Here is a 288,358-nt window from a genome sequence, read left to right on the forward strand (position 1 = left end):
TTTCAAGACCACACTTTGCACATGTCGTCGGTCTTCCCTTCCCTATCTTTAACAACTTCTCAGGTGTTATATATGCCCTGTGTAGTGAAATCAGGTTTCAAAATTGAATATTATGTGCGCATCTATAGTTGCCACGTATATTGTAAATTGCCCCACAGCAATCATCATTGCCACAAATCCTCTCTCAGGGTGAAGTCTCCATCCATGGTGTCTTGTTGTTCCCAGTACTAGAAAGAGACTTCTTTCTTTCCTGGGGGTTTTGCAACAAGTTGCTCTTCCAAGTAATTTTCAATACCCAAGGACAGCAACCGGCTCTGTTCCCAACTCTTCAACTACATATATTTGAATCTTGAAATTTTGCCCTCGAGAGGTCTTTTAACTCATTCCATGATATTAACTGTCCGACCTGAGTAATCTCTCCCCAAATGATAACCCCAGCATTTCTTATTGGTAGCGCCAATTTATCTTTGAGGTGTCCCTAGAGATTCCAAGATTGGGGCTGAGAAGGAGTAATAATTTAGTTTTGATCATTGTGTTATAATGTACCACATTCTAGCTAATGCTTGCAGTGCTTTTAATTTGATTTTCTCTAAGTATTTTGGGTCCCCGAATTTAATGAGAAATCTGTCTACACCCTTATACTATACTCAGTAATGTTGCAATTTAAAGCAAAGATTACTGTAACTATGTGCAACAGGTTCTTGCTGTAACAGTGAGCAATCATTCCTGTGTGAGGGTGAATGTGAAGCAGAATTTGTATCCCCTTCCCCTGTAATCAGAGAGATCTGAGCAAAATTTTACATGGTCAAAGGGAGCCTATTAATCAAGGAGAGCTATAAATTTTGTGCGGCTTTGTCAAAAGGCACGAAAGTTAGAAGCACCCATATCTATTGATATATGCAATCCGGAAAAGTGTGTGCAGTCCCTAAAGTATTATACATTCACAGTAGAATCGATCTTAAAAGCAAACCAGGAAAAGGGGTTTCAAGGTAGAGAAAAGACCAAATACTGTTGCCTTTTTCTATATCTACTGTGATCCAGAGGTGAAGGCCACGGATTCATGCCTGCTAGAACACAAGGTAAAAATACATGTAGATAAAAAAAAAGGCGAAGGGGCGGGGCAAAGAGTTTAGGAAGGCATGGGAGCAAAGTCAACAAAAATTGAATAAAAAGCAAGACGTAAACATAGGAAAAGAGAGGGAGATGCAGAAGCAAAAGGAGGAGAGAATGTGTATAAAGGATGGTACAGGAGGTGAGAGAGAGGATCTGGCTTTTTCAGGTGTCTATCCAAAAAACAACAGATAAAAAAGAGACTAATAAGGAGGTGAGACAATTGGGAAGGAAAGGTGTAGAGAATGAGGAAACATCAGAGGTTAGCCACCTCCTTGCCTAAAAAATTTAAATTAGGGTGCATCAAAGATACTCAGGATGAATAGAAGTTAGAATATAAAGAGATTTAGGATTTAGGGGCCAGATGTACGACCTTATTTTGCATGCGCAAATGGGTTTACGATCCGTTTGCGCATGCAAAATCCAAAAGGGCCATGTACATTCCCTATTTGGCGAGTCACAATTTTTTTACAACTTGCTATATAGGAATTGCGAGAAACTATTAGGAAGGGGAATTCTAAAAGGAGGCCCTCGCTAATAGCGAGTCAGAGGCCTGTGTAAGAACGTGTTCCAACCCGCAATTGCGGTTGCAGATTACCGCTCTCTTTAAGAGGGTGAAAAAGCACTCGCAAATGGGAAGCGGAAAATATTTTTTATGGCCAGGCACCTTTCCCTTTGCAAATGCAGGAGAAAATATTTTTTATGGGCAGGCAGTGGTCCCAAGGACCACTACCTGCCCTTAAAAAATTGAAACAAAAACATTTTATTTTACTTGCATCCCGTTTTCCTTCAAGGAAAACGAGCTGCATTTAAAAAAAACTACTTTATTTAAAATTAGTCCCAGACAGAGCCCATCGGAATGGCTCGGTCAGAATGGAATCCACCCGGCAATGACCGATTCGGTCGGAAGGGCTACGACCATGATTCACCTATGTCGAAGCCTGTACCGAAGTCATTCCTAAAGAAGTCAGTAAGCACAATTAGTACAGTAAGAGACACAGCCTTAAGTCAACTTAAAGCCCGCAATGAGGTGATCTGTGTGAGTGTGATGGGGAGTAGACCCCAGCCCTATATGTCATGGAATGTCCCACATGGAATTAGAAGGTTGATACTACGTTTAAGAACCAACCTATTGCCCTTGAGAGAAGTGACGGGCATTTGGGAAAAAACTCCTAGAGAGGAGAGAATTTGCGAATTGTGCTGTTCCCAAATACAGGATCTTAATCACGTGCTATTTGTGTGTCCAGAACTTCTAAGGGCAAGGCGCATGTTTTTAAGACCCTCATTTATCAAAATTATTATTCATTCTGTTCAGGAGGCTCAATCTTTTGTCTTGTCCCCACCAAATGAAATTTTGCCATAGAATATTTCAATTTTTTAAAACATTCTTGGCCATTTATTAGGAAATGTTCTTTTGTTTAAAAAGAGTTTAGTTGGTATGTGTAATGTTTGCTGGATGGCCAATGTAGAATCGCGTATTCGTTACAAAGTATGTTTCTCTTTTTTTTTCTTTCTCTCTGTTTTTATTTAAAGGTGTATTTAAAAAAAAGTATTTATAGTATGTTTTTTTACTGTATTGGTGTATTTTTGTGGACCTCCGTAGGAGTTCCGTAACAAATAAAAACTACATTGAATTGCACTAACACATTTAACTCTCTTTCTGCGGGCGAATTAATTTTCTCCACTATTGTACCACTCCGCTACCCCCTATTCATCTTAATAGTGCTCTGTGCATTCCCACCCTACAACAATGCTTTCTGCGAGTCATTGACCTGAACTAAGTGTATGAGTGTTTCCAGCGTAGGAAGCTAAATGCCTGGCAGTGTCAATACACACTGAAAATTTAATGAGTGTTTACTTACAGTAAGAAAGTACAACTTTGAATCGCTCATTACCCTGCTCCTACCTTGAATATGTGAATGCAGAATTTCCAACATATTTTTCGAATGTACATAGTGACAAATAATAGTTGCAAATATGACATTCCACCAATCTGATTTGGTGAATCAAGATTGGGATTTTGCGCTCGAAAATACATTTATTTTTGAATGTTGAACTTAAGTGCACAAAACGCAAATTCACACACAGCTAAAGTTAGTTTTGGTATACCTTTATAAAACAAAGGGTTAGGTAAATACGCATTAATAAAAGCTGATATGAAAACACATTATGCAGAGGAGACTGTCGGCAGAATTTTAAAAGGTTTATTCTCGACAGATCAGGCCACAGCCACCTTTTTAAAAATCTAATACACAGAACTGTATCTCATGAATAATTTTAAAGAGCAATGAGGGCATTTCATTTCCCTTAACTGCAATTAAAATGTAATTGTCATTTTCAGTAGCGATGGAAAGAAAAATTGGACTTGGATAGTGAATCGGCAGAGGACATAGGCCTCGAACGAAACTAATGCAAACCTGTGAAATGTGTGTGCGGCGGTAGTTGTCAAGCGGTAATGGGAGACAAACTGATGATACTGTGTTCAGGACATTGCAACACAGAATGGTCGTGGGTGTCCTGAAAAAAATAAATGTTCAGCAGTTGGATTAAGTCCACTCTAACTGGCTGCTATGCGTCTATACTTGCCAACATTCTATGAGCAAAAAAGAAGTATGATTTTCAAAGTTTAAAAAAGCTCATTAGCATATTGATGAAAATAGTACTAGAAGTGTCACCTCATGGCTTTTAACCTAACAGTGACATCAAAGGAAATGACCTTGAAACACTTTGATAGCGACAATAGCGACGCAGGGTCGTTTTGGGGTGGTGTTAGTGAGTTCGTCCAAATTTCCTACAGTGCCCCATGGAAACATGATACTCTTTGCTCGTAGACCTTACATGGTCTCCAGCTTTAGCTTCACCTTTTCGAGCTTTTTTTTTTTAATGTTTTATATGCCCATCAGGTGTACCTGCTCAAGCCTGAATTTTACTCTCAAGACCTTCTCGGTCTCCTGCATCACCTATGCTAATTTAAGTACAGGGCTCACAGACATGAGCATTACTTGTCAGTGCCTTATAATAGTAAGAAAGAAAGATACAAAAGTGTAAGGGTAGAAAGGAGAAGTTAGAAAAGAAAGGTTAACGCAGCGTCCTCCCCAATCTGGGAGCATGTAACAGACCACGTCAGATATGGAGCTCTGGTTTGCACATCTTTATTCTTCAGCATGCAACCGTTAACTGAACACACTGCATCACAAACTTTATTAACCACACACAGTCACACCCACCAGATTATGTAATACTTCTAATAAGTCTGACGAGGACCCTACAAAGCCTCAGACACATAAACACAGGACACAATAGTTAAGTTAAAGAAAGAGGAGACACAGTGGAAAAGGAGGCTTAGGATGAATGACTAGGGATGGTATGGAAGAAGAAAGAAGGGGAGAAAAAAAGAAATTGGAAAACAATGATAATAGAGAAGGAATGGTGGGGAGATGACTGCATATGGTAAGAAACAAGAGGGGGTGAGGTGAGCATTAACAATGAGTTAAGTAGAGAAAAGAGGATATGGGAAATAAACAAGACTCAAATAAGAGTAATGGGGAGTAGCAGAGAGCAATAGAAGGAAGAAGGGCATTGGAAGAAAGAAGTAGCAAGAGGAAGGGTTAGGCGGTCATAGCAGAAGTGACAGAAAGGAGCAGAGCCGAAGAAACGAGGAGTGAGGAGGAAAATATTTAAGGAAAGAAAGAGTGGAGATGGAGAGTCTGACAAACTGAGAGCCAATGGAAGAGAATAAAGCGTAAGAGAGCGGCAGAAGAAGAAGGGAAAGAAAAGTGTCACTGAATATATTATTGAGGTAAATGAGGATCACAGAAGAGAATGTAAGATACACGATAAGAAGAAATGAACACGACGGGTGGAGCCAGCAGGGGAACTTACACTGTGGCAGCCATGACAACTTCTCCTAGCTACCACCTACCAGGTCACCTACAATCCCAGAAATCCATAATGGAGCCTAAATTTACAATCACACTGAGGAATATGGCAGGCCTTAAGTCAATTCTGACAAGCAAATCTACACTGGCATACTTGCACAGAAGCAATATTTTCTGCCTACGGGAGATGTGGGTGCTTACCCAAACAGTTCTACAAGGCTTCTACAAGCTTTTCAAGCCAGCAAATGCCCCAACTTATTAAGCCACCCATCGAGAAGTATTTCATTCCTTTGTTAAGCATACCGGCAAGATTGACATTGTGCCCCTTAAACAAAACTTTCCTGCTGTGCAAGCTACAACAATTTCAGGGATAAAAATTGTAAGAAAAAAAAACTTTGCCCCTGAAAAACTGGTATCATAATGTGCCCAAAGCCCTATAACAGGCCACAAATGGTGATCTTTACGATTGCTTAGAGGGCTCTCCTTCTGGACTTCACCTCACACAAAGTTCAACTCACAGGGGACTTCAACATCAGGGGCCTGGGGAGTGCCAGCAACACTGCCCGCAGGGCCAAAGAACAGGCAAAAAAGAACGACCTCCAGAGCGCCTACAAATTAATCTTTGCCGAACAAGCATTCGAGGATCAAGCTCCTCACCATCGGTCTCCTTTTCCTTTCATCTTCAAAGGGAACTCAACAATTGACTTCATCTTCTAGTCTGAATCCTTAGTGAGTTACCTCATCAACTTTGAAATTCCAACAGGTTGGAAAGTGACCACAACTCCCTGATTCTAACTGTGATGTTCGAGCTCCCTCAGCAGCAAATTGTCGGATAGTGGGATTTTCTACGAGTGTCAAAGAAGTAAGGCTAGTCAGGAGGATCACATGGGGGTGCCACAGACTACTCAACTGTGACAAAGAGGTGTGGCAAGGTAACTATGGACTCCAATATCAACCCAGAAGACATGAACCACAAGTGGGGCAAAATTACCAAGCAGTTAACAGACTTCCTACTAGTAACCGGGGGCCACAAGCAACACTCAAGGGTGAAAAGGAAAGAGCAACTCAATCAACAGTACCACAAGGCCATTGTCACAGCACGGAGAGCGTGAAGAAGGTCCCTGCACACCCACAAGTTTAACCCTACTGCTAAAACTGAAACGAAAATAATCAACCTGTGCAGAGAACACAAAAAAATAATGTGGGAAGCAAAGAGAGCCTCCGAAGAACAGGAATGGCTAAAGATATATCAAATGCTCGAGGAAACAAGCCTAACCCACTTTTGAAATAACAGCAATAAATTAAAATTGCCAAATTTAAATTGGGAAAAAGGAGTTTCGGAAAGAGCCTGGGTGAGCATGCAAAAGTGCTATACTCCGGCCAGTGGTAACAGATCACACAGACAAATGAGGGTCCATAGATCAGTTCATAGGGATCCAGAAGGATCTAACAATGCCAGCCCAGGTCTGTAGGCTCATTAAGGCATTGAGAAATGATGGAGCACCAGGTCCTAACAGCCTTCTGGTTGCATTTTTAAACACGCCTCGGAGAACTGGGCAAAGCTGTTAACTCCTCTCTTCAAACAAGCTTTCCTCTCCATCCAGGTTCAAGATCCTTGGAGGGGGCTCTATCTTGTGCCCTATATTCAAGAAAAGCGGTACAAAAGTGGGTGGTGATGACGGAGCATCTGAACCAATCAAACACTGAAACCCAGTCAACATATCTGGGTTTAATCCATCACCGTTCTTTAGCCCACTCTGCCACCCCAGTTCAGACATGGCCATATGCAAATCAGTCTGACCCTGTGCCTCATGGGAACAGTCCAGCCCAAACTGCCAAGCCATGCCTTCGCTGGACTGGAAACAAGCTTCCTGGGACCGGTTTCCGGCATTACAGCCGTCTTCAGCCAGGCTTGCTTGAATTCTGTGGCAAAGTGAGCAAGGGACTCATGTCTGAACATACCCTGCCAACTTATGGCGAACAAAGCGGTACAAAAGGGGGTGGTGATGGACAGAGCATCTGTACCAACCAAACACTGACACCCAGTCAACAGATCTGGGTTTAATCCATCACCGTTCTTTAGCCCACTCTGCCACCCCAGTTCAGATGTGGCCATATGCAAATCAGTCTGACCCTGTGCCTCATGGGAACAGTCCAGCCCGAACTGCCAAGCCATGCCTTCCCTGGACCGGAAACAAGCTTCCTAGGACCGGGAAGGCATGGCTTGGCAGTTCGGGCTGGACTGTTCCCATGAGGCACAGGGTCAGACTGATTTACATATAGCCATGTCTGAACTGGGGTGGCAGAGTGGGCTAAAGAACGGTGATGGATTAAACCCAGATCTGTTGACTGGGTGTGAGTGTTTGATTGGTTCAGATGCTCCGTCCATCACCACCCCCTTTTGTACCACTTTGTTCGCCATAACTTGGCAGGGTATGCTCAGACGTGAGTCCCTTGCTCACTTTGCCACTGGATTCAAGCAAGCCTGGCTGAAGACGGTTGTAATGCCAGAAACTGGTCCTAGGAAGCTTGTTTCCGGTCCAGGGAAGGCATGGCTTGGCAGTTCAAGCTGAACTGTTCCCATGAGGCACAGGGTCAGACTGATTGGCATATGGCCATGTCTGAACAGGGGTGGCAGAGTGGGCTAAAGAACGGCGATGGATTAAACCGAGATCTGTTGACTGGGTGTGAGTGTTTGATTGGTTCAGATGCTCTGTCCATCACCACCCCCTTTTGTACCACTTTGTTCGCCATAAGTTGGCAGGGTATGCTCAGACGTGAGTCCCTTGCTCACTTTGCCACTGGATTCAAGCAAGCCTGGCTAAAGACGGCTGTAATGCCAGAAACCGGTCCTAGGAAGCTTGTTTCCGGTCCAGGGAAGGCATGGCTTGGCAGTTCGGGCTGGACTGTTCCCATGAGGCACAGGGTCAGACTGATTTGCATATGGCCATTTCTGAACTGGGGTGGCAGAGTGGGCTAAAGAACGGTGATGTATTAAACCCAGATCTGTAGACTGGGTGTGAGTGATTGATTGGTTCAGATGCTCTGTCCATGATCACCCCCTTTTGTATCGCTATATTCAAGAAAAGGCACCTTGCAAATCCAGCTAATTAATGTTTGATCGCCCTTCTAGATCTAGAAGCCAAATGTACGCTAGATCACTACTTAAACAGCTAGAGGCCTGGGTCATGAATGTAAATGTTTTGAACTTGTATAGCGCACAGCTACCCGCAGTGGGTTTCCCGGCGCTTGCTTAGGGAACCCGTCCTGGTATTCCCCTGTGAGATAACCCCGGCAGGGTATCCACAAGGTGAAAGCCAGGCATCCCGCCGCGAGGGGCCATTGTGGAGATTAAGCAAGCTATTGCCCAGAGTCGCAGAGTGTGAACCCGTGAGTCGAGAAGGCACCGGAGCGAGAATTATCGAGTCCGTGGAATTTTTAGCCCAAGACCCGCCGAGGCGGGGAATTGAACCCTGGTCCAGGGCCGATCTCAGCTTCCGGGTCTGCCGCCTCTAACCCCTGAGCCACACTTCTCCACGAACAATGATGTTCTTCCATTTCTCCAGACAGGGTTTAGAGCTGTTAAGTCAACTATGGATAACTTCAGCCACCAAGCAGCCCAAAACAACCAACCACCTTTCTTCTGCTGTTTCATCGACTATATTGCAGCTTTTCATAAGGTAGACAGTCCCATGCTATAGAGAAAATGAAACACATGGAGCATTCCCTCAAAACTATTAGGGGCTATTATCTCTTTTTACTCCCATACATAGGTCCAAGTGAGTACTGGGCCACGTGCCGTCACCTCCTTAATCACCACTCAAAATGGCCTGAAGCAGTGATGTTTCCCTTCACCCCTACCACTCAAGTTATACACAGCGGATTTGGGCAAGGCCTTGGAGAGGAACTGTTTGGCTACCCCACGAGTAAGCCATTCAAGTGTGCACCTCCTGCAATATGCAGACACCATTGTAATAATGGACCACACCAAAGTGGGCCTACAGCAGGCATTGAGTAGTCTCCATGCATACAACTAAAGAAACTACCTTATGATCAACCAAGATAAGACCAAAGTCCTAATTTTTGGCCATCACAAGAACAAGAACAAGACATTTCTAACATGGATCATGGGGACTGTTAAAAATGGTGCTCTCTAGTTGGCAAGGGTTTGCACCTTTGTCCAAATAGGGGCCCTTCCTTCTAATCAGGATATGGGGGATACACTCCTGCTCACCCCCTTGGTAGCTTGGCATGCGCAGTCAGGCTTATGTCAGAAGCAGTATGTAAAGCATTTGCACATAACCAACAGTATCACAGAGAAAACACTAGAAAATGACATCACGCCAGATAAGAAACATATCCAAAACTTTATATATTCAAAACAAGACCAAAACGATAAGAATCCCACATACAATACACAAAAATAGGCATGTTGGAAGAATTACCTTAAAAATGCAGTTCCTTGCAGTCGGTAGCTCCTTCCAGGGTTACTGCGGAACTGAAAACAAACAGAATCCAACAGTTGTACCCAACCGCGTTGGTCGTGGTGTTGGCAGACTCCTAAACAGTACCTTTTTCGCTGCAGCCGATCACGTTGGGGAGGGCGGTCATGGTCACGGTTGTGATGTGAAGCATAGAGGCGCAGCTTGTGGTGCCCTCGAGGCATGGGCAGGCAGCAGCTCAGTGACTGTCATCCAGCGGCATATGTGAGACCAGGGCTGAGGTGCGGAGTGATATGGGGCTCGTTGTGGTGCTGATAGCTCATGGTGCAGTCGACAGTGCCGGTTGTGGGCAGTGACGTCGTTGGTGAGACCAGGGCAGCGGAGTGAAGCGAGGCGGTGCGGAGTGCGGTACCCACAGGTCAGGGTGCAAGCAGCAGCTCAGTGGCGGCGGTGGTGCTCGTCGTCGGTGAGACCAAGGTTGCGGTGTTAAATGTGGCAGTGCCTTCAGGACGCAGAGACAGCGACTGAGTCTGTAATGGAGTCGGCTGCCTTCCCCCTCTGTGGCAACCAAAACCCACTGTTCGAGAAGCGATACCCAGAGATGAGTGAAGTCTTTGCTGTCCCTGAGATTTTGTAAACAGGAGGCAAGCTCTATTTCAAGCCCTTGGAGATACTCAGCACAAGTAAAGAAAGTTCAGTCCTGTCCCTTCACTGTCCAAGGCAGAAGCAGCAACTGCAGGCCAACCCAACAAAGCAACAACACAGCAGCAGGGCAGTACTCCTCCTAGCAGTTCTTTCAGCCTTTCTTCTTGGCAGGTTCCTTGATCCAAATGAGTTCTAAAGTTATGGGGTCTGGGCAACAATATCTATACTGTATTTCTCTATGTTCTCTCAAGCAGAGTGTCTGTGCCCAGCCCAAACTAGTTTGGTCTTCTCTGACCCAGCTTCCCAGCAGGAGGTGAAGACAGCATTCTCCAAGGCAGACCAGGCCCATTCAGGTGCAAGGAAATCTCCTCCCACTACTCTAAATGCAGCCCAGTTCTATTCAGCCCAGCCCTGACTTATCCAGGAAAGGCAGAACACATCTTGACCCCGCCAGTGGCTGTCTAAAGAGATTGCACATTCCCAGCCCCTGTCACTCCAAAGCCAGACAGTCAATCCACAACTCAGCAGAGGCAAACAGGATGGCTCAGCAAGAAAATACCTATTTTCTAAAAGTGGTGTTTTCAAAACCCAGAATATAAAATTCATCTTTACTAAAAGATGCATTTTTACATCCTGAGTTCAGGCATACTAAACTCAATTTCTCTATCTTGTCCAAATTGTGAGATATACTAGTCAAATATTACCTATTATTCCCCATTCTATCCTGTGGGACGGATAGCCTTTCAGAGGTAAAAAATTAATTACACTGTGGTTCACTTTCAGGACATGTCACACACACCAGGACACATCCTACCTTTCACACACACTGCACCCTGCCCATAGGCATACCCTGGGCCTACCTTAGGGGTGACTCACATGTAATAAAAGGGAATGTTAGGGCTTGGCAGGTGGGTGCACATGCCAAGTCGACATGGCAGTAAAAACTGCATGCAGACACTGCAGTGGCAGGTCTTAGAACCCTTTGAAAGGCTGCTAGTGTGGGAGGCACAATCAATACTGCAGGCAAACTAGCAGCATTGAATTTACAAGCCCTGGCACTCTCAGTGCAATTTACTAGGGACTTACCAATAAATCAAATATGCAAATCATGGAAACACCAATCCATAATGCAATTTACAATGGGAGCACTTGACTTTAACACTTAATAGCAGCGAGAAAGTGCGCAGAGACACTAAACCAGCAAAAGCAGAGTCAAAACCAAGAGGTCAGAAAGCAAAAATACAGGGGAAACACGCCAAAAGATGCCAGGTCTAACAGGGATCATGATCATTAAACTAGCAATGAAGAGCAACTCTCTGGGGGTTTTGCTCAAAGAGACTTTCAAACCCATGGCTCACATAGCCTCACTGAAGATGCAAGCTGCAGCCACCACATTCCGTCTCACCTGACTCAACAAGAATTTCAAAAGCACCTCTACCGCTCCAATTTTCAAGGTTATGAAGGCTTCCCTCCTGCCAGCAATACAGGCACCAGGCTTTTCCCGGGTCCTGTGCTCCCAGTTTAAAGCATGCACAGTACTCAGGGTATCGGAAAGTATTCCAACAGCCCAGATATCTTTACAGGTCTAGACCTTGCATGGAATTTGGTCTGTCAAGTCAAACTCTAATCTGCGAGTCTGACACCTTGAAATACTATGATGTACTCTGAAAGTTCCCATAAACTCACTCAAGGCCTGCTTGAAAGATACGCTTGAGAGCTCAGGGTATCCGTCGTTTCAGCAACTATAAGCAGCATTTACATTTTTCCACATTGAAGCACCAGGGTTAAAACTTGACACCATCTCCTATCCGACTTGGAAAAAGGTAATCAACAGGCAGCTGCGACTAGCTTCAATTCAGCTGGACATTGCTTCCCTAAAGTCCTCAGGCATTCAGTTTCCCCTGAACACCTCTTATCTTGTAGGGAATCCTCAACCATACCACTTAGAGGCCATCAACAGACTAGTGTGTGCAGACATCTTGTGTATGCGTTTGCTTGACCTGCCACTGGCCAACTTTACCCAGCATCGGCCCCCCCAGGAATGGAGGGGGTGAGCAGACTATGCAACTTCAAGCGTGATCCGTGGTTTCACCTCCTGTGCTGCTGCACCACTCTTGACGTGGCCAGGAGGTCCCTGTTGAAATAAATCCATCTGATGAATGGAGGCCTCTTCTTTGTGCTTTTTCCGATTCGATGTAAGAACTCTAAGGAGGTGCTATAAATACATTAAATAACTCAGGACTCACTTTTAATACTGAACCACTAGCTCCCTTTCACATACTTTTACTAAAAAGCTTATAAAAGGCTCCAGGGCTCAGAAACCCTGAAACAGGGAATCAGCATGGCTAGTGGCTCACAGTCCACCTACTGCACGAAGCACTTTTTGACTCGCATTATCGCTCTAAAAAACTATGTAGAAACCAAAAATGGGACAGTGAAGTGGCAAGGGGTTCTTCATTTATGAAATGTACAAGGTATACTTTCCCATCACCAGTGTTGAGGAAATTCGGGAATATGATTGTTGGTTTTCTGAAGTCTGTTGTCCAGGAGGAAGCCATCATTCTTAACAACCAATGCACTGTCCTCTTGCCCTGAGCCTTGCTAAATACTTTATTCCATGGTCACCTTTCGGCATGGGCACAAGGGGGAGAACTGCTATTACCCACAGGCACCCAAACCCAACTTAGTATCCTTTTTCCATAAACTAATCTAACACCTTGTACTGTCTTCTGTAACCTCTCAGCACCTTACTTTTATCCTTCTCTCGTTTGAGTTTTAGCAACTCATTTTTTTAAATCTAAGTTAGTCTCATCCTACATTCGTCACAGAGCGTACCTTGAGTTTTTGAAGCAAATTTAAGGGAAGAGAAAAGATCTACTCTTTTTTAACAGTTGTATCTGGATGGGTGTGACTATATTGCTTTGTACATAAATTGTTATGATTTTCATCAAGTAAACAATAAACTTACATTGATAGTGACACATAAAAGGAGGCAGGTGGGTAGAGACTATGAAGGGGGAGAGACAGAGGCAATGTTATGATCCGTAGAGAGACTGAAACATGGGGAGAGAGAATACCTTTGTCTTTGATTTGGGCAGGGATCTCCATAAACTGCAGAAAGGCCTGTATTTGTTTGATGGACCAGTTACAAGCCTATCTCACGCTGGTCCCCTTGATGCTGTGCTTCTCTTTAAGTTCTTGTTTACCTCTACAGGTTCACAGAGTTAGAAAAAGGGTCAGAAAGACAGCTGTGGACGCACTTAGACAGCCATAAGCTTGTCAAAAAAGCCATGAGATCAAGGTGAGGGCCACAGTTTTATTGCTTGTGAATACTTCAAAAAAGTGCATACATTCATAATAACTCTCAGCCTGTCCCTCCTCCATTAGCTTGAATTATTTCATTACAGATGTGACTGCTATCTATTGACCTAAAGTATCAAAGATGCTGTTACATTTGTGGTCAAATAGTAGAAGATATCTTTTTGGAAAATTATTTGATTATTTACCAATAATCTTCATTACTTTGAGTTATAGACTTCCTTGCCCCAGTCCTCAACCATGAAGCGATGTCATCTAATACACATAATTCATCTTGCTAAACAAATGCTTGTGGGGTGCCCTCCCTCCCAATGTGGCTTCTCCAGGGAGAATGTATCTGTGCAACAAATAGAAGGGGCCTACAAACAAACTTCCTCAAACATGTCAAGCTACAACAAGCTCTTGGAACCATCCTTCTATGGACAACAAAACAACATTTTACTGCAATAATTCCCAATCGCCAGGAAGGCTACCGAGGACTGAGTTAAGGAAGACTATGACACAGAGTAATGAAGATAACCAAGTCATTACCTGCCTTCATCTTCCTCGTCCCAGTGCTCACACATGGACCGTATATTCAAGCACATGCAGATAATATATTTTTGTAAGAAAAACAATAAACCAACAGGTGATTTGCAACACCCAGTGTAATTTATTCAGAAAAACAGTAACTCTAAGGAGTGAACAGCTAATAGTACTGCTGAACCAAAGGAAGAAGAAAAAACATCTGCCACCTTTAACATATAATAAGAAATGAAAGTAATGAGGGTTGCCCATGTAGCTGCCTAACAAATGTTCAGTAAACATCCCTTGAAGGCTACCCATGAAGATGCTAGTCCCATTATGGAGCGACCTAAAACCCCTTGAGGTAAATCAAATCCCGCTTTTTGATAAGCCAAGGCAATAAGGGTGTGGACCCAGCAACTTAAATTAGAAGCAGCGAGGTGAAAACCTTTATCAGCTAGCCCAAAGGTCACAAAAAGAAAACCAACCTGTCTGAAAGATGCAGATAAATAGAAATGGTTCTGAATAGGTCAAGAGTATGAAAGAGCTCCTCCTCAACAGAAGAAGGGGAGGGGAAAAAGTAGGAAGAATAATATCTTGAGAGACATGAAAAGAAAAATACATCTTTAGAATAAAAGATGTATCAGGACAGAGGGCCATGTTTTCTGAGAAAAAACGAATAAATGGCTCATGACACATGAGAGCACCAATCTTTCCAAAATCTTTCCAGATGTTACCACTAAAACTAAAATACTTTTAATGTCAACAGCCATAAAGAAATGGAATCAGGTGGCTTGAAAGGAGAATCTTGTAACATATAAAGGACCAGAGGAAAGACTTATGAAGGTACAGGTGAATGAAGTACTGGTCTTCGAAGAGAAAATCTTTTTAACAAACTAGACACTAAGGGGTCAAATTGGGCAAATAATCCACTCAAATAGCTTTGATTGCTGCCCACTGGCTGCAGAGAGAGAACATCACTAAGCCTACTAAGAATGTATCTCTCAGAAATTCTAAGATTCATCCCCCTTCATAGTGAGGAGGATGAAGTTGGTTACTGTCACACCATCTTGAAAACATTTTCCAATTCCTCACATACATTTTCAATGAGCTCCTCTTTCTGGAGTTCAGAACTGCCAGATAATTTCTGGAGAAATGCCATAAGCTTCCTACCTTAACCTTTCAAACTCCAAATTCCCAGGGACAGGCGGGAAAGAGCGGGAGGAGATAGGTGAAAAATCCATGGAGGATAGGATGATAACTTCTGGAGAAGAAGAAACCACGGACGGTAGCAGTAGGCTGAAACCCCCAACAGTACATATGCATTCTCCAACTTGATCTTGGATACAACTTTGCTCATGGGAGGAAAATGAGGGAAGGCACACAACAGACCCCGGGGTCATTGAGACACATTGCCTCCACCCTCCAGGTACACTGAGATGGAAGATGAGAGCCAAACCCTGGATGTTGGACAGCTTGAGGAGTGACAAGGAGATACAGATATGGCTCCCCATACCTCTTTACTATCTCCTGGAAAAGAAAATGGTTTAAATAACATTGTTACATAGAAAGGAAATGAGTGACTCAAATGATCTGCATGCCTATTTAACCTCCCTGGAAGATAGATCACTGAGAGGGATATTGAATTGGACACCGACCAAATTCTGATCTTCTTTGCAAAACGAGCCAAAGACTAAACTTTGATACTCTCCATGTAGTTGAGATATGCTCAAGCTGCCTGACTGTCCTTGCACACCACTTATGCCTTTTCCATAATCAGTGGAGAAAAATCCAAGGAAAGGTCTGTAGGTAGCTTCCAATTCCCTCCAGTTGGAAGAGTTGTGGGAATCCTGTGCTGTCCACAGACTCTGGAGTGAGTGATCCTTAAAGTATCTCTCACCTCAGACTGGTTGCAACCATTGTGACAATCAATGGCAGGGAAGAAAAAATGACACATCCTTCTCCAAGTTGCTGGGTTCCATCCACCTTTAAAGTTTGAGGACTACCTCCGGTAGGAATGGTACCAACAACTCACAGTCCTGAGTAATCTGATTCAAGAATCGAAGAAGATGGTACACCAGATGATATAGTTGCGGACCAGCCCAAAGCATCAAAAGTAGTGCAGCTGCCATGTCCCCCTGCGCCATCAACCACTTTCTCATAGGAGACTGAAGAAGGTCCAAAAGATTCCTCAGAGTTCTCAGCTTCTCCTGATGGGATGTGAAATGGAAAACTTGAACAGTTATCATATATACTGAAGCTCTTGGGATGCCAACACCTGAACACACAGCACGTTGTCTGTTTTCCATTACCAGCAGCAACTTGCAGGCGGAGAGATGGCTTTTATGATAGAGATTCTGGCTGAGTCAGAAACAAAGACAACACTTAAGGGCCAATCAGCTCTCCTGTTGTTTCAGTATGATCCTGACTGGGAGCTATCTGAGCCTCACACATAGGTGCCATTGTAATGGAGGGTAAACAAAGGCACACAACTTGTTACCATTTCAAAAGTACTTAAAAGAAAGTAGGATTTGAAGGCAAGCTTTTGAATTTGTTCAACTGTGCCATATAAGTTATATGCATGCACTGGAAGAATGTCAGATGTATTGGTCTGTGCGAGTATGTACACGCATAAACATTTAAATACCATTATTTTTTAAATACAATGCTTTTATAGCACTACTTATCCCAAGTATGTTGTCTGAATGCTCTTCATCACACACACACATTTTAAGTTAACAATAAATCATACAGTGTGTAAATCAATGTACAGGATGTGTTATATAACACAGCGAGGGTTACAGGGTGTAGGAATCACATATCATCTGTCATAGATCTACGTGCTATATTAGAAGGGTTGCAATTTATGAAATGCAAGTAACAAAAGGATTTCTGTGTTAAAATCAGTAACCCATCTACCGATTTACATAAAATAAAAATCTGTGATCTGCGTGTTACATGATGTGCTTTGCAGGAAACACATTAACCCTCTATGTTACTTTGAGTCACAACTATGGCTAGACAGAACACAGAACTGTCCAGCAAGTGCATGAACCACCAGAGTTATATTACTATTACTAGTATTCCCTGAGTATTTCTAGGCATACAAAGATCTCTACAGTAGGAGACTTAACCCGTAAGATATTTTAAAATTCATCCTTTGCAACCCGTTAAGCCAGAACAGATTTACTGTCACATTTCTCCTTGTTGCCAACGTTTTGGCAGATTTTTATGATTTAAATCTTTTTATTGAATTTTGTTGTAAACGATAACAATACGCCCACCAACAACCACAGGTCGGCGGAGAACTTTACAGTTGCTTCAAGTTTTATTGAACTGAACACAGAGTTAAACGAAAGAAAGAGACAAGGAGAGAGACGAAGAAGAGCAGAGTAAAGCAAAGAGTTGAGCTAAATCAGTTGGGGAAAGGAGAGACAGAAATCCACCCACTGCTCAAAGTAAGGCCTGGTTGGGAGTCAGGGTTAAGTTTCCTTCGGGGAAGAGGATGGGGCCGCAAAGGGAAGATGTGGGAAACCGCAAGACCCTAAGATAATGAGGGCATGTGAGCTCAACGAACTCAGAGGAGAGGTACGCCACAGTGGACCCCAATGTTTTGTCAAACTTAGGGAACGTGCGGTGTATCCCAGCAGTGATCCGTTCCATCCTGACCCCCTCCCACAGTCTGGGCAGTCAGTCTAGCTTGGTTGGGATAACATCTGTGCCCCACTTCGCCAGGAGGACTCGCTTGGCTGCTCCCAGTGCCAAAGTGATCGCCCTACCTCTATAGGAGCAGAGAGCTGGGGAATCTGGGTAGTTCTGTTTGGTATATATGGTCAACTAAAGGCAATATGGAATACCAAAATGACTGTATCTTTTCTTGCCTTTGTTGCTGCCTGAAGATTCTCTTGGCCACGAATCCTTCGCCGACCCCCTGACCCTATTGCGGGCCCGCCCGCCTGTCTCCCGCTGCCCGGCCGCTCTTTTGCCATCCAGAGCGGGGCCGCCGAGAGAAGACCGGCGAGGGGCGGACTACATTACCCAGCAGCCCTTGCGGTGATCCGCCTCACCTGTAAGTGCCAGGAGGCGCTTAAAATCGTCACCAGACCCATTGAGCGGGGGAACTTTTCTTGCCTTTGTTGCTGCCTGAAGATTCTCTTGGCCACGAATCCTTTGCCGACCCCCTGACCCTATCGCGGACCCGCCCGCCTGTCTCCCGCTGCCCGGCCGCTCTTTTGCCATCCAGAGCGGGGCCGCCGAGAGGAGACCGGCGAGGGGCGGACTATATTACCCAGCAGCCCTTGAGGTGATCCGCATCACCTGTAAGCGCCAAGAGGCGCTTAAAAACGTCAGCAGACCCGTCTCGCGGGACGCCGGGTGAAGCCCGGGCAAAGGGCGGGCCCTCTTAGGCCCTCAGAGGCCGAGGGAGGCTGGGCTGGGCCCACTCATTTTCATTCTCCGGCTGGCAAACTGACGCTTAGGACGCACAGAGACTTCTATCATACTCTTTGAAGTAAGATGACTCAAGCATAACTATCACTTGGTATCCTTGTCATAAATGCCCGGTTTGACACTGGTCCTGTTCAATCATTGCTATTACTAGAATTGTATTGGTAGTCTAGTCGGTCCTCCTACCCATTAACTTTGTGTTAGTATAATGTCAGCTACTCAAAAAGAAACATCGCTTCCCTCAGGAGGAACTAATCGAGGCCCGCTCGATAACTATATTTTCAGGATTGGTAATGATGCCGATAGGGAGACAATGCTCGCTGAGCGCCGGGCCTATAGACGCCGCTCAGTGGAGCTAATTAAGAACAAACGTCCGTCTATGGGCGCGCTGATGCAGGCTGTCTCCCCAGTCCCTAATCCCATCTGTAAAAAGGAGGGTTTTGTTGTATCCCCCGTAGATAGCATTCCACTAATCTTTCAGGATAGATCTCCTACTCTGCCAGTAATCAGTTCTCCAACATTAAATGTTTCAACACTTTCTGTTAATTCAACCCCTGAGGTGGAAATATTGTTAGACACTACACCACCAAAAAATAAATCTAACCAAAAGGTAAAAAAGAAAAATAAATTAACCCCTATTATAGGCCCGCACCCGAAAAAAAGACGAAAAAGAGGCAGTGCCCAGAATAAAAATAAAAACAAAATCACTAACACTAGCTCTGGGAATAATAAAGGCACAGTGGATGACCCATTACTAGCTTCTGTAGTAGTCACACCACCGCATATACCACCAAAAGATGCGTCTTCCACTGACCTAATGAGTAACATGGAACATCAAATCAAATCTCTCATACTACCAATAGCAGAGAGGTTGAAAAGACTAGGCTTACAATTGGGAATTTTGGAGCAAGTCATGGGGGAAATTAAAGAGGCCACAAAAGATCTAAAAAAGCCTATACCTGTTCTTCTGAAATCTGTTCCAGTCCCAAATAACACAAATAATGATGCAACTAAAATTGTGAACCTACCCAAAACAAAAGCTGTAAAATCAGTTCCCCCCAAACCAGTAGCAACTAACATAACTACAAAGCAGAAAGACAAGGAGGGCTTGGCACCTGAGAATCGAATCCTCCCCGGGGCACTCCAAAAGTAAAAGAGCTTACGAGGGAGATTCCATCGAAAAGGCTCACTGTGGAGTTGCCGCCGGAAGCGGTCCCATTTGTGGTGGTATTAACTGGAGTACCATCTTTGGAGGAGGGGACCAATGAAGCCGAATATCAATTAAGGAATAAAGTAATATACTGGCTAAAACAGAACCGTCCTCTCCCTCCAAACTTAAATGGGAAAATCTTGTATGTCACACGCCTTCCCTGGATAGGACATAGGAAAAAAGATATAAAGGGAGACATAATAATAATAAATTTCAAAGATAAAAGGGCAGTTGGTGACATTATTAATTGGATCCCACACAATGTTAGCAACACCATAAACACATGTGACCTTACATATTTCTACCCTAGAATTCCAACGGCCCCAGCATCCAATGCCCAATCATTGTTTCAGTCCACTGTAAATTACATAGAACCTCCATTTCGAAACCAGAATGATTGGTTAGGACATCCACCTCTAGATCTGGAAGGTTGCCTTAGGCCTTTAGCACATAAAGCTCGACCATTGCCCCAGCCTATTGGAAATTACAGAGACCCGCCGATCCAAAGACATACTGATTGGTTAAGGCAACCGCCCCTGAATCTGGAAGAATATCCTAGGTATCCGTTTTATCAACATCCCAAGTACCCAATCCCACTTTACAATCATTACGCTGCATTGTCAGGCATGGAGGGAATCGATTGACTTGATCAAGGGATGACAGTTGAAAATAGTTCTGAAAATAGTTATGTTAGTCCACAAAAGGTTCCCCCCATGATCACTGATCAACAATTTCCAAATGACATTCTGTCTATTCAGTGCCTTAAGCAGGCCTGTCCGAGAGACATAGCGATTGTCCTTGCCACTACGATCGCAGGTCAAAATTACCCTTTCCTAGCTTCCAAATCTAAACAGAATTGCCACTCCGGAACTGACAATATATTAAAACCAGTTATTGGGGGACATAAAGGGGTAGAGACCAAATATGGTATTTCTGTCTTATTTTGGAATGTGGCAGGGCAGCGGGCAAAAGTGACCCATGATAAGTGGATAGATTTTATCCCAAATTTTGACATTCTAGCACTTCAGGAGACGTGGGCATGTGATGTGATATATATGGAGGGATATAAGACCTATTTCTCGCCTGCCAAACCTTCCACTTCGGGCAGAGCGAAAGGGGGCTTAACAATCTACGTCTCAAGCCTCCTTAATACGACTAAAGTTGAATCCATTAAATTAGACCCAAATTTCCAGATCCTCTGGATATGCCTTAACAACAAGGAAAACTTTCTCGTGGTTAATTTTTACAACAATCTCACAGTTTTAGATGCAGTAAATGTGGGAACACTGACTCGATCCACTCTATTAACTTGTATGAGAAAGACCGAGAAGGATGTGACAATCATTGGGGGGGGGGGGGGGGGGGTTCAACCTGGGTCCATGTATTTCTGAGGGTAACGGATTTGCGGTATAATAGATGAAGCTAGTAATTTAATTACACACTTCAGGCATTGTACCTTAGGCAACCTCCTTAATGAAATGTTGTTTGATCTAGATTTAGTAATAGCAAACAACGCCAACAAGGAGGATTCGCTACTTTCTCCAACATTTCATGGGAGGGGACATCATTCAGTTATAGACTATATTCTGGTCTCAAATGGTGCTTTGTCGGCAGAAGCAGTGTTCACTCTGCATAAAATCCCTTTGAGTGATCACACTCCAATTAGCATCTCCATGCCATTGTCTCAAAACTCAAGGAGCGGATATAGCTCCATTTTAACGCAAAACAACTTGGCCTTAAGTAGAATAAATGGCTATGCTTTGAAGTGGGGAAAAATAGACCCTGCAGAAATAACAAAGCAAGTGGTGGTAAGTGCTCTCCCACATTTTATAAAATGTCTTAGTATGGATGTATCTGACCAAGAAATTATTATTAATTTTAAGGCAATTCTTAAAACAATAAAAGAGGCGCTCTGGATTGAAATTAAACAAAAACCTAGGCAGAAAAAAGGGTGGTTCAATCATGCATGTACGGTGGCTTACTCCAATCTAAAAAGTGCCCTTAGGAAGTCGGCTAGGAACCCCCAAGAGGTAAAAACACTGCGGAAGATATACAATCTAGCACTCAAATCGAGGAAGAGGGAACTAAAAAACCAACTCTGGGACCAATTGCATGAAAGCTGCAGTCTTAGGAACTCAGCTGCTTTCTGGCAAGTGGTCAAATCCCCTTTTCTAAATGACAACATTAAGCTTCCGAAAATTGAGATAGCAATAGAAGAGAAAGACTGGGTTCAACACTTTACTAAGATCTTTTCATATAGCTCGGACTCTCAAAATTCAGGGGATCCCAGACTCATTGATCTACCCAGTTCTTACACCATCAACCTGCAGCTTACAACGCTAGAAGTTGCACAGGCTTTGAAAGCTAGTAAAAATGAGAAGGCGCCTGGTCCTGATGGCGTCCCAATCGATCTGTTCAAAGCCCAAATGGATTTATGGACCCCCCTTCTCACAAGAGTCCTGAATGCAACTTGTAATGTTGGTGTATTGGAATCCTGGTCACGTTCCTTACTAGTTGCCATATTTAAAAAAGGGGACAGGGGGTCTGTTTCCAGCTACCGCCCAATCTCGCTTTTAGACTCCCTTGGCAAAGTGGCAGGTCGAGTCATTTTAGAACTGTTACAAGACTGGGCGGAGGAAGGAAGAATCATCTCAGACCTACAATATGGGTTTCGTCACGGTCTAGGGACTATTGAGCAGGCCCTAAATCTCTCCCTCCTAATTGATAAATATGTTTCCATTAAAGGCGGAGATCTGTACATGGTCTATGTGGATTTATCATCTGCGTTTGATTGTGTCTCCCCTTCTAAACTCTGGTCCCTATTGATCGATATGGGGGCACCATCAAAGTGAAGTTCCTGAGAGAACTCTATTCCAATGCCACAGCCAAAGTCCACTATGGAATGGGAGGTGAGCTGACGGAGGACTTTCCTATAGAAAGAGGCGTGAGGCAGGGATGTGTCCTGGCTCCCTTCCTTTTCACTTTGTATACGAACGGGCTGGAAAGTGAGATGGTGAAGGATTCCCAGGACCTCCCAATGGTGGAAAACCGCCCAATTCCCGCATTACTCTATGCGGACGATACGGTAATACTAGCCCGCACCCCCATTGAACTGCAAAAGAATCTGGACAGGTACTCAAGGTTTATGGCGGGTCTGGATTTGAAAATAAATATCAGTAAAACCTTTGTTATGAGGGTGGGTTCCAGTCGCAAAAGCAAAATGAGGGGGATCTACCTCAACAAGGAAAAAATAGCGACTACTGATAAATATTCATATCTAGGCATAACAATAGACCATAAACTTTCATGGAGAGCCGCTGTGGATACACGCAAATTGCTTTTCTTAAGAACCACAGCTGCCCTAACTAATTTTGCCAGAAAGCTGGGACAGAGAGCGCCCTTGGAAATGATAAAGATTTACAAAGCCAAATGTCTTTCTGTGACTCTGTATGGGGCGGGTCTTTGGGGTTTCGTCGCACTTGATAGTATTCAGCGGGTAGAAAACTCCTTCCTAAGATATTTACTAGGAGTACCTGGCAGCTCGGGTACTCTTGCCTGTCACATTGAGCTATGTCTTTCATATATTACGGACCTAGCAAAAATCGAACCACTGTTACTGTGGCATAGGATTTAAACCTCAGAAAAGGCAATATTTACCCAGCTTATTCTGTCTGATTGCTTGAAAATGGATGACGCAATAACTCAAGGTGGCTGCAATATGTAGCGAGATTTTTCCATGATTTGGGTTGGGACCAATATTACTCTAATCCCTCCCTAATTCGTGAGGTACCGAGAAAGGTTGTAAAAAAGAAATGTTTGGCTTATTTAGAGGCTTTGAAGTTAACGAGTTAACGAGTGAGATTACGAAACCCTCTGTTACTCATGCCTTGCTTATACAAATGGAACCTTTAATACAGCCATACCTCACTTTTAACACCACGAGTTACGAACGACATCTGTTGGTAAGGTTCAGAATGAACTCCTTTTATAGATTGGTCACATTTCCTACTAGAAACAACTGGGCAAAAGCACTTCCCCCTTGCCCCTGTGACGGTCTCTCGCTACAATCCACTCCCCATATCTTATTTTTTTGTACATTTTATCACAACCTTAGAAAAAAATGGCTTATACCCATACTAAGGAGTACTGGTCTTAAACAATATCGTCCAGCATTGCTTTTTTTACAATTGTTACAGGGTGAGCGGTTGGTTTTCCTAGTGGCGAACTTCCTTAAATGTGTTGTTCGCCATCGTTTGACCCTTGAGTGCTCACTACAAAATATCGAAACCTGAATTCTAATGGTATAATAAGTAATGCTTAGACATTTGTAAAAATTCAACTTGCAGGTTGCCAATCGAATAACATTTTAGCTTGTAAATATTGTATTTTTTAATTGTATTATAAATGGTTATATGATTGTATTTATTTATGAATATATGTATGTTTTGTAATGTATGCTTTTATGATTTGCAACCAAAATCGAAATAAAGCAATATTGAATTGAATTGAATTGACTGTATCTCGGGGCAGTGGCAAAGAATATTAGACCAAGTTACCACCTGAACGCAATTGTGTCAACAAAGATCTCTGCTGCGGGCCTCCATTTAGCAACCTGTGCCGGGGTATAATACCAGTAGTGAGCAATTTTTAGGAGCATCTCTTTCCCTGAGGTACTGCACGATGATGCTCGGGCCCTGTGTATAATGTCCGATCATTCTTTTGGGGAAAATTCCCTATCCAACTCCAATTCCCACCTACGCTGTGCTGGGGACTTGGAGTGATTCTTAGCCTTGTTGAGAAAATGATAAATGTCCAAGAGGAGATGCTTGTTCAAGGTGCGGGTGATATACCAGATCTCAAAGTTCGTAAACATATGGCTTGCATGCGGACGGACCTGAGGCTGCGTGACCCAGTAGCACAGCGCAAGGTACTGCCAGTACGCCTCCTTGGGGATCCTGTAGTGTGCTACAAGTTGGAGGAAGTCCAAAATGCCCTGAACATCAAAAAGGTTGCCCATACGTTTACAGTTGGCCTCCTGCCATTTTAAGAAGGTATTCCCCGTGAAAGCCGGGTGAAAGTCCAGTTTCCCAATGAAGGGGGTCAGGGGTGAAATAGTTGTAGAGAGCTGGCATCTTTCCTGCACTTTATCCCATACCGACATGGTAGCGCGCAAAACTTGAGGGAGGTATGCACCTGGTGGGCGGTGTGACCGCAGAAGCCAGGGAACTTTTAAGATGTGGATCCCCGCTACGCCCCTATCCATAAAACACCAGTGCTTTTCGGACTCTAGCAGGTACCATTCCACCATCAAGTGCAGTTGCGCCGCTTCATAATAGCGGCCTAGGTGGGGGACCCCAAGACCTCCGTCCTCCTGTTGCAGATACGTGAGATGTAGAGCCATGCACTGGTTCTTCCCTCCCCAAATGAAGCCTTTAATTAGTTGTTGCATTTGGGCCAATATTGTGGGTGGGGACATAAGGGAAGCATCTGCATTATGTAAAGCAGACACTGTAAAATTGTTATTTTAACAGCAGCTATCTTGCCCAGCCATGAAAGAGCATGTTTCTTAGCCAGCGATTCGAAGTTGTTCACCTGGGCCGTCTTTGCGGTGGTCGAAAAAACCAGGAGCCCCAAATACGTACTATCACTGACCGCCCAGGAGAATGGAAAGAGATGCGACAGTTGGAGGAGGTCCACTGCCGGGATCTTGAGACACAACGCCTGAGATTTCTTTAAGTTAAGTTTGAACCCGGATGCAGCTCGAATGGCAGCTACTTCCGCCAGCAGGGGGTAAGGAGATGACCTCGGGTTGGAGAGGAAAAAGAGCACATCATCCACTTATAGCAAGATCCTGTGCTCCCTATCCTCCATCTGGATTCCAGTAACCACGGGGAGTTGGTGGATTCGTTCAGAAAACAGCTCCTTGTAGAATGCAAATAAGAGAGGGGAGAGTGGACACCCTTGTCTTGTGCCGTGCTCAATCAGGAAGGGCTGGGAGACCACTCCATTGACCCTCATCCGGGTCTGCAGCCCTTGATAAACACAGTTCATCCATTTCCGGAACCGTTCCCTGAGTCTGAATCGGCATAGGACTTGGCGCAAATAGGGCCAGTGACCCTGATCAAATGCCTTCTCTGCATCCACCGACAAAAGTATCACCAGGATCTGGGTGCGCTGCGTCTTATCTGATAAGTGGCACAGTCACCGAGTCCCATCCCCACAGTTGCAATCCGGAATAAACGCCTATTGGTCCGGATCCACCAGACCCTGCATATGCGGGGCGAGATGAGCCGCCATGATGCTAGTAAAAATCTTCAGGTCCACGTTGAGCAGGGAGATGGGTCGGTATGACGCGCAGTCCCGATGGTCCTTCCCCGGTTTGGGTATGACAACAACTTTAGCTATGGACATCGATGGGGTACGTCTCCCCCTGTTACTGAAAGTGTTGAAGAGGCGTGCAAGGAGAGGAGTGAGGTCAGATGCAAATACCTTCTAAAAGTTTACTGGGTAGTCCTTGCCAGGAGCCTTGCCAGCCGAAAGTCCCTGAATTGCCTGTAAGACTTCCTCCCAGCGGATGTCCGCCTCCAAAGTGTTTGCTGTGGTTTCTGGCAGCGGAGTCACTGGTGTCGTCTGCGTGTACTCTTCAGCTGCAATGGCTTTTGGCTGAATATAATGCCTTGTAGAAGTCCTCAAACTCAGACACAATGTCCCAGTCCAATCGCAATGTTTCGCCCCGGACATTCACAAGTTCCGCAACCCAACGCGTTGCCGTTTCGGCTCGAAGCGCATGCACCAAGAGTCTCCCCGCTTTGTTCCCTCCCTCGTAATAACGTTGTTTGGTGCGGAGCAAGACATATTCAGAGCAGTCCAGATCTAAGGCCCTTAATTGTCTCCTCAATGCGTAATTATTCACCGTGTCTGAACTGTCCCAGTCCGGGGGTGAACCCCTTCAGTTCATGAATCTGAGCCTCCATTTCCCCCGTCTTCCCTCTACGGTCCTTATTGCAACTCGCCGTGATAGTGATCCAGCGCCCACAGATGACTGCCTTCAAAGCATCCCAGAGTGTGTCCACTTCTACCGCGCCCACGTAGTTCAGTTCCAAATATGTTTTAATAGCATCCCGCAGTTCAGTGACATTAGCATCATACGTGATTAGGGTGCGATTTAGACACCAGGAATGTCACCCCGGGGAACCGTCTGGGAGAGTCAGCATTAAGATGACCGGAGAGTGGTCCGAGAGAGCCGCTACCCCAATAGAGATGTCATCGGTAGAAGCCGTAACCCTAGGCAAAGTCTAAAAGAGATCTATGCGGGCATACGTTTGATGAGCCGCAGAATAGAAAGTGTACTCCTGTGCGGAGGGGAATCAGTGGTGCCAGGCGTCCGTAAGGCCACTTCTTTCAGCCTCTGAAGTGTTGTGGCTGAAATTGAGCCTGTATGTCCCACCCTAAGTGTCGACCTGCCCAAATCCACGGCTGGGATTATGTTGAAGTCACCCCCGATTACCAAATCTTCATACGGGGGTTCCATGAGTACGTTCAGCATATCACGTAAGAGAGCCTCCTGGAGCTCATTAGGACTGTAGACCGAGGCTATTGTGTGCACCCGATCTCCCATTAACACCCGCAAAGCTAGAAGGCGTCCAGCGACTTCCGCGAAACTCCCTACCACCACCCCCTGGAAGTGCATGGCCAGGAGACTTGCCACCTCTGCCTTCTTCCCGTGTCCGGATGAGAAGTATTGTCTGTCGAACCGTTTGGATCAAAGTCGCCACCAGTCCGCCCGCATAAGGTGAGTCTCCTGTAGACGGCAGATGTCACACTTAGAGTCTCTCAACAAGGTAAGAAGCGCTCGTCGCTCTGCGGGTAAATTGAGGCCCGCACATTGAAGTGCAAGATAACTACTTTAAGACGGGTCAAGGGTGAAGTATGAGAAAGAACATCTGTGCACCTGCCAAGCCGGTAGCAAAGAGAAACCAGGGGTGACTGTGTACTCACTTCCCCATCCCTCGCCTCACCACCAGACTCCCATCCAGGCACTCTTGCCCCCCACGAAGCGCCGTGGGGTGTCACCCATCTTAGGAGGGATGTCCCTCTGTGTGTGCCTAAATTTAGATCCCGGGAACCTAGCAAAGCGTCTAGTGTACCTGAGGTGGAGAGGTGCCAGGAGAACGCACAAGCAGCATGCCCCTAGTGAGCCCAACCATCACAACCTCCCCCAGATGTGCCCATCTTCCCCATTCACAACCCACATCCCTAACCACCAGAGTCTAAGGCGTTCCCTACCAGACCATGGATAAGCTGCAGATCTCACATGGGTGGAGAAGGAAAGAAGGAAAAAGAAGAAAGCAGCAGAAGAAGAGCATGAAGAGAACAAAAAGGCATCAGTGATGTTGTATAACTGGGACAGATTGCACCATTGTGCTGGGGTCCATGTGTCAGGCAGTTGTGACAGCATCAGGACTCTGGGCATCAACCACCAAGAACCCTCGTTGGCCTCAGTCTCCAGGGCTCTCCCGGCTCTGCAGCTGACTGAGCAGGGCATTCCTTTCCCAGAAGGGGTGCCCCATTGGTACTGAATCCCCTGCTCACAAAGGAGAGAAGTGACTGGGTGTAGTTCCCTGCGCCTCTGCAAGGTGAGGGGCGAAAGATCCTAGAAGACACCCACTTGGAGACCCTTGAAATCCACCGTAAAGCAATCCTGTGTGGTGGCCATGATGATTTCCTTCTGTCGGAAAGAATGTAGGCAGGTCAGGATGTCCCGTGGTTGGCCGGGGCCAGAGGCGGGCTGCCCAACCCGATGCGTGTGGTCCAATGTGACCTCCTTGTCTCGCAGTTCCAGGGCCATGTGTTTAAAGAGGCGAAGGACACAGTCTTCCAGTCTGCTGCCATCAGCCAAGAGTGGCACGCCTTTAATGCAAATATTAGAGTGCTGCAAGCTATTTTCTAGGTCTTCTAGCTTGAGGTACAGCTTGTTATTTCTTTCGCAGAGGTCGATGAGTTCCCAGGCCTGGAGCGTAAGCTCTTCCTCTCACCTGTCCTTGTTGTGTTCCAGGGTGTCCACTCCATCCCCAATTTCACCAAGCTCATCCGTAGCTGCTTGACATCTGAGGCCAATTCTTGATGGAGGCTAACTCTTGTCACCTCGAAGGGAGCTGAAGAGCTGTTCCATGAATTCCTTTGTGATGGGTTCCGCTGCTTGGCCAGCCTATGAACCCCTACCTGGTTCGCCGGACTTTTTCCAACCCGTTTTCTGGAGCAGGTCTTTAATGGAGGGATCCTTATTCATGGTGTCTCTCCTATCTCGAGGGGTTTTAATTGCCACCACCGGCAGGGCCCAGGGCTTCACAACTCCAGGTGCAGGGGTAGGATCTCCGCTGACCGCCACTCACTCAGATGTCTGGTCTAACTCCGTCGAGGGTCGATGAGTCCCAGTATTGTGGGTGTCGAATGAGATCAGGCCCCAGCCGCAACACTACTTGCAAGACCTCACTGCAAACTCCCAAAAACCCTGGATGCTACCCCCACTGAGCGGGGCACCTCTAACTTCAGCCATAGGGTGTGCACCCCCGCAGTCAAAGGCACTGGTGTTCAGACCCCAGCTCCTTGCTGAGCCCACTCGGAGCACACAACACCAGAGAGATGAATGGGGGCCAGACAGCAAGGTCCAGATCAGCTCAGGCACAGTCCTAAGTAGGGCCCCACTGCCCACGAGAGGGACATTTGAGGATGGGTCCAGGTTCTCTCCCGAAAGGGGCCTTGTATGCAGATTGGCCTCAGAGACTCACCAGTTTTGAGCTGGGCCAGGGGCCATCCCCGATCCGTGTCTCGCAGGTCCTCTGCCTGTGGACTCTGGCCCAAGGAAGCTGCGGCGCCATTCCTCCCCCTTCTCTCACTCTACCGCTGGGCCTTTGTTGCGGCGTGCAGATCAGGCTGTGCACCCACCCAGTACAGGCCTCACCATGTGGTGCCATCCCTCGGCCGCGATCCTACACCAGTCACTGCCGCAATCCACCGCAGCCATTATGAAAATGGGGTAACCCAATAAGGTTCAGGGACCTGGGTAAATGACGTTATATTGAAAACAATGGTCCCAACCAAAAAATTTCTTAACAGAAAAATCTGTACAATAATGAATTCCTTTAGTGAGCTTCCTAAGTTAACCACTCAGTTGAATTAATCGAAATTACCACTCTATATGTAATCTATACATAACATAGTTTTTTTACAAAACCTGACACAAACCACAGATTTATTTTGAAAGAACACAGGAGTTTTAATGATTTACTCCATTTCAATTCACTATTTTTATATACATTTTTACAATTTATATACAATTGCAACTTAACGGTAAAAAGAAGAGCAACGCAGCTTCTAAAGTAGTGCAAGAAAAAAGAAAGAAAAGAACGTGATTGTGGTGACGAAAGGGTGCAAGCCTCAGAAGATAGTGACACGTGAAAAAAGGGGGTTTATTTACAAATACAGCGATACTTAGTATTCAGCTGTTCTCACAGAAAGAGCCACAATTAATTACTATTGTGTTTTATACATTTATACAGTCAAGCAATGACATGTATAATGATTTTCAAAAGTGGTCCTATCTGAAATGAAAAGAAAGGCGTCGACGTTTCGACCCGTCTTTTTGGTACATGGGCAAGTTGGAGCCTCGACCTGCGGGTCTTCCTCAGGACGAAGATTGCACACACGTTTTTACCGTAGGCTATTCAACGAATTGGTCCACTCAAGTTTAATGGGCTGCCAACGTCCTCCAGTGTTGGGATAGACGGGTAGTCCAATGGATCAAAATGGGACACCATAAACTAGATGGTACATCGACTGTATGGATATTCAGGCGTTTTAAGGTCAAAGACACTCAATACAGGTGTTTTTCAAAATGGACCACCCTAGACTGGATGGTGTGGCATCCGTATGGGTGTTCAGGATTTAGGGTGACCGCCACTCGCGCAATAGCGCCCAAACACTTCTAAAGCGCCGTTTGTCACGAATGTCACCCAAGCAGAGTCGGTTCGTTGTTCGCCAATTTCCTCCGCAGTGTAGCGATAGTAATCGCGCTTTCACTATGCCGCGTTGTCTGCCTTCTAACGCCGGGCCGCCATGTTGAGATCAGGCAATCCACCGCAGGCCAGGCCCTCAGGGCCAAGGGGGCACCTCCATCGCTGTCAGCCAGGAGGAGTTTCAGGGGAGGCCGCGCCAATGTCTCCTGGCCCGACGGCCTCACTCACGATGGCCGCCTCGAGGTTTCCGGCTGCAGGCCCCGGACAGGTCTTCTCGCTGTTGGTATGAGGCAGCGGGCCTCCTGGGTTCTCTGCTCTCACCAACATACTCCTGGCTGGAGACAGGAGACCCACGGCTCCCTTAAGGGTGAGGTCCATCGCCACCGGCGTTGTCTCCACAAGAGACGGGTCCCCCGGGACGTTCTTTCGCTGCCACAGTTCGCGCTGCAGGACACCACGTCTCAGATGCCGCAGCCGATCACCGCCGTAGGCAAGACCCGCTCACCAGCCTGCCACACTCTCCATCAGCAACACAGCGTTGGGTCGTTTATGGCCCCCTTCCCGGTCTCGTTACTGCCGGTGGATGCTTCGGATCGGCCTCGGCGAGTGGAGCCCCAAGGAAATGGTGCTACTCCGCCTCCATCTTGGCAACGGCCCAAGTGTTTGGCAGATTTTTAAAACAATAAATATTAAAGTTGGCCGTCAGACTGCTTTCCATGACTCCCCCCCACCCCCGGTGACTCCACCCCCTTATAATTGCCACACCTTGACCCCCCCAAATTATGGGTTCCAAGAGGAAATCATTTCCAATTCCAACACTGCTGTAAGGATTATGCACTGGGCAGTAGCAAAGCGGAAAGCTGTTTAAAGTCTGCCCTGTGTGTGCTCACATGGATGTAGCTTCAGGGGAGGCGTATGGGGTGGTACACCCCCTTAATAATTTTTTTGGCAGGTCTTGGCCTGACAGTGAAAGTCGGATCCACAGTCTGCAGCAACAGTGTGTTGTGACGCTTCAATAATGGCCGGAGGCACCATGGGGTTAAACAGGTTTATTTCATATGTACAGCACAGCACCAGCGCGCCCGGTAGCTTCCGTCAGCGAAGCCTCACTGAGCTGGAACCGGCGGCGCTCGCATTCGAACGTTCAACAAGGGACGTTCCACTGTGACGCGGGGGTGCGACCACAGTCAAGTTACAACATACCCCCCTTTCCTCTACACGCAGGTAAGGAATAGGGTGATAAACAATGAAAGTACAGAATTGATGGAAGACGGAGAGAGAGAGATAAACAACAATTCAGCCAACAAGAAAATTATTCAAATGTGGAGGAAGTCTGATCCGCAAGGGTCTCTGGTGGGCTTGGGCCCCATGAAGGTTCTGAGGTGCATCGCATGAGTTGGTACCTCTATGATCAGTGCCCCAGTTATCCCCTCCAGGGCCTGGTGCCCTAGTCTCTGTACCTGTGCGGGCACCGTCAAGCAATAGGCGATCCTGAGCTAGCATGTACCCTGAGCAAGTATCTTTGGTGATTGCATTTCTATTAAAGGTTTCATAAGAGTGATTTCCAGAGCTGTACTTTGCCACTCTGCGTAAGTTCCATTTATCTCCATTCTCCAATACCACATAGAAGGGATGCACTTCTTTCACCTTGAATGGTCCTTGAAACTTACGCATCCCTCTTACCCAACGTCCAGACCGGACTTTGACACAATCACCAACCATGATGTTAGGCCAGTTTTTTCCCATCCTTTGAACCTTCCTTGAAACATGCATGGGAATGCTCACATCACACCCACTGTCATTCTTTCCTTCCACTAACTCCCGGATCCACGGAGGCACCATTTTTGAGGTTGGTTTTCTGCCCCGCATGGCTACAAAAGGAACTACACCTGTGGTGGAATTTTCTGTTGTGCGATAAGCCCACACTAACTCGTTAAGAGTCCTTTCAAGGTCAAGATCATTTGTGAGTGCCAAACTTATCGCGCCCTTGATCATTCGATTGGCTCTCTCTACAATCCCGTTGGATTGTGGGTTGTACAAAGTAGTGAAAACATGCTTTATTCCACATTCACTCAGGAATCCCTTCATCTCATTTGAGGATAATTGGGTCCCGTTGTCCGTGATAAGGATCGCGGGATAACCTTCCTCCTTAAAAATGGTACGCAAAACTTTGATAGTAATGCAGGTAGTTATTTCTGGAAGGAGATAAGCAATGAGCCATCGTGTATGAACATCCATAACTACTAGACCAAATCTCTTGCTGGGGTGAACACCAGGCATAGGTCCAATAAAGTCAAGGCATATACTATGCCACACTACACCCGGGTCTTGAATGGAACTAGGGGTGGATTGGGGTCCCACTCTAAGCCTTTTTTCAGATTCGCAGCATTCACTGCACCTCTCCACCCACCTAACCACATTACCATCCATTCCAGGCCACCAAAACTCATTTCTCAGCCTTTTCTTCGTAATGGTCTGACCTAGATGCCCTTCATGAGCCAAGTCAAAGAGTTTTTTTCGAACATCAACAGGGGGAATTAATTTGTCTTCACGCATGATGATCTGATCACCTGCAATAGATAGCTCATCAATGACTGCGTTATAAGACCGGACACTGATCGCAAGGTACTTTCCCTGCGCCTGCCTTTAGAGATGAGATCCTTAACATTCTTCAAAACCTCATCACGTGACATGGCCTCTGCCCACTCTTCCTTGCTGACCGCGCCACAACTCCACAGAACTACGTCATTCACACACGAGATAGCCCCTTCACATTCCTTCTTAGTCACTCCTGTTCTGTCCACATCCTCCCATTTTAAGGACAAACGTGACATGCAATCCGCCTGAACGTTGCGCCAGCCTGAAATGAACTCCAAATCGAAGTTGTACTCCTGTAATCTTGAGGCTAACCTGGCTAGCCTTGCTGATCCCTTTCCTGTTCCACCTGGAGAGAGAATTTTCAATAAAGGCTTGTGGTCAGTGCGAAGTTTGAACCTACGCCCCCACACATACATTCTGAAATATTCTACACCCCAGGCGGCTGCCAATGTCTCTTTTTCGATTACGGAGTAACATCGTTCAGTAGTAGTTAAAGTGCGAGATGCAAACGCTACTGTTTTCTCGCTATTACCATCACTTTGCGACAACACAGCTCCTACGCCGGTGTCACTCGCATCAACTGTAATGATGGTCTTCTCCTTTAGAGAAAAGGGAACTAGAATGCCAGCATTGCATATCTCTGATTTGATTTCATTGAAACATTTCTCTTGTTCATCCCCCCAACTGAATTTTGCTCCCTTCCTTAAGAGCACCTTGAGTGGTTCTGTTTTGCTTGCAAAGTTCTTCACGAACTTTGAATAGTACTCAATAAGCCCTATGAATGAGCCTACCTGGTCTTTATTTATAGGGACAGGAGCCAACTTTATTGAAGCCAAAAGGTCTCTCTTTGGCTTCACACCCTCTGACGAGATAGAGTGCCCTAGATACTCCACCTCTGTTGCTAAAAATGTGCATTTCTCCCTGCGCAATGTCAAGCCAGATTCCAGAAGTCTCACAAGGGCATTTTTTAAGGCAGCATTGTGGTCACTCACACTCTCACCAAACACTAAAATGTCATCCTGAAAATAGATTACATTCTTTACGCCTTTGAAAACCTCTGTGACCATCCGTTGAAATACACTTGCAGCCGAACATAACCCGAAGGGCATCCTCGTGAATTGAAATATGCCTTCGTTGGTGATGAAAGCTGTCAAGTGTTTGGAAGATTCATGTAAGCGTATTTGGTGGTAGGCATGGCGAAGATCAAGCTTAGAAAAGTACTTCGCCCCTTTAAGTAAAACCATCATTTCGTTTATATTTGGCAGGGGAAACGTGTCAGGAATCACGTTCTGGTTCAAGCTTCTGAGGTCCACACAGAAGCGTAGACTACTATCAGCTTTCTGTGAAATCACGACTGGAGAAATCCATGAAGAACATTCAATAGGCTCTATAACTCCACTGGATAGCATTTCATCCAACATCACTTTCACTTCCCCCCTTACTGCAATGGGGACCTTTCTCAGTTTGTGTTGTACTGGGATGGCCTTGGGTTTAAGTCTAATTTTGTGTACATAACCTTCAAGGTTGCCTAGTTGTTCTCTAAATACACCTTTTCCTCCTTCCAAGATGTCTCCTATTGAGAGGTCATCAACTACCATAACCTGCTCAATGGCACGTGGATCAATTTTGATATGGAGATCAAATTGATGATACCATCCTAATATGGGGGGTCCAGACTCTGCCACATACACCTTCCCCTTCACAGATCTCTCTTTAAATGAAATATCAGTTGCCATGTACCCTAAAATGTCTATTTGTTCACCCTGATACCCACCAGGATTTATGTCTTTGGGCATCAGCTTCATGTTGGGCCACTCCGGCTTGAAGATTCTTTTGGGAACAATAGTATACAGTGATCCTGAATCAACCATAAGTTCAACGCTCTTTCCACCAATGATAAATCCTGCTTTGGGCCTGTGTTTCCTCCTTACATCTGACTTATGAGACTCTGTGAAAAGGACTTCATCACTCTCACTTCCATCATATAATGATGGTTCCACACACAAGATTCTGTCTGGTCTGTAGAGAATGGCAGGTTCCTCTGATAACATCGCTACCTTTCCCTTGTTTGTATCTCTGCACATTCTCGCAAAATGGCCTTTGCGGCCACACTTTAAACACTCTTTACCAATAGCCCAACATTGTCTTGAGTCAGACGCATGATAAGCGCTGCCACACTTTCCACACATTTTGTTACTGGCTCTGTTGAGGAATTTCTTTTCCCCAGGGGCGTTTCTTGTGCCTCTAAACCTCGTTGAAGCAGCTACTTCCCCTTCACAACCCTGCACCACAGAAGTTTCGCTTTCGCCTGACAGATTGACCTTAACATCCCTGCGATCCATTTCTTTCATGCACAAATCAGACTCCTCAATTATCTTTGCAATGTCAATTGCATCCTTGAGGGATGGGTCCTTGGCAGCCCACAAACGTTCCTGAGTTTTTCTACTCCTACACTGAACAATGAGCTGGTCTCTAATCATTTCTTCAGTCATAGGTCCAAATCTGCATTTCAATGAAAGTTCACGAAGTCTAGTGACAAACTCATCAATAGACTCGCCTACTCTTTGTGGCTGGGTGTAAAACTTATATCTCCTTAGCGCTATGTTTATTTCTCTTGCAAACCTCAGTTCTAATCTTTTTCGTGCTTCCTCATAAACATCAGCAATAGGCTGGCCTCTCTCATCATTAGCCACAGGCAGATATTTAAAAATGTGTTGACCTTCTTTCCCAAGGTTAGTAAGTAAAATTGCTTTCTTTCTACTACTAGCGTAATCCTGGGCATCCAAGGCCTCTAGGTAATTGTCAAACATTTCAATCCACTCATCCCATTCTATACCTGGATTCCCTGGCTGGTTTAGGAAATGAGGGTGTGTGGACACAGCAGAGAGATCGAGTGCATTTACATCCATATTTTACAGTGACGTTTACCAAAGATTGCCAGACAAAATGTCTTGGTGCTCTTTTCTCACTATGTAGTGTGAAATTAAAACAAGACGTTCCACTGTGGCACGGGGGTGCGACCACAGTCAAGTTACAACACAGTGACATCAAATCACCGTGTCTGCAGATTGGGTAGTGATGGGTGAGACACTTTATTAACAAGGAAAGCTGAGCCCAGGGTCTGGCTTGGCTCAAGGAACCCCATATGACCAGAGTCATGAAAATATTTGCCATGTAAATAAAGCATGCAACAAACTTTATGTAAGAATATTATAAATTTGCTCAACATTTTAAAAAAACTATTCCTGTAATGCATGGAAGCATTTTAACTTACAACTTCATATTACATCACTGTATTTCTTAAAAGTGATAGTTTGAAAACACGAACTTAAAAATTATTGATGGCTCCCCCCATCCTGAATGATAATGTCACTAGTGAAATCAGACTGAACTAAAAATGATTTTATCTCAGCCGCTGGTAATTACTCAGGGTCACACCCCGTCCAACATTATTTTACACACCAAGGCACCTCAGTTTGGAGGTAGCCATGTGTAAATCAGTCTTGACTCTGCTCAAATGTGAGCTGTCAGGTCTGAACTGGCAGGCCACATCTTCCCTGAACACAAGCAACGCAAGACTAGTTTTTGCCCTTATTAGAGCTCATCAGGTGGGTATAATTTGGTTCCAGTGGCACAGTGTGCATGGGACCCATGTCTGCAGCTTAACCATCCCATATATGGTGTCACATGGAGGTATAAAAAAAGTGATGATGGAATGCTAGAATCAATCTCAGCTACTAGTATTAATCGGGCAACATCCCAGTTTATGCCATTACATTTTACACCCAGCCATATGGAAATCAATCTTGACTCTGCTCCAATGGGTATAATCCAGCATGATCTTCCAGTGGTGCAATATGCACAGAACTCAAAAGGCCCAAGTACTTACCAGTGACTGAGATTAATTCAAGCATTCCTTTCATCACTTCTTTGCATACTTCAGTGCAATGCCCTAGGTGGGACTGATGAGCTGTAATAAGTGTGTAACCAGACTTGGTTGCATGTGTTCCGGTTTAGGGAGGATGGGGCATGACAGTTCAGGCTGACTTTTCCTATTGGAGAAGGTTCAAGACTAAATTGGATATGGCTGGGTTTAAATTGAGGTGGCAGGGTATACAAATTAACGATGGACTAGGATTCACCCCCAAGTAATTACCAGTAGCTGAGATTATTTCACAATTTCCGTCCATCTTGGAAACATGAGTGAAATAAGCAACAATTCAATTGTCATGTGCACTTGATATGTGGCCTAGATTCATACTAGAGATGGAGGAACAGTATAGTCTGCTAAATTAAACGCAAGATGTTTTTGTACAGCACACTTCCTAAGTTCACTCATTTTAACGTGCTCTCGTGTGGTAATGAAGGCTCTGTGAAATAAAATATTTTTCTAGGATGACACCATTTTTTCAAGCGTTTAAGGCCAAATTGATCCCATCTTTTCTGATTGTGCTTAGTGCAATTCAGGTACTAGATGTATATCTCTTTCCTATGCCTTTTTTTCATCAAAGCTCAATGCTTCTTTGGTAATTCTTGTTCATGGGGCATGAGGCTAGACAAGGATGGGCGGCATAAGTCACATGAAATCTCAGCTCATTTTGGGCTCGAGGTTCCAAGAAAACCTCGAGCTGAGCCAGAGCCATGCATCTGGGTCGTCTTCGGTGGCCCTCCAGCCTCTAAGATTGGTTCAAGAATGGCAAACTGACCTCCGATGTGTGTGATTCACATGCAAGGCCGATGGCACAGATATGATTGGGCCTGGGCCAACCTCCCACTCCAAATCAGTGCGCTGCCTGCAGGGCTTTAAGTGGGGCGGTTCACAAAGGGGGTAGTAATTAAAAACTGTCTATAAAATGGGTCCCTATCTGGCCCTAAATTAACATGCTTTACAGGCAAAATCAATGCTCGAATTCCACATGTGTGTAGAGGGCATTGAGTATTCTAACAGTAATGCAGTCCTTGTTTACATTTACATTTTACTTCATCTTCCATTTTTTGTAGGGAATTTGTTTCCTGTCACTAGGCATCTGGGGGAATGTTCATGATGGAGCATACGCGAGAGCTGGAGAGGATTTGAAGGTTGTATGGATTTTTCACAGTATCTGTTAGTGTGTCATAAATGTGTTCGGACCACATGCTGTCCTTGGCATCCCTGCTGCGAGTACAGAATGAAGGGCACATATGTGGAACTTTAATTCAGATTTTTTGACAAAGTATGTGAAGGAGATGCACAGCCATCAATATATAGACAGTGTAAAAAGGAAAATAAAATGCAGTGCTTAAAGCGCTGTTGATAGGTTGTGTGTGTGTGTGTGTGTGGTTGCGTGTGTGTGTGTGTGTAGGATAGTGAAGTACTAGCAGAAGAAAGGGGTGTCAAGAAAGTGTGAAGAGGAAAATTATGATGTGTGAGATATGCAGGTGGACGATTTCTAAAAGATGTTGAGTAAAATGAAAGTAAGTGTTTAACCTGGTGACAGACAGTAGAATTGAGTGGTGCAAAAGGGAACAAAAGTGATTGAGACACCCTCCCCTTTCACTCATTTTAGCAATCTTTAATTTATTCTCAAATGTTTATAATTGAAATATTGCAATTCTAATTACTCACAATACAAATATTGTTGTCACTCGTTTATTTGATACTTTGAACAAACATTGACAAAGACACCAGGTTTGGCTTGATTTTAGGCATACGTCAGATGTTGTGTTATATATCTGGATGCAATAACATATAATTCATAGAGAAGCAATCAAATACTGGCCAAAACGCATTCTTTGTAAACCATTGGATTTTAATTTTCACGTTTTAAGCCACTTCTTTAATTATGTAGGCCAAGCCATTTTGAAAGGATTCCTAGTTACACTTGATTGCCATTGTCCTATTTAGAGTCGACACACCTATTTCATCCCACCTAAAGCTTGGATCACCAGGTACATTGACTACAGTGATCTCCTCAAGGCACAGCGTTAGAGCTACATGCCCCTCTCAGGCTTTATGTGTTGGACTTCAGCAAGTATGTGTTTTCCACACACAGGCTTTATGTGATGTGTTTCTTAAATCATGTGTTCTCTACTGCAGCATCTATTCTGGAAATCACGTTTTTTTTGTCTAATCCATGCTACAATTGTGCATTTCAACCTTCAAATAAGAACTGTCTCACATAATACTATTTCCTCCTCTATGACCCAGAGATTTCGATTTTGTGCAGAAGTACAGAAGTATATAAGAGCTAGATGTAGGTAAATCATTTTTACTGATTCTAAAATACAGAATTTTACCGATTCGGTATTTTAGAATCAGTAAATCTGATGTAGGTAAATAGTCGGTATTTTTTACCAAATCGGTATTTACCGATTCGGTAATTGCCGTTCATTCCTATGGGCATGGAGGCCCATAGGAATGAATGTCAATTACCGATCGGTAATTACTGATTCGGTAAATACCGAATAATTCAAGGGTGGCAGGGTGTCACTTTGACACCCTGTTGCACCGCTGATTAGGGCTTGTGTGCCATGTGGCACACATACATGCCCTTAGGGCATGTATGTGTGCCACATGGCACAGGTGTACCTGCACAGATTTGCATATACACAGATATTCGTTATTTACCACCAACTAATAGTTTGTGGTAGCTAACGAATCCTTAAAGCCCTGTGGCACTGTTGACAGTGCCACCTACATCTCAAAATACAGATTCGGTAAATTTAGTGAATCGGTAAATTTACTGAATCTGTAAAATTAGCGATTCTGTAAGATTACCGAATCTGTATTTTAAGATGAGCTACATCTCAGTATCCAAATACCGGTAGGTAACGGGCGAAAATTGGTATTTTTGGCTGTTACCGACCGGTATTTAGATACCTACATCTGGCCCTAAATCCTTCAAATCACAACAACAAATTATTTTCAAATATTTTAAATGATGTGCTTTATTTACCAGTTCCAAACTTTAAGGGGGACTTAGTCCGCCCACCATCCTATCGGTTACTGGGACCGCCAGCCATAAGGGCGGGGGTACCGTGGGGGGTATTAGGATGCGCCCGCCACTGTGGCGGGTGCATCCTGCATTTTTAGCATTTTTAGCATTGTGGCAGGCGGTGCACTCAGCACCACCCGCCACAATGCTAAAAGTGCACGTATGCATTTGCATAAACGAAGCGGCAGGCACCGCACGGTGCCTGCCACTTTGTTTATGCAAATGCAGGGGGGTACCACAGGTACCCCCCCTGTGCACCCCCACCTCTCCTTCACTCTGGGGGCCCACAGGGGGCCCCCAAAGTGAAGACCGCATGCCTTTCCATGGCGGCATCGCCGCCACGGAAAGGCATCTAAAAAAGCCCATGTTAATATGGCTGGCGGTGTCTATTAAACACCGCCACCATATTGGATCTTTTCTGCCCCGGTCGCAAGGCGACCGAGGCTGAAAAGCGTTGGACGGTCTTTCCGTCTGCCGCGGTCCCCCCGCCATCCTTATATGGTGGGGGGTCATTTAGGTGATGATGGCTGGCGGATTGCCCCCACCAGACCGGCGGGGACTACCGCCAGCCTGGCGGGGGCAATCCGCCCGCCATCCTAATGAGCCCCTAAATGTTGAAGAGCTGTTTTTTTTAAAGGAAGACAGGTTGATTTTTGATAGCTCTGGAAATTCGAGAGAGCTGAGTATGGCTATATTAAGTTTTGCCAAATTGCTACTCTGCCTGGGCATGGCTGGTCTTGTTCTTTGCCCTTCATACCCCTGCATACTGCTCAATGTTGCAGAGTTTGTGATGTACTGTATTGCAACACAATAACACCGGGTAGCTTTGCTGTTATGGTGCTCTTAGGGCTGGAAGCTGATGTTTTTCAGAGCTATGCTATTTATGAAATACAAGATCATGTGTGATTACATAGGGTTGGCTCCTTCAGGATGAGGCTATAGTTAACAGGCAAGCCAAAAGGGCAGTGTTGCTGCAAACAAGCAGGCATTCTACATTCTACAGTGCGCCATAGTAGAATACTAACATTTCCAGGATGTGCAAAGTTCTTATTAGCGGGTGTCTCTTAATGCTCCTACATTTCCACACTAGTGTAGGTTTACTATGCACACTAGCAATATTTCCTTGCAAAGGACAATATTTTCTTGAAGTTATTAGTCAGGACTGTAATCGTAGGTGCCCCATTCTTAGGATTTAACTTTATCACTATTTCCTTCTCATCATTGGACACTGAGTGGCTTACATGAATTTTGATGTGAAGCTGGTCAGTTTACTGTTTGACATTCTTTGTGTGGGTATTCTGGTGGTACTGATTTGAAGGTGAGCTGCCCTTTGGGTGGACTGGTGAATGTGAGCGTGATTTAGATATAGGTATGTCAACAATAAGAACATGAGAGACATCTGCTGCCAAATGTGGAGGTTACACTCTTTTGGAGGTAGTGTGTGCGCCTAGGTTGTAGCACTTAAAGGCAAAGCTATTGTAGTTAATCACCCCAAACTGCATCCACATTTGGACTGTTAATTCCTTTAGACAGAGAATAGGTTTAAGTACTGATCAGCTTTCATTTGTTACATCACGTAATGTGCTCTAATATACTCATCGTAGACCTGCTAAACATATGTGTGAAGTCAGAAAATCTGATGTCACTTCTTATGATCTGACTTTCTTTGAGGTCATGGTTGTGTTGCCACTTCCTGTAACGTCATGCATGATGTCACATGCCATATTGTGACTTGCACATTGCCTTACTTGGTTAGCCTCCCAACTTCATTTTTTTAGGATTGTGCTCAGGGTTACAAGGCGGTACAAAAGGGGGTGGTGATGGACGGAGCATCTGAATCAATCAAACAGTCACACCCAGTCAAAAGATCTGGGTTTAATCCATCACCGTTCTTTAGCCCACTCTGCCACCCCAGTTCAGACATGGCTATATGCAAATCAGTCTGACCCTGTGCCTCATGGGAACAGTCCAGCCCGAACTGCCAAGCCATGTCTTCCCTGGACCGGAAACAAGCTTCCGAGGACCGGTTTCTGGCATTCCAGCCGTCTTCAGCCCGGCTTGCTTGAATCCAGTGACAAAGTGGGCAAGGGACTCACGTCTGAGCATACCCTGCCACACTTATAGTGGCCAAAAGCAGTACAAAAGGGGGTGGTGATGGACAGAGCATCTGAATCAATCAAACACTCACACCCAGTCAAAAGATCTGGGTTAAATCCATCACCGTTCTTAGTAAGTGTGGCAGGGTATGCTCAGACGTGAGTCCCTTGCTCACTTTGCCACTGGATTCTCGCAAGCCGGGCTGAAGATGGCTGGAATGCCAGAAACCGGTCCTCGGAAGCTTGTTTCCGGTCCAGGGAAGACATGGCATGGCAGTTCAAAAATTCAAATTTATTTATTATGTTTTGGCACTCCGAAGAGGTCCACATAAAACAAAATACACAAATACAAATACACATTCTCAAAAGTAAAAATGACAACTACAACATTTTCCACTAAACAAGATAATCAACGGCACAAACCTCCATATTTCATCAATAAATAGCTAAAAATCCTTTAAAAAAGTTAAAAATATTGAAGCAAAACATTTCATTTGGGGGAGTATATAGGGCCAATAAAAAGGAATTCACATTAAAGATACCCAATTGCAAACAAATAAATCTTAACCACTTCAACCGAAGTGGGCGCAATGCAGGACATATAAACAGTACGTGAGAACGATCCTGAACAGACATATTACAAAAGTTACATGTAGGAGAGGACCCATACCATTTTGCCAAAAGAATGTTTAGGGGTAGCAAATCCTGCCTTAGAAGGAACCAAAATCTCCGCACACCATGTGGTAAATTCCAAGCGACATAGGGTTGAGCAAGCTTGATTTAGTACGTATGAACAAGGAAAACACCTCCCCTCTTTACTTGCATGGACTTCTTGTCCGACGTGAAACACAAATCCCATGAAGCCTGTTTCAAAAGAGATTTTAGCTGGGAGGGAGAGATAGTAAAAAGAGTACTCTCTTCCAAATCAAGAAGTGCCACAGCTTTTCTAAAGTTCTTAACGATTTGGGAGTATTCTTTTAAGCTACCCAGCAATTCCCCCTTAAGAAGGGATCTCAAAGACCCTGTTTCTCCTCTAACCTGGCTAGCAACCCATCGAATTAAGCAGACAGGCCCTGCGCCCAACTGCTACGGAGACCGAATTCAAGTCTACAAGCGGCCACAGAGCAGGCGGGGTTAAGAGAAGTTATAGACCTTAACAATCTTCCTTCTACCGTCTGTAAGAAACCCCAATGCTTTAGGTCAACCAATTCCATTCCATACAAGAGGGTAGATGGAATTTTTGCCCTAAAAACCTCCAGTAAACAAGCAAAATGTCTTCTCCCTGTGGTGGAATAAAGGGCGCTCAGACTTTTGCCTTGGGATAGAGCTTTACGGGAATTATTTTCGATATGGGGCTTCTCACTCAGGTTAGCAGAGATTATTTTTCCTAAGAAGGTGTATGTCTTAACCACCTCCAGTTTCTGACCACCTACCGACCAACCATAATTCTCCGATTTAGATTTTTTCATCCCTGTAATGCACATGATTTTGCTTTTTGTGGCATTTATCCTCATGTAGTGGGTCTTTGCAAAAAGATGTAAAGCCTGCAGACGATTAGCCAGTCCCTTGGGTGTTAAATCCAGGATAAGGATATTGTCTGCATATAGTAGGCAGGAAATAGAAAAACCCCCTATTACCGGGGCTATGCCAACACAAGACGAAAGCGAAGCTGGAAGGTCAGCGATATACAGGGAGAAAAGTAATGGGGCCAGGAGGCAACCCTGTTTTAATCCATTAATGGAGGGGATAACCCGCGATAAACCCCTTTCTCCACCTTGTAGCACTCGGCACCAAGTGTACGTGTGTAGAGACCGTACCAAGTCTAATAGGGGAGGAGGCATACCCAAGTCTGATAGCTTTCTCCACAGCAAGGGACGGTCAACTTTGTCGAATGCTGTGGAGAAATCAATAAAAGCTGCATACACTCCTCCCCTGCGGACTCTTACATATTTGTCTGAGATAACCTGAAGGGCAGTGAGATTGTCCAATGTGCCATGCCCTATACGGAAGCCAGTTTGTTCAATGGGGTAATATCTGATTCTCATCAACCCAATCAGTGATTAACGATAGAAGACATTTGGAAAATACTTTTCCAATGGCATCAAGAAGGGCTATCTGGCGATAATTTATTGGAATGTCCCTATCGCCCTTCTTGAATAGTGGAACCAATATGCTCCCCTTCCAAGAAGAGGGCACAATTTTACTAATGAAGCAAGAACGAAATAATGGAAAAAGAATCTTGCTCCATGTAACAGGATCCTGCTTCAATACTGATATGGGCAGTTCATCAGGCCCCTTGCTCCCGAGGAACGCATGTCCTTAATGGCCAGTTCAATGGTTTTCTCTGAGGGTGGGTCAATAGGAAACTCATCTTCTTTCATAGTCCCCTTATCTTCTACCCTCCTGCCAGTCCAAGCATATAAGTTGGAAATGAAAAAGACCCATGACGATTCAGCAATGAGAATAGGGAGAGGACTAACTCTTGCTCCACACCCCTCACCAATGAGTGACCAGAATTGTCTAACTTTCCCATGAACTGCAGCTTCCCGTAGACTTATCCAGAGTGAATCTTCTTTTTCTTTTTTAAGTTTCTTCCTAATTCTGCTTCTCCTTCTTTTTAACAGATATATTTTATTATTTGATTCAATAGATCTATGCAAAAATTGCTCCTGCACTAATTTATTTATTTCCTTATTTAAAAGGGTAATCGGTCTAGGGACATAAATCTTTCTTACAGAAGGGCTAGACCTTTTAGCAACGAGGATGACCTCCTTCATAAAATTCTCAAAATGAATTATTTCGGAGCCCTGCCAATCATTCAGTTCTAGTAATGTTTTACCTAGAATACACTCCAGGCCCTTTCTGGCTTTAAAATTCCAGAAGCATCTTCCAGAGTCCTTATGAAAGTTAACTACATCATTGTTAAGGGACCATGAATCGGACGTAGGAGGTTGTAATGAGAGGCTTATAGTAATCTCATTATGGTCGCTAAATAGTGTCAGAGAGACCACCAGATCCTTCACTAAGGAGAAAATACAGTAGTCAGTGATTACATAGTCTAGAATTGACTCACTTTGAGAAAATCTATGAGTATATTTAGCAGGAACATCAGAGGGAAGCCTGCCATTCACTATTAACCCCTCCGCCGCTGAAAGTTCTTCCAGCAACAGTTTCCCTCTCTTATTAGTTTTAATTTTATTGGAGAAGAGGGATTGGGGAATAAGATAGGCTTCTTCTTTAAATTTGTTTCTGAATAGCTTTAAGCTGGAGTTAGAAACCTTACAATTAAAATCACCTACTAACAACACATATGGGGGAGGTTCTAACTCTTTAATCTGTTTAATATATGAAAAGACTTGCTTCAATATAGTATTAAAACATTTGTCGGGGGGAATGTAAGCGTTTATGATTATCAGAGATTTATTATTTCCGATACTGGTTAAACTACTGAGGGTCACCGCCTGAAAGAGGTTGCTTGGATCAACATAATGGGAGAAGTTCCACTTTAGTTTATTAGTCAGGAGGCACGCAATTCCCCCTTTTGCATGCCCTTTCATTGAAGGTGAGGCCACTGCCTCAAGGACAAAATAATCTCTCCCAGCACATAATCTACTAGTACACCAGGTCTCTTGGATGCAAATCACACTAGCGTTCAGCGAGAACAAATACTGTAATTTCCCGGGACTATTATTTATCCCGGCAGCGTTCCAAGAGAGAACTTTCAAATTACTGCTAAAGATGTTGAAAAAGTTTAGGGTTGTCTGAGGTTTTACTAGACAAAGCACCGGGCAGCCAATTCCACCGCTGGTTATCTTCTATTGGAAGGCTGTTCTGAATTAACGTGGCAGGCATTACATGCGTCACCAGACGTGTGCTTTTCGATACCCATATTTTTAAATCATCAAAAGTGGATGGGGGACCATCATGACCAATGCCCTGCTAGAAAGTCTATTTTGAGGGAACCTATCTCTTCTGGAAGACAAAACAGGTAATACATCAATTCCCCTACACTGGAAATTCTCAGCCTGGTGCAATATTAGATTTGCTATAAGTTTGGAATAGAACTTTACCCTAACATAAGGCGTGGCAACTGTACCAGATAAGGAGACTAGATCAATATCGTTAGATTGAATTAACTTTAAACTCTCTATCTCTTTGAAGCATTTAAGTAACCATGCTCTATTTAAAGGCAGGTCAAAATCAAACAACGATAGAAAATCCACAGTCAATGTATCTACAAAAACTTCTGGTACTTTTATAGGCAAATGATGAGGCCATACAACACCATCACCTATGGCATGAAAAGCAGGAGCAGAGGGATTAAGAGCCACAGATGAACTAGGGACTGACCTTTTCGTCTCTACTACGGGCATAGGGATCGTCAGTCCTCCTACATCTAATGGAGGGCCTCCCACGGGAAAGATAGAACAATTGGAAGAGATTTTAATACCAGATGCAGAAGGATTCAAATTATCGGAGGAAAGAATGGCAGCTTCCTGACTCAAAGACCCATTCACAGGCTCTTCAGTGATAGGTTCATTGATATCAGGAATTTGAGAATCCTCAAAAATTATTTGTCTCTGCCTTTTCTTCCTGTATCTGCGGATTGGTTTCCTCTTTTTTCCTTTGTTCTTTCTGTGTTTTCCAGGATTTACTTTTTCTTCCCCCCCTATCCCTTGAATTTCCGACACAAAAATTGGAAATAGCGCTTTTTCCAATTTTGGGGCGGTAACATCAACACTTTCTTCTTCAATTTCAAGGACAGAATTTCTTACACAGTTAGATGTAGAAAGTGTGGGTATTAAAGATAGCTCATTTTTAGAAATAGCCACAAATTTACCTTGGACTGAGTTAACATTTCCCTGTAGATGGCCATTACCCGACTCAGGCCCCTGTAATCTAGCCTTAGTATCTAAGTCAGGGACCTTTTCCGGAATCTTTAACAGTAGGGCATTTAGTATCTGTGTGACCAATTCCAAAATACAATCCAAGCTTCCCACAAATTTACCCAATAACAGTAGAATAGAAGACAGCAGATGTTCCAATGCAATCAGGGATTCGGAAATCGGTTTTTCAGATTTATCAAAGCCTGGGGGACCAATGTGACCAATACCGGATATATTAAGCAGTGGGCTCTTTGAGATATTAAACTGTGAGGAAATGTCTTGCGATTTTATGGAGGGAGTACTGCTATAAAGCTGAAGACCAGAGGGAGTAGCACCGATTGGGGACTTAATAGCTTCAGAAGATTTCGAGGTAACATCAGCTAGGTATCGATCACATAGCTCCAGATCAATACTCGACAAGTGGGAGTCCCCCTTACCATCCACCTTTGGCAGTAAACCTCCTATAGGGTTTACAGACCCTTTATTTTGTTGGACACCCTCAGAACTAGAAACAGCGCACTTAATGTCACCAGTCATTTCAGGAAGCACTTGGCAAGGCTCCTCAGAAATCAGGGAGCCCGAGTATTCTTCGTTCACCGCAAGAGGGACCTTCTTGATCACCATGAGGGCTGTGCCAGAAGAAGAAACTATGTCTGAGGCTGTGTTTTCAATGATTAACAAGTCTTTATCCTTAGGTTTTTCCCACAATTGCAGTAGCTGACATTGGCCCTTTAATAATACATTATTGGCAGCCTTGTTTCTAAGAGGGATGGATCTTGTCTTCATGCAAGGCCTACCACCCAATAATCTCCCCGAACGTAACTTTTTTGCCGTCATCCTTACACGTGGAGAGTGAGGGAGACCGTAGCCCCGATAAATGTAGTTAATAACAATTAAGCAATAAAAAGATGAGTATTTGGAGGAAAGTCACGGAGATTTCCTGCACAGAGGGATAATGTCTATATCGTCATAAGACAATGTGCATTATATGACACTAAACAAAAAGTAATATCAGTACAAACAAAAAATATAAATAAGTAGGCCCAGCCCTGCCTACTTCAGCCACTGAGGGCCACAGAGGGCCCGCCCTTTGCCCGGGCTTAGCCCCGGGCGCTCCCGCGATGCGGGTGATGACGTCAATTTAAAGCGCCTCCTGGCGCGTGCCTGACGTGTCCGCCTGCTCAGCCCGCTGGGAAAGGTAGTCCCCCGCTTAGCGGCCGCTTCGTTGTAAATAGCGGCGGCGGGGGGACTACAGGGCAGGGCCAGCGGCAGCAGGGAAACGTTCTGGCGAGTGGTCTAGGCAGCAGGCAGCAAGGAGGGTTACAGTGAAGCACCCACACCGGCAGAAAAGTTTAGCAGAGGCGGAACACCCGCTCCTCCGGCGATGACGTCAATTTAAAGCGCCTCCTGGCGCGTGCCTGACGTGTCCGCCTGCTCAGCCCGCTGGGAAAAGTAGTCCCCCGCTCGGCGGCCGCTTCGTTGTAAATAGCGGCGGCGGGGGGACTACAGGGCAGGGCCAGCGGCAGCAGGGAAAAGTTCTGGCGAGTGGTCTAGGCAGCAGGCAGCAAGGAGGGTTACAGCGAAGCACCTACACCGGCAGAAAAGTTTAGCAGAGGCGGAACACCCGCTCCTCCGGCGATGACGTCAATTTAAAGTGCCTCCTGGCGTGTGCCTAACGTGTCCGCCTGCTCAGCCCGCTGGGAAAGGTAGTCCCCCGCTCGGCGGCCGCTTCGTTGTAAATAGCGGCGGCGGGGGGACTACAGGGCAGGGCCAGTGGCAGCAGGGAAACATTCTGGCGAGTGGTCTAGGCAGCAGGCAGCAAGGAGGGTTACAGCGAAGCACCCACACCGGCAGAAAAGTTTAAGATGGCTCCTGTGGGCCGTGAGCCGACGAGCTCTGTGAGCACATGCGTGCTGAGAGTGGCACTAATCCTGAGGAAACTGCGGCAGCACGTCCAGCGACCTACGAACATTTTTCCCCACTGATGAAAGAGGAATCTAGAAACACCTGTCTGGGGATACACTTGAAAAGAATACTGGTACTGGCACTGGCCAACAAACTGTGAGAACTGTGTGTGAAGCTAGCAACATTGAACCACATCGACCATGATGCATGAGGTAATTCAGCTGTGACGTGTCAGCAGGGTGCTCCAAATCCCTTTGACTGTTTAAGATGGCTCCCGTGGGCCGTGAGCTGACAAGCTCTGTGAGCACCTGCGTGCTGAGAGTGGAACTAACCCTGAGGAAACTGTGGCAGCACGTCCAGCGACCTACGAACATTTTTCCCCACTGATGAAAGAGGAATCTAGAAACACGTGTCTGGGTAAAACTTGAAAAGAATACTGGTACTGGCACTGGCCAACAAACTGTGAGAACTGTGTGTGAAGCGAGCAACATTGAACCACATCGACCATGATGCATGAGGTAATTCAGCTGTGACGTGTCAGCAGGGTGCTCCAAATCCCTTTGACTGTTTAAGATGGCTCCCGTGGGCCATGAGCTGACGAGCTCTGTGAGCACCTGCGTGCTGAGAGTGGCACTAACCCTGAGGAAACTGCGGCAGCACGTCCAGTGACCTACGAACATTTTTCCTCTCTGATGAAAGAGGAATCTAGAAACACGTGTCTGGGGATACACTTGAAAAGAATACTGGTACTGGCACTGGCCAACAAACTGTGAGAACTGTGTGTGAAGCGAGCAACATTGAACCACATCAACCCTGATGCATGAGGTAATTCAGCTGTGACGTGTCAGCAGGGTGCTCCAAATCCCTTTGACTGTTTAAGATGGCTCCCGTGGGCCGTGAGCTGACGAGCTCTGTGAGCACCTGCGTGCTGAGAGTGGCACTAACCCTGAGGAAACTGCGGAGCATGTCCAGCGACCTATGAACATTTTTCCTCCCTGATGAAAGAGGAATCTAGAAACACGTGTCTGGGGATACACTTGAAAAGAATACTGGTACTGGCACTGGCCAACAAACTGTGAAAACTGTGTGTGAAGCGAGCAACATTGAACCACATCGACCATGATGCATGAGGTAATTCAGCTGTGACGTATCAGCAGGGTGCTCCAAGTCCCTTTGACTGTTGAGTGGGTTGTTGTTTTGCGTCATAATACAGGATAATGAAGCTTTGCACGAAGCTCCATTATCAGTTCAGTGTGACAAAGCTCTGGGCCGATTCTTCCAAATCAACTCTGGTTAACCTTTGTAATAGCCTGAGAGGAAAAGTAGTTAACAACAGTCTAAATCTTATGGTACAGTGTGATCACTAGAACCACACCACAAGTCTGAGTCAGTAACTTGAAGATAAAAGATTTAATACAAACTCATCTCCAGGCTAATATAAATCAATCTCTGGAACATACTGTAAAAGTATAAAATTATTAAAGGATGACCAAAGCGGTGCACAACATGGGTCCTCAATAGAAAAAAAAAATGATTTGATGACTAGTCAAATGATTTTTATCCTTCTCGCCATACATGGAAAAGATTTGCAGCATCTGCAAAACCCTACAATAATCTAAATATAGATCTAACCCTATTAAATCAAAGAAACAAGAAATGTGTCAGCATCAGAAGCTCTGTAAAAGTTCTATAGGTAAGGAGTTATGTATAGCATAAGCCGCACAATCAAAGATGTCAAGAAAAGTCTGTACATCTCCAAGTGTAAAGGAAATCTGACTAGGCGGGGCGTGGTCTGGCCACAAAGGGTGATGGCCACCTGAAAGTGTAGCTCTGCTATGGGAAGAACCATCGACAGAGACGGTGCACTTCATTCCCCAGCCAGGACCCCCTTTGTCATGGATACGACATTGTGCTGCAGCGCTCCTACCTGTGGCTGACTTTCGGTCTCATATAAACCTTTTAAGGGTTAATTCTGACAGGAAATATTTTGCACTCCGGCAAGCTCCACCTTGGCCTGTTACTGTGACAAAGCCTCGGACCTCGAGTAACCGGAGTGCACCCCCCCCCCCCTTGCTGCATTCCTGAGTGGGCTGCGTCACCACGAAGTGACGGAAACTGGTCTCTTTCACTTGCTGCCTTTCTTATGAACTATTGACCCTTTACAAAGGCAATTTTCTCTGAAATTAATGCTATATCCTTCAGCCTTTTTCAACCTTCGGAGCTCAGCTTTCACTGCAGTACCTCACACGTTGCCTTTCCGCGCTTCAGCTAACATCTGCTCTGTCACAGTTTCTTATTTTAATTCTTTTGAAAACAACTTTCCGGCTCTCCTTTGGCAATAATTACATGGGAACTATAGCGTATGGAATTTTTTAAATCAGTCATAATTTTCTGTATATTTATGACGCATTTTCAGAATGCCTTCAGATGGAATGCTATTATTTATTAGAGGCATTTTTTTTCATGAGGACACAATATTATTACCACAGCTTCTACGCAATCTAATGAAGGAAAATGTTTTTCTACCTTTGAAATATTTTATGTGAGGAAATTCAGCGATGCAGTATATTTTTCCCGCTCAATGCTTTCAACGTTCTGTCAGCCTTATACTGCGCCTCATACAATTCATAACAGTCCTTTAGATTAACTGTGGTAGTCTTTTTCATCCCTATATTTACAAGTATATTTAATTTGTGCAGTATATTGAAGTGATGCATTTTCAGATGTCTAATAAAAAAAACGGCAATCAAAATTCCAAACTGTCTTCTTTGCTTGACACGCGTAAACAGTCCCGTAAAAGGTCCGCTAAAGGTTCACCTCCATCACCAGCTAGTCCACCTCCAGTCACTTCCACAGCAGAGACAGGGGAAACTATGAATCGCATAGTACAGGAAATTTCATCATTTAGCTGCCGCTTGACAGAGATGGACAATAACATTTCTTCCCTTACATCTGAAACCAAATCCATCAGAGCGGATATAGCGCTTTTCCATCAAAAAACGGAAGGGCTAAAGCATTGATTGAAGGTAGCAGAGAATAAACTTGACTTAATACAAAGCAGTGACCAAGACCTACTATTTATTCGTAGTAAGCCTGTTGACTTGGAAGATCGCAGTAGGAGAGACAATATTCGCTTTTTCAGATTTCCAGAGAAAATTGAAGGCCAGAATGCTCGGTTATTCCTATGTGACCTTCTTCCCAAGCTACTTGGTATCACTTTTGACCAACCATTAGAAATCCAATGTGCTCATCGTATTGGTCCACTAGTAAATCTCCAAATTCTCAACCAAGACCCCTAATTGCTTGTTTTTTGCGACATGAGCAAGTCAGACAGATACTAATGCTAGCACGCACGCAGAGATCCTACATCTATGATGGTCATCAAATACAAATGGCAGCAGACTTCTTGAGGGAGACCAACTACAGAAGAAAGTTATTTTTGTCAATGAGGCCACAATTACAGAAGTTAGACATTAAGTATGGTTTTTTCGATCCTGCGCGTTTTCGCATTACTAAAAATGGTGAGTCCAGAGACTTCTACAACCCTGAGGACTTACAACATTTTCTTGACAGCCTTTCGATCCAGGATATGGATGTACAGCATGTTTCTCATGATCAACATTGTGATTAATCTGCACAACCTCAACAGTTAACAGACAACAGACATCGCAACATTGATGAAGTTTGCCATAGAGGTAGAGATTTGGGTCACCCTTTTCGTGCACACTGTGATCAAACATCTATTCAGGAGCCTGCGGTCACTTTGGCGCACGAACAGCATATAGATAAGTCTTGAACTCCCTTGAAATCCACATCAGATAGTCAATAGACTTAGTTGTCACATGTTATCGCCATAGTTGTATTCTCTGTTAATATTCTCTTTTATCAGGTCCCTTAGCTTATGGAGCTGAGCGAATACTCAACTCTTGTGTTCCACCTGTAACTTATTTTTCAGTTGGGGGAACAAACATCGCTACTTATTATAGGTGCTTATAATAAAATGTTGTTTAGTATTTAGTTCTGTAACTATATTTAATATATCTCCTATTTGAGTTCTTTTAACAGAAGAATTTAATTCCCAATTATATACTGTGTCGATCATTTGTTATATCACATGATACGTGCTTTAAATAGTAGGTATATTCATCTTTTATGAATAGGTTCTTTATTTATTTATACGCTTCTGATACCTCTTCTTAGACAATATTAATTCTCATTTCTTTAGTGGTTTATTTTAAATGTTAATTATTATAAGTATGCAACGTTAATTATATTTGTGAATGATAATTTTAACTGTTCACCATACCTTTTAGATTACTCTCATTATTTATACTTTGTTATGCATGAATTTTCTCTTTTAATACATGTCCACATATGCATTTAGGCCTTAGGAGGATTTTTCTGCTCTCTTTGGTTTTTCTGCCTTATTGTCTTGGCTAGTACTTATATCAATACTCAACTCTCCTGAGGGGGCTCATACTCGTGGTGGTGCTCCAGTGAGCCCAGACCTGCAGTTAGCAGTTCAAAGTGAAAAGTTGTAGGCTGTAGACCTACATAAATCTTGATTTTCCTTTCTATTTCTCACAGGTATAGTTATTCTGATTGCATAATATTGTTTGATCTTCTTTATCTATTTCTATGCAGCTTTCCTTTTTCATACATCTTCTTTTCCTACTTTCTTGCATTTCTAACTTATAAGTTTTGATAGTGCACCCTCTTTTGTTTCTTAATAGCCAGAGTAACCCACCTCCCATCCTGCCCTATTCCCTATAGTTTTCTCAACCTTTTATTTTTGTTTGTTTATCGTATTAACTATTAATATCTTTTGAATATATCCCATCATGACTCATACTCATCCTCTATCTGTTATTACATGGAATGTGTATGGCTCACCCATTACATTAAAAGGAAGAAAGTCCTTTCTTATTTGCAGTCCAAGCATGTGGACATAGCTTTATTGCAAGAAACACACCTTAATGAGATTAAATCTAACAAACTCAGTAGAGATTGGGTCGGGAAGGTCATTCATAGCAGCATTCACAAAAATGACTCTACCACTGCTAATCCTATCCGTAAATGTGGAGTGGCAATTCTTATTCAGAGATCACTTCCAATTACGATTTCCAAGACATGGTCAGATCCTGATGGTCGATATGTCTTTGCTAAATTACATAGGGGGAATTCTTCAATCTGTCTTAGATCAATTTACGCTCCGATTGGCACTAAAAAATCCTTTTTCCTTCAATTGAATTGTCTTCTTACAGAGATTAATGCCTCACAATACCTCATTGATGGGACTGGAATTTGGTACAAGATCCTACCCTAGACAAAACGGGTCAGTTTGACAGGGTTAATGCAGCAGATTGGACCATTTTAAAAGATATACTCTCTGATAATGGTTTGTTTGACCACTGGCATCTCAGCCACCCACAAGTCAGGAATATACGTTCCTTTCTTCCTTACATGGCACATTTTCCCGCTTAGATTATTTTCTTCTATCACACAAAGCGGTTAAACTAGTCACAGATTCTAAAATTCTGGAAGCAGCATTATCTGATCATTCTCCTGTTATTTTATCTCTAGATTTAGGTTTATATAAACCGGGACGTAAACCATGGTGTATGAGCATACAGAAATATAGGACACCCGGGGGTAAACTTCAATTGCAAACCCACCTTCAAGATTATTTCTCTATTAATCAGGATTCTGTTACATCTAGGGGAACAGTATGGGCGGCATCAAAAGCCACCATTAGAGTACAATTAATGCGGGATGCTGCTCTTATCAATAAGAACAATATTGCAAAACAAGCAGAATTAGATCGGGATATTCAGCATTATTCTCAATTATATATATCAGACCCTAATATATAAAATCGCAAATTATTAGTTCAAGCACGCATGTCCCTTAATGGTCTCGTTACATCTAAGGCTGAGTATGCTTTGCAAAGAATGAAAGGGAGACACTACGAACAAGGGGAAAAGGCTGGCCGATTATTAGCTGCACAATTATGTCAAAGAGAAGCTGCTATGGCTATTGCAGCTATTCGATCGGCTCAAGGTGATATACTCACCAGGCCTCAGGAAATAGTTAATGAATGCGCCTCTTTATACCAATCTCTATATACTCCAAATAATCAACTTGACTTAGATAGGATGTCATCTTTTCTAGCAGCGGTGAATCTCCTGCGGCTCTCTGATGATGGCAGAGCCTTGCTTGAAGGTGATATCACAAGAGATGAAATTTCTACAGCTATCTCTGCTCTGCCTTACCATAAAGCCCCTGGGGAGGATGTTTTTCCCGCTGAATTTTATGGATGGACTGGTCAGAATATGATTGATACCTTCCAAACTGCATTTCTTGAGGCTGATAAAGAATCATCATTGGGGCCCCATTCTAATAAGACAATTATTGCTGTTTTACCCAAACCTGGCAAAGAGCCTCTTTTATGTGGTAGCTATCACCCTATTTCCTTATTAAATTCTGACATTAAGAATTTAGCTAGTATCTTAGCATCCCGTCTCCGCAAAGTACTGCCCTCCTTGATACATAATTCTCAAGTGGGTTTTGTCCAGGGTCGTTCCTCTCAAAACCATTTCCGTACACTGGCCCATACACTATGGTCTGTTAAACATCTTCCAGAAGACGCCCTGTCCCTTTTGCTTGGTGCAGAAAAAGCATTTGACCGCATTGAGTGGGAATATCTCTTTACAATAATGCACAGATTTGGGTTGGGCGACCAATTTATTAATAAAGTGCATTTATTATATGATAACCCCTCAGCTCAAGTAAATTGTGGAGGTTTTTAATCTACCTCATTCCCAATTCAGAGAGGTACACACCAGGGTTGCCTGTTATCCCCCCTTCTTTTTCTCTTAGCAATGGAACCTCTTGCTGCTGCAATTCGACAATCTGATGACATTACAGGTGTCCCCCTCCCAATTGGGCATTCTAAAATTTACTTATATGCAGATGACATTCTTCTTACTCTTACTAATCTCCCCGATCTCTCTCAGCCCTCCTTCAAATTATTAATGATTTCTCCTCCTTTTCCGGTTATAAAATAAATTGGGACAAAAGTGAAGTGTTACCTATTTCGGTTGGCACTACGAAATCAGCAATATATGGATTTCCTTTTCACTGGCAATCTTCACATCTTAAATCCCTAGGAATTTTGGTCAGTAGAGGTTTGGAAAATATGGCTGCGGATAACTTAGCTCCTTTATTCTCTCAAATGCAGAGAGATTTCGATAAGTATAAAGCTCTTGGATTATCTCTATGGGGTAGAGTTCAAGCTATCAAGATGGTTACTTTACAAAGATTCAATTATGTTTTAGGCATGCTCACCCTCCAAATTCTGTAGCTACCCTTACATCAATAGATTCCAAGATTAAGCTCTTTATCTGGGGCTCAGCTAAACGACGTCTTGCTGCAGGCTAAACTAAACGCCCACCAGTTATATGGAGTTATGGGTCTTCCATCCATTGAACACTATTCACTTGCCTTACACATTTCCCAACTCTCTTATTTTCTGCCAGGATCTAAAGACATTCCACAATGGGTCTCTGTTGAACATCATCTTCTATCGCAGAACTCAGAACTATCTCTTTTATATTGTAGTGGTACGGGGGCGTGGCTTGAGCGCCAGCCAGGATGGAGGCGTGACCAAGGAGCTCCGCATCCAGCCTCAGCACCTTGTCTAATCTGGTAGCTCTACAGCGACCCTCCGCATGCTCTAAGCTGGACTTGCGGACCGGAGCGTGAGGTGTGTCACCCGCCCTCTTCGCTTCCCGGTTCCGCTTCGTTTTCAGCCACTTTTACGCGGAGGTTTCCGACGCTGGGATTAGCGGCCGCCATTTTGCCCGCCGGCCGCGTCTCCACACTGCGGCCGGCGCGAAAGTTTCTGTGAGGTGCTCTTCATGCCGCTCTGACTAGTATTCCTCCTGCAACGTGGATTCCTTCGGAGGTGAGACCTCGCTTTGCAGTATGCTGTGCCTGCTTGCTCCTCTCCCGTTTTTGCCTCTGAAGTGACTTATTTTCATTCACTCGCCATTTTGTAGATCCCTATAAGTTTCCTCTCAGGCATACTAATTTTCACTTGGCGGTTGGCAGAGAGGTGTACTTATCAGCTCTAGCACCTTGCAATATTTACTGCATCTCCTGCACTTCGTCCTACATTAGAGGGTAACCTTTGTGTACAGTGACTCCTGTTACCTGCTCAGTCGTCCTTGCTGTACCTTGCCTCTTCTGGGTGCAACCACCGTTTTTTCTGGAATTTCTTTCCTTGTCACACGACTTTTCTGAGTCTGGCAGCCTATTTATACGCTATTTTTCCCTCATCTTTGCTTTGCAACTTGCATGACTCTTCAGTTATTTCATGCTAAGGCACTCAAATGTACTTTTGTGGTATGACTCTTTCAGCTTTGCTCACCCGGATGATGCCATTTATGATTTTCACGTGACATTTCACATGAAATTGCGAGCTATGCTTTTCTCTCAGATATTCCTGGCTTTTTGAGGAATCTTTCTCTGTATATTGCTGCAGTGCCTAAACTTCCGGTGACTGGATACCTACGTACTTACATTGGATTCATTGTCTCCTCATCATTTGAGCTTTCATGGGCAAACTTCGCAATCTGAAACTTGTATATACCCCTAAAGTTCCGGTTGGCTCAGACGCTGACTCTCCCATTCAAGACATGGAGGAGGTTTGATCCTCTAAATCTGACTCATCTCATGGGGCCATTCCAAAGGCGTCCAACGTGGGAAAAGCGGCTTCCTCTTTGGTTTCTTCTAAACGTCTCAAGAAAGATCCACCTTCGCCTGGGAGTTCTTCTTCCCCTTCCTCTATGGATCTCATATTAGAGGAACTTCGTGCTTTCAAGCCTTTTATGGAAGCCACCACCAAAAATATGCTGGCAATGCAGGAGAAGTGGTTGTCTCTGGATGCGCGTGTTCTCACCTTGGAACAATCCACAGATTCCTTACAATCCTCTTGTTCTCATATCCCGTCCATGGAGGCGGAGATTCTACTACTCAAACGACAGACAGAGGATTTGGAGAACAGAAATCGCAGAAACAACCTACGCCTTTATGGCCTTCCGGAACTTTCAGAAGGGTCCAATCCCACCGCCTTCTTCCAGTCCTTTCTTGCCAAGAGCTTAGATGCACCGGCTTTGTCATCCATCAACATTCAACGTGCTCACCGTCTTGGTCCTAGAGTTGGTACCAAGCCTAGAGGTGTTATTATGCTTTTCCTCCAATATACCGACCTTCTTCAGGTCCTCTCAGCTGCAAAACTCAAGAAACAGATCATTTGGGAAGGTCACCGTCTCTACATTTCACAGGATGTTTCCAGAGTCACAGCGGAGCGCAGGAAGAAGTTTTTGGACATGCGGCCGCAACTCGGAGCCCTTAACGCTAGATACGGTCTTTTGCATCCATGCCTCTTCAAGGTTACTTATAAAGACAAAGCAACCACCTACGAGGATCCTGAAGCCTTACAGGCTTTTCTTCGTTGGCATGGTCCTGATGTCCTGGATATGTCCAGTCCCGGTTGAATGGCCCTGTTACCTTTCTTGTCTCACTTGCATTCTAATGCAGTTCTGATTCTTTCACTGTTCACAATGTTGATGTTCTGAAATAACCATTGTTGTTCTTCTTTGTTTCATCTTATTTGTATACCTCTTAGTCACCCCATTTACCTTCTTGTTTTATTCTTGAGCTCATATGTTTATCCTAATGTCTTTCTTCTCTCAACAGGTTCTCCCCTTCATATCGTCACCTGGTTTTTACCCTCTTGTTCCCTCGTGCTACCCTTTTTTTGATGTCATGATATTTGACGTTTTGATGTTCGCTCTTGATGTTGTCATCGTCGTCCCCTGCCACTACCATCCCCCATTTCGGTTTGGTTTTCTCATTTTCGTAAGTATGTCTCTCAGTCGTTCGTTCTGGACATGTACTGTCTCTCTAATTGCTATTGTTCCTATCCTCTTTTCTATCCTTCCTACCATGACCTTTTCTCAACTTTTCCCTTCTTCATCTCTGCCTTTTCTTCTCTTTCTTCTTCCCTGCTTCTATCTCTTTTTTTCTAGATCCACCATTGTTCTCATTCTTGACTTTTCCATTTTTTCTCTCTTCTCTTCTCTTTTTTCCATATTTTTTCCATTATATTTTTTATGCATTGTTAAGCATGTTGCTTTTAGCTGTTTTTCTGAATTGTTTCATTCCGTGTAACGACATGGAACGTTAAGGGATTAAATAATCCCATTAAAAGACAGAGAGTTCTTTCACACCTAGCAAGACTTAAAACTGATGTTGCCCTCCTCCAAGAGACTCACCTCACTGAGCCGGAGGCTTTGAAACTTAAACGCTGTTGGGTAGGTCATGTTCTTTGCTCTCCTACGACATCTAGGAAGAATGGTGTTGTACTTTTGTTACATAAAAAGTTAAATGTTTCCTCAATTACTCATGAATGTGATGTTGATGGCCGTTGGCTTATTGTTAATTTACTCATTGATAATATACCACTCACTCTTTTTAATGTGTACGCTCCTACTGCAATCGATAGATCCTTTTGGCCTGCTATCTCTTCCAAGCTGTCTTCCCTCTCTGGAGATTACATACTTCTTGCTGGAGACTGTAATCAGATTGTAGACCCCTTCCTTGACAGACACTCACAAGTTACTTTTGTCCCTTCCAGAATGCACACGCAATTCGTGAACTCCTTTCAAAATAATGCCTTAGTAGATATATAGAGATTATGCAACCCTGATGTCCGAGAATATAGTTTTTTCTTCCCTCCTCATCAATCCCAATCCCGCATTGACCATATCTTTCTTAGTAAACCTTTATCCCAACATGCTATCCGCTCTGAGATTGGTTCCATTTTACTTTCTGACCATGCCCCAGTTTTTGTAGACCTGGATCTACTCCCATTTTCTCCACATTCTGGCAGATGGCGATTTAACAACGCTCTACTTTTAGATCCCACTTTTTGTACCGATTTTACCACTTTTGCCAAGGATTTTTTTCTTTTAAATCAATCCCCTGATTCCCCCTTTGTTATGGTTTGGGATTCGTTTAAAGCAGCCTCTAGGGGTTTTATTATTAACTATGTAGCTCGACGGAAAAAATTACAAGAGGCCAAGTCGGAGAAAATATTGGCTGACATCAAGGCTTTAGAACACGCTTATTACGCCTCTAAATCTGACTCCTCCCTTAAGGCTCTTATCGATGCCAAAATCTCTTTCAATAAATTCACAACGGATGCCGCTTCTAATATCCTGTTAAAATGTAACTCTAGATATTATGGGGGTAAGAATAAAATGGGAAAGCTTTTAGTCAACTATTTAAAGATCCGTAAGGAACGCACCAAAATCCAATCCATTAAAACCTCCTCCGGTGAATCTACATTTAAAGATAAAGATATTCTGATGGAATTTGCTAAATTCTATGACACACTGTATACTCCAGAACAGGTTCCTACACCTGATGACCTTCTTGCTTACTTTTAATCTCTTCCATCCCCCCCGACTTCGCATGTTGATTTTCACACTTTAGAACTGGACATTTCTCTTTCTGAAATATCCCATGCCGTATCTAAACTCCACCATGGTAAGTCCCCAGGACCCGATGGTTTTACAATTGAATTTTACAGCCACTTTGCCTCTCTTCTTCTCCCTAAACTCCTACTTTTGTTACAATCTTTCTCTGATGCCGGTTCCTCTGGTGGCTCCTTTCAACAAGCCTTAATTTGCTTAATTCCAAAGGAAGATAAAGATCACTCTTTATGCAAAAACTATAGACCAATATCTTTAGTTAATACTGATTACAAAATCCTAGCGAAAATATTAGCATTAGTATGGATCCTCTTTTACCGGATATCATTGGTCCAGAACAATCTGGGTTTGTTAAGGGGTGCCTCTCCTCAGACAATTCCCGAGTTTTTCTCAATATTCTTAGCAAAGCTTCTTCTCTTACTCTTCCTTTCGCGGCTATCTCCCTTGATGCGGAGAAGGCTTTTGATAGGATTGGCTGGGATTACATGTTTCAGGCTTTACGTTGGATTGGTATTCCTTCTAAATTCATTTCTACTATATCTCTACTATATTCTAATCCTCAAGCTTCTATTTTCGTTAATGGGATGTCTTCGGATTATTTTTCTTTACACAGAGGAGTTCGACAAGGTTGCCCATTATCCCCTTTACTTTTTATTTTAGCTTTAGAACCCTTCCTTACTAAAATTCGTTTGGATGACACTATCTCTGGTTTTCATTTCGGTTCCCATCAAGTTAAACTCTCTGTTTATGTAGATGATATTCTTTTCTACTGCTCTGATCCTGCTACTTCCATCCCCTCTTTCCTTCAACAAGTATCATCTTTTTCTGCAGTTTCCGGCTATCGTCTCAACGCTGACAAATGTGAGATTCTACCTTTGAACCCTCTCTGTCAGAAACATCTCTTTTCTTGTACAGGTTTTACATGGCAACCATCCAAAATTAAATATCTAGGGGTATGGTTTGCTCCCGTGTTATCTGACACTCTCAAACTAAACTTTGATTATGTTTATAAGAAAATGGACACAGCTATCACTCGTTGGCATCCACTCTTTTTGTCCTGTTGGGGTCGTCTCAATTCTATAAAAATGATGCTTTCCCGCTTGCTTCTATATACTATTTCCATGCTTCCTTTACACATCCCCCTTTCTTTCTTTAAGAAGATCGACTCTTTATTACTAAAGTTCTTATGGAACGGTAAACGACCACGAATAGCTCTTGCTTCTCTGCGTAGAGACAAAACTCAATCTGGAGTCCGTTTTCCTCATTTTAAACAATATTATCGTGCCTTTTCCATGAAACAAACGATTCGTTCGTTATCCTCTAATGTACCTCATCATCCTCCTGTCTGGCTAACTATGGAATCGTCTTTCATTTTTCCTTTTACCTTTCATGAATTCTTGTCCTTTACGTCCTCTTCGACTCGTTTTCGTTCACCTATTCTTTCACATTCGCACATTCTCCTTTCTCCTTACTTAACTTCATCTTATCCATCCCTTCTCTCCACTCACAAACAATCAATCTGGAATAATTCTCTTCTCAAAATCCAAAATCGAACCATTTATTGGAAGTCTTGGCACTCTCGAGGTTTGTTTTGGATCTCTCAATTACTTTCTCATGACACACCTCTCTCTTTCCAGGATCTTCAATCTCTTTTCTCTTTGCCCACATCTGCCCGAACACAATACAACGCCCTTTACCCAGTCTTGCTCTCATATCTTCACACTCTTGCTCCATCCAACGACATTCCTGTGGACCACAAACCCACTTCCCTTGCTAGAAACTTCCCCTACTGCATCCGCTCTCTACAATTCTTTCCGTCATACTACTGTTAGACTGAAATCTCGCATTGAACTTGCATGGGAACTGGATCTTTCTCAGAACTGGCCTCTACTTCTTTGGGATAAAATTTGGTCCAAACTCCATAAGACCTCTAGGGCTGCTAACACTACCCAAACTTTATTTTTCATTTATCACAGAACTTTATTTACTCCACTTGCCTTATCTCGTTTTTTACCAGACACTTCCCCCTCCTGTTGGTCCTGCCCTTGCCCTTCTGCTGATCTTAATCATATGTTGTTTGAATGCCCTCCTACCTCCCAGTTCTGGCACTCGGTCTGGAAGCAAATACAAAAGATTTTCCGGTTCCAAGTTCCCTTTTCACCTTCACTAGTTTTTCTTGGTTCCCTCTCATCAGATCTTCCTCAATCTCGCAATCATTACCTTTTACTTGGCCTTTTCATTGCTGTAGCTTTCCACATTATCACTTCTAATTGGAAACAGGCTGCTAACATTTCCTATCAGTCATGGTGGAATGCAATCTGTTTTAATCATCGTTTAGACACCAATTATGTATCCCCCATCTCCCTAGCTGTCAAACGTGACCTGCTTTGGCTTCCTTTGGTAACATACCTATCTTCCTCTGCTCATGTTCACCCTTCACCTACTCCTGAAACAGTTGAAGTTCGCAACCCCCCATGACTTTCTTATTCTCTGTTATTTCTTTATCGAATTGCTTGCTTAAATTATTGTATTTCTATATAATGTAATTTTGCTTATTGTATTTCTATATTTTTTATAATATGTTCATAATTTTTCATGCTTGTAATGCTTACTTTTATGGACTTTTTATCACATTGTTTATTTCCCTTATCTGCTCATTGCAACTCTTCTCTTTCCGCTCCCCTTCCCTCACCTCCCCCTTTCTCTATTTCTTCAATAAATCAAACTTAAAAAAAATATATATTTTGTAGTGGTACTATTTCTTCTGACCCTAAAAATCCATTCTTATCAGCCATGCAAATATCCTGGCAGAAGGGTCATTGCCTACTAAGTTCAAATCCGTGAATTCATATTAAAGCTCCCCTATGGAATAACTCAGCCATTCGTATCAATGGCCGCACTTTATCCTGGCCTTTATGGCAAGAAGCCGGCATTTATTTCCCAGGTCAACTTCTTCATGATGGAGATTTTAAAACTTTCTCTCAACTTTGTGAGGAATTTAATCTTCCAATACAAAACTCCTATGAATACTTTCAACTCCAACAATGTCTGAAGAAACACTTAGGATCCCCCCCCACGGTTGCTTCAGGTTTGTCCAATATTATCTTATCTACAACTATGGGAGAAGTTTAAGGGTCTTTCCAAAACCTTTTTGCTCCCTCTTTTTTCACAACCTCTTTCCCATACTCGTTGGAATAAATGGCAATCCCGGTTATCTATTTCTCATCGCTAAAAACCTGTATCAGCCTATTTGCCAACAACTTAGCTAAAATCTTAGGCTCAGAATTCAACAGAGAGATCGGTCGATACGAGGTACATCTATTCTTCGGTTTTCCCTCCTTATGAATTACGACTATCGAAGCCAGTCTCTGACTACGGGGGAGAAGACCACGGTCCCTGGACTTCAGATACATGTCTCTTAAGTACGGGTCCATCCTATCCGGTCGCAGCTTATATAACTCAATCGGTAGACCATCGGGACCCATCGCTTTACCTGAATTCAGGGAGCGCATTGCCAATGCCACTTCGTCAGCGGTGATCTCACTATCCAGGTTGTTCCGGTCCTCTACAGACAAACACGGGAGCGCGATGTCTCGCAACAACAAGCATGAATCTTCCTCCGGTCTATTCGACACGGAAGAATAAACAGAACGAAAATGTTTGGCAAAGCTTGCCACTATTTCTTGCAGATCAGTCACCAGAGTTCTGTCTTCCATCTCAATTTCGGGTACCACACGACCAGCTCTGTCTTTCCTATCCAACCATGCGATCAACTTACCAGCTTTATCACCAACATCATAAAGACGCCCCTGTTGTTCATGACTAAGAGCCTTCGCACCATCAGTTAGCAACATTCTATAATCCGACTGCTTTAATTGAAGGACATGCAATCTGGTGGGGGTAACCTCCTGCTCCAATTCCAATTTCAACGCAGCTATCTCTGATTCCATTCTAACCACATCCTCTTCCCTTCCGTTTCTTAACACCGACTATTAAAGAGAGAGCTTGACCTCTAATCACTGTCTTAAAAGCCTCCCATAACGATACAGAGGAAGAGACCGAGCCCACATTCTCATGAAAATAATGGTTCAATGCCTTAATCAGTGAACTGCGAGTCTTAGGATACCGAAGATACCAAGGGTTGATGGGAGCTACCCTCCCCCCAGAACCAGATGCTAGTTCAAACCGAAACCAAAGTGGGGAGTGATCAGAAATACCACGAGCCATATGTCTGACCTCAGCAATATAGGACGCCTGTGCAGCCGGCACTAACACGTAGTCTATCCTAGAAAGACTACCAAGGGCACCAGAGTGAAAAGTGTATTGTCGTTGAGTAGCGTGTAGCAACCTCCAGCTGTCCACTAGGCCCATTGTGTTAATGAAGTCCGGCAACCAACCCTGAGCCCCCGTGAGAGCCCGAGGTGGGTGCCTGTCTAATTCTCCAGATAACACTGCATTGAAGTCACCCCCCAGAATCAGAAACCCTCCCGGAAGATCTAATAGAACCCGTCCCAGATAAGCAAAAGTCGTAGTTTGCAGGCCAGGAGGAACATAAACAGACACAAGGGAAAGCACACGGCCCTTCCATCTTCCAGAAACCGCAACATAGCGGCCCCTCTCGTCGAGGACTGAGGATTCTACTTCAAATGGAAAAGAGTTCTTAAGGAGTATTCCGACCCCCGGGACCCAGACGAGAACCCCGCATGGGCCACCAGACGGTATTCCTTTCTATTCATCGCCTGACACGTATTACCCACGAAATGAGTTTCTTGAAGCAGAGCTACATCCGGAGAGTGTTGCTTCAAAAGTTGCAACACCACTCCACGTTTGATCTTATCCCCCAGCCCATTCACATTCCAACTTATCAACCTCAACCCCCTACCCCCCATCGTGAAACAGAATGAAAACCCATCCCCTCCCAAAGTCCTTAACATCCATGAAAATGTCTTGCAATATAGTGCCTTGCTGGAGAACGAAACTGAAAAACAACACTCCCCCACCTCCCCTTCCCAAACACCCTGTTACAACACCCCCCACCCTGCACCCCTGCTTACGACCATAAAGCCACCCCAACTCGCAGTGTGCCTGTCGCCCCCATATCTACAAAAAGAAAGCTATGGAGGAGAGAGACCCTCCAGTAGCCCAACCACCCCCCTATACTGTCAGCACAAAACTACACTCTGGTTCAGAACCGTACTATCAATGAAACCCTAGCAACCCCGGAGACAAGAGAGTTGATATTCATTCCTGAGCCATTTGTTCTCCTTCAGCCCCACCAGATGGTTCCCCCAAATCTTGCTGGGCTGGCAAAGTGTCCAACCAGTCGGCCACCACTTCGGGTTTATACAAGAAGTAGGCCCTCTCATTATGTTCAATCCTCAGCTTGGCCGGAAAAAGCATAGCATATTTGAGGCCCATGTCCTGCAGTCTCCTCTTCACCCCCAGAAAACTGAGTCTTTGTTTTTGAACCGCCTGTGTGAAGTCCAGATAAAAACTGATAGTTGAGTTCTCAAACTTCAGGGGTCCACTTGCTCAAGACGTCTGAAGGACAGCATCTCTATCTCGGAAATTAAAAATCCGTGCTATGATAGGCCTCGGCGGGGCACCCACTTTCGGTCTTCCACCAGGAAGTTTGTGTGCTCTTTCCACCATGAAGAACTTCCTCAGTCCCTTGGGCTTTAGGTGGTTCATGATCAATAGCCACTGTGTCCAATTTATGCGCCAGGGTCTCCATCTGCTTCCCAAGGGACGACCTGATACCGTCAATGGTGGCCATAACATCCTGCAGTGTCAACTCAGTCGCCGGAGCCGACGGATCCTTCACCTCCTCCTGCGACTTGCCAAGTCCGCTGGGCGACCCCTTAACCTGGGCATACCAGTCCATGACATTGGACTGGGTATATACACCCCTTCTGGTGGTTTTAAACTTCTGCTTGTCCCCCTCCGGTTTGCTCGCCATCTCAGAGCACTCACCAGTCGGAGTCCAAGCCGGGAGAGCTGGTCTCCGATACAGCAGGCAATAGATAAGGACTTTATGCCAGGTTGTGCTCCCAATGTCTCCTATTTTCCCAGCTGTAAGAGACAGAAACTGTAAAGTGGCCTCCGAATGATACACTCCAATCAGCCCAGGCAGAGGGGGGGGAGAATGAAGTGTCCCCAAGGTCGAGGTACGAAACGTCGTATATTGTCCAGGATACGCAGATGCTGCCCAGGGGCGAGAGCCGCTGCAACGATGAAGCGTCTTCCGAGTATAGGATGGTCCAATTGTCGAAATCGAAAGTGAAAGTGTGGGTGGACCGGGCTCCCTCGCTGAGCCTTGCCGATGTTGTTCAATTACACCCCAGGCACCATGCCAACTCTAGCGCCGGGCCTCCAGGAGATACAGGCCGCAAGCTTCACCACATCACAACTCCGGCCTCCGGTGTCTGATTGGGACGCCGTTTTCAGCATTCAGGTCTCCTGCGGTTCATCTACCCAGAGATGTCGACAGCTGACAGGATCAATGACAGGATATATGTGGGAGGGTAAGAGGGTCTCGGAAGCCCCTTGCTCACGCGGCCATCTTGGATGCGCGCGAAGCTCCTCCCTGTGAGACAGTTTTAATGTTGTTTTCTCTCTCTTTCTTTCTCTCTCTCACTCCCTGTGACATCATTTCTCTTTCTCTTTTAAACTTATAGAAACTGCTGTCTGCTTTGACCTGTAGAAGAACAGTTGAACTCAAGTTGTCAACTCCGGTGGCCGCAGTGTTTATACAACGGTAAGCACAGAGGCCTAGATATACAATGCCTTCATTACAATGCATTAGAAATAAGTCGGCATATCTACAATCCCGTACTGCCACTTTTGTGTCAGTAACGCAGTAGGCACTTCCATATAGACGCCACTTGATCGTGGCACTATAAAATAACTGAAATATACTAGGCACACTGCACACGTAAAACTGTAATGTTACCTTCATTTGTGAAAGGAGACAGTGGGTACACCAGCTTGACTGTGTTGAAATGTATAATTACCTCTGAACAGTGACAACAGATAGGTTACAACAGTCTGACAAACAGATCTACAAGCTTATTACACCACTTTTGGCTCACTTTTAACATGGGAAAAGTGACGCAAGCAGCTTGTAAATCTACGTCTAACTTTTCAAGAAAAAATATCTGCTCCAGACTCTGCGAGACAGTTTTAATGTTGTTTTCTCTCTCTTTCTCTCTCTCACTCTCTGTGACATCATTTCTCTTTCTCTTTTAAACTTATAGAAAATGCTGTCTGCTTTGACGTGTAGAAGCAAAGGTGTCTTTAAGTTGTAAATTCCACTGGCCGCAGTGTTTGGCCGCAGTGTTTATACAGCGGTAAGCACAAAGGCCTAGATATTCAATGCCTTCATTACAATGTATTAGAAATAAGTTGCCATATTTACAATCCCGTTGTGCCGCTTTTGTGTCAGTGACGCTGTAGGCACTTCCATATAGACACCACTTGAACGCAACACTATAACAGAAGTAAAATGCACCAGCCACACTGCACACGTAAAATCGTACTGTTACCTTGACTTGTAATGCTTCATCTCATTTACTCACATCTACATAATTCTAAACTCTAATTTTATTTTTTATTTTGCAGATTACCAATCAAACGTCCTTTGGAGTCCACTTCACAATTTGTTTATAATATTGTTTTTTTAAAGTTATTTTTCTAGTTCTTTATAATATAGTTAGCATTGAGTTTCATTTACAGTTAAACTTTTAATAAAAGTTAATAAAAAAACTACATACTTCTTTTTTTTGGGGGGGGGTTGACGATCCACAATAAAAATAATATTTATAATGTTGAATAACTATAGTAAGATGTTCAAGAGTAAGATTGAAAAGTACTAGTTATATTTTCTCTGGGTACACTACAACATGGTAAAGAAATCAAATTAATACGAAACAATGTGTACTACATTTACGAACCTCTTGCGACATTTTCCCATGCAAACCTAGCACCCTACAAAATTAAGTGTGAGCCTTATGGATGCCCCTCATACCATGAAAACAATCACCCCACAAAGATTTCTATATTGTATGAGAGGGGCTGAGTGCCCTCCGCCTGGTGCCCTGGAGTCCACCACGCCCAGACCCGGTTCCTGCAGTGTCCTGGGGGGAAACAGCCATTACAACGCGGTCATAACCACGCGTGATCATCACCATGAAGCCATTAGCACGTAGATGGCTTTACCACACATGCTTTTACAACTAGTATGCATTTACCACGCATGACAAACGCATAATCTTAATAATATCTTTGTGTTGATGAACACACGTTGTAATGGCTATGGCTTACATCCTTCAAATCAGTTTTTAGGTATACGTGTGAGCAAGTCATAAGTTCGGAGGCCAAGGACAAACACCAAGGTGTCTGTGCGAGGGAATCTCATGGATCTTAGAGAAGATAAGCAGAGAGTAAAATGAAAGTAACAGGTATAATAAAAATAACGTAGAAAAACTACTAAAATGGCGGTGTACGGAGTATGTAATCAACATTTGGCGCCTCGACACTACATTTCAAATAAACATAGATACAATATGTCTAATAATATTTCACAAAAGTATAGCAGCGGATGACACACACGGCCCGGGAAAAGAAAGCGGCAAATTTAATACCTGAAATGAGTTGCTTGGTGAACTTGAAGAAAAAGAAAAAAACATGGGCTTGGAAACGAGGCTGCGCATGCGTAGAGTACAACTGGTGCACACAAAAAAACCTGAAGTTTTACATACTATCATAGAAATATAGCTCTTTTTTTTACAGTAAAGTTAGTTCTTAAAAATAACTATTTTTTTTTTAGCCCCAATGCCCCCACGATCGCAGACGGCTCCCCGCATCCTTCGTGAGCCCGCATTGTTTTATCAGAAACATCACCTTATATGCTGCTCTCTCTTTCGAAAAACAATCTGCTTTCTTGAAAGAGAGAACAAATTAACTTGCTATCTTTTTCAAATAGGAAAGCGGTTTCCTGTGGAAAAGTAAAAGCGGCGATGGTATCGCCCTACCATACCAAACAGCAGTGTCCCAGAAGTACGCACACCGAGACACTGCAAGAACGGATCCCTGGGAGATGGTGGACCCCAGGGCCACCAAGGGTTCCAGGAGTGGGCAGCGCGACCCCCTCCCAACATTAAAAAACCCCGGGGAGTACAGGTACCCGGGTCTGGAAGGTCATTTTACATATTAATGCCCCAGGAAGGTGGCGTCCTTCAAATCAGTTTTTAGGTATACGTGTGACCAAGTCATAAGATCAGAGGCCAAGGACAAACACTGTGGTGTCTGTGCCAGGAAATCTCATGGATCTTGGAGAAGATAAGCGGAGAGTAAAATGAAAGTAACAGGTTTAACCCCTTCGCTGCTGATGACGAGCTCAGATCGTCATCAGTACGGCGCTCGTATGCTGATGACGAGCTGAGCTCGTCATGTAACGCGGTATTTTGAAAATAGCTGCACACAGCAGGAAAAGCCGCCGCAGCGATGCAGATAATAAAAACAGCAGAGAAAAACTACTAAAATGGCGGTGTACGGAGTATGTAATCAACGTTTGGCGCCTCAACACTACATTTCAAATAAGCATAGATACAATATGTTTAATAATATATTACAAAAGTAAAGCAGCGGATGACACACAAGGCACGGGAAAAGAAAGCGGCATATGTAATACTTGAAATGAGGAGATGTTTGCTTGGCGAACTTGAAGAAAAAGAAAAAAACGTGGGATTGGAAACAAGGCTGCGCATGCGTAGAGAGTACAACTGGTGCACAAAAAGACCCAGAAAGTTTTCCATACTATCATAGACATATTGCTCTTTTTTTGACCAATAAAGTTAGTTGTAAAAAATAACTTTTTTTTCTTTTTAGCCCCAATGCCCCCACGATCGCAGACGGCTCCCCGTGTCCTTCTTGAGCCTGCTGGCACATTTGCAGAGGGGGAACTAGTTCCTCTTGAATACTGGGGGTCCCTGGGGGCCAACTAGCCCACCAGGAACCTCCAGTATGCACCAGGGGACTGCTTTGCAGAGAGGTGTAAAAAGGGGCGTGGCCTGTTTACACGTCTCTGCAAGGCAGCCCCCTGGCACCTACTTGAGGTTCAGTTTTCGGCTACTTGGCCCCCAGGGACCCCCAGTATTCAAGGGGAATTATTTCCCCCTCTGCAAACACACCAGGGGGGCGTTTTTGGAGAGTGGAGCCTTAATGTTTTTTTGGGAGATCGGCAGGGTACGCGTGCCCTACGCTTATCCCGGGATTTTTAAAACGTGTAAAGAGGCCATGCCCCTTTTTACACCTCTCTGCAACACAGCCCCCTGGCACATAGTGGAGGTTCCTGTTGGGCTAGTTGGCCCCCAGGGACCCCCCAGTATGCGAGGGGAATTAGTTCCCCCTATGCAAACGCACCAGTGGGCTGCTTGCAGAGATGTGTAAAAAGGGGCTTGGCCTCATTACACCTCTCTGCAATTCAGCCCCCTGGCGCACACTAGAGGTTCCTGGTGGGCTAGTTGGCCCCAGAGACCCCCAGTATGCAAGGGGAAATAGTTCCCCCTCTGCAAATGCACCAGGGGGCTGCGTTGCAGAGAGGTATAATGAGGTCATGCCCCTTTTTACACCTCTCTGCAACGCAGCCCCCTGGCACATAGTGGAGGTTCCTGTTGGGCTAGTTGGCCCCCAGGGACCCCCAGTATGCAAGGGGAATTAGTTCCCCCTCTGAAAATGTGCCAGGGGGCTGCGTTGCAGAGAGGTGTAATGAGACCACGCCCCTTTTTACACCTCTCTGCAACGCAACCCCCTGGCGCATACTGGAGATTCCTGGTGGGCTAGTTGGCCCCCAGGGACCCCCAGTATGCAAGGGGACTTAATCCCCCAACTTAGAACATGCTACCGGGCGTGTTTGCACAGCGGTGGAGGTAGGGGGCAGGGTTTGAGGTGATATGTGTGCAAACATGCCCTGTGGCACGTTTTAAGTTGGAGAATTAATTCCTCTTCAATCCAGAGGTCCCCTAGGGGCCAACTATTCCAACAGGTACCTCCAGTAAACGCCACAGAGCTGTGTTGCAGAGTGTTGTAAAAAGGGGGCATGCCCTCTGAACACCACTCTGCAATGCAGCTCCTTGGCGCATACTGGAGGTACCTGGTGGGCTAGTTGGCTCACAGGGGACCTCAGTATTGAAGAGTAATTAATTCCCTAATCTAAAACGTTCCACAGGGCATGTTTGCAAACATGTCACCTCAGGCCCCGCCCCCTTCCTTCAATTTTGAGCACAATATTCCTCTAAAATCAGCAGAACTACGAATTCCGATTTACTAACCTGTTATCAGGAGAGACATCAGTGCTGCATCTTTGAGTCCTCTACTGATCCTGAAAAGTAATTCTAACCATACTTACAGTAACGTGAATGTCCTTCCATAGGCTAACATTGACTGGCTTCACTTGGAAATTCTTCTAAGTGTGGAGTTTTGAAACTTTAAAAAATTCCTCTAAAATCAGCCGAACTACGAATTCCGATTTACTAACCTGTTATCAGGAGAGACCTCAGTGCTGCATCTTTCATCCCACTACTGATCCTGAAAAGTAATTCTAACCATACTTACAGTAACTTGAAATTCCTTCCATAGGCTAACATTGACTGGTTTCACTTGGAAATTCTTCTAGGTGTGGAATTTTGGAACTTTAAAAAATTCCTCTAAAATCAGCCCAACTACGAATTCTGATTTACTCACCTGTTATCAGGAGATACCTAAGTGCTGCATCTTTCAGCTCACTACTGATCCTGAAAAGTAATTCTAACCATACTTACAGTAACTTGAATTTCCTTCCATAGGCTAACATTAACTGGTTTCACTTGGAAATTCTTCTAAGTGTGGAGTTTTGGCATTTTAAAAAAATCCTTTAAAATCAGTCGAACTACGAATTCCGATTTACTCACCTAATATCAGGAGAGACGTCAGTGCTGCATCTTTCAGCTCACTACTGTCCCTGAAAAGTAATTTTAACCGTACATACCAGTAACTTGAATTTCCTTCCAGAGGATATCATTGCCTGCTATATAAAATATATATAAATTAAATATATATATATATATATTACAATTTCCCCAAAAATTTTTACAAAAAATTCAAATTATATTAAAAATATGTAATGTAATTTAAAACATAAAATATCTAAAAATAAATACTTTAAACCAATGTAGTAAATCAGTATAAAAAAATATACCAATTAATACATTTAAAAATTATCAGTTACAAAACATTTGAAATTCACTGAAAAATCAATAGCTTTCAGCCACGTTATAGTTAGGATTTAGCATTTAAAAAACCTTAGGAATTCACTGAAAAAACCTTAGGTTTCAGCCACGTCATAGTTAGGAATTAACATTTAAAAAACCTTGCAAATTCATTGAAAAAACCATAGGTTTCACACATGTTATAGTTACATTTCACTCATACAAAAACATTGAAATTCCCCCGTTATAGTTAGTTCAGCTAACTATAACTTGCGTGCCCGCAATGTACTGCTGATGACGTCACATATTACATCACTCATGACATGGTCAGTGACATCACTCATGACATTACTGATGACATCTCAAATGACATCACTGATGACATCACTTATGACATCATCCTTGTGAAAGAGTGGCAGACCTCCTCTCACCCTAATATAACCTTTGATACACACATTCAAAAATAGAGACTACATTTTCTTTTTAAAAGGAGATGCGAATACCAGTTACAACAACCTATTCAGTAATTCCAACATGTACATACACATCCACTCATTCACCAACAGTTCTGTATAGTCACTCATACATGTACTCACTCATCATATGTACTTATAAACCTATACATCCTGTTACACACTGATACTCATCCATAGAGTTACTTACACACATACCCACACATGCAAATAAACTATCAAACATCCATTTACTTGCATATACAGCTATACCCACACCACTACATTCACTTCTGCAGAAACGTACACATACATACTCTCTTAAACAATTACTTATAGAAACACATACTTATTTATACATGAATTCTTCCAATATCTCACTCTCACATATACTCACTTATATACATAAAAACTCACATATACTAGTTTAAAGCATATGTAGTTACTCATAAAGATACTATTGAGACAGTCATTCACTCACTAAAACACCCATACACACACTCATCCATACATACAGTCCTGCACACATGCTGTCTTCAAAACACACACAAACAGCGTGTCACTCATTCATGCATCTATGCGCTAAGTAATACCCCACACCAAACCATACAGACACTCATGTAGCTACTCACCAACCCATGCAGCCACTTACACACAAAATGAGACATTGATACAGATATTTACATATTTAAACATTACTCGCTAATACATGTTTTCACTAAGATACACTTAATAAGTCAGTTATACAATCATTCTTACAAAAAACTATCCATTTAGACACTTATTTACCCATTCATTCTTCCATCGACCTTTAGATATACATATATAAAAAAAAAATATTTTTCAGAAAGACACATGTTCAGTGATGTCATTTGAGATGTCATCAGTGATGTCATGAGTGATGTCGCTGACCATGTCATGAGTTATATAATATGTGACGTCATCAGCATATGTGAGGATATGTGTGAATAACTCTATGTATAAATGTACGTGTGTAACAGGATGTATAGGAGTATGAGTACATATGATGAGTGAGTAAATGTATGAGTAACTATATAGAACTAATTGTGAATGAGTGGATGTGTATGTTGATTTTGGAATTACTGAGTAGGTTGTTGTAACTGGTATTGGTATCTCCATTTTTTAAAACATTTTAGGTTCTATTTTTGAATGTGTGTATCAAAGGTTATATTAGGGTGAGAGGAGGTCTGCAACACTTTCACAAGGATGATGTCATCAGTGATGTCATTTGAGATTGCATGTGTGAGTATGTATGTGAGTAACTCTATGGATGAGTGTCGGTGTGTAACAGGATGTATAGGTGTATGAGTACATATGATGAGTGAGTACATGTATGAGTGCCTATATAGATCTGTTAGTGAATGACTGGATGTGTATGTAGATTTTAGAATTACTGAATAGGTTCTTCTGACTGGAATTGGTATTTCCATTTTTTTTTTAAATTGTAGTTTCTATTTTTGAATGTGTGCATCAAGGGTTATATTACGCTATTACGCTGAGAGGAGGTTTGTCACTCTTTCACAATGATGATGTCATCAGTTATGCCATCAGTGATGTCATTTGAGATGTCATCAGTGATGTCATGAGTGATGTCACTGACCATGTCATGAGTTATGTAATATGTGACGTCATCAGCAGTGCTTTGCTAGCGTGTGAGTTATAGTTAACTATAACGGGGAAATTTCAATGGTTTTGTATGAGTGAAATGTCCAGCTAACTATAACATGTGTGAAACCTATGGTTTTTTAGTGAATTTACAAGGTTTTTTAAATGCTAATTTTCAACTATAATGTGTGTGAAACCTATGTTTTTTTCAGTGAATTTTTAAGGTTTTTTAAATGCTAATTTTTAACTATAACGCGGGTGAAACCTATGGTTTTTTCAGTGAATTTCTAAGGTTTTTAAAATGCTCATTTTTAACTATAATGTGGCTGAAACCTATGTTTTTTTCAGTGAATTTCAAAGGTTTTGTAAATGATAACTTTTAAATGTATTAATTGTTATAGTTATTTATACTGATTTACTACATTTTTTAAAATTATTTATTTTTATATATTTTATTTTTTAAATTACATTACATATTTTTTATATAAATTGAAAAATAAATGTTTTAAAAAATATTGAAATTGTAATATTTTTTTATATATATTTTTAATTTATATATATTTTATAGAGAAAACACTTTTATTTGAAAACACTTTTATTTGAAAACACTTTTATTTGAAAACACTTTTATTTAGAGACACCTTCGGCTCTCTTTGAGTTAGGTTGCTATAATCTGAATTCCTTGCTTACCTACCAAACTCTTGTTGCTGTATCTGTCAGAAGCGCCTAGAGACCTGACGGTGTTTTGGCGCTATACAAAACCCAGATAACAATAACAATAACAATATAGCAGGCAATGATATCCTATGGAAGGAAATTCAAGTTACTGTAACTACGATTAGAATTACTTTTCAGGATCAGTAGTGGGCTAAAAGATGCAGCAATGAGGTCTCTCCTCAATACAGCTGAGTAAATCGGAATTCGTAGTTCGGCTGATTTTTGAGGAATTTTTTTAAGTTCCCAAACTCCACACTTAAAAAAATCCAAGGGAAACCAGTGAATGTTAGCCTATGGAAGGAAATTCAAGTTACTGTAAGTATGGTTACATTTACTTTTCAGGGTCCGTCCTGGGCTCAAAGATGCAGCACTGACGTCTCTGGTGATAACAGGTGAGTAAATCAGAATTCGTAGTTTGGCTGATTTTACAGGAATTTTTTAAACTTCCAAAACTCCACAATTAGAAAAATTTCCATGTGAAACCAGTCAATGTTAGCCTGTGCACTGTTAACTCACTCTACGTTTTCTCACTGTTGTGCCTCTGCTGTGACCCAGAGAATGCCCTAAGACCGTGCCTGCTTATGTTCTTTGTGAAAAACGTTCTTAACGGTAGCAGCATCACCTTTTTGGTGTGTAGAAACACACAGCCTATGTCCACATGTGCTGTATACTAGGTGGTGCGAAGGCGAGAGGTGAAAATGTAAGATTGCACGTAGTGACCAGCCCCTGCACAAAGCAGGTAGTGCAAGAACAGAGAGGAGAACGACTCATAATCGATGGCAGCCCAAAACCAAGACTTTCAAAGGGTGGAGCAACTATCTAAAGAATCAGGATGGATAAGAGTTTAGTCTTACATCATTGTGAAATATGGAGAAAGTCTGAAAAGTAACGAAGTACAAGTAGGATGTTCCTCAGATGAGAGATTGGATGGACAACATTTTTAACAAAGGGATATTCTATGAAACTGTGGATGATAGTGGAGGTTCTGGAAAGCTGTGGAGGATGTATGCAACATTAGGAGCTTGTATGCAGCGTGGAAGTAATATTCTGTGAATTGTTAAGAGTGTAACAATTCTGTAGGTTGCTGAAGGATAGGAGCCAAGTTCTGTAGTGTCAAAGCACACGAGTGACTTCTGTATTGTTGTGAAAGATGTGAGAGGAGGAATTTGGATTTGTGAGGAATAGAAGCGAGGTCTATGGAACTAGGAAGGATGCAAGAGGAGCTCAAGAAAGCTGCTAACGGTGTTCTGTGGAGTTGCGAGGGATGGGGGAATTCTGTGCAACTGTTAAGGAAAATGAACAAATGGAGGTGACTCAAGAGCTATAAAAGGCAGCAGATGTGGGAAAACAGAAGACATTCTGCAAATTAGTTAGGGGGAGTTATGCATAGTTGTAAAACATGGGAGGAAATTTCTGTATATTTTGAAGGTGTAGGTTTGCGATGGATGGGAAGTATGCTCTACACTTTTGAAGGATGGGGAAGTGCTATGAAGTTGAGAAGGGGTAGAAAGAGTTTGTAAAGATGCGAGAGCAGTTTTGCAGATTTTCAAACATGCAACAGTTCTGTATAGTTGTGAAGGATGGGAGGTAGGAGATAGAGTGCGGCACGCTAACCCCTGGGGGCATCTTGGTGCCGAGTATCAGAGGTGGTACTCACTTACTTTATCGACTTCGGAAGGATGAAGGGCTGAGTGGTCATGCCGGAATTGAAACGTGTGACAAGGAGGTCAAAGGGACATTCCTGACCTGGTCAGAAGATAGCAGAGAGAAGCAAGAATGGCAACTACTTGACCCGAAGGAGGTCAGCAAGGGAAGCATTGAGATGCTGTTCAAAGTAGTACTGTATCTTCCTGGCCTGACAGGGTGGGTGAGCTGGTAAACTCAGCAGTGCTGCTGAGACCCCGAGGCTGAAGCAGAAATGTAACAGCGCCAGCACTTGGTGTCCCAGGGGGTCTGATCGCTATTGAGAGGTGCCAGTAGTCGCCAATTCAAAGTAGTGTGTCACTTCAGTGAAGAGGTGAAACTCTCCGTTTCAAACTAAAGAATTGGAAGCACCCAGTGTCTGACAACACCAGCCCATTTAAAGCAGGCAAACAAGGGACTTCAGTGCAAACCGGCAATATCACTCAGTGACACCAGGACTCACGGTGGCCTGCAGATCACAAGACTGAATCCAGCAATATCACTCTGACTTCAGGGCTCACTGTAGCCTGCAGATCACAAGACTGAATCCACCAATGTCACTCGATGACTTCAGTGATCACTGTGGCGGGAGTGCAGATCACAAGACTGAATCCGGCAATAGCACTCAGTGACTTCAGGGCTCACTGTGGTCTGCAGATGTCAAGCCTGAATCTGGCAATGACTGTCTCAGCCCTTCCTCCTTCCGTTGTAAATAGGCTGGGAATCATTACACCTGGTTACGGTATGTCATGATACTGTCACAAAGCTCTCTTTGAGGGGCACTCCTCTGACAGAGGCCCATGTTTGCCAGAGCACCAGAGGAGAGCGTGTCTGCATCAGAGGAGAGGTGTCCGCAGCAGGAGTCAGGACAGGTTTAGGACAGAGCTAGCGAGCTATGGGGTGGGCTGACAGACGGAGACCCCCATGGCACACTTCAAACTCTGCACAGGGCTGTGCATACACACTGGAAGACACCTACAGACACTTCACAACTAACAGACAACGAATCTGGCAACACTGGGCTACAGTTCTAGCATTTACTGAAAAACTCAGAGCAGCGCCATTTTAAAAAGACAGAGGTCAGGCCCCCTAGAAAGTACAGCAAACGAGATTCTTCACTGGTGACGTTTGGCCAATGAGATTTGCTCTAATTTTGATAGCGAGGCTTGGAATGCAAACAATGCCGGATAGATTGACGTATCCCTCTTCAGGTTGAGAGATGATTGGAAGTTTGAGTTAGAGAGATTGGATGCAGAAATGCGATGAGAGATATTTCGGCTCCGACTCCCAGTGCTGGTCATTGATTTAATTAAATTGTGGCCAGATGGATATCGAAAATTGGTGGTCTAGGAGTGACAGCAGAGAGGGACGGGGTCACAATAGTAGAGGCACAAGGAACGGAATTTGGCAGTCAACTTACACATTTATTATTGTTTCCTGTGTGCCATTTCGACTACCAACTGCACACACTAGCTTAGTATTGGAAGCCCGGATTCGCCATACGACTCCTCCACTACCACCGCTTTCCAGAGCCACCAGGTTACAGATGAAATCGCCTGTCTTCAGGTCCCAAAGTTTAATGGTACCATCATCTGAGCTTGTTACCACAAACTTCGAGCTGAACTGTAAGCAAGTGACAGCACTCTGGTGCTTCTGGGGGTCCTGCAGTGTCTGTAAGCACTGTCCTGTCTTTATATCCCAGATCTTCACAGTGGAGTCAGCATTTCCTGAGACGAGGGTGTTGTCCCGCAGCTCCATCCCACTGGTCAGGGACTGATGACCCATAAGCGAGTGCAAACAATTTCCACTTTCCACATCCCAGACACGGATAGAGGTCTCCAAGGAACCGCTCACAATATGCTCCCTATCAAACTGCAGGGAGTAGACTGTTGGTGTGTCCTTGCAGAGTGTGAATGCAAGTCTCCGGGTCCCAGACCTTCACAGTGTAATCGTAAGCACCGCTGACCACCTTCTTGCCATCGTACTGCACCCAGCGAACAGCAGCCACATGACCCATAAGTACATGCAGACACTGTCCAGTCTCAATGTCCCAGAGCCGCAGGGTGGCATCACGTGAGCCGCTAACAACCCAGCTTGCGCGGAGGTGCATGCAGCGCACTGTGGATGTATGCCCGTACAGGGTGTGGATGCACTCGCCAGAGTCTGCGTTCCAGACCTTCAGCGTCCTGTCTGTGGAGCCATTAATCACTATATTATCTCTCATCTGAGAGGACCAGACGCCGCCTGTGTGCCCCACCGATGTCTGAACACTCTCTCCTGTGATAGCAGACCAAACCTTTAGCGTGTTGTCATCAGACCAGCTAACTATCCGGTTCCCACAGAACTGAAGACAAGTTATGACGTGATCATCATGTCCCTTTAGCACCTTAGGGGGCCTGATGTCCCGCCTTGCCAGTTCATATATATCTTGTGCTGCCTCATGAAACCACATTTCCATGGACTGTACATGAAACCAGGTGTCAGCATCCTCCGCCGTCTCAGGTTGAGGGGCTCATCAATTCCTTCATCTCTGCATTTTTCCCGCCATAGCAAATTGTCCTCAGCCAGGATCCTCCAGTAGCGGCAGGTCTGAGCGGCTCGCAGAAGGTCCCAGGGCTGTAGGAAGGATAGTACGTACAGGGCAAGCTCTTTGGGTAGTAAAGAGATGAAATCCAATGCGATAGCGAAACATACGGAGAAAGAACATGAAAGACGGTGGGAATGTCTCAAATTCTGGGCCATAGAACAAGTGGCATTAAGTTTCATATTCATTAGAGAGCCTCCTATTTTCATATCATCATCATTATAAACGTGTGCAAATATAATAATAAACACATGTGTGCTGCAAACAAAAAGTAAATATAATGTTTACAAATCATTGGCTTGCTGAATGTCATGGCGTCTAATACATAAAGAAAACACATAAATAGTTTACGGTATATGATCACCTTGTTGTGTGGCATCATAAGTTCATTTGCGCCCAAAAATAATAGTAATAATGAATTAGTGTGAAATTTTATCAAAAAAGTCTCGGGTGAGTAGCTGAAACCCACGGCAAAAGATGCACGTACTGGTTGAGCTACGCCCCCGTTCACATGAAAAGCAGTCAGATAGGCAATATAAACCGGTTTACAAGCATGCTACCCAAGTGGGTACAGCCGATATGAGTAAACACCTAAACATACCAGTGAACCTCTCAGTAAACATATGATTGATACGCCCAAGTGGGCCATAATAAAAACTTATAAAATATAGCCTACCATGTGACACTGTCTGGATATTTAGACATATAACAATAATCAAATACACTACTGATCGAGATTGCTTAGCTAGCAGCTTATTTGACCCTAGTGGGTAAAAATATCCAGTGTACTAAATACCTAATGCAGGATCATATACAAACTAATAACAATGTGCAAATTACATATTGTTTCCGCCTCAGTGGCCAGCATTTGCATAACATTGTAAATCACGTTGGAACTGTGGCTCGATGACTTGCATCATATACTTGATTTGAGATGGTTCACAGCGATTGATGAGCTCATCCAATGTTAGCAACCTCTCGGGACTGGTCCACTTCTGAAAGGTTCGCAGCCAGTCCTGCAGCTCTGCTGGAGGGGCGATGGAAGGGATTCGTTGACGCTGATGCCGATGGTGGTTGGCATTTCGCAGGTCCCAAAACGCTGTGGCACTGTTTATGCATTGTGCTAATGACCTAAAACTGCTGTACTCTGAGTCTTTGCATAACTTCTTTCCAGGAGATAGGGCTCTCACATCGACACCATTCTCAGACTTTCGTTTCATCTTGGGCCGAACATGACGAATGAGGTTCCCCTCCTCAGTACGCTCCAGATAATCAATCCAGTGCTCATCCATCATATAATAGAGGTAGACGTCACTGTCATCCTCTCCATCTTCGCTCTCTTCCTCCCCTTCATCCTCTCTTCGCACGCCACAGCGGTCAGACTCTTCCGACTCATCCTCCTCTTCCTCCCCCCAAACGGCCTGAATCTCTGACTCTTCTTCCTCCTATATGCCCGTGCCTCTGGAATGTTCCTGAGACACGTTGCCAATCAAAGCATCTCCTGTAGAACTGGATAGCCTTGGCAGTGTGTTGTTGTGCGAGCAGCTACCCCGGCCAGTATCACCACTGCACTGCCTCTTCCGGCCCATCAGGCGGTCACTGTTAATTTCCAGAATGCGGGTGGTAATCCCCTTCACATGCAGGAGATCTTCTAAGGAGTTGAACCCCTTCAGCTCCTCTCTCTTCCGCACGATGCCCCGGGCTCTCCTCCTGCCGATACCCCTCATCACCCCCTCCAGCTTGTTGACACCTGCTCAGTTGATGTCCACCGTGCTCTGAGGACCTACAGGCCTCCGTGCTCATTTATTAATATTTTGTTTTAATTGAGCCTAAGTATGCCGAGTTGGAATCCCCACGTAAAAAAAAAATGCAATATTTTTTTATCGGAAGGGTATGCGTACCTACGCGAACCCAGCGATTTTTCCCATTTTCCCCCCAAAAAATTGGGGGGGGGCCTTGGGGGTCCTTGTGGGACCCCCTGAGCAGGCCTAGGGGGTCAGGGTGTTTCTACCCTGCCCCCTTTGCGGGTTTTCCACCTTGTTTCCCTGCTTTCTTGTGCCTCAGTCTACGAGGCACAAGATGGCTGCCAACACTGGTTTAGAGTGTTGACAGACAGTTGACAGCCAATTAGCATTTCGCTCATGCTCGGGAAGGTACAGAGTACAGTAAGCTTACAGTAAGCTTACCGTAACACCTCCAATATATATCTATAATTTTACTTTTGATTTACTCAGGAACTACTGAACCGATTTACACCATTTAACAAAAAGCGTGATCTGCAAACGTTCTGCCAAGTTTTGTGTAATTCCGTTCAGCTGTTCGGGCTGTAGCCCTATCTAAAGGTCCTATGGAAAATTGCATGGGGAAAACACGTTTTGGGACCCCCCTTTTTTCTCGGCCCCCACTTGACAAATCACCCCCAAACTTTCAGGGAAGGAGCGGAGCGGAGCAGGCCATTTTATTGGAGAAATTCGCGAAGATTCGTCCACCAGCGCCAAAGTTATTCCAAATAGAATGTTATGGATTTCCTATGGAAACTAGGTTTTAACTATAACTACCTACTGGCGACCGCCAGTAGGTAATATATATATATATATATATATATATATATATATATATATATATATATATATATATATATATATATATATATATATATATATATATATATATATTACCTACTGGCTATCGCCAGTAGGTATATATAGTTAGGATTTATTCCCTATGGGATTTTTGAAAATTCTATGTCTAATAACTTTGGCGTTTGTGGACGGAATCGGATGAAATTTTCAGGAAAATGGCACATTTTGTGTCTGAGCAGCCCTTGAAAATTTGGGGGGGTTTTGTGGAGGGGGGGCCGAGAAAAAAGGGGGGTCCCAAAACGCGTTTTTCCCATGTTAATTTCCATAGGGCGGTTGGACTCACTTTTAGCTCGAACGGCTGAATGGATTTGCACGAAACTTGGCAAAATTGTAGGGACTGTTAGCCCGATGTGCCTTTGCTAGGTCTCAATATATGTGCTCCAGTAGTTTTTGAAAAATTAACGTTCAAAACAAGATATATATCTGTAACAGCGCTCCGGGCTGCGGTCCGGTTCGCTTACTTTTCGCGAAACGGAACTTTGCGCGCAGAAAGCTGATTGGCTCTCCGGTGTCTGTCAACATTCTAAACAGTCCGGAGCGGCCGCCATCTTATCTCTCGGTAGGATCGAGAGAGAAGAAGAGGTGAAAAATGAAGGGGGAATTTAATGAAAGGGGGCAAGGTATACTCCTCTTGACCCCCTAGGAATGTTGTTGGGGTTATTAAAGGGTCCCGTGGGGAAAATAAAAAAAAAATGATTTTTCACGGTAGAAGCGCTTCACGGGCCGCGAACTGGGCCGCAAACTGGTAGCGAAACGGGAATTCGCCATTTTGTGCTTCGTTTTAATTAAATTACTAGGTATAAGGGGGTGCGGGAGACGTATCCTAATCCCCTATGTTTCCTGAGGGTGGCTGAGGAGGCTCATATATGTTGATACATCTCTTCCAGCGGCTGTGCGTGAGCTTTTTTTTTTTTTTGCTGCGTGACGTCTGTTAACGTTCGATTTGATGGAAATCAGGAAGTGTTGACCGCCAATTTGTCACTGCGATAAAATATTTTGTAATAAATGAATCCTTATTGATAAACATTGTCTGCGCCATCTTGCCTTTTTTCCAATGCCACAATTTTGTCGTGCACGGCAGCCATTTTAGATGCCAGGCTGGTCCCAGGCTATCACCTACCCCTGCGGATGTAGTTTATGGCCCCAGCTGTAGAGAATCCAGACATGCCAACCCTCCCGATTCAGGCGTGAGACTACTGATTTCAGTGCTAGTCTCCCGCCTCCCGATTTCTGCAAGCAAAAACCCGGGGGCATATTACCAACAACTAGCGTTAATTTTTGTCTCTAACTTGTTTAGAGACAAAAATTATCGCCGCACATCGGCGATTTTTATCGCAGATAAACCTTGCTATTAGCAAGGTTTATCGCAAATGCGATAAAAAACGGCCGCAATGCATGAATATCGCAGAAAAGTCAGCGATATTCATGTATTATCGAGCAAATGCTCTTAGCCATGTTATCCACCTCCCATTGGATAACATGGCTAAGAACTGCTCAGGTCAGGTGTTAGCTTTTGGAGATATTCGCGCTTAGCGCGAATATCTCCAAAAGTTGGTAATAGGAGATAGCGATGTTAGGGACTGTTTCCAGTCGCTAACATTTTGGCACGCCCACTTTGCATGTCATTAGTGATAAATATCACTGACATGCAAAGCGGGGCCCAAGATGGTCGCTATCTCCTTTTAGCTGTCACTAACTGGTGTTAGCGACAGCTTGGTAATAGGGAGATAATTTTATTTCCGCTTTTTGGCTTTTAAAGCCAAAAAAGCGGAGACAAACCCCCTTGATAATATGCCCCACGATTCCTCGGGGGTTTCAGCTGACAAGGCTTGGTATTGTGTTACGTGGTAATTCTTCCAGGAAACCAGAAGATCGATGCAGGGGTTCTAGAGGGTGATAAACCATTTAAGCCTCATGAACAAGCGCATGGCCACACCAGTGCGGCAACTTGCTGGACACAACCTCGGTGCCATCCGGATCTCGGCGCGTTCGAGTCACTGTACCGCAAGAGTGACCGGAACTCAGCTGGACACGCCGTCTTTCGGTGCAGCATTGTAGGATGGCCACACCAGTGCGGCAATTTGCTGGACACCAACTCGGTGCCATCCGGATCTCGGCGCGTTGTGCTGCCTTTGGCCTATTCGCACATCGGTCCGCTACTGACGCCGCCTCACGTGCCAACGGATTTTCTACGCTTTTTGTAGCCCTATGCCGCATAACAGGTCATGTGACTTGTTTATAAAACTTTTCATTGGTTCATTTTACTTTTGGTTTCCTAAAGATGGAAGGCTTGGTCATATGACCTAAAAATAACACTTTTCATTGGTTTAGAACATTTTTTTTTCCCAAACGATGAAAGCCCCACCTTGTTTCTGGATGATTCAGACTGAAGCTGGCGTCAGCATGAGAGCACCACCATCTCGTGGCTCCGTCGTGGTCATTCCGCGAGCAATCATGGCAGCCGCTCCCCACCGGAAGCCTGCAGGAGTCAGGGTAAGATTGTAGAATCTTCACGGCTGAGGGGACGCTTTCCGAGAATGGGACCCAAGCCCTATCAGGGAAGCGTCCGAGTTTCAGGGTGTCCCAGGGCCATTTTAGTGGACCAGGCCCAAAACCGAAGAGCCGTCCGCCATTTTAAGAGTCATGTGGCAGCCGCCTATCGCTGCACCGAAAGAGCGGGAGCAACTTAACTACATGGTGAGCGAGACGCTGTAGTTGCAAGAGCGGGCGGAAAACAGCTGAATGGCGGAAGAGGCACAGTGTAGCAAAAGCGGGCGGAATGGCAACTAAAAAGGTAAAGGGGCGCCCCACTACAGCGTGTCTTCCGGTCAAACGGATTGTGGGACAAAGTCCAGAATAGAAGAGTCATCAAAAGGCAAAAAGTTCCGCCGGACCCCGGGAGCCGGCCGCCTATGTCGGGGGCGATCTCAGGCTACACCAGTGCTATAAGACTTGGGGAAGGGGTCGGAGCCAAGCGTCTTCTCCGAGTCCGTGCCATCACACCGCCCCTCGGGGGCCTCCGTCAAGCGGTTTAGGGAGGTACCATATAACATTGTTTTCAAATGCAGTCAGGTCCACAAACGACCCTCACTTACTTTGAGAATAGTGAAGCTGCAGTAGGTGGAAATAAGCTTCAGACAGTCTTACAAGCACTGCTTTTGTAAACATTTTTTGATTTTTTTGTATTTTTGCACAGGTCGCCAGTAGGTATATATAGTTAGGATTTTTTGAATAGGGATTTCTGAGTGATGTCACTGACCATGTCATGAGTGATGTAATATGTGATGTCATCAGCAGTGCATTACACGCGCAAGTTATAGTGAGTCCAACTAACTATAACGTGGGAATTTCAATTGTTTTTATGTCAGTAAAATTTCCAGGTAACTATATCTGGTGTGAAACCTATGGTTTTTTCAGTGAATTTGATAGGTTTTTTAAATGCTAATTCCTAACTATAACTGGTGTGAAACCTATGGTTTTTTCAGTGAATTTCATAGGTTTTTTAAATGCTAATTCCTTTCTATATCGAGTTTCTAACCTTTTTTTTTTTTTTACAATTTGCTGTTTTTTTGTAAGTATTTTTTTTTTATATAATTTTTTTCTTTTGCACTCTGGGTGCGTGCTCCGGGAAGCTTTCCGCTAAGCTCTCCGGTAAGCTTTTCGTTAAGCTAACCGGTGAGCTCACCTGAAAGCGCACCCAGAGCGCTACTTTCGTTCGTGAAAAAAATATGAATGAAAAGTTAATAATAATGCAAAACATTTCGTAACATACAAATAAAATCAGTTTTTTTTTATAAGGAAAATGATTATGCATTTCTGAAAAAGTTTGATGACGTCACTTCGGCGCGCAACGTAAGTGCCCTCGGAAGCGCCTACGTTTGCGCCGCGTAAACGCACCCAGAAGCGCCTACGTTCGCGCCACGTTTGCGCCCCGGAAGCGCCTACGATCGCGCCGCATAAACGCACCCGGAAGTGCTCCGGAGCGCGCAGCGTAAACGCGTCGGGTCATGTGACCCTAAAATAACACTTTTCATTGGTTGCTAACAGTTTTTTTTACAAAGAATGAAATCCCCACCCATTTCCTTCACTTCTTATTTCACTTTTGTGACTGAAAGACCTGTTTTTTGCTCCTGGATCTTTCTTGATTTACCATGGCTGCCAGAGAATCCAGCAGTGAGGATGAACCTGATTTCATCAATGAAGAGCCTACTACCCCAAAGGTGAAGGAACATTTTATTTGGAAATTTTTTAAGATTCCTGCTGACCAGAAGAAGGTGAATGCTCCAAAAGTGGAGTGCAGGATCTGCAAACAGGTCCTGTCACGGGGTGACCCCCCAAAAAATACTCATTTGGGAACTTCACGATGATCCGGCATGTGGAGAGGAGGCACCCCCAGAATTATGCCCGGGAAAGTGTCAGGGCTCTGGCACAAGAGGTTCCCAGTGATGGGGCCTCTACATCCACCAGAGGAGCAACTTCTTCTAGGAGGGGGAGATCACAAGAGCTGGTTCCGAACATTCAACCTGCTTTTAACCATGGTGCCCTTAGATGCAGATACTGCAATCAACTGCTTACCTTTGGAGAACAAAGTGTACAGCTCATGGTTCGAGCATTGGAGAACCATCGCTGCCCTTCCCACCCCTAATTTTTTTTGTTTTATTTTGCTCCTGTTGAGCAGTTTCCATTCGAAGCTCCATATGCTTCTCTTCAGGGGCTTTAACGTCAGCGGCGTGCATGACCGCCAACCAACTTCTCCATTTTCCATATGCCACACCCACCATTGGGAGGCTCAGATGAGACTGTGCGTTTATGGGAAGTATGGTGTGGAAAGCACAAATCAAGTCCTGTATGGACCCCGCAAGAGTGCCCGCCCTCGATTCCATGTACCGCTGCTGCTTCACGAGGTGGACAACCTGGAGCGACAATTTACATGCGGCAGTCCAGCCGTGGAGTATGCACCACCCCGTTACCCTTGGGGGTCACGGAAGTGAAACAGCAGCCGTACATGGGATCGAGGACGGGCCAGCTTGTGGGGTCCATACAGGACTTGATTGTGTGCTTTCCGCACCACACTTCCCATAATGCACAGTCTCATCGGAGACTCCCATCGGCAGGTGTGTCATATGGAAATTGGAGAAGTGTGTCAGCGGGTGCGCACACCGCTTCCGTTAAAGCCCCTGAAGAGAAGCAGATGGAGCTTCGAAACGCGTCGGGCAGATCCATTACGGAGCGGCATCTACAAGCGGATCCCCGTCCTCACCTACACATAAATTAAGCTGCTGCTCGTATGCTACTCAAGAGGTGGACAACCTGGAGTGACAATTTACATGCGGCAGTCCAGCTGCGGAGTATGCACCACCCCGTTACCCTTGGGAGTCACGGAAGTGAAACAGCAGCCGTACATGGGATTGAGGACGGGCCAGCTTGTGGGGTCCATACAGGACTTGATTGTGTGCTTTCCGCACCACACTTGCCATAATGCACAGTCTCATCGGAGCCTCCCATCGGCAGGTATGTCATATGGAAATTGGAGAAGTGTGTCAGCGGGTGCGCACACCGCTTCCGTTAAAGCCCCTGAAGAGAAGCAGATGGAGCTTCGAAACGCGTCGGGCAGATCCATTACGGAGCGGCATCTACAAGCGGATCCCCGTCCTCACCTACACATAAATTAAGCTGCTGCTTGTGTGCTACTCAAGAGGTGGACAACCTGGAGTGACAATATATATATATATATATATATATTCACTGAAAAAAACATAGGTTATAGACCATATATAGTTAGGAATTAGCATTTACAAAACCTTATTTTACTCACGCAAAACCATTGAAATTCGCATATATAGTTAGTTGCACTAACTATATATCACGCACCCGCAATCCACTGCTGATGATGTCACATATTACATCATTCATGACATGGTCAGTGACATCACTGATGACATCACTGATGACATCTCAAATGACATCACTGATGACATCACTGATGACAACATCCAGTGACTGTATGTTTCTGTAAAGTTAAAATATGTCTTACATATTGAAGAATGAGTGGATGTATAAGTGTCTGGATGAAGGATTTAGTAGGTGCATGACTGACTGTATGAGTTAGTGATTAAATGTGTCTCACTGAGTGCATGGGTTAGAGACTAAACTGTCTTAATTTGTGCATCATTATGTCTGTTGTTCTGTAAACTTCTGCATGTGTTGATCAATAGCTATATGAGTAACTATATGGGTTATTGATTGGTTGCCCAAGTATTTGTATGGGAGACTGAGTGTGTGTGTGGGTGGCTGGGAGGTGTATGACTCTGTGCATAGATGTGTGAGCAGTTGATTCACTAGATGTATGGGTTCAAAAGTGCATGTGGAAACAGCTGTATGGGCGGTTGACTGTGTGCATGAGTGTATTGGTGAGTGAATGTATATCTCAGTGCTACATGTCAAAGTAAGTACATATGTAAAACACAGTACATGTGAGAGTTGACATATATAAATAACTGTGCATAAGAGCCAGTGAATGTGTGAGTGGCTGTATGGATCATTGTGAACTTGTATCAGGGATTGTATAAGAGAGTAAATATGTGTTAGTATATGTTTGAATAAGTAAGGTGTGTATAACTGTATAGTTGAGGAAATGGAGGTGTGATTGATTCTTTGCATGACTGACTAGGTGTGTGAGTAACTCCATGGATGAGTGACAGTCTGTGAGTGTCTGTTTACACTGATTGTATCTAAGGTTATATTAGAGTCTGAAGAGGTTCATCGTATTATCACATGAATGATATCATCAGTGATGTGATCAGTAATGTCAAATGAGATGTCATCAGTGATGTCATCAGTGATGTCATTTGAGATGTCATCAGTGATGTCATCAGTGATGTCATTTGAGATGTCATCAGTGATGTCATTTGAGATGTCATCAGTGATGTTGAGGAAATAGAAATTTTACATGGTCAATGTGTCCCCTGCTTGTACCCCACGTTTAGTGTATGTGCATGTCACCCATGCATTTTCCCTCTCATGTCTGCAATAATGATGCCTCTGCATTTCCGTCCCACATTAGAATGTCAGTCACTAAGTCCCCCATGAAAGAAACGTTAATTCTGCACTGAGGCCCATGTTGCCAATGTATTTGCATTGTGCACGTTTAACATCAAGATGAACCCGTTTTGTGGCTCAGCCTGAGCCAGGACCCGAATTAAGGTTTTTCCCTGCCTCCAGACACTCTGAAAGCTGCAGCTCAGCTACGTATCCCTGACCTCTCGCATACTTCTGGCTCAGCTGAGAAGGGCCCAGCACGGGGTGCCAAGACAGTATTTTGCACACAGTTATCTGCTTGCTCCACAGAAACACATTCCTGCTTAGTGAAGAAGGTAAACAGAACCCGTCTGCAGAGATAGGGCCTAGCTTTTCTGTCTCTGTTTAAGTGATTTACAGAGCTTGCATCCATAGAAAGCCCATGGCCCCCACGCAATGCACGAAGAAATATATGCCCACACTGGCTCTTGGTGATGAGCAACCTTTGCTTGAGCGACCTTTACTTCAGATAATACATCCTCCAAACTTAAGACATCAGATAATACCAGACATGCAGGTCGTCCTGACACTGAAGGCCTCTCTATTAGATCGAAAGTCAGCTCCCCCCAGCTTCCCCCAGTTACACGTCAATTGCACGTCATGACCAGGTTGCGCACACAAGTAGGGCAAAGGTTCCAGCTGGCCATGCAGACCCCCTCCATGTATCCACCCACCTATGACTCACCTATGACTCCTCAAGTGAACGCCCACATGTACGCCCTCTTGCACGCCCACATGCTCTTATCTCTCTCTTTCTCTTGCTCTGCCTGGAGCGCTCCTCCTTCTCTATGCATTTCAATGTATATTCAATGTATAAATATTGTACTCTGTGAATAAAGTTCAGAAGACCCTTCCTGAACCTTAGTGGTGATGGAACCCGATTCTCCCTTAACTCGAGTTACTGAAATAAAGCCCTTTTGAATCGGACACCACGGACTCTGCCTCTCATTATATGCATGACCCTTTGTTTAAGTATAGAAAATATGACAGGGTAATATTTAATTTACCACATAATTCTGGCGCCCGAATAGGGACAAATCCCTTTCCCCACGCGCCGGCGATGTAGGTCCAGCCCTTGCCCCCTTCTACAGCCGTGACGGACTTCAAAGTGCACACGACAGCGGGATTTCCTGCTTACTCCCTCAGGCCCACGGAGGAGACGGACTGCGACCAGGCATCCACACGAGGCGGTGAGGATCGCGGATCATCCCAACCAGAGCCCAAGCCGTGAGAGAGCAAGGTCCGAGGTTTCCAGAGGCCCACCTGTTTCGAGGCGCATGCGCAGTATCGAGTTCACGCAGTATCAAGTTTCCGAGGCCTTCAAGTTCTGCTTCCCGGTGAGTAGCGCTATTGGGAATGCATAAAGATTAAAGACGGGTTCATTTATTTGAGCTCGGTAAAGACGTGTCTCGTTCATACGGGCACGGTAAAGACGGGTCCATTTCGGTGGGCACGTTAAAGACGGGTCCACGGTAAACGTGGGCACGGTAAAGACGTGTCTCTTTACGAGACCGGTATGGTTGTACTGAATTCCAGTGCATAAAGTTAACTGTTTTCAAGTTCATGTTTTTCCCCATGTATCAGTTAGAATGTATCTGTTTTAGTGTTGTAGTGTGAATGATTGTTTCAGTCAGAGTATTTTTGTGTTTATTGTGTTGTTCATTAAGTCAGTTTCAACATGCCACTGTTTTCGAAATTACGTCAGATAGGGACCAGGAAAGGAATACTCGAAGAGTCAGTTCCCGTCCCGCCTAGAGACACACCTGGTCATTACATGTATAACAAACACGGGCTAGATGCCATATTGTTTTTAGACTTATGGGTAGATTACACGAAGGATTTAGATGCGAAGTACAGATGGCCTGCCTCAGGAACCTGGGATTCTGAATGCATTATGAAAGTAGAGGAAGCGCTATGGAAAAGGAAAGTAAGACCGTCTCAAAAAGATGCCATTGAGTTATGGCATAAAGAAGCGCATAGGAGAGCAGAGAAAGAATTCCACCAAGCAGAGAGAAGTAAACAAGCAGCGGAAAAAGCCAAAGAAAAAGAACTGCGGGAAGAGGGGGAACGGGTCATGGCAGAACAGGCAGATAGAGAAAGAAATGCCCTTGTTGCTGGTATTTATCCCGTCCTCTCAGAAGAACTAGCTAGAGTGACCCCCTCAGAAATACCCCGTAGGTCGCGTACGCCACCACCAGTACCCTTTAGAGTACGTAGAACGAAGCCGACAGCCTCTGAAGCTTTTATTTCCTCCTATCTAGAAGAGCCCGCACCTGATTACGTAAACGCAGATTTCCCTCCACCCCCATCAGAGGCTCAGCTCCAACAGCTCCAGCAGATCGTGAAAGACGACGTAGGGCCCGGGGCCGTAGGGAGAGTGGGGCCACCGCCAACGCCACGAACGCCACAAACGTCATCAACGCCATTTAAGTTTTCTGTAGATGTAACAATTCCACGTTGCATATACGATCCAGTACCAGGAAAGGGTTCAATGCTCGTGTTCTCACTAAGATTAAGAAAAGCCGTCGACTATTTGGTCACATTACCAGGCATGAAGGAACACCATGATAAAATATACCATTTCATTAGAACGGGGGAGGGACCCGAGAGTATAGAAAAGGCCATGGAACACAGAAAGGTGGAGGTTAAGAACTACATCCTACGTTTTATGATTAATTGTCTGATCAGGGAACAAGACCAACCAGACAGAGATGTAAAGCGAGGTCTGATAGAATGGAGTGACAACATAGATGCCGGTCGGCATGATAGACAGGGACAGACGGAAAGTATGTACAGAAAAATACGGAAAGAAATATTAGAAATACACAGTGAAGAGTCTGACGGGAAGTTTGAGTCATTAACGGAAGATTTAGAGCCAGAAAATGAGGCGAAGGACAAAATGAATTATGTGGGCAAAGCACGACAGTTTGATAGGCCCAAGTGCCTCGACTACCGTAAACAGGGACAGGCTATAAAAGAAAGATATTCCCTTGAAAATCTATTCCAAGCTACTGAAAAGGCCCTGAAACGACGGGTAGAGAGCGAGCGATCCCACACCCCACACGAAAAGGAATTGGTCCGGTCAGCTGTCCAGTGGGTGTCCAATTCCAATATATATAGTAATGATATAGTGGCTCAGACTTTCTTGAGCCTTCCGCCGAACGAACAGCGTTTGGCCGGTATTTACATGGTCCAACATTTGATAAAGTTGTATGAGAGTCAATATTCTGATCCTGGTCACTTGTATAAATTACTGGACGATATACTTCTAGAAAGATGGACAGGCCTAGGTACTGATTTAATTAATGTCATTTTGGATCAACGACATAAGTACTTAAATTCTCTGACCACATGCATGCTTCCCGCCCCACACCACGACAGAAAGAACCTATACATAGACAGACAGAACCCCCTACGAGAGGTACATCCCGTCAAAAATGCAGCGGGTGAGCTTCAACGAGTGTATGTTTACACACCCTTGACGAAATTAGAAATACTGGAAATGAAAAAGATGCTGCCCTGCCATGATAAAGACCCGGGGGGGGTTTCACCGAGAGTTAAAAGGCATTCTACGCATCGGAGATTACACGTACGCTGACATTCTGAAATTATTGAAAGTACTGTTACCTGCTGGTATTTACGAAAAGCTTAAGGAAAAAGACTGGGAGGTGGGAGAGAAAAAGATAAGTTGGGCAGAATTGGAAACAGAGGATAAAGGCAGGCACCAGGGGGTTGGTCTTGGCGACAAAGCTAAAGCACTACCTGAACTCCTGGTACAGGTTTTGCCGAGACTATTGATTACTAAAAAGGAAGACTGGCATGCTATTTCAGCCTGTAAACAGAAACAAGACAAGGACACAAGTGATTTCCATTCTAGATTCGAGAAATGTTTTTCTATTAATAGTGGTCTTAAGCCCAGTAGCGAGTCATATCCTCATCTTTTCGTGAGCAAATTAGTAGAGAATTCCTTACCCCAGATCAAAAATAGAGTACTGAAGGTTGAGAGTACTTGGCAAGCAAACAGCCCTTCCCAAATGTTGCAAATGTTACAATATCACCAGAACAGAATTAGAGAAGAGCAGGATCATGAAAAAAGACGCATGAAAGAGACAAAGATGAAAGTGCTGGCTGCCCAAACGGTGCCGGCAAATACTAACAAAAATGGCACGACACTTGTTAAAGGGAACTGTAATTATTGCAAACAGCCAGGTCACTTTGTAAAAGATTGTGCTGTCCTGAAACACAATATAGCTACAGGCAGAACCAAAGAACGACCACACGTTCCTAGGCAGAATAGCACCCCACAGAACACGCAACAGACAGTAGCGAATTTTCCACCCCCACCGCCACCTGTTAATGCCCCGACACAAATGTATCAGTACACGCAGTCAGACTATCCAGAATACCAACGGTTCTCATGAAACAGCCTAGAGAGGGAAGTTGGCTTGCCCCTTATTGAGGTTCCTGTAGATCAAGAGGGTCCTTATGTACATAGTCGTGTATTGGGACAAGACAGAAAATTTCTGATTGACACAGGGGCGAGCAGAACTACCATCAGCCATGACGAGGTTCCAGGGGCACCCCTTTCAGGCTCACAGAATGTTTCCCTGGGATTTTCAGGAAAGCCTATTGTTAACGAAGTATCGAAACCAGTTTCCCTAGGAGTTGGTCCGTTGTCACGTACCACAGACTTGCTACTTACAAAGTCATGTCCAGAAAACTTGCTTGGTATAAAGACATTAAAAGAACTAGGAGCAGTTATATGTTGTTCTCCAGAAGGAGTACGACTGTTCTTACGTGATTTTAAGGGACATTATGTGTTGAAGGATTTTGACCACAGACTCCAGAATGTACCACAGCACCTATGGGCACAAGGTCCAACTGACGTAGGTTACATGCACATTACACCATACCGTGTCACTCTCAAAGCAGGAGTAGTGCTACCACGTATCCGACAATACAAGTTACCACCTGATGCCGTAGTAGCCTTACTGAAAATTGTTGACGAGCTCATTGCACAAGGGGTGGTAGTGGAGACTGACTCGAATGTATGCAACTCGCCAGTTATTCCTATTCTTAAACGAACAGACCCTAATGCACCACCAGTTTACAGACTAGTTGTTGACCTTCGAGAATTGAACAAATTGTAGTCCCTCAATACCCAATGGTCCCAGACATTTCTTCATTACTGACTGCTATTGATTCTGAGGCAACGTTCTTTACTGTTATTGACTTGAAAAATGCTTTCTTTAGCGTTCCGAATCATCCAGATAGTCAGTATCTCTTCCGATTCAGTCTAAATGGACGTAGCTTTAAATTTACGAGAGCTCCCCAAGGTTTTACAGAGAGTCCTAGCATTTACAGACAAGCATTAAAAAGACAGCTAGACAGTATTAATATGCCTACCAACACTGCACTGCTCCAGTATGTAGACGACATCCTAATTACAGCACGATCAGAACCAGACTGCGAAAATGCATCACTGACAGTTTTACACTTTCTGGCAGACAAGGGGCACAAAGTGTCCCCTTCGAAGTTGCAATTCTGTGCACAGCAAGTGGTGTACCTTGGACACTTGCTGTCCAAGAGGGGTAGACAGCTGACACAAGAACGTATTCAGTTAATTGCTAACCTTTCACAGCCCAAGACACAAAAGGAAGTACGGGCCTTCATTGGCCTCACTTCATACTGCAGACAATGGATTCCCCAGTATGCCTATCTAGCCAAACCACTCATACAGTTGACAACACAGGAGGCAGCGTCTTCGACTGTCCTCCCTTGGACACATGAACATACCTTGGCATTTGAAGGATTAAAAAGAGCCTTATGTCAAGCACCAGTTTTAGCGACTCCTTGTTACAGCAAACCTTTTATGCTTTTCGTCACTGAACGAGATGGAACAGCATTATCTGTCCTTACACAAGATCAAGCAGGAAAACACAAGCCGAGTGCTCATTTTTCTAGTACACTGGACCCAGTGGCCCAGGCTCTGCCTGCGTGCCTGAAATCAGTTGCAGCAACAGCCCTAGCCATAAGACAAAGTGACTCCATAGTGCTGTTTAACTCAGACACTCTGTTCATCACCACCCCCTTTTCTAAATCCATAGTGCTGGGACATCCCCTGACAGTACAGGTACCACATGCAGTGGAAGTTCTCTTGAACAGGACACGGACACAGCACTTAACTGTAGCGAGACTGACAGGATATGAACTGACGTTATTTCAGCCACACATAGAGATTAGACGATGCAATATTCTCAACCCTGCTACACTTTTGCCCTCAAGTACAGTAGACACTGCACCACATGACTGTGTGGAAATAATGAATACAGTAACAAAACCAAGACAAGACCTGACAGATATTGCACTGCCAGACCCTGACCTGACACTTTATGTAGATGGTTCATGCATGAGAACAAGCACGGGAGAGTTAGTGGCCGCATATGCCGTGACCACTGCTACTGAAGTCATAGAGACACAAAGAACAGACATTCTGTCAGCACAAGCAGCAGAGCTTATCGCTCTGACACAAGCCTGCATAAGAGCTAAGCACTTGAAAGTAAACATTTATACAGATTCACAATACGCATTTGGCGTAGTTCATGACTTCCGAGTCCTGTGGAGGGAGAGAGGTTTCTTGACCTCTCATGGGACTAAAATTCAGTATGGCCCGCTTATTCAGGCTCTGTTAGAAGCAATACATTTACCTACAGCCATAGCTATCCTGAAATGCAAAGCACACACTAAAGTTACAGACATCATTTCCCAGGGTAATGACCTGGCAGACCGAACTGCTAAACTTACAGCCCAGACACCAACAGACATGACAAAGATAGAGGTACCATTACTGACAAAAAGTATGACAGTCAGGGATCCTTCTCAGGATGTACACGATATACAGACACATGCCACTTCAGACGAAATAAAGAAATGGACTGAACAAGGAGGGGTCCAGACTGACCAAGGTTGGATGACTAAAGGCAAAGCTACATGGTTTCTCCCAGACTCTATGGTACAAGTGATCATAAACACAGCACATAGTCCAGCACACTTGGGAGAAAAGGCAATGCTAGACAGCTTACAGAATATCTGGTTTAACAAGCACCTACGTGCAGCAGCGAAACAGAAAGTACGTACATGTATGATCTGTTGCCAGTTCAATCCAGGCAAAGGCATTCCGGTGGGACAAGGCGGATTTCATCCTCCTGACCATCCTTTTGAGGTCCTCCAGATGGATTATATCCAAATGGACAGATGTAGAGGTTATAAGTATGTCCTGGTAGTTGTGTGTGTACTATCTAGATGGACAGAAGCGTACCCAGTCCCAGACTATACTGCTGTGACCACCGCCAGGCAATTGGTGCGTGAATTTTTCCCCAGATATGGATTGCCCCGTGTCGTGTACTCAAACAATGGTCAGCCTTTTTCTTCTGAATTAATGAAACGAGTGTCCCTTCTGTTAGGATACCAGTGGAAGTTTCATTGTGTACGACACCCTGAAGCAGCAGGACTCGTAGAGCGCCATAATCAGACACTTAAGACGAAATTAGCGAAGATCTGTGCAGAAAAAGGCGTGGATTGGATGGTAGCCTTGCCGGTTGCCCTCTTTTACATGCGTATGGTAGCTCATTCCAGAACAGGCCTATCTCCTTATGAAGTGGTTTTCGGTAGACCACCGAATATGTGGGGTACGCCTATGCCTAAGAAAATAACTGATGTTGACAGTAACATGCTGACAGATTACCTGGCTTCCTTGATGTCTGCACTACTATCTTGTCGTTCACAGGTTGCCGCCGCGTTCCCTGACAACACCCAGGTCAAGGAGCATACCATAGTCCCTGGAAATTGTGTTTATGTGCGGAACTTTGATCGATCAAGCCCCCTTGAGCCACGCTGGAAGACACCGAAATTAGTATTGCTCACCACGAGGACAGCCGTCAAGGTCGAAGGAAGAAAAGGATGGCTTCACGCCCACCATTGTAGGAAGTACTATGGAGATTCTGGAACTTTGATAAAGACAAAGGACAGTTAAGACATTACAGACTTTAAGCCCCCTTTGCTAGAAAAGACTCCGCAACAAGAGTACAGGTCCAAGTTATGGTCTAGTAAGTCAGACAGCGTTTAATTGTTTAAGTCCACTAGGTGGTGAATCGGTTAGACAGGTTCCTGACATGTATAAGATCGTAGACCAGAATAGCAAAAAGAGTAAAATGAGAGAGAAATACTGCAAGATATTACGCAGTAGATGTATAGTAACTCTGATTTTTCAGTCTCTTCTGTGCATCACTATAATATGTATCAGCCTGACGCTACATGTTTTCTTTCCTCCTATTGCCTCACATATACACTTATCCATTAATGACACTGTAGAGCATACATTCAGTGATCTGCCTCCCCATGAACTGTCATATCGACTAGCCCTGCGCAACAATACTTTTATTCGTATGTTGCACCGTTCTCATCAGACCAGCAATGCAACAGATTGCTGGGTATGTGGCCAGCTTCCACCTTATCAAAAAACGAAGGGAGTACTGCCCTTCTTCCCTTTTCCGTTCTCCCACAATGGTTCGTGCAGAGCATGGTTTGCTTTAATGTCATCACTAGACAGAAAGTCCACAGTTTACAACGGCGACTGGATATGGGGAAACTTGAATAAAGTAATGAATGAGGCATGTTTTCCAGACAATGACGGTCTCCCCCAAAGGAAGGGGACCGATCTAGAAAATGAAGAGTACGAGCAAGGAAATGCTTCCCTTAGTTTTATGATTCTGAATGTTCAGCCCAAGCAAAATACAGGTCCACCGACTATTACAGTCCTACCTGTTAAAGGTGATTTGTGTGTTAGCAAGAAAGGATCAGTACATATGGGACACAGCGAGTGTAATGCTGTAGTCGAGTTTAATGATAAAGGAAAGTCTTCTTTCAAAGCTTCCCGCCATACATATTTCATTTGCGGTCAGACAGCCTATGTACATCTGCCTTTAGACTGGAGTGGGACGTGTTATATAGCGTTCCTACTGCCACCTGTCTTTCTAGCCCCATCCCATTATCATCCAGATTCACGACTAGAGCATGTTAGACACCGGAGAGAGACCGATTCCTCCGTGATTGATTTCAATAGAGGATTCTTTTTCTTCATAGGTCCCGTCCAAAACAGTAAACTCATACGCAGGTTAACAAGAACTCTAGAAGCAGTAGTAAATGAGACTGCATCTGCCCTAGCTAACTTGACCCAGGAGCAGTCTGCCATGAGACTTGTTGTTCTTCAGAACCGTCTTGTTCTTGACGTCATCCTGGCAGATAGGGGCGGGGCTTGTAGAGTGATTGGCTCCAGTTGTTGCGTTTTCATTCCGAATAACGCGCCATCTGTGTACGCAGCAATAACAAGGATCCACAAAATTGCTCATGATATACACCAAGACCCAGGCACATGGACTTGGTCCGGTTGGCTCTGGGGTGTAATATCGGCATGGGGATGGAAAGTATTGTCATTTCTAGGAATGATACTGCTTATGATATTCGGCTGCTGTCTCTGTCTGCAGTGTGGCCCGGCGATTTGCGGCCTGTGTGCCACTGCCTGTATTCCCCATCCACGTATACAAAAGAGAAAAGATGAACAAATGATGCTGTATGATCAGATATATGGTATCATGAATATAGATGTGTCCTGAAGGGTAAAGTAGGGGACAAGGAGGGTATGAGGAAATAGAAAGTTTACATGGTCAATGTGTCCCCTGCTTGTACCCCACGTTTAATGTATGTGCATGTCACCCATGCATTTTCCCTCTCATGTCTGCAATAATGATGCCTCTGCATATCCGTCCCACATTAGAATTTCAGTCACTAAGTCCCCCATGAAAGAAACGTTAATTCTGCACTGAGGCCCATGTTGCCAATGTATTTGCATTGTGCACGTTTAACATCAAGATGAACCCGTTTTGTGGCTCAGCCTGAGCCAGGACCCGAATTAAGGTTTTTCCCTGCCTCCAGACACTCTGAAAGCTGCAGCTCAGCTACGTATCCCTGACCTCTCGCATACTTCTGGCTCAGCTGAGAAGGGCCCAGCACGGGGTGCCAAGACAGTATTTTGCACACAGTTATCTGCTTGCTCCACAGAAACACATTCCTGCTTAGTGAAGAAGGTAAACAGAACCCGTCTGCAGAGATAGGGCCTAGCTTTTCTGTCTCAGTTTAAGTGATTTACAGAGCTTGCATCCATAGAAAGCCCATGGCCCCCACGCAATGCACGAAGAAATATATGCCCACACTGGCTCTTGGTGATGAGCAACCTTTGCTTGAGCGACCTTTACTTCAGATAATACATCCTCCAAACTTAAGATATCAGATAATACCAGACGTGCAGGTCGTCCTGACACTGAAGGCCTCTCTATTAGATCGAAAGTCAGCTCCCCCCAGCTTCCCCCAGTTACACGTCAATTGCACGTCATGACCAAGTTGCGCACACAAGTAGGGCAAAGGTTCCAGCTGGCCATGCAGACCCCCTCCATGTATCCACCCACCTATGACTCACCTATGACTCCTCAAGTGAACGCCCACATGTACGCCCTCTTGCACGCCCACATGCTCTTATCTCTCTCTTTCTCTTGCTCTGCCTGGATCGCTCCTCCTTCTCTTTGCAATTCAATGTATATTCAATGTATAAATATTGTACTCTGTGAATAAAGTTCCGAAGACCCTTCCTGAACCTTAGTGGTGATGGAACCCGATTCTCCCTTAACTCGAGTTACTGAAATAAAGCCCTTTTGAATCGGACACCACGGACTCTGCCTCTCATTATATGCATGACCCTTTGTTTAAGTATAGAAAATATGACAGGGTAATATTTAATTTACCACAATGTCATCAGTGATGTCACTGACCATGTCATGAATGATGTAATATGTGACATCATCAGCAGTGGATTGCGGGTGCGCGATATATAGTTAGTGCAACTAACTATATATGCAAATTTCAATGGTTTTGTGTGAGTAAAATAAGGTTTTGTAAATGCTAATTCCTAACTATATATGGTCTATAACCTATGTTTTTTTTCAGTGAATATATATATATATATATATATATATATATATATATATATATATATATATATATATATATATATATATATATACATATATTACCTACTGGCGGTCGCCAGTAGGTAGTTATAGTTAGGACCTAGTTACCATAGGAAATTCCGAACATTCTATTGGGAATAACTTTGGCGCCGATTGAGGGATCTGCCTGTAATTGTCCTTAAATTTGCCTTGCTGCGCTCCGCTCCTTCCCTGAAAGTTTCGGGGGGATTCGTCAAGCGGGGGTTGAGAAAAAAGGGGGGTCCCAAAACATGTTTTCCCCATGTTAATTTCCATAGGGACATTCTGACAAGGCTACAGCTCGAACGGCTGAACGAAATTACACCAGATTTGGCAAAATGGTAGGGACTGGTATGCAGCAGTGCCTTTTGTATGTTTGGTGTAAATCCCTCCAGTAGTTTTTGAGAAAATTGAATGTGAAATTGAGTCCAATGCAGCTTTCCATAGGACCTTTAGACACAGCTACAGCCCGAACGGCGAACGAATTAGTGCAAACTTGGCAAAATGGTAGAGCCTGGTATGCAGAAGTGCCTTTTGTATATTTGGTGAAAATCCCTTCAGTAATTGTTGAGAAAATCAACTTTTTTCAAATTATATATCTATGGGCGGGACACGGTGCGCGCACGGGCTTGCACCGTCCTTGCACTGTCCTTGCACATGCGCGGACCTTAGCGTGTGCGTGCAGAATTCTGATTGGCTGTTGGACGTCTGTCAACATTCCAGTCAGTCGAAATGGGGAAGTGTTGTCCACCATCTTGTTTTTGTGGAAGATGATAGTGGTTGTAAACAGAAGTGTAATAGTTGACAAGGAGGCAGGGTGGAGATTCCTGAGCCCCCTAGGTTTTGTCATGGGGTTTGTAAAGGACCCTGAAGGTTGAAAAAAAAAAAAAATTAAAAAAAAAAAATCGGGAGGTTCGCGCACTGTGCGCGGACTTCGGCTCAAAAAGACAAAAGAGAAATACAATAAAATAACAAGTTTCAGTGTTTAGATGTTGGTTGAGTGCAACATTGAGTGATGACTCTTTCACCTTTGGGCTTAGGTAGGTGTTTTGTGGAGAGTTAGTATGGTAATTGGTAGAGAGCATTGGGGGTAGGTTGAACGTTATGTGAGTTTTAAAGTGTTGATAATTTGAACCAATTAAAATGTTACTTTGGTTTTGATTTTGTGTGTGATAAAATGTGATTGGCTGGGTATTTGAATATGTATGAAAAATGAGAAGGAAACACAGCCATTTTGAGATTTTAGTGTTTGAGGTATACTTCTGAGGTGTGAGATTGAGACAGAATTTACTGTTCAACAGTTTTCTAGAAGGTGAGTTGTTAATTTGTAAGGAGAACTCTGTTGTTCACTTTAAGTTAATAGGAAAAATGTTTTCTGTTAGTTATTTAATGTTTTTCTGTTATACTTATGGATTGAGTAGGGCAACATCAGATGCAGTGCTTTATATTTCTAATTCTTGCTTGATACTATACACTGTCCAGGGAAACATGGCCATTTTGTGACTGTAGTGTCTGAGGTAGTTTTGTGAGGAAATTTTGGTGTTCAATTTCTGGTGTGAGATTTCCCCATTAGTGACTCTTCTAATAGAATGTAATAGTTTTTTCCTGCCCTATCTCACTCTTGCTAAGCGCTGTTTCTCTTTCTTTTAATAGTACACTAACATAAAATAATGAATGAAAATTAGGAGCCTACCAACATCTTTGAAATATCAGCAACGTTTATTGAGGCAACTTATTCTGTGGTGTATATTGATCCTATAGATGAAACAAATCATGAAGAACATGAAGGAGATACCATGGAAGATTTTTTTGATGAAACACTAGATATGGAATTAATGGAATGTGTAGACATTGTTGAGTTTGACGAATCATTTTCAGACACTTTGACGGATGAAATTCCTGATGAAGAAATGCTACAAGTTCTTTTAGATTTTGAAAAATCTGATCAATAAATTTTAATTTAGTAAAGAAAAATTGTTTTGAAAATTATACTTATTTAAATGTAATTTATGAGGTAGTAGCAAAGTGATACAATTTTGTGTTCTTCATGTCCTGCATCCTTTCTTTCACTGACTGTCTCTGATTCACTAGTTTACAACATAAGTAAGTATATAGAACAGAAAGTGTGTTTCACCAGAGTAGGAACTCATGACCCCTTACGCCAATTCTGACCACACATTGAGAAAGGAAGGAATCATGTGAACAAATCTGTTTCTGCTTTCCTGAAAGACTACAATATGGATTCAATATACCACAATAACTTGCATTACAACATACAAGGTATCTACAGAGGAGACGATGTCCATTTCCATTTAGTTTTGTTTTTTAAAAAAATGCCAATAGGTCCGCGCACCGTGAGTGCTCGGTAAATGCACGGTGCGCGAGCACTATCGCCGCCTTTTTGTGGTTTCAGAAGAGAGTGAAAAATATAACTTAAAAACGTGGGAAGGGGGTAGGGTAGAGTGTCCCTGACCCCTTAGGCCTTCTCAGGGGGTCCTTCAAGGACTTCTAAGGTTAAAAATAATGTTTATTTTTTAAAAAATAACAGAAAACACGATTGGCAGGGGTAGTGCTCGGTGAGTGCTCGGTGCTCAGACCTGGGTAAAAATGAATTAAAAAAATAAAGTTAAAAATCATATTTGAGTGTTTACATGTTAGTGGGCTCTAAAAAGAGCTGTTGTGTTCATTGTGTTTTTTTGGTACCTACAAGTAAGTACCAATGCAGAGTCTGATGTTACAGAGATAGACTCTGTTCCCTTCATCAGTGAAATGTGCACCATCTGTCCTATAGATGCCTTGCATGTTGTAACCCAAGTTGTTGTGGTATATACAACCCATTCCATAGTCTCTCATGTATGCAGAAACAAATTTATTTACATGTTTCCTTGCTTTCTCAATCTGCGGACAAAATTGATTGGACCAATTCCATTTTTGACTTTGGCATGTATTGGAATAGACAAAGGCAGTTTGAGGAAAAAGTGACATCAATTGTCCAAAGATGTCCTTCAATAGCATTTCCAAACCAACCCCAGTCAAACTGCATAAGTCATTTCCACCACAGTGCACAATTATGAGGTAACGGTGTGGGAGATGCATGAAGGATTTCACCAATGATATCAATTGGTGACATCTCAATCCTCTCTGGCCAATCCATAAAATATCCACATTTTGGTAAATCAAGGTTTAAAATTCCTCTGTTTGTTGCATACCTTTTAGACCAGAATACAAAGCTGTGTCCTACAAACCATACTGAAAGCATGTTCAAGTCCGATCTGGTTGTACTCAGATGAGGGCTGTAAATGAAATGGCAGTTGGAAAGCTTGCAGTTTAGAAAAATGAGAAGGACATTCACTGCACTTTAAGCTTAAGAAATGATTGGTGCTTTCTGAAAATGCAAGAGAGCTTATTAGGGTGCATAGTTTTGTTTTTTAAAAGAAGCAATTCGAATGGTTCAGAAAAGGTCATTGAAAGGAACATTGCACATGATTAGCTGTTATATTGAAAGCTCTAACTACCTTGCTGGATTCATTTGCAACATCGTATGATGAACTTTTAAACTCTGTTCTTCCTTAGGTGGGAGTTACCATGGTAACAGGTTGAATGAGCAGTAGGGGGATGGGTGAATATTATGTGAGTTTGAAAGTGTGGAAATGTAGAACCAATTGAAATGTTAGTTTAGTTTTGAAATAGTGTGGGAAGACATTTCATTGGTTATGAGCAGAAATAAGTGAGAAGAATGAGTGGGAAACTGTGCCATTTCTGTTTCCAGTGTCTGAGCTGCAGTTCAAGGATTCTGCTTAAGAACATTTGGTGTGTGTTTCACACTGTTCTACATTTTCAAAAGTGATTTTACAGGTGTGTAATCGTTCATTTAATATAGAGAGAGTGCTGTTTGCAGTATTGGGAAGCATAACAAGCATATTGGGCTTCATTACTGTTGTATTTTGAAAATGAGTCAGGTTTCTCTATTTATGTCATTAGTAAAATCCTTTACGCATTTCTCACAGCATTTTCATATTCTTGTCTGTGTGCCAATTGTATTACTCTGCATGCATTTTCTGCTTGCACCCATGTCAAACATTGTGCAAGGGGCTTGTAAATATGCCTTTCTTTTTTGTATATTGTATCTCAATTTATGTCATTAGTAAAATCCTTTACGCATCTCCCACAGCATTTCATATTCTTGTCTGTGTGGCAATTTTATTACTCTGCATGCATTTTCTGCTTGCACCCATGTCAAACATTGCCAAGGGATTGTAAACATGCCTCTCTTTTTTGTATATTGTATCTCATTTTATGCCATTAGTAAAATCCTTTACGCATCTCTCAAGGCATTTCATATTCTTGTCTGTGTGGCAATTTTATTACTCTGCATGCATTTTCTGCTTGCACCCATGTCAAACATTGCGTAAGGGGCTTGTAAATATGTCTCTCTTTTTTGTACATTCTATCTCAATTTATGCCATTAGTAAAATCCTTTACGCATCTCTCACAGCATTTCATATTCTTGTCTGTGTGCCAATTTTATTACTCTGCATAAATTTTCTGCTTGCACCCATGTCATACATTGCGCAAGGGGCTTGTAAATATGCCTCTCTTTTTTGTATATTGTATCTCAATTTATGCCATTAGTAAAATCCTTTAAGCATCTCTCAAGGCATTTCATATTCTTGTCTGTGTGGCAATTTTATTACTCTGCATGCATTTTCTGCTTGCACCCATGTCAAACATTGCGTAAGGGGCTTGTAAATATGCCTCTCATTTTTGTATATTGTATCTCATTTTATGCCATTAGTAAAATCCTTTACGCATCTCTCAAGGCATTTCATATTCTTGTCTGTGTGGCAATTTTATTACTCTGCATGCATTTTCTGCTTGCACCCATGTCAAACATTGTGCAAGGGGCTTGTAAATATGCCTTTCTTTTTTGTATATTGTATCTCAATTTATGTCATTAGTAAAATCCTTTACGCATCTCCCACAGCATTTCATATTCTTGTCTGTGTGCCAATTTTATTACTCTGCATGCATTTTCTGCTTGCACCCATGTCAAACATTGCCAAGGGATTGTAAATATGCCTCTCTTTTTTGTATATTGTATCTCATTTTATGCCATTAGTAAAATCCTTTACGCATCTCTCAAGGCATTTCATATTCTTGTCTGTGTGGCAATTTTATTACTCTGCGTGCATTTTCTGCTTGCACCCATGTCGAACATTGCGTAAGTGGCTTGTAAATATGTCTCTCTTTTTTGTACATTCTATCTCAATTTATGCCATTAGTAAAATCCTTTACGCATCTCTCACAGCATTTCATATTCTTGTCTGTGTGCCAATTTTATTACTCTGCATGCATTTTCTGCTTGCACCCATGTCATACATTGCGCAAGGGCCTTGTAAATATGCCTCTCTTTTTTGTATATTGTATCTCAATTTATGCCATTAGTAAAATCCTTTAAGCATCTCTCAAGGCATTTCATATTCTTGTCTGTGTGCCAATTTTATTACTCTGCATGCATTTTCTGCTTGCACCCATGTCAAACATTGCGCAAGGGGCTTAAAAATATGCCTCTCTTTTAAAAAAAAACTAAAATATGCCTCTCTTTTTTGTATATTCTATCTCAATTTATGCCATTAGTAAAATCCTTTACGCATCTCTCACACCATTTCATATTCTTGTCTGTGTGCCAATTTTATTACTCTGCATGCATTTTCTGCTTGCACCCACGTCAAATATTGCGCAAGGGGCTTGTAAATATGCCTCTCTTTTTTGTATATTGTATCTCAATTTATGCCATTAGTAAAATCCTTTACGCATCTCTCAAGGCATTTCATATTCTCGTCTGTGTGCCAATTTTATTACTCTGCATTCATTTTCTGCTTGCACCCATGTCAAACATTGTGCAAGGGCTGTAAATATGCCTCTCTTTTATGTATATTGTATCTCAATTCATGCCATTAGTAAAATCCTTTACGCATCTCTCACAACATTTCATATTCTTGTCTGTGTGCCAATTTTATTACTCTGCATGCATTTTCTGCTTGCACCCATGTCAAACATTGCCAAGGGATTGTAAATATGCCTCTCTTTTTTGCATATTGTATCTCATTTTATGCCGTTAGTAAAATCCTTTACGCATCTCTCAAGGCATTTCATATTCTTGTCTGTGTGGCAATTTTATTACTCTGCATGCATTTTCTGCTTGCACCCATGTCAAACATTGCATAAGGGGCTTGTAAATATGCCTCTCTTTTTTGTATATTGTATCTCATTTTATGCCATTAGTAAAATCCTTTACGCATCTCTCAAGGCATTTCATATTCTTGTCTGTGTGGCAATTTTATTACTCTGCATGCATTTTCTGCTTGCACCCATGTCAAACATTGCGCAAGGGGCTTAAAAATATGCCTCTCTTTTAAAAAAAAGAAAATATATATGCCTCTCTTTTTTGTATATTCTATCTCAATTTATGCCATTAGTAAAATCCTTTACGCATCTCTCACAGCATTTTCATATTCTTGTCTGTGTGCCAATTTTATTACTCTGCATGCATTTTCTGCTTGCACCCATGTCAAACATTGCGCAAGGGGCTTGTAAATATGCCTCTCTTTTTTGTATATTATATCTCAATTTATGCCATTAGTGAAATCCTTTATGCATCTCTCACAGGCATTTCATATTCTTGTCTATGTGGCAATTTTATTACTCTGCATGCATTTTCTGCTTGCACTCATGTCAAACATTGCGTAAGGGACTTGTAAATATGCCGCTCTTTTTTGTATATTCTATCTCAATTTATGCCATTAGTAAAATCCCTTACGTATCTCTCAAGGCATTTCATATTCTTGTTTGTGTGCCAATTTTATCACTCTGCATGTATTTACTGCTTGTACCCATGTTAAACATTGTGCAAGGGGCTTGTAAATATGCCCCTCTTTATCTTATATTCCATCTCAATTGATGCCATTAGTAAAATCCTTTATGCATCTCCCACACCATTTCATATTGTTTTCCCTCTGCTATTCCTATCCCTCTCCATATATTCACTGCTTGCACCCATGTTAAAGGTTGCGCAAGGCGTTTGTAAAAAAGGAGCATATTTACAAGCCAAATTAAACTATTAGCACTATCTCTGTACCAGCATTGAATCCAAGCATGAGGAACACTTTAAAAAGAAGTCTACCCTGTAAGGTAAAAGATACAAACTGTGAGCACACACAGCTAACATTATTGAAAAAGATGAAAATATAATTCCTTAATTCACATACACGCTCAGTGTGTTGTTTGTCAAAAAACTTAAAGCCAGACATTTCAACCAAAAAACATTTAGAATGGTAAATCGTTTTAGACACAGAGAGTGAGATGAACACACACACAAACAGACAGATGGTGTAGGCAGAGATTGAGATGATACGCACATACAAACAGAGAGATGGTGGAAGGAGAGAGTGAGATGAGGCATGCAAAGAGGGATATGGTGCAGGAAGAGAGTGATATGAGACACACAAAGAGAGGTGTGAACTAGTATTTATATTGTTTAGTTAATGTAATTGCTATGTGCTATGTTAGTAGTGGTCTATCATATGTTATATTTTTCTTTTCAACAGATTGTAAATATCTACAGAGTCATAATAGATTATGCCTACCAAGAACCGCAAACAAAGAGTTTATAAGCAAGCTTTATCAATCAAGAGGTATGAATTTGAAGATTCATCCAGAAGACAATCTTCAGAGAAAAGGAAAAATGCTCCTGGTAATGCACCTGTGCTTCCTGTTTTTTTGCAGGATAACTTGAATGGACTCTTGTGCAAAGGTTATTACTTTCTGGCAACGAATGCATTGCATCATCAAATTCTTAAGTTCAGGTTGGATATTTGCAACCATTGATGCTTGCATTGGTGGTGCTGTTGCTTCAGAAGAACTGCTGGGAGCTGAGCCCTGCTCCTATTATGATCTTTTTATTACAGCTTTACTCCAATTGTTTGGGTGTATATTCCGGACATGGCATTCCATGCTATAAGTTCCAAAGCTGTACTGTTTCTGTGGATTACCTCTTGAAAGTACTGTGTGACAGATTTTACATGTGACAAAAGGCGCATTTACATTTTTCTCCTTTCTTTTTTTTTTTATTTCCGTACTATGGACTCTCTCTGTGTTCTAGGGGTTTCAGGAACAGACTCTTCTGAAGATGAAGTAGAAGAATGAACTTTTTACACAAAACAATTGTTGCATCTGTGGTTCCTGTTCTTCTGCAAAATTACAATGAACTGTTGTCCGAAGGCTACTAATTTATTGCAATGTATGCATTGCATCATTACATTTTTCAGTTCTGGCTGAATGTTCGCCACCATTGAAGATGGCATTGGTGGTACTCCGGTTCTTGCTGTAGATGTACTAGGAGAAGAGTCCTGCTCCTGAGATCTTTGCACCACAGCTCTACTCCAATTGTAGGGGTGTATATTTTTTACATGGCGTTCCATGCTGTGGGTTCCGAATGAATATTTCTTATTAGGATTTCCTCTAGATAACACTGTGTCACAGATCTTGCAGGTGACCAGTGGTGCTTTTACTTTCTTCTGATGTTCTGGAAAGCTGAAAAACTTCCAGACTATGGACTCCTTCTTCTTACTTGGGCGAGGGTCCTCTTCAACAAAGTCTTCATTAGAAGAATGGTCAGACTCTGGATGTTCAGCCATTTTGAAGTATTTTTCTGTAGCTAGGAGCTGTAGAAAAAAGGTGTTGCTTCTCTGAAAGCCAAAGAAGAATGATGAACATGGGAGGGGTCTTTCAACAATTGGAGTAGGAAGTATTATAAACCAATTAAATCTTTTGTTTTAAGGTCACATGGTTGAACGTAAGCTTACGGAGCGCTTACGGAGCGTTTAAAGAGCGCTTACGTAAGCTTACGTTGCGTTTACGTTTTATTTACGGAGCGCTTACGTCATCTTATGATGTGCTTACGTGGTACGCACCCTCGTGAGATTTATAATTGTTTAAATAAAGTTATATATGTTGTTTAAAAGTTTAAAATAAACATGTTCTTTATTATCCCAGTTAATATGTTCCTTTATATTGTACAATGAATATGTAGATATAATGATTTAGCACCCTCGTGAGATTTATAATTGTTTAAATAAAGTTATATATGTTGTTTAAAAGTTTAAAATAACCATGTTCTTTATAATCCCAGGTAATGTGTTCCTTTATATTGTTCAATGAATACGTAGATATAACGATTTAAAGTTTATAAAACTTTCGGAGGTAAATAATGAATTCCTGTGTACATGCATATCTGTGCATGTACATTTGTGCCACGTGGCACACATACATGCCCTAAAACCATGTATGTGTGTGACATGGCACACAAATCAGAATCAAGGGTGCAACAGGGTGTCAAAGTGACAACCTGTCTCCCTTGACAATTCGGTAATTTTACAGATTCAGTATTTACTGATTCGGTAATTGCCATTGATTCCTATTGGTCTCAACATTTATAGGAATCAAATACCGATTCGGTAAAATGACTGAATTATACAGATTCGGTAATTTCAAAAGAGAAATTACCTACATCCCATTTACTTACTCTTAAATATTGAATTGGTATGATGCAGTATTTAAGAGTAGGTAAATCGAGATTACCTATATCTGGCCCATAGAGTTGTAAGACATTTATATAGATATGTTACATTTCAGTGCTTTAGAAATAATACAGTATACTATAGGTAAACACCTTATAGATTAATGCTGTACCACATCCTTATAGTTTTGCACTTTGACATTCACTATGACAAACTTTTACATACAAACATAGAAATTTAGTTCTTTTTTTAACCAGTAGAGGTAGTTCTTAAAATAACTTTTTTTTTCTTTTTTTTGCTGGAAAAACTTAGAAAAATGAACTTTTTACACAAAACAATTGTTCAACAGGAACAAACTATGAAATTGAAAGAAAAAAATTATGTGCTGCATCTGTGGTTCCTGTTCTTCTGCAAACTTACTTCAATGGCCTGTTGTCCGAAGGCTACTAATTTATTGCAATGTATGCATTGCATCATTAAATTTTTCAGTTCTGGCTGAATGTTCGCCACCATTGAAGATGGCATTGGTGGTACTCCGGTTCTTGCTGTAGATGTACTAGGAGAAGAGTCCTGCTCCTGAGATCTTTGCACCACAGCTCTACTCCAATTGTTGGGGTGTATATTTTTTACATGGAGTTCCATGCTGTGGGTTCCGAATGCATATTTCTTATTAGGATTTCCTTTAAATAACACTGTGTCACAGATCTTGCAGGTGACAAGTGGTGCATTTACTTTCTTCTGATGTTCTGGAAAGCTGAAAAACTTCCAGACTATGGACTCCTTCTTCTTACTTGGGTGAGGGTCCTCTTCAACAAAGTCTTCATTAGAAGAATGGTCAGAGTCTGGATGTTCAGCCATTTGGAAGTATTTTTCTGTAGCTAGAAGCTGTAGAAAAAAGGTGTTGCTTCTCTGAAAGCCAAAGAAGAATGATGAACATGGGAGGGGTCTTTAACAATTGGAGTAGGAAGTATTATAAACCAATTAAATCTTTTGTTTTGAGGTCACATGGTTGGACGTAAGCTTACGGAGCGCTTACGTTGCGTTTACGGAGCGCTTGCGTAAGCTTATGTTGCGTTTACGCTCTATTTACGGAGCGCTGACGTCATCTTACGATGCGTTTACGTATTACGCACCCTCGCGAGATTTATAATTGCCTAAAGTTATATATGGTCTTTAAAATTTTAAACTAACATGTTCTTTATTATCCCAGATAATGTGTACCTTTATATTGTGCAATGAATACATAGATATCACGATTTAAAGTTTATATAACTTTCGGGAGTAAGAGCTCGAAGCTTTTACGGTGCGCGGATGGTGCTCTTACGTTGCGTGCACATGCGACGTACCCTCGCGAGATTTGTTACTACTCCAAAAAGTAATATACTGTTGTTAAAAGTTTTTAAAAAAACTTTTCTACATTTAAGCAGATATTGTCTACCTTTAAAATCTACGTTAAAAACGTACATATTATATTTTAGAAACCTTAAAAATTTGTCGGTGTAAGAGCTCAGAGCGTTTACGGTGTGTTTACGGAACGCTCACGGTGAGCGGCCCCGGTAATCATATGAAAAAAAACTTGAAAATAAAAATTATATATATATTATATTAAATATATATATTCACTGAATAAACCATAGGTTTCAAGCCTTACATAGTTAGGTATTAGCATTTAAAAAACCTTGCAAATTCACTGAAAAAACCATAGGTTTCAGGTCATATATAGTTAGAAATTAGCATTTAAAAAACCTTGCAAATTCACTGAAAAAAACATAGGTTTCAGGTCATATATAGTTAGGAATTAGCATTTAAAAAACCATTGAAATTGCTCCTATATAGTTAGTTTTACTAACTATATTTCGCGCACCCGCAATCCACTGCCGATGATGTCACATATTACATCATTCATGACATGGTCAGTGACATCACTGATGACATCACTGATGAAATCTCAAATGACATCACTGATGACATCTCAATTGACATCACTGATCACATCACTGATGATATCATTCATCTGATAATACGATGCACCTCTTCACACTCTAATATAACCTTTGATACACCCAGTGTTAAACACAGACTACCATTCTTGAAACCATTGACACACCAATACCAGGTACTACATACGCACTCACTGATTGCTAGGTCTACACACACATTCACTCATTCAACCATAGAATCACTCATACAAACAGTCACTCAGCAATACAACACTATCATCTGCACTCAAACACTTATACAGACACTCAGACTCTGCCACTCATCCATGGAGTTACTCACACATCTAGTCAGTCATGCAAAGAATCAATCACACTTTCATTTCCTCAACTATACAGTTATACACACAACACCTTACTTATTCAAACATATACTAACACATTCTTACTTTGTTATACAATTACTGATACAAGTACACAATGATCCATACAGCCACTCGCACAATCAGTGGTTGTTATGTATAGTCATTTATATATGCCAGCTACCCACACACACACTCAGTCTCCCATACAAATACTCGGGCAACCAATCAATAACACATATAGCCACTCATATAGCTACTGATCAACACATGCAGTAGCTTACACAACAACAGACATACTGATGCACACATTCAGACAGTTTAGTCACTAGCCCATGCATTCAGTAAGACACATTTAATCACTCACTCATACAGTCAGTCATGTACCTACTAAATCTTTCATCCAGACACTTATACATCCACTCCTCACTCATTCTTCAATATGTAAAAGATTTAAACTTTACAGAAACACACAGTCAATGGATGATGTCATCAGTGATGTCATTTGAGATGTCATTTGAGATGTCATCAGTGATGTCATCAGTGATGTCATCAGTGATGTCACTGACCTTGTCATGAATGATGTAATATGTGACATCATCAGCAGTGGATTGCGGGTGCGCGAAATATAGTTAGTACAAATAACTATATAGGAGCAATTTCAATGGTTTTTTAAATGCTAATTCCTAACTATATATGACCTGAAAGCTATGTTTTTTCAGTGAATATATATATATATATATATATATATATATATATATATATATATATATATATATATATATATATATATATATATATATATATACAGTCCTATCCTTAATCCCTTTATTAAAAGAAGGCGCTGACACCGTGGGAATCCGTTACCAAAGAAGTGTTGTTTTATTTAAAAACGAAGTGGCTTGACGCGTTTCGGCGGGGATCCGCCTTGTTCACAACATCTTAACACTTTGCGCGGCGTGCAATATATACAAAGTTTTAGGAGCTTGTTCGTGTCATGGGTTGGTTGCCATGGTGAATCCCCTCCCACTGATCGTCATGGAAAAGGTATGTCATGTACGGCGTGCGATATACCACGTTAAATATATTCTTTCTTTCAATTTGAATTCAATGTTCATCCAAATGTAAAACATCCCGTTCATTTTATAATTATAAACATTTGCAAGAAAGATCTTGAAATAATTACGACTGCAATAATGGTATTTCTGTATCCGTGCAATTATATTCATTGCAGGTCTGACTGTCCGCATTGGGGGAGGCGAAGAACAAGGAAATGATGGTTTGTTTACATACAAAGTGAATACATTCGTGCATAATTATAAACAAAAAAACTGTGAATGTATATATTCACTGAAAAAAACATAGGTTTCAGCCAGGTTAGAATTCACTGAAAAAACCATAGGTTTCAGCCACGTTATAGTTACGAATTAGCATTTAAAAAACCTTAGAAATTCACTGAGAAAACCATAGGTTTCACACATGTTATAGTTAGCTGGACATTTCACTCATACAAAACCATTGAAATTCCCCTGTTATAGTTAGTTCAGCTAACTATAAGTCATGCGCCCGCAATGCACCGCTGATGACGTCACATATTACATCACTCATGACATGGTCAGTGACATCACTCATGACATCTCTCTTGACATCTAAAATGAATTTCCAAGTGAAACCAGTCAATGTTAGCCTATGGAAGGAAATTCAAGTTACTGTAAGTATGGTTAGAATTACTTATCAGGATCAGTAGTGCGCTCAAGGATGCTGCACTGACGTCTCTTGTGATAACAGGTGAGTAAATCGGAATTCGTAGTTCGGCTGATTTTAGAAGAATATTTTGCTCAATAGTGAAGGAAGGGGGCGGGCCTGAGGTAATATGTGTGCAAACACGCCCTGTGGTGCGTTTTAGGTTGGGTAATAAATTCCTCTTCAATCCTGAGGTCCCCTGCGAGCCAACTAGCCCACCAGGTACCTCCAGTATGCGCCAGGGAGCTGCATTGCAGAGAGTTGTTCAGAGGGCACGCCCCCTTTTTACAACACTCTGCAACACAGCTCTGTGACGCTAACTGGAGATACCTGTTGGACTAGCTGCCCCCTAGGGGACCTCTGGATTGAAGAGGAATTGATTCCCCAACTTAAAATGCGCTGCCCCCCTCCTGGGCAACTTATGGCCCCGGGGACCCCATGCCCCGGGGCCTGCCCTCTCTGTTGGGGACCATAGGGGGGGTCCCTAAGCCCCCCACGGTCCCTGCCAGCTCCTCGCATCCTGCAGGAGCCGGCATTGATTTTCTGCATGGGGAGCATCTAAAGCCCCTCCGCATACTATATAAGGAAGCCCCGGGGGTGGTGGTCCCCGGGGCTCAGGGGGCCTTAGAGGCCCCCCATCATACATATGCAAGCCCTGGGCGGGTGGTGGTCCCTGGGGCTGTGGGGGGCCCTGTGCCCCGCTACTATACTTACTTTGCCCTGGGGGTGGAAGTCCCTGGGGCAGTGTGGGGGGGATTGGACCACCCCCACGCTTTTTTTATTAAAGCCCCCTGGATTTGGTTCCCTAGGGGGCTAATTTTAAAAAAAAGCAGACCATGTTTTTTTTTCACGGGGTACGGGTACCTACGCATATCCCGCGATTTAAAAAAAATTGGGGCCTTGGGGGTGTTTGTGGGACCCCCTGAGCAGGCCTAGGTGGTCAGGGTGTTTCTACCCTGCCCCCTTTGCGTGTTTTGCACGTTTGTTTCACTGCTTTCTTGTGCCTCGGTTCTACCGAGGCACAAGATGGCTGCCAACACTTCCTGGTTTGGAGTGTTGACAGCCAATTAGCATAAAGCTTGTGCTCTGGAAGGTACAGAGTACAGTACGGTGCTTCATCTCTAGATATATCTATGATTTTACTTTTGATTTTCTCAGGAACTACTGAACCGATTTACACCATTTAACAAAAAGCGTAATCTGCGAACCAAACTCTAATTTTTTTGCCAAATGTGGTGTAATTCCCTTCAGCAGTTCAGCCTGTAGCCCGTCTTAAAGGTCCAATGGAAAATTTCATGGGGAAATCCTGAGGGCCCCTGGGGTCCAAGTAGCCTACCAGGTACCTCCAGTAAGCGCCACAGAGGTACGTTGCAGAGAGGTTTAATAAGGCCGTGGCCTGGACCACCTCTCTGCAACGCAGCACAGTGGCACTTATTGGAATCACCTTGTGGGCTAGTTGGCCACCAGGGGCCCTCAGGATTGAATTTGGTGTAATTCCGTTCAGCAGTTCGGGCTGTATCTGTGTCTAAAGTTTCTTACGGGAATTAACATGGAGAAAACAAGTTTTGAGACCCCCTTTTTTCTCGGCCCCCGCTTGACAAATCACCCCCAAATTTACAGGGAAGGAGCGGAGCGGAGCAGGCCATTTTCTTGGAGAATTTCGCGAAGATTTGTCGACCGGCGCCAAAGTTATTCCAAATAGAATGTTGCGAACTTCCTATGGAAACTTGGGTCCTAACTATAACTACCTACTGGCGACCACCAGTAGGTATATATATATATATATTTATGGCAACAGCAACATTTACGTGCACCCAGTAGGGTAGAGTTTGCTGATCCATACTACAACACCCACAAGTCAATACGCTCATCAGAGCAGCCCATCGAAGGGTGACATTTTTCCTTGTGTCTGTATGGGTCAGAACAGCACAAAAGACTGTCGAAGTCTCTGATGAAGTGCGGCAGCACAGAAACGCATCAGGCATGCATAACTCGACACAAAAGCTGTTATTTGCATTGGCATGCCAGTGCCGTTCTTACCCTTTAAAAGCCTGGTGCTAGCGGATGTCTGAGTGCGTCCTTGTTCCGGTGGGGAACTTTGGAGCTTTCATTTTACGCGGTGTCCCCGGCCACGAAGGATGCACCACCCTACTAAGGTTGAGGGCTATGGGCTCTGTAGTTCACAGAGCCATTATGTGGGACATTTGCTTGGGATATTGAACGGCACCCACATGCGGAGGCCCATCTGTGGGCTCAGAACTTTTTGGCAACAGCAATATTTACGTGCGCCCAATAGGGTAGAGTTTGCTGAACCAGACTACAACACCCACAAGTCAATATGCTCATCAGAGCAGCCCATCGAAGGGTGAAATTTTTCCTTGTGTGTGTATGGGTCAGAACAGCATGAAAGACTGTCGAAGCCTCTGATGAAGTGCGGCAGCACAGAAATGCGTCAGGCATGCATAACTCGACACGAAAGCTGTTATTTGCATCGGCATGCCGGTGCTGTTCTTACCCTTTAAAAGCCTGGTGCTAGCGGATGTCTGAGTGCGTCTTTGTTCCGGTGGGGAACTTTGGAGCTTTTATATATATATATCTCTCTATATATATATATCCAAAAGAAAACAGCATTCATTCAAAAACGCAGCACGAGCCACACCAAACATGCTTAAAAAGAGATTCTTTATTTCAAGACTGGCATTAGGCGTTTCGAGTCCTATGACCCTTAATCATGTGCTCCTTGCTGTTTCATCAGTGGGTTCGTAAGGGACATTTGCTGTATTCACATTGTGGTCCGGGGAGAGTCCAGCGCAAACAGTCCGGTGTACGAACCTTGGAGCTGTAAAAGGAGTGTGCGGTATAAAGCAACGCCGACAAGTGATTGAACTATTCCAAAACAATTAATCGTCGTGAGCCTGGAATTCAACCAAACCCTCGCCAAATACGGATTGCCAAGAACCAACAACAAAGAGGGATCTTACCTGGCAACACCCGGTTGAGCGTCGGCGCGAGTTGTCAGAGGACATCGAGCTGGTCGGGAGTCTTCTGGGTAAGTAAAACAAACGATATAGTTGCCAGTAAAGTTAATACTCATTGTGCTGTGTTCTGAAAGCGAGTGCAACTCACTCGGCTGTTTTCACGAGAAAACGGAGAGAGATATGGACTAATGAAGTCTGAGTACTATTCTGGATACAAATATATTTGACCCATGTGGCCATTCTTCGGCTAAAAATATAATCTGCCTACACTTTTTGCAAAACAAGTCAGAGTCTGTCAATCTGATCAGTTGATTGAGACTATTAGAAATTGAGAAATAATAGATACCTGCCTAAATTCAACCAAGCCAAAATATATAAAATAAAATCGAGTCAATGGGAAAAAGAGCAGCGAAGCATTTAGAGAAAGCAGAAAGTATGTTTTTGAAAACGCAGCCTAACACAACGGCAACTAAATCAAAAACAACTGCCTCTAATCCTGTGGCAAGTACATTGAAACAACTATTTTTACAATTAGAGAAACTTCTTCGCAAGGAAATATCCTGTGGATGGGAAATCAGTACCCCGAAAAAAATAACTGGAATTGGGTCTTGTACCATGTGGATTATGCATATTTACCCTGCTGAACCATCCAGATACGAGCCCACAAATGCTCGAAGAATGGGGACATAAGAATATGGAATGCTCGCACACAATGATACAAATCATAATTAAATATGCGAAGAAAAATGTAGAGGAACTACATATTAAAATCAATGAAATAGAACAACTTATTAAAGCCACAGGACAGGAGGAGGAAGAAATTAATAAATTCCGGACAATGGTGGAGAATAATCTAGATAAGCATGAGAGTGAAATAGAGGAGAGAAAACAACGAAAATTCAGGAGGGATGAATCAGACTACGAAAACGGAACCATATTTACTTTTGCCAAAAGATTTGATGTTCTGAAGAAACAAGCAAATACCAAGCAGGCAAACACATAACCATCCACCCACACGATACCAAGTGAAACCGAATCTGATGTGAGTGAGGGAGAACAGAGATCAGCAATTACAACAGCAACTAAGAAATACTCTTTTTTAGACGGGATGGAAATGCTTTATCAAGATCAACAGAACCCAAAAGCGACAGGAAGAGGTCGAGGCAGAGGACATATCAGGGGCCATGGAAGGGGTCAATTCGGAAACTGAGATCAAAGCGTAAAACCAGAAGAGGAGGAAAAACAAAGATATCAATTGCGCAACCGAACAGTGATAAGGAAATGAACACTGACAAGAAAAATGGCATGGAACAAAATCTGTTTATCACTCTGTCCAGCTATAATCTTTCAAAAACAGAACAAAAATTGCTAAACAAAGGGCTTACATTTTGACCAGAAAAACATCAGGACAGTGTGGAAACGAGAATAGACATGTATAAATATATCCGCAAACTCAAGCTTAAGAAATTATTCGCCAAAGTGCCCACAAGAACGACAATGACAACTTCAGAAGAACACACTAATTCAAGTGATCAGTCACAAACATTGGTTATATCTGAAATACCAAGCCTGAGTACAGCATATGAACTGGCCCACCAAGTAGAGGAAACTGAAATAACAGACACTCAAGTCCTAACAGATATGGGAATAGAATCTGACATTCGTCCCGGGACCAAATTAAAAAAAATCAAAGTTTTGCCCAGCACTCCACCCTGGAAATTGCATCGATGTATTTCATGACTTAGTAGTTGCAGAATTGGATGCCATGAAAAATATAAAAACAAAGCAAGAAAATCGTTCATGGAATGAACGACAAGCCCTAAGAGAAAATAATACCATTGAAATCAAACCAGCCGACAAGGGTGGAAATATTATAATTCTGGACAAACAGGACTATATAGAGGAGGCCAATCGACAATTAAATGACAAAACAAACTATACAATAATACCAGGCAATCCAATTCCAGAAATGACAAGGAAACGGATTAATAAATCAAGATGAGAAAAACTTCCTAACAGTAACTAATCAGATAACTCCGACTATATATTTTCTAGCAAAAGTACACAAAATATTCCACAAACCGCCAGCACGTCCAATAATATCAAGTTGCGGTTCATTATTTGAAAATATAGCATCTTATGTCGATTTCTTTCTGGCTCCCATAGTACCTACACTGAGTTCCTTCATAAACGACACAGGCGATTTTCTAAGGATCTTGATGGACACAGCTTGGCAAACAGAATACCTGTTGGTAACAATCGACGTTGTGTCCCTATACATATCTAATGACCACGAAATTGGTCTAAAGGCAATCTCATACTTTTTAAAGCAAACACCAATTGGGGAGTGCCAACATACAAAAATGATTATAGACATGATCAGAATTTGTCTAACCAACAATGTGTTCACCTTTAATAACAAAATGTACTCACAAAAGCGTGGAACAGCTATGGGAGTTTCCTTCTCTCCAAGCTATGCGAATCTCACCATGGGTTGGTGGGACAGATGCATAGCTTGGAGAGAGGAAAACAATCCATATACTTCACATGAGGTACTATGGTTAAGGTTTATTGACGACCTCTTCCTTCTGTGGAAAGGTACAAAATCAAAACTCCTGGAATATATTGCAATTTTGAATGAAAATGAAGTTGGCCTTAAGTTCACATTCAATATACAACAAAGAGAAATAGACTTTTGGACACAAAAGTGTACAAAAGAGACAGCAAGTTGCAAAACACTGTATTTGGCAAGAAAACATCAACGAATAGTATCCTGCACAGGACAAGTTTTCAGGCATGATCCTTAAAACAAAGTATCCCATACGGAGAGTTTCTCCGAATGAAAAGAAATTGCTCAGAAACAATTGAAATGGAGAATAAGTTCAAAGAAACCAGAACACATTTCTCTAGGAGAGGTTATAAGAACAGGGATATTATTTGTGGAGAACAAAGAGCTAGAATGAAAACAAGAGCGGGACACTGATTGTCAAGAACAAATCAGACCAACAAAACGATGAGGATAAACCTCGATTGATTTTAACATATTCAAAAGAAAGTTTTCAAATTAAGAAAACACTACTGAAATATTGGAATGTGCTCAAAAAGGACCCGGACATTGGAAAACTGATTGGAGATCAACATTGATCTCATATAGAAAAGCACCATCTATTCAGGATACGTTGGTAAACAGTCACTTCACTACCAAAAAAGCAGAAACATGGTTGCAAAAGTGGCAGTGAGAATTCACTAAATGCATGTCATGCAAAGCATGCAAGGTAGGAAGGAATTTGAAATCTATAAAAGATCCCAAAGGACAATTTTTTTTATAATAACAACAAAGATCACTTGTGAATCACACTTTTTGGTCTATCTTATTGAATGTGATTGTGGGAAATGGTATATTGGATCACCAATCTGCGCTCAAAAAAAACGAATTATTGAACATATTAGAGCTATTCAGAATAAAGACACCTTATATGCCATATCCAAACACATGATCAGCCATAACAACAAAACATGTCAAAACATAAAATATTCAGGTTTGGCCATGGTAATGGAGCATGAAAGAGTAGGTAATCAAATCCAAAAACTAAGACACTTGGAGTCGAAATTGATCATCCGCTTCAAAACCAAAATCCCTCAAGGTCTGAATGGGGACGAAGAAATTCATGTACATCTATAATTGCATATTAACAATAGAAGTGAATGTCATCTCCATCTATGTGGACTCTCGAAAGTGCCGTAAAAAATGTTTAATTCTATTACTCTATAGTTTCATGACATGTACAGGAAATGAATGTGCATGCATACATCTGTAGATTTGAAATGTCTGCAATAACTGCTATGAAACAGGATGAACCAGGGACTTGTTCTCTTCCTACGTCTGCCGCTGCATGCCCGCCCCATGAGCAGGGAGCATAAGGAGCTCCGAAACGCGTTGGGGCTTAATGAAATATCCAGTGCTGTCTCCCGTTGTGCCTCAATAAAGGACTTAACCGTGGTGCCTGAGTTCGCCTGTCATTGCGTGCACCTCCAACTGTGGCACCGTAATGGAACATATTTACTGGCCTAGCCAGGTCGGGGAGGTAGCAACATCATGAAAATGTTTGTGGACTGCAGGATTCGAACAATTGAGAAACCGTATTGCAGAATGACAGGTTTTGTGCATTTAACTTTCAACGGACACAGATTTGGAGGCCCGACTAAGGGTTTGATTTTATCTTGCAGGAGGCAGAGCCCAACATGGGTCATATGGTGGTTGGAGGACTACGAATCCCAGAAGTCCAAAGATGATGTCAGCAATAACTGCTATTAAACAGGACGAACCAGGGACTTGTTCTCTTCCTACATCTGCCGCTGCATGCCCACCCCGTGAGCAAGGTGCATAAGGAGCTCCGAAACGCGTTGGGGCTTAATGAAATATCCAGCGCTGTGTCCCATTGTGCCTCAATAAAGGACTTAACCGTGGTGGCTGAGTTCGCCTGTCATTGCGTGCACCTCCAACTGTGGCAGCGTGATGGAACATATTTACCGGCCTAGCCAGGTCAGGGATGTAGCAACACCATGAAAATGTTTGTGGACTGCAGGATTCGAAAAATTGAGAAACCGTATTGCAGAATGACAGGTTTTGTGCATTTAACTTTCAATGGACACAGATTTGGAGGCCCGACTAAGGGTTTGATTTTATCTTGCAGGAGGCAGAGCCCAACATGGGTCATATGGTGGTTAGAGGACTACGAATCCCAGAAGTCCAAAGATGACGTCAGCAATAACTGCTATTAAACAGGACGAACCAGGGACTTGTTCTCTTCCTACGTCTGCCGCTGCATGTCCGCCCCGTGAGCAAGGAGCATAAGGAGCTCCGAAACGCGTTGGGGCTTAATGAAATATCCAGCGCTGTGTCCCATTGTGCCTCAATAAAGGACTTAACCGTGGTGGCTGAGTTCGCCTGCCATTTCGTGCACCTACAACTGTGGCAGCGTAATGGAATATATATATATCCTGAGTGCAACTTTCTTAGGCTGTAGCAGCGCAGTGCGAGGTCAGCTCCTATCTAAAAAGTTTTGGGGTGATTCTGCAAGCGGGGGCCGAGAAAACAAGGGGGTCTCAAAACTTGTTTTCTCCATGTTAATTCCCGTAGGAAACTTCAGACACGGCTACAGCCCGAACTGCTGAACGGAATAACACCAAATTCAATCCTGAGGGCCCCTGGTGGCCAACTAGCCCACAAGGTGATTCCAGTAAGTGCCACTGCGCTGCGTTGCAGAGAGGTGGTCCAGGCCACGGCCCTTTAAACCTCTCTGTAATGTACCTCTGTGGCGCTTACTGGAGGTACCTGGTAGGCTACTTGGCCCCCAGGGACCCTCAGGATTGAAGGGGACTTTATCCCTCAACTTAAAACATGTCACGGGCACGTTTGCACAGTGGTGAAGGGAGGGGTCAGGCCTGAGGTGCCATGTGTGCAAGCACGCCCTGTGGGGCGCTTAAGGTTGGGGAATTCATACCCTTTCAATCCTGAAGGCCCCCGGGGTCCACCTAACACACCAGGGGCTTCCAGTAAGCATCACTGGGCTGTATTGCAGAGAGGTGGTCTAGGTCATGCCCCTTTTTACACCTTTCTGTAACGCACACTCTGTTGCGCTTACTGGAGGTACCTGGTGGGTTAGTTGGACCACAGGGACCCTCAGCATTCAAGGGGGCCTAATCCGACAACTTAAAATGTACCACAGAGCACGTTTGCACAATAGTTAAGGGAGGGGTGGGGCCAGAGGTGACATGTGTACAAACATGCCCTGTGGTGTGTTTCAAGTTGGGGAATTAATTCTTCTTCAATCCTCAAGGTCCCAGGGGGCCAACAACCCCACCAGGTACCTCCAATAAGCTTAAGGGTAAATAATCTTCCAATTTAAAATGGCCACAGGGCGTGTTTGCACACATGTCACCTCAGCCCCCCCTCCCTTCACCACTGAGCAAATGTACCTCGTAGAGATTTCAGGGACATTATAGTTACTAATTAGCATTTAAAAACCCTTTGAAATTTACTGAAAAAACATAGATTTCAGGGACTTTATAGTTAGAAATTAGCATTTAAAAAACCTTAGCAATGCACTGAAAAACCACAGGTTTCAGGGACGTTATACTTATTTGGACATGCCACTTGTTCAAAACCATAGAAATTTGCAGTTATTGTTAGTTGAGCTAACTATAACTTGCACCCCGCAATGCACTGCCGATGACGTCACATATTACATTACTCATGACATGGTCAGTGACGTCACTGATGACAGCACACATGACATCTCTGTTAACATCACTGATGACATCATCCACAGGCTGACTGATTTTTAAAAGTTTAAGAATGTTAATTATAGATACACAAAAGTGTATTGAAGAATGAGTGGGTGTATGAGTGTCTGAATGGATGATTTAGTGGATGTGTGACTGACTGTCTAAGTGAGAGATTAAACATGTCTTAGTCAATGTATGGGTGAATAACTAATCTGTGTGAATGTCTGTATCAGTCTGTCAGTTAGTATGTAAGTGGCTGCATGGGTTGGTGAGTAGCTACATGAGTGTTTATATGGGTTAATGATTGTTTTTCTGATTATCTGTATGGGTGCCTGAGTGTCTGTGTGGGAGGGAGGTGTAACTCCCTCTATGGATGTGTGAGTTGGTGATTAAGTGGGTGTATGGGTTCATGAGTGCATCTGCAGGGGCTGTATGTGTGAATAGATGTCTTAGTGGTATATTTGTGAGTAACTACATATATGAAAGACAGTATATGTGAATGTTGGAGTATATGCGTCACTATATGTGACAGTGAGTGATTGTGAGAGTGGCTGAATGAATGAGTGTATGCTTGTGTCAGTGATTGTATAAGAGAGTAAGTATGTGTTAGTATCTGTATAAAGAAATGAGGTGGTGTTTAAATAACTGTTTTGGTGAGTAAATGATAGTATGCTTGAGTCTTTGGGTGACTGACTAGGTGTGTGAGTATCTTTCTCGATGGGTAGCAGAATGTGAGTGTTTGTATTGGTGTATGAGTGAAATAATCAGAGGCTGTATTGATGAGTGACTGTGTGTATGAGTGACTCTATCGGTGTGTGAGTGGATGTGTGTAGACCTATGAATCAGTGAGTGGATATGTACTAACTGGTATTACTCTGTCTATAGTTTTGAGAATGGTGGTCTGTATTTTAGAGTGGGTGTATGAAAGGTTATATTAGGGTGTGAGGAGGTGCATCAAATATTAAGTGGATGATGTCATCAGTGATGTCATTTAAGATGTCATCAGTGATGTCACTGACCATGTCATGAGTGATGCAATATGTGACATCATCTCTGGTTTTGTATGAGTGAAATGTCCAACTAACTATAACGTCCATGAAACCTGAGTTTTTTTTTAGTGAATGTCGAAGGTTTTTTAAATGCTAATTTCTAACTATAACGTCCCTGATACCTATGTTTTTTCAGTGAATTTCAAAGGTTTTTTAAATGCTAATTTCTAACTAGAACGTCCCTGGAACCTCTGTTTTTTCTGTGAAGTTCAAAGGTTTTTTAAATGCTAATTTCTAAATATGCCTACATAGGTAGGACATGAGCAGAAAGAGGAAGAAAGGGGCAGAACGAAGAAGGAGAAGTGCAGAAAGGACCAACAGAGGTGCAGAAAGAGGCCTAGTTTAACTGTACCTTACAACATACACATGTAAAGTATCCTAATCACTAATACCTCTCCCAAGATGTCTTAAACCTCACTTTTTTCTTAAAGGTTCACTATTAATCGACTGCTCAGAATGTTAGGTCTATCTACCAAACATAACAATCTCTCTGCTTTTACTGAGTGACATGTTACATAAATATAAACATAGAAATACTTGAATACCTGTCTTTCAAACAGCAGACTCTGTAAATATGTGTACAAAACAGCATATGTATTTCTTTCTGCTCATAATACAGGGCACAAGGGTATTCAATAGTATATTTGAGGGGTTCCATAACACAACATAAGACATGTCTGCCTGTGTAACTGAATGACAGAGCAGAACTGAGAAAATGTAATGACCTATAGAAGAAGCTACCCACTTTTAAGCTACCCCCTTTAGATGCATAACACATGTGAGAATAAATATATAAGTAGACATATACCTCAGTCACAAGAGCACACAGAGCTTTACACTTTACAGCTTTCACTTCCCACTTGAGTACAGAAAGAGGCAAGAGAAATACAGAAGGAAGAAAGAGATGTGCAGAAAGAAACAAAAGAAGTGCAGAAAGAAGGAACAAAGGTGCAGAAAGAGGAAAGAGGGGGCAGAAAAAGAGAAGAGGGGTACAGAAAGAGCTAAAAGGGGTGCAGAAAGAAGCAAGAGAGGTATAGAACGAAACAAAAGAAGTACAGAAATAAGGAAGGCGGCTCATGAAAGAAGCAAGAGGGGTGCAGAAAGAGGATAGAGGGGTGCAGAAAGAGCCACAAGGGATGCAGAAAAAAGCAGGATAGGTTCAGATATAAGCACGAGAAGTGCAGAAAGAAGCAACAGAGGTACAGAAAGAGTGATGAGGGGTAGAGAAAGAGGCACAAGAAGTGCAGAAAGAAGAAACAGAGATAAAAAAGAGAGAAGAGGGTGGAGAAAGTAGGAAGAGGGGTGGAGAAAAAGGCAAGAGTAGTGCAGAAAGAAACAAAAGAAGTACAGAAAGAAGCAATGGAGGTGCAGAAAGAGGCAAGAGGAGTGCAGAAAGAGGGAAGAGAGGGGCAGAAAGAGGCATAAGGGGTGCAGAAAGAAGCAAGAGAGGTGAAGAAAGAAGCAAGAGAAGTACATAAAAAGCAACAGAGATGCAGAAAGGGGGAAGTGGGGTAGAGAAAGACAAGAGGGATACCAAAAAAAAACAAGAGAGGTGCAGAAAGAAACAAAAGAAGTGCAGAAAGAAGAAACAGAGGTAAACAAAGAGGCAAGAGGGGTGCAAAAAGCAACTGAAATGAAAAAAGGGGGAACAAGCCTTCATTGGCTGTCTGTTAGGGAGAGAATCCAATTCAAAGCCATGTGTATTGCACATAAGACCTTCTGGAGGAATGGCCCAGAAATCAGCCAATCTACGATAATTCCTTATCAACCCAGGAGGAACCTCCGCTCAGCATCCTCTTCACCCGCCCTACTCCCAAGAATAAAGATAGCTAGATGTTGTGGGTTCTCCTTCTCCTATAACTCCGCCAAGTTATGGAACGATCTGCCTACACACATTTGGACGACACCTAATCTGCTGCCCTTTTGCAAACTTCTAAAAACACTGCCCTTTAACAACTGTGTTTAACTACTGGGCTTTCTCTGTTTGTCTACATTTTGTCTGCAGAGCTGGATTGCTTCAGAGTAGCTATTGAGCTATATAAATGTTTTTTCAATTCATTTCAGAAAGTGGCGAGAGGGATACAGAAAGAAGCAAGAGAGCTGCAGAAAGAAACAAAAGAATTGCAGAAAGAAGGAACAGGGGTACAGGAAGAGGCAAGAGGGGAGCAGAAAGACGGAAGATAAGTGTTGAAAGATGCAATTGTGGTGCAGAAAGAGGGATGAGGGGTGGAAAAAGAGGCAAGGGAAGTGCAGAAAGAAGCAACAGAGATGCAAAAAGGGGAGCAAGGTTGGAGAAAGTGGCAAGAGGGGTCCAGAAACAGAAAGAGAGGGGGCTGCAAAAAGAAGCACGAGTGGTGCAGTAAGAAGCAAGAATAGTGCAGAAAGAAGCCGCAGATGTGCAGAAAGAGGCAAAAGGGGTGCAAACAGAAGGCGGAGGGGTGCAGAATTAGGCATGAGGGGTGCAGAAAGAACCAAGAGATGTGCAGAAAGAAATAAAAGAAGTGTGGAAAGAAAGAGGGAATAGGGATGGGGAAAGAGGCAAGGGGGTACAGAAAGGAGCAGGAGAGCTACAGAAAGAAACAAAAGAAGTGCCCAAAGAAGGAACAGAGGTGCAGAAAGAGGCAAGAGGGATGCAGAAAGAAACAAAAGAAGTACAGAAAGAGGGAAGAGGGATGGAGGAAGAGGTATGCAGATGGGAACAAGAGAGGTGCAGAAAGAGGGAAAAAGGGTCAGAAAGAGGCAAGATGGGTATAGAAAAAAGAAAGAGCAGTGCAGAAAGAAACAAAAGAAGTACAGAAAGAAGAAACAGAGGTTCAGAAAGAGACAACAGGAGTGTAAAAAGAGGGAAGAGGGGAGCAGAAAAAGAAGCATGGGGGGCACAGAAAGAAGCAAGAGAGGTGCAGAAAGAAACAAAAGAAGTGCAGAAAGAAGTAACAGAGGTGTAGAACGAGACAAGAGGGGATCAGAAAGAGAAAAGAGGGGTGCAGAAAGAGGCACAAGGGTTGAAGAAAGAAGGGACAGAGGTACAGAAAGAAGCAAGATAAGTACTGAAAAAAAACAACAGAGATGCAGAAAGAGGGATAAATGGTGGAGAAAGAGACGTGCTGAAAAAATAAACAGAGATGCAAGAAGGGGTAACAGGGGTGGAGAAAGTTGCAAAAGGGTTGCAGAAAGAAGGAAGAGAGGTACAGAAAGAATCAAAAGAAGACCAGAAAGAAGGATCAGAGGTGCAGGAAGAGGCAAGAGGGGTGCAGAAAGAGGTAAGAGGGCTGCAGAAAGAAGCACAGGTGGTGCAGAAAGTAGCAACAGAGGTCAGAAAGAGGGTTGTAAAAGGAGGGAAGAGGGGTACAGAAAGAGGCACGAGCGGTGCAGAAAGAAGCAAGCAATATGTTGACAGAAACAAAAGGTGTGCAGAAAGAAGGAACAGATATGTAAAAAGAGGCACCATGAGTGAAGAGACAGGGAAGAGTGGTGGAGAAATAAGCAAGGGGGTGCAGAAAGAATGAAGAGAGTTTCAGAAAGAAACAAAAGAAGTCCAGAAAGAAAGAACAGAGGTGAAGAAAGAGGCAAGAGGGGCGTAGAAAGAAGGAAGAGGGGTACAGAAAAAGGCAAAATGGGTGTGAAAAGAAGTGAGAGGCGCAGAAAGAAACAAAATAAGTGTAGAAAGAAGGAACACAGGTGCAGAAAGATGCAAGAGGGGTGGAGAAAGAGGCAAAAGAAGTACAGAAAGAAGCAACAGACATGCAGAAAGGGGTAAGAGGCCTGGAGAAAGAGGCAAGAGGGGTGCAGAAAGGATCAAGAGAAGTGCAGAAAGAAGGAACAGAGGTGCAGAAAGAGACAGGAGTGGTGCAGAAAGATGGAGGAGGTGTGCAGAAAGATGCAAGAGATGTACAGAAAGGGATGAGGGGTGGGGAAATAGGCAAGAAGGGTGCAGAAAGAAGCAAAGAAGCGTGCAGAAAGTAACAAAAGAAGGGCAGAAAGAAGGAACGGTGGTGCAGAAAGAGGCAGAGGAGTGCAGAAAGAGAAGAGTGGTGCGAAAAGAAGCACAAGGGGTGCAGACAGAAGCAAGAGAGGTACAGAAAGAAGCAAGATAAATGCAGAAAGATACAACAGAGATGCAGAAAGATGGAAGAGGGTGGAGAAGGAGGCACAAAAAGTAGAGAAAGAAGCAATGGACATGCAGAAAGGGGGAAGAGAGGTAGAGAAAGAGTCAAGAGGTGTGCAGAAAGAAGCAAGAGAAGTTCAGAAAGAAACAAAAGAAGTGCAAAAAGAAGAACAGAGTTTCAGAAAGATGCAGGAGGGGTGCAAGAAGAGGGAAGAGGGGTGCCGAAAGAGGCAAGAGAGGTACAGAAAGAGGCAAGAGGGATGCACAAAGAAGGAAGTGAGGTGCAGAAAGAGGAAACAGCGTTGCAGAAAGAGGAAAAAGAGGTGCAGAAAGTAGAAGAGATGTACAGAAAGAGGCAGGAGAAGTGCAGAAAAATAAATATAATGCAGAAAGAAGCAACAGAAATGTAGAAAGGCAAGAGAGGCACAGAAAGAAGCAAGAGAGGCTTGCACACCATTAGTACCAATTTAACACCTACATTTAGCAATAATTAATAGGTGACCATTCTAGGTTTACAAAGGACCTTCTAACTCGCTAAAAGGCAAAAGGGGTGCAGAAAGAAACAAAATAAGTGCAGAAAGAAGGAACAGACATGCAGAAAGGGGGAAGAGGGGCGGAGAAAGAGGCAAGAGGGATACAGAAAGGATCAAGAGAAGTGCAGAAAGAAACAAAAGAAGTGCAGAAAGAAGGAACAGACCTGCGGAAAGAGGCAAGAGGGGTATAGAAAGAGGCTAAAGAAGTACAGAAAGAAGCAACAGACATGCAGAAAGGGGGAAGATGGGTGGAGAAAGAGGCAATAGGGATGCAGAAAGGATCAAGAGAAGTGCAGAAAGAAACAAAAGAAGTGCAGAAAGAAGCAACAGAGGTGCAGAAAGAGGCAGGAGTGTTGCAGAAAGAGGGAGGAGGTGTGCAGAAAGATGCAAGAGAGGTACAGAAAAAGGCAAGAGGGAATCACAATGAAGGAAGTGAGGTGCAGAAAGAGGAAAAAGAAGCACAGAAAGTAGATGAGATGTACAGAAAGGGATGAGGGGTGGGGAAATAGGCAAGAGGGGTACAGAAAGAAGCAAAGAAACATGCAGAAAGTAACAAAAGAAGGGCAGAAAGAAGGAACAGAGGTACAGAAAGAGGCAAGAGGAGTGCAGAAAGAGAAGAGTGGTGCAAAAAGAAGCAGAAGGGGTACAGACAGAAGCAAGAGAGGTACAGAAAGAAGCAAGATAAATGCAGAAAGATACAACAGAGATGCAGAAAGATGGGAGAGGGGTGGAGAAGGAGGCCTATGAAGTACATAAAGAAGCAATGGACATGCAGAAAGGGGGAATAGGGTAGAGAAAGAGTCAATAGGTGTGCAGAAAGAAGCAAGAGAGGTTCATAAAGAAACAAAAGAAGTGCAAAAAGAAGGAACAGAGATTTAGAAAGATGCAGGAGGGGTGCAAGAAGAGGGATAAGGGGTGCAGAAAGAGGCAAGAGAGGTACAGAAAGAGGCAAGAGGGATGCACAAAGAAGGACGTGAGGTGCAGAAAGAGGCAACAGGGCTGCAGAAAGAGAAAAAAGAGGTGCAGAAAGTAGGAGAGATGTACACAAAGAGGCATGAGAAGTGCAGAAAAAGAAATATAGTACAGAAAGAAACAACAGAAATGCAGAAAGGCACAGAAAGAAGCAAGAGAGGCTTGCACACCATTAGTACCAATTTAACACCTACATTTAGCAATAAGTAACAGGTGACCATTCTAGGTTTACAAAGGACCTTCTAACTCTCTGTAACACTTGTCACTGTATTTTTGGTAAAGTTTGAGCCGTTTGAGCTAGAAACAAGGCTTTTTTGTTCACATCTGCAGATTAGGCAGCTGATAATGGATTATGTGGCTAATGCAGAAAATGTATAATTGTTTGAAAGTCGGAGCAGCCAAACAGTTGCATAATTCTACTGGCCCTGCTCATACCTCTGACTAGGTCCAAAAGTGCTCCTCAGTGATTCCTTCTTTATTGTCCCATTGAGTTCATTGTTTAGCTTCTATGGAAATGAGGAAGACTAAGCCAAAGGTTACCACTCCACAACACAGACTACCATACCACATCATAACTCTCCATAACACATAATTCCACTCTACATAATTCCTATACACTAAATACCATATACTTTCTATCCCATAATTTCACTGCACAACATACCACATAATTCCACTACACACAACATACATCCAGTCCACCACAAAAACATTAGTAAAAAACGTTTACATTTACAATGCCAATAGCTCTAACTCTCATAAATGCGAAACCTATTACATTGCAAATGCTTCTTTAACTAATAGTCGCGTTTGAGGAGTGGTGGAGAAAGTGTGTTGGGCCTTTGACCAGTGCTCAGGAATTCCGCTGTGTAGGACTTACAGAAGGTACCAGAAGGGCTTCTTGGCCCCAAAGTCCCTTAGGAGTAAAGTAGACTTCGTCCCCAATCCATAGTCTTCCAGGAGGCGCATTTGGAGAGTGGTGGAAGAATCATGGCCCCTGAACACCTCTTACCAATCCCATTGTGTGGGACTTACGGCAGGTAACAGGACGGTTAGTCGGCCCCCAAGGACATCTTTGGGGGCCAACTACCACGCCTATTATCACCAGTAAATCCCAAACATCAGGATTTTTAAGTTCTCATAGCAGGCCATGCCCCCTTTGCCCACCACTCTGCAAGTGCGCCTCCTGGCACGCTCTTGGTTGGGGGTTGAAGTCCCCTCCGCTTGTAGGGGTCCTTAGGGGCCAACTAGCCTACATGTTCCCTACAGTAAGCCCCACACAGTGGGATTGCTGTGAGGTGGACACAGGGCACGCCCCTTTTCTCCACTACTCTACAAACGCACATCCTGGCATGCTCTTGGTTGGGAGATGAAGTCCCCTTGCCTCATGAGGGTTCCTGTTCGCCAACTAGCCTGCCTGTAATCTCTGAGAGAGATGTGATAAACATTGATACTTGGAGATCAGCATTCCTAATTTATGGGGGTATATATATTCTGAAACCATGCTGAATGGGCAGTAGCTACCTAAATATATGGACATTACAAGGAAAGCACAGTTTGATTTTGGAGGTTTTGCATAGTTTGGATGTGGTGAAGACTTCAGAGCTTGATGAGGGCCTGATTTAGAGTTCAGTGAATAAGTTACTCCATCACATCTGTGGCAGATAATCTGTCTACCGTTTTATAAGTGTATTATATCAAATGGCCTTTGTAATATAGTGTATGAAATATCCATCACAGTTGTGATGGAGTAACCCATCTGTCGAACTCTACATCAGGCTCTTACCCTGAAAACAGAGGAATTCTGAGGGGAAGAGGATTCTGAATTAGTTGTACACTGGATGGTAACAACGAGGTCAGCACAAAGACACATACAGCTGGCAACTTACCTATATTGTATATATCTTTTCCTGGGCACCACGCCCAGCATAGTGTGGAATATGTACAGAGGGGTGGTCATATTTGGTCAACAGGAGCATGATGGAGTTACAGTAAAGGTTATGTGCGTGACACAAATGTTAAAAATATGCTGGTGGGCACTCTTTCATGCAGTGTTTTGCAATGGGGACAGGAGGTGAACACTGGAGAGGGAATAGAGGGTGATCTTTCGCTGTACAACCTTTATAAAATTACATATACACCAGTTAAAGTTGAAATATTAAAAGGCTGGCTGATGACATATCCAGATATGCAAGCTGCTGAAAATTTGTTTTTTAGTGTACTTAAAATGCATGTGCAATATCCATACCATACATAAAACATGTAAAAAAGGTTTAAAAAAACATCTAAAACCATATCAAATGTGTGTGGGACAAAACACAATAAAAGAGTCAAAGAAAATTAGGTCCATTAGTTGATTTCTGAAAACGACTTGCGTGCCCACCACATAGAGGTTAAAAAGCGAGAGACAGCAAATACAATTGGGATTTGGGTGTTATATTTCAGTAGTCTATAAGTATCTTCACAGTACCTTGAGCCTAAGGGGCTCCTTATGATGGTGGGTGAACATCATAACGGTGATGGGACTGCCCGCCGGATGAGCAGCGGTCTCACCAGTGCAATTAGGATGCGCCCGCCATACTGGTGGGCACATCCTGGCCTTTTACCATTGCAGATGGTGCCGCTGGCCACAGCATCGTCCGCAATGGTAAAAGAGCATGCACAACATTTCCTTGCACTCCGTGCCAGGCACCATCCGGTGCATGGAACTGCAGGGGGTACCATGGGTACCCCCAGTGCATCCCTAAACCCCCCACAGAGGGGGGCCACAAAGCAAATCCCCACCAGCCTTTCTATGGAGGCCGGCGACAGGGCTCTCATGCAATGGGCACGTTTTCCCTCCTATAGCTCCTGACTAGTTGATTATGGGATATTGCAGGGCAGGCTATCTCTGGGTTACTCCATAGGCTCTCTCTAACTATACTACGAAAGCCTTCCTTAATGTGTGCAAACCATGACACTTTTCTTATACCTGGAAGTCCCAGAACCTTTTTTTAACTCTGTCCTGAATTCGGCCTGTTTTGGGGCCACCTACAGCGCCGCCAAAATGTCAAGGGTCTACAACCACTTTCCTCCACAATCGGTCAATGGGAGGCCAAAAAGTTGCCTCAAAAAAATTGTTGTGAGCCTTAATGATGTTTTTGGAATGACAGTGACCCCACAATTCAGTCCCATATAACAGCACCCCTAAGTTGGATTTTAGAAACCTTCATGGCTGGTCCTACAGGCTTGTGAAATGAATTCCTGTATAGCTTGGCCAACCCACCTGCTGTCTGCATAAGCTCATGGCTCGATTTATCCGTTTGAGACCTCAGCTCATATTTTCAGCTAGGGTTCGACCTATATAATCAAAAAACGATACCCTCTCGATTTGGACATCATTCATACATGGATTGGGATGGGTCGAACCAGCCGGATTTAAGACCATGTACTGTGTCTTCTGTATATTGATCTTCAGCCACCGGTTTGAACAAAAGTTTCCAAAGCCATCAAGATTCAGCCATTGCCTTTCTGTCACGTCCCCTAAGAGATCCCTAATAGCAGCCTTTGACATACTAGATATTTTTGGGAGGTACTCTGGGTTTCGAGTCAATTGGCAAAAATCACTCTTGTATGTCCTCTGGGAAACTTCTCCCCCGCTGCCCTGAAACTGCCTGATCCCAGTGGTTTCAGACGGTTTCAAGTACCTGGGCATATTTATATCCTTAGATCCATCGGTTTCTACATGCCCGCAATCTGCTCCCCCACTGCAACGCCTCAAAAGCGGCATAACACACTGGAAGTCCCTCCCACTTTCGCTTTTGGGCAAGACAGCACTATTTAAAATGATGTCTTTGCCCCGTTTCCTAAATGCGCACATAACTCAGCTGAACTTGTCCCGAACTCGTACTTTAAAGATCTTGAGGGGCTCCTGAGAGACCTCCTATGAGACGGAGACCACGAATCGCTATGAAAAAACTGACACTTAGCTGGTATGATGGGGGAATTGGGTTGCCTGATATCAATAAATATTATTGGGCTGCGCATCTAACACCTATTAACCATTGCACATATGGACACCCTGACAACCCGAGGTTCCTGATGGATCGTTGGCTATTACCCAAAGGGACCTTCTCGTGAGCTCTATACTCAACACCAAATAAGTACCCGCTCACTGGGCCCACTGCACATACAGTTAAAATCTGGCACTCTGCTACTAAATCAGTTGGCTGGCAAAACAAATTGATGATGTCCACACCCTTGTGGGACTCACAAAAACTAGGATACATGAGGAACACTAAAGGATTTGCTAGATGGGACTTAATAGCAATTTCCCATGTTAAAGACCTTTGGTGCGCTGGGGGTGTGAAACCATTTGACGCTCTACAAACTCAATATGCTCTGGCAGATGCCGAATATTATCGGTACCTACAAATCATACACTTGCTGCAAACAGCTATTCCAGAGGGTACGACACCGCCAGACACCTCCCCACTAGAGGACAGACTATTGGATGGTCACCTGCCTGACAAAGCAATGTCCCTAACATACCGGAAGCTCATTAACAATATTGACAACCCCCTATCAAAATTGCGAGACAAATGGACTGATGACGGAATAGAATTAGATGACAAAACCTGGCAGGAAGTGGTCTCCTCTCCTAGGACGGTCGCTATCCCAGCGAGACTCAGACTGGTGCAATTGAAGATCCTCCACTGAACTTAGATAACTGGTCCCCAGCTAGTGCACATGGGTGGGCTTACACACGGCTCTTGTAGGAGGGGATGCACACAACTGGGCACATTCATACATATACTATGGAACTGTGAACAAATCTAAGAATACTGGTGCAAAATCTATATGGTCATGAGTGAAGTGTTGGGGCTAGAAATCAGACTGGAAGCACCCAGATGCTTCATTAACATCTGGGAACCTACCGGCCTCAACACCTATGCTACAAAATGGGTCATGCTTGGTTGCATGATCACCGCCAGAAATATCGCACAGCTCTAGGGAGCCCCGCACCCACCCACGGTCGTAGCCTGGGAGCAAGATCTAGACTGGTGTATGCTGAGAGAGAAAACTGTTTATGTGGCTCGGGTTGTACCCGCAAATGGTCTAAGGTTTGGGCCCCCTGGAATGCATACCGAGGAGATATTTGTGCACCTCCCCGCAAAGCCGATGATGATGACCCCCCATCCCCGTAAATGTCAATGAAGTATGTCACTGTATTGAGTGGAACCTGATTTTGCTGTGATCCCCAATTGATTCTATTATTTGTACCTTCATGTCGAGACTGTTTAAAAAAAAAATTACAAAAAAAAAAAGAATCAGCCATTGGAGGCTTAGAAAGCATCAGAGTGTCATTGGCAAACATCATTGCAGGAACTTTTTTGTGCGCTAGCTTCTGAGCATCTATATCTTTCATCCCATTCAATACATCAACCAATGTGTTGATGTATAGAAAGAACAAAGTAGGGGCTAGCACACAACCTTGCCTGACTCCTCTGTTGACAGAGATTGGTGCAGTCAGTTCCACACGCTTCCCACATCTAAATTGGACATTGTCTGTTCATGTAACCTTTTTAACATATTGAGAAGATAGTGGGGAACACCTAGATCACTTAGAAGTACATCCCTTGGCATCAGGTCAAAAAAGACCAAATAAAAACTACCACCCCCCAAATACACTGTTTTCGAGTGGAGGAGTTGGAGCCTAAATATTTGGTCAATAGTGGATATTTTTTTTCAGAAACCAGTTTCAAATGGGCTCATGATATTTTGTTCTACCATTCATATCTGCTGGTGGTCCAACATTACTTGAGCAAAAAGATTTTGGGTTACACCAATTAGACTGCTAGGTCTATAATCGATAGGCAAAAGTGGGGACCCTTTTTTATACACAGGAAAAATATGAGCTCCAGCCAATGTTGCAGGGATTGCCATCCCTTGCAGTATGGCATTAAATACCACCCATAAATATGGCTCTGGAATTTTTGTCTCACTACAAAAAAGGTCCCCTGGTACCTTGTCCAAACCTGGGGTTTTTTCAGGTTTTTTTTGCCTATGGCACTGGTTACTTCAGAGAAAGTCAGCACGGGGTCCTGTGTGTATATGTGTTTTGTGGTGGCTTCAACACTGGTGCCACAGTGATGTACACAGCCTCCTGCAGAATGAAAGTATAGGACCTGGAAATCTTCTTTTAATCAATCAGCCGCTATATTAGGCTCTACGGCTTGCTTTCCATCTCTACAGGCAGTACTAAATCTATTACAAAAAGCTCTTATGTCTTTTGCTGATGAAGCCTGTTTCAATTATTATTAATATAATTAAATTAAATTAAATTAAATTAAATTGATAAGGCGCACAGATACCCCGAGGTTTCCCTGCACCCAGGACAGGTTGCGAGCAGAGAAGACAGTATTTACTGGTTGAATAGCCAGTTCGTAAGGCCTTTGCGGAAGCTTTTGTGGCTGACTTCATGGCGGAGTGAGGAGGGTAGTGAGTTCCACAACATAGGGGCCAGATAGGAGAACAAGTGTCCACTCATGCGCGAACGTTTAAATGTGGGAACTAGCAGCCTGATTCATCAATCTCCCGTTTTGCGAGCCCCTAATAGCGATTCATAAGGAATCGCTATTAAGGACTTGCAAAACGGGATTCATGTAGGAATTGCTAAATAAATAGCGATTCCTACACAATCCTTATTTGCGAGTAGCAAATTGCTAATCGCAAATAAGGAATAACTCCCCATTCATTCCTATGGGCCAAAAGGCCCATAGGAATGAATGGGGAGTATTCCTTATTTGCGATTAGCAATTTGCTACTCGCAAATAAGATAGCGATTTAAAGGGTGCCAGGGGTGTCCAAAGGACACCCTGTAGCACCCCTTAAATGCAAATTGAAACAGGTGTTGCGCACACACATGTCCAAAGGACATGTGTGTGTGCAACATGCAACTTAGAAAAATGCTTTTAAAAGCATTTTTCTAAGTTTCTGCTATTTACCGAGAGGTCTGACCTCTCGGTAAATAGCGGCCCGAAATTGCGAATTAGCAATTTAAAAATGGTTGATGAATTGCATTTAAGGAATCTCAAATAGAGATTCCTTAAATGTAATTCCTCGCAATTTAGCTAATTAGCAATTACCGATTTTTGCATTTGGGATGATGAATCCCAAATGCAAAAATAGCGCTCGCAAAGGGCCAGATTCTCAGAATCTGACCCTTTGCGAGCCGATTTCGGCTTGATGAATCAGGCTGTAGGTAATTAGCTTGGGATGAGGAGCAGAGAAGGTGGTGGGAAGATATGTCTGGGCTAGGGAACATAGATAATGGGGTTCGGTGCCTAGTTTAATCTTATGCATATAGCATAAAGCCTTGAATTTAGTCCGGTGCTCGATCCTGAGCCAGTGAAGGTCATGCTTAGTACCTGTGATGGAGGATGTTTTAGGTACATGACATAGTAGCCTCGCTGCAGCATTTTTGCACCACCTGCAGCTTACCTACAAACTCCTTATTTGCTCCTAGATATAGGATGTTGCCATAATCTAGCCTCGACATGATTAAGGCCTGGATAACTGTTCTTTGAGTAGATTCAGGCAGCATCCATAGTATCTTATGGAGTCATTTAAGAATAGTGAAGCAGATAGATGTGGTCTTAGCTACTTGCTTTTTCATAGTTAGCTGATCATCAATCACTATACCCAAATTACGTACAGTTTGCACCAGTTTAGTAAGTTCACCCCTTTCTGGCGGCCAATGGTGCGGGCCCCAGAGATTTTTATCTTTGCCCAAGACCAAGACCTCTGTCTTTACCCTGTTTAGCTTTAACCAGTTTGTACGCATCCAGTTGGCAATTTCATACTGCCCTACCAGTAAGGGTGAAAATCTTGAGTTTTCATTGGTGGATAATGAAAAGAGAAGCTGGGTGTCATCGCATAAGAGAAGATCGACAACCCAGCCTCTTCTGTGATGGTAGCTGAAGGGCAAACGTAAAGATTAAATAACATAGGGCTGAGAATCGAGCCCTGTGGTACTCCATAAGGAGATGCATAGGTCATGGAACAGGCCGATGGGGAAAAGACCTGAAAAGTCCTATCGGTAAGGACGCTTTTAATCCAATCTAGAGCTGCGCCAGCAATCCCCAGGACATGGAGTGCTTTTAGAAGGGGGAGATGAGACACTGTGTCAAAGGCAGCACTCAAATTTAATAGGATGAGTGCCACAGTTTCTCCTTTATCCAGATATTGGCGTATTGTTTCTGTGACTCCTAAAAGGGTGCACTCTGTGGAGTATCCGGCTCTAAAGCCTGATTGGGACCAGTGTAAGATGTTATTTGATTCCACAAACTGTGTAAGCTGTAGGTTCACAAGTTTTTCCAAGATCTTAGAAAAAACAGGGAGTAAGGAAATCGGTTGGAAGTTGGAAGGTTCAGCTGGATCCGCATTTGGTTTCTTCAAAAGAGGAAGAACCATTGCGTGTTTCCATTCTGCTGGTAGGATGGCTTCTTTGAGTCAGTAAGGATTAAGTAACTCCATAACGATCTTTAATGCGGAGGAGTTTTAATTTTTGAAGAATATTGACTGGAAGTGGGTCGTTAGGAAAGCTTGATTTAAGACTGTTTAAAATAGTACTAAAGGACAAAGAGTTTATGAGTTGTCACTTTGTTATTTTCGTTGTAGAAGCCGAGTCAGAGGGCCCGACTGGGTTGTTACAGTCTAGAGTGGAGGATGAATTAATTATGTGCTGTTCCTTGTTAATAGTTGTCTTATCAACTCTTTCGATGAAACATTTCGCCACAACTTCACAGTGTGCTTCATCAAGTATCGGGGGTGTCGGTTAACAGGTAGCTCCTGAGAGATCCCCAACTAAATGAAGCCTATTGATCCATTTCCGATGGTTTTTTTTGCTAGAGTGATGGTGTCTCTATAGATGTCCTCATTTTTTGTATTTGAATTCTGTTCTTGGTTTTTATAGCCTCTATCAGAGCCCTCTTGTCTTCTCGACAGCTTGAATCAAACCAAGACAGCTTCATCTTTGCCCCCCCCCCTAAAACCTGCTGGCCAAAATATATCCACCAAATTGGCTGATAATGCCTCATGTATCTTTGCAACTTCAGTTACATGGTTTACTGAGCCAACAGCATTTGAATTATTTTGTATCTCCAATATACGCGGTATAGCAGTTTCATACAGGGAAGCAAGTCTTCCAGGTGATTGCTCAATCGCCGCTCATCTTATTTTCCTCCTGTCAATGGTTAGTAATGATCTACCAACTGCTAGCATGTTGGAGTCTGTATTTTCCCCTGCAACAGGCAGCTCTAACTCAACAGTCCCACATTCTGACTTCTATTAGGATGTGATTTAAGATGGAGGAGTGGCCAACCCTATTGAAGGTTTGCTTCCCAGTGGAGTAGGACTTGGCTTGACCATTACAAGCTCTTAGACAGTACTTTAGAGTTAATGACTTAATCTGAATAGCCAATGAAGTCCATACCTTGAATGGGGATATAAATTGCTATACAAATTTACAAAAGGAGTTTATGTAGGTGTCAGGAACCACGAGAGCAAAGAAAGGCTAAGAATTTGAAATCGGTAAATGAATTAAAAGAAATAGTGGTTTCAAAGTTGAAAAATGAAGTGGGAGAAGGTAGGATTATGAGCCCCTAACATGAATGGCATTTACAAGATGTAATTCTATCTCCTTTGGGGGTTATTGTTAAAAAAAAGTGAACATATGAATACTGTTTACTACATGATTTTTTTTATGGCTGAAGGATTTTCTGTTAATGACTTTATATCACAAGAAGATACTAGTGTACAGTTTGCAAGTGTAGATAATACTATTAAATGGGTAGCTATGGTATGAGAAGGTTTCAAACTGGCACTATGTGGATGTTAAATCAGCTTTTTGCATATGCCAGTGCATCCTTTAGATTTTTCAGCCTTGGGCCTGCAATTAGATTTGGTACTTGATTTGGACATATTACTTCATAACAGATGTACTATATCTTGTTTGCTTTTTCAAACATTCAGCCAATTTCTTCAATGGGCAGTTTAATTAAACACAGAACATATATTAGTTATGCATTATTTTGATGATTTATATTTGTATTGACCAGGACAAAACAAATGATAGCTTCAACGTTTTTAAGGGAGTTTCATATTTTAACAACAGAAATTTGTATTCAACTAGCTCCTGAAAAGGCTGAAGTCAAATACTATTTTTTTGGGGGGTTAAATTGGAAAAAAACTCAAATAATAGTAGTGTTGCCAGTTCAAATGTGAGAGGGTATTTTTAAAACAAATCATTGAGTGCTAAATGTCTGGAACTTAAACATGTGATAAAACTATTAGGCTACATGAACTTGGCATGTAGGTCTTAAAGCAGGTAGGGCATTTTGTAGGAGGTTGGCATTTGATATGGTGGTGCATCTTTACTGCACAACAGGATGAGAATGATTAAGTCACTGAGATCTGATTAATACATACGGATGCAATGTTTGGATAATTTAAATGGTGAATATGTGTACTTTGATGAAGATGCCATAATTTGTCAAGTTCAAATATTTTCTAATGCATGTACAAAAAATGTTTTCGGTACTTTGGGGGAAGGCGGCGGTGGTGAAAGACTCGTTACCACAAGCAAGCATCATTGTTTTTCCAGCATTTTTTCCATTCTTGGTGGCTCTTGAAATCTGGGGACAAGCAAATATCTAATGGGACAGTTGTTTAATGTTGATAATATGACAGTGGCAGATCTTGTCAATAAACAAAAACAAACAATCAGAGGGGTGATTCATCTTAAAGTGTTTACAATAGAATATTGGCCCATGGGCCAGGTGTAAAAAATAATATTGCTGGCTCTATATCTCATCCACAATAGGAAAGGTTTTGAAAACTGACCCCAGTAGCAGAGAGGAAAAATACAGTATTCCCACAAGATGTTTGAGTGCTAAAGGTATGAGAAATGAGGAATTGGTTCAACAATCGATATTTGGAACCAATAGAGAAAGTTATTAGAAAGCATGGGAGATGTTTTGTAGATTATTGTGGAAGATCAGGTTATGAGGCTTCTGGACATAAGGAAATCAGTAAAGAGGAACTTATGGACTTTTTTAACCTTAATGAACAAAGGGCTTTCTCAAGTGACCACCACAGGTAAACTAGCAGGGGTTTAATTCTATGAGAAACTATGGTTTGGTTATAATCCCACAGAAGGGGATTTAGTGAGGAGAGTTCTTGTTGGATGCTGATGAGATACAGGTGGGAGCAAAAGAGTGAAGGAACTAATAACGTTTGAGTTAGTACAAGAATTATTGAAAGTTTTATCAAGTTGTTGTTAAGATGCGTTTGAGGCAAGTGTGTTCAATTTATGCAGTTTATGGATGTTTTTTTGACATTTCAATTGCCTAATTATTGGATTCAAAATGTGTTAATGGTGTTAAGAGATACGATTTTCAGGAAGGAGAAAATAGGTTCAGTATTTAGTTGAAGAGGTCCATAACTGATTCGACTTTTGGACGGAGGTAGATGTGATTAAATGTATATGTAAATACTGATTGTTGTCCAGTATTATCTTGGAGATCATTTGTTGAATGGCCAGGTGTATGTGTTGATGAAATCTTTTGCCAATAGAATGTAAGTAAGACAACAGCTTCTAAACTATTAAGGGTGTTGAGAGAAGCGTTGAGTGTATTAGGTGTGCTACCAGGAATATATGGGGCTCACTCTATCATAAATGGAGTGGGAACTGCAGCAACCCGTTTAGGATTAAAAGAGACATTTGTTAAACATGTAAGGAGATGGAAAAAATAACTGCTACATCAGAAAATATTGATATGAATTTGATATTTCAATTTAAAAAACATTTCTTATTCTTTGTTTATTTTGGGTTGTGTTTAAGTTCCGTTGGCATCTAAAACTGTTACATGGATTATTAGACATTATCCGGCACGATGGACAACAAAATATGCAGAAGAATAAATACATGGGCTTTCTTTGGGGTACTCAGTGACAGACAAGAGGTAACATGGTGAAGAAAATATGGGATGCATAGTGGAAAATGTTTACCTATGTCAGCTGGGTTAGTTTTTAGTATGGGATGTCCAGATTTGTTAGTATAATATTTAGATAAAAATTATCTTCTTCAACTTTCAGGGTTTTTCTAAAGATGATGAAAGAGGACTTAAAGTTATGGCAACAGAAATGGGCAGAGACAGCTTGGGTGTGGACAGCATTTCTTCCAAGGAAACAATAGAGAGGAGAAGAAGAAAACATTTAGCAGAGGATAAAGCAATTTTAGGGCTCTGGAGCAGGTAAAAGGCTGTAAAGGAACGAGGTTTCAGAGAAAAATGAGTTATTTTGGGGAACTTTAATATTGTAGTGACGTTTAAGGGGGTGTAAGGAAACAAAGTTGTATCAGTTAGGTTGATATTTGGCACATATTATGTTTAATGTATTTCAGATATTATCCTGTTGTTAACTGTATCTCTGACTTGCCTAAAGCTCAACTGGTGGTTCCCTCTGTGCCTAGTGAAGCATAGAAAGCTCTTTTCTATGTTTTCCATAAATGCTGCTTATTGCTAAATATCTGATCTGGAGCTATTATTAAGCTTTTGCTTGCTAAGTGTCTCCAAACTTAATAAAATGACATGAAAAGAATGTATCTTCTCATCTTTATGGTCTACCTGCTCCATTCACCATTTATCCTGTAAGAAATTGAGTTACAAGTGTCCCCTCTCAAATAATAAACACAATCATTGTCAGGGTGAACCACAAAAAGTCACTAAATTAACCTGTGCTTCACCCTCTGGTAGCTTGGCACAAAAGTGAACAGGCTTAGCTTAGAGGCAATGTGTAAATTATTTATGCACCACACAAACAGTAATAAAGTAAAAACACGAAACAAGAAATGTCTCACAACATTTGAGAAAAATATAGTACATTTTCATACATAAATTGACACCAAAACAAACTAAATGCAATCCATAGAACCAAAGTTATCTAGTCACTCGAGACTGGAACAAAGTCAGACGTTAAGGCCAACTGCAATGGAGAGCAAGTTGTATAGAGGTACCAGGTTCACCCCAGTCAAGAGTTACTCTAGTAATTAGAAGACATTCTGTTGATTTTCTGGAGAAGGTAGAATTCTCAGTGCGACCAGGCAGCAGGCTGTAGCCAAGAAGAGGTCACTTATGATGGGGAGTCACCGGTTCAAGTCTCGGTGAAGCTGTCAATGATGGTGGGAAATGCTCAGAGTGGGAAAAACTGGATATTCAGGCCAAGGCAGTTGTCATTGTCATTACGATGCTGGTCTTTCTCGAGCCGAGTGAAGATTTCTAATTTTGGAGTTAGACATTTTTGGGGAGCTCGAATTTCAGCTAGTTTAGCTGAAGAGGATTTGCTGCTGCGGAGAAGAGTGTAGCAGGAGCTGAGGCGAATTCAGTCCCACTGTTGATACACCTTCGTTGTATCAGCTTCCAGGTAGATTCCGATCTCCGGTGGGTTCTCGGAGCAGTTTGTTTGGAAAAATTTCGAAGTCCCAGGATTTGGGGTTTAGTAAAAGGAAGCCGCTTTATCAACACACAAGGGATTCATGACCTATGGGGGTCACTACTTGTAGTCTAGTACTCACTCAAGTAGGGAGCAGCAGTAGCAGGCAGGTAGGTTGCATGGTCTCTGCAGCTTGTTTCATCCCTGTAGCTCATGCAGGATGCTAGCCTGCTAGTCCTTGGAGTCATCAAGGAGCAGGTCGAGTCTCTTTTCCTGAGGCAGCAGGCAGCAGGGCAGTCCTCAGGGTCAGAGTGGGAACCAAAATAAGCCCTTGCACATACTGGTACACTAGCCCTCATACTGCACAGAGTGACCAAACGATAAGAGAGAGCCCAACCACTGCAGAGTATTGTTTTGAAGTGTCTCGCCTCATGGTTTAATTTAAATTGAGAAAATAGTGCATTTCTCAGCAAATTTACATAATATTCCAATTTTTCTTTGCATCCTCTTTCCCCTGCTCACTATTCCTTTGTTCTGTCTAATCATTGTTTAACTTTATGTCTCCCCTCCTGTTGTCGAATCATCAGACCTCTGTGATTACCCCTCAGTAACTCCTTTCTTCTACTCCCTCTTCTCACTTTTGTCTTCTGTTCCACAACGCCTGTTTCTTTCTCCACTCACTTTCGTCCCTCATGTCCCATTCTGTGTAATCTTCTCCCAAGCTTCGCTTCTTTCTCATTCTTGCTCCAGTTTCTTCTTTTTTACCCTTTTTCCCACTACTTTTCCTTCCCTACTTTCTTCCTTTCTGCTCCCTCTCATATATTATCACCTTCTCACCTTACCTCATCTCTGCCTCTTACCTTACTTCCTTTTCTCCCTCCCTTACTCTTAAATGCACAAGCAAATAACCCCAGAGGTACTTGAGCAGGAAGTGGGATGCAATATGCAATTTTAACGTCTGATAAATATTGAGCAGGCCGGAAATATGAACAATGATGTCCCTATTATGCAAGGAAAAGGATTTAAAGGCAGGAGTAACTCCGGAGGCTAGATATGAACAGAGCAATCAAAGCATCTTAGCAAGTGAGTGACATAGCTGATGCTCTGAAGAAGTAGTTCACTCCCTTAAGGCTGCCTTGAAACATTATTGAATCATCAATGTTTTCCTTTATTTATTTTGGGGTTTGTGCCAAACCACATGCCCCATTCCAGTCACTTTGAAGTGCTTTATAGCCTAACAATGTAAAATATTGGTGCTGATAGTACAGGTTGAAAGGTTCTGGATGTCCACAAATTTGTCCTGATTCAGATTGTCCAAACAGAAATATGATTTCAATTATTATGTGAACATGAGGGCACTGCCATGTTCAGAGACCAGTTTGGTATTTCCTGTGTCTGTGTGCTTTGTGGTTCCTCTTAAATAAAAACGAAACCAAATGAGAAATGAATTCACATTTTCAGTTTAGACAAGCTCAAAATATTTTGACTGATATTTACTAAGATGAATAGTGAATTAAAATGATTATGCTGTCTGGTTTATTTTGTTTAAATAGCTTGATTATTTTGGACACTTTGGAGCCTTGCATCGTTTGTGGAGGAGGAACTGGCCTTTGGACCCCCTTATTGCTGTAACCTTCCTTGGGTGCGTTGACTGCTCGCCGGACCCGCTTCGCGGGTCCCGCATCGCAGCCTGAGGAGTGTGTTGCCTGATCCCAGTGTGGAGCGCTAGGGGCAAGAACTGCAGCAGGGCTGCGAGCAGCGTAGCAGGGACTCCGTATCCCAGAAGTCCCTGCATTGACAATTAGCATACCTGGTTCGCTCTCCCTGCTGCCACGCCCGCCGCCCACGAGCCCTGAAGAGGAGATGTGTTCCCAGCCCTTGTGGGACACTTTGGAGCCTTGCATCGTTTGTGGAGGAGGAGCTGGCCTTTGGACCCCCTTATTGCTGTAACCTTCCTTTTGTGCGTTGACTGCTCGCCGGACCCGCTTCGCGGGTCCCGCATCGCAGCCTGTGGAGGGTGTTGCCTGATCCTGGTGTGGAGCGCTAGGGGCAAGAACTGCAGCAGGGCTGCGAGCAGCGTAGCAGGGACTCCGTATCCCAGGAGTCCCTGCATTGACCATTAGCACACCTGGTCCGCTCTCCCTGCTGCCACGCCCCCGCCCACGAGCCCTGAAGAGGAGCGGCGTTCCCAGCCCTTGTGGGACACTTTGGAGCCTTGCATCGTTTGTGGAGGAGGAGCTGGCCTTTGGACCCCCTTATTGCTGTAACCTTCCTTGGGTGCTTTGACTGCTCACCGGACCCGCTTCGCGGGTCCCGCATTGCAGCCTGAGGAGGGTGTTGCCTGATTCCAGTGTGGAGCGCTAGGGACAAGAACTGCAGCAGGGCTGCGAGCAGCGTAGCAGGGACTCCGTATCCCTGGAGTCCCTGCATTGACCATTAGCACACCTGGTCCACTCTCCCTGCTGCCACGCCCCTCGCCCTCTCCCAACCCCATATAACAGGATTAGTATACCGCTGTGCGGGAGCGCACGGGAGCGTCCCGGGAGAAGCCCTGGACAAGGGCGGGCCGTCTGTGGCCATCAGGGGATGCAGGAGGCTGGGCTGGGCCCACTCTCTGTCATCTGTGAACTAGCATCACTCACTGGACAAGTCCTTGTAAGCTGGAGCGAACTGTTACACCCTGTAGCCTTGTTGATTGACATTAATATTAAGTTATCTCCTGTACTTAGAGTGGTCTAATTGCGGTTTACAGTGTTCCAACCTATCCCTTGTGCTATAAGGACCGCTAGCATGTCTTCAACCCCAACTACCTCCCCTTTGAATCCCTTCCCGTCCTCGGTTGGGGTTGCACCCCTTGGTTCTCTGGCATTGGTCCCTCCATCTCCACCGTTAACCGTGCCAGACCCAGGGGAAAAGCCCCAGGACTCACCATTGTCTCCCAGTTGTGTCAGGGTGGCAGGTACATTGGGTTTTGACTCCCAGACCGGGACCGAGCCACTGTCCGCAGTCTCAACCAACCTACCTACCCCCATGCCTACGGCTTCAATTATCCCATCAACTGACGAGGAACTTCCTGCTTCACAAGGTGTATCAAAGCATGCAGCATCTAAAAATCACCATACTAAAAGAAAAAGGAATACCAGCCCCCGAAAAGGTTATCACCCCAAACACCCCAGGAAAGTTAGGAAACTTGGTTTAGTGACGGGAACTTCCTATAAACCTAAAAGGGCTGGTCTAGGTGGGGCTCAAGCTGTTAAGGTTGGGACGCCCACTGGCGATCCACCATGTAACCCAAATGACACTCTGGCGATGGCGCCTGCCAATATTACTCCCCCAGACTCACCTTTACTCGTACAGATAGAGAAACTGATGAAAGCCCTACTGACCCCCATTTGTTGAACGAGTCAAAAGGTTAGCGGACCGTCTGGACAGTTTCGAACAAGCTACCTTAGACAACTTCTTCTCAACAAAATCCTTAATTAAAACACACTCTAGGACTGGGATCAATAACATAGGGGGGGGGGGCATGCGGTTACAACTACCTCTATCACTCTACAAGATTCTTCCAATACAAGGGGGTTGTCTAGCGGGGTACCTGCCCTAGAATCCCTTCCTTCTGCTGTTGTTACTGCCAAGGGGGGCCTTCGATCTTCAGGTCAATCCCAAAAGACTAACCCCCACCCCTTAGACCACTCCCGGGCAAACACATCCCAACCCAAGGAGCGCTTTGTTAGCGAGGCTATGGTCACCACTGTTAGATCTACACCTGGGAACCCTGGACCTAATAACCGTAATAACCGTAACCCCTTAGTCCAATCCACACTGACTTGTCCCGTCGTTCTCCCCTCTAGCCAGCTCGACCCAGTTCCTCCCAAAGTGCCCCGTAGAATTCCTCCCATGAATCTGCCTCCAGACTGTCATCCTTTTGTTGCCATCCTTACCAACATACCACCATTGTTGGTTGGGCAGCAAGAATCCTTCCAGATGCTAAAAAAATAAAACCATGCACTGGTTAAGGACTAATAGACCACTGCCCAGGGAAATCGATGGGTTGATTCATGGTGTCAGAAGGGTAGGCTGGGTAGGCAGTAGTCACAAGTGCTTTGAGGGGGACTGCGTGGTTGTTAACTTTAAGGATCCCAGGGTAGCTCAGTTGATTTCTAACCAGAATCTAGGCACTAGTAGTGCTGGCATTGGAGTAGTCGATCTGACCTTCTTCTACCTGAGAACAGTGGGCATTCATTTCGGTACTACCCCAGAAGTAAGTTGTTACCACAATTTTCCAACTTCTAGTTTTGACCCCTTTGCTGCATCTTACCACCAAACCCTATGGCCGTAGGACTGCTTCTCGGAGAATCTGAGGAAAGCAAGTTTGAATAGGGATGCAAGAGGTTTTTGGACCCTTTTAAGATCCAGAGAGAGGCCAGACAGCACACTGATGACGTGCAATATCCCCCCACAGAGCTGGGTTAACCACTTTTCATCCCTCTACCCTGTAAGCGACCCACCTATTAACAATGCACCTCCCACAGGAATTCTTACAACGGGATTAGAGATCGATCCTTTTACTAAAAGAGAGGTGCTGGACGCAATGAAAACCCTGGTTCCACTAAAAGCAGCAGGCCTGATGGGTTACCAGGTGATATAATACGGGCAAGCCCCAAGGAGTGGGGGACTCTCATATCCTCTCTGTTAAATGCCATCATACCTGAATCCTGGAAGGGGGCAGAGGTTGTCCCAATATACAAGAAGGGGTGTCGGGACAACCCTGCCAACTACCGGCCAATAAGTTTAATTGACTCCACCCAAAAACTGGCAGGGAAGGTGATATTGCGAAGGATGCTCGAATGGATGGACGACAACAACATTCTGTCGGACCTCCAAGCTGGGTTCCGATCTGGTACCGGGACCATCGAGCAGGCCTTCAGATTAACTCTTCTCCACTGGAAGGTGGTGGTGCTGGGAGGGGGTAGTCTATACCTGGCCTTCATAGACTTAAAAACCGCTTTCGATCTGGTTCCCAGAGAGAAACTATGGAAGGTCTTGGTGGACTTAGGGTTGCCCTCTTACATTCTCTCCCTGCTGTTAAAATTTCATGATGGCAATTTTGCACAGGTGCGTTGGGGCACGAAGGGCGAAAAAACAGAAAGAATTCCTGTAGGTAGGGGAGTCCGACAAGGATGTGTCCTGGCGCCCACTCTGTTTTCGCTCTATGTAAACGGAGTGGTTGAACATCTGCTTTGCACTCCCTCGGACGCTCCCTCCTTTGCAGGCAAACGGATCCCCACCCTGCTTTTTGCGGACGACACTCTCCTCATTTCAAAGTCCCCTATGGCTCTGCAAAGCCTTTTAAATAGCTTCCATGAGTTTTTCCTATCGAGAGGGTTAGTAATCAATACCGACAAAACTAAATTTCTGGTTATGAACCCACCTAGGAAACTTGGCAGACTCCTGACCCTGAACTCAGAGCCACTAGAGAGAGTTTCCGAGTTTGACTATTTGGGTATCCGCCTCAATGACTCCCTGTCCTGGAAAGCTCATATCTATAAAATGCTACTGGGTCACAAAAGGGTAGGAGGAGCCCTTCTTAAGAAACAATGCTCCTCATCTTGTAAACCCATTGCCCCAGTGGTGGATATATATAAAGCGAGAGGGGTCAGTGCCGCTTTATATGGGGCAGAGTTGTGGGGTACCTGCAACTTGGATCCAATAGTCAAATCAGAGAATATGTTTCTAAAAGTCCTGATGGCCCTGCCACGAAGCACTCGAACTGTGCCAGTGCTATTGGATCTAGGCTGTAGACCTATTGGGGATCAAGCCAAACTTTGCCCATTACTTCTTTGGACAAGGTTGTGGCGGGTGCCCGAATTAGCCTCCTATGCGGGGGCTCTGTCTGAGGTCATGGATAGGGCAGGGTGGTCTAGGATCAAATGGTTGAGGGATGTCAAAAGATTAATAACGGAGATAGGGTTACCTGATGCTTGGTCTACAAAATCTGCCCCACCTAAGGCCACTATTAAAAAATTGTATGGGAACTGGGTTTCTGCGAAATTACATCAAGACTCACGCCATTCCAATACAACAGTAGCTTTCGTGAGAATTAAGGATGTGGTGGCATACGAACCCTATCTAGACATTATCACCATCCCGTTTGACCGCACTCTGTATTTTAAGTTTCGTGTGGGGACCTTACCAGTAGGGGAGCTAGTTGCCCGCTGGAAGGGGCTTCAGCAACTCTCACCCTTTTGTGCATCATGCCCAACTCGCGTAGATTCAGTTGCCCATATTTTCTTTGAATGCCCGGACTATTGTGTCCCGCGTATCGGTTGGCTCAAACCACTTTGTAGATTGCTGGGCATTCGCCAATGTATAGTAGTAATGCGTATTTTAATGACTGACACAACCCCCGCAATTGTATGTGCTGTGTCAAAATTTTTGAAATGGGCTTGGTTGATTCGCAATAGAAGGCTTTCTGTTTCAATTTAATCCTTGTTTTAACTTATCTGTTAACAATTGTATCTGCTTTTATGTAATTGTGTATAATAGATTGTATGATATTTTTTATAAATTGTGTTTGTATTGCTTTTATGGTATTTGTATACCGAAATAAAGCCTATCAATCAATCAATCAATCGATTATTTTTTCTGTAAAAATTAAATTTCTGAGACCCGAATTAGTCCATTAGTCTGTTGGCAGATGGTGAGGCTTTTTCTGGCACTCATGACTAATTTCCAAATGAAAAAATCTTCTTTCCCAGTTTAGTCGAAGTCCATTGTAGACAAGCATGGCAAAGCCAATAGATCAGGCATTGGACGCCAGCCTTCTGGCAATTCTTGTTTTGTTTTGTCAGTCATGGTTTATGTAAACCTTTATTGTTTCAGAATATTCAGGGCCCAGATCAATCAAAAAAACAGGAAATTGTTTGCTACAGCACAACAAATGTTTTTGGGGTCTTAAAAACACACACATTCTTAGAATACTCCTTTGCACTGAAGGGCACTTCTTTGTGTGTCAATGTGTTCTTTCAGAGCGGGGGATTTGCTATAGTGAGGTCAGGCAATTGCTGAAGTGGGCTGACACATTGTCCCTTAATGCATGCTGGTGTGGATGGAAGAAAGATGTGATATGCTACTAAAATCAACAGGTCTTGGCTAACACAGACCTAAGAAAGTCAATCATTCTGGCATTGGCTGCAAGCCTCTTGCCTTAAAGAAAGAAAGAAAGAAAGAAAGAAAGAAAGAAAGAAAGAAAGAAAGAAAGAATGAAAGAAAGAAAGAAAGAAAGAAAGAAAGAATGAAAGAAAGAAAGAAATAAAAAGAAAGACGAGCATCACCTAATACAGACCATCTTCAAACAAACACAATCTGATCTGGTATACTGTGAGATAGTAATACTCAGAAAAACGAAATACTCCAGTAGGAATTTACAACAGCATTATCAGGAGATTGGATCTGATAAACATGGAATGTGGATCCACAAATAAACATAAAGGCAACACTAAAGTAAATATAAATTAAAACAAAATTGCCACTGAATGGAACTAGCTAGTGTGCAGATGTGTGCCCTGTGAGAGAGCAAAATGCAGTAACTTAAAGTGAGGCTAACCACTGGCTTAAGTAGCCTGCACCATTGCCTGTGCTTTATGCTGTAGTGGGTGGACGACACGGCACAACAGACTAGTGGATCAAAAGATCTTAGCCAATGCCAGACCTAAAAAGTTATATAGTGTCTGTCACATAGGGTCTTGGAGCCCTCTGGTTCCTGGCTGTCTCATATGACATGGAAGGGCAGGGAGCATGAAAACCAGCAGACTGTACAGATAGTATGTATGTATTTTCTACATGAAGAAGGAACAATGAAAGCTAGCTGCCCTAAAGTGACAGGAGGTGCTTTGTTTGTATGCATAAAGGGTATGTCTACAGTATGCCTTCTCTTGCCCAGGTATGTAGGACAACAGGGCCTGGGGAACCCACAAGAAATGTCTGAGTCTATGTAAATGCACACTGTGCTCGTTTAGATATCACAGCCCTGCTGCTCAATGAGGCAAACATGTAAAGCTTCCCAGTTCAAACGTATTCTTTATTTTTCTTTAAATAAAAAATCATAAACAACTGAATGTTTACTTATGTGAATTCTCAGCTCTACAAATGTCTGTTTCCAGCAAGATGACTTGTAGTGAGGCGACAGGCCCAACCCTACTTCACCAGACCTCTCTGACAGGCCAGTATTGAAGCGAGGAGACACTGTGAGACACAGTCTCAGGCTGCTCGGTGAGGTTGTGCTGGGGGTGGTTATTTTAGACCAGGAGTTACTGCCCCTTACCAAAGCCATCGGTGATGTCAGACCCAGCAGATGAAAATTAGCCTCCAGATAACCAGATTACCGGGAAAACGCCCTTTGCCCGGTTAGGCCAGTGCAGCCCTGGCAGTCCATCTTCTGAGTTTTGCACAGGTCCAGAAGTGATCTAATTTTGGGTTCAAGAATGCCACCTTTCATCCCCATTGCCAGCCTTTGTGTGGGCTGGCATCATCATGCCTACTTGCCTGCCCTTTCTGGGTTTGGCTCCTAAAGGTCTGGCATGAACATTCTAAAAAAGTAATTCCTACAAACGTATAGAGTCAGTCACACACCTACTAAATCATCCATTCAGTCATACACCCACTCATTCTTCAATACACCTTGGCCAATATATATATATATATAAAAGATTTAAAGTGTATAGAAAAACACAGTCACTGGATGACATCACCAGTGATGTCATTTGATATGTCATTTGACATGTCATCAGTGATGTCACTGACCACATCATGAGTGATGTAATATGTGATGTAATCAGGAGTGCATTGGGGGGTGTGAGTTATGGTTAGCTCAACTAACTATAATGGACAAATTTCTCTGGTTTTGTAAGAGTGAAATGTCCAACTAACTATAAAGTCCCTGAAACCTGTGTTTTTTTCAGTAAATTTCCATGTTTTTTAAATGCTAATTTCTAACTATAACGTCCCTGAAACCTTGTTTTTTTCAGTGAATTTTAAAGGTTTTTTAAATGCTAATTTCTAACCATAAAGTCCCTGAAACCTATGTTTTTTTCAGTGAATTTCTATGCTTTTTTAAATGCTTATATCTAACCATAACCTCCCTGAAACCTGTGGTTTTTTCAGTGAATTTCAAAGGTGTTTTAAATGCTAATTTCTAACTATAACATAACTGAAACCTATGTTTTTTTCAGTGAATTTCATTGGTTTTATAAATGCTAATTTAAAGTATAATGTTAAAAAACATTCTTAATTTTTTAATTGTTATAAAAATAGTTTGCATACCGATTGTGTACCTGTCTCGATGGGTCTGCAAATCCAAGCCGTCATATTGGTTAAGTCGTGTAGGATGCGCGTTTCGTAAGGGACGGGTGTGTAAATTTCCGCCCTGGGTAACATCACATACACAGTTCCGGGGGTCAGGCCGGGTGTGCGAATCCATCGCAAATCTTTAAGATTTAAAAGTATATTTATATAAGTTTAATATGTATATTATAGCAAGAGATTATTTAAACTAATTATAAAAACCATATATTTGTAACTGAAATAATGATAAATTATTGATAAATATATTTTTCGGAAGACGAGCCGGGCATGCAAATCCCATGTGACTTCAAAAGAAACAATTTGATTGGTTAAGAACATTTTCTGTCTAGAACTTGAAGGACCCCACCCATTCTTTTCATTCCTTCCAGAGCATTTTAGAGGATACACCTATTGTTTTCTGATCCTCTTTTTTGCCTTTTTTTTTGGTGTTTACTTCACTAATTTAAAAATGAAAGCTACAAATGATCCACAGTAAATTTCACCTGAAGAGGAAGAAAAAGAGCTGAAGGAACCAGTGAAAAAAGATACAAAAGTATTGTGTGGGCATTTTTCTCAATACCACCAGGAGAAAAAAAAAGTCAATGCCCGAAAATTTACCTGCACCGTTTGCAAGAATGTTTTGTCACGTGGTTCTGAAAAAAATACTCTTGCGGCACATCATTGATGCTGAAACACTTACAAACTATCCATCCTCGGCATCTCACAAGGGAGCAGCCTTAACGAGAGGAAGAAAAGAGAAGAATAAAGGCAACACTGCTGGACCAAGCACATAATCTGGTTCTAACACAACTAGCAGACCCAACGTAATTCCTGATTTTGGTAGGCTGGAGCAGCATTGCGTGAAATGTCGCAAAACTCTATGTTTTGGTGAGCAATCAGTGGATCCCATCCTGTTTATTGTTTGGAGCCACAATGTTAAATTTTTTTCTCTAATGCAGTGACATCCTAATTGCATGATTATTAGATCATTTTCGCTGTTTTTCTTTTCTTTTTTTTATTAAAAACACCAAAAAAAGTGAAAAAGAGTTTAAAAACCAAAAAAATATAAAAGAAAAAAATGGTTCTTGTCAGAACCGCCCACTTGTTTTTAGAAAAGAAAAATTTGTAAGTGTTGTATGAACTGTGGTAAGTGGAATTTATGGAGAGTATATTTGATTGAAGGAGTGCATGGGTAATGCCTGGGTGATTGCAAGAGTGCAGGACTAATGTCTGGGTGATTGCAGGAGTGCATAGTCAGTGCCTGAGGGTTTGCATGAGTGGAGATGTAAAGTGTGGGTGATTGGATGAGTGCATGCGTAATGCCTGAGTGATTGTATGATGGTAAGCGTAGTGCCTGGGTGATTGGAGTTGTGCATGGGTAGTGTATGGTGATTTTCTAAATGAATGGGTTATTCCTGCGTGATTGCATGACCACGGACGTAATCTGGGGGTGATTGGAGGAGTGCATGACTACTGCCTGAGTGATTAAATGAGTGCAACAGTAGTGCCTGGGTGATTGGAGTTGTGAAATGGTAGTGCATTGTGATTTTGTAAGTGCATGGGTTATGCCTGGGTGATTGCATGAGTGCAGAGGTAATGAGTGGGTGATTGAAGGAGAACATGGGTAATGCCTGATTGATTGCATGACTACAAGGGTAGTGCCTGGGTGATTGGAGTAGTGCAATGGTAGTGCATGAGTACCACCAGGCTGACTCTGTAAGTGTAGAGGTAATGTCTGGGTGATTGTAGGAGTGCATGGGTAATGCATGAGTGATTGCATGAATGTATGAGTAATGCCTTGGTGATTGCTTGAATGCATGGGTAGTGCCTGGCTGATTGGAATAGTGCATGGGTACTGCCTGATTGATAAAGAAACACATAGGTGACGCCTGAGTGATTGCATGAGAGCATTGATAGTGCCTCCGTGATTGCACAAGGGCAAGGGTAATATTTAAGTGACTGCAGGAGTGCAAGTGCACTGCCTAAATGATTAAAGAATTTCATAAGTAATGTCTGACTTATTTGCATGTGTGCATAGGTAGTGCATGGGTGATTGCAAGAGTGCAGCAGGACTAATGTCTGAGTGATAGCAGGTGTGCATAGCTAGTAATTGAGTGATTGTATTAGTGTAGAGGTAATGTGTGGGTGATTGGAGGAGTGCATTAGTAATGCCACAGTCATTACATGAGTGTAAGGGTAGTTCCTGGGTGATTGGAGGAGTGCAAGGGTAGTGTGTGGTGATTTAGTAGGTACATAAGTAATGCCAGACTGACTGTATGAGTGCAGAGGTAATATATGGGTGATTTCAGGAGTGTATGTGTAATGTCTGGGTTATTGCATGAGTGCATATGTAGTGCCGGCATGACTGCATGACAACAGGAGTAGTACATAACTAGTGCCTGGGTAATTGAATGACTGCAGGGGTAGTGCCTGAGTGATTGAAAGTGTGTATGGCTAATGACTGTGTGATTGTATGAGTGCAGGAGTCATGTCTGTGTGATTAAAGGAGTGCATGAGTAATGCCTTGGTACATGGAAGAGTGCATGGGTAGTGCCTGGCTGCATGTAGAACTGCCTGGGTAGTTTGTGGGTAATTGGAGGAGTGCATAAGTACTAGCACGGTAATTGCACAAGTGCATAAATAGTGCGTGATTGACTTGTAGACTGTATGGGTAGTGGTTGGTTAATTCCATGAGTGCACTAGAAGTGCCTGAGCGCATGTATGACTCCATGATCAGTGCCTGAGTGATTGAAATAGTGCATGGGTAATACCTGTCTGATTGCATAAATGCAGGAGTAATGTCTGGGTGAACAAAGGCGTGCATGGGAAGTGCCTGAGTGATTAGATGAGTGTATAGGTAGTGCCTTGGTGATTTTATAAGTGCTCAGGTAGTACCTGGGTGATTGGAGGAGCGTATGGATAGTACCTGGATGACAGGGGGAGTGCAAGAGTAGGGCTTGAGTGATTGTAGAAGTAAATAAGTAGTGTCTGGGTGATTGTATAACTTCATGGGCACTGTGTGAGTTATTGAAGGAGTACATAGATAATCCCTCAGTGATTGCATGAATGCAGGGGTAATATCTGGGTGAATGGAGGAGTGCATGGCAAGTGCCTGAGTGATTGGATGAGTGTATACATAGTGCCTTGGTGATTTTATAAGTGCATAGGTAGTGGCTGGATGATTAAAGGAGTACATGGATACTGCCTGGATGACTGGAAGAGTGGAAGGGTAGTACCTGTGTTATTCCATGAGTGCCTAAATGGTGTCTGGGTCATTGCATGACTGCATAGGTAGTGCTTGGTTGATTGTATGAGTGCTTCAGAAGTTCCTGAGCACATGTATGAGTGTATACACAGTGTCTTAGTGATTGATTGAAGTAGTGCATGACTAATGCCTGGGTGATTGCATGATTGTAGGAATAATGCCTGGGTGAATAATGGAGTACATGGGTAGTGCCTGAGTGATTAGATGAGAGCATAGGTAGTGCGTTGGTGATTTTATAAGTGCATAGTTAGTGTCTGGGTGATTGGAGGATTGAATAGATGGTGCCTGGATGACTGCAGGAGAGCAAGGGTAGTGCCTGGGTTATTGCATGAGTAGAGTACATAAGTAGTGCCTGGATGATTGCATACTGCATAGGTACTGCCTGACTGATTATATAAGTGCATAGGTAGTGTCTTGATTTTATAAGTGCATGGATAGTGACTGGGTGATTGGAGGAGTGCATGGATAGTGCCAGAATGACAGGAGGAGTGCAAAAGTAGTACCTGGAGTATTGCACAAGTGCATAAGTAGTGCCTGAGTGATTGTATATCTACATGTGCACTGCCTGAGTTATTAAAGGAATGCATGAATAATTCCTGGCTGATTGCATGAATGCAGGTGTAATCTCTAGGTGAATGGAGGAGTGCATGGGTAGCAGCTGAGTGATAAAATGAGTGTATAGGTAGTATCTTGATGATTTCATAAGAACATAGGAGTGTCTGAGTGATTAGAGGAGTGCATGATGGTCTGTGGATGACTGGGGAGTGCAAGGGTAGTGCCTGGGTTATTGCATGAGTGCATAGGTAGTACCTGGATGATTGTGTGACTGCAGGGGTAGTGCCTGAGTGATTAAAGTAGTGCATGGGCACTGCTTGAGTGATTAGATGAGTGTATAGGTAGTGCCTTGATGATTTTACAAGTACATGGGTAGTGGCTGGGTGATTGAAGGAGCACATGGATAGTGCAATGATGACTGGAGGAGTCCAAGAGTAGTGCCTGGATGATTGCACAAGTGCATAAGTAGTGCCTGGGTGATTGCATGATTGCAGGGGTAGTGCCTGAGTGATTGAAGGAGTGCATGGATAATGCCTTTGTGATTGTATAAGGGTAATGTCTGGGTGATTGAAGGAGTTCATGGGTAATTCCTGGGTGCATGGAAGAGTGCGAGGGTAATGCCTGCCTGCATGTAGGACTGCCTGGGTAGTTCCTACATGATTCAAGCAGTGCATACATAGTAGGAGGGTAATTGCATGAGTGAGGAGTAGTACCTGGATGATTGGAAGACTGCTATAGGTAGTGATTGGGTGATTGCATGAGTGCATAGGTAGTGTCTGAAATCTGCATGTTTTTATAAGTGTATGAATGCTGCCTAAGTAATTATATGAATAAAGCAGTAGTGTCTGTATTATTTGAAGACTGCATGTATAGAGACTGGCTGATTAAAAGACTACATGGATAGTACATGACTGGTTTCAGGAGTGCATAGCTAATGCCTGGGTGGATTGGGGAGTGAATCAGTAGTGCCTGGGTAAGTGAAAGAGTACAAATGTAGTGCCTGGGTGATATTATAAGTATATAGATTCAGACTAGGTGAATCCACAAATGCTTGGATAGTGCTTGGGTGATGGCAATAGTGTGATAATTGTGCCTAATTATACACAATAATGCATGGATAGTATTTGAATCAAGCGTTGGCATAGCCAGTTGGTCTCGCTTTTGGGACCTAATAAGTATTTAGTGATGCAGCACAATATCCTTGGTGCAATAACATCAACTGTTGCATGGCTAAAAACGTATAAGGTCCCAAAGGCTAGACCTAATGGCTATACCAATGCTTGTTTTAGAGGCCTGGCATGCAGTTTTAAATGTAGGATGGTAAGAAAGGTGCCAACTCGAGGGGCAAGGTCTAGAGAGAAATAAGATAGGAAGAGAGATGAGTTATAAAGAGATAGCACAAATAGAAAGGTGAAGCACAGAATGACAGGTCAGGTAAACAAAGTAGCGAGGCAGAGAGGCAGGTAGAGCTGTGCGATGAAAAATAGAAAGATATGAGAAGTAGAGAGAAAAGAGGTGCAGATGAGGTAGAGAGATGAGGCTAATACAGAGGAAGGGTGAGGGAGAAGTAGGGAATGGTGAAAGAGGGAGAGAGACAGAGGTAAGACAGATGTATTAAACAAGTGAGACATTGGAAGCAGAGAGTGTGAACTGGAACAGTGAAGGAGATAGAAAGAGAGCTGAAAGCAAAGGGAGTGATAGATGGAGTGGAAGAGGTAGAGAGGGTATTGTAGAGAGAAAGAAATAAAATAATGGGAAAGGTGAGGGAAAGAGGACATCAATAAAAAGAGAGACATAGAAGGCCATTAGGTGAGGTAAATTAAGAGGCTAGATAGTGTATGAGAGGTGGGGAAGGGAGAATGGTAAGGCAGAAAGAGGCATGCGAGAGGCAGAGAAAGGTAAGGTATAGATGGCAAAAATGATAGAAAGGGTAAGATAAAGAGAGATGAAATTAAGAGGGAGGTGAAGGCGAGACCTAAAAAGTTAGTCTTTTTTAGCTAGAACTAATGTGAGGCATGACATTTGCAAAACAAAAGTGAAAACCAAGGAGAAACCCCACCCCACAGTCACTCTCTGTGCACATGGATTTCCACAGAATCCCTTCAGTTTCCAGAAGTTAAATAAGATGTTGGCATATGTAGGCAAAGAAGTGGGAGGAAACAGGGCTGGATATGATGAACAACAAACGGGGCAGCGGTACGCAGGCAGGGAGGTGTGAGAATCAGAAATAAAACAATATGCAGTGAAAAGGTAAAGAGAAACAGCTTGCAGTTATGAATATATTTAAACATATAAGTCTTTTACAAGCAGAAAACGAACAACACAATGTCCAATCTGTGTTACCTCATCAATCTGATAAAATGTCATCTTCGAAAATTCAATTCCATCTCTGTTCTGATAATTAAAAAAATCAACAACTTTTCCCATTGCTCCATTCACTAACCTTTTTTTACATCAAAATTACGCCATAATTTTACCCGACAGTTTTCACATACATATAAAGTCTTTTCTAATCTGGCAGTCTTCGACACAGACTTTTCCAAAGAATTCAATTTTGAATGTAACTTCTCTGAGAGAAGAATAGTAACTCATTCGTGTCCATTTAATCAATGGCTTCCATTTTGAATAGGTGTAAATGATGAGCATTGGCATTCTTTTTTTCATGCAGTAAACCATGCTTTATCTGTTGTGTAGCCTGCTGATATATTTCTATTTGTTCAATATTTAGTTGTTCTTCCAGGTTTCCCAACTCCATAATATCCTGTTGCGCTTGTTGCATTGCCATTTCTACTTCATTCATAGCTATTGCTGCTTCATTTTCTAGAATTGGTTGCCCTAGTGGATCTTGACATAGTGGAGTAGAACTTTGACTATCTTGAGAACTGTCTCTAGTGATTTCAGCTGCAATACCAGTTTCTTGTTCAATCTATTCATTCAACATTTGTATTTTTTGGTATAAACTGTATTCAATGCTATCTTTATATGCATTAAAAGAATCTTCATAGCAGTCAAAATCTCCAAGTAATTCTATTTCGCTATGCCAAGGCTTGAAGAGTTGCAGAAGTAATTAAAAACTAATTTTATCTGGAGTATCACAACTGCGTTTTTTGTGATTAATAACATTTCCTTTGGCATGTTTTACCAAACATCCATCACATCCAATTACTGCATATTTTTCATCATTTATATTTTCTGTAACATTTCTCTAAAAGCTGTAATGTTGCAGTACTTCATAGAGACATACGTTTTCCAGATGTGGACTCATTTTGGAATAGTAAGTATTCAACATGTTTGTTTTTACAATATCTGTACTTTCCAGCTCATTCAAAGCTAAATATCCAATTTCATGTACAGATTTCAATACTCGATTTCGTGTTGCAGCAAGACCTAGACTTACCCACATGATTCCTCTTGACTTCAAATATAAACTTGCAGAGGTCAACCGAGCCAAACATTCATAGGAACCAATCTCTCAATGGGAAAGCATCTACAAGCCAAACCTGTGCAATTTGTTACTAAGAGTCTTCTCTTGTGAAATTTCTTCCCACATTTCTTTCAACTCCGTCTTTTCAGATTTGGTTATATATGATATAATGTAGCAAGCAATCAATCAATCAGCAGAATTTGTATAGCGCGCTACTCACCCGTTAGGGTCTCAAGGCGCTATGGGGGGTTCGCTACTGCTCGAACAGCCAGGTCTTGAGTTGTTTCCTGAAGGAGAGATGGTCCAGGGTCAGCCGTAGGTGAGTGGGGAGGGAGTTCCATGTTTTGGCTGCCAGGTAGGAGAAGGATCTTCCTCCGACGGTGGATTTGCGGATTCGTGGGATGGAGTCGAGGGCGAGGCTGGTGGATCGGAGCTGGCGGGTGGGTGTGTAGAATCTGAGGCGGCTGTTGAGGTACTTCGGACCCATGTCGTGGAGAGCCTTGTGTGCATGGGTGAGGAGTCTGAACTTGATCCTCTTGTTGACGGGGAGCCAGTGCAGGTTTTTCAGGTGGGCAGAGAAGTGGCTGTGGCAAGGGATTTCCAGGATGAGTCCTGCTAAGGCGTTCTGAATGCGTTGGAGTTTTTTCTGGAGTTTGGCTGTGGTTCCAGCGTAGAGGGTGTTCCCGTAGTCCAGACGGCTGGTGACGAGGGCCTAGGTGACCGTCTTCCTGGTTTCGGTCGGGATCCAACGGAAGATCTTTCGGAGCATGCGCAGGGTGTTGAAGCAGGATGACGAGACGGCGTTGACTTGCTTGGTCATCATGAGGGAGGAGTCCAGGATGAAGCCCAGGTTGCGTGCGTGGTCCGTTGGCTTGGGTGCAGTGCCCAGAGTAGGGGGCCACCAGGAGTCGTCCCAGGCGGAGGAGGAAGGTCCGAGGATGAGGACTTCCGTCTTGTCTGAGTTCAGTTTCAGACGGCTGATCTTCATCCATTCCGTGACGTCTTTCATTCCTTCCTAGAGGTTGGCTTTGGCGGTCGTTGGTGAGGGAGAGGATCAGCTGGGTGTTGTCGGCGTAGGAGATGATGTTGAGGTTGTTTTGTCATGCGATGGCTGCGAGAGGGCTCATGTAGATGTTGAAGAGGGTGGGGCTGAGTGAGGAACCTTGTGGAACACCGCAGATGACTTTGGAGGCCGTGGATCGGAACGGGGGGAGGCGGACTCTCTGGGTTCTTCCGTCGAGTAACGAGATGATCCACTCCAGGGCCGCTCCTTGGATTCCGGTGTTGCTGAGGCGCTGAATCAGGGTGCGGTGGCATACGGTGTCGAAGGCTGCTGAAAGGTCCAGGAGGATGAGGGCAGCTGTTTCCCCATTGTCGAGCAGGGACCTGATGTCGGCGGTGGCTGCGATGAGGGCGGTCTCGGTGCTGTGGTTTGCTCGGAACCCGGACTGAGAGGGGTCGAGGGATCCTTTGGTCTCGAGGAAGGTGGAGAGTTGTCTGTTGACGGTCTTCTCATTGACTTTGCCTGGAAAGGGGAGGAGCAAGATGGGGCAGAAGTTCTTCAGGTCCGTGGGTTCTGTGGTGGGTTTCTTCAGGAGGGCGCTCAACTCGGCGTGTTTCCAACTCTCTGGGAAGGTAGCGGATGCAAAGGAGCTGTTGATAATGTTCCGGAGTTGGAGTGCGATGATGGAGTCGGCTTTGTTGAAGATGTGGTGTGGGCAGGGGTCGGTAGGGGACACGGAGTGGATGGTGTTCATCAGGCGGGTGGTGTCTTCGGTGCTGACCGGGGTCCAGGTGCAAAGGGTGGTGGTGGGGGGTGCTGGTTCGGTGGTTGGGTCCATGGTCAGCATGCCGAAGCTGTTGTGTATGTCGGCGATCTTGCAGTGGAAGAACGAGGCGAGTGAGTCACAGAGGTCTTGCGAGGGGGTGATGTCGTTGTTGCAGGCGCTGGGGTTGGAGAGCTCTTTAATGATGCTGAAGAGTTCCTTGCTGTTGTGGGTGTTGTTGTCCAGTCGTTCTTTGAATGTTGTCTTCTTGGTGGTGCGGATCAGCTGGTGGTGTTTGCGGGTGGCGTTCTTGAGGGCGGTCATGTGTTCTGCTGTCTGGTCGTGGCGCCAGGATTTCTCGAGGGTGCGGCAGGTTTTCTTGGAGTTTTTGAGTTCGTTGGTAAACCACAAGGCTTTCCTGCTGCCGGGTCTGCTGGGAGGATTGTTCAGTGGTGCGAGTTTGTCGGATCAGTTGATGAGCCACTGTGTGAGGTTGTGGGCTGCTTCGTTGGGGTCTGTCGTGTTGGTGGGCGGGTTCTGGCTCAGGGCGGTGGTGAGCTGGTCAGCGGTGATCTTACTCCAGCTTCTGCGGGGAACCTGTTGCGGGTGGTGGTGGGTCGTGGTTCTCCTGAAGTTGAAGTGGATGCAGCTGTGGTCTGTCCAGTGTAGTTCGGTTGAGTGGCTGAAGGAGATGTGCTTGCTGGAGGAGAAGATGGGGTCGAGCGTGTGGCCGGCGTAGTGGGTGGGGGTGCTCACCAGTTGCTTGAGTCCGAGGTTGGCGAGGTTATCCAGAAGCAACAGCAATCGAATTATCTGCAACATATTGGATATTCATATTTGCATTCCACACCATCAAAATCACTGGATTGAAGTCATTAATATACTTTGAATCTTCACTTCTTTTTATATTGTAAGTATTCTTTGGAGATTTCCGAGTTATAGAATGCCTTACTGCTGACATGAAACTGTTGACTCTTCCTTTTCGAAATTACTGGACTTGGGGATCCAAAATGACATTTCGTATATAGGCATGGGCGGATTTTGCAGATCCACGATCCGCGGATTTTGCGGATTTGCGGATCTGCGGATTTGGGGCGGGGCTTCCATGCGAGTGCACATGCCTCTTGTGTGCATAAAAGGTCAGAGAAAGATCAGTTCAGCAGATGAAGAGAAAGACGGCCCTGGTCACAAGAACAGCACGGGTATTGTGCTCGTGAAATTCAAGGATGCAAAGGCCTCTATACAGCATCACAGCTGATTTTCCACAGTAGAGTTGGGAAAAAAGGCACACCTGTCCAGCCTCGACGACGCTCACGATTGTTTTTGGGCTAATGAATGAGTCACTGAATTTGAGCATCAACTAGTTTGAGCGACCATGTGTGTGTTACTATGCAATCGCCCCGAAGGGCGCAGGGGTCCCTTGAGTGAGCTGTCCATCATAGTGGGCGAATGGCGGGAAGACGGTGCAAACCGCAAGTGTGTGCGCGGGGCCAAACATGCGGGGCTTCCATGCGAGTTCACATGCCTCTTGTGTGCATAAAAGGTCAGAGAAAGATCAGTTCAGCAGATGAAGAGAAAAAGCTCCTGGTCACAGGAACAGCACAAGTATTGCGCTCGTGAAAGTGAAGGATGCAAAAGCCTCTATCCAGCATCACAGCTGATTTTCCACGGTACATTTGGGAAAAAAAAGACACCAGCCTGGCCTGTTGTAACTATTTTACGATGGCGCCGGCAAGCTGCCAGCGCCATCCTAAAATAGTTACTAAATTAGCTTCAACAGGAAGCTCTAATAGATAAAATCGAGCACCTGCTTTATTTTATCTATTAGAGCTTCCTGTTGAAGCTAACTTAGTAACTATTTTAGGATGGCGCTGGCAGCTTGCCGGCGCCATCGTAAAATAGTTACAATAGGCCAGGCTTCAACTTTTGCCCCAGGATCCGCCGCTCGCGGATTTGCGAATTCTCGGTAAATTCGCGGGAGTTCACAGTGGTGGGTGCATCCCACATTTTTAACATTGCGGCTGGCGGAGCTGAAAGCACCGCCCGCCGCAATGCTAAAAAAGCATGTTGTGCGTTTCAAAGCACAACATGACCGGTACTGCATGGTGCCTGCCATGTTGCACTTTGAAATATGGTACCCCCATGTGCACCCCCCACCCCCCGGAGTCCCAGGGGGCCCGCAACGGGCCCCCACAGGAAGTCTCTGCATGCCTTTCCGTGGCGGCAGTGCCACCATGTAAAGGCATTTCCCAAAGCCCATCCCATCATCGTTGTGTGTGTCTGATAGACACCAACACCATATTAGACCTTTTCCGGCCCGGGCGCAAGGCGACCGAGGCAGAAAAGTGGCGGACCGTCTTTCTATCCGCCGCGGACCCCCCAGCCATCCTAATGTGGCGGGGGGTCATTTCTGTGCGGATGGCGGGCGGATTGCCCCCGCCAGGCCGGCGGTGGCTACCGCCAGCCTGACGGGGGCAATCCGCCGGCCATCCTAATGGGCCGCATAGTTTGGTTTTTCATGACAAACTACCTTAAACTTCGTAATTTCTTCTACAAACCTCTCACTAGTACGATCTTCCACCTCTTCTTCAACACCTACACTTATCAAACTCTCACTTTCTCTACACTCTTCTTCAGTACCAAAGAAACAAAACTCTATTGCATCATAAACTTTTTTTACATCCAACACTGAACCTCGCAAAAGAGCAGTGTTTATTTCACAGAAATATAATGCATGACTGTTTACATAGTACAATCATCTTAGTAAGTTACTCATTCCTGAGTGATGTACTGCTAAAAATTCTCAAATGATGAAAAGTACTTTGACACATTTTTCTAGAAAAACAAGCCAGAGAATGACCCTGCAAGCCAGTATTTTTTCTCACTTTACAAGGATCTAGTCATTGCAATATCTCAATCTTCTGTTTAACACCTTTTTTACCATACATTCGTAACAAATTTTGAAAAATGGCAACAGATTCCTGTTGTATACTACAAATACTATTACATTCCCACCTATGCACTGGAGCTTGTGAACGTTTCCCTTGCACTTCTTCAGCTATTACTTCTTCCACATTTCTAGCAACCACCTTTTCTTTTTTAATTGGACAACCATTTTTAACCTCATAGGAATGCCCATTGGTATCAACTGCGTGAACTAATGTTTTTTAAACAAAATAGCTTTCTTCATTAAAAAAGGTTCTGAACTAAAAGTGTGCTTCCATTCACCCAAAAAATTGGCAAAAGTTAGTTCTATTAACCAGTCTTTTTCTTTTACTTTTCTCCTTCATAAAACGCATTGTTTTATTCAATGTTTTCATTCTCTTCAGTACTAATATAAACAATCTTCTTTTCAATTAAAAAGCGTTTTCGACTACACTTTTAACCGTTTTTTCTTTTAAAATGCTGATTTTCTTTTATCTTTTTTTAAATCTTTTAATACATTTGGCAGTACTCTAATTTCATACATTTTTTTCTAATGTCTTTATATTCTTTCATCCTTCTTTCAACATAGATTGCTTTCCCATAATCTGATTTGCTATTAACATGTCCTTTTTCCGTTTCCTTCTGAATGGTTGTACTACTTTTCTTATTCTTTTCTCCATTTTGAAAATTCGTTACTTTCTTTAAAACTCTAGTTCTCTCACCAGAAGCCTTTTTCTTCAATGTCACATGTTGTACTTTATATAATTTCTCCTTTTCTCTTTCCTTTAAATAGTACTGTTTTCTTTTTATCTTTTCTTGCCATACTCAATCTTTATTAATAATAATGGTGAGTATCTAAGAAAGAAAAGTTTAAATACTTTCGGTAAATCATTTAATATTAATACAATAATTATATACAAATATTCTCATATATAAATACAAAAATGTTTTTATTTGTATTCCATAGGCATGTCAGACACTGCAGAATTCCTACAATTAGAAAACATCACAATCTATACAACAGAACCACAGAGCACAACTAAAATATTTCTCTTCTGCTATCCAAATAAAATTTGAAGTACACTTTGTAGTGCCTGGGTGATTTCATGAGAACAAAGGTATTGCCTGACTGATTGGAGGAGTACTAGGGTACTGCCTGGGTGATTGCATAAGTGCATATATAGTGGTTTAGTGATTTTATGACTGCATGAGTACTGGCAAAGTGATTGGAGGAATGTATATATCCCGACACAGTCATTGCAGGAGTGCAAGGGTAGTACTTGGGTGCTTAAATTACAGGATAGCTAATGCATTGGTGATTGCAAGAGGGCAGAGATAATATCTTGATGTTTTGCAAACTACATTCGTAATGTCTGGTTGATTGCATAAGTTGAGGTGTAAAATCTGAGGGATTACAAGAACACATAGTAACTGCCTGGGTGATTTTATAAGTGCATGGGTACTACCTAAGTGATTGGAGGAGTGTATAGATCCTGACAGGGTGATTGGAGGAGTGCAAGGATAGTGCATGGGTGATTCAATCAGTGTATAGCTAAAAAATTAGTGATTGCATGAATGCAAGGGGGATTACAAAAGAACATAAAATAGGAAGTACCTGGATGATTTTGTAGATGAGTGGGTACCAATTTTTATTGTTAATGTTTATGCCTGTGGTATCCCTGGAGGGCGGTGCCCGGTGATTAATATTAATGAGCTTGATTCTCTACTTAGTTCTTTAGGGAGGGACAAGTTCGTAGTTGTGGCTGGGGATCTTAATTGCACCTTTGAGCCCTATGTAGGGGGCGGGGAGGACTTCTTTACAGAAGAAGACAAGCTTTGGAATGTCCCTTCTCTTGAATTAAATCCTATGAAGAAAGGGACGGTGCACAGACAAAATATCGACTCCAAAATATCGAATGGACAAAATATCGAGTTAAAAATATCGACAACAATAAAATATCGATAACAAAAATATCGTTGGTCAAAATATCGAATAAAATAATGATAAAAAAATATCGAGTACAAAAATATCGACTCCAAAAAATTGACAAGACAAAATATCGATAAATAGTCAAAGTAAAAAATATCGATAATATGTAGAAAAAAGGTTAAAAAAAATAAATAAATTATTAATAGTAATATAAATTGTAGTTAATGTTTAGGAGCGGGATGTTGGGTTAATAGGGGATAAGGGTGGGGAGTAATTTAATAATAATTAATTAATTAATATATGTTTGTATATATTTTTAATTAATAATTAATTGGTAATTAATTAATATTAATTAGTTAATTAATTAATATAATTTTGTACATATTTTTAATTAGTAATTAATTGGTAATTAAATAATATTAATTAGTTAATTACATTAATTAGAGTAATTTATTTATATATATACATTTTAGTTATTGTTAATTAATTAATTGGGAAAAAATAATATTAATTATTAAATTAAATTAATTACAGCTAATGTGCTAATATATTTACTTTATTGTTATTGTTAATTAATAATTAATTGGTAATTAAATAATATTAATTATTTTTGGGTAAAGGAGTATTTTTAGGGTTCAGGGTCAGTTTTGGGTTTTTGGGTAAAGGGGTATTTTTAGGGTTCAGGGTCAGTTTTGGTTTTTTGGGTAAAGGGGTATTTTTAGGGTTCTGGGTCAGTTTTCAGTTTTTGGGTAAAGGGGTATTTTTAGGGTTTAGGGTCAGTTTTCAGTTTTTGGGTAAAGGGGTATTTTTAGGGTTCAGGGTCAGTTTTCAGTTTTTGGGTAAAGGGGTATTTTTAGGGTTCAGGGTCAGTTTTTCAGTTTTTGGGTAAAGGGGTATTTTTAGGGTTCAGGGTCAGTTTTCAGTTTTTGGGTAAAGGGGTATTTTTAGGGTTCAGGGTCAGTTTTCAGTTTTTGACTAAAGGGGTATTTTTAGGGTTCATGGTCAGTTTTCAGTTTTTGGTTAAAGGGGTATTTTTAGTGTTGTGTGTAGCCTGCTGATATATTTCTATTTGTTCAATATTTAGTTGTTCTTCCAGGTTTCCCAACTCCATAATATCCTGTTGCGCTTGTTGCATTGCCATTTCTACTTCATTCATAGCTATTGCTGCTTCATTTTCTAGAATTGGTTGCCCTAGTGGATCTTGACATAGTGGAGTAGAACTTTGACTATCTTGAGAACTGTCTCTAGTGATTTCAGCTGCAATACCAGTTTCTTGTTCAATCTATTCATTCAACATTTGTATTTTTTGGTATAAACTGTATTCAATGCTATCTTTATATGCATTAAAAGAATCTTCATAGCAGTCAAAATCTCCAAGTAATTCTATTTCGCTATGCCAAGGCTTGAAGAGTTGCAGAAGTAATTAAAAACTAATTTTATCTGGAGTATCACAACTGCGTTTTTTGTGATTAATAACATTTCCTTTGGCATGTTTTACCAAACATCCATCACATCCAATTACTGCATATTTTTCATCATTTATATTTTCTGTAACATTTCTCTAAAAGCTGTAATGTTGCAGTACTTCATAGAGACATACGTTTTCCAGATGTGGACTCATTTTGGAATAGTAAGTATTCAACATGTTTGTTTTTACAATATCTGTACTTTCCAGCTCATTCAAAGCTAAATATCCAATTTCATGTACAGATTTCAATACTCGATTTCGTGTTGCAGCAAGACCTAGACTTACCCACATGATTCCTCTTGACTTCAAATATAAACTTGCAGAGGTCAACCGAGCCAAACATTCATAGGAACCAATCTCTCAATGGGAAAGCATCTACAAGCCAAACCTGTGCAATTTGTTACTAAGAGTCTTCTCTTGTGAAATTTCTTCCCACATTTCTTTCAACTCCGTCTTTTCAGATTTGGTTATATATGATATAATGTAGCAAGCAATCAATCAATCAGCAGAATTTGTATAGCGCGCTACTCACCCGTTAGGGTCTCAAGGCGCTATGGGGGGTTCGCTACTGCTCGAACAGCCAGGTCTTGAGTTGTTTCCTGAAGGAGAGATGGTCCAGGGTCAGCCGTAGGTGAGTGGGGAGGGAGTTCCATGTTTTGGCTGCCAGGTAGGAGAAGGATCTTCCTCCGACGGTGGATTTGCGGATTCGTGGGATGGAGTCGAGGGCGAGGCTGGTGGATCGGAGCTGGCGGGTGGGTGTGTAGAATCTGAGGCGGCTGTTGAGGTACTTCGGACCCATGTCGTGGAGAGCCTTGTGTGCATGGGTGAGGAGTCTGAACTTGATCCTCTTGTTGACGGGGAGCCAGTGCAGGTTTTTCAGGTGGGCAGAGAAGTGGCTGTGGCAAGGGATTTCCAGGATGAGTCCTGCTAAGGCGTTCTGAATGCGTTGGAGTTTTTTCTGGAGTTTGGCTGTGGTTCCAGCGTAGAGGGTGTTCCCGTAGTCCAGACGGCTGGTGACGAGGGCCTAGGTGACCGTCTTCCTGGTTTCGGTCGGGATCCAACGGAAGATCTTTCGGAGCATGCGCAGGGTGTTGAAGCAGGATGACGAGACGGCGTTGACTTGCTTGGTCATCATGAGGGAGGAGTCCAGGATGAAGCCCAGGTTGCGTGCGTGGTCCGTTGGCTTGGGTGCAGTGCCCAGAGTAGGGGGCCACCAGGAGTCGTCCCAGGCGGAGGAGGAAGGTCCGAGGATGAGGACTTCCGTCTTGTCTGAGTTCAGTTTCAGACGGCTGATCTTCATCCATTCCGTGACGTCTTTCATTCCTTCCTAGAGGTTGGCTTTGGCGGTCGTTGGTGAGGGAGAGGATCAGCTGGGTGTTGTCGGCGTAGGAGATGATGTTGAGGTTGTTTTGTCATGCGATGGCTGCGAGAGGGCTCATGTAGATGTTGAAGAGGGTGGGGCTGAGTGAGGAACCTTGTGGAACACCGCAGATGACTTTGGAGGCCGTGGATCGGAACGGGGGGAGGCGGACTCTCTGGGTTCTTCCGTCGAGTAACGAGATGATCCACTCCAGGGCCGCTCCTTGGATTCCGGTGTTGCTGAGGCGCTGAATCAGGGTGCGGTGGCATACGGTGTCGAAGGCTGCTGAAAGGTCCAGGAGGATGAGGGCAGCTGTTTCCCCATTGTCGAGCAGGGACCTGATGTCGGCGGTGGCTGCGATGAGGGCGGTCTCGGTGCTGTGGTTTGCTCGGAACCCGGACTGAGAGGGGTCGAGGGATCCTTTGGTCTCGAGGAAGGTGGAGAGTTGTCTGTTGACGGTCTTCTCATTGACTTTGCCTGGAAAGGGGAGGAGCAAGATGGGGCAGAAGTTCTTCAGGTCCGTGGGTTCTGTGGTGGGTTTCTTCAGGAGGGCGCTCAACTCGGCGTGTTTCCAACTCTCTGGGAAGGTAGCGGATGCAAAGGAGCTGTTGATAATGTTCCGGAGTTGGAGTGCGATGATGGAGTCGGCTTTGTTGAAGATGTGGTGTGGGCAGGGGTCGGTAGGGGACACGGAGTGGATGGTGTTCATCAGGCGGGTGGTGTCTTCGGTGCTGACCGGGGTCCAGGTGCAAAGGGTGGTGGTGGGGGGTGCTGGTTCGGTGGTTGGGTCCATGGTCAGCATGCCGAAGCTGTTGTGTATGTCGGCGATCTTGCAGTGGAAGAACGAGGCGAGTGAGTCACAGAGGTCTTGCGAGGGGGTGATGTCGTTGTTGCAGGCGCTGGGGTTGGAGAGCTCTTTAATGATGCTGAAGAGTTCCTTGCTGTTGTGGGTGTTGTTGTCCAGTCGTTCTTTGAATGTTGTCTTCTTGGTGGTGCGGATCAGCTGGTGGTGTTTGCGGGTGGCGTTCTTGAGGGCGGTCATGTGTTCTGCTGTCTGGTCGTGGCGCCAGGATTTCTCGAGGGTGCGGCAGGTTTTCTTGGAGTTTTTGAGTTCGTTGGTAAACCACAAGGCTTTCCTGCTGCCGGGTCTGCTGGGAGGATTGTTCAGTGGTGCGAGTTTGTCGGATCAGTTGATGAGCCACTGTGTGAGGTTGTGGGCTGCTTCGTTGGGGTCTGTCGTGTTGGTGGGCGGGTTCTGGCTCAGGGCGGTGGTGAGCTGGTCAGCGGTGATCTTACTCCAGCTTCTGCGGGGAACCTGTTGCGGGTGGTGGTGGGTCGTGGTTCTCCTGAAGTTGAAGTGGATGCAGCTGTGGTCTGTCCAGTGTAGTTCGGTTGAGTGGCTGAAGGAGATGTGCTTGCTGGAGGAGAAGATGGGGTCGAGCGTGTGGCCGGCGTAGTGGGTGGGGGTGCTCACCAGTTGCTTGAGTCCGAGGTTGGCGAGGTTATCCAGAAGCAACAGCAATCGAATTATCTGCAACATATTGGATATTCATATTTGCATTCCACACCATCAAAATCACTGGATTGAAGTCATTAATATACTTTGAATCTTCACTTCTTTTTATATTGTAAGTATTCTTTGGAGATTTCCGAGTTATAGAATGCCTTACTGCTGACATGAAACTGTTGACTCTTCCTTTTCGAAATTACTGGACTTGGGGATCCAAAATGACATTTCGTATATAGGCATGGGCGGATTTTGCAGATCCACGATCCGCGGATTTTGCGGATTTGCGGATCCGCGGATTTGGGGCGGGGCTTCCATGCGAGTGCACATGCCTCTTGTGTGCATAAAAGGTCAGAGAAAGATCAGTTCAGCAGATGAAGAGAAAGACGGCCCTGGTCACAAGAACAGCACGGGTATTGTGCTCGTGAAATTCAAGGATGCAAAGGCCTCTATACAGCATCACAGCTGATTTTCCACAGTAGAGTTGGGAAAAAAGGCACACCTGTCCAGCCTCGACGACGCTCACGATTGTTTTTGGGCTAATGAATGAGTCACTGAATTTGAGCATCAACTAGTTTGAGCGACCATGTGTGTGTTACTATGCAATCGCCCCGAAGGGCGCAGGGGTCCCTTGAGTGAGCTGTCCATCATAGTGGGCGAATGGCGGGAAGACGGTGCAAACCGCAAGTGTGTGCGCGGGGCCAAACATGCGGGGCTTCCATGCGAGTTCACATGCCTCTTGTGTGCATAAAAGGTCAGAGAAAGATCAGTTCAGCAGATGAAGAGAAAAAGCTCCTGGTCACAGGAACAGCACAAGTATTGCGCTCGTGAAAGTGAAGGATGCAAAAGCCTCTATCCAGCATCACAGCTGATTTTCCACGGTACATTTGGGAAAAAAAAGACACCAGCCTGGCCTGTTGTAACTATTTTACGATGGCGCCGGCAAGCTGCCAGCGCCATCCTAAAATAGTTACTAAATTAGCTTCAACAGGAAGCTCTAATAGATAAAATCGAGCACCTGCTTTATTTTATCTATTAGAGCTTCCTGTTGAAGCTAACTTAGTAACTATTTTAGGATGGCGCTGGCAGCTTGCCGGCGCCATCGTAAAATAGTTACAATAGGCCAGGCTTCAACTTTTGCCCCAGGATCCGCCGCTCGCGGATTTGCGAATTCTCGGTAAATTCGCGGGAGTTCACAGTGGTGGGTGCATCCCACATTTTTAACATTGCGGCTGGCGGAGCTGAAAGCACCGCCCGCCGCAATGCTAAAAAAGCATGTTGTGCGTTTCAAAGCACAACATGACCGGTACTGCATGGTGCCTGCCATGTTGCACTTTGAAATATGGTACCCCCATGTGCACCCCCCACCCCCCGGAGTCCCAGGGGGCCCGCAACGGGCCCCCACAGGAAGTCTCTGCATGCCTTTCCGTGGCGGCAGTGCCACCATGTAAAGGCATTTCCCAAAGCCCATCCCATCATCGTTGTGTGTGTCTGATAGACACCAACACCATATTAGACCTTTTCCGGCCCGGGCGCAAGGCGACCGAGGCAGAAAAGTGGCGGACCGTCTTTCTATCCGCCGCGGACCCCCCAGCCATCCTAATGTGGCGGGGGGTCATTTCTGTGCGGATGGCGGGCGGATTGCCCCCGCCAGGCCGGCGGTGGCTACCGCCAGCCTGACGGGGGCAATCCGCCGGCCATCCTAATGGGCCGCATAGTTTGGTTTTTCATGACAAACTACCTTAAACTTCGTAATTTCTTCTACAAACCTCTCACTAGTACGATCTTCCACCTCTTCTTCAACACCTACACTTATCAAACTCTCACTTTCTCTACACTCTTCTTCAGTACCAAAGAAACAAAACTCTATTGCATCATAAACTTTTTTTACATCCAACACTGAACCTCGCAAAAGAGCAGTGTTTATTTCACAGAAATATAATGCATGACTGTTTACATAGTACAATCATCTTAGTAAGTTACTCATTCCTGAGTGATGTACTGCTAAAAATTCTCAAATGATGAAAAGTACTTTGACACATTTTTCTAGAAAAACAAGCCAGAGAATGACCCTGCAAGCCAGTATTTTTTCTCACTTTACAAGGATCTAGTCATTGCAATATCTCAATCTTCTGTTTAACACCTTTTTTACCATACATTCGTAACAAATTTTGAAAAATGGCAACAGATTCCTGTTGTATACTACAAATACTATTACATTCCCACCTATGCACTGGAGCTTGTGAACGTTTCCCTTGCACTTCTTCAGCTATTACTTCTTCCACATTTCTAGCAACCACCTTTTCTTTTTTAATTGGACAACCATTTTTAACCTCATAGGAATGCCCATTGGTATCAACTGCGTGAACTAATGTTTTTTAAACAAAATAGCTTTCTTCATTAAAAAAGGTTCTGAACTAAAAGTGTGCTTCCATTCACCCAAAAAATTGGCAAAAGTTAGTTCTATTAACCAGTCTTTTTCTTTTACTTTTCTCCTTCATAAAACGCATTGTTTTATTCAATGTTTTCATTCTCTTCAGTACTAATATAAACAATCTTCTTTTCAATTAAAAAGCGTTTTCGACTACACTTTTAACCGTTTTTTCTTTTAAAATGCTGATTTTCTTTTATCTTTTTTTAAATCTTTTAATACATTTGGCAGTACTCTAATTTCATACATTTTTTTCTAATGTCTTTATATTCTTTCATCCTTCTTTCAACATAGATTGCTTTCCCATAATCTGATTTGCTATTAACATGTCCTTTTTCCGTTTCCTTCTGAATGGTTGTACTACTTTTCTTATTCTTTTCTCCATTTTGAAAATTCGTTACTTTCTTTAAAACTCTAGTTCTCTCACCAGAAGCCTTTTTCTTCAATGTCACATGTTGTACTTTATATAATTTCTCCTTTTCTCTTTCCTTTAAATAGTACTGTTTTCTTTTTATCTTTTCTTGCCATACTCAATCTTTATTAATAATAATGGTGAGTATCTAAGAAAGAAAAGTTTAAATACTTTCGGTAAATCATTTAATATTAATACAATAATTATATACAAATATTCTCATATATAAATACAAAAATGTTTTTATTTGTATTCCATAGGCATGTCAGACACTGCAGAATTCCTACAATTAGAAAACATCACAATCTATACAACAGAACCACAGAGCACAACTAAAATATTTCTCTTCTGCTATCCAAATAAAATTTGAAGTACACTTTGTAGTGCCTGGGTGATTTCATGAGAACAAAGGTATTGCCTGACTGATTGGAGGAGTACTAGGGTACTGCCTGGGTGATTGCATAAGTGCATATATAGTGGTTTAGTGATTTTATGACTGCATGAGTACTGGCAAAGTGATTGGAGGAATGTATATATCCCGACACAGTCATTGCAGGAGTGCAAGGGTAGTACTTGGGTGCTTAAATTACAGGATAGCTAATGCATTGGTGATTGCAAGAGGGCAGAGATAATATCTTGATGTTTTGCAAACTACATTCGTAATGTCTGGTTGATTGCATAAGTTGAGGTGTAAAATCTGAGGGATTACAAGAACACATAGTAACTGCCTGGGTGATTTTATAAGTGCATGGGTACTACCTAAGTGATTGGAGGAGTGTATAGATCCTGACAGGGTGATTGGAGGAGTGCAAGGATAGTGCATGGGTGATTCAATCAGTGTATAGCTAAAAAATTAGTGATTGCATGAATGCAAGGGGGATTACAAAAGAACATAAAATAGGAAGTACCTGGATGATTTTGTAGATGAGTGGGTACCAATTTTTATTGTTAATGTTTATGCCTGTGGTATCCCTGGAGGGCGGTGCCCGGTGATTAATATTAATGAGCTTGATTCTCTACTTAGTTCTTTAGGGAGGGACAAGTTCGTAGTTGTGGCTGGGGATCTTAATTGCACCTTTGAGCCCTATGTAGGGGGCGGGGAGGACTTCTTTACAGAAGAAGACAAGCTTTGGAATGTCCCTTCTCTTGAATTAAATCCTATGAAGAAAGGGACGGTGCACAGACAAAATATCGACTCCAAAATATCGAATGGACAAAATATCGAGTTAAAAATATCGACAACAATAAAATATCGATAACAAAAATATCGTTGGTCAAAATATCGAATAAAATAATGATAAAAAAATATCGAGTACAAAAATATCGACTCCAAAAAATTGACAAGACAAAATATCGATAAATAGTCAAAGTAAAAAATATCGATAATATGTAGAAAAAAGGTTAAAAAAAATAAATAAATTATTAATAGTAATATAAATTGTAGTTAATGTTTAGGAGCGGGATGTTGGGTTAATAGGGGATAAGGGTGGGGAGTAATTTAATAATAATTAATTAATTAATATATGTTTGTATATATTTTTAATTAATAATTAATTGGTAATTAATTAATATTAATTAGTTAATTAATTAATATAATTTTGTACATATTTTTAATTAGTAATTAATTGGTAATTAAATAATATTAATTAGTTAATTACATTAATTAGAGTAATTTATTTATATATATACATTTTAGTTATTGTTAATTAATTAATTGGGAAAAAATAATATTAATTATTAAATTAAATTAATTACAGCTAATGTGCTAATATATTTACTTTATTGTTATTGTTAATTAATAATTAATTGGTAATTAAATAATATTAATTATTTTTGGGTAAAGGAGTATTTTTAGGGTTCAGGGTCAGTTTTGGGTTTTTGGGTAAAGGGGTATTTTTAGGGTTCAGGGTCAGTTTTGGTTTTTTGGGTAAAGGGGTATTTTTAGGGTTCTGGGTCAGTTTTCAGTTTTTGGGTAAAGGGGTATTTTTAGGGTTTAGGGTCAGTTTTCAGTTTTTGGGTAAAGGGGTATTTTTAGGGTTCAGGGTCAGTTTTCAGTTTTTGGGTAAAGGGGTATTTTTAGGGTTCAGGGTCAGTTTTTCAGTTTTTGGGTAAAGGGGTATTTTTAGGGTTCAGGGTCAGTTTTCAGTTTTTGGGTAAAGGGGTATTTTTAGGGTTCAGGGTCAGTTTTCAGTTTTTGACTAAAGGGGTATTTTTAGGGTTCAGGGTCAGTTTTCAGTTTTTGGGTAAAGGGGTATTTTTAGGGTTCAGGGTCAGTTTTCAGTTCTTGGGTAAAGGGGTATTTTTTGGGTTCAGGGTCAGTTTTCCAAACTGTTGCACCCACTGGAGTGGGAATAGTAATTTTAACCCCTACGCTATCCAACGCTTTCCACGCTTGCACTCTTTGGAGTGGGAATAGTATTTTTTACACTTCTGGTATCGTACGGTAATATAATAGTATCTTATTTAATTATAGTATGTTACTATATAAATATGTTTTAACAAATAAGATTGTAAAAAATTATTTTTATTATTTTCATTTATTATTTAATTATTATAAGTTAATTTTAGTATTTTTAAGTATATTTTAGTAATAAAATTTGAATATTAAATTAATTTAATTGTCACTGTTTTTAATAAAGTCGATATTTTTACAACTATATTATTGTAAACGATATTTTGTACTCAATATTTTTGTACTTACCTGTTTGTAGATACAAACTCGATATTTTGACTGTCGATATTTTGTCCACGATATTTTTGCAAGTCGATATTTTGTCCCTCGATATTATTTCAGTGATCCGAAAGGGACAGAGGCTGCATTACACTGGTTAGGATTCTGCCTCGAGTGGGGGCTGAGAGCAGTTAATGGCCTATCACTCTCTGATAAAATTGGTAGGGCCTCATTCGACAACGGTGTCAGAACGAGTCGAATCGATTATATCCTTATCAAAGCTGAGTGCTGGTCGACACCACAGCCCCTGACGTTGCCTTCCTCACGGAGACCTGGATGAACGCCTCTTCAGCTCCCGACATCGCCATCGCCATCCCAGAGGGCTACAAGATCACCCGGAGGGACCGCAACGCCAACCAAGTGGGAGGAGGCATTGCCATCATCCACAAGAACACCATCCGCATCACGACCAGCAGCGACAACACCCCACCCTCCGCCGAACACCTGCACTTCCAGATCCACACCGACCCGAAGACCACCCTCAGAGGCACCCTGATCTACCGACCTCCGGGACCACGCACTCAATTCAGCGAGGACATCGCCGACTTCGTCAGCCCGCACGCCCTCCCCTCCGCTGACTACATCCTCCTGGGGGACTTCAACTTCCACCTGGAGAACAACAACGACCACAACACCGGCACCCTGCTCGACAACCTCGCCAACCTTGGACTCAAGCAGCTGTTGTCCACCCCCACCCACCTCGCCGGACACACACTCGACGCCATCTTCTCATCCAGCAAAGACATCGCCTTCAGCCACGCCACAGAACTCCACTGGACGGATCACAGATGCATCCACTTCACCTTCAGAAGAACGACGACCCACCACCACCAGCAACAGGTTGCCCGAAGAAGCTGGAACAAGATCACAGCCGACCAGCTCGCCGCCTCCCTGAACCAGCACCCTCCGGCCAGCTCAGCGAACCCCAGCCAGGCCGCCGACAACCTCACGAAGTGGATCAGCAAATGCGCGGACGAACTCGCCCCACTGAGGACCCCACCCAGCAGACCCGGCAGCAAGAAAGCCCCATGGTTCACCGACGAACTCAAGAGCTCCAAGAAGAACTGCCTAGCCCTCGAGAAAGCCTGGAGAAAGGAACCCACGCCGGACAGCAGGACCACCCTCAAGCTCGCCACCCGGAAACACCACCAACTGATCCGCATCGCCAAGAAAACGGCTTTCAAGAACCGACTGGACAACAACGCACACAACTGCAAGGAACTCTTCAACATCGTGAAAGAGCTCTCCAACCCCAACGCCGGAAACAACGACATCACCCCTTCGCAAGACCTCTGCAACTCCCTCGCCTCCTACTTCCACAACAAGATCGCGGACATACACAACAGCTTCAGCACTCAACCGACGCACGCCACGACCGCAGCAACACCACCCACCACCACCCTCCACGCCTGGACCCCGGTCAACACCGAAGACACCGTCCACACGATGAACTCCGTCCACTCCGGATCTCCGACCGACCCCTGCCCTCACCACGTCTTCAACAAAGCCGACGCTGTCATCGCACCCCATTTGCGGGACATCATCAACACCTCATTCGACACCGCCACCTTCCCCGAGAGCTGGAAGCACGCCGAACTCAGCGCCCTACTGAAGAAACCTACAGCAGACCCCACCGAACTCAAGAATTACCGCCCCATCTCTCTACTCCCGTTTCCTGCCAAAGTCATCAAGAAGACCGTCAACAAACAGCTGGCCACCTTCCTCGAGACGAATGGATCCCTCGACCCATCGCAGTCCGGATTCCGTGCCAACCACAGCACCGAGACCGCCCTCATCACCGCCACTGATGACATCCGAGCCCTGATGGACAACGGGGAAACAGCGGCCCTCATCCTCCTAGACCTCTCCGCGGCTTTCGACACGGTCTGCCACCGCACCCTAGTGCAGCGCCTCAGCAACGTCGGAATCCAGGAGAAGGCGCTGGAATGGATCGTCTCCTTCCTCGACGGAAGAACTCAAAGAGTCCGCCTACCACCGTACAAGTCAGAGGCCACCAAAGTCATCTGCGGCGTCCCTCAAGGATCCTCACTGAGCCCGACTCTCTTCAACGTGTACATGAGCCCCCTCGCGGCCATCGCACGCCAACACAACCTCAACATAATCTCCTACGCCGACGACACCCAGCTGATCCTATCCCTGACCAACGACCCCGCCGCCGCCAGAGCCAACCTGCACGAAGGGATGAGAGAGGTAGCTGAGTGGATGACGACGAGCCGCCTGAAGCTGAACTCGGACAAGACGGAAGTCCTCATCCTGGGCTCCTCGCCCTCCGCCTGGGACGACTCCTGGTGGCCCCCCGCCCTGGGCACCGCACCCAAACCGACGGACCATGCACGCAACCTGGGCTTCATCCTGGACTCCTCCCTCTCCATGACCAGGCAAGTCAACGCCGTCTCCTCGTCGTGCTTCAACATCCTGCGCATGCTTCGGAAGATCTTCTGGTGGATCCCCACAGAGACCAGGAAGACCGTCACCCAGGCCCTCGTCACCAGCCGACTGGACTACGGCAACGCACTCTACGCCGGAACCACCGCCAAGATCCAGAAGAGACTCCAGCGCATCCAGAACGCCTCAGCCAGACTCATCCTCGACATCCCACGACACAGCCACATCTCCGGACACCTAAGAGACCTGCACTGGCTCCCGGTCAACAAGAGAATCACCTTCCGCCTCCTTACCCACGCACACAAAGCTCTCCACGACCAAGGCCCGAGCTACCCCAACAACTGCATCAACTTCTACGCTCCCAAACGCCACCTCCGATCCGCCAGCCACGCCCTCGCCGCCGTCCCACGCATCCGCAGAGCCACCTCAGGAAGAAGGTCCTTCTCCTACCTGGCCGCCAAGACCTGGAACTCCCTCCCGGCCGACCTGCGCCTGACCCAAGACCACTTATCCTTCAGGAAGAAGCTCAAGACCTGGCTGTTCGAGCAGTAGCGGCACCCCCACCCCCCCCCCAAGCGCCTCGAGACCCTATGGGTAGGTAGTGCGCTCTATAAATGTCTTGATTTGATTTGATCTTTGGTGGACATGTCAGTTCTTGCCCGTCCGGAGAGTGATCATAATCCTTTTGGTCCTCAGTTTGAAGCTTGAATGTAACCCAGTAAGCACTAGAGCCACCGAGTGTGCTACAGCTGAGGCCATTTTAACAAATGATAGGATAGGATGATGGAGTAGGGTAGTGGAAGACCCCGCAGTTTTGGACAAGATTTCCCACACAGTTTCGAATACATTGCATGCCATTCAGGCACTGGTCGATCCCTTGGACAATTTGGTGCATATAAGTGTACTACATGAGCAGCTCTTTGGTACTCGGAAAGCCCTTTTCTCCAGAAACACCAAGCCCGGGGAAATCTTGGCCGCGAAATCAGGGCACAAATGGTATAATAAACTGTGCCGGCAGTCACATAGTTCCCTGATCAAAGCATTAAAAACATATGTTAGTGAAGATATCAGGAAGGCAAGGCTTGAGTACAAAAAGATCCAGAGAGAGGCTAAGAGAGAATGTGATTATCGACATTGGCAGGACCTTTATGAGGCAAGCTTGTCTACAAATCAGACTAAGTTTTGGCAGATTGTCAAATGGGGAAGTATCCCCGAATTACAAACTCCTTCAAATCATGTTGCAGCGGACGACTGGGTAGTATATTTTGAGTTCCAGTTTAGGGGTCCCAAAATAGTGGTTGCTTGTGGCCCTGAGGTGAGCGCCTCATTGTTGAGGTCGCTGTATCCCCTTCCAGTTTTTTAGTCCAAAGATGCAGAGATCGCACTGGGTTTGATGAAATCTGGTAAGGCCCTAGGCATGGACTGTATCCCGGCAGACCTATTTAAATATGAATAGGTCTGAAATTTGCCCATCTGACTGGGTGCCTTAACAAGGAACAGAGAACCTCACTAACAAAAAGTCCTGCACTTAAAATATATAATGCCAAAATAAGCTTTGCAATATTGTACGCTGCGGACCTTTGGGGTTACTCAGATTTGTCCCCATTGGTTAGAGTACAAAATAAATTTCTGCGCTGCCTGGTTGGTTTTCCCCAATCTACCCCTATGAAACCTTTGTTATTGGATCTAGGTTGCCAATCTATTGAAGAAGTTGCACGATTTAAGACTGTTGCCCTGTGGAGGAGGATATGGTCAACCCCGGAATTCGCATCCTTTGCTAAGAAATTCAAGATCTTAGATCCATAGTGGGTTCTGGTAATCTCCCATGGTTTAAGACTGTTAAATCAATATTAGAGAACATGGGCCTAAGTCTTCTGTGGTTGGACCCGGGAAATAATGTATTCCCTCCTAAAAGGGCATTTAAGATCTTTATTGGGCGGCCCAAAGGAACCAGCTTACTGTACAGTCTGACTTAGTTTCTCTGACTGGTAGGTTTCTGAATCATAAGCTCGACCCCTCGCTAGAAAACTACTGGGATGTCATCACTAAGAGTAGTGACAGGAAGCTCTACCATCATTTTAGAGTTGGGTCGTTACCACTAAGATCCTTTACAAATAAATGGCGGGGTCAGTCCAAGGACACCTGCCTGTGGTGTAGAGATCAGAAAGAGTCTATTGGCCATGTCTTTTTTGTCTGCCCCGCATACCTTGCCCCCCCGGAAAAAATGGCTAAAACCAATTTGCAATAACTTGAGAACTCGGGTGGGACAGGAGGCTCTATGGCTGCTTAGGACAATTACATCAGTCCCCGTAACCATAGCTGTAGTAAAATTTTTGGGTTGGACTTGGGTTATTAGAGCTAGGCACCCATCTGACATCTGTTAGTCGATTAACTGATTGTTTTAAATAGTAATGTATTTTTTGGTACCTCTTTAACCATCAATTTAATCCTGTTTTATGTATCTTAAACAATTAACTTTTTTGTATTTTTTCTAAATGTGTAATTTATTCCTGGTAGGAGATGTGTTCTGGTATTAATGGTTAAGTAGGTTTTTATGTACTTTCTTATGGTATACGCTGTAACTAGTTAGAACACAGTTTTTATGATGCCTTTTATGATGAAATACATCGAAATAAAGACGTATGAACTGAACTGAGTGGGTACTTCATGGGCGATTGGAGTAGTACTCGGCAGTGTCTGAGTGATACATCCTAAAATATGGTAAGACTTACACCAGAGACATGTTATCGTTTTTTTTTTATATCTGCCTAGGCCAAACACTTTCAGCATTACTAGAATGGTAAAGCAGCAGGACAAAAGTGACATTTAAGGCATGTAAGCAAATGGATTGCAACAGAGGTGCAGAAAGAAGCAAGCACAGTGTAGTAAAAACAATAGAGATACAGAAGAAAGAAAGAGATGTGCACAAAGAGAGAAGACCAGTGCAGAAAGAACCAATACACATGCAACAAAACAGAAAAAGGATGCACAAAGTGTCACAAGGGGTCCAGAAATAAGAAAAACAAGTGTAGAAAGAAGCAACAGAAGTACTGAAAGAGGCAAGGGAGGTGCAGAAAGAGGCAAGTGAGGTGCATAATGAAGCAAGATAGTGCAGAAGGAAGTAACAGAAGTGCAGAAAGAGGGAAGAGGGAGGGCAGAGAGGGAACAGGGGTGCATAAATAAAAAAGAGCCATGCAGAAAGAAGCAAGAGGAGTGCATAAAGAAACAACAGAGATGCAAAAAGGGGGAACTGGGGTGTAGAAAGATGCAAAAGGGATACATAAACAAACAAGAGAGGTGCGTAATTGGAGGAGTGAATCAATAGTTGTTTACAGGACTGCATGGATAGTGCAAATGTGATTGTAGCATTGCATGTCTAAGTGCCTGGGTCATTGCATGAGTACATGGATAGCAACTGGATACTTAGAGTGCTGCAAAGAAAGTGCATGGTGAACTTAAGTACTTATGTTTTCGCAGAGTGATTGGATAAGGACATGGGACTGCCTGGGTAATTGGTGGAGAGCATAGCTAGTAACAGGGAGATTACTAAACTCTATAGGTAGCACTTAAAGGATTGTAGAAGTGCATGAGTTAGTGCCTGGGTAATTGCATGAGTACATGGGTAATGACTGGATGATTAGAGCACTGCAAGGAGAGTGCATTGTGAATTTATAAGTGCTTTTGTTTTGAAAGAGTGATTGGATTGGTACATGGTACTGGCTCGGTGATTGGTGGAGTGCAATGAGAACAACAGTATGATTTCTGAACTGCATGGATACTAACTTGGTAATTGGAGGAGTGAATCAGTAGTGTGTATCTGGCTACAGGACTGCAGGGATAGTGCACATGTGATTGTAGCACTGCATATGTAAGTGCCTTAGTCATTGCATGAGTACATGGATCGCAACAGAATACTTAGAATGCTGCAAGGAGAGTGCATAGTGAATTTCTATGAGCTCAAATTTTGGCAGAGTGATTGGATAAGGACATGGGACTGGCTTGGTAATTGGAGGAGTGCATAGCTAGTAACAGAGAGATCACTAAACTGTATAGGTAGCACTTAAAGGATTGTAGATGTGCATGAGTTAGTGCCTGGGTAATTGCATGAGTACATGGGTAGCAACTTGATGATTGGAGTGCTGCAAGCAGAGTGCATGATGAATTTATAAGTGCTTCTGTTTTGTCACAGTGATTAGATAAGGACATGGCAGACTGATTAAAAGAGTCCACGGGGAGTGACAGGAGGATTGCTGGAATGCATGTGTAGTGCTCTGGAGATTTTACTACTGCATGAGTTAGTGCATGAGTCATTGCATGAATGCATGGGTAGTGTGTGCATACTAACTGAGTCACTGCACAATATATAATCAGTAAACCATATCATGTGTACTTAGAAAATCACATATTCACTACCTTTGCACTCCTGTAATCAGCCAGGCACCTCTCAATAATTCAGTAAGTATACGTACAACTATATAAAAACAATCAGAACACATACATGAGTTATTACATACTATCTAGTTAAATAGATAAGAACAACATACCAGAAAGAGTAATATGTAGTGGTTTACTTTTGAGTTACAACTTCACCATTAAATCTTGAAATATGCAACATCATTAATCTATACCTTTCCTCAGACTACAATAAGAAGCATAATTAACAACACCTTATTTAACCATTCTATCTTAAAACATGTGGCGTCATTTAACTTTACTTTCTGTACAAACTAATACCAGAAACTTAATTATAAACCCCTTTATATGATCGTCTTTCAAACAGCACAGTTGTGCTGCATTTTACCAAACTATCTATAAATCTGCAGTATCAATAAATTATACCTTTGTAGAGGGAAGAAAAAATAAAGCCGAATAAACGACACCTTATATGATTATAGATTCTGGAAAACTGTTAATAAAATAGACAATCCATACGCCCCTGGAGTGAACTTCCACATCACTGAGCTCACATGGGTAAACTATCTGTTTAAACACTTTAATGACGAAGAGCCAGGCAAGGGCCACCGAAATCCAGATTTCTGCCAGGCGATCGCGACGGTCATAAAGCCCCCAGTTGAGGAGACCAACTTTTCAGGCTCGATTGAGTAGTTGAAGGGACGAATTGCGAAAGGACGGAAGGAGGGAGCCCCAGGCCCAAATGGAATCCCTCCCATCATCTATAAGCAAGATCCAACTTACTGGGCCGAACAACTGCTCCCGCTCTTCGTAGAAATCTGGAAGGCCGAACAATTTCCGTCCTCCTGGAAGGGTTCAATAATCGCACCAATTTATAAAAAAGGTAATAAGAGCGAGGCTAAGAATTACAGGCTCATAGCCCTTATAGATATTAATGCCAAATACTTTTCGGGGCTACTCTTAGAAGAACTAACCTCCTGGGCATCATACAAAAAATTAATCCCTATCAATCAGACTGGATTCCAAAAAAATCTAGGGACCTCGACAAACATCCTAGCCCTCTCCCTGTTGATAGATGCCACAATCAAACATAAAAAACCATTATATGTGTGCTATATCGATTTCTCAGCTGCAGAGGGAAATTGTGGGCAAAACTCTCAAAGTGGGAGGTGGATCCCAAGTTGCTGAATTTATTGATCTTACTGCACTCAGATACGTGGATCCAAATAAAACTGGGGGCTGGCAACTGTCTGTCAAAAGAAATTCCGACTACAAAAGGGTTGAAACAGGGGTGCCTCCTTGCACCAACCCTGTTCAACTTTTTCATGTCTGACCTTTCTAAAGATCTGGACAACTGCAACCATCATGCCCCAAAGTTAGGGGGTTTTACACTCTCGAGCTTTTTATATGCGGACGATTTGATACTAATCAGCTACACCCCAGTAGGCCTGCAACACCTTACCAACACAACAAGCATATTTTCCGAAAATAACGGCCTAAGTATAAATACGGAAAAATCGAAGGTGATGGTTTTTAATCAAAAATAAAAAAAGCAAGTATTTCAATGGTCTCTTCACAACCTTAAAATGGAAACAGTCAAAGAATACAAATATTTGGGGATAATTTTTCACTCTAACGGCTCATTCCAGCGACAAGAAACATCAACAAAGAACAGAGGGATTTCACTGGCCATTGTTTTAAAAAGCATTAAAAACAAAATAGCGGGCCCAAACTTAATCCCCTTGCTGGACTTATTTCGCGCAAAACTGCTTCCATCAATAACATATGGCAGTGAATGCATGAGAGGGAGAGATGAGGGCACCTTAGACAACGTGGTCAGTAAAACACTCGGAATACTCTTTACACTCCCTCCGTACACCTCCCCAGCACAGTTAAGGCTGGAGTTCAGCTTACAAAAGCAGCAAATTGCACGCAAGGGCGCATACGCAAAATGTTGGCATAAAGTAAAGATTGCTAAAAAATACTCCCTGAATGCCCACCTTTGGAAAGAGCTGGAGACAAACAAGGGATCTCCTGCAATGGTCTACCTCCAAACAGCTATAAAGTCCCTTGTACTAAAAGACCTCTGGGACTCGAGTTGTACTCACAAATGCTTTAAGCGCCTTGTCAACAAATCCGTGAAAATAATTTCCTTGGAAGAAGACAAAGCAGCACTAACTAGGAGGTCCCATGGGTGGTTTGTGATCCAAGGTTATACCAGCGCCTTACCCCAGTCATACCTCAGCACCTGCTTCTCAAGGGAGGTGAAGGAAGATTTTCTGCGGTTGAGGTTGGGGGTAATTCCGTCAAAAGAACATCTCCCCTCATGGAAACGCTTGGAGTCCAACCCTAAGTGTAGGCTCTGCGACAACCCAAAGGAGGATGTCCTGCACTTGTGATGTAGCTGCAAAGCTCTAGATAGAGCCCGAAGGGGCCAATTAACACAACTCTGGAATCAAAGTGGTGTGCGAACTCGCAGACAAGCTCTGCTGATCAGCTTTAAGGGAGAAGACATCCAACTAGCCTGTAGACTAGTGTGCTTTATGAAATCAGTTAACACAACCCTAAACCCAGCGGCTAGTGATTGAACTTGATTTAAAAAGATCTGTTGTCGCACTTTAAGATAATTCTCTTTTGATTATCAAAGACTCAGCAAATGTTAATAGTTTTTAAAAAAAAGAAATGCACTGTATTATACCTGTTTACACGGTTCTTTCTTTTTCATTTTTAACTTTTCTACTGATTTTACCCGTCTTTGTAAAACTTTTGATCATGTATCTCCTTCATTTATTTAAAGAGAAAATTGCAAAGATTTTTATTAATCATGCAATAACGTTCACTATTATTATTATTATTAGTATTACACCTTATATGAACATCTTTCAAAATACAGATTTGTACTGCATCTTAAACCAACTATCTAAAATATGAGGCATCATTCAACTATACCTTTGAACAGACTTAAAGAGATACATATTACTGTACAGACTGTTTTGTAAACAAACTTCAAGTACAATGAAACTAATTCCAATATACATCTCTACATTTAATAATATATTTCAAACAACACAGTTTTAGAATAATGTAAAATCTTTTTTAAATAAACCTCAAAAATATATAACTAACTCACTTTGCAAATAAATCTGTTGAATGAAAAATCTCACACACTCAGACAGGATTTTCTTTTAGACACAGCCAATATAAATCACCAGACTCTGCAAGGTGAAACCAGTAATGGCAAGTATTCCCTCTGTTTTCCATACAAATACACATAGGCAACAAATGACATTGCTTCCCAGAGATTTTCAAATTGTAAAACACATTGCCATTGTTCATAGATAATAACCCGTTTCACCTGACTGCTTCACACCTTCTGCATAATGGCAGTTTCAATAGCAACAGGCATTTAAACATTCAAGTTAGCTGACAGGTCACAGGTTCAACATATTTTCAAGTTCACCACACAATGTTGCAAATGCAAACAGCAGGTGTGGTTGGCTTTGCAAAATATGACCTTATCCTTCTGCTGTACCTTTCAAACATTGTTTACTAACCAATAGGAAACTTGCTTTTTAAACAAAGTAAAATGCACTCTATTTTTGAAAGTACAATGTTCTTAAACAGTCAATCAAATCTCTACTTTCTTTAAAACAGAATCTTGTCCATCATTTTAGATAACTCTCATTCTACCAAGCCACAGCTACAGACATCTTTTCATTGCCTACAGACATCACTTCAAGATGCTTTCAATGTGGATTGTTGGGCACAGCTATGTTTTCTGGTGCAAAAGGTATGCTGAATGCAGCGGTATTGACAAAGACCTAGCTTTGCAAAACGTAGACATTGACAGGCACATGCATCAAGCGATTAAGAAATCGCAAAACGTGCAAATCGCAAAAATAGAGCAATTGCAATCGCAAATAATAGTGTTCCAATGCATTATCCTTATTTTTGCGCAAAACCTTAATTTTTCGCAAAAATAACGAACCGCTAATTAAATCCGTGAAAACACTTGCGATTCCTTATTTGCGATTCTGAAATACAGAATCGCAAATAAGGAATCGCAATTGAAATGCATAAAAAATCGCAAATAGCGATTTCCATAGAAATCGCAAAATTGCCATCGCAATTTAAGAAGGGACACAACCAGGTGGTAATCATGAGTGCAAATGTGAAACAGCTGAAAAGCAACAGAAAATGATTTAAACACACCCACATTGAGGTTCCAGAAGTCAAAATGGCAGGGCTGTACCCAATGGCTTGGAGGATGAGGCTGCAAACTGCTCGACAGAGAGGGAGGCGAATTAATGAGCGCATCTTCAGAATCCGCATAACTTTGCTAGGACAGCAGGAGGATGAGATATATGATAAGTATAGGCTGAATGGGCAAATGATACATGATCTAATCAATGAATTGGACCCCATCCTGCAACGACAGACTCATAGGACCAAGACAATCCCAACGCATGTACAAATTTTATGTTGCCTACATCTACTGGCGTCAGGCAGTTTTCAGGGAGTAATTGCAGTAGCAGGAGGTGTGTCGCAAAATGCATTGTCACGAATATTCAAAGCGTTCCTTGATGCCATGATGGTCCGGATACACTCACATATAACTTTCCCTACCACAGCCCATGACATTGTTAAGACCAAGCAGGAGTTTTACCAAATTGCAGGCTTCCCCCAAGTACTGGGTTGTATTGATTGCACACATGTGGCAATATGTCCCCCTGCAGCACAGGAATATTTGTATAGGAATAGGAAATGTTATCATTCCCTCAAGGTTGTGTGTAATGCCAAAAACATCATAACGGACATTGTGACGCAATTTCCTGGCAGTGCACATGATTCATATATCTTCAGGCAAAGTGGCATTGAGACCCGTCTAGCAAGGGGAGATTTTGGAGAGGGACATTTGCTAGGTAAATATGTGCAATACAGCATTCCATTCATTGTACAAATGTTAATGTCAAACAACTACTGACAGCCTTAAATCCCTCACATGTAGGTGACAGCGCATACGCTGTGCGAAATTACCTGATGACACCTTATCTCAATCCTACGACTGCCGCCCAAAGGAGATACAATGCAGCACATATCTCAACAAGGAACGTGACAGAGCAAACATTTGGCCTGCTGAAGAGTTGATTTAGACGCCTTCATAAGACCGGAGGAGCAATGAAATACAACCCTGAACAATGCTGCAAGATAGTGGCAGCATATGCCATGCTGCACAACATTGCGACAAAGGGTGGTTTGGAAATGGAGCTGTCTGACAGTGACTCGGAGGATGGGAACCAGCAAGTCCAACACCACCCTGCCCAAAAAGGATCAGGCGCAGCGGAAGGGCGCAGACGCAGTTTGGAGATTACACAGAATTACTTCTAAGGTGAGTAATGATGACACAAACACAGTACATGACAAGAAAAGCAAGCTTTATGTAAACAAATTGTGACCAGGGAACTGAAGCACACTTCCAAAGTGACAAGTGGCACACAAGTCTTGCCAAAAAAGATATGAAAAATGAAAATAAGTATTACTTGAAAGTCAGTGATTAGGTCACATTGTAACAATGGTTAATTCACCATCTCAGGTACATGTTGTGCATGGGAGCCTAGCGCTTTTTCCCGCAAAGACCCAGACGTCTGTCAGCGGCAGCAGCTTCTTGCCTTACGTTGGTAGTGGATGGGGTGGCACTGCGTGTATTGCGTTTCACTGCACTTGCAACTGGCATTGTTGTACTGCTCATGCTTGAGGCACACTCACTACTTTCTTCCTGTGCCGACATGTTGCCTCCACTAGTAGATGCATTCATCATCTCAACCGCATTTGTAACTTGATCTAGTGCTTTGGCAACATCCCCGCTCCAATGACACATTTCGGTCTGCATTGTCACAGGTCTACGCGCCAGCAGTGTTGTTGCGGTGGCCAGCCTATTGTTAGACTTTACTTGCAGTTTGAGCTGCTGCATGAGTTGCCGATGCTGTCTATTGTGCGATGCATGCCCCTCCTGCATGACCTTTGTCAATGCCTGCACACTACTGACAAGTGCTGCTTTGTTGCCTGACATTTGTGATATTTCCTCCTTCACTACTTGAGTGTTCTTGGCCTGCAGGTGATGTGAACGGAGCATCTGTCCCTCAAGGTCACCCCAGACCTGATTTGTCTGCTCCACCTGCTGTGGTCTGCGTGCTCTGCGTCTTCTCCGTTGCACTCTGTGATTGCCTCTACGGATCTGTGTTGGTGTAGTTGTGGCTGTAATACTTTGACGAATGCTGACATCAGGTGCTGCATCGGCCTCATTATCTGATGCCATGGGAACCAGTGTGGGGACAGGTGACCTACGGGAATGTGGTACACATGACTGTGTAGTTGGCAGAGGTGGTGTGTCCTCAGGTTCTGAAGCGCTGTTGTGCTGCATTTTCAGGACCTCACTATCCCCGGCCTCACCACATTCTGCATCTGTGAGGTTAAACAGTGCAAAACAGCATTAATGTATGCTTGTCAGGTTATGTCACTGTTGACAAATATTAAATTTCATTTACGTTTGAACATCTGCTACACTATTTGAAATCGTTTTTTACATATGTGTGCGTTTGTCATTGTAACTACTTGCCCTGACTACAACTCCCATGATGCACTTCCCATAGAAATGAAATAGTAGTAAATGCTTTACAGTGTGCCCCTGCGCTGTGCTGGGCTAACATTCTGACTTCAGTAATTGTGACAATGTAAACATGCATTCCTCTTACCTTCAGACGTGTGTGCAGCTCCTGAGGTGTTCAGCTGCGTCACACCAACAACAGCTTCCGGCTGGATTGTTGACTCCACCAAATCCTCCAAGGGAGTGTTTCCAGTGTCTGGTGGTGTACCCCCTCCTGTTTTCTTTGCCTCCTTCAAACGGTCTGCAATGCGCACCTTTGCCCGATTACGCAGGTCGTACCACCTTTTTTTTAGTTCTTCAATGGTACGGTGAGTCACCCCAATGGCATTGACTCTGTTCTGGATCCGTATCCATATCTTCCTTTTCTCCTGCTCAGGTACTTTGAGATAAGCTTTCCAAAAAAGCTTGTCGTGGCTGTGCACTACTCCCTCAATCAGAGTTTCTATTTCTTTTTCTGAGAATTGTATTTTCCTTTTCCTGGCACTTTGGCTGTCCTCTGCTGTTTGCGCAGGTTTCATTTTCAGTTGTTTGCAGGTATTCTCAATCTTTCTCTCACACTCCTCTCCTGCTCCCAGAGCCAGCTCCCTCCTCTCTCTGAGCCTAAGCACTGAAAGTGAGGCTTGGAGTGCACACTTCCTGGTTCTGACATCATCAACATGCATCAATGTGAGACCCCAGAAATTGCGAATTCGCAATTTGCAAAATTGCAATTTGCGAGTTCGCAATTTCAAGAAATCGCAATATTTTCTGCGATTTTTTGCGATTCCTTATTTTTTTGCAGAATTTGTGATGCATCGCGTTTTGCGATTCCTTATTTGCGATTCCTTAAAAATCACAAATAAGGAATCGTAAACTCATTTCATGATGCATGTGCCTGTGAATGTATTGGACAGAGAGGATTACATTGGCATCAATTGATGCCTTTGGTTAAAACCTTTTTGCATCTCCAACCCTCTGACCTCTTGATTGCGCACTGTGGTGACAATGACCTAGGCACATTGACTGGGGTAGGTCTGGAATTGCTAATGAAGGACACCTTTGCAGAATTGATGTTGCTTTTCCCCCCAAACTGCTTTTGTTTACTCTAACATATACTAAAGACAGAAATGCAAGTGGTCCAATCAATTTTGTCCTCCGATTGAAAGCTAGAAAAAATGTCAATAATGCTGTTTCTGCTTACCTCAGAGAACATCGAATGGGCTCCATATATAACTACAATCTACATTTCCATATGGAGGCATCTACAGGAGTGACGGAGTACACTTCACTGATGAAGGGAACAGAGTGTTTCTCAACAACCTAAAGCTCTGCATTGCACTTAAATGAAGATGCAAGAAACTCATAATAAACACAAGGGCTCTTTTTAGAGCCACCCAATAATCCAACATATAACCTAGGTTTAAAAAAAAAAAAGAATTATTTTTGCTTGGAGTCGCGCACCCAGCGCGACTTAGAGCTGCGCACCCATTGCGTTCACACTAAGGCTGTGCGCCGCGCACCCCTCGCATTCACAACAGAGGTGGGGCTGGGAGCCACGCAACCCTGCATTCACATCAGGTGGCCGCACTGTAGGGAGCGCAAGTTTTTTTTTTAAACCATCCACTTTCATTAATTTACATTCACCCCGGGGACCCCATCCCCCAGGGCATGCACAAATATATATGCATGTATATTACCTACTGGCGGTCGCCAGTAGGTATATATAGTTAGGATTCTTTCCCTATGGGATTTTTGAAAATTCTATGTCTAATAACTTTGGCGTTTGTGGACGGAATTGGCTGAAATTTTCAGGAAAATGGCACATTTTGTTTCTGAGCAGCCCCTGAAAATTTAGGGGGGGTTCGTCAAGGGGGGCCGAGAAAAAAGGGGGGTCCCAAAACGCGTTTTTAACATTGAGTTTTCCATAGGGCGGTTGGCCTCACTTTTAGCTCGAACGGCTGAATGGATTTACACGAAACTTGGTAGAATTGTAGGGACTGTTAGCCCGATGTGCCTTTGCTAGGTCTCAATATATGTGCTTCAGTGGATTTTGAGAAATTAACGTTCAAAAAAATATATATATCTGTGACAGCGCTCCGGGTAGCGCTCCGGTTCGCGTACTTCTCGCGTAACGGAATTTTGCGAAGCGAAGCTGATTGGCTCTCCGGTGTCTGCCAACATTCTAAACAGTCCGGAGCGGCCACCATCTTGTCTCTCGGTAGGATCGAGAGACAAGAGGAGGCCAAAACAAAGGGGGAAATGACCATAAGGGGGCATAGTAGATCCTCCCTGACCCCCTAGGTTTGAAGAGGAGGTTTTAAAAGGGCCCCGCGGGGCAAAGAAAAAAAAAAAATGTATTATTTTGCGTGGAAAGCTCCCGGTTTGCGCACCGGAAAGCGGTCCGGGGAGCGTACTATGAGGAAAAAAGAATGATTGACTTTTAACTTATTGTATGTTTATTGATTGTTCGTTTTTTTTTTTTTTGTTTTTTTTAATTTATTTTGGTTGTACTTCATGAATTAGATATAACAATGAATAATGTTTCAAATAATTTTTAATTATTAAATAAAAATGTATTGGTCAGAATTTTCATAGTTCAATAAAACTTCCAGCATTACTTCATCTGGAATCTCCTCAAACATGCATGTTTCTATGTCTTGTAAGCATTCAATAAATTGTTCATCAAAAGACTGATCCATAAAATCTTCATCTAAACATTCTTCATTTAAAATCTCTTCAGATGTAATGTCGAAGGAAACATTGATATTTTCGTGCTCCCCTTCCATTTCTTTGCTGTAAATTGCATAAAAAAATAATTATATTAGAAGAGTTAGGGCACTGTTGGGTTTAAGTTCAGACAGGTAGTTCTGTTTTTTTAACAGTGAAGTTAAAGTAAGTAAATTCATAATTATAGCAGAGAAGTGTAAGTCAATCAATAAATATAACAGAGGAGCCTATCTGTAGCTATAACTATGGCAGGGGGACAGTAAATAATTATCAAAAAACGTTTTTACAAATTAATTTAAAGTGCCCCTTACAAATTATCAATTTACTTTACAGGGAGGTGAAAATGTTCTTGAAATGTAGTTCAGGAAGTAGTAGTGGAAATGGCTGTGTTTCCCTCTCTTTCTTTATATATATTCAGGTACATAACCAATCAAATGTCAGGTAAAAAAAATTGAAAATGAAAGTAACATTTTCATTGGTTGTCAATTCCAACACTTCAGATGTGTTTTGTGAAGTAATTTACCTCAGGGTATTTAGAGAGGTCTACAGGCTAAATGGCTAAATGTAATTCCAAACAAATTTATGAAAATGGTAGGGATTGGTATGTAGTATGAGCTAATCTATATTTGGTGAAAGTGTTTCCAGTCGTTTTTCTGTAAATTACTTTCCCACCTTTTTTATTGGACCGCTTCCCAGGAAGCGTCCCGGTTCGCGAACCAGCAGCGTTACGGGAGTCCACCATTTTGTGTTTCAGTCGAATTAAGATACAAGATGGAGGGCAAATAATGTTGAGAATGGGTAGAAGGGGGCACGGTAGACGTATCTTGACCCCCTAGGTTTTCTGAGGGTGGCTGAGAAGGCCCATATGTGCGAGAAAACATTTTTTTTTTTACAAATTTCGCGCGGTTAGCTTCTGGTTCGCGTACCGGGTAGCGCTCCGGGGAGCGTAGTTTGTTGAAAATTAGTGAAAAAAGTTGGAGTAAAATAATAATTGTGAGTGATCAGATGTAGGGTAGCTCTGAGAAGAGCTTTTGGGTTTATTGTACATTTAGGTACTTATAAGTAGGTACCAATGCACAGTCTTAAATTCAAAATGAAAATTCTGTTGCCCTCATCTGAGAAGTGAACTCCATCTCCTCTGTAGATATCTTGCATGCAGTAACGCAAGTTATTGTTGTACATGGAGCCCATTCCATGGTCTCTCATGTAAGCTGAAACAGATTTGTTTACATGCTTCCTCGACTTCTCAATTTGTGGACAAAATTGGTTCGACCACCTCCATTTCTGTCTTTGGCATATATTTGAATATACCAAGGCAGTTTGAGGAAAAAGTGCCATTAATTGCTCAAAGGTGTCCTTTAAAAGCATTTCCAGACCTACCCCAGTCAAAGTGCCCAAATCATTACCTCCACAGTGCACAATTAACAGGTCAGGTTTTGGCAAATGCATAAAGGTTTTCACCAATGGTATCAATTGGTGACATTTTAATCCTCTGTGGCCAAACCACTTAATTTCCACATCTTGTAAATTGAGGTTAGGTAAATTTCAGTTCTCAGCATACCTTTGAGCCCAGTAGATGTAACTATGTCCAATAATCCAGACAGTAAACATGGTGAGAGAAGTTTCTGCTGCAGTCAGATGAAGTGTGGTAATGAAATGGCAGATGAAACAGTAGGAGTTTGTAAAGAAAAAAAAACTGTGGAGTTTCAGTGCTAATGATTCACTAGCAGTGATTGGTGGATTTCCATTTCTGAAAACAGAAAGTTAGGGTGCATGGATGTGTTCTTTGAAAGATGTAATTTGAATGGTCAAGGAAAAAACATTTAATGAAAGATTGCACTGGATACGTAGGTGCACTGAGAGTTCAGAGTTCAATTGAAACATTGTTGTGTGAACTTGCAAACATCAGAGGTCTTTCAGGAGGTGGTTGCTATGCAAAAAAGGCAGAGAGGGCAGAGGGGGGAAGGGATTTGATTTGAAAAAAGTGAGGGAAGAGTTTTGATTGGCTAACATGAGAGATATGTGTAATGAATATCTGCATTTCTGTGCTTTCTATAGCTGCAGCCTCTGGAGTGCATACTCTTTGTTCTGCTGAAGACAATTTGGTGTATTTCTGAGACTGTTTTGAAACTCATAAAGAATTTGCTAAGGTGAGAAAAGATTTATTTCATTTAGATAGACTATAGTATGCTTTAAGGACAAAATTATGAAGAAAGCTGTATTTTTAAAATGTTGCTTTGTCTAAAGTGTTTTACAAATAGATTTTGTTTCTTTGAGAAATTGTAATTGAAAATAATGTGAAGTATTAGCACTGTCAGGGTGTTTTTGTACATAGGAGCTGTGCAGTGTTTTCAAATTCTTACTTGAAAATCGTTTTTGAGGAAAAGGAATGCTTTTAAGATTTATCACAAGGAAAAAATGGTGTCTGCTTCTTTATAAGGCATTTGAGTGTCTCTGATGTTATTTTTCCCATTTTAATTGAAGAGCTTTCTCCGTGGGGCAAGTTCCTTGTAAATATGCTCCCACCTGTGCTTGGCAAATTTAGATTTTGATTCTCTGAGTTACATAGCCATGTTAAAAGTGTCCCAAAAAATGGTGCAAGGGCAATCAAAAACCCCTTTCATGTGTCTTAAGGACATTTTAAGTAATTTCCTCTTGAATGTAGGAATACAATTGATTTATATGTTGTGTTTAAAAACGTTTTTTTTTAATCAATTACATTTCTGGATATGTACTGCTAGAGCTTCATAGGTTGTTTGGGGCATATTTATAAGGCATTTAAGTGTCTCTGATGTTATTTTTCCCATTTTAATTTAAGACCTTTCCCTGTGGTGCACGTTCCTTGTAAATATGCTCCCACCTGTGCTTGGTAAATTTAGATTTTGATTATTTGACTTACATAGTCATGTTAAAAGTGATCCAAAAATGGTGCAAAGGCTTTAAAAAAACACTTTCATGTGTCTTGGGGCATTTTAAGTCACTGAGGAAACAAAGGTGATGTGATTGTGCAATGAGGAAAATAAACTGCACATTTTTCAATTACATCACCTGTGTTTCCTAAGTTTATGAATAACATTGTGCAAATGAAGTTTAGGTCTGTCCACGGACACAAAAGAGGTCTGGCCTTTGTTCAAGAGTCAAGTGGACATGACTTACTTCATTGGTAGGCCTTCACATGTATTATCTCCTCTGTACTCTGCAGCGGTGGTGCAAAAGATTTGGTATGTGGCGACATATTTTCAACTTGATGCATCTAGACAGATGTGTCATGCTGTAAAGTCCTGTCCCACATGAAACTTGTGTCAGGTTTCATATAGGTGTTTTGTTGCAGGGTGGGCATTCATTTGCATGAAAGCCCTGTAAAAGTAACACAGTGAAATTTAGAAGATTTCACTGAGTCAGCTTTATAGCATTCCTGAATCAAATCCTTATGGCTGTTTGAAACAGGCATAAGGAGTGAAGCACCATGCAATGTGTGGCTTTCTCCTGTGCATTGCAGTAGACATGTCGTGTTTACGACGTGACTTGTGCAATGTGTTGCTTTTGCGGCACCGATGCGTGACTCATCTGTGCTGTTTTTATTCAATGGTGTTCCACAATGTAAATGTGCCACACCATGAGTAGCAGAGCAGTGGTGCACATTAACTGGTGCATTCCTGGGGATGTGTCAGTTAATATAAATCTGCCCCTATACATTTAAGTATGTGTAGGGGACACAGATTCGGTGAGGCTTATCCTAGGTTAAAAAGAGATAAGTCCTGTTTACTGAAGACTTAGACATAGGCCTCACCTCTTCAGCATCGCTGGACATGGCTAAATAATAGCTGCAATATGATTCTCTTGTTAAACAATTTTACTATTCTAGCTTCTGAGATTTGTGTCTTAGTCTCCAACATCTCATTGTTGTTCTCTTTTTTTAAAGATAACGACAACATCAAGCATGAGTGATAATGAGCAATCAGTTGATCTCGTTCTTATCGTTGAACTTGTCATTGAAACGTCAGTGGAAGTAGATCCTTTAGATCATTTAAATCCTGAGGATGATGAAGAATATGATGAGAATGCTGATTTGTCAGAATTGTATGATATAGGGTGGGAAGCAGATCTGCTTGAGCCTATGTAGTAAAAATGTAAACCATTTCATTTAAAATTAAACAATAGTTCAAAAATAGTATGTGTGTAGTGTCTTTATTAAAATAATCAAATATGCTCGTAAAATTAGTTCACAATCACATATAAAACAACACAGGTAAAACAATTAGCAATTGCTACTATTTGTGATTTCTAAATTTGCCAATGCACTAAAAATTATTCTATGTTAAAATAACAAGCAGGGTGTTAAGTTTTTGATGACTGTTATTGATTTACTGTTTGGTAATAGTGGTTAATAACATTATTTATTATATTTTAGCACAGATTCAACTGCAGATTATTTCAAAATTTGAAAATGCCAACTAAGAATCGAATTAGAAAGGCTACAAGACGTCAAAGACAGCAGGTCCATCAATTACTGCAGCAGACCTCTACAAAAAAAACTTGTCAAGTCACCAAGAAAGCACCGGGTAAGACCACGAAAACATTCATAAGAAAAATGTGTAGTAAAAAAAGTATTTCTACAGAAAATGCTTCAGTCCAGAAAAAGCGAAGCAATTTAAATGGAATGGAAGGGCCAATCAAAAATGTTACTGCTAGAGCAAGAGATATCTCTGTGCATGATAGCAGAAGGAAAGAACAGTTTAGGGACATTCGTAAACGAATGTTCCGCAACAGGATAATTGGCAATTTTTTAAAAATTTTTTTACAAAGGTCAACAGAAAGTGGTTTTTTATAAGAGAAAAAAAAAGTTGAGAAAGTTATTGATCAAGCTTTTGAAATTAAACGAAAGTTATTTATTTTGATAGTCAACAGAATTAGGAAGGTAAACAAGGTAATTTATGATTTCAAAACTGATAGTAGATGGAAGAGAATTATTAATCGTAGTAATTTTTGTGATGTTTTCTCAGGAGACTGGATGCATAGTTCAAGTTCTGAGGCATTTTTTAATGAGGAGAGTTATTTCCAGGATAATGATTTGGTGCATGCAGTTGACACCAGTGGTCAAGCTTATGAAGTGAAAGATGGATATCCAGTTGAAAAAGAAAAACTTGTAACAACAGAGACAGAAGAGGTGTTAGGTAATGAGGTTTTAGGAAGACGTCCTAAGGGTCCTGTGTACACCTGGAAGTGTAGTAGTATTTGCAGTGTGCGACAGGATTCAATCGATTTCCTTTGTGATTTTGTACGGACATTTAATAAGAAAAGTTTGAAGCAGAAAATGAAGTTGTTGCAAGAATTAGATCCTTGCAGAGTAAGAGAAGTGACAGGTTTGCATGGTCATTCATTGGCTTGTCTTTCCAGGAGAGTATGCCAGAGTGTTTTTCATCATTTTAGGATGCTAGCAGTGCATCATAATAAAGTGAGGAAATTAATTAGAATGTTGTATTATGCTAAGAGTCCAGCAATTATGCTTAAACGATTATGTGCTGCTCTTTTCCATGGTTCTGAAATAGATGTGAAGAATATTTGTGAAGAAATTGAGTTTTGTTACTTTGGAAGTAAAGAGGAGAATGTTCAAATTGACCCAGAAGAAGAGGGTAATGTTGAAGATAATGTACAGGTTTCCAGTACAGATAATTTTCAGAAAGAAATTGCCACGTTTCAGGTGAAATCAAGTGAGAGGCCTAATTTCACTTGTGTGTGTTGTCGACGGACTTATTATAAGAATCAGACTAAGTTAGTGGATTTATATGCAAAAACTGAAAGGGAAAATAATAGTGAATGGAAGGATTTCGCAACATACTTGATGGTAGAAAATTGTTTTGATTTGGGATCGGATCAACGTGTGTGTACTTATTATTGTAACAAATTAAACCAAAACCAGATGCCAGCTAGGGCGGTTCATAATAATCTGGAATTGGTAGAGATTCCTTCTGAATTGAAGGATTTAAATACTTATGAATCTATTTTGATTCAAAATGTGCATCCTTTTCAAGCTATTGTAAGAATGGAGCCAAAGACAGGGAAGTTGCCTCCATCAGATTTACAGAGAGGATTAAAGGGAAGAGTTGTTTATTTGCCTCTAGATTTGAACAAAAACATTAACACAATTGGAGTAGAGAAAGTGGAAGAGGAACCTCTAGTTATCATAGTTAATGGTGTTCCGACAAAGAGTAAGAAAATATGGCAAGATTTAGTGGATGTTAGGAAAGTCAAAAATGCAACATTGTATTTAAAAAAAAATAATAAGTACTATAAGAATGTATATGTTGCCGAAGAGGAAGTAAGTGAGGAAGAGGATAGCGATTTGTGTCCTGGTCAAATTGAAAAAGTAGAAGCCTCTAAAAAGGAAGAAATTTATGAACATTATAGTGTTCATCCTTTGCATTCCAAGGAAGCTATGGGGAATGCTATTGAGTTGTTTCAAATGAAACAAGCCAAAGGGAGCCCCATTAGTGTTTGGGAGGAAAGTTTGGAAGCTCGGTGTTTCCCACAGCTATTTCCCACAGGTCGAGGAGGACGATATGATGAGCGACCTGTTCAAATTCCTGCTTCAGAATACCGGACTTTACGATTGTATGCAGAAGATGCTAGGTTTCGACAAAGCATTCCCTATTTGTTTCATCTCCTGTTTGAAAGCGATCTGTCAGGACTGTCATATGCAGTGAACCACATCTTGAAAAGTGGTATACAGATGCGAAACATCTCGGCAAGGGACTTTATGGATAAAGTCAATGTCCAAGACAGTATTTTGGATTCTCACCTAATTAATCTCATGGCGTGTCAGCGTGGTACTAATGAGTACTGGTACCGTCGTCATGGTGATTTAAAATGTATGCTGAGGAACTTAGGAACTCCGACATGGTTCTTCACTCTCAGCTGTGCCGAGTATAGCTGGGAAGACTTACTTGAATTTCTACGAGAGGCAAATGGAAACATTGAAAATATTGAATTCAAGACACCCGGAGAACTGTGCTCTTTGGATCCAGTGAATGTATGCATGTACTTCAATCATAGATTTGAAGCTATGATGTCTTTCATCATGAATAAAAAGAATCCACCTCTTGGAGAGGTGTTGGATTTTTTCTAGAGAAAGGAGTACCAAGCAAGAGGTGCTCCTCATATACATATGCTGCTATGGATCAAGGATGCACCTAAATTTGGAACAGATCCGGGTGACTTAGTGATGAGTTTCATAGAACAGTATTCTACGTGTGCTGTTCCAAACGCAAAGGAGAAGAAAAGCCTAAGAGAACAAGTTCTACGTTTCCAAAGCCATCGTTGTGGAAAGTACTGTCGACGTAAATTCAGAAACAAGGACAAGTTCTACACCAAATGTCGTTTCAACTTTCCACGACCGGTGATTTCTAAAGGAAGAGAAAACAGTTTGATGTCTTCACTGCGACATAATGTGACGAGGAAATCACCCAAAAACACATACAATTTGAAAAGAAACGAAGAGTCCAAGTACATCAACGACTACAACCCTGTGATTTTGTCCATGTGGAATGCTAACATGGATATACAGTTTGTGGCTGACAACTGTTTGGCTGTGGCTCGGTATGTGACATCTTACATCACCAAAAAAGAAAAGACAGAATTGAAGGATATGTGGGAGGATATTTCCCATGAAAAGAGCCTCAGCAAGAAGTTGTACAGTTTCAGTTTGAAGATGTTGTCGCATCGAGAAATCGGAGCTTACGAATGTTCTGACCGCTTGTCTTCAGCAAGTCTCTATGCCAAATCCAGGAGTATCGTTTGGGCGAGTCTTGGTCTTGCTGCAACGCGAAATCGAGTTCTAAAACCTGTCCGGGAAATTGAGTATTTGGCAGAAAAGGAGCCAAACAGTACCGACATTTTGAAGAGCAACATGTTGGATACATATTATCCAAATCGAAGCAGTCACCTCGAGAATGTTTGTCTATATAAGGTTCTACAAAATTACATATTCAAGAGGAACATCAAAGAAGATATTGAGAAAGGAGTGTATGCTGTAATTGGAAGTGAGGGATGTCTGGTCAAGCAAAGAAAATGCCACTTGGTAAACCATCGAAAATTGAGTGGCGAATCTCCAGAAAAAAAAGAGTTTTTCTATTTAGCACTCTTGCAACTTTTCAAGCCTTGGCGTGCAAAAGAAGAACTGCTTGGAGATTTTCTTTGTTACGGAGACTCTTTCAATGCCGCCAAGGAAACCATAGAATGTTCTGCTTTTCCCAAATATCTAGAAATGTTGACTTTGGAAATCGAGCAGGAAGCAACGATTGCAGCCGAGATTGCTAGAGACAGTTCTCAGGACAGTCAGAGTACTGTTTCATTGAGTCAGGATCCACTAGGAGAACCTGGTATCGAAAATGAAGCCGCCACTGCCATGAATGAAGAAGAAAGAGCCATGGCACATGCTCAGGAGGATGCGGTTAACTTAGAAGACTTGGAAAGACAACTCAACGTTGAACAGAGGAAAATATATGACAAAGTTACCAAGGAAATTGAGCATGGATTAAATCATGAGAAGAAAGAGTGCTCATGTACGTCGTTGAAGCCTGTCCGATTGTACGTGAGTGGAGAAGCGGGAACTGGAAAAAGTTTCCTCATTAAAGCAATTTCTTGTTATCTGCAGAAAAGGACTGAGTCATCGCTGTCTTGTGTTGTCACCGCTCCAACTGGACTGGCAGCACATAACATTAAAGGTATTACTTTGCATCGTCTACTGATGTTGCCAGTGGAGCATGACAACAAATTACAATACCACAAGTTATCTGGAGATGCTTGTTGTGAAGTTTCAAGAGTCTTGAGGAAAATGAAACTTCTTATCATTGACGAAGTAAGCATGGTTTCAAATCTCATGCTTGCCTTTGTGCATTTGAGAATGCAAGAAGTTCTTAAAACAGAGTATGATGTGTTATTTGGTGGCAAACACATCATTGTTTTCGGAGATCTTCTGCAGCTAACACCAGTGAAAGGACAACCTGTGTTCAAAATACTCACGCATGAAGATACCAGGAAGTGCCTAGGGAGCATTGGCAATGTCAATATATGGTTAAACTTCAATTATGCTGAACTGCATGAAAATATGCGTCAGGCAAAGGATGAAGATTACAAGAATATTTTACAAGATGTTAGAATTGGAAAAGTGACCGAGTATGCGAAAGAAGCTTTACATGCATGCTTACTGTCAAATTTATATCCAGAACAAGACATTGTGCCTGAGAATATTTTTAAGAAAATTACTGGGAAGAAATCTGGAATATGTTTGATGCCAACTCTTGCAGAATGTGCCATCTTCAACAACAAAATGTTGAATTTAGAAAAACAAGAGATTGTGAAACTTGAAGCTATTGACAAAATAGAGCATATGGGAGCAACAATTATTTTGTCTGAGAATTTGAAATCTAAATTGGATTCATTAGAGAAGACTATATCTAAAACTGCGGGTTTTGAAAAGACTTTGAATGTGTGCTTAAATTGCCGAATCATTTTGAGAAGGAATTTACATGTTGAAAGAGGTCTGGTAAATGGATCAATGGGTAATGTTGTTGATTTTGAAAAATACAGAAATAGAGATGGTATTGAATTTTTAAAAATTAAATTTGAAATGTGACCAATAGTAGGGAGGTTATAGCAAAAAGACGAAAAGTTGATGAACCTGAAATTATAAGCAGAAAGAAAATGGATTCTGTTGAAGATGTTGTTGGTTTTAAATTTGAAAATAGTTCTGGTGTCAACTGCTATGCTAATGTAGTGGTTAATGTTCTCTTTTCACTAGAGACTTTCAAAGAACAGATTGTGATCAATTCGGAACAAAGTTTATGCTGTTTGTTGAATTCTGTGTTAGAGAAATGTAGTGCTGATAAAACGAGAGTAGAAAGTGTGTCTGAAAATCGTTTTCTGTTAGACGAATGTTCAGGTCAAACAGAATTCTCTGAAAATATTCAGCAGGATTGTCAGGAGTTTTTAATGTATATGCTTGATGTATTGCAAGATGAGGGTGTAGATGTAGATTATCTATTTGGCCTTTCTTATCAATGGCAGCATGACTGCGAGAATTGTAGGCTATCAAGTACTACTAGTGTAGATTCTGAAAGATTTATATATTTAACTTTGCCAGACTGTAAATCAGTGTCCTTTCATAAGCTAGTAAAAGCAGCTGATCACAACATGGAGTGTAGCCAATAAAAATCTGAAATGATGTCAACCTTATTTTTACGAAGATATGGCCTGTATGTCATTTTAATGTTCCAACGATGTAGGACTGATGGAACAAAATTGACAACTTTAATAAAAAATGTTGTTGCTTCGCAGTTGTCAATATCAGGAAGGACTTTTGTAACTGCAGCAATTATATTTCATGATGGTCCTACAACAACATCAGGACATTACACAACTTATTTAAAGTCCAGAAACGGCTGGTCATTCTGCAACGATTATGCTTTAACTTTCAAAAAGAAGTTGCCTTTTGACCTTAAAAATTCTTACCTGGTGTTTTTAAAACCAAACTTTTAGGGACAGAATCTCGGGATTTGTTCTGAGCAATTTCAAGAGGTTCATGGAGTAGAGGGAATGTAAGTCTGCAATGCTGTCTAGATTATTTATCCAAACTTTTGATCATAATGTCATTTTAAAAATTCAAAAATATAAACCTGATGCAAGTAACTCTGCTTCATAGTAAGCAGTATCAGTGTCATAGGAAATGTAGAACATGAGTGAGCAACAAGGGTAAGATATTAATAGTCCAGGATTGTGAAAGTAATCTTAAACGTTTTCTTTCTGAAAGTTGCGAAAATAGAAAATGACGGGATTTGCTTACAAGAATTCCAAGAGTTGTAAATCGCTCTAGCATTATTTGGCCATGTGGAAACATGTGGTAGAATGTGAGAAGTCTTTTATCGTATGTAACATATTTTTCAAAACGATGGAGGTTTTCTTTCAGAAAGTGGCGGGCTGAAAATATTAACAGCACAACAGAGTGTAAGCTGTTCATAGGACATCCTTCGACGTCATGGAAAGTAAGTTAATTTTAAGGAGTTTTGAATTCTGATTTCTTATGTTGTATGGGTTTTTTAAACACAATCATTTTGATTGTGTTTTTTTTTCCCCGCTGTTACATGATGAATACCTTCAAGTCACTGATTTTAGTGAATTTGATACATTCTGAGAACAGCAAAAATAAACCATTTAACATGTATAATACATTTTCTACTTTTTGTACTTATGATATACATTTAGAAATGTGAGGTAGACATGGAGAAACTGAGGCTTCTGTAAGTGTCAACGTTAATGCATACAGTGCTGCACTTCTGGGTACTGTTTTATTTTGAAACCTGAGTAGGCCTCACCTCAAACAAACCTCTGGAAAGAACACATCTTATTTGCATCCTGAAACAATCATTTAAAATGTTAGGGACAATTTTATGATGGCTTTACATCTCTTTTGCGCTGCCATTGCATCACTGTTGTGAGACATCAGCAGTGCAAAAGATGCACCATGTTCCAAAATAGGCCTCACTTCATCAGCATCAAGATACTGTTAGTTTAAAATATATATCTTTAGGACTGTGTAGGGGGCCTAGAGAAGCAGCTTCTGTAAATGTCAAAGTTGTTGAAAAACTGTTTGTCCTTCAACCTTTTCCCTTGTCTTTTCTAATTTTTAAATTCATGTTTTAATATTTTTCAAATGTTTGTTCTCTCTTTCACAGATTGAAAGTATGAAAATAAAAGTGAATAAATTAACAAGAATTATAAGGTAAATGTTTTCTACTCTTTTCGTTACATTTCTATCACATTCACCTACTATAGGGCTTCAGACTATAGAGCTTTAAACAAAGTTTAACTAAATGTGGAAATTTGGAGCTGTGCCCGTGGCTTTTAGGTCAAGTGCATTGACCTAAAATGCGTGTGCACATTACCAAATCGCCGTCTGTTCCCTCAGCCGCACTCCACCCACACCTTTGAAGTGAAGATTAGCTTCACTTCAAAGGCCCCAGCTGCTTTACACCCTCATTCTGCTCTCCCCGCTCCGTCCCCTCCCCTGTCCGCCGTGTGCATTTCTCGTCCCCCCCCCTCCCCACACTAACGCCACTCACACACGCAACGCCACTCACACACGCAACGCCACTCACACACGCAACACCACTCACACACGCAACGCCACTCACACACGCAACGCCACTCACACACACAACGCCACTCACACACGCAACTCATCCTTGCAACGCCACTAATCCACGCAACGCCACTCATCCACGCAACGCCAATCATCCATGCAATGCCAATCTTCCACGCAATGCCACTCATCCACGCAACGCCACTCATCCATTTGCAAAACCAAAAGGACAAACTCTTATATTGTGTGACCTATTGCATTTTCAATGCTTGATTCTTTCACTTCCTTATCTATTTTGTTTTCCACAATTATATCCTCTTCCATCTTTTCTTCGGTAAATAAATCTATTAAACAGCATCTCTGGTTTAGTCCCTATAGCTGTCTTTCTTTTAACATTACTCTCCGTTTACTTCCCTTGTACTTACTCCTTTATTTTATTTTTTTTAAATTGAGGTTAGCTCCCGGTTCGCGTACCGGCGAGCGAACCGGAAAGCGAACTAAAAAAAAAACAGCTTGCCAGAGTGTTACACTTTCTAGCAATTTTTGTATAAAGGGGAGGTAGTTCTGAAAAGAACTTTTTTTTATGTTTTTGTTGTTTTATATTTTTTTTTCTTTTTTGAACATTATTTGTTTTTTTGTATTTTTTGAACAATTTTATGTTTTTTTGTTTTTTTTGAAAGGGAAAGAACAAAAAACAGGTATTGAAAAGGGCTCAACAGGAGCAAAAAAAAAAAAATTACTTCTTGTGACGTTGAGGGCATTGGTGTTTTTCAAATGCTAAATTAACTAATTTAACACTCATATTTGCACATGAAAATAATGCGCCACAATATAAGCATGCAATTTTCATATGTACAAATTTTTTTTGAATATTTGGCACTGTATCTCGTTCTTCTGCGACCGACAGTGATATTTCTGATGATGACCTGGCCGCAGAAGTTGGAGGATTATCTTGTAGGTCACGCATCTCTGCCCGGCTATAATTCAGAGGATGCCACCTCTGCATATGACGATGCATAGTGTGGTTCCCATAACTATATTTTTTTTCAGTGCCTCTAGATTATTCATCCTTGCAAATTAGGCACATCACATAACGTGCATTCACTTTTTTCTTTCCTGCTGGAATAGAAAAAAACTGCCAAATAAAACTAGTTTTTTTTTTAAGATACCCGGGGCAACTCTTTTAAAAATTGTGTTGCCTGATCTTCCTCTTCTTCTTCTTCTTCATCCTCTTCCTCCTCTGGGTTTCCCAGGAACTGTGGAGTTGGTCCTCTCTTGTGAGGAGGTGGTGGTGGTGGTGGTGGGGACCCAGCAGCTGAAGCAACTAGTGAAGCCATTTTCCAAAATAGGTCTTCCTTTCTCAAAGTTGAAAGTCAGAGTGAGAAAAAAGGTGGGGGCTTTCATCATTTGGGAAAAAAAATAGTTCTAAACCAATGAAAAGTCTTATTTTTAGGTCACATGACCTAGTCTTACATCATTAGGAAACCAAAAGTGACATGAACCAATGAAAAGTTTTATGAACAAGTCACATGACCTGTTCCGCTTACGTTACGCGCTGCGCGCCGCGCGCCGCGCTCCGGTTCGCTCCGGAAAGCTGCGTTTCGCGCCTCGTTCGCGGTCCGGAGCACTTCCGGGTGCGCTAACGCGGCGCGTCATAAGACGCATTATGCGGCAACGTGATATGTCGCGCTTCCGCGACGCGTCACGATGTTGATTTCTGACGCGGCAGTTACGCAAATGGAACGTTTACCGGTTAGCGGACCGGGTCGCGGCATCAAATTGAGCTAACGGAAAGCTTCCCGGTTCGCGAACCAGGAGCTAACAAAAAAAATATTTTAAAAAAATTAATCATAAACATATAAAATATATTTTTGGATTTTAAGAAAAATACATTTTACAGCTACAGATATTAGCTTTTAAAAAACCAATGAAATTCACTGAAAAAACCATAGGTTATAGACCATATATAGTTAGGAATTAGCATTTACAAAACCTTGAAAATTCACTGAAAAAACCATAGGTTATAGACCATATATAGTTAGGAATTAGCATTTACAAAACCTTATTTTACTCACACAAAACCATTGAAATTTCATATATAGTTAGTTGCACTAACTATATATCGCGCACCCGCAATCCACTGCTGATCATGTCACATATTACATCATTCATGACATGATCAGTGACATCACTGATGACATCACTGATGACATCACTGATGACATCTCAAATGACATCACTGATGACAACATCCAGTGACTGTATGTTTCTGAAAAGTCAAAATATGTCTTACATATTGAAGAATGAGTGGATGTATAAGTGTCTGGATGAAGGATTTAGTAGGTGCATGACTGACTGTATGAGTGAGTGATTAAATGTGTCTCACTGAGTGCATGGGTTAGTGACTAAACTGTCTTAATTTGTGCATCATTATATCTGTTGTTCTGTAAACTGTTGCATGTGTTGATCAGTAGCATAATTATTAAGTATATGGGTTAATGATATGTTGCCCAAGTATTTGTATGAGAGAGTGAGTGTGTGTGTGGGTGGCTGTGAGGTGTGTGACTATGTGCATAGATGTGTGAGCAGTTGATTCACTAGATGTATGGGTTCAAAACTGTATGTGGAAACAGCTGTATTGATGGTTGAGTGAATGGATATCTCAGTGCTGCATGTCAAAGTAAGTACATATGTAAAACACAGTACATGTGAGAGTTGACATATATAAATAACTGTGCATAAGAGCCAGTGAATGTGTGAGTGGCTGTATGGATCATTGTGAACTTGTATCAGGGATTGTATAACAGAGTAAATATGTGTTAGTCTATGTTTGAATAAGTAAGGTGTGTATAACTCTATAGTTGAGGAAATGGAAGTGTGATTGATTCTTTGCATCACTGACTAGGTGTGTGAGTAACTCCATGGATGAGTGACAGTCTGTGAGCGTCTATTTACTCTGAGTGTATCTAAGATTATATTAGAGTCTGTAGAGGTTCACCGTATTATCACATGAATGATGTCATCAGAGATGTGATCAGTAATGGCAAATGAGATGTCATCAGTGATGTCATCAGTGATGTCATTTGAGATGTCATCAGTGATGTCATCAGTGATGTCACTGATCATGTCATGAATGATGTAATATGTGACATGATCAGCAGTGGATTGCGGGTGCGCGATATATAGTTAGTGCAACTAACTATATATGAAATTTCAATGGTTTTGTGTGAGTAAAATAAGGTTTTGTAAATGCTAGTTCCTAACTATATATGGTCTATAACCTATGGTTTTTTCAGTGAATTTTCAAGGTTTTGTAAATGCTAATTCCTAACTATATATGGTCTATAACCTATGGTTTTTTCAGTGAATATATATATATATATATATATATATATTTTTTTTTTTAAACAGAGAAGGGGGGACTATTATCCCACTCGCCGGCCAATTTGGGCCCCGGGGACCCGATCCCCCAGGACCTGGCCTCATGGTTGGGGACCGTGGGGGGAACCCCAATGCCTTCACGGTCCTGCCAGCTCCCCACCTCCTGCGGGACCCAGCATTTCTTTTCCACATAGGGAGCTGCTGACATGCAAATCCCTTGTGGAAAAGCAATGTGCTTTGGATGTTGGAAGCAAGAGCAGGAACCCTGCTCTCGCTTCCAAAATCCAAAGCAGTGTTTGCTATGACAGGGCGGGAGCTGCTGGACTACCTCCCTGCCCTAGCAAACAGCAATGTCCGAGGGTGGGCACCCCGGGACACTGCAGGAGCTGGCCCCTTGGGGGGTGGTGTTCCCTAGGGCCATCAAGGTCTCCAGGAGTGGGGCTGCGCGGCCCCACTCCCAACGTGAGTGAAGCCCTGAGGAGGTGGTGGTCCCAGGGGCTCGCGGGTCCTTAACAGACCCCTGCATTTCCATTTTAATGCCCCGGGGAGGTGGCGGTCCCCGGGGCATGTAGGGGGGCTTGAGCCCCCCTCACAGGTTTATTTTTTTGTAAGGAAAAAGCCCCAGGTGGTGGTCCCCGGGGCAGCAAGGGGGCTTTGCCCCCGCAAATATATAAGAGAAGTCCCGGGGGTGGCAGTCTTGGGGGTTGGGGGGAGCCTAGGAGGCTTCCCAACACATTAAAAACCAAGCCCCAGGGTGTGGCGGTTCCCGGGGCTGCGGGAGGGCCACGTGCCCTCCCACATAGTATTTCATTTTCCAGTCTTAATTTCATTCAAATTGATCACAAAAGACACACACAATATTAACAATGTCATTATAAAACAATAAATTAAAAACCTATTTATGTACAATATGCTGCAGCAGCAACTGATTTTGGGTACAAGATGATATAAGACACAATATTTACCCAAGAGACACAATTATAAAAGCAATTAATGACCTTAAATCTAGCCTCCCTGTCCGAAACCCGCACAAATTCATTTGGCTTCCATTACATCATAATTCAAAAACATACACTTAAAAAAGCCATATCTGTAGATTTAATGGCTAGGGACAGCTGCTTGTAGGCTTGTCTACAGGCTTTATTATACTAATTTCCATGCTTGACAGTGATTCTTCCATTAGGTTTATGAGCTTTGACAAAAAAGGATTTAATTTTGTCAAACATATCTTCATGGACTTGTGTGATGATCGCATTTAGTTCACCCTGTGAAGTGGTATTATGAAAGGCTGTTAATGTACTCGCTACAACTGCTTTCATTTGCTCTCAGGAGCTATCTTTTTCGATAATCCTGGCCCATTTAACCCTCCTCATATCATTACAGAAGATAGCATCCACAGTCACCCTCTCAGTTATCTGCGGCTGAGCTAATACAAGACCTCACACCTGCATCTTTAATAAGAGTGGATTATGGTCACATTTGTTTCTCTCACACACTACCATGTCGATAAGAAAAGACCAATGCTCAAGTCAATATGGCTACTTCTCTAACTGTTACTGTTTGTATGGGAGCTCTGTCTATCTGAGGGGGTTTGCCCATTCACCGCTCTAATACCCTTCTCCAAACTTAAATTTTTTCGTTGGAGAGCCGCCTCTGTCTATTTCCTTATCGATGGCAGTTCTAAGGATGGGATACTCCATTGGGCATCTTCATCTTCACTGAGATTACCATCCTCCTGGTCAAAACTCTCAAAAGTACAGTTAAAATCACCTAATATCAATATTTGTGCCTCTATAGGTATCTAAGAAGCTGTCAAGCATGGAAATTGTAGCAGATCATTTGCCTCCCACAAGGCCTCTAGCGTACACATTAATGACTAGAACATGGGGAAGATATTTTATTCATAGGCGTATAGCCAAAATATCGGAGTTGTCTATTGGGACTTCCTCAATCTTATATTGAGAGCACTGCCTGAGGGTCTACCTTTCCTACCACCAATTCCTGGTATAAAAAAATTTTGATATCCTAGATGGTATATTGCATTAAGTGATCATGGTATATTGCATTAAATGCTGATCAATCAAAAGAGGGTGTTTTTGAGTGCAATCCCGCTATATTCCAGGAGGCATATGCCAATCTTGGAGGAGCCTCTAAGTTAGAGAAGATACTGATGACGGCTATGGTGCTATTCTCCATGACAGATGTCTGCTAGGTGGAATTTTGTTGGGCGAGGAGGCTGTTTGGTCCTGCCAGGATATTGTCTTTGAGTCTTGCCATCCCATCCACTATGCCCTGACCCCCTATTCCACTGATAGTGGCAATCCTAGCACTATCCCCCTCGATATGTAAGTCAGGGAGGGGATGTTCCTTAAACATCAATCTATATTTTAAAGGGAGGAGTCCTCATTACAAACTAAAACTGATATGCTAGGGTTATAGTTATTGACTAAAGTGGGGGGATTGTATTTTATCCTGATATTGGTTTTAATCAGGTGAGAAGTTCTTAAATTAAAAGCCACCAAGTTATCTACGAGGTATACTGATGCAATTGTGAGGCACACAAAATTGGTACTAGAACATGTGAGTGAGTGCCTTTTGGCAGAATACATGTCCTCCCTAATGATCGATCTACACTTTCTCACATGTCTTATCCATTCAATACTTTCATTAATCAAGGATTGTTCAGCCTCTTTGATTAGACTTGGAGTTTGTTTGGGTACATTAATCAAAAAGAATGTGTCAGAAAGTGTCAGTATCACTTTCTAGTCCCTTGTATGAGGACGTAGACTCCACTGCCTCTCTTGGGCATTGTACGCCAAGGGATACAGCTTACTCTGGTCTATATAGAGTTGATTATCACTAGCTGACTGATGGTCTGCTATATTGTTATCTAAATCGCTATCTGGTCTTTCTGTACGAACATCTATTTGTTCTGTAATCACAGGGTGATGTGAAATGGGCAATCTGTCCTTAGTTGGGGATATGTGATGAGTGTTAAAAGTGATTGGTTTCAGTGAATCTGTCAGCATTTCTATCATGATCTTCAGAGAGTTAACTTCCTCTGTGAGTGTGCTCGCCTGGACCTTAAGTTCCATTATCTGGCTGGTATATTGTTCTGAACACAGACTCTTACACAAACAGGGAGGAGCTGCAGCTTGTGTAGCATCTGCTAAACCTGTCCCTTTCTTAAGTAGGGAGTCCGGGGTTTCCTCACTAAGATTCCTCAAGGGGGCAAATCTATTAGAACACTCAATTAAATGAACATGTGGTTTACCTTATCTGTATAAGGACATGTGGATACAGAGGGGGTTCTCCCTATTTGTGGGGAACCTGCTTGATTAGATGTTGAAGGCTCTTTCCCTAGTCATTTCTTAAACATATCGGGAATGGATACAGCAGGCTTTAAGGTAGTGGGACAGGAGGTATGAAGCACATCAGACTTACCACAATCGACTTCCTGGGAAGCTGCAAAAATCTCCTCACAATCACTAATTAGGCTATCAATACGTGTCATAACACAATTACTATCTTTGTGTGCTAGCTGTTTTGACGCCCTTTACACCTTCTTTCCCTTCCCTGCTGTCCCTCCCCCATGACGTCGTAGCCATTAGTTTACCTATGCTACTCTGTAGCTGTAAACAAAAGCACAATAAAAGGCAATTGCATATACTCATACGTTAAACACTATATACCAAAGTCAACATCCAGTCGACTTGACGATGAAACTAAATCAAGCAGCAACTGAACCGTAAAGGGGCTGTCTTAATCACAAATGCCAGGGCGGGAATAACAGAACCTTGCTGTTACTTCTATTCATATTCAGTCCTGAAGCAGAGTGTTAGGAAAATGACCCTGCCCTGCCTCTTTGGGCAAGAGCGGGCCCGCCCTTGGCCTAGGCTTCACCTGGGCGCTGCCCACGTGCGTTCCGCGTTGTGGGAGCCCGCAGGGGTTTAAATACAGGTGTCTCCAGGCGCGAAGGTGGTAGCGCAGTGTGTTCTGGGGCTGCGAGTCCTGGCCCCTGCTGGAAGGCTTGGCTGGCTGGTGGCAAGATGCTGGAGCGGGCGAGTAAATATAATATCAAATTAATCGGTAGAGTGGGAGCAGGTGGCAAAGCAGGGGCGGTCTCAGGTGAGGAGATGCTCCAACACTGGAATGCGTGGGAGGGGTCAAGGAGGAGATGTAGTATTAATAACATTGCCTGCTTCATTTTTTTAAATAATTTTGGTGGGATTTGCGACCCCAGTGCTCATTCTGCCGAAATTATTTTTAAAAACATAATTTTTGTGGCCCTGAGGGTCCTTGTGGGACCCCTGAGCAGGCCTAAGAGGTCAGGGTGTTCTTCCCTGCCCCTTTTCTTCTGTTTCGCATTTGTTTCACTGTTTTTGTGTGACTCGGTTCTACTGAGTCACAAGATGGCTGCCAGCACTTCCTGGATTAGAGTGCTGGCAGCCAATCACAATTAAGCTCATGCTCTGGAGGGTTTGCGAACCCACCACTGCCCTAGATATCGAAACTTTTATTTTTTTAATTTCTCAGCAACTACTGAATGGATTTCCATCATTTAAAAAGAAAGGTCCCTTTCTGAACCTAGCATTACCTTGTTGCCAAATTTGGTGTAATTCCGTTCAGCAGTTCAGGCTCTAGCCTTGGCTAAAGTTTCCTATGGGAAATTGATTTTCAGACTTTTATTTTTTGAATTTCTCAGCAACTTCTGAATGGATTTACACCATTTAACAAAAAGGACTCTTTTAGAACAAAGGCTACCTTTTTGCCAAATTTGGTGTAATTCCATTCGGTAGTTCGGGCTGTAGCTGTGTCTAAAGTTTCCTATGGAAAATAACATGGGGAAAACATATTTTGGGATCCTCCTTTTTTCTCAGCCCCTGCTTGGCGAATCTCCCCGAAACTTTCAAGACATGAGCTGACGGAAGCTGATCATTAGTTTTGAAAATGTTGGGAAGATTCGTCAACCGGCGCCAAGGTTATCAGGAAAACAAAAAACGCTTTTCCTATGGAAACTAGGTCCTAACTATAACTACCTACTGGCAACCACGACTAGGTAATATATATATATATATATATATATATATATATATATATATATATATATATATATATATATATATATATATATATATATATATATATATATATATATATTCACTGAAAAAACCATAGGTTATAGACCATATATAGTTAGGAATTAGTATTTACAAAACCTTATTTTACTCACACAAAACCATTGAAATTTCATATATAGTTAGTTGCACTAACTATATATCGCGCACCCGCAATCCACTGCTGATCATGTCACATATTACATCATTCATGACATGGTCAGTGACATTACTGATGACATCACTGATGACATCTCAAATGACATCACTGATGACATCACTGATGACAACATCCAGTGACTGTATGTTTCTGAAAAGTCAAAATATGCCTTACATATTGAAGAATGAGTGGATGTATAAGTCTCTGGATGAAGGATTTAGTAGGTGCATGACTGACTGTATGAGTGAGTGATTAAATGTGTCTCACTGAGTGCATGGGTTAGTGACTAAACTGTCTTAATTTGTGCATCATTATGTCTGTTGTTCTGTAAACTGCTGCATGTGTTGATCAGTAGCTATATGAGTAACTATATGGGTTATTGATTGGTTGTCCAAGTATTTGTATGGGAGACTGAGTATGTGTGTGGGTGGCTGGGAGGTGTATGACTCTGTGCATAGATGTATGAGCAGTTGATTCACTAGATGTATGGGTTCAAAAGTGCATGTGGAAACAGCTGTATGGGCAGTTGACTGTGTGCATGAGTGTATTGGTGAGTGAATGGATATCTCAGTGCTACATGTCAAAGTAAGTACATATGTAAAACACAGTACATGTGAGAGTTGACATATATAAATAACTGTGCATAAGAGCCAGTGAATGTGTGAGTGGCTGTATGGATCATTGAAAACTTGTATCAGTGATTGTATAAGAGAGTAAATATATGTTAGAATATGTTTGAATTAGTAAGGTGTGTATAACTGTATAGTTGAGGAAATGGAGGAGTGATTGATTCTTTGCATGACTGACTAGGTGTGTGAGTAACTCCATGGATGAGTGACAGTCTGTGAGCGTCTATTTACTCTGAGTGTATCTAAGATTATATTAGAGTCTGAAGAGGTTCACCGTATTATCACATGAATGATGTCATAAGTGATGTGATCAGTAATGGCAAATGAGATGTCATTAGTGATGTCATCAGTGATGTCATTTGAGATGTCATCAGTGATGTCATCAGTGATGTCATCAGTGATGTCACTGACCATGTCATGAATGATGTAATATGTGACATGATCAGCAGTGGATTGCGGGTGCGCGATATATAGTTAGTGCAACTAACTATATATGAAATGTCAATGGTTTTGTGTGAGTAAAATAAGGTTTTGTAAATACTAATTCCTAACTATATATGGTCTATAACCTATGGTTTTTTCAGTGAATTTTCAAGGTTTTGTAAATGCAAATTCCTAACTATATATGGTCTATAACCTATGGTTTTTTCAGTGAATTTCATTGGTTTTTTAAAAGCTAATATCTGTAGCTGTAAAATGTATTTTTCTTTAAATCCAAAAATATATTTTATATGTTTATGATTAATTTTTTTCTAAAATATTTTTTTTTGTTCGCTCCCGGTTCGCGAACCGGGAAGCTTTCCGTTAGCTCAATTTGATGCCGCGACCCGGTCCGCTAACCGGTAAACGTTCCATTTGCGTAACTGCCGCGTCAGAAATCAACATCGTGACGCGTCGCGGAAGCGCGACATATCACGTTGCCGCATAATGCGTCTTATGACGCGCCGCGTTAGCGCACCCGGAAGTGCTCCGGACCGCGAACGAGGCGCGAAACGCAGCTTTCCGGAAGCGAACCGGAGCGCGGCGCGCAGCGCGTAACGTAAGCGGAACAAATCATCTGGCTTGTTCATAAAACTTTTCATTGGTTCATTTCACTTTTGGTTTCCTAATGATGTAAGACTAGGTCATGTGACCTAAAAATAAGACTTTTCATTGGTTTAGAACTATTTTTTTTTCCCAAATGATGAAAGCCCCCACCTTTTTTCTCACTCTGACTTTCAACTTTGAGAAAGGAAGACCTATTTTGGAAAATGGCTTCACTAGTTGCTTCAGCTGCTGGATCCCCACCACCACCACCACCACCTCCTGAAAAGAGAGGACCACCTCCACAGTTCCTGGCAAACCCAGAGGAGGAAGAGGATGAAGAAGAACAAGAAGAGGAAGAACAGGCACCACAATTTTTAAAAGAGTTGCCCCGGGTATCTAAAAAAAAAAACTAGTTTTATTTGGCAGTTTTTTTCTATTCCAGCAGGAAAGAAAAAAGTGAATGCATGTTATGTGACGTGCCTAATTTGCAAGGATGAATTATCTAGAGGCACTGAAAAGAAATATAGTTATGGGAACCACACTATGCATCGTCACATGCAGAGGTGGCATCCTCTGAATTATAGCCGGGCAGAGATGCATGACCTGCAAGATAATCCTCCAACTTCAACGGGCAGGTCATCATCAGAAATATCACTGTCGGTTGCAGAAGAACGAGATACAGTGCCAAATATTCAAAAAAAATTTGTACATATGAAAATTGTTTGCTTATATTGTGGCGCATTATTTTCATGTGCGAATATGAGTGTTAAATTAGTTAATTTAGCATTTGAAAAACACCAATGCCCTAAACGCCACAAGAAATATTTTTTTTTTTGCTCCTGTTGAGCCCTTTTCAATACCTGTTTTTTGTTCTTTCCCTTTCAAAAAAAACAAAAAAAACATAAAATTGTTCAAAAAATACAAAAAAAACAAATAATGTTTAAAAAAGAAAAAAAATATAAAACAACAAAAACATAAACAGAACTACCTCCCCTTTATACAAAAATTGCTAGAAAGTGTAACACTCTGGCAAGCTGTTTTTTTTTAGTTCGCTTTCCGGTTCGCTCGCCGGTACGCGAACCGGGAGCTAACCCCAAATTTAAAAAAAATAAATAAAGGAGTAAGTACAAGGGAAGTAAACAGAGAGTAATGTTAAAAGAAAGACAGCTATAGGGACTAAACCAGATATGCTGTTTAATAAATTTATTTACAGAAGAAAAGATGGAAGAGGATATAATTGTGGAAAACAAAATAGATAAGGAAGTGAAAGAATCAAGCATTGAAAATGCAATAGGTCACACAATAGAAGAGTTTGTCCTTTTGGTTTTGCAAATGGATGAGTGGCGTTGCGTGGATGAGTGGCATTGCGTGGATGATTGGCATTGCGTGGATGATTGGCGTTGCGTGGATGAGTGGCGTTGCGTGGATTAGTGACGTTGCGTGGATGAGTTGCGTGTGTGAGTGGCGTTGCGTGTGTGAGTGGCGTTGCGTGTGTGAGTGGCGTTGCGTGTGTGAGTGCGTTGCGTGTGTGAGTGGCTTTGCGTGTGTGAGTGGCGTTGCGTATGTGAGTGGCGTTGCATGTGTGAGTGGCGTTAGTGTGGGGAAGGGGGGGACGAGAAATGCACACGGCGGACAGGGGAGGGGACGGAGCGGGGAGAGCAGAATGAGGGTGTAAAGCAGCTGGGGCCTGACCTGTTAATTGTGCACTGTGGAGGTAATGATTTGGGCACTTTGACCGGGGTAGGTCTGGAAATGCTTTTAAAGGAGACCTTTGAGCAATTAATGGCACTTTTTCCTCAAACTGCCTTGGTATATTCAAATATATGCCAAAGACAGAAATGGAGGTGGTCAAACCAATTTTGTCCACAAATTGAGAAGTCGAGGAAGCATGTAAACAAATCTGTTTCAGCTTATATGAGAGACCATGGAATGGGCTCCATGTACAACAATAACTTGCGTTTTTGCATGCAAGATATCTACAGAGGAGATGGAGTTCACTTCTCAGATGAGGGCAACAGAATTTTCATTTTGAATTTAAGACTGTGCATTGGTACCTACTTATAAGTACCTAAATGTACCATAAACCCAAAAGCTCTTCTCAGAGCTACCCTACATCTGATCACTCACAATTATTATTTTACTCTAACTTTTTTTACTAATTTTCAACAAACTACGCTCCCCGGAGCGCTACCCGGTACGCGAACCAGAAGCTAACCGCGCGAAATTTGTAAAAAAAATGGTTTTTTTCCCGCACATATGGGCCTTCTCAGCCACCCTCAGAAAACCTAGGGGGTCAAGATACGTCTACCGTGCCCCCTTCTACCCATTCTCAACATTATTTGCCCTCCATCTTGTATCTTAATTCGACTGAAACACAAAATGGTGGACTCCCGTAACGCTGCTGGTTCGCAAAACCGGGACGCTCCCCGGGAAGCTCTCCAATAAAAAAGGTGGGAAAGTAATTTACAGAAAAACGACTGGAAACACTTTCACCAAATATAGATTAGCTCATACTACATACCAATCCCTACCCTTTTCATAAATTTGTTTGGAATTACATTTAGCCATTTAGCCTGTAGACCTCTCTAAATACCCTGAGGTAAATTACTTCACAAAACACATCTGAAGTGTTGGAATTGACAACCAATGAAAATGTTACTTTCATTTTCAATTTTTTTTACCTGACATTTGATTGGTTATGTACCTGAATATATATAAAGAAAGAGAGGGAACACAGCCATTTTCACTACTACTTCCTGAACTACATTTCAAGAACATTTTCACCTCCCTGTAAAGTAAATTGATAATTTGTAAGGGGCACTTTAAATTAATTTGTAAAAACGTTTTTTTGATAATTATTTACTGTCCCCCTGCTATAGTTATAGCTACAGATAGGCTCCTCTGTTATATTTATTGATTGACTTACACTTCTCTGCTATAATTATGAATTTACTTACTTTAACTTCACTGTTAAAAAAACAGAACTACCTGTCTGAACTTAAACCCGACAGTGCCCTAACTCTTCTAATATAATTGTTTTTTTATGCAATTTACAGCAAAAAAATGGAAGGGGAGCAGGAAAATATCAATGTTTCCTTCGACATTACATCTGAAGAGATTTTAAATGAAGAATTTTTAGATGAAGATTTTATGGATCAGTCTTTTGATGAACAATTTATTGAATGCTTACAAGACATAGAAACATGCATGTTTGAGGAGATTCCAGATGAAGTAATGCTGGAAGTTTTATTGAACTATGAAAATTCTGACCAATACAATTTTATTTAATAATTAAAAATTGTTTGAGACATTATTCATTGTTATATCTAATTCATGAAGTATAACCAAAATAAATAAATAAAAAAAAAAACAACAAAACGAACAATCAATAAACATACAATAAGTTGAAAGTCAATCATTCTTTTTTCCTCATAGTACGCTCCCCGGACCGCTTTCCGGTGCGCGAACCGGGAGCTACCCATGCAAAAAATAAAAAAATATTTTATTTTTTTTTGCCTTGCGGGGCCCTTTTAAAACCTCCTCTTCAAACCTAGGGGGTCAGGGAGGATCTACTATGCCCCCTTATGATCATTTCCCCCTTCGTTTTGGCCTCCTCTTGTCTCTCGATCCTACCGAGAGACAAGATGGCGGCCGCTCCGGACTGTTTAGAATGTTGACAGACACCGGAAAGCCAATCAGCTTCGCTTCGCAAAGTTCCGTTACGCGAAAAGTACGCGAACCGGAGCGCTACCCGGAGCACTGTTACAGATATATATATTTTTTTGAACGTTAATTTCTCAAAATCCACTGGAGCACATATATTGAGACCTAGCAAAGGCACATCGGGCTAACAGTCCCTACAATTTTGCCAAGTTTCATGCAAATCCATTCAGCCGTTCGAGCTAAAAGTGAGGCCAACCGCCCTATGGAAATTAACATGGGAAAAACGCGTTTTGGGACCCCCCTTTTTTCTCGGCCCCCCCTTGATGAACACCCCCCAAATTTTCAGGGGCTGCTCAGAAACAAAATGTGCCATTTTCCTGAAAATTTCAGCCAATTCCGTCCACCAAAACCAAAGTTATTAGACATAGAATTTTCAAAAATCCCATAGGGAAAAAATCCTAACTATATGTACCTACTGGCGACCGCCAGTAGGTAATATATATATATATATATATATATATATATATATTACCTACTGGCGGTCGCCAGTAGGTATATATAGTTAGGATTTTTTTCCTATGGGATTTCTGAAAATTCTATATCGAATAACTTTGGCGTTTGTGGACGGAATTGCCTGAAAATTCCAGGAAAATGGCAAAGTTTGTTTCTGAGCAGCCCCTAAAAATCTGGGGGGGTTTCGTCAAGGGGGGCCGAGAAAAAAGGGGGGTCCCAAAACGCGTTTTTCCCATTCATTTTTCCATAGGGCGGTAGGACTCACTTTTAGCTCGAACGGCTGAATGGATTTACACGAAACTTGGCAAAATTGTAGATATGGTTTGCCCAATGTGCCTTTGCTAGGTCTCAAGATATGTGCTCCAGTGGATTTTGAGAAATTACCATTTTAAAAAATAGATATATCTGTGACAGCGCTCCGGTTAGCGCCCCGGTTCACGTACCTGATGCGTAACGGAACTTCGCAAAGTGAAGCTGATTGGCTCTCCAATGTCTGTCAACATTCTAAACAGTCCGGAACGACCGCCATCTTGTCTCTCGGTATGATCGAGAGACAAGAGGTGGAGAAAAACGAAGGGGGAAATTAATGAAAGGGGGCAAGTTAGACCCCTCCTGACCCCCTAGGAATGATGTGGGGGCTATTAAAGTTTCAATTTTTCGCGGTAGAAGCGCTACCCGGTACGCGAACCGGGTAGCTCACTGGTAGCGTACCGGGAGTTCGCCATTTTGTGTTTCGGTCGAATTTAATCACAAGATGGAGGAAAAACAATGTGGGAAATGGGTATAAGGGGGCACGGGAGACGTTTCTTGACCCCCTAGGTTTTCTGAGGGTGGCTAAGGAGGCTCATATATGTCGGGAAAAAAATTGAATTTTTCGCGCGGTTAGCTGCCGGTACGCGAACCGGGTAGCGAACCGGGAAGCGAACATAAGTGAAAATTAGTGAAAAAAGGTACATTCGAAATTTTTAAAGAGTAATTATAGTTAAGGTAGCTCTGAAAAGAGATTTTGGGTTCTGTGTAAGTTCTAGGTACTTATAAGTAGGTACCAATACACAGTCTTAAATTTTGTATGAAAACTCTGTTTCCCTCATCTGAGAAGTGCACACCATCTCCTCTGTAGATATCTTGCATGTAGTAACGCAAGTTATTGTTGTAGATGGAGCCATTCCATGGTTTCTCATATAAGCTGAAACAGACTTATTTACATGCTTCCTCGCTTTCTCAATTTGTGGACAAAATTGATTGGACCACCTCCATTTCTGTCTTTGGCATATATTGGAATATACCAAGGCAGTTTGAGGAAAAAGTGCCATCAATTGCTCAAAGGTGTCCTTTAAAAGCATTTCCAGACCTACCCCAGTCAAAGTGCCTAGGTCATTTCCTCCAGAGTGCACTATTAAGAGGGCAGGGTTTGGCAAATGCAACAAGGTTTTCACCAATGGTATCAATTGGTGACATCTCAATCCTCTCTGCCCAATCCATTTGATTTCCACATTTTGTAAATTGAGGTTGTGTACATTTCTGTTATCAGCATACCTGTGAGCCCAGTGGATGTAGCTATGTCCAAGAATCCAGACAGAAAACATGGTGAGAGGAGGTTCTGCTGCACTCAGATGAAGTGTGGGAATGAAATGGCAGTTGAAACAGTAGGAGTTTGTAAAGAAAAAAACTGTGGAGTTTGAGTGCTAATGATTCAGTAGCAGTGATTGGTGGATTTCCATTGCTGAAAACAGAAAGTTAGGGTGCATGGATGTGTTCTTTGAAAGATGTAATTTGAATGGTTAAGAAAAAATGATTTTAAGAAGCATTGCAGTGGATTAGCAGGTGTACTGAGAGCTCAGAGTTCATTTGAAACATTGTTGTGTGAACTTGTAAACATGAGAGGTATGTCAGGAGGTAGTTGCTATGGAAAAAGGGCAGAAAGGGTAGAGGGGGGAAGGGTGTTGATTTGAAAAAAGTGAGGGAAGAGTTTTGATTGGGTGACATGAGAGATATGTGTGATGAATTTCAGCATTTCTGTGCCTTTGTTGGTTGCAGCCTTTGGAGTGCATACCTTTTGCTCTGCTAAAGAGAAATTGGTGTGTTTCTGAGACTGTTTTGAAATTCAAAAAGCATTTGCTAAGGTGAGAAAAGATTCATTAAATTTAGATAGAGACTAGTATAGTTTATGGAGAAAATAAGGAAGCCAGCTGTGAATTTAAAATGTTGTTTTGTGTCAAGTGTTTTCATTATGTTTTCTAAAAAGATTTTGCTTCTATGACAAATTATAATTGGAGATAATGTGAAGTATTAGTACTGACAGGGTGTGCTTGTACATAGGAGCTGTGCTTATGACCAGAAAATCGTTTTTTTTTTAAAAAGAAATGCTTTTTACATTTATGAGAAGGACAAAATGATGTCTGCTTCTTTAAATAAATATTTCACTTCCCACCATGAATATGGGAGAATAATTTGCTTGTTTGTCGGTTTAAAAACTCGTTTCTTGAAGTCATTTAGGTTTCACAATATGTTCTGCAAAAGTTACATAGTCAACATGGGAGTATATTTACAAGGCTTATGAGCCACATTCACGTCATTTTCCCCACTTTAAAAGTGACTTTAAAGGTGGTGCAAGGTCCTTGTAAATACACCCTCATGAGTGCTTGGCAAATTTAAGTCATTTTCCCCTGGCGCATGTGCCTTGTAAATACGCCCCTATGTGTCCTAGACAATTTTAAGTCACTTCTTTCATGAATCTGGGAGACTAATTTGCTTACATGATGTGTTTAAAAATCGTGCTAAGGTGAGAAAAGATTCCTTTAATTTAGAAAGAGACTAGTATGCTTTTTGGAGGAAATAAGGAAGCCAGCTGTGCATTTAAAATGTTGTTTTGTGTCAAGTGTTTGCATTATGTTTTACAAAAAGATTTTGCTTCTTTTGCAAATTGTAATTGGAGATAATGTGAAGTATTAGTACTGACAAGGTGTGCTTGTACATAGGAGCTGTGCTGTGTTTTCAAATTATGACCAGAAAATCGTTTTTAAGGAAAAGGAATGCTTTATAAATTTATGAGAATTTATTTAGTTGCGATGTGACTCCTGTAATGCATCGCTTTTGCGGAACAGATGCATGACGCATCTGTGCCATTTTTGCCCCATGGTGCTCCACATTGTAAATGTTAAAAGTGATGCATAAGTGGTGCAAGGGCCTTGTAAATACACACCATGTGTGCTTGGCCATTTTAAGTCACTTCCCCCTGGTTCAAGGGCCTTCTAAATATGCCCTCATGTGTGCTTTGCAATTTTAAGTCACTTCCCCCTGGTGCAACGTCCTTGTAAATACGCCGTCATGTGTGCTTGACCATTTCAAGTCACTTCCCCCTGGTGCAAGGGCCTTGTAAATACGCCCCCATGTGTGCTTGGCCATTTCAAGTCACTTCCCCCTGGTGCAAGGGCCTTGTAAATACGCCCCCATGTGTGCTTGGCCATTTCAAGTCACTTCCCCCTGGTTCAAGGGCCTTGTAAATACGCCCTCATGTGTGCTTGGCCATTTCAAGTCACTTCCTCCTGGTGCAAGGGCCTTGTAAATACGCCCTCATGTGTGCTTGGCAATTTTAAGTCACTACCCCCTGGTGCAAGGGCCTTGTAAATACACCCTCATGTCTGCTTGGCAATTTTAAGTCACTTTCCCCTGGTGCAAGGGCCTTGTAAATACGCCCCCATGTGTGCTTGGCAATTTTAAGTCACTTCCCCCTGGTGCAAGGGCCTTATAAATACGCCCCCATGTGTGCTTGGCAATTTTAAGTCACTTCCCCCTGGTGCATGGGCCTTGTAAATATGCCTTCTTGTGCTTGTGTCAAGTGTTTGCATTATGTTTTACAAAAAGATTTTGCTTCTTTTACAAATTGTAATTGGAGATAATGTGAAGTATTAGTACTGACAAGGTGTGCTTGTACATAGGAGCTGTGTTGTTTTTTCAAATTATGACCAGAAAATCGTTTTTAAGGAAAAGGAATGCTTTTTAAATTTATGAGAATTTATTTACTTGAGATGTGACTCCTGCAATGCGTCGCTTTTGCGGAACAGATGCATGACGCATCTGTGCTGTTTTTGCCCCATGGTGCTCCACATTGTAAATGTTAAAAGTGACGCATAAGTGGTGCAAGGGCCTTGTAAATACACCCCCATGTGTGCTTGGCCATTTTAAGTCACTTCCCCCTGGTGCAAGGTCCTTGTAAATACGCCATCATGTGTGCTTGACCATTTCAAGTCACTTCCCCCTGGTGCAAGGGCCTTGTAAATACGCCCTCATGTGTGCTTGGCCATTTCAAGTCACTTCCCCCTGGTGCAAGGGCCTTGTAAATATGCCCCCATGTGTGCTTGGCCATTTCAAGTCACTTCCCCCTGGTTCAAGGGCCTTGTAAATACGCCCTCATGTGTGCTTGGCCATTTCAAGTCACTTCCTCCTGGTGCAAGGGCCTTGTAAATACGCCCTCATGTGTGCTTGGCAATTTTAGGTCACGTCCCCCTGGTGCAAGGGCCTTGTAATTACGCCCTCATGTCTGCTTTGCAATTTTAAGTCACTTTCCCCTGGTACAAGGGCCTTGTAAATACGCCCCCATGTGTGCTTGGCAATTCCCTGGTGCAAGGGCCTTGTAAATACGCCCCCATGTGTGCTTGGCAATTTTAAGTCACTTCCCCCTGGTGCAAGGGCCTTGTAAATATGCCTTCATGTGTGCTTGGCAATTTTAAGTCAATAACAATAACATCAACAATGCCTGTTGTGGAACAATCTCTAGATGTGGAACAATCTCTAGATGAGGAATAATCTCTAGATGAGGAACAATCTCTAGATGTGGAATAATCTCTAGATGTGGAACAATCTCTAGATGTTGAATTAAAATTATATAAAAGTTTTCAAAAACACCCTGTATGAAGTGTCTTTAATATAACTGTGAAATAGAGTCTCGAAATTAGTTGAGATTAACATATAACAGAGCATAGGTCATATGTAGAAGCATTCCATTCCATTGCTACTATTTGAGAGTTTAAAATGTGTCTATGTTGTTAAATTACTGTAGGTAGAATTGACAACTAGTGTGTTAATTGTTTGCCTACTGTTCTTGGTTTACTGTTTGGTAATAGTGGTTAATAACAATTTTTTTTAAATTATTCCACAGATTCAACTGAAGATCTTTTGAAAAATTCAAAAATGCCCTCAAGGCAGAGGAGAAAAAAAGAAGCAAAGCGACTTACACTCCACCTTGGTAAAGATTTGCAGCAGTCCTCTACTATAAAATCGTTTCAAGTCGCCAAAAAAGCTCCGGGTAAGAAAATGAAATCATTTTTCAAAAAGAATCCGCAGCCAAAAAAATACCACTACAGAACATGTTTTAGTGCAGAAGAAGAGAGACAATTTAAAGGGAAAGGAAAGGCCCGTCAAAAAAGTTTCTGCTACAACAGGAGATAACTCTGTGCATGGCAGTAGAAGGGAAAATCAGTTCAGGGACATTCGTAGACGAATGTTCCGCAGCAGGATAATTGTCAATTTGTTAAAAAATATTAAGAAAGGTCAACAGAAAGTGGCATTTTATGAGAAAAAGAAAAATGTAGAGAAAATTATTGATCAGGCTTTCGAAATTAAGCGAAAGTTATTTATTTTGGTAATCAATAGAATTAGGAAACTAAACAAGGTAATTTATGATTTCAAATCAAATAGTAGATGGAAGAGAGTAGTTAATCGTAGTAATTTTTGTGAAGTTTTCTCAGGAGAATGGATACATAGTTCAAGTTGTGAGGCATTTTTCAATGAGGAGAGTTACTTCCAGGACAATGATTTGGTGCATGCAGTTGACACCAGTGGTCGAGCATATGAGGTGAAAGACGGTTGTCCGGTTGAAAAAGAAAAACTTGTGTCTGCAGATGCAGAAGAGGTGTTAGGTGATGAGGTTTTAGGAAGACGTCCTAAGGGTCCAGTGTACACCTAGAAGTGTAGTAGTGTTTGCAGTGTGCGACAGGATTCCATCAATTTGCTTTGTGATTTTGTTTGTACATTTAATAAGAAAAGTTTAAAACAGAAAATGAAGTTGTTGCAAGAATTAGATCCTTGCAGAGTGAGAGAAGTAACAGGTTTGCATGGTCATTCACTGGCTTGTCTTTCCAGAAGAGTATGCCAGAGTGTTTTTCATCATTTCAGGATGCTAGCAGTGCATCATAATAAAGTGAGGAAATTAGTGAGAATGTTGTATTATGCTAAGAGTCCAGCAATTATGCTTAAACAATTAAGCAGTGCTCTTTTGCATGGTTCCGAACTACATGTGAAGAATATTTGTGAAGAAATTGAGTTCTGTTACTTTGCTAGTAAAGAGAACAATGTTGAAATTGACCCAGTAGAAGAAGGTAATGTGGAAGAGAGTGTACAGATTTCTAATATAGATAAGTTTCACAAGGAAATTTCCATCTTTCAGGTGAAATCAAGTGAGAGGCCTAATTTCACTTGTGTGTGTTGTCGACGGACTTATTATAAGAATCAGACTAAGTTTGTGGATTTATATGCAAAAAGTGAAATGGAAAACAATAGTGAATGGAAGGATTTTGTCACATACTTGATGGTAGAAAATTGTTTTGATTTGGGATCGGACCAACGTATGTGTATTTATTGTTTTAACAAATTAAACCAAAACCGGATGCCTGCTAGAGCGGTTCATAATAATCTGGAATTGGTTGACATTCCTTCTGAATTGAAGGATTTAAATACTTATGAATCTATTTTGATTCAAAGTGTGCATCCCTTTCAGGCTATTGTACGAATGGAGCCAAAGACAGGGAAATTGCCTCCATCAGATTTACAGAGAGGATTAAAGGGAAGAGTTGTTTATTTGCCTTTAGATTTGAAGAAAAACATTAACACAATTGGAGAAGAGAAAGTGGAAGAGGAACCTCTGGTTATCCTAGTTAATGGGGTTCCGACAAAGAGTAAGAAAATCTGGCAAGATTTAGTGGATGTAAGGAAAGTCAAAAAGGCAACATTGTATTTGATAAAAAACAATGAGTACTACAAGAATGTATGTGTTGCAGAAGAGGAAGTAAGTGAAGAAGAGGAGAGCGATTTGTGTGCTGGACAAATTGAGAAAGTAGAAGCCACTAAAAATGAAGAAATATATGAACATTATAGTGTTCATCCTTTGCATTCCAAGGAAGTCATGGGGGATGCTATTGAGTTGTTTTAAATGAAACAAGCCAAAGGGAGTCCCATTAGTGTTTGGGAGGAAAGTTTGGAAGCTCGGTGTTTTCCACAGTTATTTCCCACAGGTCGAGGAGGACGATATGATGAGTGACCTGATCAAATTCCTGCTTCTGAATACCGGACTTTACGATTGTATGCAGAAGATCCTAGGTTTCGTCAATGCATTCCCTATTATTTTCATCTACTGTTTGAAAGTGATCTGTCTGGACTGTCTTATGCAGTGAACCACATCTTGAAAAGTGGTGTACAACTGCGAAATATCTCGGCAAGGGACTTTATGGATAAAGTCAATGTGCAAGACAGTATTTTGGATTCTCACCTGATTAATCTCATGGCATGTCAGCGTGGTACTAATGAGTATTGGTACCGTCGTCATGGTGACTTAAAATGTATGCTGAGGAACTTAGGAACTCCCACATGGTTCCTCACTCTCAGCTGTGCCGAGTATGGCTGGGAAGACTTACTTGAATTTCTACGAGAGGCAAATGGAAACATTGAAAATATCGATTTCAAGACACCCGGAGAACTGTGCTCTTTGGATCCAGTCAATGTATGCAGGTACTTCAATCATAGATTTGAAGCTATGATGTCTTTCATTACGAACAAGAAAAATCCACCTCTTGGAGAGGTGTTGGATTTCTTCTGGAGAAAGGAGTATCAAGCAAGAGGTGCTCCTCATATACATATGCTGCTATGGATCAAAGATGCACCCAAATTTGGAACAGATCCGGATGACTTAGTGATGAGTTTCATAGAACAGTATTCTACATGTGCTGTTCCAAAGACAAAGGAAGACAAAAGTTTAAGAGAACAAGTTTTACGCTTTCAAAACCATCGTTGTGGAAAGTACTGTCATCGTAAATTGAGAAACAAGAACAAGTTCTATACAAAATGTCGTTTTGGGTTTCCACGATGAGTGATATCTGAAGGAAAAGTGAACAATTTGGTGTCTTTGCTGCGACATAATGTGACGAGGAAATCACCCAAAAATACATACAATTTAAAAAGAAACGAAGAGTCCAAGTACATCAACGACTACAACCCAGTGATTTTGTCCATGTGGAATGCTAACATGGATATACAGTTTGTGGCTGACAACTGTATGGCTGTGGCTTGGTATGTGACGTCTTATATCACAAAAAAAGAAAAGACAGAACTGAAGGATATGTGGGAGGACATTTCCCATGAAAAGAGCCTCAGTAAGAAGTTGTACAGTTTCAGTCTGAAGATGTTGTCGCATCGAGAAATCGGAGCTTCCGAATGTTCTGACCGGTTATCTTCAGCAAGTCTCTATGCCAAATCTCGGAGTATCATTTGGGCAAGTCTTGGTCTTGCTGCAACGCGTAATTGAGTTCAGAAACTTGTACGGGAAATTGAGTATTTGGCGGAGAATGAGCCAAGCAGTACAGATATTTTGAAGACCAACATGTTGGATACATATTATCCAAATAGAAGCAGTCACCTGGAGAATGTTTGTCTGTATGAGGTTCTACAAAATTACATTTTCAAGAGGAACATCAAAGAAGATATTGATCAAGGAGTGTATGCTGTAATTGGATGTGAGGGATGTCTGGTCAAGCAAAGAAAATGTCAATTGGTAAATCATCGAAAACTGAATTGCGAATCTCCAGAAAGAAAAGAGTTTTTCTATTTAGCTCTTTTGCAATTTTTCAAGCCTTGGCGTGCAGAAGAGGAACTGCTTGGAGATTTCCTCTGTTATGAAGACTCTTTCAATGCAGCCAAGGAGTCCATAGAATGTCCTGTTTTTCCAAAATATCTAGAAATGTTGAATGCAGAAATCGAGCAGGAAGCAACAATTGCAGCCGAGATTGCTAGAGACAGTTCTCAGGACAGTCAGAGTTCTGTTTCATTGAGTCAGGATCCACTAGGAGGACCAGTTATCGAAAATTAAGCTGCCACTGCCATGATTGAAGTGGAAAGAGCCATGGCACATGCTCAGGAGGATGCGGTTAACTTATAAGATTTGGAAAGACAACTCAACGTTGAGCAGAGGAAAATATATGACGAAGTTACCAACCAAATTGATCATGGATTAAGTCATGAGAAGAAAGAGTGCTCATGTACGTCGTTGAAGCCTGTCCGACTGTACGTGAGTAGAGAAGCAGGAACTGGAAAAAGTTTCCTCATTAAAGCAATTTCATGTTATCTGCAGAAAAGGACTGAGTCATCGCTGTCTTGTGTTGTCACCGCTCCAACTGGACTGGCAGCACATAACATTAAAGGTATTACTTTGCATCGGCTACTGATGCTGCCAGTGGAGCATGATAACAAATTACAATACCACAAGTTATCTGGAGATGCTTGTTGTGAAGTATCTAGAGTCCTGAAGAAGATGAAACTTCTTATCATTGACGAAGTAAGCATGGTTTCCAATGTCATGCTTGCCTTTGTGCATTTGAGAATGCAGGAAGTTCTTAAAACAGAGTATGATGTGTTATTTGGTGGCAAACACATCATTGTTTTCGGTGATCTTCTGCAGCTGACACCAGTGAAAGGACAACCAGTGTTTAAACTGCTTACGCATGAAGATACCAGGAATTGCCTAGGGAGCATTGGCAACGTTAACATATGGTTAAACTTCAATTATGCTGAGCTGCGTGAAAATATGCGTCAGGCGAATGATGAAGATTACAAGAATATTCTACAAGATGTTAGAATCGGGAAAGTGACCGAGCGTGGGAAAGAAGCTTTACATTCACTATTACTGTCAAATTTGTATCCAGAAGAAGACGTTCTGCCAGAGAATATTTTTCAGAAAATTACTGAGAAGAAATCTGGAATATGTTTGATGCCAACTCTTGCAGAATGTTCCATCTTCAACAACAAAATGTTGAATTTAGAAAACCAAGAGATTGTGAAACTGGAAGCTATTGACAGAATAGAGCATATGGGAGCAACAATTATTTTGTCTGAGAATTTGAAATCTAAATTGGATTCATTAGAGAAGACTATATCTAAAACTGCTGGTTTTGAAAAGACTCTGAATGTGTGCTTAAATTGCCGTATCATTTTGAGAAGGAATTTACATGTTGAAAGAGGTCTGGTAAATGGATCAATGGGTAATGTTGTTGATTTTGAGAAATACAGAAATAGAGATGGAATTGAATTTTTAAAAATTAAATTTGATGGGATTGAGGAAGTACAGCTAATTGGTCGTTGCACAGCTAGGTTTTTGCTTGTAAAAGACTTATATGTTCGCCGTAAGCAATTTCCTGTTTGCTTGGCATATGCGGTGGCAATCCATAAATCACAAGGTTTAAGTGTAGACAGTGCTTTGGTGAATATTGGCAGTTCTGTGTTCAAAGAGGGTATGGCTTATGTAGCATTGTCACGAGTCAGAACTTTATCGGGATTGTACTTGATTGAGTGTGATGTCACAAACATTTGTGCGGATATAGATTGTGTTAAGGAATACAATAGGTTAAGAAGAGAGTATGCGCCACATTTGCCTCAATATCCTTTGTTTGAGAAACGTGTGGTAGGCCGGAAACGAAGAAATGTCACCAATAGTAGGGAGGTTGTAGCAAAAAGACCAAAAGTTGATGAACCCAAAATTGTAAGCAGAAAGAGAATGAATTCTGTTGAAGATGTTGTTGGTTTTCAATTTGAAAATAGTTCTGGTGTCAACTGCTATGCTAATGTAGTGGTTAATGTTGTCTTTTCTCTAGAAACTTTAAAAGAACAGATTGTGATCAATTCGGATCAAAGTTTTTGCTGTTTGTTGAATTCTGTGTTAGAGAAATGTAGCGCTGATAGAACAAGAGTAGAAAGTGTGTCTGAAATTCGAAATCTGTTAGACAAATGTTCAGGTCAAACACAATTCTCTCAAAATATTCAGCAATATTGTCAGGAGTTTTTAATGTATATGCTTAATGTATTGCAAGATGAAGGTGTAGATGTAGATCATCTGTTTGGCCTTTCTTATCAATGGCAGCATGACTGTGAGAATTGTAGGGTATCAAGTACTACTAGTGTAGACTCAGAACGATTTATATATTTAACTTTGCCAGACAGTAAATCAGTATCCTTTAATAAGCTAGTAAAAGCAGCCGATCAAAACATGGAGTGTAGCTAATGTAAGTCTGCAATGCTGTCCACATTATTTATACAAAGATATGGCCAGTATGTCATTTTAATGTTCCAACGATGTAGGCCTGATGGAACAAAATTGACAACTTTAATTAAAAATTTTGTGGCTTCTCAGTTGTCAATATCAGGAAGGACTTTTCTAACTGCAGCAATTATATATCATGACGGTCCTTCAACAACATCAGGACATTACACAACTTATTTGAAGTCTGGAAACGGCTGGTCATTCTGCAATGATTCTGTTTTAACTTTCAAAAAAAGATTGCCTTTTCACCTTAAAAATTCTTACCTGGTGTTCTTACAACCAAAATTTCAGGGAAGGAATCTCGGGATTTGCTCTGAGGAATTTCAAGAGGTTCTAATGGCTCCTACACTATATAGCCTTGTGGATAAGTGTAGTACAGAGCGAAAACTGTTTGTTTTAATAAGCTAATTCAAGCAGCAGATCAAAACAAGGAATAGAGGTAATGTAAGTCTGCAATGCTGTCCACAATATTTATAGAAACTTATGGGTGAAATGTCATTTTACAATTCCAACTATATAAACCGGATGAAAATAAGTTGTCAAGTCTAATTAAAAATGTTTTGGCTACACAGTCGTCGATTTCAGGAAGAACATTTGTAACTGCAGCTATTATATGACATGATGGTCCTTTGACAACATCAGGATATTACACAGCTTATTTGAAATGTAAAAAAGGCTGGTCTTTCTGCAATGATTACCATTTGACTATGAAGCAATGTTGCCTTTTGACTTGTTTTCAGAAGTGATAATTTAGGGTAGGTAACTGGACTATAATGATTCTAGGTGTTGATATAATTTAGTGTGCTGTTTTAAATTGCTTTGTATGTCACATTTTTGTTGAAACGATGGAGCTTTTCTTTCAGAAAGTGGCGGGCACATAATAATAACAGCACAACAGAGTATAAGCTGTTCATAGGACATCCTTTGACGTCATGGAAAGTAAGTTACTTTTGAGGAGTTCTGATTTCTGATTGGTTATATTATAAGGGTTTTTTAAACACAATCATTTTGATTGTGTTTTTTTTCCCCCGCTGTTATATGATGAATACCTTCAACTCACTGTTTTTAGTGAAATTTGATATATATTTTTTTTTTTTTTAAGACCTTTATTGAGAGAGCACAGTAGTAATACACAGCTTAGTCGCCCACAACCTGAGGCGTCAGGCCGGCAGCTTCAGCAGCAAGCGATGGTCCCGTCAGATGTTCTTGCTTATAGGAACATTTGTCTAACACAGCATGTCGCCTACAACCCATCAGGGCCGGCCGCGGTTTAAGGTGTCTGTAGCTGTCAAAGGAAACGTCCTTAATCGGGAAAATAACAAATCTTTAGAATACATTGGACAATTGAGGTCTCATTTTATCATTTTTTCTGAACTATAACTGTTCGTAGTACATTATGAAATCCAAAGGTGGATGTTCCCCACCCACAATGAGTCCACCATACATAGTATGTGGCGCAAAGGACAGACCAGCGCAGAGCAAGTTCATAGTGTGGCCCGCAAAGTGAGGCCACTCATGTCATCAGCGAGAGTGCTCTGCAGTGTATTGATTCAGAAGCGTGTCGTGGGAGGGGGAGAAGTGTAATCCGTGCTCGTGTCTGTGCAGTAGCGGAAGTGCCAAGAAGCCAGAGTGCGTGCTAGTCTCCAAAGGCAGGGTGGGTATACCGCCTGAGTCATGAGGGCAGACGTTCTACCCTCCGCACACTCAAAGCGGGTGTATCCCTCAGGCATGCACTCCCCTGACATGTACCCGGGGTCAGGGACAATTCCCCCACTTGTATCTAAACTCTATGTCGCGCAGTGTAGTCAGAGAGTGGGGGCCGCAGGGTGTGGATCGCCTGTATCTGTGGGCGCAGAGGGAAGCGCAGCGCCACCCCCTCCCTCCCGGTCATCAGGGACGGAATCTTCGTCTGACTGGGTCCGGAGCAGATAGGCCGTGAGCGGGCCCCATAGGTCCTTTGGGCGTGAGTTATGGGGCAAAAGTTCGGCATAGCTGTGTAGCTGTTCCTGCCATGTGGCCATGGTATGTAGCCAAATCTTGAATTTGGGGGCCCTCCCCCTACCCCACCTACATGCCACATGGCGTTTTGCTAGAAGAAATCCCAGTGCAAAAAACTTCCGGTGTGTCTTGATCGCTGGAGTGGAGTGGCCGAGCAGGGCAACTTTGGGACAGGGCTCGACTTCCACCTCTATCATGTCAGACATGGCTTCGAAGACCGCAATCCAGTAAGTAGCGACTGCCGGGCATGTCCATGCCAAGTGAATGAAGTCTGCCCCGGACCGTTTGCATCGTAGGCAGCGGTCATTGTCCCGCAGACCGAAGCGCAGTAGCCTAGCAGGGGTGTAATATAAGCGGTGCAAAAATTTAAAATGGACCAATCTGAGCCGGGCATTCCCTGTAACTGAGTTTGTGTGTGCGCAGCTGAACTCCCATTGCTCGTCCGAGAGTGGGGAACCCAGGTCTTCCTCCCAATCCCGTCTTGCCCTAAGATCTGGGGGTGTGGGAGCCGCGTAAGCATTTTTGTATAGCATGGAGACTACATGTGTCGGAGCGTCATTTTGCAGAAGAGCGTGCAGGGGAGCCATGACTTCCGGCTCGTCAGGGAAGCAGGGTGTGGCGGACTTAATGTTTTGTCGCAAGCGGACGTACAGGAATGTATCCATGATAGAGGGTGTTTGTTCCCCAAAGAATTGGGCTGCGCTGCGAAACTGCCCCTGAATGTATAAGTCCCCCCATGTATGCAGAGCTAGCTTGGTAAGCAATTTGCGGCCAATTTCTTCCTGTGTGATGCTCAACCGGGGGTCATATGCCAGGGGCATGCGAGGGGAATATAGAAAGGAGACATCCATGCGTTTTGCTATTCTACGCCAGGCTATCACCGTGCAGTCCACTGTGGAAGGGTCACGGCTAGAGGCAAGGACCTCCGAGTAGAGATAGCCCGATGGTTTCTCGGGTCTCATGTACCCGTCTTCCACGGCCAGGTGTGCCATAAAGGGAGGTGGGTGGAGCCAGTAGGCGGCGAAGTGTCCCTGTGCGCAGTCGTAATATAATCTAAAGTTCGGCACATCAAATCCTCCCTGGTGGTACGGCAACGTTAGTGTTCCTAACTTCATTCTCGCCTGTTTCCCCCCCCCATATGAGTCTCGACAACTGGGAATCAAGGGCGTGGAAAAAGTGAGATCCCGGGTTGTATGGAATATTAGTGAATAGGTATAACAGCTTAGGGAGGATTACCATCTTAAACAGTGATATGCGTCCTGCCATGGACAGTGGGAGGTGGATCCACTTGGTGACGCTATCTGTTAATTTGTCCAGGACAGTGCCATAGTTCGCCCTTATCATGGCTTCCCGGTTTCTGGTTATCGTGATCCCCAAGTATTTGATCTCATCATCTTCCCATAGCAGTGGGTAGTCTAGGGGGAACCGAAGCGTCTTATCCGTAAGGGGGAAGAGGGCAGATTTCGTCCAGTTTATCTGTATCCCCGCAATGGCCCCAAATTTGGTTATTTCGCGCAGGAGTGGGTTCAGATTTTCTTGCGGTCTGTGAATGTACAACGTCATATCGTCGGCATATAATGAAAGGAGCAGTTGTCGCTCTGGATAGATCAAGGACCGATGATTATGATGCTGTCTAAGCTTGGCCGCGAGTGGCTCAATAGCGATCGCGAAGAGCACTGGGGAGAGAGGGCAGCCCTGGCGAGTGCCCCTGTGTATGTCAAAGGGGGCCGACCGGGAACCATTTAAAAGGACTGAAGCGTGTGGTTTAGTGTATAATAATCTGATCCAGTCTAGGAAGTTAAAGGGAGTACCCATCCGTTCCATTAGTTTCAGTAGGTAGTCCCATTCCAGGGAATCGAACGCCTTAGTGGCATCCAGGAAGGCAGCAGCCGCTTCGCACCCGGGATTAATGTCCTGAAGTACCGCCTGTAGGGTGCGCAGGTTGTGGGAAGTCGCGCGATTAGGGACAAATCCAGCTTGGTCCGGGAGAACCAGCCGATCCATTAAGAGGTTCAGGCGGGTCGCCAGGACCTTCGCAAGGATTTTAACGTCAGAATTTAGCAATGACAAGGGCCTGTAGGAGTCACATTGTTCTGGGGGTTTACCTGGTTTAAGCAAGGAGATTATCAGGGCTTTGCGCATGCTAGGTGGCAGGAATCCTTCCTCCAGCGCCTCATAATAGACTTGTTTAAGAATGGGGGCTAGCAAGTGGATGTAGGTTTTATAGAAGTCTATCGGTAGGCCATCCGATCCCGGAGCCTTGCCGGATTTCATGGACATGATGGCGTCCTTGATTTCATCCAGCTCTAGTTCGTGATGTAGGAATTTTTGTTGTGACGGGCCCAACCATGCTATAGCGGTATCCTCAAGATATGCATGTAGGTCTAGTGGTGACTGCCTATGGGAGGTATATAGTGCCTGATAATGATCAGAGAGTGCCCGCAGCTGTCCTGGGAGGTCCCTCTGTGGCTCCTGTTGGCTATCTAGCAGGACGGTAACATAATTGTGATGGCGGGGGGGTCGAACCGCCGAAGCCAGTGCTTTCCCCGGCCTATCTCCCTCGCCATATATGCGCGCTGCAAAAGGTCTCCCCAGAAATGTGCTTTCCTTATCTGCAGTCTCGGTGTATGCATTTATTTTGTCCCGGAGCTGGGCTTGCCTCGTGCGTCCCTGCTCCCCGTGGGGGATATCACGCTCAAGGGTAAGAATGTCTGCCTCCAGCCTACGCAGCTCGCCTCGTAGGGACTTTAGCACCCCCCCACCTTTAGAAATGCACCATCCCCTTACAGTGACTTTAAAAGCTTCCCACACAGTAGTAAGGCTCGATACAGAATTAATGTTACGGTCAAGGAAGTCTGTTATGTCCTGCTCTAGGTCCGCCCTGAAGGCCGAATCAGTGAGGTGCGCAGGGTTGAGGCGCCAGTTCAGATAAGGAGAGACAGCTAGGGGGATGCGTAAAGCAAGGAGGACAGGTGAATGGTCAGAGAATGTGCGTGCTAAGTGTATAGTTTTTAGTACCCAAGGAGCGAGGCCGGCAGTTAGGAAAAAGTAGTCGATGCGGGCCCACGTATTGTGGACGGCCGAGTAATGTGTGCCTTGTTTAAGGAGGGGGTGTAAGTGTCTCCAGGAGTCCGTCAGGTGGTGGTCCCCCAGGAAGCCCTGCAGCATGCGTTGGGTTCGTGTATAATGTTGAGACTGTGGGTGCGACCTATCCATGGCAGGGTTTACTGTAGTATTGAAATCACCCCCCAGTACGACATGGGCGATGCCCAGGGTTTGAATTTTGCCCCACAATGTGAGCAGCGCAGTCGGATCATCAATATTGGGACCATAGTAACAGGCAAAGAGCACCATAAGAGAGTACAGTTTCCCCCAGACCATACAATATCTGCCCTCCGAGTCTGAATCCGATCCCGCCGGGGTGAAGCCCACCCCTTTTTTTATTAGGATAGTGACTCCCCTGGCATAGTTCGAGTAAGACGAGAAAACTTTACATGACGCCCATCGAGAAGCAAATAGGGGGGAGCAATTTGGCGCGAGGTGTGTCTCCTGCAACATAGCTATATTGACACCATGCCTGTCCAAATACCCCAGCACCTGTCTTTTCTTTCTAGGATTGTTCAGTCCCCGCACATTCCATGACAACAATTGGAGTTTGTGCGCAGGCATTGCGCCTGTTACCTCACCCATCCCCACACTGTAAGGTCAAAAAGGCTGGCACGTATATCAACACAAGTCCGACAGACAGCAACGGATTGAAAAGCATCAACATCTTCCAAAACCTCCCCTCCATTTCCCAGTATCGCATCAAAACTGGTATACAAGGAATGGATAAAAGCATCAGTATGTAGCAAAAGATTATGACATCCATGTTCCTATATCTCTTAGTACCACATATAGACCCAAAATCCCAACTTCCCTCTTTGCCCCCCCACCAACGATAATTCAGTTCAAAATGTTCAGCAGCTCCAGTAACGTGGTGGAGCGAGACCCCTCCCACACCGGCAACACCAATCCGCCGGGCAAATAAATCCCACCCTCCCCCAACCATTCCCTCCCCTACCAAACCTAAAAACAGAAGTAGTTTCTCAAAAACCCATACTCTACTAACAGAGTGGGGGTGATGGGGCTCGCCCATTGGGGGTCAGTTCTAGGGGCGCCCAACCTTCCAACCACCTCCCTACTTACACCCACTAGGAGCTAGGAAGGTACCTAGTCTCTCTATGTGGGACGGAGGTGGTTGACCGAGCACGAAGTGCAATAGTGACCTGACCATATAGTAACATAAAATTGTACCTCACCAAACTAGTGGAGTCCCGTTACTGTCTTCCTAGAATAAAGTCCAAAGATTCACGCCACACTTTAGTCTTGTTGGTTCATTGGTGAGGAAGAACCGGATCGACGCCTTTCTGCATGGTCTCTGGCTGTGTCTTTCTTGTGTTGTTTAAGGAAATCTTCCACTTGCTGCGGTGTTTGAAAAAAATGTTGCTTGCCTTGATGGGAGATCTTTAGTTTCGCCGGATATAGCATGGCGTACGGCAACGCTTGATCTTGCAGCTTCTTCTTAACTCCTGCGAATTTCCGCCTGGCTTCCTGTACGGCTGGGGTGAAGTCGGGGAAGAAGGAGAGTGTAGTGTTGCAATATTCCACCGTGCCGATCTCTCTTGCACGTCTCAACACCGCGTCTCGGTCCCTGTAGTTTAGAAATCTCGCGATGATGGGTCGCGGCTGGGCCCCTGGTGGTGGGCGGGCAGCTAAGGATCGGTGGGCACGCTCTACTACGAGGTGCGGGGAGAAGGATTCTTTCCCAAAGAGTTCAATCACTAGGTTTTCAATGAATACCTCCATTTTCCCCGTATTGGTGGATTCTGCCAGGCCTAAAATGCGAATGTTATTGCGGCGGGACCTCGCTTCCAAATCCTCGTTCTTTTCCGCAATAATTTTTAGTAGCCTGTCCATTTGAGTTACTTGCTTTTTGTTAGAGGTGGCCCCATCTTCCAACTCGGAGATTCTGTCTTCTGCCTCCTTGATACGAGTATCATGATGCTCCAATTTAGTGACAACGCTGTCCATGCGCGAGTTTATGGGGTGTTGATTTTGGAGTCAATGGTCGACAGGCTCTGTTGCATGTTTATCAATAAGGACTTCCAGTCGTCTCCCGGGGCTGCCGTGGCAGTAGGGCTGGTCTCAGGGTCCTGCGACCCCTTGGGGTTTTTCCTTGTTTCGAATGGTATTTTGGACTGCTTGGCATCGTTGCGGCCCATGTCGCGTCTTGGCGTTCGCAAGGCCGGTGCGGCAGCAGTAGCCAGGATGTAGGCAAGATATGGCAGGCTAAGCAGGTGTGGGACAGCCTGGGCGGCGGGATCTCATGAACCTCGTGCCCTTTGCGAAATGTGGTAGCGATGTGGCGAGCAGGTGTCTTCGAGAGAGTGGTTCTGGTTGGTAGGCAAGGTATCAGCACCTCCAGGGGGTGTCCTCCACCAGGTATCTCGGTGCCGGACACTACTGCTGTTGTAGCGCTGGTGGTCGCAGTACTGGAAGAGGTCAGGTGCTTAATGAGGTACGAACCTCGTAAAGTACTATGATCGCCGCTGGGTGTGTGGCACGATATTCGCGAGCCAGGAGGCAAATCTGTTGTGAGCCGCAGTGGGTCAGTATTTCCTATGAAATACTTGTAAATCTCTTGCAGTGGAGCCTCTCTATGCTGTGTGGAAAACGCTAAATGCAGGCACACTGTACTGCAGGGCCCAAGGCAGTGTCGAGATGGTCCGGGTTTGGGGGGGGAGCGGGGGGGTGTAAACTGAAGGGGGGTCCCCCTGAAACCACTTTCTGGCAAACTATGCTGTTAGCAAGGCACTGGTCCGACGTGTTTGGCGCCTTTTTATTTTTTATTTTTCCCCCCCCCCAGCACCGGGTACATGCAGGCCCCAGTAGCGCGTGTTGAAACCGTGCCAATTGCACCCTCTGTGCACGTTGTCCTCAGAGCTGTGTCTCGCAGTATGTGGCAGCAGTGCGGTGGGGGGAGGGGGGCCGCGGCCGCGTCGCAGGCCGCCTATTGACTTCCCAGACTCCGCAGCTCAGGCCCCGATCCCCGGGGTCGTGCAGCAGCCTCCGACGTCCTCGGACCCCCACTGGGCACTCAGGTACCGGCAGGCGGGGGAGGGAGAGGCGGCAATATCCCCTGTGCGGTGTTGGTGTTGGTGGAGATACAAGGCTTCTTCGGCCCCCCACGGGGCACTCAGGTACTGGCAGGCGGGGGAGGGAGAGGCGGCAATATCCCCTGTGCGGTGATGGTGTTGGTGGAGATGCAAGGGGGGGGGTGTCTCCTGGGCCTATGTCCTCCCGCCCAGCATTGTCGGCACAATTTTAAGCGGCAGGGATAGTGGCCAGTTTACCGCCGAAACGGCCCCGCAGCTGCGTCGGTCTCCGAGGCGACAGAGTCCCCGCCCCCCGGGTGCCGACGGCCCCGCTCACCGCTTGTACAGGGTAGGCTCCGCAGCCCCGGCAAGGTCCCTCAGCTCCGATCCTCAATGCCGCCAACACTGCGCCTTTGTCTCACAGGCCGCCAAGCCCCGAGCTCTCCCAGCGTTAGTTCCCGGCAGGACCACAGGTCACGGAGCTCACCGCCCAGGCGCTCCAGACTACGGCTCCGCTCACTCTGCCGTCCTCCAGTCTTCCTGAGATGTGCTGGCACCGATACGTTCCGCAGGCACTCCAGAACACTGTGATGTAGGTTTCGGGCAGGATATGCTGGTCAGGAAGGGCAGAAGGATAGTTTATGTGCTCAGTCCGGCGGGAGCCTCACTACAGTGCGGCCATCTTGGTTTGGCGCCACCTAGCGCCCCCTGAAATTTGATATATTCTGAGAACAGCAAACATAAACCATTTAATATGTATAATTAATTCTGTACTTTGAATTGTGATTTTTAATATGTACTCATCTTGTCTCATGCTCACTCATCTTTTACTACCTTCTATCAATCCTCTTTAGATACTCACATTGCCTTTTATTTTATTCTCTTTCACCCTTGTTCTCTAACTGCACTTATCTTTCAAACATTGTTTCCCTATTCTAACTCTGCTTTTTTCTTTTCTCCCTTGTACCATTTTCCAGCTTTTAGATCCTCTGTTTCGCTTGTTTTTTCCATCTTTCCTCCCTTTGTTTTCTAAATTAAAAATGTTTAGGTTCTCCTTTTTTGGTGCAATCAGTTAGTATAACTCACCCTCACTTACTTATTTTTCTTTCTTGCCTTACTCAGTCTGTATCTGACAGTCTCTCCTTCACTTCTTCTGTCTCCTCTCTCCCTCACACTTTTTTCATTATTCACCCTTTCCTTATATAGTTTACCTTACTCACTTTCTTTTAGTATCTTACACATCTTCAATTTAGTTTTCTCTTTCATCCTTCTTTTCTGTCAATGAAACTATCTTCCTTTTTTTCTCTTAGTAATTTACTGTATTACAATTTTTTTTTGTCTCTATCTGTCTATCACCGTTTCTTTCTCTTTCTTTCTGCATGTTTATCTTTAACTTTATTTCTTTGTAAAATTGGATGATTTTTAATCTTTTCCCTTGTCTTTTCTAATTTTTAAATACATGTTTTAATATTTTTAAAATTTTTGTTCTTTCTTTCACAGATTGAAAGTATAAAAAAAACAAGTGACTAAGTTAACGACAATTATAAGGTAAGTGTTTAGTACTCTTTCCGTTACATCTCTATCACATTTAACTTCTATTAGTTCCACTGCTTCATTTCTTTAACCCTCAGTACCCTTCCTTTGCTTCTCCTCATTCCTTTTCTATTACTCTCTTACTGCACTCCTTCCACTCCTTTTCTCAGTTCACATTCTCCAAGTAACTCTTGTTATTATTCTTCTACTCTCCTTTTTTCCTTTCACTTCCTTATCTATTTTGTTTTTCTCAATTATACCCTCTTACATCTTTTCTTTGGAAAATAGATCTATTAAACAGTATCTCTGTGTTACTCCGTCTAGCTGTCTTTCTTTTAACATTACTCTCTGTTGCCTTCCCTTATACTCACTCTTCCTTTTTTTTTATTTATTTTTTGTTTCGCTTCCGGTTCTCGTACCGGCGCGCGAACCGGGAAGCGAATCAAAAGAAAAAGAGGTTGCCAGAGTGCTAAACATTCTAACAATTTTTTTATATATGGGAGGTAGTTCTGAAAAGAACTTTTTTTATTGTTTTTGTTGTTTTAAATGTTTTAAATTATTTTTATGAACATTGTTTTACTTTTTTTGTATTTTAAGAACGGTTTTATATATTTTTCTTGGGGGGCGAGGAAACGAAAATCAGTCATTATAAAGGGCTCAACAGGAGCAACAAAAAAAAAAGATAATTTACTTTCTGGACCGTTTTGTACATTTATGATTTTCATAAGCTATATTGATTAGAGTTATACTTTTCTCCCCATAGGAAATTAATTTGCCGCAAAAAAAACAGGTATGCTTCATGTTCCCGAAGTTCATCTGTATGTTTGGGACCGTCTCCCTTGCCTCTGGTCCTGTCACTGCCTGTTCAGTTGATGTACTGGCCACAGGAGGGGGGTTTTCCTGCAGGTCAAGTACCTGTGCAGCACTGTAATTAATAGGGTGCCACCTCTCCATGTGGCGATGCATGGTGTAATTCCCGAAGCTGTATTTTTTTTCGGTCCCTCTGGATAGTTCTTTGTCACAGATCAGACATGTGACATAACGGGCATTTACTTTTTTTTGGCCCCGGGGAAATGTGAAGAATTGCCAGATGTAATTTACTTTCACATGGGACCTCCTTGGTTCTTCAGGCAAAAACAGCCTGCTCACTTGCTCCTCTTCCTCTTCTTCCTCTTCTTCCTCCTCTTGATTAAGGAGGACCTGAGGAGGTGGTCCATCCTTTTTTGGTGGTGGTGGTGGTGGTGGAGTGGCTCCAGCAGCTGCAGCTACAACACTTGCCATTTTTCAAAATTTTGAAAGTAGGTCTTTCTCTCATAAAAATGAAAGTCAGAGTGAGGAAAAAAGGTGGGGGCTTTCATCATTTGTGAAAAAAAAATGTAATGAACCAATGAAAAGTGTTATTTTCAGGTCACATGACCTACCCTTACATCATTAGGAAACCAAAAGTAAAATGAACCAATAAAAATTTTTATGAACAAGTCACATGACCTCTTATGCTTACGTTACGTGTCCCGCTACGCACCCGGAGTGCTTCCGGGGTGCGGCGCTTCGCGCCTCGGTTCGCGCTCCGGAGCACTTCCGGGTGCGCTAACGCGGCGCGTCATAAGACGCATTACGCGGCAACGCGATACGTCGCGTTTACGCGACGTGTCACGATGTTGTTTTCTAGCACGGCAGTTGCGCTAACGGAACGTTTCCCGGTTCGCGGACCGGGTCGCGGCACCAAATTGAGCTAACGGGAAGCTACCCGGTGCGCGGACCGGTAGCGAAACAAAAAAAAATAATAAAAAAAATATATACATAAAAAAATTATATTAAAAACATATAAAATATATTTTTCCATTAAAATAAGAATACATTTTACAGCTTTTGATATTTGCTATTAAAAAACCATTGAAATTCACTGAAAAAACCATAGGTTATAGACCATATATAGTTAGGAATTAGCATTTACAAAACCTTGAAAATTCACTGAAAAAACCATAGGTTATAGACCATATATAGTTAGGGATTAGCATTTACAAAACCTTATTTTACTCACACAAAACCATTGAAATTCGCATATATAGTTAGTTGCACTAACTATATATCGCGCACCCGCAATCCACTGCTGATGATGTCACATATTACATCATTCATGACATGGTCAGTGATATCACTGATGGCATCACTGTTGACAACTCAAATGACATCACTGACAACATCACTGATGACATCATTCATGTGATAATACGATTAACCTCTTCAGACTCTAATATAACCTTAGATACACTCAGTGTAAACAGACACTCACTGATTGTCACTCATCCATGGAGTTACTCATACACCTAGTCAGTCATGCAACGAATCAATCACACCTTCATTTCCTCAACTATACAGTTATACACACCTTACTTATTCAAACATATTCTAACTCATATTTACTCTCTTTTACAATCACTGATACAAGTTTTCAATGATCCATGCAGCCACTCACACATTCACTGGCTCTTATACACAGTAATTTATATATGTCAACTCTCACATGTACTGTGTTTTACAAATGTACTTACTTTGACATGTAGCACTGAGATATCCATTCACTCACCAATACACTCATGCACACAGACAACCACCCATACAGCTGTTTCCACATGCAGTTTTGAACCCATACATCTAGTGAATCAACTGTTCACACATCTATGCACAGAGTCACACACCTCCCAGCCACCCACGCACACACACTCATTCTCCCATACAAATACTTGGGCAACCAATCAATAACCCATATAGTTACTCATATAGGTACTGATCAACACATGCAGCACTTTACTGAACAACAGATATAATGATGCATAAATTAAGACAGTTTAATCACTAACCCATGCACTCAATGAGACACATTTAATCACTCTCTCATACAGTCAGTCATGCACCTACTAAATCCTTCATCCAGACACTTATACATCCACTCATTCTTCAATATGTAAGACATATTTTAACTTTACAGAAAAATACAGTCATTGGAGGATGTCATCAGTGATGTCACTGACCATGTCATGAATGATGTAATATGTGACATCATCAGCAGTGGATTGCGGGTGCGCGATATATAGTTAGTGCAACTAACTATATATGCGAATTTCGATGGTTTTGTGTGAGTAAAATAAGGTTTTGTAAATGCTAATCCCTAACTATATATGGTCTATAACCTATGGTTTTTTCAGTGAATATATATATATATATATTCACTGACAAAACCATAGGTTTCACACCAGTTATAGTTAGCTGGAAATTTTACTGACATAAAACCATTGAAATTCCCACGTTATAGTTAGTTGGACTCACTATAACTTGCGCGCCTGCAATGCACTGCTGATGACGTCACATATTACATCACTCATGACATGGTCAGTGACATCACTCATGACATCACTGATGACACCATCCAGTGAATGTGTGTCTTTCTGAAAAATAAATTTGTTTTATATATGTATTTGTAAAGGTCGATGGAAGAATAAATGTTTAAATAAGTGTGTAAATGGATGTTTTTTAAAAAAAAAATTGGTTGGTTAACTGGCTTATTAAGTGTATCTTAGTGAATACATATATTAGCGAGTATTGTTTAAATATTTAAATGTTTGTATCAGTGTTTCTCTTTGTGTATAAGTGGCTGCAGGGGTTGGTGACTGACTCACTGTTTGTATGTGTTTTGAAGACAGCATATGTGCAGGACTGTATGGGTGGATGAGTGTGTATATGTGTGTGTTAGTGAGTGAATGACTGTCTCACTAGTGTCTTCATTAGTAACGACATATGTTTTAATCTAGTATATGTGAGTATTGATGTATATAAGTGAGTATAGTATATATAGTGAGAGATTGTAGGAGTTCCTGTTTAAATAAGTATGTGTTTCTATAAGTGATTGTTTAAGAGAGTAAGTATGTGTAAGTTTCCTTAGAAGTAAGGTGGTAGTGTGTGTATAAATGTATATGCAAATAAATGGATGTTCAATAGTTTATTTGCAAGTGTGAGTATGTGTGTGAGTAACTTTTGGATGACTGCTGATGTGTAACAGGATGTATAGGTGTATCACTACATATGATGAGTGAGTATATATATGAGTGACTATATAGAACTGTTGGTGAATGAGTGGATGTGTATATAGATGGTGGAATTACTGAATTGGTTGTTGTTACTGGTTTGGGTATCTCCATTTTTTTGAAAATGTTTGTTTCTATTTTTGAATATGTGTTTCAAGCGTTACTTTACACTGAAATTAGGTCTGTCACTCTGTCACAAGGATGGTGTCATCAGTGATGTCATGAGTGATGTCACTGACCATGTCATGAGTGATGTAATATGTGACGTCATCAGCAGTGCATTGCAGGCGCGCAAGTTATAGTGAGTCCAACTAACTATAACGTGGGAATTTCAATGGTTTTATGTCAGTAAAATTTCCAGCTAACTATAACTGGTGTGAAACCTATGGTTTTGTCAGTGAATTTAATAGGTTTTTTAAATGCTAATTCCTAACTATAACTGGTGTGAAACCTATGGTTTTTTCAGTGAATTTCATAGGTTTTTTAAATGCTAATTCCTAACTATAACTGGTGTGAAACCTATGGTTTTTTCAGTGAATTTCATAGGTTTTTTAAATGCTAATTCCTAACTATAACTGGTGTGAAACCTATGGTTTTTTCAGTGAATTTCAAAGGTTTTTTAAATGCTAATTCCTAACTATATAAGACCTGAAAGCCCACCAGGAATCTCCAGTATGCGCCAGGGGACTGCATTGCGGGGAGGTGTAATGAAGCCACAACCCTTTTTACACCTCTCTGCAACGCAGCCCCCGTGCATGTTTGAAGAGGGGGAACTAATTCCCCTTGCATACTGGGGGCCCCTGGGGGCCAACTAGCGCACCTGGAACCTCCAGTATGCGCCAGGGGCTGCATTGCAGAGGTGTAATGAGACTATGCCCCTTGTTATACCTCTCTGCAACGCAGCCCACTGCTGCGTTTGCAGAGGGGGAACTAATTCCCCTTGCATACTGGGGGTCCCTGGGGTCAACTAGTCCACCAGGAGCCTCCAGTATGCGCGAGGGAGCTGCATTGCAGAGAAGTGTAATGAGGCCACACCCTTGTTACACCTCTCTGCAATGCAGGCCACTGGCGCGTTTGCAGAGGGGGGACTAATTCCCCTTGCATACTGGGGGTCCCTGGATCATATCTGCCCAAACACCGATATTCCGAACGATTGTAAATGACTTTTCTTGAGAAACATTTGGATTTGGATTATCATGCCCTATACTTTGGAATTTTTGAAAGACAGACTTTGAGGATGCTATAAATTACTCGTCTGCCCGAATTGTGTGGGTAAAATTGATACCTAGTCACTTTGAATAAGAATATACTTATGTCTCGTCTAACATTTGGAAGAAATATCTAGTTATATGACAACTGGATACCGACATAACTTGAAGGAAATAAGAACGCCCTGAAGAAGTTCTGTTGTACAGAACGAAATGTTTCGGCTGGCTGTGGTACATAAACTTAAGGAAAATAAAAGCATTTGAATATACACCAAGATTCAGCGCTTCAATAAGGACTCTAAGTGATATGATTTGATTGGACTCATTGTGAAAGTGGTGCTGGGCCAAACTTTGGAATATTCTCCACTACTCTCTACTACTTACTCTCTCCTACTCCACTACTCTCAAATACTCACTGTCTACTACTCATTCTCTACTACTCTACTACTCTCTACTACTCTCTCTCTACTACTCACTCCCTACTACTCGCTACTCACTACTCCCTACTACTCACTATCTACTACTCTCTACTACTCACTCTCTACTACTCACTCTTTACTACTCACTACTACTCTCTACTACTCACTCTCTACTTCTCACTCTCTACTACTCTCTACTACTCACTCTCTACTACTCTCCCTCTACTACACACTCTCTACTATTCTCTACTACTTACTCTCTACTACTCTCTCTACTAGTCTCTACTACTCACTCTACTACTCACTCTCTACTACTCACTACTAATCTCTCTGCTACTCATTCTCTACTACTCTCTACTACTCACTCTCTACTACTCACTCTCTACTACTCACTCTTTACTACTCTCTACTACTCACTTTCTACTGCTCTCTACTACTCACTCTACTACTTACTCTCTACTACTCTCTACTACTCACTCTCTACTACTCACTCTCTACTACTCTCTACTACTCACTCTACTATTCGATCTACTACTCTCTACTACTCACTCTCTGCTACTCTCTCTACTGCTCTCTACTACTCTCTACTACTCACTCTCTACTCTCTATTACTCACTCTCTACTCTCTACCTCTCTACCTCTCTCTTCTTCTCTCTCTACTAATCTCTACCTCTCTACCGCTACCTCTCTACCTCTCTACCTCTACACCTCTACCTCTCTACCTCTCTGTACACGCACACATATACACATATATGCATATGCATTTATATATATGTATGTGTATGTATAAAAAAACAACAAAACATTTTTTTTTTAAACAGCTACTTTTAAAACTGTCATTCTTTTCCCCCATGGTACGCTCCCCGGTACGCGCACCGGTACGCTCCCCGGTACGCGCACCGGTGCGCTTACCGGGCGCTCCCCCCGCGAAAATAAAAAAAAAATTATTTTTTTTTTGCCCCGCGGGGCCCTTTTATGGCCCCCACATCAAACCTAGGGGGTCAAGGGGGGGTCTACTCTGCCCCCTTATGGTCATTTCCCTCTTTGTTTTGGCCACCTCTCGTGTCTCGATCCTACCGAGACACAAGATGGCGGCCGCTCCGGACTGTTTAGAATGTTTACAGACACCCCAGAGCCAATCAGCTTTCTGCGCGCAAGTCGCGGTAAGCGCCCGGTGCGCGTACCGGTGCGCGTACCGGAGCGCGGCTATAGATATATATATTTTTTTGAACCTTAATTACTCAAAATCCACTGGAGGACATATCTTGAGACATAGCAAAGGCACATCGGGCTACCAGTCCCTACAATTTTGCCAAGTTTGGTGGAAATCCATTCAGCCGTTCGGGCTAAAAGTGAAATCGACCGCCCTATGGAAATTAACATGGGGAAAACGCGTTTTGGGACCCCCCTTTTATCTCAGCCCCCGCTTGACGAATCCCCCCCAAACTTTCAGGGAAGGACCGGAACGCCGCGAGGCCATTTTCAGGAAATTTTGAGGCAGATTCGTCAACCGGCGCCAAAGTTATTCCAAATAGAATTTTGAGATTTAACATTGAAAAAAATCCTAACTATAACTACCTACTGGCGACCGCCAGTAGGTAATATATATATATATATATATATATATATATATATATATATATATATTACCTACTGGCGGTCGCCAGTAGGTATATATAGTTAGGATTTTTTCCCTATGGGATTTCTGAAAATTCTATGCCTAATAACTTTTGCGTTCGTGGACGGAATTGGCTGAAATTTTCAGGAAAATGGCACATTTTGTTTCTGAGCAGACCTTGAAAATTTGGGGGGGTTTTGTGGAGGGGGGGCCGAGAAAAAAGGGGGGTCCCAAAACGCCTTTTTCCCATGTTAATTTCCATAGGGCGGTTGGACTCACTTTTAGCCCGAACGGCTGAATGGATTTTCACGAAACTTGGCAAAATTGTAGGGACTGTTAGCCCGATGTGCCTTTGCTAGGTCTCAATATATGTGCTTCAGTGGATTTTGAGAAATTAACGTTTAAATCAAGATATATATCTGTAACAGCGCTCCGGGCAGCGATCCGGTTCGCGAACCTTTCGCGTAACGGAACTTTGCGATGAGAAGCTGATTGGCCCTCCGGTGTCTGTCAACATTCTAAACAGTCCGGAGCGGCCGCCATCTTGTCTCTCGGTAGGATCGAGAGACAAGAGGAGGCCAAAACAAAGGGGGAAATTACCATAAGGGGGCATAGTAGATCCTCGTTGACCCCCTAGGTTTTATGTGGAGGTTTTAAAAGGGCCTAGGAGGGTCCAAAAAAAAAAATTTTTTTTTGCGTGGTAAGCGCCAAGTTCGCGAACCGGATAGCTTTCTGGGCAGCGAACTTTATGGATAAAAGAATGAAAGACTTTTCTAATACTGTATGTTAATTGTTTGTTGTTTTTCTTGTTTTTTTTTGTTTTCTTTATTTATTTATTTTTTTTATTATGATTGTGTTTCATACTTTATTAAATTTTCTAACATTTCATTGTCAGAAATGTCATAATTTATTATAGGGTGTAATTGTTTTTCATTTTGAAGCAAGTTGTCTACTGCTTCAACACATTGTAGAAGTTCGTGGTCTCTACTGTCATCCATAAAGTCATCAAGTTTGTCTTGGCTGCTCTCCTTCAGTTCAATCGAAAATGAAACTTGCTGCTCGCCTTCCATTTTGCCTGAAATTTGGATTAAAAAAATATATATTAGTAGAGATAGGGCACTGTTGGGATTAATTTTAGATAGGCAGTTTTTATCAGTGAATTTATCTTTTGGCAGTGTATAGTATGAGAGTGGAAATAGGACTAAAAAAAAGTGTATGTGATTTAACCAAGACACTACTACTACAGAGGGATAGTGTATATGTAGCAGAAAAAGTCTACTATATTAAGTCATAGTGCACAATATATTAAATTATAACTTACCTTCACAAAGAAGTTGAAGTTTTTTGAAGCTTTTGAAATAGGAGGTACAACAAGAAGTAGTAGTCAAAATGGCTGTGTTTCCTTCTCTCCCTTTATATATATACAGGTATATAACCAATCAAATGTCAGGTAATAAAAGTAGAAAATGAAAGTAACATTTTCATTGGTTGTCAATTCCAACAATTCAGATGTGTTTTGTGAAGTAATTTACCTCACGGTACTTGGAGAGGTCTACAGGCTAAATGGCTAAATGGAATTTCAATGAAATTTGTGAGAATGGAAGGGATTGTTATGTAGTATGAGCTAATCTATATTTGGTGAGAGTGTTTCTAGTCGTTATTCTGTAAATTACTTTCCCGCCTTTTTTTAGGACCGCTTTCCGGGAAGCTGCCCGGTTAGCGAACCTTAAGCGTCACGGGAGTCCACCATTTTGTGTTTCGTTCGCATTAAGATACAAGATGGAGGTCAAATAATGTTTAGAATGGGTAGAAGGGGTCATGGTAGACTTATCTTGACCCCCTAGGTTTTCTGAGCGTGGCTGAGGAGGCTTATATGTGCGGAAAAAAAAATTTTTTTAAAAAAATTCCGCGAGGTTAGCTTTCGGTTAGCGAACCGGGTAGCGCTCCGGGGAGCGAATTTTGTGGAAAATTAGTGAAAAAAGTTAGAGAAAAATAATAATTGTGAGTGATCAGATGTAGGGTAGCTCTGAGAAGAGCTTTTGGGTTTATGGTACATTTAGGTACTTATAAGTAGGTACCAATGCAGAGTCTTAAATTCAGAATGAAAATTCTGTTGCCCTCATCTGAGAAGTGAACTCCATCTCCTCTGTAGATATCTTGCATGTAGTAACGCAAGTTATTGTTGTACAGAGAGCCCATTCCATGGTCTCTCATGTAAGCTGAAACAGATTTGTTTACATGCTTCCTCGCTTTCTCAATTTGTGGACAAAATTGGTTGGACCACCTCCATTTCTGTCTTTGGCATATATTGGAATATACCAAGGCAGTTTGAGGAAAAAGTGCCATTAATTGCTCCAAGGTGTCCTTTAAAAGCATTTCCAGACCTACCCCTGTCAAAGTGCCCAAATCATTACCTCCACAGTGCACTATTAACAGGTCAGGTTTTGGCAAATGCATAAAGGTTTTCACCAATGGTATCAATTGGTGACATTTTAATCCTCTTTGGCCCAACCACTTAATTTCCACATCTTGTAAATTGAGGTTGTGTAAATTTCTGCTCTCAGCATACCTTTGAGCCCAGTGGATGTAACTATGTCCAACAATCCAGACGTTAAACATGGTGGAAGAAGGTTGTTCTGCAGTCAGATGAAGTGTGGTAATGAAAGGGCAGTTGAAACAGTAGGAGTTTCTAAAGAAAAAAAACTGTGGATTTACAATGCTAATGATTCATTAGCAGTGATTGGTGCATTTCCATTTCTGAAAACAGAAAGTTAGGGTGCATGGATGTGTTCTTTGAAAGATGTAATTTGAATGGTCAAGGAAGAAACATTTAATGAAAGATTGCACTGGATACGCAGGTGCACTGAGAGTTCAGAGTTCAATTGAAACATTGTTGTGTGAATTTGCAAACATGAGAGGTCTTCCAGGAGGTGGTTGCTATGGAAACAAGGCAGACAGGGCAGAGGGGGGAAGGGTTTTGATTTGAAAAAAGTGAGGGAAGAGGTATGATTGGCTAATATGAGAGATATGTGAAAAGAATATCTGTATTTCTGTGCTTTCAATAGCTGCAGCCTTTGGAGTGCATCCTTTTTCTTCTGCTGAAGACAATTTGGTGTATTTCTGAGACTGTTTTCAAAACTCAAAAAATATTTGCTAAGGTGAGAAAAGATTTATTTAATTTAGATAGAGAATAGTATGATTTAAGGAGAAAATGATGAAGAAAGCTGTGTTTTTAAAATGTGGTTTTGTCTCTAGTGATATACTAATAGAATTAGTTTCAAAGAGAAATTATAATTGCATATTTGGTGTAACATTCTGGCATGCAGTTACACAAGATATTGTAATACATGGAGGCCATTTCATGGTCTGTTATGTAAGCTGAAACAGATATGTTGCTTTTAAAAACGATTTAAGAAATCAATTACATTTCTAGATATGTACTGCTAGAGCTTCATAGGTTGTTTTGGGTCATATTTATAAGGTATTTGAGTGTCTAAGATGTTGTGTTCGCCTTTTAAAATGTAAAGTGTTCCTCATGGGACAAGTGTCTTGTAAATACGCTCCCACTTGTGCTTGGCAAATTTAGATTTTGATTATGGGAGTTACCTAGCCATGTTAATAGTGTCCCAAAAATGGTGCTAGGGCATTCCAGAAAACACTTTCATGTGTCTCAAGGACATTTTTAGTCATTTCTTCATGAATGCAGGTATACAATTGATTTATATGCTGTGTTTAAAAACGAATTTTGAAATGAATTAAATTTCAGGATATGTACTGTTAGAGCTTCATAGGTTGTTTGGGGTCATATTTAGAAGGCATTTTAGTGTCTTTGAAGTTATTTTTCCCTTTTTAAATGGAAAGCGTTCCTCATGGGGCCCTGAGCAGTTCTTAGCCATGTTATTTAATAGGAAGTGGATAACATGGCTAAGAGCATTTGCTGGGAAATGCATGAATATCGCTGATTTTTCTGCTATATTCATGCATTGTGGCCGTTTTTTTTCACATTGCTTCATAGGTTGTTTGGGTTCATATTTAGAAGGCATTTTAGTGTCTTTGATGTTATTTTTCCCTTTTTAAATGGAAAGCGTTCCTCATGGGGCCCTGAGCAGTTCTTAGCCATGTTATTTAATAGGAAGTGGATCACATGGCTAAGAGCATTTGCTGGAAAATGCATGAATATCGCTGATTTTTCTGCTATATTCATGCATTGTGGCCGTTTTTTTCACATTGCTTCATAGGTTGTTTGGGTTCATATTTAGAAGGTATTTTAGTGTCTTTGATGTTATTTTTCCCTTTTTAAATGGAAAGCGTTCCTCATGGGGCCCTGAGCAGTTCTTAGCCATGTTATTTAATTGGAAGTGGATAACATGGCTAAGAGCATTTGCTGGAAAATGCATGAATATCGCTGATTTTTCTGCTATATTCATGCATTGCGGCAGTTTTTTTTCACATTGCTTCATAGGTTGTTTGGGTTCATATTTAGAAGGCATTTTAGTGTCTTTGATGTTATTTTTCCCTTTTTAAATGGAAAGCGTTCCTCATGGTGCCCTGAGCAGTTCTTAGCCATGTTATTTAATAGGAAGTGGATAACATGGCTAAGAGCATTTGTTGGAAAATGCATGAATATCGCTGATTTTTCTGCGTTATTCATGCATTGCAGGCCTTTTTTTATCACATTTGCAAGCATTTCTTAGCCATGTTATCCAATGGGAGGTGGATAACATGGCTAAGAGCATTTGCTTCAAAGGTTGTTTGGGGTTATATACCATTTTTGGGAAATTATTAACATGCCTATCTAACTCCCATAATCAAAATCTAAATTTGCCAACCGCAGGTGGGAGCGTATTTACAATAAATTTGCACCATGAAGAATGTAAAATAGCATACTAGATACTCAAATAACTTATAAATATGATCCAAAACATCTTATGAAGCACTAGTAGTGCATATTTCCAGAAATGTATTGGTTTTCATTTAATGATTTACTTCATTGGTAGGCCTTCACATGTTTTTTTACCTTGGTTTTTTTTCAGTGAAAATCTTATCTGCAACCATGTGTTGGCCTCACCTCAAATAAACAAAACAGGTGATGGACTGAATGTGGATCAATGACACACATTCACCCCAGTCCAAAGATCTGGGCCTAAACAAACCTTTAGATAGGCTACATCTTATCGTCATCCTGAATTAATGATTTAAAATATTAGGGAGTGATTTATGAGTGTTGTATGCCTGTTTTGTACCATTGAGTGTCATTTTTGTGATGCAGTGCTGGTGGAAAATATTTGCTATGTTAAATAATTAGTACAGCATTAAGTTTTAGATGACTGTTATTTATTTACTGTTTGGTAATAGTGGTTAATAACATTTTATATTATATTTTTTCACAGATTCAACTGCAGATTCTTTCATAGTTTGGAAAATGCCTTCCAGAAGTCGAATACGAAAGGCTAGAAAACGTCAAAGACAGCAGGATGATGTTTTATTGCAGCAGTCCTCTTCCCCAAATACTTGTCAAAACACCAAGAAAGGTCCGGGTAAGAGCACGAAATCATTCTTAAGAAATATTTGTAGTAAAAAAAATTTTGCTCAAAAAAATGTGTCTCTTAACAAAAAGAGAAGTAATTTAAATGGAAAGGAGAGACCCATCACAAATGTTACTGGTAGAGGAAGAGATAACTCTGTGCATGATAGTAGAAGGAAACAACAGTTTAGGGACATTCGACAACGAATGTTCCGTAATAGGATATTAGTTAATTTATTGAAAAATATTAAAAAGAAAGGCCAACAGAAAGCGGCATTTTATAGGAAGAAGAAAAATGTAGAGAAAATTATTGATCATGCTTTTGAAATCAAGCGAAAGTTGTTTATTTTGGTAATCAATAGAATTAGGAAACTAAGCAAGGTAATTTCTGATTTCAAAACAAAAAGTAGATGGAAGAGAGTAGTAAATCGTACTAACTTTTGTGAAGTTTTTTCTGGAGAATGGATGCATAGTTCAAGTTCTGAGGCATTTTTTAATGAGGAGACTTATTTTCAGGATAATGATTTGGTGCATGCAGTTGACATCAGTGGTCGAGCTTATGAAGTGAAGGATGGTTGTCCAGTTGAAAAAGAACTACTTGTGACAACAGAGACAGAAGAGGCGCTAAGTGATGAGGTTTTAGGAAGACGTCCTAAGGGTCCTGTGTACATTTGGAAGTGTAGTTCTATTTGCAGTGTGCGACAGGTTTCCATCAATTTGCTATGTGATTTTATACGGACATTTAATAAGAAAAGTTTGAAGCAGAAAATGAAGTTGTTGCAAGATTTAGATCCTTGCAGAGTGAGACAAATGACAGGTTTGCGTGGTCATTCACTGGCTTGTCTTTCCAGGAGAGTATGCCAGAGTGTTTTTCATCATTTCAGGATGCTAGCAGTGCATCATAATAAAGTGAGAAAATTAGTGAGAATGTTGTATTATGCTAAGAGTCCAGCAATTATGCTTAAACAGTTATGTGCTGCTCTTTTGCATGGTTCTGAAATAGATGTGAAGAATCTTTGTGAAGAAATTGAGTTTTGTTACTTTGGTAGTAAAGATGAGAATGTTCAAATTGACCCTGAAGTAGAGGGTAATGTGGAAGATAATGTACAGGTTTCCAGTACAGATAATTTTCAGAAGGAAATTGCCACGTTTCAGATGAAATCAAGTGAGAGGCCTAATTTCACTTGTGTATGTTGTCGACGCACTTATTATAAGAATCAGACTAAGGTAGTGGATTTATATGCAAAAAGTGAAAGGGAAAATAATAGTGAATGGAAGGATTTAGCCACATACTTGATGGTAGAAAATTATTTTGATTTGGGATCGGATCAACGTGTGTGTACTTATTGTTGTAATAAATTAAACCAAAACCAGATGCCTGCTAGGGCAGTTCATAATAATCTGGAATTGGTTGAGATTCCTTCTGAATTGAAGGATTTAAATACTTATGAATCTATTTTGATTCAAAGTATCCATCCCTTTCAGGCTATTGTAAGAATGGAGCCAAAGACAGGGAAATTGCCTCCAGCAGATTTACAGAGAGGATTAAAGGGAAGAGTTGTTTATTTGCCTCTAGATTTGAACAAAAACATTAACACAATTGGAATAGAAAAAGTGGAAGAGGAACCTCTGGTTATCTTGGTTAATGGGGTTCCGACAAAGAATAAGAAAATATGGCAAGATTTAGTGGATGTTAGGAAAGTCAAAAAGGCAACAGTGTATTTGAAGAAAAATAATAAGTACTATAAGAATGTATATGTTGCAGAAGAGGAAGTAAGTGATGAAGAGGATAGCGATTTGTGTGCTGGCCAAATTGAGAAAGTAGAGGCCTCTAAAAGTGAAGAAATATATGAACATTATAGTGTTCATCCTTTGCATTCCAAGGAAGTGATGGGGAATGCTATTGAGTTGTTTCAAATGAAACAAGCCAAAGGGAGTCCCATTAGTGTTTGGGAGGAAAGTTTGGAAGCTCGGTGTTTCCCACAGCTATTTCCCACAGGTCAAGGAGGAAGATATGATGAGCGACCTCGTGAAATTCCTGCGTCTGAATACCGGACTTTACGATTGTATGCAGAAGATCCTAGGTTTCGGCAATGCATTCCCTATTTGTTTCATCTCCTGTTTGAAAGCGATCTGTCTGGACTGTCATATGCAGTGAACCACATCTTAAAAAGTGGTATACAGATGCGAAACATCTCGGCAAGTGACTTTATGCATAAAGTCAATGTCCAAGACAGTATTTTGGATTCTCACTTAATTAATCTCATGGCGTGTCAGCGTGGTACTAATGAGTACTGGTACCGTCGTCATGGTGACTTAAAATGTATGCTGAGGAACTTAGGAACTCCGACATGGTTCCTCACTCTGAGCTGTGCCGAGTATGGCTGGGATGACTTACTTGAATTTCTACGAGAGGCAAATGGAAATATTGAAAACATTGAATTCAAGACACCTGGAGAACTGTGTTCTTTGGATCCTGTGAATGTATGCAGGTACTTCAATCATAGATTTGAAGCTATGATGTCTTTCATCACAAATAAAAAGAATCCACCTCTTGGAGAGGTGTTGGATTTCTTCTGGAGAAAGGAGTACCAAGCAAGAGGTGCCCCTCATATACATATGTTGCTGTGGATCAAGGATGCACCTAAATTTGGAACAGATCCGGATGACTTAGTGATGAATTTCATCGAACAGTATTCTACGTGTGCTGTTCCAAACGCAACGGAGAAGAAAAGTCTAAGAGAACAAGTTCTACGTTTCCAAAGCCATCGTTGTGGAAAGTACTGTCGTCGTAAATTCAGAAACAAGGACAAGTTCTACACCAAATGTCGTTTCAACTTTCCACGACCGGTGATTTCTAAAGGAAGAGTGAACAGTTTGATGTCTTCGCTGCGACATAATGTGACGAGGAAATCACCCAAGAATACATACAATTTGAAAAGGAACGAAGAGTCCAAGTACATCAATGACTACAACCCAGTGATTTTGTCCATGTGGAATGCCAACATGGATATACAGTTTGTGGCTGACAACTGTATGGCTGTGGCTCGGTATGTGACATCTTACATCACCAAAAAAGAAAAGACCGAACTGAAGGATATGTGGGAGGACATTTCCCATGAAAAGAGCCTCAGCAAGAAGTTGTACAGTTTCAGTCTGAAGATGTTGTCGCATCGAGAAATCGGAGCTTACGAATGTTCTGATCGATTGTCTTCAGCAAGTCTCTATGCCAAATCCAGGAGTCTCGTTTGGGCGAGTCTTGGTCTTGCTGCAACGCGAAATCGAGTTCTTAAACCTGTTCGGGAAATTGAGTATTTGGCAGAAAAGGAACCAAACAGTACCGACATTTTGAAGACCAACATGTTGGATACATATTATCCAAATCGAAGCAGTCACCTTGAGAATATTTGTCTATATGAGGTTCTCCAAAATTATATATTCAAGAGGAACATCAAAGAAGATATTGAGAAAGGAGTGTATGCTGTAATTGGAAGTGAGGGATGCCTGGTCAAGCAAAGAAAATGCCAATTAGTAAACCATCGAAAATTAAGTGGCGAATCTCCAGAAAAAAAGGAGTTTTTCTATTTAGCACTTTTGCAACTTTTCAAGCCTTGGCGTGCAGAAGAGGAACTGCTTGGAGATTTCCTCTGTTACGAAGACTCTTTCAATGCAGCCAAGGAGTCCATAGAATGTCCTGCTTTTTCTAAATATCAAGAAATGCTAACTTTGGAAATTGAGCAGGAAGCAACGATTGCAGCCGAGATTGCCAGAGACAGTTCTCAGGACAGTCAGAGTTCTGTTTCATTGAGTCAAGATCCACTTGGAGGACCTATTATCGAAAATGAAGCTGCCACTGCTATGAATGAAGTAGAAAGAGCCATGGCACATGCTCAGGAGGATTCAGTTAACTTACAAGACTTGGAAAAACAACTCAACGTTGAGCAGAGGAAAATATATGATGAAGTTACCAAGGAAATTGAGCACGGATTAAGTCATGAGAAGAAAGAGTGCTCGTGTACGTCGTTGAAGCCTGTCCGACTGTACGTGAGTGGAGAAGCGGGAACTGGAAAAAGTTTCCTCATTAAAGCAATCTCTTGTTATTTGCAGGAAAGGACTGAGTCATCGCTGTCTTGTGTTGTCACCGCTCCTACTGGACTGGCAGCACATAATATTAAAGGTATTACTTTGCATCGTCTATTGATGCTGCCGGTGGAGCATGACAACAAATTACAATACAACAAGTTATCTGGAGATGCTTGCTGTGAAGTTTCAAGAGTTTTGAGGAAAATGAAACTACTTATCATTGACGAAGTAAGCATGGTTTCCAATGTCATGCTTGCCTTTGTGCATTTGAGAATGCAAGAAGTACTTAAAACTGAATATGATGTCTTATTTGGTGGGAAACACATTATTGTTTTCGGAGATCTTCTACAGCTGACACCAGTAAAAGGTCAACCTGTGTTCAAAATACTCACGCATGAAGATACCAGGAAGTGCCTAGGGAGCATTGGCAACGTCAATATATGGTTAAACTTCAATTATGCAGAACTGCATCAAAATATGCGTCAGGCAAAGGATGAAGATTACAAGAATATTCTACAAGATATTAGAATTGGAAAAGTGACCGAGCATGGGAAAGAAGCTTTAAATGCACGGTTACTGTCAAATTTGTATCCCAAACAAGATATTGTGCCTGAGAATATTTTTCAGAAAATTACTGAGAAGAAATCCGGGATATGTCTCATGCCAACTCTTGCAGAATGTGCCATCTTCAACAACAAAATGTTGAATTTAGAAAAGCAAGAGATTGTGAAACTTGAAGCTATCGACAAATTAGAGCATATGGGATCAACAATTATTTTGTCAGACAATTTGAAATCAAAATTGGATTCATTAGAGAAGACTATATCTAAAACAGCGGGTTTTGAAAAGACTTTGAATGTGTGTTTAAATTGCCGAATTATTTTGAGAAGGAATTTACATGTAGAAAGAGGTCTGGTAAATGGATCAATGGGTAATGTTGTTGATTTTGAGAAATACAGAAATAGAGATGGAATAGAATTTTTAAAAATTAAATTTGATGGCATTGAGGAAGTACAGCAAATTGGTCGTTGTTCTGCTAGGTTTTTGCTTGTTAAAGATTTATATGTTCGCCGTAAACAGTTTCCTGTTTGCTTGGCATATGCGGTGACAATCCATAAATCGCAAGGTTTAAGTGTAGACTGTGCATTGGTGAATATTGGCAGTTCTGTGTTCAAGGAGGGTATGGCATATGTGGCATTGTCACGAGTTAGAACTTTATCGGGATTGTACTTGATTGACTGTGATGTCACAAACATTTGTGCGGATCTAGATTGTGTTAAGGAATACAATAGGTTAAGAAGAGAGTATGCGCCACATTTGCCTCAATATCCTTTGTTTGAGAAACGTGTGGTAGGCCGCAAACGTAGAAATAGCAGTAATAGTAGGGAGGTTGTTGCAAAAAGACTAAAAGTCAATGAACCGAAAATTGTTAGCAGAAAGAAAGTGGATTCTGTTGAAGATGTTGTCGGTTTTCAATTTGAAAACAGTTCTGGTGTCAACTGCTATGCAAATGTAGTGGTTAATGTTCTCTTTTCACTAGAGAGTTTAAAAGAACAGATTCTGTTGAATTCTGAACAAATTTTATGCTGTTTGTTGAATTCTGTTTTCGAGAAATGTAGCAGTGATCGAACAAAAGTAGAAAGTGTGTCTGAAGTTCGTTATCTGTTAGATGAATGTTCAGGTCAAACAGACTTCTCTGAAAATAATCAGCAAGATTGTCAGGAGTTTTTAATGTATATGCTTGATATATTGCAAGTTGAGGGTGTAGATGTAGATCACCTGTTTGGGCTTTCTTATCAATGGCAGCATGACTGCGAGAACTGTATGGTATCAAGTACTACTAGTGTAGACTCAGAAAGATTTATATATTTAACTTTGCCAGACAGTAAATCAGTCTCCTTTAATAAGCTAGTAAATGCAGCGGATCACAACATGGAGTGTAGCCAATGTAAATGTGATATGATGTCAACATTATTTATACGTAGATATGGCCAGTATGTCATTTTAATGATGCAACGATGTAGGCCTGATGGAACAAAATTGTCAACTTTAATAAAAAATTTTGTGGCTTCTCAGCTGTCAATATCAGGGAGGACTTTTGTTACTGTAGCAATTATCTATCACGATGGTCCATCAACAACATCAGGACATTATACAGCTTACTTAAAGTCTGGAAACGGCTGGTCATTCTGTAATGATTCTGTTGTAACGTTCAAAAAAAAATTGCCGTTTGACCTTAAAAATTCTTACCTGGTGTTTTTAAAACCAAAATTTTAAGTAGAGGGAATGTAAGTCTGCAATGCTGTCTCGATTAAAAATTCAACTATATAAACCTAATGCAAGTAAGTCTGCTTCATAGTAAGCAGTATCAGTGTCATAGGAAAAGGAGAACATGACTGACAAAGAAGAGTAAGATATTAGTAGTCCAGGATTGTGAAAATAATCTCAAATATTTTATTTTTGAAAGTTGCGAAAATAGAAAATGTCGGGATTTGATTGGAAGAATTACAAGATTTGCGAATCGCGGCAACATGATTTGGCCTAGTGGAAACATGTGATATAATGAGAGAAGTTTTTTTTCTATGTAACATATTTCACGTATCGATGGAGGTTTTCTTTCAGAAAGTGGCGGGCTGAAAATATTTAAAGCACAACAGAGTGGATGCTGTTTATAGGAGATCCTTCGACGTCATTGAAAGTAAGTTAATTTTAAGAAGTTTTGAAATCAGATTTCTTAGGTTGTATGGGTTTTTTAAACACAGTCATTTTGATTGTGTTTTTTTTTCCCCGCTGTTACATGATGAATACCTTCAAGTCACTGATTTAAGTGAAATTTGATACATTCTGAGAACAGCAAAAATAAACCATTTAACATGTATAATTAATGTTATGCTTTTTGTCCTTATGATATACATTTAGAAATGTGTGGTACATATGGGTAAGGTGAGTTCTGTAAATATCAATTTTAATGCTTAGAGTGCTGTACTTCTGGGTAGTGTTTTTTTTTTATAAAAAAAAGAGGCCTCACCTCAAAGAAAGCTCTTGAAAGCACACATCTTATTTGCATCCTAAAACAATCATTTACAATGTTAGACACAATTTTATTATGACTTTACATCTTTTTTGCGCTGCTATTGCATCACTATTGTGAGACATTAGCAGTGCAAGAAAAACATCATGTTTCAAAATAGGCCTCAGTTCAGCAATATCAAGATACAGTTTCTTTCGAATATATATCTTTAGGATTGTGTAGGGAACGTAGAGAAGCAGAGACTTCTGTAAATGTCAAAGTTGTTGAAAAACTGTTTGTTTTTGAACCTTTTCCCTTGTCTTTTCTAATTTTTAAATACATGTTTTAATATTTTTTGAAATGTTTGTTCTTTGTTTTACAGATTGAAAGTATGAAAAAATATTTAAAAAAGGTAACAAGAATTATAAGGTAAATGTTTTCCACTCTTTTTACCCGCAATGCACTGCTGATGATGTCATTGACAGTATCTCTCATTTACTCTCTCTAGCTGTCTTTCTTTTTACATTATTCTCTGTTTACTTCCCTTATACTAACTCTTCTTTTTTTTTAAAAAAATATTTTTTTTAGTTCGCTTAAAGTTCGCGAACCGGTCAGCGAACTTGAAGCGAACCAAAAGAAATAGAGCTTGCCAGAGTGATAAACATTCTAGCAATTTTGTTTGAAAGGGGAGGTAGTTCTGAAAAGAACTGTTTTTTTTTGTTTTTGTTGTTTTATGTTTTTTTTGTAATTTTTTGAACATTTTTTGATTTTTTTGTATTTTTAGAACTGTTTTATGTTTTTTTTGTGTTTTTTAAGGAGGGGAGACAACAAAAAACAGGCTTTCAAAACGGCTCAACTGGAGCAAAAAAAAAGAAAATTACTTTTTGGGTGCATTAGGGCACTTATGATTTTCATATGCAATGTTCATGAGGTTGACACTCATGTTGCCATATGACAGCATAGCACCACAGTAAATACAAGACACCTTCATGTGCTGGAAGTTACGTTGGATGTTTGGCACAGTCTCTTGTGCCTCTCTTCCCGTCAAAGACAATGTGGATGTAGATCTTGCCACAGGAGTTGCCGTCGGATTGTCTACAAGATCCCTTAACTCAGCCCGGCTGTAGTTCAAGGGATGCCACCTGCTCATGTGACGGTGCATTGTATAGTTCCCCATACTGTACTTCTTTTCTGTGCCTCTCGACAATCTGTGGTCACAGATGAGGCAGGTGGCATATTTTGCATTCACTTTCTTGGTTCCAGGAGGGATGGTGAAAAACTGCCAGATGAAACTGGTTTTTCGTTTAGAAACCCGGGGCAACTCATCAACAAATTGTTGTCCCTCTCTCTCCTCTTCTTCTTCTTCCTCATCTTCCTCCTCTCTGTTAGTCATAATTTGACTGGGTGGTCCTCTCTTCTTATGGGGAGGTGGAGGTGGTGGTGGGGGTGCACCAGCTGCAGCAACAATGGAAGCCATTGTGGATCTTCAGATAAATGGTCTTTCTCTCACCAAGATGAAAGTCAGAGTGAGGAAATAAGGAGGGGTTTACTTGATTTGGGGAAAACAAAAGTTCTGAGCCAATGAAAAGTGTTATTTTTAGGTCACATGACCTAGTCATACATCATTTGGAAACCAAAAGTGAAATGAACCAATGAGAAGTTTGATAAACAAGTCACATGACCTGTTCCGCTTACGTTACGCGGCGCGCGCCGCGTCCCAGATCGCTTCCGGTTCGCGGTCCGGAGCACTTCCGGGAGCGCTAACGCGGCGCGTCATTAGACGCATTACGCGATAACGTGATACGTCGCGCTTCCGCGGCGCGTCACTGTTCCGCTAACGTAACGTTGACCGGTTCGCGGACTAGATCGCGGCATCAAGATGAGCTAACGGAAAGCTTCCCGGTTCGCGAACTAGAAGCGAAGAAAAAAAATATTAAAAAAAAAATTATCAATAAACATCTAAATATATTTTGGGATTTAAAGAATAATACATTTTACAGCTACAGATGTTAGCTTTTAAAAAACCAATGAAATTCACTGAAAAAACCATAGGTTATAGACCATATATAGTTAGAAATTTGCATTTAAAAAACCATTGAAATTCAATGAAAAAACCATAGGTTATAGACCATATATAGTTAGGAATTCGCATTTACAAAACCTTATTTTACTCGCATAAAACCATTGAAATTCCATATATAGTTAGTTGCGCTAACTATATATCGCGCACCCGCAATCCACTGCTGATGATGTCACATATTACATCATTCATGACATGGTCAGTGACATCACTGATGACATCACTGATGACATCTCAAATGACATCACTGATGACAACATCCAGTGACTGTATGTTTCTGTGAAGTTAAAATATGTCTTACATATTGAAGAATGAGTGGATGTATAAGTGTCTGGATGAAGGATTTAGTAGGTGCATGACTGACTGTATGAGTGAGTGATTAAATGTGTCTCACTGAGTGCATGGGTTAGTGACTAAACTGTCTTAATTTGTGCATCATTATGTCTGTTGTTCTGTAAACTGTTGCATGTGTTGATAAGTAGCTATATGAGTAACTATATGGGTTATTGATTGGTTACCTTAGTATTTGTATGGGAGACTGAGTGTGTGTGTGGGTGGCTGGGAGGTGTATGACTCTGTGCATAGATGTGTGAGCAGTTGATTCACTAGAGGTATGGTTTCAAAAGTGCATGTGGTAACAGCTGTATGGGCGGTTGACTGTGTGCATGAGTGTATTGGTGAGTGAATGGATATCTCAGTGCTACATGTCAAAGTAAGTACATATGTAAAACACAGTACATGTGAGAGTTGACATATATAAATAACTGTGCATAAGAGCCAGTGAATGTGTGAGTGGCTGTATGGATCATTGTGAACTTGTATCAGGGATTGTATAAGAGAGTAAATATGTGTTAGTATATGTTTGAATAAGTAAAGTTTGTATAACTGTATAGTTGAGGAAATGGAGGTGTGATTGATTCTTTGCATGACTGACTAGGTGTGTGAGTAACTCCATGGATGAGTGACAGTCTGTGAGTGTCTGTTTACACTGATTGTATCTAAGGTTATATTAGAGTCTGAAGAGGTTCATCGTATTATCACATGAATGATATCATCAGTGATGTGATCAGTAATGTCAAATGAGATGTCATCAGTGATGTCATCAGTGATGTCATTTGAGATGTCATCAGTGATGTCATCAGTGATGTCACTGACCATGTCATGAATGATGTAATATGTGACATCATCAGCAGTGGATTGCGGGTGCGCGATATATAGTTAGCGCAACTAACTATATATGGAATTTCAATGGTTTTATGCGAGTAAAATAAGGTTTTGTAAATGCGAATTCCTAACTATATATGGTCTATAACCTATGGTTTTTTCATTGAATATATATATATATATATATATATATATATATATATATATATATATTACCTACTGGCTATCGCCAGTAGGTATATATAGTTAGGATTAATTCCCTATGGGACTTTTGAAAATTCTATGTCTAATAACTTTGGCGTTTGTGGACGGAATCGGCTGAAATTTTCAGGAAAATGGCACATTTTGTTTCTGAGCAGCCCCTGAAAATTTGGGGGGGTTTCGTCAAGGGGGGGCTGAGAAAAAAGGGGGGTCCCAAAACGCGTTTTTTGCATTGAGTTTTCCATAGGGCGGTTGGACTCACTTTTAGCTCGAACGGCTGAATGGATTTGCACGAAACTTGGCAAAATTGTAGGGACTGTTAGCCCGATGTGCCTTTGCTAGGTCTCAATATATGTGCTCCAGTAGTTTTTGAGAAATTAACGTTTAAATCAAGATATATATCTGTAACAGCGCTCTGGGCAGCGATCCGGTCCGCTTACTTTTCGCTTATCGGAACTTTGCGCGCAGAAAGCTGATTGGCTCTCCGGTGTCTGTCAACATTCTAAACAGTCCGGAGCGGCCGCCATCTTGTCTCTCGGTAGGATCGAGAGAGAAGAAGAGGTGAAAAACGAAGGGTGAATTTAATGAAAGGGGGCAAGGTATCCTCCTTTTGACCCCCTAGGAATGCTGTTGGGGTTATTAAAGGGACCCGTGGGGAAAAGAAAAAAAAAATGATTTTTCACGGTAGAAGCGCTTCACGGGCCGCGAACTGGGCCGCAAACTGGTAGCGAAACGGGAATTCGCCATTTTGTGCTTCGTAAATTAAATTACTAGTTATAAGTGGGTACGGGAGACGTATCCTAATCCCCTATGTTTCCTGAGGGTGGGTGAGGAGGCTGATATATGTTGATACATCTCTTCCAGCGGCTGTGCGTGAGCTTTTTTTTTTTTTTGCTGCGTGACAGTCCGGAGCGGCCGCCATCTTGTCTCTCGGTAGGATCGAGAGAGAAGAAAAGGTGAAAAACTAAGGGGGAATTTAATGAAAGGGGGCAAGGTATCCCTCTCTTGACCCCCTAGGAATGTTGTTGGGGTTATTAAAGGGTCCCGTGGGGAAAATAAAAAAAAAAATGATTTTTCACGGTAGAAGCGCTTCACGGGCCGCGAACTGGGCCGCAAACTGGTAGCGAAACGGGAATTCGCCATTTTGTGCTTCGTTAATTAAAGTACTAGGTATAAGGGGGTGCGGGAGACATATCCTAATCCCCTATGTTTCCTGAGGGTGGCTGAGGAGGCTGATATATGTTGATATATCTCTTCCAGCGGCTGCTCCATCTTGCCTTTTTTCGAATGCCACAATTTTGTCGTGCACGGCAGCCATTTTAGATGCCAGGCTGGTCCCAGGCTATCACCTACCCCTGCGGATGTAGTTTATGGCCCCAGCTGTAGAGAATTCAGACATGGCAATCCTCCCGATTCAGGCGTGTGAGTACTGATTTCAGTGCTAGTCTCCCGCCTCCCGATTTCTGCAAGCAAAAACCCGGGGGCATATTACTAACAACTAGCGATAATTTTTGTCTATAACTTGTTTAGAGACAAAAATTATCGCCGCACATCGGCGATTTTTATCGCAGATAAACCTTGCTATTATCGCAGAAAAGTCAGCGATATTCATGTATTATCGACCTAATGCTCTTAGCCATGTTATCCACCTCCCATTGGATAACATGGCTAAGAACTGCTCAGGGCAGGTGTTAGATTTTGGAGATATTCGCGCTTAGCGCGAATATCTCCAAAAGTTGGTAATAGAAGGTAGCGATGTTAGGGACTGTTTCCAGTCGCTAACATCTTGGCACGCCACTTTGCATGTCATTAGTGATAAGTATCACTGACATGCAAAGCGGGGCCCAAGATGGTCGCTATCTCCTTTTAGCTGTCACTAACTGGTGTTAGCGACAGCTTGATAATAGGGAAATAATTTTATCTCCGCTTTCATGGTTTTTAAAGCCAAAAAAGCGGAGATAAACCCCCTTGATAATATGCCCCACGATTCCTTGGGGGTTTCAGCTGACAGGGCTTGGTATTGTGTTACATGGTAATTTTTCCATGAAACGTCAGAGGGTCGATGTAGGGGTTCTAGAAGAGGTGATAAACCATTTAAGCCTCATGAACAAGCGCATGGTCTTTTAAAGATTTGTGAAGTACTCGGGGCGGCGGTGTGTGTGTGCCCTCTTTCAGGAACGGGCGGGGGGGCACTGCCAGCAACTTGCCAGGTCAGGTAGTGTTCAACACGTGCATCACTCTTTCTCTGCTTGCTATTGCGCTCCATGCTTCGGAAAGGTAAGAAAAAGAACGTGCATTTGAGTTTGAAATGTCCGATCCTGCAGCAGCACACTTCCAAAGCCCACACATGACAATAACCCGATTCAAGGCCCCATTCACCCGTTTTTCAAAAAATAGATAACACTCCAACAAATTAAGGTTATAAAACTTTATTAACTTTTAACGATAATGAACAGAACAAAAACTAAAAACATTTAAACATTTATTAACACAAAAAGCAACAATGGTTAGAAGCTGTCTTTTGTGCGAATAGTCCCAAGGCAGCACAACGTGCAGAGTTCTGGACGGCACCCAGGTGATGTCGCCTGGGTGCCGCACTGGTTTAGGGATCCTACAATGCTGCTCCGAAAATTGGCGTGGGGCGTCCCGGGTGGGGCGGGGGGAGCCCTCGTCAGTAGCGGTCTGTTGTGCGAATAGTCCCAAGGCAGCACAACGTGCAGAGTTCTGGACGGCACCCAGGTGATGTCGCCTGGGTGCCGCACTGGTTTAGGGATCCTACAATGCAGCACAGAAAAACAGCGTGGGGCGTCCCGGGTGGTGCGGGGGGAGGCCTCGTCAGTAGCGGTCTGTGTCCAGTGTCACATGGCTGACACAACATGTACGACAGGCACCCAGGTGATGTCCAGTAAACTGCCGCACTGGTTTTGGTATCCTACAATGCTGCTCCGAAAATTGGCGTGCGGCGGCCCGGGGGGGGGGGGGGAGGCGGCGTGAACGGGTCTCCCCAGGTGGCGGCCATCTAGCTGAGTTGCGCTCGCTCTTGCGGCCACAGCGTCTCGCTCACCATGTTGTGGAGTTGCTCCCACTCTTGCAGTGCAGCGATAGGCGGCTGCCACATGGCTGTCAAAATGGCGGACGGCTCTTCGGTTTTGGGCCTGGTCCACTGAAATGGCCCTGGGACACCTTGGAAGTCGGACGCTTGCCTGCTAGGGCTTGGGCTCCATTCTCGAAAAGCGTCCCCTCAGCCGTGAAGATTGTATAAAAGTCTTGGGGGCCCCCGACTCCCGCAGGCTTCCGGTGGGGAGCGGCTGCCATGATTGCTCGCGGAATGACCACGACGGAGCCACGAGATGGTGGTGCTCTCATGCTGACGCCAGCTTCAGTCTGAATGATCCAGAAACAAGGTGGGGCTTTCATCGTTTGGGAAAAAAAAATGTTCTAAACCAATGAAAAGTGTTATTTTTAGGTCATATGACCAAGCCTTCCATCTTTAGGAAACCAAAAGTAAAATGAACCAATGAAAAGTTTTATAAACAAGTCACATGACCTGTTATGCGACATAGGGCTACAAAAAGCGTAGAAAATCCGTTGGCACGTGAGGCGGCGTCAGTAGCGGACCGATGTGCGAATAGGCCGAAGGCAGCACAACGCGCCGAGATCCGGATGGCACCGAGGTGGTGTCCAGCAAATTGCCGCACTGGTGTGGCCATCCTACAATGCTGCGCCGAAAGACGGCGTGTCCAGCTGAATTGCGGTCACTGTTGCGGTACAGTGACTCGAACGCGCCGAGATCCGGATGGCGCCGAGGTGGTGTCCAGCAAATTGCCGTACTGGTGTGGCCATCCTACAATGCTGCGCCGAAAGACGGCGTGTTCAGCTGAGTTCCGGTTACTCTTCCGGCACAGTGACTCGAACGCGCTGAGATCCGGATGGCACCGAGGTGGTGTCCAGCAAGTGGCTGCACTGGTGTGGCCATCCTACAATGCTGCGCCGGAAGTCGGCGTGGGGTGCCCCGTTGGCTTATGAGGTGATGTCAGTAGTGGACTGATGTGTCAATAGGTCGGAACCAGCACAAGGCGCCAAGATCCGAATGGCAAGTCCTGGATGTTGAGTGCCTCAGTTGAGATTTCTGAGAAGTGCTTGTAGAACTGTCTGAAGCTTATTTGCACCTGCTGCAGCTTCACTAGGTCCGGCGGAACTTGTTGCCTTTTCCTTTGTGCTTCTTTTCCTACAATGCGTTTCTTCTGAAGACACGACCAGGTCCCTGAATGTGTGCAGGGGGACGCTATTGAATGAATGAACGCGCCGAGATCTGGATGGCACCGAGGTGGTGTCCAGCAAATTGCCGCACTGGTGTGGCCATCCTACAATGCTGCGCCGAAAGTCGGCGTGGGGTGCCCCGTTGGTTTATGAGGTGATGTCAGTAGCGGACCGATGTGTGAATAGGTCGGAACCAGCACAAGGCGCCCTGCACTGTTGAGCCTTTTTCAATGTCTGTTTTTTGTTCTTTCCCCTCCATCAAAAACAAAACAAAAATACAAGGCGCCAAGATCCGAATGGCAAGTCCTGGATGTTGAGTGCCTCAGTTGAGAGTTCTGAGCAGTGCTTGTAAGACTGTCTGAAGCTTATTTGCACCTGCTGCAGCTTCACTAGGTCCGGCGGAACATTTTTCCTTTTCCTTTCTGCTTCTTTTCCTACAATGCGTTTCATCTGAAGACACGACCAGGTCCCTGAATGTGTGCAGGGGGACGCTATTGATTGAATGAAAATGGCGGCTTGACACAAAGCTGACTCAAGCGTTACTGTTGGTGCTATACAGACAAAAATTGGTTTTCAGTTTGTACATTCTTCAGGTTTTTTTTTCCATCCAAGTCTGATTGAGAGTTTGTAGAAAAATGGCTTCAGATTTTCCACATACTACTCTTCAACATTCTTCCTAAATGTAACAATGTGAAACTCACTAGGAGAACGGCTGTTTCTGTTTCCTTTCAAAATGCTGCCACCAATATTTTCTGAATAGAAGACACCATCTTGTAACATAAAGGGCCGAAAGGGGTTCTGGTCTGGCCGATGGTTGGTGGAGACATTTTGACTATATCTTGGACCTGCCCGGCCTCGCCCAAAATGGCGCCGGTATAAATGGGACTCGTAACTCTTTGCTCGCAAATGTATATCTAGAAAATGTTATTGTAAGTGGCCCTGTCGTATTTTAATTACAAAATGTACGTCCACCGATTCCGCAACTGTTAGACACCTTTGTTCTTGTCACCTAATGGCCCGCTCGTTACGTTCTTCTACAGTGTAAATGTCTCCTCATCATATACGATTTGAGTTTGCTCCGTGGCCGGCCCACGTGGTTATAGGCCCGTATTTGTATACTGACATTTTCACAATAAAGGTTTTTAAAACAAAACACGGTAGTAGTATTTTCATTTGTAAAGTTTTTACTTTTAGTGACTGTTTTCGAATCAGTAAAAGGCAAGTGAAATAAAGCAGTCCAATTACATGACGGATAAAAGGTATAATATGTAGGAACGCAGTAAAGATAAATGGTCAAGGGCAGTTGTGTTTTTCATGTCTGCAACATAAAGTGATCGATAAGAATCTGATAATCAGGCGTATCGGCGACTAAGACAGCAGGCCGAATCTCTTTTACTCAACGGCTCCGTCATGGAAGGAAGAAACGCCCTTTTTCTCGAAAAAGGAATATATTTTACTTGCAAGACAGTTGTAAATTTTCCGGGAAAGTACATTAGCCTGGAATATTATAACATATGTTTGAAAAAAAAATATTGTTCGAAAATAATAAAAAGCGTAATTTTTAGGTCATAAGACCAAGCTTTTCATCATTAAATTAACAAAAGTAAAATGAACCAATGAAAAGTTTTATTAACAAGTCACATGACCTGTTATGCTTACGTTACGCGCTGCGCGCCGCGCCTCGGATCACTTCCGGGTGCGCTAACGCGGCGTGTCATAAAACGCATTACGCGACAACGTAGGTCAAGAATATAGTCTAAATGTCTCCACCAACCAGCGTTCAGAACACAACCCCTTTCAGCAGTCCAAAAAGTTCTGTTAAATGACAACAGAGGGGACAGGCAACAAGAACCATCAGTCAAAGAGGGGAGGGCAAGTTCTTCTCTTCCGGGTCATGTTGGGGCGCTACCGGAACTGATCGAATTGGTAGTCTACAGTGTTTCTGGATGTTTCAGACTAAAGCTGGCGTCAGCATGAGACCACTACCATCTCGTAGCTCCGTCGTGGCCATTCCACGAGCAATCATGGCAGCCGCTCCCCACCAGAATCCTGCGGGAGTCGGAGGCCCCCAAGACTTTTGTAGAATCTTCACGGCTGAGGGGACGCTTTTCGAGAATGGGACCCAAGCCCTAGCAGACAAGCGTCCGAGTTCCAAGGTGTCCCAGGGCCATTTTAGTGGACCAGGCCCAAAACCGAAGAGCCGGCCGCCATTTTGAGAGTCCTGTGGCAGCCGCCTATCGCTGCACCGCAAGAGCGGGCGCATCTCAACTACATGGTGAGCGAGACGCTGTAGTCGCAAGAGCGGGCGGAAAACAGCTGAATGGCGGAAGAGGCACAGTGTAGCAAAAGCGGGCGGAATGGCAACTAAAACGATAAAGGGGCGCCCCACTACAGCTTGTCTTCAGGTCAAACGGATTGTGGGACAAGGTCCAGAATTGAAGAGTCATCAAAAGGCAAAAAGTACCGCCGGACCCCGGGAGCCGGCCGCCTATGTCGGGGGCGATCTCAGGCTACACCAGTGCTATAAGACTTGGGGAGGGTGTCGGAGCCAAGCGTCTTCTCCGAGTCCATGGCCATCACAGCGTCCCTCAGGGGCCTCCGTCAAGCTGTTTAGGAAGGTAACATATTACATTGTTTTCTAATGCAGTCAGGTCCACAAACGACACTCACTTACTTTGAGAATAGTGAAGCTGCAGTAGGTGGAAATAAGCTTCAGACAGTGTTACAAGCGCTGCTCAGAACTCTTAACTATGGCACCCAACATCTAGAACTTATGCTATTTGAGAATGGTAGTGACATCGAAGCATCTCAGGGACCAAAACCATTAACGTACTTTCACGTATGAAAATCTTACTTGGGGAGGGGGCAGGAGCGAAGCGCCCCCTCCCAGTCAGCGCCACCACACCGTATGTTGAAAATCTGAAGCCATCGTTCTACAAAGTCAACCAAACTTGGATTGAAAAATCTAGAAAAATGTACAAACTGAAAACCAGTTTTGGTCTGCATAGCATCAGTAGCAACGCTTGAGTCAGCTTTGTGTCAAGCCGCCATTTTGATTCAACAAAGCACAGGCATTGAAAAAGGCTGAAATTCAGAACTCTAAACTATGGCACCCAACATCCAGGAGCTTGCTATCCGGATCTTGGAGCCTTGTGCTGTTTTCGATCTATTCACACATCGGTCCACTACTGACATCATCTTATAAACCAACGTTATGTAAATAGTTTTTTAATAAAATGTTTTACCCTGTTTCTTTGCTGGTGTGTTGTCTATATTTTTAATATTTGCATAGGGTTTGTCATTATTTTGTGCGGGATGGGTGATGGAGCCGAGCTGTCTTGCAGCCCTCATGGTGTGGAGCTCAGTTCATCTCACTATTTTCGTATTTCTCAAGAAGGGTTGTTCCTAATATTTCTATTTTAGCGAGGTCAAAAAGAGATCCAATTAGTGGCCTACTGATTTTGCTCGATTACTTTTATTTTTTTTACACGATTTTTCACTATCTGCAAAGACTAAACAGAGTATTGCGACTTTGTGCTTGTTTGTAAATAGAGAATGATGCAAAGAGAACCAATTCTAAAACAGTAAATGCTTGGACAACAATCAATCAAATGGAGAGACAAGGAGGTACGACGGATTACAACGGAGGGGAGGGGGGGGCAGCGTTCAAAGCACATCAGCGTGCATAAATACGAAAATGTTTTTATCTATCACGTACTTGACATTTTAAAGCTTTTCATATTTGCTATTAAAAAACCAATGAAATTCACAGAAAAAACCATAGGTTATAGTGGATATATAGTTAGGAATTTGCATTTACAAAACCTTGAAAATTCAATGAAAAAACCATAGGTTATAGGCCATATATAGTTAGGAATTAGCATTTACAAAACCTTATTTTACTCGCATAAAACCATTGAAATTCCATATATAGTTAGCTAACTATAAGCGCTAACTATATATCGCGCACCCGCAATCCACTGCTGATGATGTCACATATTACATCATTCATGACATGGTCAGTGACATCACTGATGACATCACTGATGACATCTCAAATGACATCACTGATGACAACTCAAATGATATCAATGATGACATCTCAAATGACATCACTGATGACAACTCAAATGACATCACTGATGACATCTCATTTGTCATCACTGATCACATCACTCATGTGATAATACAATGAACCTCTTCAGACTCTAATATAACCTTACATACACTCAGTATAAACAGACACTCACAGACTGTCACTCATCCATGGAGTTACTCACACACCTAGTCAGTCATGCAAAGAATCAATCACACCTCCATTTCCTCAACTATACAGTTATACACATCTTACTTATTCAAACATATAATAACACATATTTACTCTCTTATATAATCCCTGATACAAGCTCACAGTGATCGATACAGCCACTCACACATTCACTGGCTCTTATGTTCAGTTATTTATATATCTCAACTCTCACATGTATTGTGTTTTACATACGTACTTACTTGCACATGTAGCAATGAGAAATCCATTCACTCACCAACACACCCATGCACAGTCAACCGCCCATATAGCTGTTTCCACGTGCACTTTTGAAACCATACATCTAGTGAATCAACTGCTCACACATCTATGCACAGAGTCACGCACCTCCCAGCCACCCACACACACACTCAGCCTCCCATTCAAATATTTGGGCAACCAATCAATAACCCATATGGCCACTCTTATAGCTACTGATCAACACATGCAGCAGCTTACACAACAACAAACATACTGATGCACGAATTAAGACAGTTTAGTCACTAACCCATGTACTCAGTGAGACACATTTAATCACTCACTCATACAGTCAGTCATGCACCTACTAAATTCTTCATCCAGACACTTATACATCCACTCATTCTTCAATATGTGAAACATATTTAAACTTTACAGACACATACAATCACTGGATGTTGTGATCAGTGATGTCATCAGTGATGTCACTGACCATGTCATGAATGATGTAATATGTGACATCATCAGCAGTGGATTGCGGGTGCGCGATATATAGTTAGCGCTTATAGTTAGCTAACTATATATGGAATTTCAATGGTTTTATGCGAGTAAAATAAGGTTTTGTAAATGCTAATTCCTAACTATATATGGCCTATAACCTATGGTTTTTTCATTGAATATATATATATATATATATATTACCTACTGGCGGTCGCCAGTAGGTAGTTATAGTTAGGATTTTTTTCAATGTTAAATCTCAAAATTCTATTTGGAATAACTATATATATATATATATATATATTACCTACTGGCGGTCGCCAGTAGGTAGTTATAGTTAGGATTTTTTTCAATGTTAAATCTCAAAATTCTATTTGGAATAACTTTGGCACCGGTTGACGAATCTGCCTGAAAATTTCCTGAAAATGGCCTCGTCGAGCTCCGGTCTTTCCTTGAAAGTTTGGGGGGGATACGTCAAGCGGGGGCCGAGATAAAAGGGGGGTCCCAAAACGCGTTTTCCCCATGTAAATTTCCATAGGGCGGTCGATTTTACTTTTAGCCCGAACGGCTGAATGGATTTCCACCAAACTTGGCAAAATTGAAGGGACTGGTAGCCCGATGTGCCTTTGCTATGTCTCAAGATATGTGCTGCAGTGGATTTTGAGTAATTTAAGTGGCAAAAAATATATATATCTATAGGCGCTCTCCGGTGCGCGCACCGGAGTGCGCTCCAGGCGCGACACGCGACTTGCGCGCAGGAAGCTGATTGGCTCTTGGGTGTCTGTAAACATACTAAACAGTCTGGAGCGGCCGCCATCTTGTGTCTCGGTAAAATCGAGACACAAGGGGTTTGAAAAAAAAAGGGGCAAATGACCATAAGGGGGAAGAGTAGACCCCCTCTGACCCCCTAGGTTTGATGTAGGGGCTAAAATAGGGTCCTGCGGGGCATTAAATTTTTTATTTTTTTTTCGTTTTGCGCGGGGGAAGCGCATGGTACGCGCACCGGCGAAGCACGGGGAAAATCCAGGACCATATTTATGAAGGCCTTGCGCTGCCAGTTTTGCGCCTCCTGTGCGTCAATTTTTGTGACGCACCAGCGGTGTAAAAAAATGCGCATTGTTATGCAATATTTAAAAAGTGACGCATCTATCTAAATGCGTCACTTTTTGAATATAGTGCAACGAGGCACATTTTTTTACACTGCTGGTGTGATGCGTCACTTTTCTGTGCGCACTCCTTATGACATTCCAGATGTGTCATATTTAATGTATGACGAATCATGTTGCAAGGAGTTACAGATACATCAGTATTTCTGACATATCTGTAAACATAAAAGTGACGCGAGGCAGGTGCAAGATTTTGACGCAACAGCATCCTAAAAGTGACGCAGAGAAATCTTATAGATTTCAGTACGTCGTTATTACCAAGCTTTTTGCGGGGGAATGCCCCCTCTGCATACATTATACCTGACGCAGATATAATGTGGCGCAGAGTTTTAAAAAGTGACCCATGTACCTAGATGCGTCACTTTTTAAAAATAGCGTCAGGTATAATGCATGCAGAGGGGGTGTTCTCCCGCAAAAAGCTTTGTAATAGCGACGCAGTGAAATCTTTGAGATTTCACTGCGTCACTTTTAGGATGCTGTTGCGTCAAAATCTTGCGCCTGCTTTACAGCAGGTGTTAGACTGACGCAAGACCTTTCACATGGTGCTTTTTCCATGTGAAAGGACACATTACTGGAGTTGCGTCACTTTTGTGACGCACTCCAGCAATGCGTTACTTGGAATGTCATAAGGAGTGCGCACAGAAAAGTGACGCATCGCACCAGTGGTGTAAAAAAATGTGCCTCGTTGCGTTATATTTAAAAAGTGACGTATCTAGGTAGATGGGTCACTTTTTAAAATCAAGCGCCACATTATATCTGCGTGAGGTATAATGCATGCAGAGGGGGTGTTCCCCCGCAAAAAGCTTTGTAATAGCGACGCAGTGAAATGTTTGAGATTTCACTGCGTCACTTTTAGGATGCTGTTGCGTCCTTTAAATATAGTGCAACGAGGCACATTTTATTACACTGCTGGTGTGATGCGTCACTTTTCTGTGCGCACTCCTTATGACATTCCAGATGTGTCATATTTAATGTATGACGAATCATGTTGCAAGGAGTTACAGATAGGTCAGTATTTCTGACATATCTGTAAACATGAAAGTGACGCGAGGCAGGCGCAAGATTTTGACGCAACAGCATCCTAAAAGTGACGCAGAGAAATCTCATAGATTTCAGTACGTCGTTATTACCAAGCTTTTTGCGGGGGAATGCCCCCTCTGCATACATTATACCTGATGCAGATATAATGTGGCGCAGAGTTTTAAAAAGTGACCCATGTACCTAGATGCGTCACTTTTTAAAAATAGCGTCAGGTATAATGCATGCAGAGGGGGTGTTCCCCTGCAAAAAGCTTGGTAATAATGACGCAGTGCGTCACTTTTAGGATGCTGTTGCGCCAAAATCTTGCGCCTGCTTCACAGCAAACCTTTCACATGGTGCTTTTTCCATGTGAAAGGACACATTACTGGAGTTGCGTCACTTTTGTGACGCACTCCAGCAATGCGTTACTTTTGTGTTTACAGATACGTCAGAAATACTGACATATCTGTAACTCCTTGCGAATTGATTAGTCATATATTAAATATGACATATCTGGAATGTCATAAGGAGTGCGTCCACAAAAGTGACGCATTGCTGTTTTCACGTAGCGATGCGTCACTTTTCAGAAATGAGGCCTCCAGTTTATTCACTGTGTCATAACTTTCTTTTCTAACACTCACCTTCTTTCATTCCTCCTACTTCACTTCCTTTCACCTCTCATACCTTTCTGTTCTTTCTTACTCATTCTCCTTTCAATTATCAATGCACTATATTTCACTTACTCTTCATTTTTTAAGAATATAGCTCTTTGATGAGAATTGGAGGTAGTTCTGAAAAGAACTTTTGGTTTTCTTCTTTTAACTGAACAGGAACAAAAACAGGGAATGGAAACTGCTCAACAGGAGCAAAAAGAAAACAAAAAAATTAGGGGTGGGAAGGGCAGCGATGGTTCTCCAATGCTCGAACCATGAGCAGGACACTTTGCTCCCCATAGGTGAGGAGTTGATTGCAGTATCTGCGTTTGACGACCCCATGGTTGAATGCAGGTTGTATGTTTGCCACCTGCTCCTGCGATTGCTCTCTCCCAGAAGAAGTTGCTCCTCCGGTTGATGTAGAGGCCCCATCTCTGGGAACCTCTTGTGCCAGAGCCCTGACACTTTCCCGGGCAAAATTCTGGGGGTGCCTCCTCTCCACATGGCGAATCATGGTAAAGTTGCCAAAAGAGTACTTTTTTGGGGGGTTACCCCGTGACAGGACCTGTTTGCAGATCCTGCACTCTACTTTTGGTGCATTCACCTTTTTCTGGTCTGCTGGAAACTTAAAAAATTTCCAGATGAAATGCTCTTTGACCTTCGGCTGAGGAGGCTCTTCATCAATGAATTCAGGCTCATCTTCACTGCTGGATGGTCTGGCAGCCATGATTATCCAAGAAATATGCAAGAGCAAAAAGGCAGGTCTTTCAGTCACAAAAGTGAAAGAAGAAGTGAAGGAAATGGGTGGGGATTTCATTCATTGTAAAAAAAAACTGTTAGCAACCAATGAAAAGTGTTATTTTAGGGTCACATGACCCGACGCGTTTACGCTGCGCGCTCCGGAGCACTTCCGGTGCGTTTACGCAGCGCGATCGTAGGCGCTTCCGGGGCGCAAACGTGGCGCGATCGTAGGCGCTTTTGCGTGCGTTTACGCGCTGCGAACGTAGGCGCTTCCGAGGGCACTTACGTTGCGCGCCGAAGTGACGTCATCAAACTTTTACAGAAATGCATAATCATTTTCCTTATTAAAAAAAACTAATTTTATTTGTATGGTACGAAATGTTTTGCATTATTATTAACTTTTCATTCATATTTTTTTTCACGAACGACAGTTGCGCTCTGGGTGCGCTTTCAGATGAGCTCACGGAAAAGCTTGCCGGAGAGCTTAGCTGAAAGCTTCCCGGAGCGCGCACCCAGAGCGCAAAAGAAAAAAATTATATAAAAAAAAATGAATACTTTAAAAAAAACAGCAAATTGTAAAAAAAAAAAAGTTTAGAAACTCGATATACAAAGGAATTAGCATTTAAAAAACCTATGAAATTCACTGAAAAAACCATAGGTTTCACACCAGTTATAGTTAGGAATTAGCATTTAAAAAACCTATTAAATTCACTGAAAAAACCATAGGTTTCACACCAGTTATAGTTAGCTGGAAATTTTACTGATATAAAACCATTGAAATTCCCACGTTATAGTTAGATGGACTCACTATAACTTGCGCGTGCAATGCACTGCTGATGATGTCTTAATAAGCCAGTTAACCAATCAATTTTTAAAAACCATCCATTTAGACACTTATTTAAACATTTATTCTTCCATCAACTTTTACATATACATATATAAAATATATTTATTTTTCAGAAAGACACACATTCACTGGATGGTGTCATCAGTGATGTCATGAGTGATATCACTAACCATGTCATGAGTGATGTAATATGTGACGTCATCAGCAGTGCATTGCACGCGCAAGTTATAGTGAGTCCATCTAACTATAACGTGGGAATTTCAATGGTTTTATATCAGTAAAATTTCCAGCTAACTATAACTGGTGTGAAACCTATGGTTTTTTCAGTGAATTTAATAGGTTTTTTAAATGCTAATTCCTAACTATAACTGGTGTGAAACCTATGGTTTTTTCAGTGAATATATATATATATATATATATATATATATATATATATATATATATATATATATATATATATATACATATATATATATATATATATATATATATATATATATATATATATATATATATATATTCACTAAAAAAACATAGGTTTCAGCCACGTTACAGTTAGGAATAATTATTTAAAAAACCTCGAAATCTCGTCGATCACAAAGAAAATAGGAGGACGATAAAATGAAAGTAACAGTGAAAAACTACTAAAATGGCGGTCGACGGAGTACCTCATAAACTTTTGGCGCCTCAACACTACGTTCCAAATAAATGTAGATAAAATACGATTATTAATATATTACAAAAGTACAACAGAGGATGACACACATGACCCGGGAAATGTAATACCTGATATAAAGAAAGGTTTGTTTGTTGAACTTGAAGAAAAAGAAAAAAACGTCAGCTTTGAAACGAGGCTGCGCATGCGTAGAGAGTACAACTGCTACACAAAATAAAGAAAGTTTTACATACTATCATAGAAATGAAGGGGCATATTATCAACTAAAGGCGATCCATTACCGCCACTTTTATTGCCAGTAATTGCAGATAAAGCTGTGATAATGGGCTTCATAATAGGCCCTTGTAAATTCCCATAGAAGCCCAGGTTCTACTATTACCATGGGCTGCTATGTCAATTCACAACGGCATATTATAAAGACCATTATCGCCGCTTTATCGGCAGTCTCCTGCCAATAAAAGGGGCAATAATGTTTCACCTTATGTTGTTGATAATATAGCCAGAAATTAGTTTCCGTTCTTTATCACCCCCCACTCTGCCCCTCCCCTGCCCCGCCTGTCCCACCGCAACTAATAATATGCCCTTTTTAATTCCCATAGAAGCCCATGTTAAAACCAGAACATGGGCTTCTATGAGAATTAACAAGGGCGTATTATCAAGACCATTTACTCCGTTTTATCGGCACTTTCCTGCCCATAAAACAACGATAATTTTAACACGGGTCCTAGATAATATGCCCGTCAGTGCCAATATCATCAGTAAAGGGCGATACATTATCGCCGCTTTTATCGGTAGAAAACTGCTGCTAAAGCGCCGATAATGGGCTTGATAATAGGCCCTTGTAAATTCCCATAGCAGCCCAAGTTCTAGTGCCAACATGAGCTTCTATGGCAATTCAAAGGATATATTATCAAGCCCATTTTCGCCGCTTTATCGACAGTTTCCTGCCGATAAAAACAGATTGCCTTTTCTTGATAATATGACCCATTGCTCTCTTTTTTTGACCAGTAAACTTAGGTGCATATTATCAAGGACCGGTGTTAAAATTATCACCGTTTTATTGACAGGAAACTGCTGATAAAACGGCGATAATGAACTTGATAATACGGCCTTGTTATTTCCCATAGAAGCCCATGTTAACACCAGAACATAGGCTTTTATAGTAATTTACAAGGACGTATTATCAAGTCCACCCTCCCAACAGTAATAAAAAACTCCAGCCAATGCAGGTACCCGGAGCTGGAAGTTCATTTTACATTTCACTGCCCCAGAAATGTAGAGTTCCCTGCGACGTGTACGGGGAAAGAGAGAGATAGAGCTCAAAACATTTTTTTTTAAAAGACCCGAGGGGTTGTTGAGAATGCACCCTTATCTTCTAGCTCCCTGTGGGCCCTTGTTACATTCATAATAAATACATCCTTCAACTATTCTGGTGTCATCGATTTCTTCCCACAACAGGGGTGCCGCTCACCGAGACTGCGGGGAGTAGGACCGTAACCCCCTGCATACTTCAAAATAAAACCAGAGAAGTACCATTCCCCAGTGCTCGGGGCACCTTACAAGCCCCCATTATGCAGAAAAATTGCCCCCGTAATTTGCCCCCGGGACCTAATGAATAAAATGAAATTTTACATTTTTTTCGACCTTTTCCACCGCGTACAAGTACTGCACGTACTGCACGATTGAGCATAAAGATCCATGTACCACCCCCTGACCAAGACTATAAGGTCAGAATGTTTCTACCCTGCCCCCTTTCCTTATTTCTTAACTTTATTTTACTGTTTTCTTGTGACTCTGCTCTCCCGACAAACAAGATGGCTGCCAACATTTCCTGGTTTGGAGTATTGACAGCCAATCAGCATCCAGCTCCTAATTCTACGTATTTCCATACGCGTACGCTGCGATTTTTCTTTAAAAAATAAAAAATTTAAAACAGAGCCTAAACATCGATATACGACCCACTGAGCAAGCCTAGAGGGTCAGAATGTCTCTAGCCTACCCCCTTCCCTTATTTCTCAACTTTGTTTTACTGTTTTCTTGTGACTCAGTTCTAGCGAGCCACAAGATGGCCGCCAACACTTCCTGGTTTCGAGTGTTGACAGACATTTCACAGCCAATCAGCAAGCGGCTTGCGCTCGTAATTGAACAGATTTCCGTACGCGTGCTGAACTCCGTCTCTAGATATCGCTATGATTTTACTTGCAATTTTCTCAGAAACTACTCAACGGATTTACACCATTTAACAAAAAGCACAATCTGCAAACAAAACTCTACCTCCCTGCCAAATTTTGTGTAATTCCGTTCAGCTGTTCGGGCTGTAGCCCTGGCTGAAGGTCCCTATGGAAAATTGCATGGGGAAAACATGTTTTGGGGCCCCCTTTTTTCTTGGCCCCTGCTTGACGAATCACCCCCAAACTTTCAGGGAAGGAGCGGAACTGAGTAGGCCATTTTCTTGGAGAAATTCACGAAGATTCGTCCACCCGCGCCAAAGTTATTTCAAATAGAATGTTGTGGATTTCCTATGGAAACTAGGTCCTAACTATAACTACCTATTGGCGACCGCCAGTAGGTAATATATATATATATAGTGATGTCACTGACCATGTCATGAGTGATGTAATATGTGACGTCATCAGCAGTGCATTGCAGGCGCGCAAGTTATAGTGAGTCCAACAAACTATAACATGGGAATTTCAATGGTTTTTTGTCAGTAAAATTTCCAGCTAACTATAACTGGTGCCAAACCTATGGTTTTTTCAGTGAATTTAATAGGTTTTTTAAATGCTAATTCCTAACTATAACTGGTGTGAAACCTATGGTTTTTTCAGTGAATTTCAAAGGTTTTTTAAATGCTAATTCCTAACTATAACTGGTGTGAAACCTATGGTTTTTTCAGTGAATTTCATAGGTTTTTTAAATGCTAACTCCTAACTATATATAGGGCCTCAAACCTATGTTTTTTTCAGTGAATTTCAAAGGTTTTTTAATAGCAAATGTCTATAGCTATGAAATGTAATATTTTTTATAATGAATCCTATATTGTATATTTATGTAACACTATTTTTTCTATGTATATTGCTCATGGTTTTTTTTCTTTTTTTTTTTGCCCTGGAGCGCTCCCAGTGCGCGTACCGATGAGCGCACCGGTAAGCGCAGTCATGCGGCGCGCCCCGGTGCGCGTACTGATGAGCGTCCCGTTAGCGCTATTGCCGCGAACGAAAACATCATTGTGACGTATCGCGTAGCCGCGTCCGCGTGATACGCATGGCGTAAGCGCACCTGGAAGTACTCGAGCGCATACGATTGCGCTACGTTAGCGCCCCCGGGCGCACCCCGGGGCCGCCCAGGCGCGTAGTGTAAGCGTGTCGGGTCATGTGACCTGAAAAAAACACTTTTCAGTGGTTCAAGACAGTTTTGGTTTCCAAATGATAAAGCCAGTGTCATGTGACATGAAAATAACACTTTTTATTGGTTCAGGACAGATTTGTTTTCCAAAAGATGAAAGCCCCCACCTTTTTTCCTCATTCTCACTTTTACTTTGACTGAGGAAGACCTGTTTGCAGACCTATTTGTACCTATTTGTACTGAGAAATGGCTACAGTAGCAGCAGCAGCAGGAGCATCTCAACCACCACCACCACCACCACAAGGACCACCACAACACCTCAGTGGTGGAGAAGAAGAAGAGGAGGAGGAGGAGAGGCGATACCTGCCTGAAGATACTACCACCAATAAGCCAAAGGAGCACATTGTCTGGGAGTTTTTTAAAATCCCAAGGGGCCTCAAGAAAGTTAATGCGCCAAAGGTTACTTGTCTGATCTGTGGCACTGTACTTTCCAGTGGGAACCCTGCCAAAAAGTATTCTTTTGACAACAACACCATGATTCGCCACATGCAATGCCGGCACCCAAACAACTATGCTGCGGCAGAGGTCACAGAACTGACCAGAAACCCTCCCCAATCTTCACCCAGCACCTCCCAAAGTAAGCAACTCACTCCATCGGGTCCAGAGACAAGTAAGATGGTCCCAAACATCCAAACCCAGTTTGGAGATTTCAAAATTGTTTGCAAATTTTGTGGAAGGACAATTTGCTATGGAGAGCAAAGTATTAAACTGATTAACCACGCCCCTTTTTACACCTCTCTGCAACGCAGCCCCCATGCATGTTTGAAGAGGGGGAACTAATTCCCCTTGCATACTGGGGGCCCATGGAGGCCAACTAGCCCACCAGGAGCCTCCAGTATGCGCCAGGTGGCTGCATTGCAGAGAGGTGTAATGAGGCCACACCCTTTTTTACACCTCTCCGCAACGCAGCCCCCGTGCATGTTTGAAGAGGGGGAACTAATTCCCCTTGCATACTAGGGGTCCCTGGGGGCCAACTAGCCCACCTGGAACCTCCAGTATGCACCAGGGGGCTGCATTGCACAAAGGTGTAATGAGGCTATGCCCCTTTTTACACCTTTCTGCAACGCAGGCCACTGGCGCGTTTGCAGAGGGGGGACTAATTCCCCTTGCATACTGGGGTCCCTGGGTCATATCTGCCCAAACACCGATATTCCGAACAATTGAAAATGACTTTTCTTGAGAAACATTCGGATTTGGATTATCAAGTCCTATACTTTGGAATTTTTGAAAGACTGACTTTGAGGATGCTTTGAATTACTCAAGTCTGCTTGAATTGTGTGGGTAAAATTGATACCGAGTCAATTTGAATAAGAATGTACTTACGTCTCGTCTAACATTTGGAAGAAATATCTAGTTATATGACAACAGGATACCGACATAACTTGAAGGAAATAAGAACGCCCTGAAGAAGTTCTGTTGTACAGAACGAAACGTTTCGGCTGGCTGTGGTACATAAACTTAAGGAAAATAAAAGCATTTGAATATACACCAAGATTCAGCGCTTCAATAAGGACTCTAAGTGATATGATTTGATTGGACTTATTGTGCAAGTGGTGCTGTGCCAAACTTCGGAATATTCTCCACTACTCTCTACTACTTACTCTCTCCTACTCCACTACTCTCAAATACTCACTCTCTACTACTCATTCTCTACTACTCTACTACTCTCTACTACTCTCTCTACTACTCACTCCCTACTACTCACTATCTACTACTCTCTACTACTCACTCTCTACTACTCTCTCTCTACTACTCACTCTTTACTACTCACTCTCTACTACTCTCTACTACTCACTCTCTACTTCTCACTCTCTACTACTCTCTACTATGCACTCTCTACTACTCACTCTACTACTCACTCTCTACTACTCTCTTCTACTCAATCTCCACTACTCTCTCTCTACTAGTCTCTACTACTCACTCTCCTACTCACTCTCTACTACTCTCTACTATTCTCTCTCTACTACTCACTCTCTACTACTCACTCTCTACTACTCTCTACTACTCACTCTCTACTGCTCTCTACTACTCACTCTACTACTTACTCTCTACTACTTTCTACTACTCACTGTCTACTACTCACTCTACTACTCTCTACTACTCACTCTACTATTCACTCTACTACTCTCTACTACTCACTCTCTGCTACTCTCTCTACTGCTCTCTACTACTCTCTACTACTCACTCTCTACTCTCTATTACTCACTCTCTACTCTCTACCTCTCTCTACTTCTCTCTCTACTAGTCTCTGGGAGAGGTGTGGCGCCGCGGCCAGGGTGACTGACTACGGAATCTGGGGATCACGGTTCGATCCCCAGGGCCGGCGGCAGATTAGCACAGCACCATGTGACTCTGGGCAACAGCTTGCTTAATCTTCCCGACGGCCCCCAGCGCCTAGAGACCCTTACGGGTGATTGTGCGCTTTACAAATGTGGATTATTATTATTATTATTATTACCTCTCTACTGCTACCTCTCTACCTCTACCTCTCTACCTCTACACCTCTACCTCTCTACCTCTCTCTACACGTACACATATACACATATAAATATGCATATATATGCATATGCATTTATATATATGTATGTGTATGTATATATATATATATATATATATACATACATATATAAACATATATAATCTGTATATATATAAATACAAATATAAATGCATGCATACATATACAAATATGCATACAGATGCATGTTATATACATGAAAGTTTAAAAAACACTAATAAAAGCAAAGCTAAAAACCCACCTCATTACAAACAGAATGGCTTTAAATTTAACGTGGGGCGAGATCTATTGCATTTTCAATGCTTGTTTACTTTGGTTCCATCAAGAAGGCATTCAGATGTGTCACACATTTGCCATAAATTCTGAATGTTAGCACTCTAGTTGCTCATTAGATCACTGTAGTAAAGCTACTGCTCACCAGGGAAGTCTGCTGCTGGTATTCAAAGTGCATGTTTCAGTCTGCATGTCAGAAATTTATAAATGAAATTGAAGAGGATTTGAGAAGTCACTCAAAATGTGCCCTAATTTTTCTTTCTGCAGCACTAATCATACTTTCTATGGCAAAATATACCCCGTCATTTTGTTCCTTTTTAAATTAAATGTTTTAAGAGTTACCACTTTATTCCAATCAAGATGGCTTCAGGTGTGCCATACCTTTGAATTAAGTAGGACTGTTAGCGCTCTAGTTGTTCTTTAGAACACTCTGGGACATTTTGTCATTGGGCTATACTTGGGCTACATCTGGGTGATATTTGGGCTACATTTGGGCTCTTTTGTCTCTGGTGGCCATCTTGGGAGACTGCATGTCAGAATGTTTTAATGAAATAGAAGAGGATTTGAGAAGTCACTCAAAATGTGCCCTAATTTTTCTTTCTGCAGCACTAATAATACTTTCTATGGCATAATATACCCCCTCATTTTGTTCCTTTTTCAATTAAATGTTTTAAGAGTTACCACTTTATTCCCATCACGATGGCTTCAGGTGTGCTATACCTTTGTAATAAGTAGGACAGTTAGCGCTCTAGTTGTTCTTTAGAACACTCTAGGAGGCTGCAGTAGAGCACAAAGGAATCAACTGACAGTCTCTGTCCTTGTTGGATGTACATGTTTTACTGAGAATGTCAGACTTCATTCTCACATGACTGAGAAAGATAACGTGAATTTACAGAAAATATGCTTTCAGTTTAGCTTATAGATCCCCTTCGAAACCACTGTGGGAAAATCATGAGATATTAGTTTTCATTCAAACATGATTCATGATATCACAGCAGAAGACTTTTTCACATGGTAAAATCACCTTAGAACACACCACACTTCCTAAAATGAGGATGGTGCCATCAACAAATGATTTATAATGTAACTAAAGTCCTAAAACCCTCTATTAACTACAATGCTTTTTAATGAGGTGCTATCATGTATATTGGTCCCAAGATGGCTGCCAACACTTCTTGGATGAAGTGCTGACAGCCAATCAGATCAGATGTGTGGTTAGGATCCGCCCAGATATATATATTTTTTTGAACCTAAATTACTCAAACTCCACTGGAGCACATATCTTGAGATATAGCAAAGGCACATCGGGCTACCAGTCCCTACAATTTTGCCAAGTTTTGTGGAAATCCATTCAGCTGTTCAGGCTAAAAGTGAGTCCAACCGCCCTATGGAAATTAACATGGGGAAAACACGTTTTGGGAACCCCCTTTTATCTCGGCCCCCCCTTGACGAATCCCCCCTAAACTTTCAGGGAAGGAGCGGAGCGCAGCGAGGCAAATTTAAGGAAAATTACAGGCAGATTCCTCAACCGGCGCCAAAGTTATTCCCAATAGAATGTTGCGGATTTCCTATAGAAAACAATCCTAACTATAACTACCAACTGGCGACCGCCAGTAGGTTTTATATATATATATATTTATATATATATATGTTTGCATGTTTGCACACACCTCCGTAATCCTTGCGGAGGTCAAAAAAGGACGGCACTCCAAGTTGTTGTTTTCACCAAAAGTGGTTTATTGGCAGACCCCCCTTCCCCCCTGACATACGCGTTTCACCGATTTGGCTTCTTCAGTGTCAGCCATTCATTGTGTACACTGTCATTAAATCCCCTACCACTTCCCCAAACATAGAAAGTGGACTGTTGCTCACCTGGGTGGTTTTTGGCGGCCATATTCAAACGTGCAATTTCACAATTCGTTTGTAGCATTGTGTTACAATGTTAACAGGGGTATGTAATGACATTTAGAAAAAGTGCCAGTGCAAAAGTGCATATAATAATAAAATTATTAAAAACAAGTAGTTGACTGTCAAGGCAAGTTGTCAACGGACATTCATTCACATATTTACACATATTTTTTCTCTGTCTCTGTGTCCACCTTATTTAACATGATTTCATTTTGACAATTCCAGAAAATGTAAATTGTCTTAATTTTCACATGGTTAGTAGATTCACCCATTAAACATAGCCCTGTATGGGCTAGGTGGACAATTTATGTGTATGCCTTGTTTTGTCAACACGCATTATGGAGCCCTGTATGGGCAAGGATCCATATTTATCAATTCATAATTCCAGTTTTTGTGCTGCTAACTCAAAAATTACATGTTTCAAATTACAGGTCTCACTTGTTCTTATTGCAATACAGGTGTTCTCTTCCTGAACCAATCTGGGAGTAGATGTTGATTATTCTAAGTGTACCCAAAGTTCTTCATCATTGTTGAGCCCTTTCGGCTGCATGCTTTGAAGGTCAATGATGTACCTGGACTCCATTGCCCTAAGAAGTCTTATCCTGTCCCCACCACGCTCCCTTCTATCAAGTTGGTCTATAAGGTAGAAGGACAATAGGTCCCTATTGCTTTCATGATGGGTCTCGAAATGGCGTGCCACCGGGTAGTTCTTATCCTTATTAGCGATGGCACGCATATGTTCCAGGATGCGTTTTTTGGCTTGGTTGATGGTGCTGCCAATATATCTTTTAGTACATGGGCATATCAGGCAATAAACTACAAATTCTGAATTGCAGTTCAGAAATTTCTTAATTTCTCTCATTGGCCTTGGGTCGTTCGTCCTCCCTTCATATTTGGTTCTTTTCTTGCTAAATTTGCAAGCCTTGCAATGCATGCAAGGAAAGAAACCATTGATGGGCTTATTTCTCATACTCTTGGGGGGGTCAGTGTAGTGGCTTCTCACAAAATGGTCACTTAAAGATTGACAGCGTCTATAAGTAATAGGCGGTCTGTCTGGTATCAGTCCCTTAAGTGTTGGATCTGTGCCTAGGATGTGCCAGTTCTTATTGAATATTTGCACCAGTTCATTCGATCTCATGTTGTAACTGGTGATCATCCTAGTGGTGCCATCATCTGTTTTCTTTTTGGTGGTAATTTGTAAGAGGTCTTTCCTGTCAATGATATCTACTCGCTTAGTTGCTTCATTGAGTAATGATCTAGAGTACCCTCTTTCTCTAAATCTAGTTACCGCCCCTTCCTGCACCTGCCTGAAATCATTGGAATCTGAACAATTCCTTTTGATGCGCAATAATTCTCCGAAGGGAATATTTCTCACCATACTCTTCGGGTGGTGGCTGGTGGCGTGTAACACGGTATTGTCAGCCGTAGGCTTGCGGTAAAGCTTAGTACACAGGGTTTTCTCTTTGACAAAGACCTCTAGGTCGAGATAATGTATTGATGTCTTGCTCATTGTGCTGGTAAATCTGAGATTTAACTCGTTGTCGTTTAGCCTTGCCACGTACTCCTCAGCCGAGGAGACGTCACCCCGCCAAACGACAAACAAGTCGTCTATATATCTCGACCAGATCATGATGTTATCCAGCCATTTTTCGTTGGACCCCCCCCAGGCCACGTGCTTCTCCCACCAGCCCACGAAAAAAAAAAAATATATATATATATATATATATATATTACCTACTGGCGGTCGCCAGTAGGTAGTTATAGTTAGGATAATTTTCAATGTTAAATCTCAACATTCTATTTTGAATAACTTTG

At 42.6% G+C, this 288,358-nt stretch overlaps 1 pseudogene; it reads right to left on the reverse strand.

Annotated features, from left to right (window-relative positions):
- Window positions 1-78,727: 78,727 nt before the first annotated feature.
- Window positions 78,728-190,845, reverse strand: LOC147708453 (uncharacterized; annotated as a pseudogene).
- Between the last annotated feature and the right edge of the window lie 97,513 nt (window positions 190,846-288,358).

The sequence above is a fragment of the Lissotriton vulgaris genome, chromosome 6 (genome assembly GCF_964263255.1).
Source record: "Lissotriton vulgaris chromosome 6, aLisVul1.2, whole genome shotgun sequence".
NCBI classification, from domain to species: Eukaryota; Metazoa; Chordata; class Amphibia; order Caudata; family Salamandridae; genus Lissotriton; species Lissotriton vulgaris.